The 288,358-nt window shown below is 38.0% G+C and overlaps 2 protein-coding genes and 1 non-coding gene across 4 annotated transcripts; 1 reads left to right on the forward strand and 2 right to left on the reverse strand.

Annotated features, from left to right (window-relative positions):
* The first annotated feature begins 5,450 nt into the window (after positions 1-5,450).
* CERKL (ceramide kinase like) lies at positions 5,451-108,465 on the forward strand. The gene is given in 15 exon segments (XM_028509979.2): positions 5,451-5,860; positions 50,303-50,382; positions 50,384-50,546; positions 74,526-74,657; positions 81,748-81,811; positions 87,557-87,705; positions 93,277-93,351; positions 94,119-94,296; positions 94,378-94,437; positions 95,013-95,038; positions 95,132-95,240; positions 97,249-97,345; positions 102,330-102,508; positions 105,758-105,825; positions 108,147-108,465. Coding segments are annotated over 15 exon segments (1,611 nt in total). The 5' UTR covers positions 5,451-5,631; the 3' UTR covers positions 108,149-108,465.
* On the reverse strand, positions 90,921-91,132 carry LOC114495731. Its single transcript, XR_003684421.1, has one exon. It is a non-coding gene; the product is annotated as a small nucleolar RNA U3 (small nucleolar RNA).
* On the reverse strand, positions 105,239-183,910 carry ITGA4 (integrin subunit alpha 4). 2 transcript variants are annotated; one of them, XM_028509976.2, is made up of 28 exons: positions 183,437-183,870; positions 182,961-183,082; positions 168,493-168,599; positions 168,259-168,388; positions 165,786-165,853; positions 164,309-164,438; positions 162,857-162,942; positions 162,121-162,183; positions 161,892-162,029; positions 158,595-158,706; positions 145,881-145,975; positions 144,582-144,672; positions 143,801-143,846; positions 143,268-143,422; positions 140,458-140,612; positions 132,418-132,567; positions 130,166-130,242; positions 119,718-119,868; positions 118,201-118,296; positions 117,459-117,538; positions 116,993-117,082; positions 115,012-115,102; positions 113,672-113,779; positions 112,707-112,832; positions 111,911-112,030; positions 109,456-109,554; positions 108,754-108,873; positions 105,239-108,179 (listed from the first exon to the last, which is right to left on the reverse strand). In XM_028509976.2, the coding sequence occupies exons 1-28, from the start codon at positions 183,631-183,633 to the stop codon at positions 108,051-108,053; spliced, it is 3,132 nt and encodes a 1,043-aa protein (XP_028365777.1). In that variant the 5' UTR covers positions 183,634-183,870; the 3' UTR covers positions 105,239-108,050. The 2 variants fall into 2 exon arrangements, with proteins under 2 accessions (XP_028365777.1, XP_035879116.1); XM_036023223.1 differs by lacking the exons at positions 105,239-108,179; positions 108,754-108,873; positions 109,456-109,554; ... (17 more) ...; positions 162,121-162,183; positions 165,786-165,853 and having other exon boundaries at positions 162,863-162,942; positions 183,437-183,910.
* Between the last annotated feature and the right edge of the window lie 104,448 nt (positions 183,911-288,358).

The following is a 288,358-nucleotide window of genomic DNA, read 5'->3' on the forward strand; positions in this document are numbered from 1 at the left end:
AAGGGATGCATCCTACAACACAGAGTTTCTACAGTTCTAAACAGAGCTGCAGTCTGAGTTGACCTAAGTGTGAAAACTGGCACATGAAGAGAATTTGATATTCTGCAATGGTGGAACTTAGTTTTTTTCTATTTTATCTGTAAGTCTTGCAGTGACATACGGCTCTTCACCTTTTAGGCAGTGGGAGCAAGAGTAACAGGGATATTCTGACAAAATCTCCACTCACCATCGGAGGAAAGCTGTCCCCCTGATACATTGAAAACGTGCCCATTTAGCATCAGAAATGACTGAGAGATGGATGTAATCAAAGATCACTTTATCCAAAACATAGGGGACATGAGGAAATTGTGCCATGATTTTTTCTCACCCATGAGATATAACATGTTGAACAATATCAGCATTTAATACAGAAACTCAATTTAAAAAGTTATGCATTCATGCATTCCACAAAAACACATTTATTGAGCATCTGTTTTGCTAAAAGCACTAGACAGAGTCATAAACAAGCAGACTAGGTCATTGTTGTTGTCAAGGTGCCCAGCTAATGTGAGAAGACAGACAGGCAAGAAATAAGTAAGCAACTAAGTCAGCTACAGACTTTCAGATAGTGGGAAGTGTAACAAAGAAAGCAACATTGAGTAGGGGTGAACTTTTTTTTTTTTTGAGAGAGAGAGAGAGAGGGAGGGAGGGAGAGAGAGGGAACCTTTTGTTCCACTTATTCATGGATTCATTAGTTGCTTCTTGTATGTGCTCTGACCAAGGATTGAACCCACAACCTTGGCATATTGGGAGGACACTCTAACCAAATGAATCATCCGCCCAGGGCCTAGGGGTCAACATTCGATTAACTGTCCAGGGAAGATCCTCCAGGAAAGTGACATGATCTGGGCACTGTGCAAAGACATGCCGTGATGACAATTGTTTTAGGCCAAATGAATGACAAATGAACTTGGTTTATTTGGGGGATAAAAAGAAGGCCAGTGTGGCTGGACATAAGTATAGTAAGAGTGGGGGAGAAAGATAACAGATGGGGTTTGAGCAGGTGGCAGGAGTCAGATCACATGAGGTCTCACAGGTCAGGGAGGGAGTTTGGACTTTATCCTGCCTGTAATGAGCAGTCTTTAATACAGAAAATTCTGTAAACTGGAGTTTGAAAAATAATTATTTTGATAATAACTTAATAACATAAGCATTCAGTCATTTGTCACATAAACTCCAAACTTTGAAGCCAGTAGAGACTTTGGGAGATCAAAGGGAGTGACACAGAATTATCCACTGGGCAAAGCTCAGGCATTAGACTTCCTCGTCCCCTGCCCTTGAAGCTGGAGATCTGGATGTATCTGTTGGCGGTGGTTTTACCAGCATCCATCTGTGGTACTGAGAAGGTGGCCTCAAGTTCAGGAGGCTACATCATTAGACCCACATCTTTGGGATTCACTGGCGTCCTGGAAAGAGTGTTAATAATAGCAGAGGTCTCCCAGGTCTGTTCAGATATAGATTTGTAAACCTATAGGGATTTCCATGAGGTGGGGGATAGAAAACTATGTTTCTAGCCAATTGTCTTCCAAATAGAAAGCAACTCTGTAACTTTTAAGTAAGGACAGGTACTGTTTAATGCTCTGAAAATAAATACCCAAGCTTCAGCCAAAGCAGGGAAAGCAATGTTCAGCAAGTTTCCTGGAAATTTTCAGAGATCAATTTTCATGCGTTAGTATTATAGTATTAGTATTATATATATATGAATCACTTATGGGACAAGCGATCCTCAGGAAAAAAACATTGGGCTGCCTTCCCATCATTGTCATAGATAAAAGCAAAAGGAGTTCATTCATTTTTTCCCAGACATTTCCTGAGCACTGTGTATTATGTACTGTGCTAGGTACTGAGATTCAGTGGAGAATAAGATTAATTGTCTGCCTTCAAGGAGCTTTTATTTGAACAATAATAACAGAACGTTTATTGAGTGTTTCTTATATTCCAGCACTGTTACTAAGTGCATTAAGTCATTCAATGGGGTACCTAGGCAGTAAACAAATAAGTAACTATATAAGAGGTAATAATAAGGGGTGGAATGTAAAGAAAAATAAAGCAAAGAGATTAATTGTGGCCCCAAGATGTCTATGTCCTAATCCCCAGAACCTATGAACACAAGAGGGGACCCCCACTAAAAAATGCAATTATCTTCTGGAGGGCAGGCCCTTTGTAGTACAGGTTTCCCCTGCTAGATGAGTGTTCTAGGAACCCATCTGTATCAGTGTACCAGCTGGTGGTATTGTGAGAGGCTGCATTCAGCTTCAGTGCATTTTTTCTGAAGACTCAGTGCCTTTGTCTATTTCATGATGGGTGATTTATGAGCTCACCTGCCCACACTGTGCTGAGTGTTCAGAAGCTTTTGACCGAACACAGCATGACCCCCATGCTCCTCCCTCCCTATTCACCTAATCTCGCAGAGAGTGACTTTTTTTTTTCTGGTTTCTCTAGATGAAAAAAGTCCTCAAGGGGAAGTGATTTGAGGTGTATTGTATCAAATGGAGAGTACTTGGAAGGTGACTGAAGTTTAAATAATGTAAGAATAAATATACACATTTTTATAAATTCCACTTTGGGGGGTCCCACCTTGTATGCTACCTTACATAGCAAAAGGGAATTTGCAGATGTAGTTAAGCATTATCCAGAAAGGCCCATGTAATAACAATGGTCCTTGTAAGAAGGGGAAAGCAATGTCAGAGACAGAAGATGTAAGAATGAAGGCAGAAGGAAGATGCTATGCTGTTGGCTTTGAAGGTGAAAGAAGGGGCCATGAGCCAAGAAATACAGACAAGCTCTAGAAGCTGGAAAAGACAAGGAAGTGAATTCTCCCCTAGAGCCTCCAAATACAACACAGGCATATTAAGTCTTGATTTTAGTCCAGTGAAACTGAGTTTGGACTTCTGACCTCCAGGAGTGTATGAATAATACTTTAAGTCACTAAGTTTGTGGTAATTGGTTACAGCAGCAACAGGAAACTAATACTCAGGGTTACAGGCTGTCGGGTGATGGGGGGCTCTCAGCATTAGCCCCTTTAGAGGAGATAATTTTAAGCAGGAAAGTGAATGAAGGGAAAGAGGGAGCCATCTGGTTGGCTGTCAGGAAAAGCATTCCAGCCATAAGGAACAGCAACTCAAATGCTCTAAGAAGGGACAAATTTCATTATTTTGAGATCTAGTAAGAAGGCGTGTGTGGGTGAGCGCGGGAACCTTGGAGAGGTAGCCAGGAGCCAGATCATGTAGGACCTTTGTAGCACAGATCTAGATGAGAGCAGGCTGACATGAGTCTACGTTGCAGAGAGAATTGACAGGATTTGTTGATGGATTGGATGTGAGCTGTGAGAGGAAGAGGGGAGACCAAGATGACACCAGGATTTTGATGAGCATATTTGCTGAGATTTGGAACGTTCTGGGAGGAATAGGTTTGAGGTGGGAAATCATGAGTTCAGTTTTAGATACATTATGTTTCAGATGATTACGGGGCAGGTGGGCAGATGGACATAGTGTCTGATATTCAAGGGAGTGGTTGGGGCTGGCAACGTCACTGGAGGGGCCCTGGTTTGTAAGTAAAGCCATGGAACCAACCGATGCCTGTGCAGGTCCACCTTGAGGCCAGAGCCTCAGGACAAGGCCCCCATACAGCCTGGAAGAGGACAGCTCATCAAAGGAAAAGAATGGAGTATAGACATTACTTCATCTTCAAGAAATGCAAAGCCACTATTTTTTATATCCTGGCCTGACTGAATTTTAAAAAATGGTAACTTGTCCCTTGCAAAGGTCCTAAGAAGTAGCCACTGCTTTGGTGGGTTTGCCAGGGCTCTCAGTGAGCTTCTAAAAGGCCAGGGAGCTCTGATTGTGTTGATTACCTGGCAGCTGTGAATACAAGACGCTGACTCCAAAACTGCAACTCATTCTCCGGAGGGCACCAGCCTTCCCCACTAATGACTGCTGAGCTGGGCCACCTGAAGCCTGCATGAGGTTTAGCAGCAGCTGCACTTCTGCTCCAAGAAGCAGCTCATTCCAATTAAATCAAACTGAGGCTCTTCCTCACTTCACCTGGAAGCCTGGGTATTTGTTTTCAGAGCATTAAACAGTAAGAGTCCCAGCTTAAGGAGCACACAGGTGTTTTGGGTCTAAAAGGGATTTGGCTAGGCCGACAGTCACCTCTCTGTTTTCATGAAATCCAAGTTTGAGCAGAGAGCCTTGAGTCATGTCTGCTTCCATTAGCTCTTCTGTCTGACTTTTCAGTGTGACCAGGGAGGAGGACAGAGTAAGGAGTGGCTGCCTGTCTGGAACTAGATTTACAATTCTGTTAATCTAATTTCCTCTTTAACTCCCTGACCCCTAACTTTTTCTCAGTACAATTACTCTGTCCTTCCAAAAAGCCTGCTGATCTACTCTGCATTCTGCCCTTCCTCGGAAGTCAGTTTTTCTCCCTTTCACCACACGTCGTCAGTTCCCCCTTGCTACACTGCTTAGAGCAGCTTTTCTCAGCCCTGGCTGAGCATTGGAACCACCCGGGGAGCCTTTAAAAATCCTTCAGCCTGGGCCCCTCCCCAGAGATTCTAATTTGTCTTCCCGTGTAGCCTGGGCACCTGGATTTTAAAACTCTCCCCAGGTAACTGATGCGGAGCCATGACTGAGAGCCGCTGGCCTAAAGACTCTCTGCCCTTTCCAAATTAACGATCAGCTCCTTTCATGCGTCTCAGCTATCAGGAGAAAGTGAGAGATGAACCCCCAGGGCTCTCTCCATTTCCAGGTAACACTATATTACAGTAGTAGCCTTCCGGAGAACAAGTCCTGCTGCTTGCAATCTCTCTCCAGGGAGTGCCAGGTCCAGGCAAAGACAAGACTGCAGAGGAGAAGGTATCTTGGGGCAGGAGGCTCCTTCCTTTACTACTGAGTCTGTCAGGTGAGAATGTGTCTATGCAAACCAGGGACTTATCTTGGACCTCCTCTCAGGGCGTTTGGAAATTGAGCACTCCCTTTCTCTATACCAGCTACATAAAGATCAGCTACTTATTGAGGGCATGCCAGCGTGGTTATAAAGCGAGACCTCTGATCTCCAGGACAGCCCACTGCAGAGGAAGTTAAGAGACGGAGGCTGTGCCCTTGTAATCCAAAGTTGTGTTCCGCGGCCCAGTGGCGTCGGCAACGCCCGGGAGCTTTTCAACAAATAACATGACTTGGGGCCTCAACTCAGACCTATTCAATAAGGATCTGCATTTCAACAAGACGCCCAGGAAGGTGAGTGTGCTAGTCAAAGTTTGAGCATCGCTAGTTTATTCAACTGCGGGTAACGCGGTGCGCTAAAACGCTTTTAACAGTAGGGACTAGGTAGAAGGAGCAACTTCTTCTTCTTTTTTTTTTTTTTTTTTTTTTTTGGTAGTTAGGAGCAGAGACTGGCGACCCGCGGGCACACGTGCAACTAAGTCTGGGCGGCCCCGCCTGCCCGCCCCGCCCCTTCCTTGGTCTCAGCCTGGCGCGCGGTTGCTGTGGCAGCGCCGGACGCAGCTCAAGTCGCGACTGCCGGCGCCTCCAGCTTTTTCTTTTCCTCCAAAGGCTTCCGCGGACCCCTGGCTGCGGCCCAGTCCCAGGCTCAGCCATGCCCCTGGGGAGACGCGGCGGCCGGGTGAGCGCTCTGGGGGGCGAAGGGGACGAAGAGGCGCCCCGGGCGGCGGCCGCAGCACCCAGGGCTTCTCCGCAGCAGCCGGAGGCGGCATCCGAGCAGGTCCTGCTCCGGGGCATCTTCGAGATCGGGAGGAGCAGCTGCGACGTGGTGCTGACTGTGCGGGCTCTCAGATGGCGGCCTATCGAGCCGGAGCGCCCCACGGGTGAGTGCGCCAGTCCAGGAGCCATCGCCTCCTAGTGCTCCCTCCCTCCCCCAGCTTCGCTCTCCGCACCCGGGCGTGGCCTCCCTCCTCCCCGCCCTAAGCTCCTCCTCCGAGGGCCGCCGAGTCCTAGAGCTGCTGCCGCCGCCTCCTTCCCCGTTGGGGCAACCGAGGCCACTCCCCGGGGCCTCCCGCCTCTAGCCACCTCCTGCCGGTCTTGCCGCTTGGGGCTGCATTCCCTGGGCCCCGTCACGCTTAGGTTGTGCTCTGTGCCAAAAAGGAAAGAATTGATCCCCAAAGGGGTGGTGTTTTTTAAGTACGGAAAGGGCGCCTACTTTTCCCTGCGCCAAATTGATGAAGTTTTAATCTGTCAGTTTCTGACCGTACTCAGAAAGTGCGGGACTTTTTCAGAACCTCCACGAGAGCTCTGAATTAAGCTCTCATTTTGCTGACTTCTGAAAGTTTCATCACAGTGCTTGGGAGTCTCTCCGAACTTTTCCATCCTTCACATCCCCCTCGCCATTGTCTGGAATCAAGCTTCAGGCTCAGTCTGGAAACTTTCGATTTTTGATGTTGGCTTTAGAATCATCATCATGCTGTTTATTTACATTTGACTTTCGTTGACTCGAAAACTTAGTTATTTAGGACGTGTTATAATGCTGTATTTTACAATAGAAATATTTCAAATTTTAGTATAGAGATGATTTAGAGAAAAACTTTCGGATGTGGTACTGTCTCTTTTAGCTAAATACAAACTCATGAAATTTTAAAATGGCCTTCCCCGTTGACAAACAAGACACAGTGTACTATTTACATTACAGCATAGGAAAACAACACTGTTTTAACGTGTGGTTTGTTTGTTTGTTTGTTTGTTTGTTTGTTTTGGTACAAAAGTCGAAATGAAGCAGAGGAGCTAGGGACCCAGCACTGGTTGTGAGTGTGAATTCAGCTTCTGCATATGCCTTGCTCACTCCATGAATACTTCCTTTGAACTTAATTTAAATGTATTTAAGCATTTTGAAAACCAAGGTGGAATATTTTCTCAAACTTTTGAGTTAAAATCTAGGGATATGGACAGAATTATTCTGTCTAGTTTTTAAGTCACTTTGAATTTGGGGGATATAGAAGTTTACAATGAGAGTTTAGGTTAGTCTACAAGAGCCAATTTACCATACAGCAAAGCTGAAATCTTAGAGAATTAAAATGAAATATGCAATGAGAGGCCATAAAAATTACTGTCGCAGTGTTGGTAAGCAAAAAGTTAAATAATGATGCAAAAAATAAATGCTGGGTTTTTAAAAAGATTTTATTTATTTTTAGAAAGAGGGGAATGGAGAAAGAAAGAGAGGAAGAGAAATGTCAATGTGCAGTTGCCCCTCACACACCTCCAACTGGGGACCTAGCCTGAAACCCAGGCATGTGCCCTGACTGGGAATTGAACTAGCAATCCTTTGGTTGTAGTCTGTGCTCAATCCGCTGAGCTACACCACCCACAGAAATAAATGCTGTTTTATATACAGTGGTGACTGAGGAAAGGTAGGCTTAATTAGCATAACTGTGGGTAACATTTAAAAAGGCACCTTGACAGTTGTAACTCCTAAGTATTGCAAGTGTTTACTCTGTTTGATTTGGGCCTAAAACCCTTTGGTTTTCTTTTCCTTAATCTAGATGTACCACTTTTTCTTTGTAACTAACACCTAGTATGCAAACGACTTTGGGCCCTTGAATTTGAAGGTACAGAAGCCTAGCACCTTAGTAAGTGCTTCTATTTATAGAAGAAACCAAGAGGTGCTTCACTTAGTAAAGTAAGAATGGGAAAAGAAAAGGCGGTATTAAGACATGATATGTTTAAACGTGAGAAATAGTGCCTGCTGTGGAGTTAGTTTACATGTAAGTAGTAAATGACAAGTGAAATTGGTCCAGAAAATGGAGGAAAAACTACATTAAGGTTACTGTACTTGGGAGGATGAAGTGGGGGTGACCACGTCCATTGTAAGTTGGCCAATTTCTGTGGCTGCTCCAGAAGAGGGTCAGGGTGAGGTCCCTGGGTATTGTTAGATCACACATAGGAGGTGTCTTGAAATCACTCAGTTTTTAAACCTCATAGTGCCTTAGTAGTTGTCTTTTTAAATAGACTTTATTTTTAGGGCAGTTTTAGGTTCATAGCAAAATTGGGCAACAAGGTGGAGACTTGCCATACACCCCTGTCTCCACACAAGCTCAGCCTCCCCTGTTATCAGCATTTCCCACCAGAGCAGTGTCTTTGTTGCAACTGATGAATTTACACGGACACATCATTACCACCCACAGTTCATAGAGTTCACTCTTGGTGTTTGTATATTCGATGGGTTTTGGCAAATTCATAATGATGTATGTTAGAATTCTCCAGAGAACTGATAGGTTCTCCAGAGATGATGATAGGTAGATAGATAGATAGATAGATAGATAGATAGACAGATAGCTGATAGATTTAATGGATGCATTATGGGATAATGAAGGCTGAGATATGCACTGTATGTTGTCTGCGAGCTGGAGAACCAGGAAGGGGCTGATGGTATAATTCAGACTGTTTTGAAGGTCTGAAAACCAGCGTAGCTGACTTCCAGTCTGAGGCTGAAGTCCTGAGAAATGGGGGTTGGGAGGTGCTAAAGTAAGCCTCAGTTTAAATACTAGGAGCTTTTCCTCTGTGGGCGGAAGGTGGAGGTCTCAGCTCTAAAAGAGAGCAAGAATTTGACCTCCTTCTGCCTTCTTGTGATATTTAGCCCTCAACAGATTGAATGATGGCTGCGAACGTTGGTAAGGGTGGATCTTCTCTACTCAGTCTACTGGTTCAAATGCTAACACACCCAGAAACAATGTGTTACAAGTTACCCTGGCATCCCTTAGCCCAGTCAAGTTCACATAAATTAACCAGCATGACATGTATCCACTATTATGGAATCAGAATAGTTTCATCGCTACTAAAAATCCTCTCTGTTTTGTTTATTCATTCCTCCCTTTGCAAGCCCTGGTGACCACTGACCTTTACTACCTTACAGTTTTGCTTTTTCCAGAATTTCATATAATTGGAATCATACAGTGTGTCACCCTTTTGGATTAGCTTGTTTTACTTAGTAAAGGTTCCTCCATGTCTTTTCATGGCTTGACAGCTTACGTCTTTTTAGTGCTGAATAATATAGTCTGCTGTCCGGATGGAACACCGTTTACTGACTCATTCACCTACTGAAGGACATCTTGTCTGTTTTTAACTTTTGGTGATTATGAATGAAGCTCCTGTAAACATCTGTGTGCAGGTTTTTGAGTGTATACCAAGGAGTACAATTGCTGGTTTGTATGGTAAAAGTATATTTGGTTTTGTAAAAAGTGACTAAACTATCTTCCAAAGTTGCTGTACCATTTTGCATCCCCACCAGCATTGAATGAGCTGTTCCACATTCTCGCCAGCATTTGGCGTCTGTGGCATTCTGGATTCTGGCTGTTTAAATAGGTGTGTAGTGGTATCTGATTTTAACTTGTATTTCCCTGATGACATGTGATGTGAAACATCTTTTCATAAGCTTATTTGCTCTTTGTATCTTCTTTGTGACACATCTGTTAAGCTCTTTGGCCCATTTTCAATCAGGTTGTTTTCTTATTGCTGAATTTTAAGTTCTTTTTCCCCACATTTTGGGTAACAGTCCTTTGTCAGATGCATTTTTTTTTTGCAAATATTTTCTCCCAACCTTGTTTTCAATGATGAGATAAAATACTTTGTGGTTTTACCCTAATATTCCATCTTGAGTGATGAGCAAAGGCATTGATGTATATTATGAGGGCTGTCACTGCCAAAATAGTGGCTGCTTGATGGTCTTGTTGGCAGGACAAATGAGTGTGACCATCGTTATTGTAGTTCTCTTTACTGGGTTCCATGGTGAATTGGAAACTTGGGAATGGTTGTGTTACTCATCCCCATAGAAGGGAGGAGTGTTCAGGACAGCCTGCAAATCAGGATGGGTGGCACAAATGCACCAGTGCTTTTTTTTATTTGGTGGAGGGAATGTCTTCAATTTAGCATAGTAGATGGATAGCAGTTATCCCCTTAACAATTTAACTTAAATATTTTCATGCTAACTTAAGTGCAGAACACTTTGCTAGATGCTATACAAATGCAAAATGATGACCTGGTCTTTGCCTTCAAGGGGATTTTACCTTTTTGGAAAGAGGACTGTAAGCTATGATGTAAGATGGTATGTCACCAAATTGTCATTCATCAAACATGAAGCACCTGTGTGTGCTTTGTGCAGTGATATAAAGATAAGTAGGATGTGGGCTCTTCCTTTAAGGATTTAGGTGTCTTCAGAGGAGGGAGAGCTATTCTTGGCAGGAGATTTTTTCACAGAGGATTAATCTTGTTTACTTAAGTCTTCATTTACAAAAGGAGCTTGAGTTGAATGGTAAAGAGTATTTTATGACGGTTAAGGTGTTATATTAGTTTTATAGAGATGTGCTACAAAGCACTGCAAACTTGTCAGCCTAAAACACAGAAATTTATTCCTTCACAGTTTTGGAGGCCAGAATTCAGAAATCAAGGTGCCTGCCAGGCCACGCTCCTGGGCAGGCTCTAGGAGAGCATTCTTTCTGGCCTCTTTCAGCGTCTGGTGGTTCCTGGCATTCCTTGATGTGTCACTGTGTGTCTCCAGCCTCTGTCTTTGACTTCACACGGCCTGCTCTTCTTTCTGTGTCCTCTCTGGATATAAGGGCAAAGGCATCAGATTTAGGATCCACGCAAAATCCAGGATGATCTCATCTTGAGATCCTTAACTTAATCATAGCTGCAGAACCCTATTTACAAATAAGGTCACATTCTGAGGTTCCAGGTAGACCTAAATTTGGGGGAGGGGGCACTGTTCTGTCAGGTGTGATGGGAGTGGAAGAAAAATTCTAGGTTGAGAGAATTAGATGAAACCAGCACATGGAAGGTCATTTTCAGGGAACAGTGACTGCTAAAACGTGACAGGGTACCAGGAGGAGAATGTTTAACAGGAAAGCAGAGGCCAGCATGGGAAGAGGCCTGAAGACAAAGGTAAAGAATTTGGGTTTTATTTAGTAGAAAGAATGAAGATGATAATTCCCCAGCTATTTTCTTATATTTGTTTAAACCTGTGTGATCTAATTCACAGTGTCTCTCATTATCCAGAGTTCGGCCATTGGAGATACTTGTATCACAATTATGTTTATGCTTCAGACTTTCTAAACCTATTTCAGTGATGTTTTATCTTCACTCTGTGTCCTGTGCCCCCACCCACGGCCACACCATAGATGTTTGCCACCTTTCTTCATAACCAACCCATCCCATTTCTTCAGCCTCATCTGGAAACTGGGGTCATCTCTTCTGCCCCCTTTCTTAGGTTTTTAGCCTTTGTTCTGCTAGCTTTCTCTTAAGCTTAGTGATGTGGTCAGGATTCTCCTATCCTAACCACCCCCTGCCTTGGTCCTAGAAGATTCTCTTTCTGGCTGCTACTCTGCCTCTTTTCTCAGTTTCTTGGATATGTTCCTAGGAAAATCAGTTTACTCTTATTGCTTCCATCAGTTCACTTCTAAATTAGTCCTCAGCCATCTGAGAACTGGCTTTGTTTTTCTCTCTGCTAAAACTGCTTGGGCAAAGGTTAGCAGTCGCCTTCCAATTACCCAAATGGACCAATTTCAGCCCCTTATTACCTTTTTGGATTTCTCCTTCACTTGACTTTGACTTTGCTGCCTTGGTTTTTGTGACACCATCAGAACATAGGTTATCAGTCTCCCATGGGGACTTCTTTCTGTTTGCCTAATTTGAGTGTTCTTAAGAAGTCTGCTCTTGCTAACTGTTGTCACTCACATGTACTCTCTGAGTTATACCATCCACTTTTCTCATCTACCCTCAGGCTTAACATTCAGTTTGTCCTTTTTTGTGTGTGATTATGTGAAACAGAGTGTATTCTTTTTTTATTTTTAAATTATTTATTTTTATTTTTATACAAATAACTTTTTAAAAATTATTTTATTGTTCAATTATAGTTGTCTGCATTTCCCCCCCCACCACTCCATGAAACCCCAGCCAATCCCACCTCCCTCCCTTTCTTCCACCCTCCCCCTTGGTTTTGTCCATGTGTCCTTTATAGTAGTTCCTGAAAACCCTTCTCCCCACACTGCCCCCTCCCCCACCCCTCTGGCTATTGTTAGATTGTTCTTAATTTCAATGACTCTGGTTATATTTTGTTTGCTTTTTTCTTTTGTGGATTATGTTCCAGTAAAAAGTGAGATCATATGGTGTTTGTACCTCACTATCTGGCTTATTTCACTTAGCATAATGCTCTCCAGTTCCATCCATGCTGTCACAAAGGGTAGGAGCTGCTTCTTTCTCTCTGCTGCGTAGAATTCCATTATGTAAATGTACCATAGTTTTTTGATCCACTCATTTGCTGATGGGCACTTAGGTTGCTTCCAGCACTTGGCTATTGTAAATTGTGCTGCTATGAACACTGGGGTGCATAGGTTCTTTTGGATTGGTGTTTCAGGGCTCTTAGGGTATAATCACAGTACTGGAATTGCTGGGTCAAAAGGCAGTTCCGTTTTTAGTTTTCTGAGGAAATTCCATACTGTTTTCAACAGTGGCTGCACCAGTCTCCATGGCCACCAACAGTGCACTAGGGTTCCCTTTTCTCTGCATCCTCTCCAGCACTTGTTTGTTGATTTATGATGGCCATTCTGACCAGTGAGAAGTGGTATCTCATTGTAGTTTTAATTTGCATCTCTCTGATGGCTAGTGATGCTAACCATCTTTTTATATGTCTCTAGGCCCTCTGTATGTCCTCTTTGGAGAAGTCTCTGTTCAAGTCTTTTTCCCATTTTTTAATTGGGTTTTTTGTCTTCCTGGATTGGAGTTGTGTGAGTCCTTTATATATTTTGGAGATCAAACTCTTGTCTGAGGTGTCATTGGCAAATATGTTTTCCCATATAATTGGTTCTCTTTTCATCTTAATGCTGTTTTCTTTAGTTATGCAGTCTTTAGTTATGCGGAAGTTTTTTTATTTTGATGAGGTCCCATTTGTTTTCTTTCCTTTATGTCCCTTGCTTTAGGGGACATATCAGTGAAGATGTTGCTGCGTGGAATGTCTGAGATTTTCCTGCTGATGTTTTCCTCTAGGACTTTTATGGTGTCACAACTTAAATATTTAGGTCTCTTATTCACCTTGAATTTATTTTTGTGTATGGTATAAGTTGGTGGTTGAATTTCATTTGTTTGCATGTAGCTGTCCAGATTCCCTAATACCATTTGAAGAGGCTATTTTTACTCCATTTTATGCTTCTTTTCTGTTTGTCAATATTAATTGACCATAGAGACTTGGGTTTATTCCTGGGCTCTATGTTCTGTTCCATTGGTCTATGTGCTTGTTTTTATGCCAGTACCAGGCTGTTTTGATTACAGTGGCCTTGTAATGCAGTTTGATATTAGGTATTGTGATCTCTCCTGCTTTGTTCTTTCTCAAAATTCCTGCAGCTATTTGGGGTTGTTTATGGTTCCATATAAGTTTCTGAAATGTTTGTCCTATATCTGTGAAATATGTCATTGGTACTTTAATACCAATGGGATTGCACTGAATCTATAAATCGCTTTGGGTAGTATGGTCATTTTGATGATGTTAATTCTTCTGATCCATGAGCATGGTACATGCTTCCATTTGTTTGTGTCTTCTTTAATGTCTTCCTTCAGTGTTGTGTAGTTTTCTGAGTATAGGTCTTTTACCTCCTTGGTTAGGTTTATTCCTGGGTACTTTATTTTTCTTGTTGCTATATCAAATGGGATTTTTTCCCTATTTTCTATTTCTGATATTTCATTGTTGGTATACAAAAATGCCTCTGTTTTCTGAATATTGACTTTGTATCCCACTGTTTTGCCAAATTCATTTATTAGGTCAAGTAGTTTGTTTGGTGGGGTCTATAGGATTTTCTATGTACACTATCAATATTCAGCCTGTCTTTAGTCCTGACCTCAAATATTTCCTGTATACATCAGCTTGGGAGTCCCACAAATTTAATGCATCTACAAGAAAAGCAACTTTTCCTGCTCCTCAGAAATAACATCTGTTCTTGTATTCCCTACCGTAGTTTTGGAACTCACTAATTAGCCAGTTGTCAGAATATTTAACTTTGCTTATGAGGTGTGTGTAACCTATGGTACAATGAGTAGGACTCCCTGAAGTTTATGTTGGATGGCTATGGGGTTGTATTTATAATTAGTAAACATGCTAACTGTTTATGAGAAAGGGCATTCAGAAAGCTATCTGGAAGGTTATGTGAGCCAGGATTCTGAAGGTAAGTCCAGACTCAGTCTTTCACTCACTACTAATCAACCACCAATCCTATTCTATTTACTGTCTTCCTTCATTGTCCAGCCAATCACCTCCATAGCTCCGGCCATTACAAACTTCTACTTGACCCATTTTGTCGCCTCCCTTGAGCCTGTATTCAAATGTCATCTTCTCAGTAAGATTTTTCTTGCCTTAAAATTCCTGTTTAAAATTCCTTCCTCCTGCACCCTTTCTGATTCCTATCACTTTCATATTTCTGCATGGCATGTATTGTCCAATACATCATATAATATTTACTGTCTGTCTTTCTCGCCACCACCCCAGTTTTGAGGGTCCTGCTAGTAAATAAATGGCACATTCATAGTGGCATAACTTTTTAAGAGTTTTTAAAAAGCAGTATTTATAAAGGTGTGAATAAGATGTAGGGATAGTGAAGTATTCTTGGGACTAGAAGTAGGGGAACAGGTGATTCCATTCTTAGGTCCAAAAGGGGTAGAGTTGCCTGAGCCTGGATTCCGAGAGACTGTATAGGGAGGGCCACTCCTCAGGGTCTACGGCCTTTGCTTTAACTTGGCTGATTTCCCTAACCAGTTCCACAGAGAGGGAGTCAGAGATTCAGTACCCGTGCTCTCTCTCTTTCTGGTCCTCACTGTAATCCAAAGCCAGAGTGCAAGGGACCACCTGTTGTAGGCACAGAGCAGGGGGAGAAGGACAGAGACTGGATCTAGGTGCGGAAAAGTAAAGATGTTCGGAACATCTGTTTTGTTTACTGTCAGTGCCTTGAAAAGTGTCTTATACATAAAATAATGTATGTTGAGTGAAGGAATTTGCTAGCTGGTCTCTTGAACTTTAGTTTTGCCTACTGCACTGTATTCTGATTACTATACTGCTACTTATAAGTGGAATCACTTGGAAGAGGGTATCCCCTCCCCTTTTGTTAAAGCATCAGAACTCTTTTTTTAAATTCTTGGCTAATATTGGCCCACTTCCTCATTGTTAGCATCATGGCCAGAATGTTCCATCTTGCTCAACTGCAGGGTAGGAAGTACCAACCAGGGCATAGATTGTCCAGGATGTCACCACTGTAATGGAAACTGTGTACACAAAGGACACCATCTGTTCAGAAATATTTTCTTTATTACCTACAATGGTGTCAGTGATGTCTATATTGGAATCTCACTCAGATTGTAGCCATTTTACTTGTGGAATAAGGCACAGGTTTACTCATGTTAACATAAAGTAATTACCAACTTTCTAGCTATCTGAGAGAAAAAAATGGAAGATGGATCAGGTGAGTTCTTTGAGGAGACCCAATGAGAAAATGCCAGACAAGTCTGGGTCTTGAGAACCTGCCCAGGCAGAGCTGATCAAGAGTAATGCCGCATTGTAGGCAGCCCCCAACACAGGGCCTGGGCCTGGGGGTAAGGTGTCAAAAATTGAGGAGAGAGGTCTGAAAGGGAACATGAGCAGGCGCCATAGAAAATTTGCCTATTTTGTAATTTAGGCCTTAGCTTGTTACTGAATCAGATATTTTCAGAGTTAAATAATTCCAAAGCATCACTGATTGCCCATTGGCATTGTACTAAATCTCAACCAAGGACAAACTTTTAGGAACAGGTTTTTTATCAAGTGGTGAGCCTCTATTTGAAGTGTTACACTGAAATAGAAAGTACAAGAATTTTTGTGCATCCTAGAAGCAGGAGCTGCTTATTGTACTATATGATTGGGTTATAATGTTTTTATCTATTTCCCATAAGGGAAAGTTATTGATGGAAGAGTTAGTAATGGGTAGGATTATACCGTATTAAGCTCATATTTTTGTGCACTTAAGAATGATCAATTAAGGGATCTCTGTGAGGGAATGCCAAATGCCCATAACCCTCCCTCCCTTCCTTCCTCCCTTCTGTTCTTCTTTCTTTCTTTCCCTTCCCCTTTTCCTCCCCCTCCCCTTTTCCTCCCCCTCCCCTTCTCCTCCCCCTTCCCTCTCCTCCCCTTCCCCTTCTCCTCCCCCTCCCCTTCTCCTCCCCTTCCTCTTCTCCTCCCATCCCTCTTCTCCCCCTTCCCCGTCTCCTCCCCTCCCCCTCCCGTTTTCCTCCCTCTTCCCTTTTCCTCCCCTTCCCCTTCTCCTCCTCCTCCTCATTCTTCTCCACTTCCCCCTTCTCTTCCCTCCTTCCCCTTCTCCTCCCTGCTTCACTCCTTCTCCCTCTCTCTCTCTACCCTTTCCTTGCAACATCTTTGTCATTTACTAATGAAAAGCACCTCAGAGTATGACAATCACTATAGGGTCTTTTATAGGCTTCCTACTCCAGCTGTCTGTGGTGCAGGAAAGGTTTCAGGAGTGGGCACCAAAGGACCTGATGTCTTGTCTCTTGGGCAGTCATTTAACCCCTCTGAGCTAGTTTTCTTCTTACCTGTAAAATGAAGCATTTGTATTCTGTGGCCTCCAAGAAGCATCAACTCTGTGAAGTTGCATTTTAAAGAAAACTTATGTTTTTATAAACTTTAAGTGTTAGGATACCTTAATAAATTAAATAAATGTGAATAAGGTTTGGATGATCAATGCAGTCAACCGGCTGGTGTGTATGGAGTGTTGCATTTTGCAGAGGGAGTTTCGCAATGCTAATGAATTTCTAATTAGAAGAACCACATGAGAAACATGGGCCAAGTCCCTTGCTCTACTTCCCCAGCTTCAGGGCACAGTAGTGAGAGGTGAGCCATCACCCCAGCACAGGTCCTGTCTTTGGAAAGGAGGAAACCATTATACAAAATTGTTGGTCAGGGGTAGACAGAAGCAGGTTTTTCATAATGGACAAAGGTACTAGCTTATCCTTTTTTCTGAACCCTCAAATCAAATTTCATTTCCCATACCTTCTAATCAAATTTCAGAGTAAGGATTTTATAATATGTTTGCTTAGTATTAGAATATAATGTTTCAAATATTTTTAAAAACAAAATGAGGATTTCAAATCTTGATTATGGTTTATAAGTCTCTATTTTTCATAGACTTACTACCTAAGATTACACAATTTCATGTTATGTTTTTTCAAAAGGATATTCCTATCACAACTCTGAACTCAGCTGAATTAGAGCAGTAACTAGAAAATCTGAGAAAGCCAAGCTTCAAAATAAGGTCTTGAAAGTGTGTCTTTTATATGAGAGTTAAAATGATTTTCTTGCGCTTTCAGTTTATATAAACAATTTATTTGCTGGAAACTTAGCAATGTGAAAGGTCATGTGGAAAAATGTGAAAAGGAGAAAAAAAACAATCAATTGAAAAAAAATAAGAGTCACTGATTATGTGGGACTTAGCAGAGCTGGGTGCATTCTTAAGTATTAATCTGCCTAAGCCGTTGGGGAACAGATGTACGTGAAACAGATCCCAGTCTTCTGTTGTGTCCATCCGAAGTGAGACATCTGTCAGTGGCCCGTGTGGTCACAAATAATGGATGCAGGGGTGAGACCCCAAAGTGACCTATTACTCACGTGAATTATTGAAGGACTAATTACTCAACAAAACATGATGCTTTGATTCATCATTCTACATATGAAAATGAAAATACTTAAAAATTGGTAGTATGTTTCTAAGCTGTTTAATTTGAAGGAATTTGAAAAAGATGGTTCTGAAAAATCAAGCTTACCAAATAACTGCATGTTTCTCATATGAAGTTTTTAAATGATTTGACGGGCCTGTTAACCTATACATAAATATTGTGTAGAGCTCATATTTTATGAATATTACCTTTTAAGAAATTAAGTCAGTCCGGGTAGAAAAACAAATGTGGAGTGGATCTCTAAGGCACGGCTGTTCAGTTAAACCTTCTGTGATGGTGGAGTGCTCTGTGTCCACATGTTTAGTACCAGCGCCACCAGTAACCTGTGGCTGTTGAGCACCTAGAATATAGCTCATCTGACTGAGGAACTGAATTTTCAATTTTATTTAATTTCAGTGTAAGTTCAGTAGCCACATGCAGAGGGTAGTGACTAGAGCTTTAACGCATGGAAGGTTGAAAATGTTTATTCCCTGGATTTCCAGGGAATTTAATCTTTATTTTAAAGTATTATAAAGAAACTTTAATCTCTATTCTATTAAAGGTACAGTTTTCAAATAATTAATCTCAGCATAGAACTGATCTGCCCATACCTTCTGAACTGCTGATTTCAAGGTAAAGAAACTTGAGTCCAGAGATGCCAAAGTGGCAAAACCCTTTCACATATTTTGCGAATACAAAAAATGTTTTCTTTGTTACTGTGAATTGTGATAGTAAAGTTGTTAAAAGTCACCATATTATTCCTCATGGTCATTGTGATTTACTATATAAACCAAAATTCAGCAAACTTAATGTTTCTTACTGTAGGATTAGTATATTCCAAATGACAGCTGTCCTAGCTTCTGTACCCTGACCCCGTGGAAGTCTGCATGCTGATGCTGTTCTTGAATGTGCTGCAGCCATGTGGTACCATTTGAAGGCAAATACAGTACTTTTTAAAACCGATCTACAATACTTTTTCCTCTTCATCTCACAGCTCCCCCACATGGGTGCCTTTGGGGCTGGAACTGGCACACAAGTACCCTCCTGGGAGTGGGGAGCAGTACTTGTATTGAGGCCAAGGGCCATAGGGATGTGCATACTGAGAGTCAGATGGGCTGGATCAAGGTCAATAAGCAGAAAAGTTGGTCCAGTCAGGATTCTCCACAGCAGGACGACCTTAAGTAAACTGCACAAGTCTAATCATGATGACACTGAAGAATTAAAGAGCCAGGGCAAGTAGATACAGGGATCTACTGATTGATTGGGTACACAGGTGGATGCTGTTTCTAGACTGGGCATTTTTGTGCTCTCTGTAATTTGGGAAAGTGGACCATTCTCGTTTGAAGGGCCAGGGATATAGAATATGTAATTCATTATGATCTCAGTACCAGAATACTTATCCTGAACCTTATTGCTTATCCCATCTAGCCTATTACTTGACTAGGTTATTAGATTACATTTCAAATACTGACAAATCTACAAACATCTTCAAAGTCCTCAGTATGGGCCTAAGTTCTTCCATATGACTCTATCCCCGCCCAAGTATTAGAAGTACTGTGCCTATGATGTAGGTGGTGTTTGCTGAACTAGTGAGTTTTAGTCATGTGTGTGTGTGTGTTTATGTGGTGTGAGCAAAGAAAAGAAACTCTCAGTAGCCATGGGTCTTTATATTGTTTTGTATTTTTTCCCAAAGCCAGTACAGGATGAAGGGAGGTAAAAGGAAAAGGAGGGAAGGAAATGGCATTCAAAGGAAATTAAATCTTACACTAACTTTTTCTGTGTGCAAACCAGAAGTTGAGAACCCTTTGTTAGTGTAATGGATGACTGAATCCAAAGGCAAGGTGGGCAGGCAAGTGAGCAGGCAGGTATGCATACCAAAAAAAAAATTGGCATAGTGCTATGGACTTATGGTAAGCCTAAAGATAAATCTAAAATAACATAGCAGCTGGCACCAGGGAATTCCTATATACATTCCAAGATTTTCATCAGAAACAGTGTTCTGGAAATTACCATGGCTGCTACACAACAGTGGCCAGTGTTTGACTGAAAATAGTGAACATTTACCAATGTTTACTCTGCCAGGTTCTGTGCTAAGTATCTCCCTAACAAGACTCTGTAGTCTAGCTAGGATTTTTATTCCCAGGGCCCAGAGCTGTTAAATAACTTGCCCAAGGTCATGAGCCACACTTTTCCCATTAGGTTATGCTGCTTCCTTAGTCAAGCAAGGAAGAATTCCCCCTAATGCCTTCAATGCCTTCAGGAATCTCTCCGATGCCTGAGTTAGTAATAGAGTAGTATCGTGATCCAAACCTGTGTGTGTGTGTGTGTGTGTGTGTGTGTGTGTGTATTTAGGTTTGTTGCTCTACTCACTCAGTCATTTTGAATGTGATGGTCACACAGTACACATGCTCTCTCAACAGTGTCTACCACCCCCACTGACTAGTATAGTCAAGTCGTCATTGCTCACAATTGCACATTCCAGTCCACTCTCCTTGGCTGCCAGGCTATGTCGATGTTGTGCAGACTATTCTTGTTATATTAATAATGGCTGGACTTTTTCCAGACAGACCTCAGTACATTAAAAAAAAACAACCTATAATGCAATAATATCATCTGACCTCTTTCAGGCCCTTTAGTCAGTTACACTAAAGAGAGCACATTCCATTTCTCTAGGCATTTTAAATTTATGAATAAATGACCAAAATGGGATAGAGAAATGGAATTTTTAAGAGTTTTTTTTTAAACCCAATCTTTGTAATAGAAAATGTCAAGCACACCCAAATGTAGAAAGAATAACATAATAAGTCTCCATGTTCAACCCAATGAGGGGTGAGCCTCTATTGTTATACATTATTGAATTTAAATAGTTTTCAAGGCCAGTCTTGTTCTTTCTGTGCCCTACCCAGTTCCCTTCTTTCTCTGGAATAGTTTGAAGTAATTCTTAGACATTGTATAATTGCATCTATAAACATCTCAGCATGAATCTCTAGGAGGTGAGAATTTTTAAACATATAAGATGCAACATAATCACAATACCACTAGTTCATTTTTTTTGCATTTGTATTTTTCAATTACAATTTACTTTCAATATTACTTTGTGTTGGTTTCAGGTGTATGCATAGTTGTTAGACACACATATACTTCACAAAGCGTTCCACCAATATTTCAGTACCCACTGGCACCATGCATAGTTATTGCAAATTTATTGACTGTATTCCCTGTATTGTATTTTACATCCTCATGACTATTTTGTAATTACCAATTTGTACTTCTTAATTCTTTCACCTCTTTTTCCCAGTCCCTGACCTCCCCTCCCCCATTATTCTGATTTAAAATAATCTTCTTTTTATTCAGTGTTTGTATTTCTCTGATTATTTATCCTTTTCTTTTTATATGAATCAACATTTAAATAAGGTCCATATTGCAGTTGGTTGCTGTGTCTTTTTTATTTCCTAATCCTCAGATTTTTCTTCCTCTTTTCCTTGTAATTCATATTCTGAACAAACTGGGTTGTCTGGCCTGTAGTTTCCCATAGGAATATGGGTATATGGGGACAAATGTCTGTGAAAGATAAAAAGGGGAGGAAGCAGATTCGGAGGGATAACCTTGAGACTGTGGTGCCAATCTGACACCTGTAAAGCGGAGAGGGGAGAGCCTCAGCCCACAATGCATGTCTGATAAAGTCTTTGCTGATTTAAGGGGAGAGCTTGAGAGATAAGACTGCCCCTTAGGCATCTTGCCTTGGACAGGATTGGCCACATCTCAGCAGTGTTCCACCATGGGCTATGGGATGCTTAGGAAGAGTGTGACCTCAGCTCTGAACTTGAGGGGGATCCTGCAGGTACCAACAGTGGGAGGCAAGTTCTTCCTTAAAGGAAGACCACAGCAGCCATGGTAACCAATGACTTTTATTATTGTCATTGTGAATTCAGGTATTTAAACATATTAAATGTATTTCAATTCATAGCAATGACTATTACTAATTCTCATCCCAATTCTATATTTTTGGAGCAATGGGAATCCCTTCAAGTTGACTCACATTCTTTTGACAGTCCCTCAGTCATCTGTGTTAGCTGTCTTGCTTTTTGAAATGGTAAGATTTTCCAGGCTCATCTTAAACATTTCATGCTTCAGACATGGCATTAACACTATCATCAAGGAAGCCTAGATCCTTTTATTGGGTGATGGTGTTTAGAGACCACAATCTACGTACCATGTGTGCTCATTGCTAGTACTTCCCTTTATATGGTCCTGTTTCCTATGTTTTTGTAGAAAATAGAGCCAGGAAGTGTGTATTTTTCTTTCCTAAACAGACAATGTATGATGGAATTATACTAATAATTTCATTTTTAGGTTCAAGACAAAAAGGTTTTCCTATTTCATCTCCTTTCTTATAACCTTAAGTCTCTCACTGCAACAATATCATTACTTATTTTCATGTTTATCATACAATAACAACACCAGTGCTACCATCAACAGTACAGTGACTGAAAGCCATTTAAGATCATCCTGTAATTTTTTGGCTTAGCTTTTAGAGTACATATTACTTTAAGTGTATGCTATGTGTGGTCAAGTACTGTTTTAAAGATACTTGGAATCATTCTTATTTGTGGTATTATACCCCCAACTCAATGTGCGGAATTATTTATTTCATTTTGGTTTTGATTGTGGGGCATTTTTTAAAATTTAATTTTGTTCTGTAATTATGTAGCATGTTTATATGGTTCCAAAGTCAAATTTACTATAAATAAGCTGTATTCTGAGAAGTATAACTTTTATCTGTGTCCCTTCTGCCATTTTCCTTTCTTCCTTTTATGAGTAAGCTCGTTTTTTCAAGTTTCTGGTTTGTTTGTTTATGTTTAATATATAAGCAAAAATGTACACATATTCTTGTCCTTACCCCACCTCTACCCACTTTCTTAAATGCATGTAGGTCTTGAAGAATGATTGTGGTAGGCAACACAAAGGAGTGAGGAAACCAATCTAGGAAAATAGTATTTTAGAAAAAAGAAATCTCAGGAGAGAATGCTTGGACCTATTTGGAAAACAAGACCATAGTCTGTCGGGTGAGTGTATGTTAATGGGGGGAGAGGACAGTGCTCTGTGATACGTTCATAGTTTGTATGAGGCCCTGAATATTATCCTAGGAAGTTGGTGTCTTAACCTGGGGGTTGAGTGTGGGGTGGCAAAAGTCAAGTGTCCTGCGAAATCAAGGCTTTGTTTTCTAAAGTAGGTAAGTTTGGGTTTTAGAAAGGCAACCATGGGGACAGGATGGATTGTAAATAGTCTCCGTGTTGAGTACTGGTACATCAAGGATCAAGGAGGCAGTGTGTATGTAGCAGGGAGAATGGAGCGGTGAGGCTAGACGAAGGAATACCGCCCAAGAATTTGGAGGATGTGGGGCTCGAGGGAAAGGAAAGAAAGAAAGGCGATGCTGAGATTTTAGCTCAGACAAGGAAATGGATAGTGGGCACTGCTAAAATTCTCAGTTCTGCAAAATGTGAAGCATTTTACTTGGAATGTATTCTGCAAAGCATCAAATGTGCCAATGATTAGCAAAATGTCCAAACAGAAGGGAAATTGAGAGCTTGAGAAAGACATAAGCTGGAGAAACCCCTCCTGAAGGACTAGAATTTGAACCCCATCAGGCTTAGTATCTGTTTTTTCCAGGAGCCTCAGGCTCTCTCCTTCCAGGCCTTGTTTCTTATCAGGTTGAGGCCACTTTAGAAAAAGTTTAAAGGTATTTTCAGAAAACATTATTTATTAAATATTGGTAAGTAAATTTATTGTATATTTTAAACTCAAAAAGTCATTTATTTAAATCTCTATTTTTTGTCTAATACAAATAATATTTTTCAAATCAAAACTTAGTAAAGGTTACAAACACACAGTTCAAGTACTTTCTACTGCCCATCTGTGCAGAAAGAATAAGATCACTAAAATTAAGCAGCTGTTAGGATGTGTTAGTTTCCTTATATTTTAGGTATGTTTCCATATATTAAAAGTGTAAAGGAAGGATGGTATACATTTTGTTGTGGTTTTCATTATACAGGTGAGAACTTAAAGTGAAAATCTTGGTGAATGTAAAACACCTAAAGTAAACTAAACATCATGGATACACGTTTTTGTCATGTAATTGATTTATAATAAGTTCTTATTTTAAAGGTAGAAATAAATTTTTCTCTAAAAGTTGTATTGCTATTCCTTGGAATTAACTTTTTTCATATTTGGGGAAAAATGTTCGTACCTAGCTTCTGAATGAAAGACACATCTATCACTATCCAGGCTGTGGAATGTTTTAGTTATGTTACTCTGTTATTGGGCTTCATGCTATGGAAACATTTTATGGATGTACCTAATTTTATTCAAATCTTCTTTGTACTTGAACTCTGTGTTAGGTGCATGCCAGATTCATCTTGCATCCAATTATTCTGCATTAAAAATTGTGTCTTGAAACTGGAAGTGGTCTTTCAAATTTAACTCTCCTAGGACATAATTTAAGTCCCAACAATTAGGTTGGAAAGCTGTGAATGCATTTTGGCTTTGATTTTTCAGAGACCTTCGGTCAATAACATTTAATTAGCTATTAGCATCCATCATGCATATTGTATACTTTGGGGTGATATGACTAGTTACAAAGAAATATTGTAGAAGATCTCAGACTTCCGAGGTTAAAGCTGATAATACACATACCAAATTATGAACTACTTTATGTTAGAGTAATGATTCAGTCGTTATGGATTGCTTAACTACTAAGGATAAGACACCCAGTGGAAGCAAAGAATCCTTAATCATACAGTAAACTAACCAAGTATTATTATTATTAACTTTGAAAATAACAACTATCTTCACCATCATTCTTGGGTAGACTGAAGAAATCTGAAAGCCCATCTTAAAGGCCTCTATAAACACTTTAGTATTCTTATTGGTTAGTATTCTGCCTTTATAGAAGTCTCAATAAAATTGGTTAAACACAAACTCTAAAAATTCAACATAGTCTCATGTTCAATTTACCGTTAAACAATATTATGTCCTGTATAGAATCTTCTAGTTTTATTTTTTCACCATAATAAAAGCACTGGTCATTGTTGCTGCCACTGATGCTCTTTTGTCTGCACATACTGTTGCAACATAATGTGCTGTGCATTTGATACGGATACCGTATTGCCATAAGGAGCTGCTATTATTTTAGGCACCAACTGATTCCATGATAGTGTCAGATTTCTTTAACATATGCTTATGTTTTTGTCCAAATGACCCCAAGAAACATCTGCTAGTTTTGTGGTGGTATCTACTGTTTCTTTTTTAGAATTTGACCTGCCAGTCATGTTTTTAATGTGAATATACAGTATTTCATTAGAGTAGGCTCACTTTCTGGTATTCATGCTATTGATATTAATTAACCATTTGAGTCTGCCTAATGGCAGAACTCAAAAATTGGAGCCACCTGTGCACATTATTGTAAAACTATCTTTCATGATTGTGACTTTAATTTTTTAGTCATTGATGCTTTAAAATAGAAAGTGCTCTTTTAATAGATCCTTTAGGATCCAAAATGTTAAGTCCAAAATTGCTTTCTAATGGTTCTGTATTTACTCTTTGAATTTTACAGAAGTGTATAGTAGTAGTTGTTTTTTTTATTATCGACATCTTCAGTGGGTGGGTAAAGGTAGACAAAGGAAAAGGAGGTGAAGTTTCTATGAAGTTGTCAAATCTTGGGTGGAGGAGACTGGAAAGCTTCTAGAGAATGCAGACCATTGACCATATTACAGGTGGGAATCCCTGTTACTTGCTTTGGTGTGACCTTGCCTAAGAAGCAGTGATCACAGATTTTCATTGTCTAGTGTTTTCTTTTCTGCTTTCCTCTTTGTTTTCTCTAATTATTTTTAAAGAGACAGGTAGCTATTTATTATTCAGAGGAAGCAATATGACTATATATTTATGATACTTAAACCTGAAACATCAACAAAATGAAAAACAAACAGAACTTCCTTTGACTAGCAATACTTGTTTTCCAGCAGAAAATGTGTAAGTAGATTCTTTCCAGTTCCCTCTGTTTCACTACAGGACATTATCATAAAATTTGTATTACCTACACATGATACCAAATCTCAACGCAATAAAGTAAATATACATATGAGCTTAGTCACAGTATATACCTGTGTTGTTTTAAGATAATGGCTGGAACATCCTATTCTAGGTTCCTTCCACTCATGTGCTTTGCAGGCATCAGCTGTTGGGCTCCTTCAGACTCTAAGCGTGTCATCATTTACATCTCTGTGCTTTTCACAGAAATTCAGTTGCTCTTGTTGCTCTTAGTCTCCCTCTGTCCCTTGGGGGACTTATGTCATTAGGACAACCTTCTGTCTCCCACTCGTCATCACTTGGCTGAAGCTGAGCTGAGGCCCTTGCCAGGTACTCAGGGTGCTGGATCTGCCATGGTCCAGCTTTGGCCTGCCTCAGTGAGGTCTGTGTGCCTTCCATGCCAAAATTCAATTCTGTGAGGGGGTGACAGGATTACTGAAAAGCTTTATTTTTAGTAATAAAACCTAAGCTAGGCTGTGTCGAATGCCTAAGTGGCTTTCTTTTAAGCCTGAAATAGGAGAGCCAGGGCCCTCTATGTCCCTTGAGGAAGAGGGATTTCCCTTAGCCTCCTGGGCCCAACATTCAATCATTTAAGTGGGCTGGTTGCTGGACCCAAAGGGGAATGTAATTTCCCCCCAGTTGTGCTTTAGTTTCTCCCTCTGTGTATGATGATGAGTAGGACCAGCTAGGGACAGGCCCCAGTGACTTTCCTCACCTCCCCTGGAGCAGACCATTCACTTTCAGCCATAGCTTCCCGCCCCTCCGCTCCCCCTGCCCTGTATGTCCGCAGCCCTGGAGGAACCATAGGTGTGGGGGAGGACATTCATAAGACAAAGATGTTTGGGTGTTGGATATATCTGGAGTCACATATCTGAATATAAACAATTGAGCAGTTTTCATTTTAATACTTACTACTTCCTGAACTTTTTGTTACTAGTTTTTAATACAGGGACTTTTGTCTGTACTTTCAGGGTGGGGTGAAGGCAGGGAACAGAACGGAGTGCACTTCCATTCACTTTGCTGGTGCCTCGTCTGATGTGAACAGGGGGCCCATCACTGTTTACTTGATGCTCTTTTTAAGAAGTCAGTTACGTCATGAAGAATCACAAAATTAATTTGCTGACATGTTCTTTAGGAAATCTTGCATGCATGTTTCCTAGAGAAACACAGGGTTTCTCCATTAAAGACAATGCTTTGTTTTGTTTTTAATAAGACACTTTTTATAATTAAAACAAAATTCCAGTATTAAGGGATTACTGTTTTAAATAATTGGATTTCTTTCCTTTGTTTGCCTGATCCCTATATATGAGAAGAAATCTCATAGTATCTTAGGATAATACACATTTCCAAATTAAATAGTTCTCGTAACCATTGAATTTTAATAACACCTCTCAAAGTTAATGGATGATAACATAGAAAACAATGTCAGGTCAGAAACTTATTTTAAATTTGGGAAAGACAAAAATCAGAAACAAGTTAAGAACAATAGAAAGCGGTGGAAACACTCTTTCAATGATGATGTATTGATCTTTGCAATAAATTATTAAAAATATAAATTCATTATTTGCATAATTTTATTTAACCCTTCCCTCAAATATTAAATCTAGTACTATATATTTATTTCAGATAAATGCTTTCCTAAAATTATATTTTTAATGTCTGAAGATAATTTAGCTTAAAAATGATTGGAGTTAAAATGATACAGGGGAAAAGCAAATAGAAATGTCCAGCACTATGGCTACTTTTAGAGAAATTTCCAGAATAACCTCCATTCCCCTTTCTTTCCTATTATGTTTTTTGTCTCCATACGCCCTGGCCCTTTTCTGAGACTCTTACATTATGTGTGAGCGCCAGAAAGGACGCATTTAGGATAAGTGGTAAGAAATACAAGTGTTTTTGCTTGGGGCAAAGTTTTTCTCCATATGGGACCTTCTTAAAACCCCGCATTCAGCCCCTTACATCAGAATTTGAGCTCCAAGGGAGCAGCATGAACAGCAGGCAGGGGCAGTGAGGCCGGTGATGAAAGGCCGTTTTTCTAGTCGTCACTTCTGGGCTTTTCAGACTGACCTATTTCTCCACTTAATCCTGGATCCATCTTGACCTTAACTTTCTAAGAGTAACTGTGCTGCAACCTCCTGGGTTTGGAATTTCAGTGAGGTACAGTTTCTAGTTCCAGGACAGACTTGTAAAGAACCAGTGGCATGGACATAGGAAGGACTTTTGAGAGATGCTGTGTTTGATTCTTCAGGAAGACAACATGAGAAATACTGTAAATGGTCCTTTGGAATCTTATACAAGTTTCTCAGTTACCATAAGTGTTCTCTCTGAGCCTGCATCCCTTTCTGTCTTGATTTTCATTCCTAAAATAATTGTGTCCATCCCATATAACTCTAGTATTGTGGTTAATAATAAACTAAGCAACTGTTTAATGTTTTTATCCTTTTGCTGTTAAGTAGTCTTCAGTGTTCACATTGGGAAAGTTTTCTAAAGAAATTAAAACTTAAGGAAGGGTGGTGCACTCATCCTATAGGACTGCCATAGCAGAATACCACCGACTGGGTGGCTGAAACAACTGAAGTTTACTTGTTTTCCCACAGTTCTGGAGGCTGAGAGTCTCACATCAAGGTGCTCTCAGAACTGGTTTCTGGTGAGACCACTCTTTCTGCCTGGCAGATGGCCAGCTTCTCCGTGGGTCCTCACAGGGCCCCTTCACTGTGCACTTACTCAGCGATCTCTCTGGTGTTTCTGCCTCTTATTATAAGGACACTAGTCCTATCAGATGAGGGCACCACCCTTATCACCTAATTTAACCTTAATTCTTCTTTAAAGACCCTAGCTTTGAATATAGTCACAATTCAGCCTAGGAATTCTCTCCTTAGAAGTTGGTTTTGCTATATAGCACTCCTTTGGCTAAATCTTTTCCAAGCCCGAAAGAGGGTTTTACCCCCTCTCTCCCAGATTTTTGTTAATAGTAAGGTGAGGGTTTTTTGTTTGATTCTTTTTGATTTTTGATTTTTTTAAAAAGATTTTATTTTTAGACAGAGGGGAAAGGAGGTGGAAAGGGAGGGAGAGAAACATCAATGAGTGGTTGTTTCTTGCACGACCTGGCCTGCAACCCAGGCATGTGCCCTGACTGGGAATCCAACCAGCGACTCTTTGGTTTTCAGGGAGGCACTCAATCCACTAAGCCACACCAACCAGGGCATTAATTTTTTAATGTAATGGCTAATATATGGTTACTTTTAAATTTTATATGACACTAAGAAATAAGAATTGCTCATTAAAATTGTTTGGGAAGGTGGGTTATTTTTTTACATTTTAGGTAAGTTTCCTCAACTCTAAATCTCTGTGAACTTGGGTAGTCTAATTAGTCTAAATGCAACCCAAACAGCAATCTTTCAGTTCTGTAACAGTAGCAATAGTACTGAGAGAGAGTGACATGCCTTTTAATATCATAAACCCTGTCATGAGCTTGCCTAGCTTTCCAAAGTATTCTGAAAGCACGATGAACTCCTAACTTCAGGGGTTTTCTCCTCCTCCTCTTCCTCCCCCTCTTTTTTGTCTATGATTACTAATATTTGGTAAGAGATGACCATGTCTGATTACTTCTCCCATGTATTAAGGGATTATTTCAGGTTTTGGCACTAAAATCAATGTTCACTTATCTTTGTTTATTTCTGGTATATCTTTCCAATAAATAATTATCTTGCATATTGGGATGTTCTTAGGACTATCAGATTGTTGGGGCAACTTTAAATCTCATGCAGAGAAGTGGTTTGGGTCACTATTACTCTGCTTTTTTCAAGTCTGAACAAGACTGACCTACATTGAAAAGTGTAACACTGTCCTGTCTGTTGTATAAATCCACTGTGCTGTTATCAAAGGGCAAAATACAGAAAAGAGGTCACCAGTGTTATTTTCTCTGACGTCCTTGGCTATAGTTTGTCTTTTGTTTTCTTGGTTACATGGTTTGCTTCTGAAAGATAACTGAAGTAGAAAATTCACTAAGATTTTTATATGAAATCACATTAAGGTAAGTTCTCAGGATAATAAAGTAATGATATTGAATGCTATAATAACTGAAAATTTATCTAAGTAAGGACTGAAATGTGTTAATTCTATATGGAAATTTAGGGGTGGGCAAAAATAAGTTTATAGTTGTTCCTATGGAGAATAATACAATAATTAATAATACAAGAATAAATAATGTGGTTCATGTACTCACAATTGTAAACTTACTTTTGCCCACTCTGTATTTAAATTAGAATTAGCTTTGACTTTTGACAAATACTGCTTTAAAAAAAATCTGAGTTTTTAAGCTTTTCAGACTTCAGCCATTCTCCTGAAAGTCAATGTAGAAATGTGCTCTCACTTTGGTTTAGTAAGGCTCTGAACATTCAAAGCAACAGATGTTATACCCAGCCTAATTATATGTATCCTGGAAACACATCTTTATAGAGTGGGATTGGTTCTTGGGAAAACAAAAATTTGGCAAACAAAGGGCATTAAATTGCTGATCTCAGCAGTAATTACCTGGGGTAGATTATAATAATCTTGTGTAGGTGGTAACTGCATTTACGTGTTGGGAAAATAATGTAACTCTAAAATACATTAATAAGAAAATGAATTTATGTAAACTTGGTCACAGATATTCATTAAAAAATGAAAAAGCCCTCAATTTTGCTATTTTGGAAGGTTACTTCAATAATTTTTTGAGTTTTCCAGGATTCTAGATCCTAATATATTGAGACTGAAGCTTTAAATCCTGTCTTCGTAGGTTACTGTGTTTGTTTTTTTATTATCCCCACTGAAAAAAAATTGAGCATTTTAAACAAATGAACTGATCCCTGATCTTTAGTATCCGAGTAACTCTTTGCAACAAAATTGGCATTGTGAGAACCATGCTTACTTGTATTAACATCCCTACTAAAGCAGTGGGTTCTGCAATGTTGATCTCTTCTTCCAAGGGCATCTTAAAGCACCTCTCTCCCCTTCCTCAACAGATAAAGCAACGCAGAGTTACTTGGTCCATGCCATGGAAGGGTTGGAATTATCTGGAGGTTAGTTTGAGAACCACTGCATAAACCATTTCTAAAATATGTAGCTACAAAGTTCTGGAGGTTTTTATGAAAATTTCTGAAGTTGATGATGGTAGTTTTTGGAGTCTGAAGCTTTTTGAATAAGAGTTTTCTGTAGTCATGGTCTAAATAGCCAGTTAGCACCAAGATAATCTAAATATAGTGTTGTTTACATTTTTTTCCACAAAAAAGATTGTGAACACAAAAGAAAACTTCAGAATCAGACATTATATTTTAGAAATATTCTGAAATAATTGTGCTATGTATTTTATTTTGTGTATCTTGGATGATTGTCATGCATTGTTTTGTCGTTTGTGATGATCTTATAGACATGCCATTGCCTAGTCTCAATTCTTAGCAACTCCCTCACTTGTAACTTGTTGCTATGGTATCATGTTCAAATCTGTTGAGAAGCTGAAATGATGAATAAGGAAAATGGCATCTTTCATGACTGGTGTGCTCTCATGATGCCTCGTATTTCAGACTCAGGGCAGCGATGTGTGCAGTGTTTCCTCCTGTCACACGGTGTGCAATGCTTCTCCTTCTCAGCATGGTCTCATCTTCCATAACAAAATCCAGGTTCCATAGAGAAAGCACTGCAGGGTGCAACCAGGTGATCACGGTTAAATTTCTGTTCCACATGACAGAATCATCAGTGTTTGTCAGAAACACTGTCATCCCCTCCTGGGTGGACTTGGTGAAGAACTTTGCATTGTGAGTGGGGCACATAAAGCCTTTTAGGATAAGTACAAAGGGGATTTGATGCATTTCCCACAGCACTGGAAAAACCTTTGTGCCTAACGAGGATCAATGAGAGTAGCAGTGGCACAAGAGTCAATATCTGGTAATTTTTTCCTTTGACTGTTATTTCTCATTTATTTTCCATACTCTCTCGATTTCTGTTTTTTTCTTCCTACCCTATTCCATAAATTTCTTAGTAGACCCTTTATGTCAAAGGAGGTTTAGTAGTCTGCTTTGGAAAAGGCACTTAGGATGCTCCCTACTAATAGGAGCTACCTTTATAAACTTGAACCAAGGCCAGAGCATTTTATATTCTAAATGTAGGATAGATGAAAACTCAAATTATTCCTATTTCCATTCTGTCACAAATACTGACTCACTTGGTTTTTCTGATTCAGGTACTGGTGTGGTGACTGCAAATGGTCTGTTGAATTAGTTCAGATAATATAACAATAATAGTATTAATAATGATGATAATAGTAATAATAATAGCATCTTATATACCAGAAACTGTCATGCATCTTACATATAAACTCACTGAATCTTCACAACAGTCCGTGGAGGTAGGGTGCATTACCATCCATGTTTTCTAGATGAGAACACTGAAGAGGAAGACTAAGTAACTTCTTCATGGCCACACAGATAGGAAGAGGCAGAGCCTGGATTCCAACCCCTTCATAAGAAGCCATGATTTTAATCACTAATGATTTTATCCATCGCTTCTCTTTGGTATCCTTTTCTTAATAGAAACTGAAATGCTGCTTTAAACTTGAGGTTTCAGGAAGACAGCAAAACATAATTTGAAACAAGAGCCCATTCTGTGGAATGTATCATATTCTCCCAAAGCCTAATTATAAAGCATATAATAATACAATTGTAATTTCAGGGTGGTTCTTTAATACCTCTAGCCTGTAGAACAGAGGGATAGAGTATGAGCTTTAAAGTCCTGTTAAAATAAAAAGCTTTTTCATGGCTAAAGAAGACATCAGCAAAGTGAAAAGGGAACCAACCATATGGAAAATATATTTGCCAATGATACCTCAGACAAGAGTCTGATCTCCAAAATGGAACTCATGTGATTCCACACTAGGAAGACAAATAATCCAATTAAATATGGGCAAAGGATCTGAACAGACACTTTTCCAAGGAGGACATACAGAGGGCCCAGAGACATATGAAAGGATGCTCGGCATCACTAGCCATCAGAGAGAGGCAAATTAAAACTACAATGAGATACCACTTCTCACTAGTCAGAATGGCCATCATAAATCAACAAACAAGTGCTGGTGAGGTTGTGAAGAAAAGGGAACCCTAGTGCACTGTTGGTGGGAATGCAGACTGGTGCAGCCACTGTGGAAAACAGGATGGAATTTCCTCAAAAAACTAAAAATGGAACTGCCTTTTGACCCAGCAATTCCACTACTGGGATTATACACTAAGAACAATGAAACACTAATTCAGAATAACCTACACACCCCAATGTTCATAGCACAATTTACAATAGCCAAGTGCTGAAACAACCTAAGTACCCATCAGTGAATGAGTGGATCAAAAAACTATGGTACATTAACACAATGGATTATTACACAGCAGAAAGAAAGAAGGAGCTCCTATCCTTCACATCAGCATGGATGGAACTGGAGAGCATTATGCTAAGTGAAATAAGCCAGGCAGCGAATGACAAATACCATGCGATCTCATCTATAAGTAGAACCTAATCAACAAAACAAGCAAGCAAGCAAAATATAATCAGAAACATTGAAATAAAGAACAAACTGACAGTAACCATGGGGAGGGGGAAGGGAAGTAATGGGGGAAAGAAGGGGAAGGGTAATCAGGGAACATGTATAAAGGACAGATGGACAAACCACAGAGGGGTAGGAGGGGTGAGGGAAAGTGGTGGGGGGAAAAGGGAGACAATTGTAGTTGAACAACAATAAAAATAAATAAATAAATAAATAAATAAAGTCCAGTCTTAGGCTGCAATTAAGTTTCTGACATGTAACATTTGTAATTGATAGGCCCCCCCCACCTTTCTGAGGACTTGTTTGGTCTTCCCTAAAATTGAGAGACAGGGAACCTATATCCTTCATTCTCACCATAACCTGAAGATACTTTATAATTAAATAGGTGTTATGCTATTTGGTGCCTAGCTCCACAGGCACTTGATCCTCCTCTCCATTCCATGCTATTTATAGTGAAAACTGGCTGCTTCCTTGCCAGGCCGGTGGCACAGTAATGGAGAGAGTGAGTGAGTGAGGCAATTTAGCAAATATGTAAAGTTTTATTACTTAGTATTAATTTTATTTCTAGTGAGTACTTGAGAAATAGCTGAGCTTCTGAATACAATATTTACTCTCTAGTCAGTTATTCTTGGCTGCTTAATGAAAGGATCTTAATGAAAGAAGGAAACAGTTGTAATAGAGAACTAATTTCAGGTAATGTAAAAACCACAGATTTAAAATGTGTGTTCTTTCCGAGTATATATAAATTGTCCTGAATGTAGAAGTGTGGCTAATATAGAAGAGTATGTAAAATAACATATACATAGAATTCTGTTTCTCAGAGAGAAATTAATTTTAGTTTGCAGGACTATTTTTAAGAAGAGGGCTACAGAGCACATGAATGAAGCCGAGTCCATGCTGGAAAGCTGGTACTCTGGGTGACAAACTAATATGACGAATAGACAGACATTTTGGATGATTGCTTCTTAAAAGTCTCCAGTGTCCTTTTCTGAAGCAGCATTTTGAAAGTGAGAATCTGGTGAGTACCGAATGATGGTTCGTTACCCAAGTGTGCTTCCAGTCCTGGATATACTAAACTGCTACAGGGAAAGAACCATCTTTAATCATCCTTGAACCCTCGATATTTATGTCAGAAAACACCTAGCATATAGTAGGCACTCAAATTCTGAAACTACATAGAGTATTGATGAAAGATGCTTGTCTCTACAATTTATATAATAGTATAGCCTCCAAATAATCTTCAGTATACTAGGAGAAAGTGTCACCTTTAAGAATAGCTCTTCAAAATGAACAATCCAGTTACTTCAACATCACTATTCCCTGTCGAATATGAATACAAGGGAAGAGAAAATGGGTCCCAGCTGGTGAGGGTCCTGACTGGACACCCCGGAGGCAAAGGGTGGAGCCAGGTACTGGCGACTCAGAGCGGTTGACGAGGCTCCGCCTCCTTTCTGCTTCGATTTCTGTAAGGATTTCACCTCTTAACCCTCAAGAACTGCTATCCTTTTGAACGTGTTTGTACCGAAAAGTATGAGAAAGTATTTGGAGCTTCCTTCTGAAATATTTAGGAGTGTATTTACTTTGTGAGGCTAATTAGAAGTTTTGATTCTCAGTAGGGTTTATGAATGCACAACATGTTTGGGTGATTTGGGAGAGAATGGGAGAAGCCGGGCCTCTGCTTGAGCAACCACGGAGGAGCCTTTGTGACCAGGTCTGTCGTTTGTCCTGTACCATTAAGCAGTGGTGCCTGGTGGGTCACCAACCTGAGCCATTATCTCCAGGGCTGCTGTTTGCTTTGCTCATGTGCCTTCTCAGACTTTTGTTTGTTTGCTACTGCACTTCTTTGGTTTTCTTTTGAGTTCTTTGGCTTTCTTGATTTATTTTTTCTTTATCTTGCTATTCACTTCTACTTTTGGAGTTTCTTTTAATTTTTTCTCCTCCTTTACTCCTCATTGTTTCCCATTTTCAACATTCAGAGACTCAACAAGAAAAGTAAAATAACAGGAGAGGAGAATTAGAACCGGAAGTGAGGTAATAGTCTATTACCCTCCTGCAAGTGACTGAAGAACGGGTGTTTTTGGAATCAGACTACCTGTTAGAATTTGGGTACTGTCGCTTCTCATGTGACTGTAGGACAAGCTACATAAGCTCTAAGTTTATTCTCCCTGCCCCCATCTGTAAAACGGGATATAATACTAGTACCCAGTTTACAGTGCTGAGGTTTCAGTGATCTAATAAGTATAAACCTCTTTGCACTAGCCTAGAATGGGATTTTTTTGTCTACTAATATTTTTTAAAAGATTTTATTTATTTCTAGAAAGAGGGGAAGGTGGGGAGAGAGGGAGAGAAACATCAATGTGTGGTTGTCTCTCGTGTGCCCCCTACTGGGGACCTGGCCCAAAACCCAGACATGTTCCCTGACTGGGAATCTAACCGGCAACCCTTCGGTTTGCAGGCCAGCACTCAGTCCACTGCACCACACCAGCCGGCCTTTCTATTAGTATTTATTAAATGACTATTAAAGTATTTTAGAGCTGAAAGGAAATTTAGATTAGAATGAATATTTGTCATCTTTTTTAGTAAGGGTAAATTCCTGTCTTTTCACCATTGTTTTTTAACATTCAGAACAGTGTCTAGCAAATGACTCAGTATGTATTTGTTGAATGAATAAATGAATCTATTTCACTTTCCATATTTCAGGGGTGAGTTATCAAGCTTAAAAGTTAAGGCATTTTTCTCAAGATTGGTGACAGAGCTAGAGCTAAAAATTAAGGTCTTCTAACTCTCAGAATGTGACCTTTCTGGGAAGACTGCCAACTTCTCTATTTGTTTATTTTCTATGGTAAAGTCATAGGAAGCTGTGTGGTAGTAGAGAGGATGGACTTTGGTGATTGAATATGCTTGGTGTAAAATTCTAGCATTCTCATTAAATTCACTGGCATTCTGCTTTCTTAATTTTCACATCCTTATTTGTAAAGTGATATTAATTCTATCTGATAGAATTGTTATGAAGATTAATGGAAATAATCCAGGTAGAACACTTGGTCCCATGTCTTTGCCCTTCCCCAACTTTCTAGCTAGACTTATTATACGTTTACAGGCTCCACTTTTTTTTTTTTTCATTCTTTCTTGAATCTAATATGATCAGGCTTTTAACTCCTGCACTCAACAGCTCACTTGTCGTCTTTATCTGAGTTGACCTATGTACAGAGTTTGACAGTTAATCACAGTGTGCTCCGTGTTTCAGCTTTCTTCACTTACCATCTAGCATGTTGTTGCTCCCTTGGTTGTCCTCCTGTCCTGCTGGCCTGCATCTCAGTCTGCTCCCTTGGCTCTCATTTTCCCATGTCTGTCCTCTGGCCTCTTACTGTCGGCTTCTAGTCTCTCTCTGGTTCAACCTCCTCTAGTTTCTAGCTTCAAATACTAAGTGATAATAACCTTCAAATTTGTATCTCTAGTCCAGACCCCTCCTCAGAATTCCAGATTTATGAATCTGACTGACTTAAATATCAACTTAGAGGTCTAATAGATTTCTCAAACTTATGTTCTAAAACAAACTCCACATCTCCTCCTGCAGCATCTAAATAAGCACTTCCTGTGGACCTCCCCATCTCAGTCCATTTGACTTCATCCTTCCAGTTGTCTAAGCTGAAAACACTTGGAGATCTGATAGAGTCGCTTTATCTCTCACTCTACATCAGTCCAGCAGCAAATCTTGTTGCCTCTTTCTTTAAAATGTACCTCAAATTGAGCAGCATCACTACTGCCAATTTGGTGTGAAAAACCATCATTTCTCACCCATATTGTCTAAGCTTTCTTACTAGTCTCTATTTCTAAGTCTCCTATAACTCTGTTCTCCATAGAATGTTACTTTTAAAAGTAACATAGAATGTTACTTTTAAACTACAGATCACACCCTTGTTCTACTTAAAAACTTCCAATGACTTCACATCTTAATCAGACTAAAATCCAAAGTCTTCACTATAGTCTTTATACTACTTTCTGCTTCCAACCTTTCTGTTCTAATGTCTTACCTTCTGGTATCTCACCAGCTCCAGCCCCGTCTTAATGTTCCTTGAATATATCATCTATTCACTTGCTGTGCAGCCTTTACACTTACTGTTTCTTCTGTACAGAAATCCTTTTAGCAGTGTGTTAAAATTCAGGTACTGCCTGATTTTAAGCAGTTAATATAGGACATGTATTATGTAACATCTACAACGGGCTTTGGGTATCATTCCATAATCAAGCATTAATTAAATTTCTGAATGAAACATTAAGAGTGTCCATGCTAAGTGGGATAAAAAGAGCTTAAAACCTTCTGTCAATTCAGGTTCAGTTTTCCTACAACATGAGGTCAGCTCATGTTTTGCTGTTAAAATGATTTAAGAAAAAATGTACAGTTTTCAGAGCTGTACATTTCAGAGCTGTTTCAGAGCTTTGAGGGTTTTGGAATTGTAGATGGGAGATGCTGGATCTGTACCACATGGCTTACTCCCTCATTTTTTTTTTTCCGATCTCTATTCAGTCAGTATTTATTGGGTAGTCATGGAAGAGCTCTATAAGGCTTCTCTGTGTAAAGTCTGGCATGTAGGAAGTGTTCAGTTTCCAATTATTGAAAGAAGGAATGAAGCTCAAATCATTTTTCACTCAACTGCGTGTCATTAGAAGACAGTGTGACCAGTTGAAGAATAGTTAACCATTATTGAAAACAAAGTACTATTTGATCCATGAAAGTTAACTCAAATGCATGTTAGTATTTGGAAAATTAGAAATACGTAATGGATGAGTCATCTGCTGACACAAAACTCATTGACTACTCTGGTGCTTGGTAGCCTAACTGATTGGACTCTGGTTTCATTGATCTGTTATTGACTTGGCATGTAACCTTAAGTGGAATACTAATATAATTTGATCCTTTTTTGGTTGCCTCTGTATTCAAGCAGTTTCAAGCAAGTGATCAGGGATATTTCCAAATGTTTTAATCTACTTAAAATGTGTATGAGTATTAAAAATTTAATTTTAAGTATCACTTAGACTTGCCTTCATTTTGGTTGAATACCCACAAGACAAAGTTAGACATGAGTAGGGAGTACTATAGTACCACCTTTGCCCATGGCTCTCCAGCAAGAAAGATTTTCTCTACTTCCAGAAATTAATTATTTTTCTCTTCTTTCAAGCTTTGAGAGCATAATTGTATTTAAATTGCTAATCTGTTTTGAAGGCTACATACATAAATTGTTTAACATTTAAATTCAATCAAATTTGTAATTTGCATAATATTTTCAGAACATCTGAAAAATTAAATGTAAGAAAATGAGAAAATGTGTCCTTATAGTTTTACTACATTTTTAAAATTTGGCTCTTGATCTACAGACTATAGTCCTTCTTTAGTCATGATTTTTTAGTGCTTCTCTCTCATAGACCAGATAGAGCAGATGTGATTTTATTTTTTAAATCACATTTTGGGGACAGCTTTGTTTGGGTTTTATGGAAATGATTTTATTTATTCTGGTAGTGAGTGATACTTCAGTTGCATAAGAAAATGCCGTTTTAAAAATAAGCAGTAATTACTCGCAGCCTTAAACTTAGCAAACATGCCTTTAAGTCATCAGTATTTTTGAAGGTCTTTATATAGCTGACCACAACGGCTTATAGTCAACAGTGCCATTAAACAAAATAAACATGGATACCTCTTCTGCCACAGAGGCACAGGTGGACATCTTGGTAGCAAGCCTCATGCGGTGTGACACATGGCACAGCCCAACATGGGGGCAGAGAGCATGCAGCTCAAGCTTGGAGTCGTTTTATGGATACTTTCCTGTAGATGTGTGTTTTTCTGTGAAACAACCATTATGTAAGACATTTACTTAGCATGCATTTGTTTTGTTATTGAAGGTTTATTCTAAATTTCTTAAAAAATAGTGGAAACCTGAGTAGTACAACCAATTTAGAAGCCAGAGTTTCTCCACCCCACCCCTTGCTATCTATATAAATGGTATTTTTGACGCTGCCCTTTATAATGTTGGCACCCCGTGCATATTAGATGTAATCAGGGCTGAAAGGAAACTTGAATCCATCTGGAAGCAATAAACTTTTCTAAAAGACTGCACAGTGTTATTTAATCCTGTGACTTCTTACTGTGAGTGAAATTAAGGTTTGATGCAGTTGTGTCACATCATATTGATATCAAATTTATCTTTCTAAAAAAAATCCTGACAGGAATATTCAGCCCAGAGGACAAGATGGCTTGCTGTAATCCTATAAGCTATTTTGCTTTGAGTACATGTTACACAGGGCAGTGAAATATATAAAATATTGATCTAAAATTTTTAAGTTTTTAAAAAATTTTCACATGATCAGGTAATACTTTCTTACATTTACCTTTAATTTTGGCCTTTTATTACAGAACTAACTATTGGGTGGAAATTATATAATGATGAAAGGCATGGAGAAGAAACTATTGTGTTAAAACTTTTCAGTTGGGAACACATATGTGTAAATACCATATATGTAGAATGCAACAGTCAAAACATTGAGCTTATTTTCACATCAGACTTTTTGAATCACTTTAAGGCTTTTTCAGAAAAAAAGTTAGCTTCCTTTAATTTCTACTCCAAAAAAGCATTTAAATTTGTGTTTTACTTGAAATATGTATGTAGGAGATCTTATTTTGTGTGAATAAGAGCCTAAATGGTATCAGCATAAGTTAGTGTTTGTGTTGACTTAATTTTTCTCTTACATATTGCTGCAATTCAACTGAAAATAATTTAGAAAGTTAGGAAATTTGACTACATTTCATAAGTAATTTTTCTGTCAGGTAGTTTTTCTGAGTGAGTCAGTTGTCATTAGATTTACTTAGCTAGAGTTTTTGAAACATATTTGTCAAGTATATACTTTTAATTATGGAAATGGAACAAAGGTTTATATTCTCCATGTGCCTAGCATATTAAAAATAAATATGAACTTTGTCTTAAAGTTATTAAGTTAGATTTTTAAATAAAACCATGATAAGCTATATTAAAATTGTTTATCACTTTTGTCTCCACTAAGTCTGGGACTGCTAATTCTCATCAAATAAATACAGTAAGGTTTACACATACTTTTTAGAACATCTTGAATTATGTGTATTTTTTTAAGTTTACTTTTATATGTTCAGTATATATAACTTCTGGCAATTTCTCTGCCTCCCCCCAGGCATGCACGCCCCCATTGATTTCATTGACCACAGGTGTGCCTTTTCTGGCATCAGGAAGGTGGACTGATGATAAATTCAGATGATCGGGAGGTTGATTAGGTGAATCTTTTCCACTCCTTTTCTGGATAGTGGGCGTCATTCTGTTCCTAGCTAGCTAGGCTCCTATAATGGACAACTTCTTTGGTACTAGGACCAAACTTCATCAAGCAAACATTCTACCTCCTTATTCTGTTGTGTAATGGTTCGTCTCCTTTTCAATGACACGGATCTGCCTTTGCCAAGTTTAGATACCCTGGACTTTGAGTAGTTATTCTGAATAATATTTTTCTTAGGAGAAAATATTGAGTCTTTTGGGGACCACTGAATGAAAGTGGTGTAAAAGTGAGCCTTTTAGTGGTCCTCAGCAGCAAAACTTTTCAGATGATCTGGAGGGCTGCGCGACATCTTCATCGTGACTGTAAGTGATGGGAGACCTGACCTACACAGGCAGGGCTTTGATTGATGGTAATGGTGGAGATGAAAGAAAAGTCAATGTGGCTATTTTTGGGGTCCTCAGAAGAAAAGTGTCAGTGAGTCAGCTTGGAACAGAAGGTGTAAGGGCCTTTATTAAGCAGGAAGCTCATACCCAGGCATTGTCCTTAGATGCTGGCAACAGAAGCCATTTTTGTGGTTTAAGTCTAGTTTTATTTCCACAGCCCCACAAGTTTGGGCTGGGAAAGATAAGAACTCTTTAACCTCTGTTTTTATATAAACAGATGTTTTTATGAAGATTGTTACATTAATATTAGCATTTTAACATGCATGCAGAAGTGCCTGGAATGTAGTAGTTGTTCAAATAATTTAACTGAAAGAAGTAAACTTTTGAGTTCACCCTAAACTATTAGAGTATCGTCTTTCTCTAATTCTTTCCTCTACCACCATTTTTTAAACCACCGTTTAATTAGTATGGAAAAAATACAGATAACCTTCACAGACTTTCAAAGACTTTTGTGCCTTCACTGTCTGGTAATTTAGGAACTTCTGATACGTGGCTAGGTCTCAACTGAGTCGTACTGTGTCATAGAAGTTCAGAGGGACTGGGAAATGAAGGATGTCTCTTGGAGGAGGGGCTTAACAGTGCTTTGGCAGATGGTTAATGTTTGAAAAGACTGGAGTCAAGAAGACCTTCAATTTGCTGGGAAATAAAAGAGCAAAGGTTCAGAGGTGGAAATGCACACAGTATGATTAAGATATTATCTGATTGATTGTAAATACAGTCTACAAGAAACTTTTATGGGAAGCCTAGCCTGTGCTTGAAGCATTGAGCTAAGTGCTGGGATACAGAGATTAGAGATGAGGAAGATACATACAGTTGAAGAGAATTGCTGAGAAACTAGAAAAGGACCAATTACCATACTTCTGAGGTTCATGGGAGAATCTGTATAAAGATCATCTGGTGTGATATACATGAACTATTTATCATATATGAACTGATGTACATACCTGAACTGATCATGTCAAAAATGACTAGATTATAAGACCAGGAAGAATTAAATAAGGCCATGTTTTCTGCTGGTGTTATTCTCAAAGACTCCTCATTTATGATTTTCCTGAGGAATTGAGATAGAAGTAGATACACCAAATGACAGAAGCAAATATGTAGATAGTAAGATCAAGGAATACATAGTCCCAGTAGAAGTAGCTCATTAGTATCCTTGCTGAAGTAAAAATGCCATTGCATGATAAAGTCATGCTTCAGAATGTAAAATATGAATAGGAAGTAGAGAATGTGAAAAAGTGTTTGAAGTGTTCTTTTCACAGTGTTTCAGATGTAATAGGGACTTGTTGCATAGATGGTCTAAAATATTAGCTTAATAATAAAATCTTAGTTATTTGGACATGAGATAATGGAGGATAAAATGCATGAATCATTCCATTTTTTGACTGCATTTTTGTGAAGGTTATGCCTATCTCCAGGATGCTGTCTACCATGGGTCCTCAAGCTTTTGGTCTTGGGACTCCTTTATACTCTTAAATTATTAAACACCACAAAAATTTTATTTACTTAAGTTATACCCATTAATATTTATTGTAGTAGGAATTAAATAAACATTTAAAATATTAAGTTATTAAAAGTAACAGTAATAAGCTTATTACATTTTAACATATTTTTATTAAAATAATTATAAAACAATAAAGCAATGCCACTTTATTCACTATTTTAAAATTTTTTTGTAAATCTTTTTAATAGAAGTCAGAATTTACTAGAGGCTTAATAGAAGACAGGTGAATTCTTAAGATTGCTTATACACTCAATCTGTTGTAAATATGTTGTTTTGTTAAAGTATATAAGGAAAATTCAGTTTCACAGAGATGTGTGTTTGGAAAAAGAAAAGTAGTTTAATAATGTTTTCAGATAATTGTGGATATCTTTCCATGATACTATAGATAAAGTGCTCCTTTATTAAAAGCTAGTTACAACACACATTTGAACACATATCAATGAACCTTTTGGAGTCTGCTATTTGAAAATGTGTAGATGTGTGTCTCACTTTGTATGAATGAATCTGTTACTCATGCCTGATTTTATAACATCCTGCATCGGCTATTTGGAAAATTTGGTGTGTTACTGAGTTTTATAGTGCTTTCAAATGTTGACACATTTTATTACACAGTATTTTAAAATATCAAATACATTTATATCACTGCCACTGTCATCAGGAAGTTCTTTAAGTATTGGGGAATCTGTCAAGTTCATTGTAGCAGATATGAATTTTTAAAATGTTTTAATTTTGCTCAAAAGCTTGAATTTTATCATTGGCCAACAAACATTCTCAGTTGTTTTTTCTTGAGTGACTGGCTAACTTCTCTCATTTTCCAGAAAATGTTTGCCAAATACTTGTGTCTGAATGCCATAGTCTTTTAGTTGGTCTCTCTCAATAAAAAACGGTGTTCCATAAAACTAGCTAGTTCAGCTGTAACTAAAATGGTGTAATGGTTTGTAATGCTTTTTTGGAGAGAACCATCAACTTTCATTTGTAGCATTAGTCCTTTACGAATATTTCATTTTACCACACACAATATTGAAAAGAAATATATTCAAGGCTAGAAATTTTTAAAAATTAAAAAAAATTAAAATGCTTTGCTTCATCAAGGACACTTAAGTGAAATTGTGTTTTTTTTTAACTGTGAATTTGACTTGGTAAAAAAGGCAAAAATTATTAGTAAAATTTGATGTCACTGCCTTAATTCAAGCTGACACCAGGAGGTTTTGACCACCATCGCCTCTGTATTATTAGTGCAAGTATAAACATGGTGAAAAAGTCAAATAAATCTTTAGTATTATGATAAAAATCATTTTGATCCTGCATACCCTCTGAGACTACACATTGAGAATTGCTGCTGGTGTTTTTGGTTTATGTATTTTAAATGATTGACTTAATTTGCCAGTTTCTCCTGATTATTTGTTGTTATAAAACAACAGTCTAAGTACAGGACATACCTTCTATTAATAGTAGAGATTTGGGGAAATCTAATTTCTAAATCTCACTGACGTATTTGGAACATAATTATACATCAAGGAAAAGCTTTAGAACAGAAGATTGTCCATGATTGGAAGTCAGTATATAATTTTTAATTATACGTTGTTTTTTAAATTAATTTTATGTGGTAGTATGATTAAACATAGACTATGTAATTTTAAAATTGTTAATATCACTTTGTATCATAGTTATTAAGTGTTGGTTTCAATACAGAATTACATGTTTATTGTCTGTATTTCAAATCTTCAACCCAAAGGATATTTACAGTTTTGACTGATTAGCTCATTTTGGACTCATGGATAAATACCTATATACCTTAAATTCTTCAGAGAAGTATCTAAGCTATTTACCCATGACTTTGTGGAAAAATTACAGACAGAAATTGAGCATTAATTTTTTATTTGATATGATAGAAATGTAGCTTTTTGGGATATTAGAGTAGCAGCTTCTCTCTATTTCTTTCTGTAAATGATAACCTTAAAATTTCCTCTAATTCTTTTACCAGATAAAATGCTTATTTATTGTCACTCTTGATATGTGTATGTATTTGGAACTTAACTTTTCTGGGAATGAATTCTGTGTCATAATTCTTGAGGACAATAATTCATTGTGATAGTTTTTCAGGAAGCTACAGAAGCAGCCCTGTTTGTTTAAACCCTAGTTTAACCTGATTATTAACAATTAAATTGTGTTTTCTCCTTACAATTAAAGTGTATTCAATTTATTGGTCCCTTGCCTTCACAGATTTATCTCAGTATGTGTGTATTCAAATAGAATTTTGTATTTTTAATTAGGGGATTAGATAAGTAATTCGGAAGAGCCAAAAAAATTGTTAAACATCACATTGCTTAACAACCTAATATACCGTAAATGTGTGTATACACTGTTGTTTCGGGAGTCCTCTACCAGGCAGGCTTGTTTTTCAGGCAGTGTTTAAGACTGGACATGTGCAGAAACTGTGAGCACAATTAGCGCCAAGCAGATAAATCCTGCACTAATCCTGTTTTACGGTCTGCATCAGACAGATGTGCCAAGATTGATTTAGACAAGCCCTAGGCTTACAGTAATATTTTAAAAGTTCCATTCACCATTCAGTTTTTTGTGAAACCTTTGCTAAATATTCTTAACTGTTGTTGGTTTTTACTGTTTCTTGTTGACCACTTGTAACCTACTTTAAGCAGGTTCTGCTTTGCTCTCATGGTGACTGGGTTAACCTGCCAGGCAAGGTTATCTTTATTCTCTGTAATAAATTGACTTTTTTTCCCCAAGAAAATACAATAGGAAGTGGGCGCTGCTGAATTAAATAATAGCATGGTATCCATAGCACGTATACTTAACTCCCCTGCAAGAACAGATGGTCCCAGTATCTCTGTAAGTAATGTGCGAGGACAGTTAATGTTCTGAAACAACTAGCTATAGCCAATACGATACTAATGAACCAATAGATTTCAAATAATAAACCACATGCCACAATGCAAAATTCTTGTCATCTGTACGTTTTTAATTCTCATGATCTTTAAAAAAAGCATCCATAGATGACTCCTGTATTTTTATCTACTGTTATCAACTATCAATCTATGGATAGTTTTATTTTCATAGTTTTCACCAATAAAGGTATATTTTACATTAAGATAAAATTAAAGTTATGTTTAAGATATATGCCCTGAAGTATGTTCTTTATTTTTTAAACTTCTCTTTTTAACATACTGTCGCATGTGTTAGATTGTACGTGGAAATGTGGCTTTTGCATACAATCATAGAAACATTTGCTTCTATTTGTGGCAGAAAACTGGTTGTACTATAACAGGGGCCGACTCAGAGATCAAAGCAGCTATCTCATGGGTGAAGAATTAAGCAGAAATATAAGACCTAAATTTTTGTTAGCACTTACAAATTTATAACTAAAATAGTTTACAAGATAATAAAAGCAGTACTCTTCTGATTCACGTGGAGATAAAGTGAACCTAAGTCATTCCTGAGTTGCTGCTACAAAGCGGGGGAGGTAGGTAGGTAACTGCTCCATTTTTACTGACCCAAATCAATAGCTTTCTCTCTGAATGTGGTTTCCTCTTTTTTTCTCCCTCTAATCTGTTTCTCTTAATATATTTGTGTATTTCTAAGTGTGTCCCAAACAGTAAGTATTTTGGCTTGGAGATGGAGGAGAAACAATGACCTTCGTAGATTTCAGTTTATCCTATCAGATGATTTCCAGAACCTTCAACTCACTGGGGGTGAGCCCTGAGGGCTGCGGGACTAGAAACCTGAGGACCTTTGGCCTTACCTCCTCTTTCAAGTCAAGGAAACCCAGGTCCTGGCTGCCCCATGGAGCCAGCTGGTCAGCTGCTCATTATTTTAAGAACTTGAAAAACAAAACAAAGGCTAGAAAACACCACCTAATCTAATGAGTGATTAAATGGTAGGTAGACAGTTTCCATGCCTTTAAATTAAAACATTTAAATTCAGGTTCACAGAATTCTAACAAGTTTTATTCCTGCAGACTATATTCAAAGAGCAGGCAGAAAGCAATCTTTTGTAAAAGTAATATTATACAAATCTTTACATATGTTACAACATAATTGTACTAAAACCACGTGAATCCTGTGGTTAGAGAGAACTGGGCAGATTTATTCATGTAAGGAAATGATTGACATTGCAGAAATATAATAATAGATCAGAATTTCTATGCAGGAAATTGGCACCTGGTAGATTTATATAGCTATTACGAAAAAAAGTCCTAAAAGCAGTTTGCCTATAGTTACAAATTTGTAAAAAACCTATTATCCTTTTTTTCCTTTTCAAATAAAAAGCACAATGCTTATTTCTAAATCTGTACTTATTCCTCTTAGTCTATTCTTGTCACATTGGCAAAGAGATATTATGTGAAACCTCAAATTTGAATTTGTGGGCAAATAAGGAAAAGAGATTGGAATCCTGAGCAGGGAAAGCAGGACATAGCTCTCAGGGAGTTATGGGCATTTTCAGAATCACTTCTGTGAGCTCCTGGTTGCTACAATTTTTTTTTGTCTTTTTATTTTATTTTACTTTTTCCTTTTCATTGAATTTATTGGGGTGACACTGGTTAACAAAATTATATAGGTTTGAGGTGCACAATTCTACAACATCATCTAAGTACTGTATTTTGTGTCACCACCCCCAAGTTGAGTCTCCTTCCATCACCATTCATCCCCCGCTTTACATTCTTCCATCTGCCTCCGCTCTCCTTGCAATCACCAAGCTGCTGTCTTACAATCTAACCTTCAGTTTCCTTGAAGGTCACCTCAGTTTCTGATGAAATACTATAGGCTGACGCATTGGTTGTCTTGCTGTTTCCCTAAGAACTACTCAGAGGCAGACAGTAGTTGGCCAACTCTTTTAGGTTTAACTAGATTTAAAATCAGAGCCAGAGGGTTAGATGAGAGTGTGAGTTTACTTGAAGGTCCTTACTTCCCACTCAACATTGGTAACAACTTGTAAAGACCAGCCAAAGTGCTTGGATTTAAATCTTGGATCTGCCTCCTGCCAGATGTATGATCATGGAGAAGTTCCTTAGACTCTGATTGTCTTCTCTTTCAGAGAAATACATCTACAACAGAGGGTTGTCGTGAGGATTGAATGATGATAGTACAGGTAAAGTGCTTAGAGCAATGCCTGGCATATAGCATATGCTCATTAAATATTAGCTACCCTTACTTTGTAGGGAATGGAATTTTAAAAATTATAAACAAGTAATATGATCAGAACTAATTGAGGATTGAGCAAGGAAAACAATCTTTTTCAATTAATTACAGAGAAAATTCATTGTAGAAAAATGTAAATTCATATACACAAGCTGAATCACCAATCTCCACTATCCAAGTTTTCATATGCATATTCATATATATGTGCATGTGAAAATATACTTACACATACATTATGTATTCAGTAATATATACAAACAGTAGTAGAAATGTGCAATACTATTTTATGGTACTTTTCTAGTCAGACTCCCACATTTTACTGGCCTGAATAGCATTCAGTTATACAATATATTTCATTTTACAGAATCAATACTCTGTTATTGCACATTTAGGTCATTTCCAAGTTTCACCAAATAATGCTGGGTAAGTATTCTTTTAGCTAAATTGTGCATGTTATTATTTCCTAGGGTAGATTCCTGGAAGTAAATTGCTGGATCAAAAATATGCACATTTAAGTATTTTTCCTTTTCTATATTTGTAAAAGGCTAAAATATAATGCTGATTACAGAAAGGGAAATTATGAAAGTTTATAAGAAAATATTAATCTTATATTCCCTATTGCATATCTCTCTTTTAATAGTTAGCCAATGTTAGTTTATTGTGTTTCCACTGGGTTTATTTTTTTTTCTTATAATGGAAATGAGGTCAAATCCCTCAGGTTACTTTGTACCTGCTTTTATTCCACTAATTTATATCTCTTAACACCGAATACCTGTTCCAGATCAGAACACAATGTGACTTGTTTCTTATGAGCTGTGAAGACTGATTAAACCATCTTCCTATTGAAGAACATGAATATTGCTTCAATCATGATTGCTATTATAAATACTGCTGCAATTAACATTTTGAAATCTTTTGATACATATTTCCAACCAACCTGTTCTCCAGCAGTTACCATTAAACATTCCCACTGGTGGCTGGGAACGGCTGTCTTCCCCACACCAGCATTGAGCATTAGTTTTGATCTTTGTGCCAATTTAAAAGGCAACAAATGGTATCTTGTGTGTGATTTGCATTTCTTTGATTACTAATTAGATTGAACTTTCTCATATGTTCATTGGTCAATTTGCATTTCTTCTTTTGTAAAATGACTGTTCTCGGGCCTTCTATGTACTTGCCACCAAAGTATTCTTCCTTGATTAAATAGATTATTTAAACTGTCATATGTTGTGAATATTTATGCCCATATGCCTTTTGCTTGTGTTTTCTATTTTTGGGTCTCTAGAACTCTGACTGGCATTAGATTCAAGGGAGACCTCTGCAGGTCTACAGAGTTCTCTCCCTGCAACAGCTCTCTCCTCTCCAGCAATTGCCCAGTGAAACTCTGGTCGTCTTGGGCTTTCCTGGACTCCCAAACTCCTCCTCAACTCAGGGAGAAGTAGGCAAGCTCCCCCTTCCCCCTGGCCCCCTCAACAGGTCCCCCTACTGTGGCCTAGAACATGAGGCAATCCTGTGGCTCCTCTGCCACCCCTTTCTCAACAATCACTGTCTGTGCCGGCCACATGTCTGACTATCAAGAAACTGAAGGTTATATAAAACTTTATTGGGCTTTTTACAATTTTACCTTTCTTGACAGAAGGTAAAACCCAGTCCCTGAGATTCCATGTTGGCTAGAGTAGAAGTTTTAGAAGTTACTTTGGCAAAATTATAAGAACATTCCTACTTTGAGAGTCCATTGGAACGGTCCTTTACTAACAATAATTATTTTCTAATCTGTGGTTAAACAATACATTTCATGCCACTATAAATAAAGTCTGATTGGGGGTAACATTCAAGTGGATCTTCTTTTTAGGTTGGAGAGATTCATTTTATAATCACAATAATCTTATTCTGCTCCTTTTGTACATGTGTTCCTTTACCTAGAATGTCCATGTTCTTTCCTTCAGGGGTGTCCAAACCTTTTGGCAGCTCTGGCCACACTGGAAGAAAAGACTTGTCTTGGGCCACACGTTTTAATACATTGCAACCACGTAATCAACAAAAAGAATCTCATAATGTTTTAAGTAAATTTATAATTTTGTGTTAGGCCACATTCACAGCCATCCTGGGCCACATGTGGCCTGTGGGCTACAGGTTGAATACCAGCAAATGGTTGCCTCAACAACCTGTCATAAACTTAGTTCTGTTGGTAAATTGTATTCTTTCCATTACTTTATTCTGTCCATATTAGTAGCAAGGATCCTATTGTGTGATACTCATTTATTATTACTGAAATGTTGCTTTATGTCTTAGAGTCCTACATACACTGAATATCCTCAGGTTCAGAATGTTCCAGGCCTTGTGTGGCAGAGGTTCCTTTCATTTTTCTATTTTTTCTTTGTGGGAAAATAAACTCAACTTTTCTTCCCTCCCATCTCCTACAAGGATTGACGCAAAGGACAATCAGTGAAATTACAAATGAGAAAGACTGGGTTTTTACTATTATTTATACATAGAAGATATGGACACAATGGTTTTGATGGGAACATTAATTTTTTTTCTAGGTGATTCCAAGTGTGACTTGTCATGTAAAGAAGAATTTCTTAAACTCAAGGACATATTCTCTGTCAAACTGAAACGACGTCACTTTGCTACCCCAGGAGGGAAATGGTACTTTATTGGGTATCACACTCTTCATCTGTTTGAAAAAGGAACAAAATAAATTAAAGGATTCTACACTGGATCTTATTAATTTAAGTGAAGACCACTGTGACATATGGTATAGACAGTTCAAGAAAATTTTGGCAGGTAAGTACCCCTTATGGGAATTTTAACGAGTCTAGTTTCCTTGATGTGGTTTATTAATCTAAACATGATTTTGTATTTACAAGTACAGAAAACTCTTGATTATGTTGATGTAGTTTCCTTCTAATCCTAGTTTGTTGAGTGTTTTACTCATGAAAGGAAATTGCATTCTGTCACATACTTTTTCTACATAGATTGAGATCATATGGCTTTCCCCCCTTCATTCTGTTAATGTGGTGTATTACGTTGATTTTTAGATGTTGAACCATCCTTGTAATATAGGAATAAATCCTACTTGGTCACAGTGTATAATTATTTTAATATATTATTGAATTTGGCTTGCTGGTGTTTTGTTGAAGATTTTTACATCATTATTCATAAGAGCGATTGGTCTGTAGTTTTCTTTTTCTTGTAGTAGCTTCATTTGACTTTGGTGTCAAGTAATGTTGGCCTCGTAGAGTAAGTTAGGAAAGAAATCTTGAAGACCACTTCTATGAAGAAGGTGTGATAATCTGAAATAACACAGTTCTTAAATAATTTAGTTCAGGTGAAAGTTGTTCTTGAAAGCTTACTTATTTTTCTAGTAATGTCTCTTGAGCTTCCATTAGAATTTATTTTCCTTCTACTGATGCACTGATGGCAAGTACATGTGTGAGCTGGGTGGCTTTTTTTTTGCCACCCAGAATAACAGTTTTTTGAAGAGAATATTTAAGTAGTTGATTTCAGGGTAGATTTTTCTAAAGTTAAATGTCCAGAGAAAGAGAACGTATTTACTAGAATATTATCTCTAAATGACTTCAGTGTATCTGAAATTTGTGTTATTTATATTTTGTGTTCTAAATATAATGCATGAAAACAAATAAAATGTAACTCGAATTTTTAGGAAGTATCTTGTTAAATAACCAAACTGAGTTTTAGGATTGACTTTTTCTCATAGATTTGTACATCTTACTTTCTTTTTAGCTCAGTTTTTTGTGTTTGACAGAGTGATTAGGGTAGAGGCAGCTGGTATAGCCAGTGGTTCGGTTTGGAGTATGGTGACAGTGGACAGAGAGGGATGCCAGACAGAGCAAGCTCATGGTGACATTAGACGGTTTCAGGCCAGGCATCCTTAATCAAGAGAACTGGGTATGGCGCCAGGTGGGTACTAGACTTATGGGGGGATCACTTCAAAATTATAAAAATGCCTAACCACTGTGCTGTACAGCTGAAACGAATATAAAGTAATATTCAGGGTCAAATGTAACTGAAAAAAAAAAAAAGGGAAGATTGAGGACCCAAGTTGGTCAAGGGCAGCCAAATGATAAGGGTTCACCGATAAAAGATCAGCTGACCTGACATAGTAAAAAGCAAGATGACCTTGTTACTATGTGATCCCCACTCTTCCTTATTAGCCACTTTGGGACCTTCAGGGAGACCTTCAGGGACTCTTTCAAGAAGGCAGAAAACTACAAGGGCCATAGTTTAGTTTATCTCTTGGAAAACAGAGAATATATACACAAGGTCTGTCCAGAAAGTATCCATTCATGTAATATGAAAAATAGAGACATTTATTGAAGAAGATACAAGATACAAGAAACATTGCACACAGGACAATGACACCTCAGTCCCCTTCAAAGTAGGCATGTTGGGACCTCTCACAGTTTCCCAGTCACCATCAGCTGCCCCATCATATTTTCCTGAATCTCATAGATGGTCTAAAATTTCTTCCCTTTCAAAGGTGATTTTAGTTTTGTGAAAAGCCAGAAATTGCAGGGCACCAAATCCGGGCCAGGGGGTTGCTGAGTTACCTAGGTGATTTGATGTTTCACCAAAAAACTCTACATGAGACATGATGCAGGAGTGGGCACATTGTTGTGATGAAGCTGTCAATGACCATAGCTGCAGCCTCTGAATCATCCAAATAGTTTCTGTGGAAGAATGTCAAGGTTAAAGCAAAATTTGATGCAGATTTGTTGCTCTACTCGCTCAGTCATCTTGAATTTGTAAACCACACAGTACACATGCTCACTCAATGGCATCTAGCACCCCCACTGACTAGTGCAGTAAGTCATTGTTCACACATGTGAATTCCAGTCCACTCTTCTGGCTGCCAGGTCACCTCAATGTCATGTAAATCATTCTCATTATATTAACAATGTCTGGACTTTTTCTGGAACAGACCTTGTATGTATATAGGGTGGGATGAAAGTAAGGTTGCAGCTGTGAGTACATAAAACAGAGTTTATTCTCATGTTGTTATTATTTTTCATATGAGCCCCTGTAAATCTACATTTCCCCCCCTGCATGTTTAACATAAAAGCATTCCATTTTAACATAGGGTCTTTTATAGTGTTATTTCATGTCAGAGATTTTTTTAAGCCTGAAATAAAAATTAAAAATTAATAAGATCAAGTGAATAAAATTTCCTAACATTGGCAGTTACTTATGAGACTTCCATGGTCTATAAAATAGGAATGGGCCATTTTATTATGACAAGCAAGGCTCTTCCTTGCACTGGAGGTCTGAGGGTATCGTTTCCTATGGGGCTTATGAAGGGCTGGTGGGGTGATGTGAGAGGCAACTTCTTCAATATATCTTACCCATAAAGCCAATAGGGACTAAGCAGAGGACATATCAGCAGAGCTTAATTTAGTAAATGCAATTTTATAGGAGTAGAGGGACCTGTCGAAATAAACTGTTCAAATTTTTTTCAGCTTAATGAATATTTTTTCTTTTTTAAAAATTATTTTATTGTTGTTCAATTACAGTTGTCTGTATTTTCTCCCTCCCCCCCACCCCCTCCAAACCCACCTCCCTCCCTTGGTTTTGTCCATGTGTTCTTTATACTAGTTCCTGAAAACCCTTCTACCCTCTGTCCCCTCCCCTCTCCCCTCTGGCTATTGTTAGATTGTCCTTATTTTCAGTGACTCTGGTTATATATTTTGGCTTGGTCTAGGGTGAAAATGTAGGTGAATTATATCTTTTAGGCTCTCGTTTTTGGGAATGTTGCTTTTTGTATTTTTCATTTTTAGTGTTGATGGCAGTAGTAAATGGAGTCATATACTTTGGCATGATTCTGGAGTATAGAGTGATTTATTAATTGAAAGAGAAATAGATTGATCTACTTGCCTGTTGGTAGGCACTTGGGTTGCTTCCATATCTTGGCTATTGTAAATAATGCTGCAGTGAACGTGGGGGTGCTTATGTTCTTTTGAATTAGTGTTTGGGTTTCTTCAGATATATTCTTTTAAGTGGAATTGCTAGGCCATAAGACAGTTTCATTTTAAGATTTTTGAGGAAACCCATATTGTTTTTCATAGCAGTTAAACCAGTCTACATCCTCACCAACAGTGCATTAGGGTTCCCTTTTCTCCACTTCTTTGCCAATACTTGTTTATTGATTTATCAATAATAGCCATTCTGACAGGTGTGAGATGGTGTCTCATTGAGGTTTTGATTTGCAATTTTCTGATGATTAGTGATGTTGAGAAATCCTTTGTATGTCTATTGGCCTTCTGTATGTCTTCTTTGGAGAAGTGTCTCTTCAGTTCCTTTGCCCATTTTTAAATTGGATCGTTTGTTTCTTTGGTGTTGAGTTTACAACTTCTTTAACATTTTGGATATTAACCCCTTATCAGATGTATTAGTGAATATGTTCTCCTATTCTGTGGGTTGTCTTAATATTTTGTTCGGTTTTTTTTTTTTGGTTGTGCAAAAACTTTTTAGTTTGATGTAGTCCCACTTGTTTATTTTTTAAAATATTTATTTCTTTTTAGAGGGAGGGAAAGGGAAGGAGAAAGAGAGTGAGAGAAACATCAATGTGTGGTTGCCTCATGTATGCCCCCAACTGGAAACCTGGCCTGCAACCCAGGCATGTGCCCTGACTGGGAATTGAACCGGCAAGCCTTTGGTTCATGGGCTGGCACTCAATCCACTGAGCCACACCAGCCAGAGCTGTTTATTTTTTCTTTTGTTTCCTTTGCCCAAGGACATGTATCAGAAAAAATACTGTCATGAGAAATTCCCCAGATTTTATTGCCCATGATACCATCTAAGATTCTTATGGTTTCCAGTTTTACATTTAAGCCTGTAATCCATTTTGAGTTTATTCTTGTATGTGGTGTAAGAAGGTGATCTAACTTCATTTTTTCGCACATATATGTAGACAACAAGGAAACAAAACAGGATTGAGATCCTTTAACACAAGTCACATAGTATAAATCATCTAAGACAGGCTGAATAAAGGACTGCTCCATCTGCGACCCTGGTGGACTCAGCAGGTCCTGTGGGAGGGGCCAACTAACAGGTCAGCGCGGTCTTCATCCTACACAAGTGAATGGTGGAGGCTCCAAAGCTCTCTACCAAACATTATGTTATACCTACACTTCCTTCTTAAGTTTACAGTCTTAATGTTTGTTTTTTGATGTTTCCTTGATTTTTTTCCCTTGTTTTCTTTCACTTTCAAATCCATGTAATCCAGGCATCCATTAAAGTGCCTGTCATCTGAGAGTCACATACGATTGGCTCAAGCTTCAGGCAGTAAGTGTCTTTCTTTCCCAGTCTTTCCGGGATGAGGGTAATTGCTTACCTCTTCCTGTTCCACTGACTCTGATTTCCAGGGAGTATGGTCTGTTTGTGGATTACCTTCATGTCTCACATCCATATCTCTGCTTTGTGCTACACTGATTCAAGTTTGGCAGTTGATGATTATTTATTGGTTTCCAAATTTGTTTGTAAAAAAGCCCCCACCCAAGGAATTTGTGTTTGAAGCAGACCTGACTTAAGTTTGAGGCCAGGGGTGGGGGGAGGTAGGGACTCACAGTTGAATATTAGGCATTACTACTTTTAAGTCCAAAGAACTTGGTTTTAACTGATGCTATGGCAAGACCAGTAGATTAAATTTTTTTTGCATTGATTTATTTGAATGTTGTCTAAATCAATAAATGGAATTATTTTCTTGCCATCCTTGTACACCTTCCCCCATTTTCCCCCTCTGTGAACAAAAACCTGAAGAGGACATGGAAAGGCTCGACTAGTTTCCCATTAGTCTAATTAGTCTAACAATGGTAATTTTAGCATTGTATATTTGGATATTGAGTTATTTTAAAATATGCACATTTATATTTTAAACTGGAGCAACAAATAAGATATGATAAATTTTTGAGGAAGGAACAAATTGGCAGTACTAGGAGAAGGAAGTCAACTCTCAAATGCTTTAAGTTTTAAGACTGACAAAGACTGACCAAGCTAAAGTGAGTTTGTAGCCCTGGCTGGCGTAGCTCAGTGGACTGAGCGTGGGCTGTGAACTAAAGCATCTCAGGTTTGATTCCCAGTCAGGGCACATGCCTGGGTTGCAGGCCACGACCCCGAGCAACCGCACATTGATGTTTCTCTATCTCTCCCTCTCTTCCCTCTCTAAAAATAAATAAATAAAATCTTTAAAAAATAAATAAAGTGAGTTTGTAAATATAAAAAAGGAATATTAGAATTATTTCTGTTTTTACTTGAAATTAGTCCTTTTACATTCTAATTTTTAATGCACTTGATCACAGCATTTTAAAAATTCTTAGTAGTACAACACCATAACTGTATTTACTAATAGGTAATATAGGTTAATTCATCAAACACACATTTTGTATCAGGTACCATGTTAAGTGCTGGGAGTACAAAAAGAATGAGATGTAACCCTGGGTAAAACATTTTTGCCCTGAGAGACAAAGAAACTTTTATTGTAAAGGTGTTAAGGACCATCTGGAAATATGAACAAACTCGTAAGGATTATAACCATTGATTGGTGATTCAGAAATTCACATCTTTAAAAAATGTAATTAAGGCTGATAGGTGGTTAGCGATAAGCCTAATACATAGTCACTGTGGTGAAAGTCATTTAACATAGTCTTTTCTGCTTTTTTTTTTTTACATCTATGATACAAATAGGTGCAATCTTTACATTTACCATGTATATTAGATATGTTAATTTTATTCAGTTAGGGTGTGATCAGTCTCTGCATATTTGGGTTTCCTAGAAATGGTGAATTGTAAGCTCTTCTGGATCCTGAACCAACCTTTCTTCTAGCCACTAGAGTCTATACGTTAAAGCACATTCACATTCAGGATGTATTATAATATCCTATTGGAGACATTTAGCAGGCCAGCATTTGGACAGGAATAACCTAGAGAAGTGAGGAAGAATCAGTGTGATGGGAATAGATGAAAGCTTGCAAGGAAATAGTACAGAATTAAAAGAAAAGCAGAGGACTAAATAAGGAGTCTTGGGGGATACTCATATATTAAATAGGCAGAGAAGACCTGGCTGGGTGGCTCAGTTGGTCGGAGCATTGTCCCATACACCAAAAGGTTTGGGGTTCTATCCCTGGTCAGGGCACCTACCTAGATTGTGGGTTTGATCCCTGGTCCAGGAGCATACATAAAGGAGGCAACTGATCAATGTTTCTCTTCCTTTCTCTCTCCATCTCCTGCCCACCGTCTCTGAAATCAAACATATCCTCGGGTGAGGATTAAAAAAAACCATAAGCAGAGAGGGTAATAGCTGGAACTAAGAAAATTGAAATGATCAAGGCATAGACAAACCCTTCCAGTACAGGACCATGGAATTTTGCTGTTATTTTAGGCTTTATTAATTTATTTTTAATATTTAATCGTTACCTAGAGACAGTGAACAAAGGTATTTTTAGCATGTATTTGGTTGAGTTATTTTTGATCGATTTGTTTCATTTCTAACTGCTAATTTCATAAATAGGCAAATATAAATGTCATGTTTACTTAATACATTTTGTCCTTGTAAGCCTGCTCTTCTTGCTCAACAGCCTCACTTAGTTTTCAAATATAAAAAATAAAATGGAAAAATTACTTGCTTTTTATTCCTGAGAAGAGTTATTTTTCCTAGTTTGCCACTGGCTGTCAAATCTGGTTTCCATGTGATGGTAATTTGATAGTTAAAAGTCGGACTTCCTAAAAACATGATTTTGTTTAATACTTATGTTGTCTTGTATAAGAAAATCATGGTGCAATGTATTTTTGGATTTTTAAAATCCAAGTGGTATTATCAATTATATTTTTGTGAACCAGGAAGATTTTTTTCTTAGTAGAAGGACAGAATAATTTGAAATTTTACTTGGACATGCTGCCACATGATGTATTTATAAGCAAAAATAAACTGGAAATCAACATTATAATGATTATTTTAAAAAGAGCAGTTGTTGTATGTTGAAAGTATGATAGCTTCAGACATTTGGTTAGGCACTATTTGAATTGGCAACACTTGTCTCCTTAGGGACGAGTTATTTTCTGCAAGAACATTGTGTCTGAAATATGGATCGTTTCTCTTTTGAAGCACTGAAAAAGTGATATGACATTTTGTTTTATGACCAGTTGAGTTGGGCATTAAAATCATACATGTCACTTCTGAATATGTTTTTATTAGCAGTATATATGTTATAGCTATGTGAAAACTGATTAAATATGTATTACCTCATTTCCATTGGGTTAACACCGAAGTCCAATCCCATTTGAAGTACTGCGTCCAACAGAGACCACGTGACATCTGCCTCCTGCAGGGGCTTCCCACTGCGCTCTGTGGGTCGTCACCGCCCTCCCGCAGAACGTGCCTTACTGGGCAGGACCCACACCTGCCACTCACTCTCGAGCCAGGGTCCCTCCTCACTGATGTGCTTTATGTTTTCTAGTGCTGAGTAAGGAAGGCTTTGTTTAAACAAGGCTTGCAAAGCAAAAGCATTTGAAAATCTCTGATTTAGGCATCCCTAGGATGATAACCTTTTAGCATATTTTAACCTGTCATGCCTGTTTGGGTTCACGTCAAGGCACACAGAGACTCGTGATGTTTTCTAGGCACTGAAGTGTACGTTCACTGTGGCCAACAGACTTCAAGCTGTAAGAGGTTGTCTGTGTAATTTTATTTTTTTAATATGTCACTTATTAAATATATATTTAAATGTATTTCCTTTCTATAGTTTTATAAGATATTACATATCAATCAACTTACAAATAAGAAAAATTTATTTTGTCAAGTGAAAGATTGAAATTGAGTTAAAAATGAGTTTACTCTGAAGTTTTCTTTCTCTTCCTTGAACTTTCTTAGCTGGACATCCAGAGGAAAACAGTGAAATCAAACTAATTCCATTATATTCCTAATGATTAATAGCACTGTTTAACTCTTCAAAGGACATCGTCATATTAAAAAGAAAATCTTTTAAAAACCAAATCTCCAATTTCATCAAATTTGTAAGTGAAAATATATCATTATCATGAAAAATTTGCTTAACAAAGAATAGAAAAAATTATCTTGAATCTAGGGAGTTTTATATTTTGAGATATTTCCATTCTAGCAGTCAGCAGTGTGAAAAAATCACCGCAAGTAGCAGTTTGCAGACATAATGCACTGAGCAGTAGATCCCTTAGAACATCACGTGATAGAACAAGCAGAGAATGTGAAATAAGTATACTTAAATGATCAAACAAAAAGAGAAATTGAAAACATCAGAGTAGAGTGAAATAAAAACGGATAGCACTTGTGCTGTGACGTATGCATGTGTGAATTTTGTTTTTGAAAATTCATCCTTCTCAGGACTTGCTGTTCTTGAGCCTGAAAATTCAGAGGTTTTGTTTAAATAGGTCTGGATGGCCAGAGGCCTCAGTTCTCTGAGAAGTCCCTTCAGTGTTTCTAAGGTGTTGCCCGGGCCAGAACCACAGATGTCCAAGATTTGAACAACACAGGTTTGATTTAATGAACATATAGAAAATTCTGCACTCCACACTTACCAAAGCTACCTTTGCCAGGAGTAATTACAGGTGGCAGATCGTTATATGTTCTTATTATGTTAAATATTCTTAAATGTTAGTCAACAGCTATTCCTGAGTCTTGTAATGTCATTACTTCTTCCTTGGGACTGCTTCACAAAAGCCTGTCAAAAACTGACAAAAATGCCAAGGGTTTCTCTTGTCACTTTATAAGTTTCTTTTCTTACTAACATCAGCTCTAACTTGCAGCCATTACTCTTTCAGCTGAAGGCAAAGTGGGATCATCCTTTTACAAACTATTTATGCTGTTTATACTTGGGATGAGTGACCCAAGACCACCTTCCCAAGTGGTTCTCACTGGCTTCTACAGCATTTTTATCCCAAGGGAGGGATCTATTTTTGCATGTAATCCATTATAATTATATTTAAAAACAAGTGATTGGTGACTGAAGAAAATTATATTCCTGCTTCAGTCATTGAGAGTATCTGGAGAATAGGATTTGGTCGATTCTCAAGTTATTTCTGGTATATTTCAAATTCTTTTGCTAGATAAAACTCCTTTGTGTATTTTGTGCAACTAAATTTCTTCCCTGGAGAAAAAAAATTAGGTGTGCTTTGTCATATCTTATGTGATTATATTCAAAGGCTAAATAAGGATATCTCTAAATATGTCCAGTAAAATGTTGAATTGTTTTTATGATATTAAACAAAATAGCTAACATTTTTTCCTTTACCAAATTACAGGGAAGTCATTATTTAAAAAATTGAAGTCTTAATAATAGCTGACATTTATTAACCATTTACTCTGAGCCACTTTTGTAAGCAATTGTTATAAATTAGCTCATTAAATCTCATAATACTAGCATCAAGAACTATGAATACATTCTCATAAAAATATGTGTTTTGTTAGGTTTGAAGAATTAAGATAATGCATGACTTAGCAAATAGTGGAATTAACTAAATTATTATTATTATTACTATTTTCATTATCATCTCCTAGCTTAGATATGAGAAAACTAAGACTTCAGAGAGACTAATCTCAGGTTAAACAACTAGTGTGTGGTAAAGGAGCCCTGAATATATGTGTCTGTATGTGTCTGAATCTGTAGCAGGAGCCCTTAATCCATTTTCTTGTCCACCATGTCAGTGGTGTCCTCTATGGTCTTTAAGTATATTTCCTTTACAGTTTTGACTCTATCCCAGAAAAAGAACTTCAAACATTTTTTATTAAATCCTTGCCTAAGGACATTTTTTTTTCATTACTTTGATAGAGAGGAAGGAGGGGAAGGGGAACAGAGAGAGAGAGAGAGAAACATCTATGTGAGAGAGAAACATCAATTGGCTGCCTTCTATTAAGTCCTGGGACCAGAGGTTGAACCAGCAACCTAGGTATGTGCTAGGTATCATCAGACCTGCAACACGTTGGCATATGAGATGATGGTCCAAGCAAACTGAGCCACACCAGCCAGGACTCAAACACATTTCTTCTTGGAAAAGAGCTACATCATCTTGTTTGAAGAGTATTCTTCTCTTGTGTTCATTTTCCAACATTATGATTCAGAACTCTAGTGTCTCTGAGTTCTAAAGTTCATCCTCAACATTAGGGTAAGTGTGCAGTAGTAGCACAGTGCATTTCTCAATCCTTAAAAAAAATTCTCATCATCACTCTCACCATTGTTAATTAAAACTTCACAAGTGTCTTAGAATGAATTGGGCATGTGCTATGAAAAGATTGCAGACATAATCTTTTTTATTAGATGAGGAATTTAAAAACTTCTATTAACATACTGGTTCGTGACTGATTTCCAGGCTTTCTCTTTAGCAGAAGAATTTTGCAAAACACAAATGCTTACAGCCTACAAGAAAGATTTAAAAATTGGATCAGTCCTAAAATGAGTGTATAATGGATTGTTGTTTAACAACTTTTCACAGGAAAGAAATGAAGTAAAAAGTAATAAAGCAGCATCCTCACAGTTTGCATAAGTAGGGAATATATAATATTTCATCTTAAGTGACAAATTATTATTAAGCTCCCTGGCATTCATTAGACTACCATTAATAGTAATGGAATTGTGTCATACTTATATATTATATGAAACTCAAGGAATTTTATTATAATATTGTATGAATATATTGCTGTTTGAGTAGGCAGGTGGATGTCTGCAATGACTACATGCTGTAGCATTGTGATATTTTGAAATCAATCATATTTTCTCCGTATTTATCACCATTCAAGAAAAACACTTCGATTTTTACATTTTTATTTTTTGGAAAGCTACCTTAAATGGAAAATTATGTATTTTGAAAAAGTATGTGTTCTGTTTCTAGTAGTCAGACACTTGTGCTGTCTTCCCAGTGAAAAGAGAAAAAAGGGCCCCCGTGAAGCCTGCTCTCGTGGCCGAGGTCCTGGGCTCGCTTTCTGCAGGCCGTGCTCATCTGTTTGTGCCAGGCTGTGCTCTCTCCTACCTCAGTGCCTTCCCACTTGCTAAGAGGCGAAGCTATGAACCTCCATCTGTTTAGAGCACTCCTCGTCTCTTGTTTGCCCACTGAAGTCCAGTTTGCAGTGCAAGACTGGGTGTAACCAGCAGATCCTCTGCGAAGCTGACCCGTGCAGCAAGATCAGACACTCCCTCTTTTCGGTTGGGTAGCACTTCTCATACCTCTTACAGCACGTGATGGCTCACATTCTAATTTTTGGCTTAATAGACTGGAAACTCATTTGGGCTCAGTGGGCTTTTTTTTCTTTTTTGAAACATGTACCATAGGGTTTCACATATAGTAAGTGCTCCTTAAATGTTTATTATTTTATGTCTGTCACTTGCCACGCTATCTAACTCAGAAATGTAGGAGAAGTGAACTCAGTATATTGCTTGTCTGGTGTTAGGTATTGCCCTGGCTACTTTTCACATGAACCAACTCATTTAAACTTTACCACAGTACTTTGTGTCAAGACTTGAATCACCATGGACAGCTAAGGAAACAGAACTGTGAGACACTGATGGACTTGTCCTTGGTCGTGCAGCTACAAAGCAGTGGAAAGAGCTTGAAAGCTAGGCTTTTCTAACTCAAAAATCTACCTGTTTTTCACTACACTACACTGCCTTCCCAACAGAAAAATTTGAAACCTTAATGTATTTTTTTAGAAGAGTAGTATTGGTTTCTTGAAAGGTGGAGTTTAACTGACTGTGTTTTGTTTTTAGAACTAAATATATTATCATCAAGTCTATTTTTTAATAAAAGTCTGGGCAGTACTGGAAAGGATGTCATCAGTGAGCCACACAGGTTGAAGAATTTCTGGAACATGAGAAGCTGTTGAAATTGGTTAGCTGGGAAAGCCAGCTAGTGCTGAAACCTTGGTGTGGACAAAGGAGAGGTTCCCTCAGAAACCTAAGTGGATGGGGCTTTCCAGTCACCAGGGTTTGGAGCAGTGAGGCTGGGAGGCCTCGAGCAGCTGGACAGGATGCACGCTCAATTTGTACCAGAGGTTTTCTTTCCGAAAGGAAAGCGGTATTCTTTAGACACTCTGAATACCCCTATCAAAAGTGAAGATTTCCATTTTGCAATACATAAAGACTTTCAAGTTCAAGCTCCACAAATTGTTTTTGAAACGTTATAAACTGATCACCCCAGATACTAATCAATCTGTCAGAAATAGAGTGACTTAGCTTTGACCGACCCAGGTGGGTGGAAAGGATGAGCACCCTAGGGCAGCACAGCTGGGTCCTCTTTCTATCCTCCTCTTTGAAAAAATAATAAATTTGACATGTTATATTTTTAAAACTTAAGGTATATACCATGTTACTTTGATATATTTATATATCATAATATGGTTGCCATTGAAGCAATCTTTATCACATTACAGCATTACAATACAATAGTATTTGTCTATATTAATTCTGTGCATTGGGTCTCTGTGGCTTATTTACTGCTCTTCTGTCACTCATATCCCCCATGTCCCATCCCCTGGTAGACAGCATTTTACTATTATTTTTTTCTTTACAGGTTTGACTATTTTAGAGTCCATGTATAAATGATATCATACTATATTTGTCTTTCTTGCCCTGACTTATCTCACTTAGCATAATGAGCTCAGGGTCCATCCATGTTGTCACAAATAGCAGGACATTCCCCTTTCTCATGGCTGAATAGTATACCATTGTGTGTGTGTGTGTGTGTGTGTGTGTGTATACACATACACACACACATATATATATACATACATCTTTTTTTTCTTTTTACTGGAAGGACAATTGCATCATTGTGGAGTTTGTGAATGAGGCATTGTGACCAATGGGATTTTTCCTTAGCTGCGCTGGGTTTTGTTCCCAGCTTTGCCACTTACTTGGCTGTGTACCTTATCTTCTCTGAGCCTTTTGACTCTTGCCCATAAAGTGAAGTTGACAATGACAGTCTTGCTATGTTATTGTGATACTTAAATGTATAATATCTGTCAAACAGCAGGCATTCAATAAAAGTAATTCTTCTTACCACTTAGCTCTCTCAAGTTTTTTGTTGGACTTCTTAATTTACTGCCCCAAACCTGTTAGCCCTTCAAGACTAAGTTTTAGCATCATCTCTTCAGAGAGGAGGATAAGAGGGACTGTCAATTTATGCATATATATAAATCTCTAGTAGAATATAAATATATATTTATATATTTATATAAATGGAATTCATCATTATCATGATTATCATTATGATTTCTTGCTGTGCCAGGGAGTATACTGTTTCATATTATACCAAACAACATTTTCACAACATTCCTAAGACAGGTACTGCTATCATTACCGGTTTTTATATGGAGATAGAGGAGTAGAGAATTTGTACAAGGTCATGTAACTGTGAAGTTATGGAGCTGGGATTCAAGCAACAATCTGGCTACACAGCCCACATTCTTCGCCCACCACGCTCTCCCGACACACTGCTGTGGACACCACCGTCTGTAATGCTGCTTCAAGGCGAATCTGTTCTTAACTTGGTAAAGTCTGTTAGCCACTATCTTTGATGTATTACAGATTCTGCTCTTCTTATAACTGCTTTCCCGGCTGCATATGTAATTGGGCATTAAATATATAAAAACTCAAAATATGGTAGATGCCAACAAAATAGTTATTCATAGTTAATACATATGTAATCTTTTTTATATGTTTGAGGGCTGTTTAGCTCTGAAATATCACTTAATATTTGGCTTTTCATTAATGTTATGCAATTGCTAACATTTTCTTATAGTCAACTAGCAGTATATAAGTAATAATTGAAATTGATCAGAAAATTTTAGATCTTTCAGACTTGGGAGATGAGAAAAGAATGAAAATGTTTTTGTCATGAAATCAGTTGAGTCAAGGGTGGAGGCGGGGAGAGGGAGAGAGAGAGAAGGAGAGAGAGAGGGAGGGAGGGAGAGAGAGAAAGAAAGAGAGAAAGAGAGAAAGAAACTTCAATTTCCTGCATTGACGTATGTGAGTTCCTGGAACTGAAATAAAGGAGCAGTTTTTTTTGTTTTTGTTTTTGTTTTTTAAGATTTTATTTATTTATTTTGAGAGAGAGAGAGAGGAGAGAGAGAGAAACATCAATGCGCGGTTGCTGGGGGTTAATGGCCTGCAACCCAGGAATGTACCCTGGTTGGGAATCGAACCTGGGACACTTTGGTTCCCAGCCCATGCTCAATCCACTGAGCTACGCCAGCCAGGGCTTAGGAGCAGTTTTAAAGAGAAAGACAAGCCATTTCCCTTTATACAAATTGAGTTTTCTTTGAGGTGTAGAGGTGAAGACACTTTGAGGAACCCCTTAAAGCTGGCTCCTATGTTCTTTCAACCCGCTGCCATCAATTTTGGGAGCATTTCTTCAGTTTTTGCACAACAGTATATTCTAGGCTTATCTTCTACCTTCCCTGCCTGGCCATGGAATGAGCCATTTTTCTAAGTAGTTTTGCCCCCTTTTGATGGGGAATGGTATTGGGAAACCAAAATTTGAGTGCTAGGTGTGTGCATAGCTCTGAGGTTGTGATAACTTTTAGGTTCTTGCAACAGGCAGAGCTAGGAAACACTGATTAGAAATCAGGACTTTTATATTTGATAACTCTAATTCCAGTCCAGTCCTGTAGGATTCTTTCTCATTTCTCCTCTTTTCATACTTGTGTCTCTCTTCTTCCATAGTAAGAACCCTGCCTCCCAATAACATTTGTCTATTTGCTCAGTCATATAATATATAAAAATTGTTTCAGAATAGCTGCAAACATGCCTCTATCAAAAAATGAACCTACTCAAATAAGTTCAAGATTTGGTGGTGGTTCTTTTTTTGGCATCCTAGACTGAAAGCATGTATGTTGAGTGTGAATCAACCTAGGGAGAACTGACATCTTGGACCAGAATGCATGTGGCAAAGCTTTTCACATAGTTGCTGTAGTCTTCCAAAATGGAAATCCCAAAGCAATGTCATTTTGATGGAGAATATGACTCAGAATTATTTCTCAGCTTTCTTAAACACAGAATTGTTAGGCTTTTAGAAACATAATATCATTACCATGTGTAATGCTGGGCTCATTTTTAATATGTATCCAGTTCCTGGACCTTTTTTGAAGCCTCTTGTGTACTTCCGTGTGAAAGGAAGGAGCCCCACCTTCCCTATCTGATCACCCTCAGTGTCTGCTCAGGTTCCTTATCCTCTACCATCCCCCAGGAGATATCTGATCCCTCCGGTCTGTTCAGTGGTTTTAGCCAAATCCCCCTTATCTCTGACTCTTAGTAATTTTCCATTCACTGACCCCCCCCCCCCTGCTATAAATTCACAGTTGCCCATTTTTTATTCCAAAATGAACCTGGCTCTGTACTGAGGTCTCTTTCCTTCTATTATAAATGTTGTGAATAAAATTTGTTTTTATCCCTCTATCGACTGTTCAGCTCAGGTTTTTCTTTGGCAACATATAGTATACAGTCCAGAAATTCTTTCAAGAATCTTCATTTTTGCAGTGGAACATATGTTCTTGGAATACTAAAAACTGTGATTTTTTGGTATATTTTGAGGCCCTGCAGATAACTAAAAACCTTAAAAGACACACACATGTGATCCAGAGATATTGTGAAAAAGCTTTCTAACTGATAAAGATCACCAACTTAAAAAGTGTTCATGAAATTATTCCCAAACATTTTTAGAGTTAATTTTGTAGTTTCTGAAGGATTTAATGTACAATTATCTTATCAAATTGGATTTTTATAAACCTAATGCTATTTAAATGCTAATTATTTCAGCTAATTCTGTGGTCCACTTCTAGGAAGAGCAGAAAAAAACCCCACAACTTTCTCTAAAGCCAGGAACATGTGTTTCTTTCTACTCTGAATTTTTAATTGGGGAAAATGGTATAATGAAATAGTTCTACTCTATAGCATCTTGCAAAAAAAATTAAAATTCACTTTACCAAATTACAAAAATCTGGTAAAAATAAATGGACAGTAGATTTGGTTGGATTTGTTTTCTTTTTTTTTTTTTTTTTGTTCTCCATTCTGCTTGTTTACTCTTGCTCTATCTATAGTCTTGACACCTTTATTATTTAAATGCTGAAGTATTGAGGTGAGTAATACCAGCAGCAGGAGATTTTTTCTGTTAATTGCTGTTCAGTCTGTTTCAGCTGTTAGAAAGATGTGGGCTGCACGTGAATTTAGAAGTTACTGGGTTTGTTTGTTACTTTAAACCATATGATGCAGGGTTATTTTCATCTATATGTGCAAAGATGCACATCAATAAACTTTTTCTGATGGCAAAGTGAAATTGATGCATTTAATATAAAATATCTCCAGCTCTGAGCTCTGCTGGGAAGTTATCAGATCTTATGGGTGAAAGGCTAGGCTTTTACCATCACTGTTACACATTAACTGGGTATAGTTTAATATTAATAGCTCCTGAGAATTGTGGCAAAACTGAAGTCTTTATTTCCCGTGTTTGGGTTTGTTCCTTGCAACAATTTGGTTGGTTTTCTGCATAAAGTGGTTCTGAGTGTACACAAGACTATGACAAGGTTCTGGGCTCTTAACGCTGATGAGCACCATGCCGTCTCCATCGTGCTGCACTCAAAACAGCACAGATGTGAGTCTGGGAGTGGCGTCCCCGCAGCTCTCAGGAGCCTTTGTTTGGAGAACACCCTGATTAACCCTCACCCTTCATGGTTCATTGACTCACTGATAGATCAAGTTTAAACTAGTACATATTAGCACATTTGTTACTAACAGGCGAACAGTTGGCCATCCTGTTTTACATTGCTGGTGCATTGCGAACTGGCATGCTGAAAGGTCTGTATTCTAGAGTATGAATTGAGAGGTTACCAAAGGACTGAGGACCAAGTCAGTTGCATGTTGACGTTGAATCATACCTATATTTTAATCTTCAATGATCTACTTGGGGAATGTTTATACTATTGTCAAATTGAGAATAAGTAATAATTATCACTTTGAGATTCATGTTGTCAAGGAGTTCAGGGGATCTCTGTGTCTCAGTACAGCTTTCATATTATACAGTTTGTCGTCCCCGGATAAAAGAAGGGCAAGGTCATGACTGCCTGATGCTTTGAGTTTGTCATATTGAAAAATATTTTTCATAAAGGTCTTTGTACCCTGTGATTTTATATAAATCTTTATAGTATACTGTATTCCCGTATTACATGGAAATATTTAGTGTTTGGGCAAGAGGGCCAGGATGCCCATGTCTATTTTCTCATTAACAAAATTAAACTTTTTATTAATCAATACACAAATAAATAAAATTTCTTAAATTTCTTAAGTATTCTCTCCTCTTAAATACCTTCCTATCCTAGTTTTCAAAGTCTCTAAATGCTTTTCTCTTGTTACAGTTCTTTTCATGGAGGGTAGGTTGATCTAATCATTTGACAGTCTCAGATGGTGAATTTTGTCTCAGCAGTATCTTCATTCACCTGTACCATACCCTTGGCTACACACTTCTTTGCATTTTCCTCCTCTTGTGAGATGAGGAAGCACCGAGTGCTCTGATGGGGCTGAGGGACGGCACTGAGTCTAAGCCTAGGATATGACAATTGAGGTTACTTTCCAAAACCAGTCACTGCCATGTAGACTAAAGTCAGTTTATTCCAGGGTCACGTTCTGATTTTTCTTATGGCTAATGGTGTGTTTGTGGAAGGCAACCTGATTTATTTTAGATTCTGAACACAAAGGTCAGTATTTACTTTCATTGCTGCTGTAAAATTTAATTTAGAAAAGATATCACCAGCTCTGAAACATAATTCTTCTGTTGGTTTAAAATTTGTAGATATGGGGAGTATGAGGTAGGGATTGAATTTTTATTTTTTAAAAGCTTAACTTGGCAGCAATGAGGTTGTTAGCTTTCACATGCTTGATGTTTCTTTCAAAGGATTTAAATGCCTATTGCAAAAACTATATATTTTTATAAATCTTTGGTTCTTTGTGAAGTATTGGCTTTAGCCCTCTAGTTTTATTTTAGGACTTAATATAAGTGTTTTCATTTCTGGATTTCTTTTATATCATAGCAATTTAAAAAGGAAAGCTTTTTGCTTAAATGATTGCAGGATTGATATTTTGTTTTTACATACAATTGGGATTGCAATTTATAATTTATTTTTCCTTAACTTTTAGTTTATTTTAAAAGAACATGAATTCAATACATATTATATATATAAATATGTATAAATATACATATATTTATATGTATACAAATATATATATAGGGGTATCTCCTGTGTGCCACGTACTATTCTAGGAACTAGTAAAATAGCAGAACCACACAGTCTTTGACCTCAGGTGGCTTAGATTCCAGTGGTAGTTGGGTGTCTCAGTCTGTTTGGGCTACAATGACAAAGTACCGTAGACTGGGTGGCTTATAAATAACAGAAATGTAATTCTCATAGTGCTAGCGGCCAGAGGTCTGAGTTTAAGGTGCCAGCATGGTCAGGTTCTGGTGAAGGCCCTCTTCTTGCTGTGTCTTCACGTGGCTGAAAGAGAGCTGGAGAGCTCTCTGGGGTCTCTTTTTTAAGAGCACTAATCCCATTCATAACAGCTCTACTCTCATCACTTAATCACCTCCCAAAGGCCCTACCTCCTAATACCTCACATTGGGAATTAGGATGTCAACATATAAATTCTGGGGGGACACAGGCATTTAGTCTATATGAAAAAGAAATTGAAAAAAAGTAAATATATTTCTATGATGTCATATGATGGTAAGTACTACCAGGCAATGGGATGAAAGTATTTGCTAATATATGGCAATGATGAAGGGTGGCTCTATTGGCTGTGAAGTTTTAGAAGAGAGTTGTAAGTAAAAGGAAAATTTTGCCCTTTGTGACAGCATGGGTGGACCTGGAGAACATTATGCTAAGTGAAATAAGCCTGTAGGAGAAAGACAAACACTGTATGATTTCACTCATATGTGGTATCTAATGAACAAACTGAACTAATAATCAAAACAGAGACAGACTCATGGAGAGCAGATGACAGCTGGGGGTGGGGGGCAGGTGGTTAGGGGGTGGAGGGATTGAGTGAAAAGGAAAAAGGACTCATGGACACAGGCAGCAGTGTGGTGACTGATTGCTGGGGGCAGGGGGGCATAAAAGGGTTAAATGATAATGGAAAAAATACAATAAAGATTAAATTTTAAAAAAGAGAAAAAAAAACACATACAGACTTATAAAAAAGAAAAAGTAATGGGAAAATGGAGCCATATGGATATCTAAGAAACATGTGTTCCAAGCAAAGGGAACCGTAAATGCAAAAGGTTGAGCAAGAAAGCCCTGTACAGAGTCAGGTCAGCAGGGAGCAAAGTAATGGAAAACAAGGTCACAGAAGTGACTGGGAGTAGAGCATGAAGGGTCTTACCAGCTTTATATGGTTTTTGACTTTTATTCTGGGGAAAATGGGCGGGGCATTTGGGCATTTTTAAGCAGCAGAGTGACATGATATAACCTGCGCTGCCAGGTGGAGAACAGATTGAACGGGACAGAGGACGGAAGCAGGAGGCCCGTTAAGGGTACGTGGGTGTAATCCAAGTGAGGCAGTGACTTAAATCAGGGTAGGAGCAGGAGAATGATGTGAAGAGGTCAAACTTGGATTTGTTTTGAAGATAGAACTGGCTAGGTTTATTGACTTAGTGGATATGGGCTATATGGAGAGAAAAAGTCAAGGATGATAATGATATTTTTCAGTATATTATGAAAAGTATCAAACATATAAAAATATTAACAATGGGCACCTATATTTCTACTATGTAGATTCTGCAGTTCTTAACATTTTTCCATATCTGCTGAAAACATATTTTGTCATTGTATTTTATAATAAATTTTAGACATAAATTGTTCAGTATGTATGTTTAAAAAGAAACATTTTACAAATATTCAAATATCATTATGGACAATAGTTACTTATTATCATCTAATCCCTGGTCCATATTGATATTATCCCCATGTTTTCCAAAATGCCTTTTATAGCTGCTTTGTACCAACCAAGTGTTCAGTCAAGGATTATTCCTTGAAGCAAATGTATTTAAGCTAAACCATTCCATCCCTCATCTTTATTTTGACATGGATTTATGGAAGAGACATTGGGTTATTTGTCAGGTAGGTATCCTCCCAAGTAGTGGCTGTTTTCTTGGCCATAGATTTCATACAACTTGGTCCTAGAAGTGTTGTCAGTGTTCTGAGGTCTTCCCTGCAGCTCACTGTTATTCTGGGACCATTTTCTCAGTCTGCCCTCTGAAAGTCCTTAGCATTGAAGCTCAATCCATCAGACACCACCTACTGGTTTAGTCCTGTGCAAACTACTGTGTTCTTCTCCCAGTTCTGAAGACTTTAGTTCCTATCTTATGTCACACCTTTTGGCACTACTGCAGTCATAATTCTGGGTGTTTTATAGAAATTCTCTCAGGTTTTGATGTATTCTTCTTCTTCAAAGACCTTGACCTGCACTTCACTTGACCCACCTCCTCCCATAATCATATTTCTTGATCAGTGATTTTCTAAGTGGGGTCCACATACCAATATCATCAGCATCACCTGGGAACTTGTTATAAAAGAGAACTCTCAGACCCCACCCCAGACTACTGAGTCCAAAACACTGGGACTAGGACCTAGAAATCTTCATTTAATAAGCCCTTCAGGTAATTCTGACGAAGAAGGAAGCGCATCAAATCTTGTTATGATTAGCTGTAACTCTCAGTCTCAGTTTCAGGCATCTTACCCTCCATGTGCCCTTTCTTCCTAGCCCACCTGTTCTACTCTCCCAACTTCTAAAATCCCTCAGCTCCACTGAGACCACAGTTTATAGACTCTACCACTTTTTCACTAGTCCTCACCCCTCTATGTCTTCACTTTCCTTCATCCAGCCACATATTTGACTCCTCTTGGACTGTTCTCTTTCACGAGCCATATCCAAAAAGCACACAGGTCCTATCAGCTCTCCCTTTAAAATATATCTGAAATCTTAACTTTTTAAAAAAATTATGCCTGATTCAGAATCACACATTGCATTTAGTTGTCATCACCTTAACCTCCTTTAATCTGGAATAGGTGCCCTGCCTTTCTTTGTCTTTCATGGCTTCGGCATTTTTTTTAAAAAGAGTTTAAGGCCATTTTATTTGAAGAATGCTCCTCAGTTTGTGTTTGTCTGAGTGTTTTATCATGTTAGATCCACACTATGCATTTCGGGCAGGAGTACCGCAGAAGTGGTGGTGTGTTCTCGGGGCTGTGTGTTGCGTATCATGAGGCTTATGTACCTGTTTGTACCATTATGGGTGTTGTTAATTTTGACCACTCAACCAAGGTGATGTCTATTAGCTTTCCTCACTGTAAATGGGACATTTTTACCCTCTGTAATGAGAACAATAAAGAGGGACAGGGTTTAAGAATAAGTAAATATTTTGTTCCCCCGCTGGCTGTCACTGATGGTTTTAGTATCCATTGCTGATTCTTGTCCGAATCATTGTTATTTTGGTGGTTGAAAACAATTATTTTCTAACTGTAAGTTCTCCCATATTTATTAGTTGTCATTCTACTATAAGACAGCATTTTCCCTTCTCCCCTTAGTATGATATATTACTGTCTTAATTCCATTTTGTGTTGTCCAGGTTTGGCCAGTGGGAGTCTGGAGGTGAGATAGTGGATATTTCATCAGAATGTTTTGTATAAGTGTTATAAAAATAGTTAATAGAGGCTCATAGAGAAAAGTGGGAGTGAGAAGCCAGAGAGGTGACTTCTGTTGGTGATTGGGAAAGGTGTCAGTGAGAAAGTGGTATTTGAAGTGAGCTTTGAAAAAGTGGTAGAACTTTTAGAGAAATAGCGATAAGGTGGAGTGGAAAGGAAAAACCATCTGAACAAAGGAAGGCCTGGAATACCTGGTATTTGGTTCCAAGGCATGATGCAGAAGCTGGAAGGGAACGAAACACTTCTGCACTCACTTAGCTTTGTGCATTTGCTGTGCTGGCTGCACTGCTTAGAATTTCCTCCATTGCCCACCCCTGCTCTTTTGCTAAGGGATAAAAGGTGAGGTGTGAGGAAGGAGGGGATTTTAAGTAGTGAAAACAGCATGAGCCAAGAACCGCACTCAAATAATTCCTTCTCCAGGAAGCCTTTTCCAGATCCTTAGTAGGAACTAACCACCCTGCTCTCACATGCCCCCATGGCACTGTGTGACTCTTTTAACAAGTCCATTCTGTCTTGTGCCACATCTGTTTGTGGGTAGGTCTTCTTCCTAAATTTAAAGCGTGAAACATATCTTAATTGCTTTGCCCCTCCTCCCAGCACTCAGCACAAATGCTCAATAAATGTTTCTCAACATGTGTGAGAGAAGGAGAGACAGTGGGTAGGAGATTATATAGGGAGAGCGATGAATGTCATTGTGAGGGTTTGGGCTTGCTCTGCAGGCAGTGGTGAGCCATGGTGCCTTTTGAACAACGCAGGGCTGGTCAGAGCTGGGATGGAAGGAGAACACCAAAGTTCCTGTGCTGTGTCTGGTGGAAACTAGCCAGAAGGTGACAGCCAGGAGAGGAGGGAGGAATGGGAGGAAGTAGTTACCATCTCCTGAACCTGGGCACTCATTTGAATGTTGGTGTTGAAAAAGAAGAAAGGAATTGCCCGTGGCTTTGAGGTTTTGGGACTGGGTGATTAGGAGACTGCCAGAGGCCTCTCACCATAAAGGGGACCCCAGGAGCAATTACAGAGCAGGTAAGGAGTTCAGCAAGATTCCCAGCTCTCCCTAAATTCAAAATGGTATGCACTATTGAAAGATTTAATTATGTCAAATAAGATGAGAAATGAAAAATTTTCTCTACTTGAAGCACTGACTTTGGTGTAGTGAACATTTTTCATTTGACTTTAGTAATGGCTTTATTAAAAACGGACATTAGTAGCTGCTTTTTTAACCTTGACTCCTGGCCTTATGACAGCAACTTACCAGGAACTGGCCATCAGCTTTCTTTTGGCTCCTCTGTCCCTCCTGCCCCTTCCTAACTACAGAAGATTTGCTTGCACCTGCTCCAACTGGGTTCTAAGGGATAAACATCTTGTGAGCCCAGAAAATTGTAGTATCAAATCTCAGCCCCAACTGTGAGGCAGCACTATCATCAAATCCCCGCTGAGGGGTTGCTATCCCAGTTCCCCCGGGAAGAGTCCTTCTCCCCGGCCCCTTGTCAGGCTTGAACCTCCACCTAAGCTCTCTTTTTAGCTCCCAGCATGCATTGCTCTGGCTCCTGGCCCTGACCCAGCCCTGTATGCTCTCCTCCACCCCACAGGTCAGGCCTGGCTAGCCCTGAGGTCACCAGAATGCCTTGTTCCAGTTATGAGCATATTTATCCAAGGAGAGGAAGTAGACTTTTCTATTTGTTACAGCCCTTTGCTTTTCTCCCCAGAAACAAATGCTAAAGGAACATTTGATATATCATTTGTGATTTGGTAAATATATAAAAACATTGCCTAATATTCACAAAGTTTATTTTATTCACATCTTCCTTCATAAGTTAAATGCTTTGTTATAACTCATAATTTATGTTAAGAGGAATATTCCTATTTCACTACTAGGAAATGTAAATGTTTAAATCTAATTCCATTTTTAGGAAAACTCGTAAGAATTTCAAATAAAAGTAACAAATACTATTTAAGTAGCCATATAACATTCTAATTGAACTTAGTATATGGTTTTAAAGGGAATTAAAAAATGCTGGCAGAGATTATAACTTTGTCTTTTTGCTTGCCTCTAGGTTTTTCAAACAGACCAAAGTCATTAAAAATACTTCTTAACCCCCAAAGCCACAAAAAAGAAGCTACCCAGGTCTATTATGAGAAGGTTGAACCACTCTTGAAGATTGCAGGAATAAAGACTGATGTAACAAGTAAGTCATTTTCAGAATCTAATTTTGCCATTAAAAAAAAAGTATACTTAAGGAAGCAAAATAACCTGAATTTAAATTTAGGACACTATAGAAACACCAAATGCTCTTTTAAGTGTTTCTATAACCTCTGCCACAGCCAGCTTCAGGGTTATAAATTTAATTATTTTTCCTTTTTGTGATATTTTTATTAGAACATTAGTATTTTCTCTTTAAAACATTTGCCAGACTTTAAAAATTATTAGGTATCACTTTAAAGGGAGCGATACACTTTTTGATATTTTTATCGACATGTTTGCTGTTTACACGTGATTTCTGCAGTTTGGCAAACAGTTGATTTTTGCTCACTTACGTGTTTAATGCCTTTCCATGGAATCCTTCATTAGGTGGTTTTTGTTCTGACTCTGACCCCTGCTGGTTAGGTCAAAACTAAGCAATGAACTGCTGGTTTTAGAGGAATTGAGAGAGGCCAGAAGCTTAAATCCATTGTCTCAAATAAGAAAGGTGCTTAGGTTTGTGCCCAGGAAAATAGAAATTTGCTACTTCTGAAGTTAATAGGAAGAATGTTAGTAAAATAATTTTCAACTTGTGAATTTGGTGACCAAATGTCTTTGTTTTTTGAGACAAGATTATTTTTCCCACAGGGAGGATGGTCTGAGAAAGAGGGTTGACACTATTAGTAATCACACCTCAGTTTTTCTGGTTCTATCTCTATGTAGCTTTGCTACACAGAATTTATAACACATTTTAATTTATGAAGAGCACTGAGTAATAAGCCCACTCAGGAGATGAGGCCAGAGTGCATGTAGGATTTCCGCGTCCCAGGCACAAACTCCTGGAGATGGGGCCCAGCGCCCCTGGCTTCGCTCAGCTGCAGCCACAGGGAAGGGGTCTCACAGTGTTAGTAAGGTTAGTGAAGCCCGCACCCCATGACTTCATGAATCAGGGTAGAAGGAAGTTTCTAGAAGTGAGAGAAAAGGCAATCATCGTGGTAATGTCAGCCACCCAAAAAGGCAACTATCTACGACAAGGGAAGTTCAAGAGAAGCAACCATAAAAAACACAAGGGAATTTCTGAATTAAAATAAAATCGTAGTGTAGGAGTTAACCTTTCATCTTTGTGGCTCTTGGTTTAGGTGATTTGTAAGAAAAAGAAACCGTCCAGATCTATCATTCCTTCCCACTGAAGGTGTTCAAAGACTGGCCGAAGGACAAGTTTGAAATTCATATTACGATGAGACAATTAACAGTGGAGTAAACCTACTGGCAAACTCAGTTACTTTGTTTTTGTTTCATTTTGTTTTAATTTAATATCCAGTTTTACATGGATATTAGTATACATTATTCAGTTCAAGAATCTCTTGTTGAATGATTTGTGTTAAACACCACGCAGAATGCAAGATGAATAAGCTCTACTGCCTGTTCTTGAGTGACCTGTAGTTTATTAGGGACTCAAATAAATATTTAAAATAAATATAATTGGGATAACATAAAAGAGCTATGGAGTCTGAAAGGATGATATTAATTTTTATCAGAAGGCTCAGAGTATTTGAACTGGGCAGCTCTCAAGTGTCAGAGGACGCAAATGACGGTTCTCAGAGCATACGCAGCAGAAGGAAAGTGAGGGGAGGAAGACAAGCCAACCAGCACATACCAGCAGGGTGTGTGTGTGTTGTACCCACGATATCTTGGGTGTTCTTTTGCTCTACCTTCCAGTTTTGACTTCACCTTAAATCTGGTCTTTTCCACCATCATAAAATTATTGCTTGTGGATTGAATTTTTCTTTATTCAAATGTAGTAGGGTGAAATTTGAATAAATCTCACAATATATATTTGAATAAATATGTATGTAAGAGATCCACCATGCTTTAATCTTGAACAAGGATTCAAATTTCTTCCTTTTAGTTTGACATAGAGTGTGTATGCCCATCCTGGAGCAATCACTTTCTTAACTGTCCATAACCTTCTCATAGGCTGAAGGTGGTACCCCCTTTTCCTGAAGGCTGAGAATACCGAGCTGAATCCAGATTCTAGTAGGGAGAAAAAAATGGGTAGATGGGCTTCCAGAAAGGCTGCCATCAGTGTATGCTAGAGGAAGTCTGAGTCCAGATGACGGATGGATCTTTATGCTACACTCAGAAGTTTGGTCATCAAGCATTGACCTGGAGCTGGTATAAACTTTTTATCATAGTGTTGCAATCTGGTGTAGCAGAAAGGCTTCTGCCAGCAGAATAGGGAGCAGACAGGAGGAGAGACAGACATGAGGAACGGAAACTGGTACAGAAGTCTGACCTAAGGCAGAGCTAATGATAGGAATGTGGTTTCCTCCTTAAAACCGTTGTAGTGGAGAGACAAATGTGATGTTCTAGGGCTTTCTCTCCCCTAAGTTTGTTAATGTTATTGCATATTGTTTAGTTTGATGTAAAATAAAATTAGAATATTACACGAAGCAAATTTAGTCTACACATTTGTGCAGAACGCCTAATTATCAGTTGCCTAACACTCCTCCTACAGGCAAAATTATAAAATTGCATCGTTCACTTATATATATGCTAAATATTTATATAAAAATGTTTTGTATTTTGTGTGAAAGACTGAATAAACACATGGATACTTGAAAAGTCTTAGAATCCTCCTGTGTATTTTCAGGGTATAGTTTTGTACTTTGAATAAGGTAATATATTTGAAACTGCCCTTTATATTATGAAGTGCTGTAGAAATGTCATAATGCTGTGCATTTCAGTTTCACAAAATCATGTAATTGTAAGATTCAATTCACACTTCATTTGAAAGAATAATTACCTTTGAGTAAAGCAGAAAGAGCATATACTTTCTGCATGTCCAGTGTGATTATTATTATTTCAGTGTATATTGTGGGCATTGCTGAGTCCAAATGGAATTTGAATTACGTAATACATTCTATGTAATGATTAATTCATTAGAAGACAGTGCTATACAAAGGCAGGATTTGAAAAATTATGGCTAGATATATTCATTATAGTTTTTTCTATGAATTTCTTTTAAACATCTCCTCTCATTCATACAAATACACTTTCTCCTTTCATGTGCCTGTGCTGAAACCCCAACTGTGTCTGAATGCATGTCAGCATCTTTAGAAAGAGATGAACTAATGTTGCTTACTCCCATCACCAGTGCAGTCTCTTATAATGGTTCAGAAAAACTTCTGGAAGAAGCTGGAAAGAACTGGATTATTTTGCCTAACAACTTGGTATCAAAGACAACCATGAGTGGCAAGCCTGGGTTGGCATGTGATACCATTTCTTTCTCTTCCTGCCAAAGCAGAGAAGACTTTAGGAATCAGAACGTTAAAGGGAGGAGGAATTTTGAGAGATCCTAAATTCATAGGATAATTCCAAGATTAGTAAAGTGACAAAGTCAAGGCAGCAGAGAAATCAAACTGGAAAGGACATGGAGTCCCTCTGGTTCAGTTTCCCCCCAGGAGGTAGAGTGCAGGGGTGTGACCGTCCTCAGGGATGAGCACCCAGCCTTGGCCTGGCACCCTGTGACGGAGTCAGTGTGTGCCATTAGTGGACAGTGCTGATGGACAGTCTTATCTGAAATTTCAGGGTCCCTGTGTTTTTGTGCAGATTAAAAAAGGATACATTCTTTGTGCTGACTTACAAAAAGGTGCCCTGCTGGGCTGGTCTAGCTAAGATCTCCCAGCAGGTTGAGAAGGTGTACGGCTGGATTGCAAGCCCACCTGCCTCCTTGGCCCAGTGCCTTTGTGCAAGGCATAAACTGCATAACTCGGAGAATTTGTGAGCTGACATGTGCCTCCTCGTTACTTTTATCTACTAGAGTCAGTGTTATCTTTTGTGATAATACATAATAAATGAAATAAATGTGTCTCATCTTCTGTATGAGTCACTGAGATATTTGAAAAGAATACAGAAACTATCCTTGATCTCCCTTGTTCGTGACAGGCAATTCTATCCCCTTCAGTCAATCTCTGTATTAACAAAGGACTGCTAACCTGTGTCATGCTCATTGTCATGACTGTGGTCAAAGATACTTCTATGAATGCAGCCTTGATCTTTGCCAGCTCAGGGCCCATGGGAGTGCCCAGTTGGTCACCAGATAATTCTTACTTCCCGTCTGGCCCTGGGCAGAATTGTCAAGAAAGTAAAGTTTATTGTCACTTTCTTCTTTCTCCCTCCTTGCGTCTGACTTTTACTGACTCTCCTCTTTGAATTTTTTCCCTTTGACTCTGTGTATCTCTGACTGAAACTGTCCCTTCTTTGGAGATGCCTCTTGTTATTCCTTATATCACCCAGTAGAAAATGAGGCAATATTAAGAAAACTGAGTCACAAAAGATGTTATCATTCTGAGGCATTTACTCATTTCTACTTTAGCTGCTTCTGACTAAAATTTTGGGTAGTAGATATTCTTGTATCATAGCCAGCTAATGAGAGAGAAGATTCTCGGTGAAGAGTTCTTCTCATTATCCTTTAAATAGTTGTGAATGTAAATGGCCAATCCCATTTCTAATAATCAGATGCCAGTTAGGAATTTGGAACTTTATCTCTGGGGACAGTGGAGAGTCATGAATGAAGTTTATGTTGGGAAGTAATATAATTAATATATGTTTGAGAAAAGTCATTCCAGCTAGAGTGGGAAAAAGGCTGCAGAGAGACGGGAGAAGAGGCTGTTGCCGTCTACACACTAAAGAGGGTGGTAACTATATATAGGGCATTGGCTTGAGGAATGTTGGGATGCTGCAGCATAATTAAAGCCAGAAGCAACTGACCTTGACCATGTAGTGGTTGTGGAGAGTGGAGGGGATAATCTAGGAAGAAGTCATTTCCCTGTCTCGGGCAATGGGGAGTACATTATGGAACACAAACAGAACAATATAGTTGAGAAAAGATATATTTAAAGCTGAATATGATGGATTCCTTTTTTAGTTTACTAAGTTTGAAGCACCTATGAGACAGGAAAGAAAATGACATCTCATCATCCAATCCAATTATATAATTTTATCACAAGACCAATCCTTAAATCCCAATGAAATTGCTTGATTTTACTTCAGCCCATTTTCTCATCAACATTCAATATCAATCTCAAGGCATTACTCTCTTCCAGCTTTGTCAACCTGGGGAAGTAATATTTGAACTGAAAGTAAGGGTGGGGGATCCCAGCAGTGAAAACCGTGTTTGAAGACGAGGAAATGACAGAGACTCTGAATTTCCTGAGTAGAAGGGGGTATAGGGGATAAGCCTTGTTGGAAAGGGACTGATGAAAGAGGAGGCTAGAAACCTTGTGGAAGCGCCTTTGCCCAGTGGTCCACTCTCTGTGTTTATTCAGAGCAGCATGGTTTGGATCTGGCTTTTTCCGATTCCAGAGCCCATAGTATCCCATCTAAATACATATTTTGACTCCTACTCTTTCTAAATAGTAGTCCAGATTACTGTCTCATTTCCCCCTACATTATTTTTCTTTATAATCACTTATTACTACTTAATATTATATTTTTAAAAAATTAGTGCACATTGTCTTTCTCCAAAATGCAAACTCCCTGAGGTCAAAGATTTTATTCATTTTGTCCTAATATATTGTGATCAGTTTTTTTTCATCTTTTCTGTCTCTTTCTTCCAGCTGTGTGATTTTACTTATATACAATGTCACTTAAAAATTATTCCTCTTGGGTAATTTCTGTCAGTGTATAATCAAATTCCACCTGCAAGATAGAAAGAAAAAATGAACTATTACTTCGTATTTTACCTAAATAAAAAGGGCATTCAGCCATGACATAATTTTAAAGCTAATTTTGTAGCTTTAAAATATAGGTTGTGTTTGAAAAGCTTTTCCAAAGTAAGCTTTAGTATAAAGTAAGGCTTGATAAACTGATTCTCAGCATAACTATTTCATCATAATATTCTTAATTATTTTTAATGTGTATGTAAATATTTTATTATTTTGCATTTAAGGTTACAACTACTTACTGTCGTTATGAATAAATGATCAATATGAAATCGTTTATGATAACTTAAACTCCAAAGCTTGTAGCCTTCTTTTTAGTGGAAATGTCATAGAGAAGTTTTATTCATGCGAATATAACACATTTGAATAAGCTATGGGAGAATTACAAAGTAATGCTGCTGGATACAGAATGATTCTTTTAGACACCAAGACTAATAATTTTTAACAATATCTAAAAACATTGCAGGAAAAGCTTGAACCATGCTGGCACCAGGGACAGACAGGCATGAAAGATTAATGTAATCTTGCATATAATGATGCACATTCTTACACAAAAAATCCATCTGCAATGTCATGTCAGTCAGCAGAATCTTTGATGGGTGGATACAGCTGGGCTGTCTCTTCTGGCAGGGCTGCCCTGGAAAATGCTAAATGTGGCTGGGATGCTTGGTGCCATCTGCAGTGTGCCAGTTTATCCTGTCTTCACTGGCATTTACAATACTGCATAGGGCATCATAACTGTAGAGACAGCGATAGGGAGTGACAGATTCATCTCCTCGGAGGATCCAGCTCTGGTGGGCCTGTGCCACCCTCCTCAGCGTTGGATCTGTTGTGGTTGGTGTTGGCTTTGCTTCATATTTTCACATCCAACTCCTCCTCCTTGTAGTCTAGCAGTTCCAGATACACATTCTTCCAGTATGTAAATCTTACACTAACCTTTCAACTAATTTTTCATGTAAGGTTGCCAAAGCGATTTAACATCGACTGCTTGATGCCAGCCAATATGCCTTATTTTCAAAATACTCCTGCTCTTAGGCTTCTGATTTTAAAGAAATGTATCTTATTTAGGGAATGCTAAATGGACAGGCACCAAGATAAATTACCCAACTGTTCTGTGTGGGATATCCCCAAATGACTTATGTAGTTGGAACAAATATATGACCCTCTTTTACATAAGGCTATAAAACATATCAGGCAAGTAACACTGAATCCTCTTTCTCATGATTAAAATATAAATATTCAAGAATAAACGTTGTTTTATGACCTGACCATATGTTTTTCATATTATTTTGCCAGACCAAGTTAAAAAATACAGATCGTTGTTTAAAACTGTCACTTTTTATGTTTGTTTTTATTTATTTTTTAAAATAGTAACAGAATATGAAGGGCATGCTCTGTCATTGCTAAAGGAGTGCGAACTGCAGGAATTTGATGGGTAGGTCATATTATTAATCTATATTTGTCATAGAGCTTAATGTTATTAAATGTTTTCATTAGCTTTTAGCTATATATTTAGCTATATTTGGGACTTAAAATTTTTAAGTATTTGTGATGCATGTAATTAGGCTCTCTTTCATGTCTGTGTACTAACAATTAAGGATAATCAATTAATGACAGTCATCCACTTCTCAAGATCAGGCATAGGAAAGCAGAAGGAGAAATTTAATGATAAGCCCTGGAAACCACAGTGTACCAGCCTATACTCACCTAATGTGCATGCATTGCATCCATCGTCCTGAGTCCTTGGCTTTAACCCTGTGAGTATCTAGAAAAGCATTGGTCCCCTCTTGCAAATCTATTGAGAATGTTAATAGCAACCCACTAATTATTTGATTGCAATTGATCGAGGGTAAATATTTTATAAAAACAAATATATTATTTTCAGAGTGAACACTAGCCATTAATTTTAATTATCTTCTCTAATTTTGTGGCTACCCAATAAGTGTGTTATTCACAGTCGCTTGCAATATGCTGCTGGAATGTGTAGAAATTGTTCACTGATGCAAACATTAGAAACAGCACAAGTGACATATACTTTAATAGCCTTTTTTTTTTAAATTAGGTGAATTAATTTGTTAAAGTGCAGGATTGGTGTATAAGACAAAAACATTTTTGGGGGGAATATTTTTTTGCAAAGTTGCACATTTCAGAGTTTTGAAAGGTAGCAAATATGTGAATAATTTGTGTGCCATGGTAATGTGCAAGGGGACAACAAAAGAGTCATAATATCAGGAAGGGCAGTTGGGTTGTTCAACCAAAGCAAAAGGCTTTACTCTTCTCAAAGAACCATTAGACGGTTAAGGGAGCCATTAGATGGTTAAGGGAGGAAAGCAGCCTGACCAGAATGGAGTGTCAGAAGGGTTGTTTTTCAAAGTGCTTAATAGTTTGGGTAAAAATGTTTGGTAAGTAAATTATTTTTCAAAAAGTAATTTAATAGAGAGGAGGAGTAAGTCTCGATAGCAATATTATATAAATATTGAGGATGAGACTATGAGAGAAATTTATACTTAGAGCTAGAGAGATTAATTAATTAGCTCCATTTAGGAAATTATCTTGCAAGTATATAATTTAAGAAAAGTAATCGGGGGAATCATGCCCACTAACTATATAACCTTAATGTGCTGCATAGTCCTGAAACACAGCCTCTGAGTATATGTAAGTGTGGCTACATTTCAAATAAAACTGTTGCTTCAAAACATGATTATATGAATAATAACAGATAACATAGGTATTAGACCTGGTTTTACCCTTCAGCATTATGAAGTGTTCTGCTACATGTGGCATCTATAATAAGTTCCATCAGTAATTATGCTTTGCAAGGATTGGGAAGAACTTTGCGGAGTGACGAAGGACCGTTGTCGCTCAAGTGCAGTATGGTATTTTCTTCTTTACCTGAACCGACCTGGTCCTTGTCTATTTCACATGACAGGTGTTGTTATTTTGCAATGTGATCTAAACACATATAGAGATCCTCCAGTTAATACCCACACTTTTTAAAGCAAATAATTTGGCCTAACCATTATATGAATTTATTCCAGTAATGAACTGCTTTTCACTCCACAATACTGATTTATTTATGATTTATTGTAATATAAAATTTTTATTGAAAGTTATCTATTTTCTAAGATCCTTTAAACAGCTTATTTATTTCCTTGGGTTCAGCTTTTTCATTAGGAACTGGTATGGTTACTGGGATCTTAATAAAATGGTAATTTTAATTCATACTGCTTAGAATTACATAGATACGTATATGAGAACAATGGAAACAATTTGTTTAGGTACTTCTAAAGAACAATTTTCTAATGAGTGGAACTATTTGAAAATGGGAGTACCCTACATTCCCGATTTTCCTCTTCCTGAACCTGTTCAAAGAGAGGCTATGTAGGAGGTGTTTTTTTTTTTTTTAATCGTCACCTGAGGATGTTTATTGAGTTGAGAGCTGGTGGGGAAGAGAGACACACACACACATCACTGTGAGAGAGAAACATCAATCGGTTGCCTCCTGTACACACCCTGATGGGATCAAACCCGAAACCTATGTATGTTCCTTGAATGGGAATTGAGCCCTCAAATTTTGATTGTATGGGATGATGCTCCAAGCAACTGAGCCACCTAGCCAGGGCTATCTATATAAGAGCACTTTTTGAAGAATATATATAAAAGATTCAAAGATGGGATAAGGTAACTTCAATATTCTATGGAATTTTGATGAGACGGGGATTATCATTCCTTCATGAAAGAGTGTGAAGCATCTCTGCCTAACTCTAGAGGAGCTATTGGTAGGGAGTGATTAGGAAATCACCTAAAGGTTTTTGGACACAGAAAGATTCTATGTATATTATTCAGCAAAGCAAAAATGATGTGGTAAGTACTGTTTAAGAAATGTTATTTGCTAAGATTCCTGAGTTCCATGTTTCCATGAAGACACATCGTGACATCTTTCTAAAGCCAACAGGCACAGTGTGTCAGCACTCATGACAGCTGGTGTGCAACTCGTGTGTTCTGGCCAACACTCAGGCCCATTGCTACAGTTTCAGAAACCGTCAGTGTCTATGTCGGCCTCTGTTTATACTGGGCATGAGCAGGAAGTTTTGTAAAGGCAAAGAAAAGACTTGAAGCAATAACAGTTGAGTGTATACGTGTGAAAATGCTTAAGCCAATCTATAGCTCTTAGGCAATTATAATTATACTGATATTTTCCTATTTTGTATTGTGGTGTTTTTTTATTTTAATTTATTGAATTACACATTTTTTTCTTTTGTTAATTTCACCATTTACTAGACCCACGATAATTTAGACATTATTTGGCTAACATTAACATTTTATCATATTGACCATGGTATCTGTATCACTAAGATGAGAAAAAACTATCTCTGTTCCGAAAAAGTTTAAATGAAAAATTCAGTAATATACTAAACATGACAAAGATGGCATTGGTTGATAGACAAATACACAAACATCCATTTAAAATTTTTCTTTTTACTTTTTATAAAGAGAAAAAAGATATTAGATTCCGGTTGTACTTTTCTAGACAGAATCATTCTACTTGGGGCCATGGAAAGAAGAAATTTACTTATTCTAAAAACATAAGACATGCTACATGGAAAATATTAGTAACTCTATGATTTATGCTTTAGGGTAACTCTTAAGTGTGGTTAAAATAACATTATAAAAGGTTCATATTTTTCCCCTTTTCTTGTAGTACCCAGACTCTTGTGATATGTTTGTATTAAGTATACTCTCTAGGTCAAGTAACTACATCTGGAGATGATCCTAATGATGTAATAATCAACATAAATAAATATATATCTTCCTAATTCATTTAATTCCATATAAGTTACACTGGTAAACTGATTTTTTAAATAGTAAGGCTCTCATAAGGCTATATTCACTAAATCTTTGCATATAGGAAGGGAAAATAATATCTGGAATCAGAGTGCAGTCTCCAAGACCAAATTGTCTTGTTTCAAATCCTCATTCTGTGACTTACTATGGTATGATGTAGGAATAGTTACTTAATCTTTCAGTGCCTTAGTTTCCTAACCTGTAACTTGAATGTAAACATATGTCTGTTGCATACAGTAATTGTTCAAATTAAATGAGTTAATGCATGGTGAGTGCTGAGAACAGTGCCCTGTACATAGTAATTGTTCACTAAAGGTTACTTCATTATTGTAATTATCATTTGTTATAGTTTCAAAATACTTATCACAGCCTGTTGTTATCATAACATTTCAAAGGTTTTTGTAGCAGAGCCTATTCACAGAAAGGCCATGTCTACTAATTCTAGCCATGCATTAGTAGGTACATGGTGCTGTAACTGGATGCAGAATTCCAGAGGGCAGCTGTTGCCATGCATGGTACATGGAAGAGTCAAGATCTTTGCTACTAAGTTAGATGCTTTGTGTGATGACTTTAAGTGCTCCTTTTGGGCCACACGCACATCAGCAGGTAGAAGGCATGGATCTAGAAATTGTAATTAAGTTTATAGAATGTTTGAAAATTTGATCACAGAGATCTTTAAAATCATATGAGTAAGAGTCAAATCAAACCTTGGCTTTCCCATTTATAAAGATGAGGCTAATGCCTACTTTTCAGAATTCTGAGAATTTAATAGAAAAGAGCCAGTGTATCATCTGACATAAAACTGGCCCTTAGTAGATATAATCACTATTTGCTGAATCAGTGACCACAATGTGAATCCATGGAATCAGTTCAGAAATAAAATAACACCCAAGCCACAAATGGCCTGGGTCATACTGTATATCCTGGAGCCTCTTCTATCTGGAGTGGAGCTGGATCACCCAGGCTATGTGCAGCCATGGGGCTAAACCTCAGCCAGGTTCAGGGGCTGTCAGGCTGAGAGCAAGGTGGCGGGAGGTGATGGAAAAAGTTCCCTTAGCCTCTGATTCACAAACCTCTGGAACCTAGGGAGCCAGTAACCCCTGATGATTATGGCCCACACGTTCTTTTGTTTGGCACATAGAGTTTTTCAATACATATAATGCTAGTATTTACAGATTAGGAGATCCAGCCTGAAATCAGAATTTGTGGCTTCTCTAGAAAAACAACAGAAGATGTGGCCCTGGAGGCCTGCCTCTGACAGATGTGAGTGGGCTGGGACTGAAGTGCCTCTCCCTTAGACTGAACAGACTCTTCCGGTCTTGCTCTGTCCCTGTCCACTTAGGGTGGTGACACCTGCTTTCAATAACAAAATGGTCCTTTTGTGAAAGTTGAAGTGATTTTGCTACTCACCTAAGGGTATTTTGAATCTTTTAAATACAAATGATTATGAAACAAGTGACTGATATCTTATATACTACTTTTCTGGAGTCCCACTTCCACACCCCTGTTGTCTACTTATCATGAAATCTTAAAAAAGATTAGCAGTACTGACTAGGGTCAGAGGGTAATAACGCTGGTTTTAGAATCACCAAATAGCAGTGACGTCCAGGCGATGAAAACCAGTTCAGGTTTGTGATTACCACACACATATACTAATGATAATTAGCAGTTTCTTAAGTTACAGCCTCATATTTTACATGACTTTTATTGCTGACTGTTCAGGGCTATGTTGAAAATTAGCAGGATTTTATGACTTTTTGTTTGCATCAGTGAAATGAATTGTACCTCACTATTATTAACATAAACAAAATGAATATTATGTTTTTAGATAGTAGTAGAGCAAAAGGCAGGTCAGATATAAATTCACATCTTCTAATGTTCTAATACCTCTTCCTTCACCCACTTAAATGTATCCAGGTATTACATTCATGGAGTAAACTTTACCAGTGCAGTGCTAGTGCCTTCAGATCCACTCACACATGCTAAAATGTTTGAATGTGTAGTAATCATGTACACAGAATACATGAGATTTGCCTCAGCTGGTGTGGCTCAGTGGATTGAGTGCCAGCCTGCAGACCAAAGGGTCACTGGTTTGATCCCTAGTCAGGGCACATGCCTGGGTTGCAGGCCAGGTCCCCAGTAGAGGGCACACAAGAGGCAACCACACATTGATGTTTCTCTCCCTCTCTTTCTCCTTCCCTTCCCCTTTCTATAAATAAATAAACTCTTTAAAAAATAGAATATATGACATTAATAATTTGAAGACTAGATCTCATGAATTATTATCAGTTATTTTGAAGTTTTGCATTGTTTTACCTGATTTCTTGTTTTCCAGTGTTGTCTGTGTTGGGGGAGATGGCTCTGCCAGTGAAGTAGCCCACGCTTTACTTCTCAGAGCCCAGAGGAGCGCGGGCATGGAAGCAGACAGCGACAGCATCCTGACTCCTGTCCGGGCACAGGTCCCCCTCGGCATAATACCAGCAGGCAAGGGAGTGGCCAGGGATGTGCCAAATGGAACCTCTCCTTCTATCATCCTGTCATTCCCTGTTTTACATCCTAGCCCAGACAGTGTAACAGAGTTAAATGCATAGACTTTGAGCCTGAAAGACCCGAGCTTGGCATCTCCACTAGCAAGTGTGAGACTTGCATACTTTATTTCATTTCTTTGAGCCTCATTTTCTTAATACATGAAAGGGAGATAACCCACGTAGTGATCACCTAGTTACAAGACTATTGTAGTGCTAAATTAGGTGGCATGTGCAGAGGGTCTTATACATGGTGAACAAATCAGTAAATGATATTATTATTGTTCTACCTTTCCGTATAAAGGTCTGATGACCACACAGTCCCAGATAATGGAATTTCAAAACAGGACCATACCAGTCAAACTGCTTATAATTTCATATGAGGTAAAAATCTGGTAATCCCCGTAGTCAAAGTATAAGCAGATAACCCTGAGAACACCGAGGGATTTATTCTGACTGCTGTCTCCCCAGCAATTAGAATGCAATGTGACACAGTGAATGCTCGATCATTAAGTTTAATTAAGTGAATGGATGTAGAGACGATGTTATAGAGTAACAGTTGAATGAAGCCTGAAAATGGGTCGATAGGATCTGGCCTGAAAAAAGGAGAATGAGTTTTTTTGTTTTTGTTTTTCTTTTGCTTCTTGTTTGCCTGCAAAAGTAATAAATACCAAGGCAAAACCAAGGAGTGCTGAAGAGTAGAAAATGGCCCCTTTGTCAGGTGACAAGAATGCCAAAGGAGGCCCAAACTGTGGTGGCTCCTGGATTCCACAGGAAGGCAGTCTGTCAGAGTGGTGCTCCATAAACAGTGAGAACAATGAGAGGCTCAGGGTGAGGGAGCAGCCTGCTGGGAAGACTGGTGATTAGGGGAAGGGAGCAGGAGAACACCGGGGTCAGAGGCAGGGGGAACAGCTGGAGCACACAGGCCCCCAGAAGGGAGGAGAACATCTTCTGCAAGTTCATGATGCTATATGGGTCACTTCTCCAAAATTACTATGTAAACAAACAATAGTGAAGGGCAGTGATTGTTTCTTTTTGTTAAAAAAAATCAGACCTTATCTCTAAAGAAAAGCAGAACTGTTATTTCCTATGAAAATAATGCACATGATTGAAAAAAGTCAGTGTTTTATTTTCTTGATAATCACATTCATTTAGTGTCAATTTCAGTATACTTAGCGTTGACAAAGAACAAAAGACATACAGATGTTCTTTCAGAGCATAAAGTCTGTCATAGAAACAAGAATTTACAAGGATATTCGGATATACCATGATGATTGTGAGGCATATGGAGAAAAACCTGTGGTGGTCTTGAAGTAGAAAAGAATAAGATAACCTCAACTCAAAGGAAAAATAAAAGATGCATTTGGGGCCAGCCACTCTGACCAAAAAGGTCATTTTGTGCCATTTTAGTGGCTCTGTCTATAACAGTGGAATGTGTCAGTATTTCCTCTGTGCACAGTGGCTGTGCTCGGGTCACCGGCTTTCTTCATTACTCCTGAGGTCATGCATGAACTCCTGAGCATTAAAAGTGGCGAGATGGGTGTCCCCACAAGTACACATTTGATATAAAGTGAATAGTTAGCTGGAAAAACTGGTGGCTATGCTTATCTTGTTAATATGCAACTTAGATTTTATAAAGAAGCGGCATCAAGTTTTATGTACTTAAGTGTATCTCTGATTTTGAAAGCATTTTCTATATACAGTGGATATGTAGAAATGCCAACTAAATAACTATTGTTTAGAAGATCCAGCCTGTTGCCAGAACTCTGGTCGCTGTCTAGGAGCTCCAGCTTATGGATTCCATCAAACAGGCGGAGGAAGTCGTGTGCAGGCGGTATTTAACATGAGGGCTCTATGCCTACTAGTGAGAACAAGAGCTAGGCAGGAAGTTTCTAAACTGAACATAGAAGACAGTTTGCCTTTGAAGCCATTTGCCTCCTGGAGAGAGACACCCAGAGGGATAGTGTTTAGTAAATTACTACACTGAGCCAGCAGACTAAGCTGCTGAATTATGGTCAGATTCAAATGGATCAGATGTGGAGAAGCCTATATTTGAACTGCTGGCCATTAGCAGTGGTGTTTGTTGCTATGGGAACTGGTGCTAAGGAACTATACAGAGATTCAGATTAAAGGGTGTGCGGGGTGTGGGTTGGGGGAGAGGATAGAGAAAAAAGCCTGAGAGGACATAAAAATTTTAAAAAAGCAATCCAGTTGTTGTAAAACAAGGCTTAATCCACATACCGATCCTGCAAACCATATATTCCTATAGAGTTCACATAAATAAATTCATGCTTTCCAATTAATTTGAGGAAAATAAAATATTGCCATGGGACTGTTAATTTCTATGATATTTCGGGCATAGAACCAAAGTGTAGGTGCAGTCTTCATGAGAATTTTAGATATGCTTGACTAGGAAGTCATTACATCACATTTATCTGTTTAGATGTGGGAGACATTAACGGCTTATGAATATTCATGGTGTCTGGTTAATTAAGTTAATTGTTCTGCAGAAGTGCTTGCACTTCCAAGGACAATTTTTTTTTCTTTTTTTCTTTTTGCCTCTGTGGCTTCTGCCTGGTACTTGTCTCAGTCAAGCTTTACGCAGCCAGCTACTTCTGTTCTTACTCTGTGTTTGTCACATTTTTACAGTGTTGGAATGTGGTTCTGAGTGAGCAAAGTCATTGGCAGTGTTCAGAAAAATCGCTTTGCAGGCTAATTAAAATGTTTACCTTGAGGTAGAACATTTATAGCTTTTGTGCAAATGCTAAAATTACATAGTTATTTATGTGAGCAGTGTGTTCTTTCGGCTTGTAAGCATCTTTAAGATAGATCATATCTTGTTTCAGGAAATTGTACTCTATCTTTTAGATTATCCAAATAAAAATATAGAGCAGTCTCTCATCTTACAATTTTATATCCACTTTCCTCATGAGCTTTTCTGCCCCCCCCCCCACTGGATGTCATTTATTTATTTTTTAATTTTTTAAAAAATATTTTAATTAGTTTACAGTCAGTATCTTTTGGTTAGTTTCAGGTGTACAGCATAGTAGTTAGACTATCATACACTTTACAAAGTGTCTCCCCTGATATTTCCAGGACCCAACTGGTACTTTACATACTTACTACAATATTATTTCTTTTTAATTTAGAACCTAAAATACCTTTTTTTTTTTTACCACTCACTGTGTTCTCTCCCTCTTACTCTTCCAAAGGAAGAGAAGAACTGTCATCAGTAGCTATTGGCAGTTGCAAAAGCAGCACCAAAAGCCAGCTTCACACTCAGGAGAGAACGCTGTGCCTCCTCCTCGTGGTTTTGGGTGCTCTTCACATTCAGAGGAACTTCTCTAGTAACGAACTATAGAAATGATCCCTGAAAGTATAGTCTTTAAAATACCATTCTTAAGGATTAAGGTACAACTTAATTAGAGTAGAAAATGACTAAAATAATTTTCTGACGTCTGGTCTTGCCTGCTGTAACTGCCAAGTTGTACGGAATTAAGGAAAAGTTGCAAGTTGCAAAGCCTGAGAAGACATGAAAGTAACAAAGTGATCTGTGGCATTCTAAAAGCACTTGTGCTTGGGCACGCTTTGCATACTTCAGACTCACAGGGAATAAACAGTCTTTATTTTTTTGAGTCATGATATGTGTCATTCTCTATTGCACATGACAACATTACATTATGCTTTTTAATAACCTTTCTAGAGGAATGCTTTTATGGCCATTCCTAATTAACCATGGTAATGGAGGAAATGGGTTTCATGGAGTACTGTAATCCATTGATAATCCTAAATATCTCACTCTAATTATATAGCCCCCTCCAAAACCTTTACCATAAATCTGACTGGGAAGAAAAATGCATTGATTTATTTCCTCCCCCCACCTCCCCAGTCCAGATTAATTAGCTGTTAGATGGCCAGGGGGCAGGCTGTAGAGGGTCAAAGGATTATCAGAAAGGACTCGGTATCTTAGTCCTGGATAACAGAACTAAGTATCCACGGAGTAACAGGTTTCTGGGGCCCCTTGTCCTCAAACCTTAGGGTTCATGGAAATCACCTTGAGGACTTGCTAAAACAGAAACCCCTACCTGGGCCTTACTCACAGACATTCCACTTCCATAGGTTATAGGTGGGACCCAGAAATTTGTCTTTTTAATAAGCTCCCAAGGTTGCTCCCTGGACCATGGATTCTAGAAGAGTGCCTCTCCAGGTTAATGTGTATGCACATCACCTGAGCATCTTACACAATGCAGACTCTGACTCGGTAGGTCCGGAGTGGGGCTTGAGAGTCGGTCTTTTTAAGCACCCAGGTATTGTCATTGCTGCTGGACTCTGGGCCATATTCTGGGTAACAGGGGTCACAGCCTAACTTCCCTTTTGATCAAGCATTCAGAACCAGCTTGCCAATTGGTTAAGGTGGACTTTTCTTTGCATTGCTATTGCTAGAGGTCTGGAAGTCATTCATGCTTAGGCAGATCCCTAATGACTATTATTATTTTAATGACGGTCTTGGTTGATACTGTCTGAGGTACCTCCACTTCTCCAACTGAGCAACCCATGCCCACATCGGTTCACAGTGAGGCTACTGCAGAGGCTAACGTACGCTCCCACAGGAATGTTCCTGGTTCACAAGACAAGCCTTTGCCTTCAAAGTCATGGTGCATAAAACATCCACACTTTCACAGCCCTCAGTGATTACTGGATTTCTTTCTCGTATTCTGTCATTGAAGAAAACTTGTAGCTTCTTAATTTGAAACCCTTCTTACCTCCTGGCAATGGCATGTGCCCTCAGAACCAGGCCTTTACCCCAAGACCTCAGAGACATAAATGTTATAGGGGCTGACTTGAGAGGGCCTTTTCTTCTGTAGGTGGGAAAAATTCATGTGGATTTTAAGTTTTTGCATCCTAATGCTTATGAAAATCATAACAGAAATCTATAATGTCTCAATACAGATTTTCACACCATGGCATATGCCATGGAATTAAATAATTTCTTCACCTAGGATACCATATGTCAGATAATAAAGGAATCCCTGTTTGGGTGAGAGCTTACCTCTAAGATTCAGTAAATGTATTTAAAGCTTGTCTTCTGTACTGTGTAGTGATTTTGTATATTTTCCTTAGTTATTATTTGGATTTTCATTATTTATGTATTTGTGCCTTTGTCTCTGCTCTCCAGAGACACCCTTCTGCTGTTTGGTGCTTCTTTTAGCATAGAAGTTAGAAGCCCACTTATTAAAGTTGGATGGAGTAGACTTTGATATGGCTAGTATTTTTTGGTAGAAAATAGACATTCATGATAGAAAAAGCTGTAAGAAGATACCGTAAATGATTTTCTAATTTTTAAGCTCTTTGAAGATTAAACAATCATTCAGCAACCATTTGATGTGCATCTAAGCTGTGCATGTAAACATAAATTTCCATTAATTTATCATCTGAATATTGCATAATGGCATTGTATAAACTAGGAGAAAATGGCTAATTTAAAACATATGCTGCATTGATGGTACATGTTTTAAACTTGATTTGGCAGGCTCTACTAACGTACTGGCCCATTCTCTTCATGGAATCGCTCATGTGGTAACTGCAACTTTGCACATTATATTGGGTAAGAATTATTTCAAAGACTTTTGTTTTATAAGGAAGTTTTTATATTAATATAAAGAAGGCTATTTTATTTTTGGCAGACTTGCCTGAGGAAAGACAGGTTCTTTGTCTCTCCAAGCAGAGAAATGTTTGCTTAAACTCAAAACTCAATTAGGCAAAGTTTCCGTGTTTGGGTTGCCTATCTTTTCATAAAACAGATGCTAGAAAGAGTAGTAAATGAAGCTATGCTATAATCTTGATAGAAAGACTGTTACAATGATGTTTAAGTTCACAGTTTTATAACCAGGTCAAGAAAATCTATGCACACTGTATAAGTAGTACTGTTTGACAGTACCAAGACTCCAGAGCTGGGATTATGTTATTAAAAGAAAAAAAAAAAGCACACGGTAACACTTTTTAGCCAGTGTACATCTGCTAGACCTTTTATTATCCCAATTGATGAAAGCATATAAACTCAAATGCAGTGCAAAACTACTGTTAAATCTAAGTTTACTCTGCATATGTACTACAACAGCACTTGCTAACCATGTTTTATATGACTTAGCTATAAGCTGAAAAATCCTCCCTTAGTACCTGAAAAAGCTGCAAATAGCAATTGCAGTAGTTGTAAGTAAAGAGAGATGAAGAGAAAACAAAAATATTCATTATGGTATAAAGTAGCTTGAGGTCTTCTGTAAGTAAATAAACATTCTCTTCTGGGTTTGCCATTTTGACAACTGGCACTGCTGTGCACTCGCTGCCTGACTGACACTTAATGTAACACTCAAGGGCACGTGCAGCCGGTCGACGTCTGCACCTTCAGCACCGCTGGCAGGCTTCTTCGCTTTGGCTTCTCAGCCATGTTTGGCTTTGGTGGAAAAACTTTGGCTCTGGCAGAAAAACATCGATGGATGTCCCCTAACCAACGGAGGGATTTTGCTGTAATTAAGGCACTGGCAAAACTTAAGTAAGCCTTTTTTTTTCTTAAACCAAGAATTTTCTATCCCAGAATCAGTGACTCTCAATGATCGATTTCATTGTGTTTTAGGCCAGAGGACTGTGAAATATCTTTTTTACCATTGAACAGCTCTCCAGATTTGCAAGAAAGGTAGGTAAACAACTCAAAGTACTATCTACACCTGTGTCTTTCTTTGAAGCATAAAATAGTTTGATATCAACAATTTATTAGGCTTGTGATATTTGGTTGATTTTTCTGACAGACTAGTGAATAATACAGAATTGCGGGGTCCTGCAGATACTAGCAAGCCTGTAGTTTGGTTTCTGTCTTCTGAAACAACCATCCATCCTCTCTCCATCCAACAGCTGTGTAGTGAGTGCCTAATGCATTCCAAGCACTTTGGATACAGGAGCCAAAAAACAGACAAGTAAACAAAACCCATAGTTTCTGTCTTCATGAGAGTTTCAATGGAGTATGGAATACAAACATTAATCAAGGTCACCAAAAGGAAGTACTGCAGTCTTTTAAAATAAGAAAGTCATTTTTTTTTTTTTACTGGTGATATTACCTGTGAGTGAATCAATGCAAGATAATTTAGCAATGAAATTATTCACATACTTTTACTTATTGCCTAATGTCAGAAAGTATTTAACATGTAATGTAAGATTCTATGATTTTCTCATATTTAATACATGCTATTTTTTTCTTTGTTTTCTTATTTTTAGGAAGGCACAGGGTTCTCCCAAATCTGGTGAGTCTGAAAGTACCTCCTGGAGATCCAGCCACATTCTGCTGGCGTTGGCTCTGGTGTGGGAAGGTAACCAGTCACTGTCATTGCCTGCAGACGGTGATGCTCGGTGGCACGTGATCCAGGGGCAGTTCCTGAATGTCAGCATTATGGCCATTCCTTGCCTGTGTTCCGTGGCACCTGGAGGGTTGGCACCTAATACCAGGTGAGTAAGCATTTTTATTGAATCATTGATACTTTTCTGTACACTAAAATTTTCTTTCAAAATACCCCTTCCCCCGAACTCTTGGCAAGCTAGAATATTATGAAGAGTTATTCTATCCTTGACTGTGTATTATTAACGATTTTAAGGAATTTGTCATTAGAGTAGGTTTAGAACAACTGTTAAACTGAAAAGATGATCAGACAGTCACTCTGATTTTTTAATATCACTGAGGGTAAAATAATGTTCCTTGAGTTTTTTTGACATGATGTTACTATGTTATTTTATGTCACTTTGCTTGCTTTGTTTATATTTACTAGTTCAGAATATTATATTTAATCTGGTTTCCAGTTTTAGTGAAGACGAAAATATTCTTAGCATGAAAAGCATGTATGTGTGCTTCTGTGAAACCTTTAATCAAAAGAAACATTTCAGTTAGTCTTAATCTGAGTAGCGGTCCATGTGGGGCTGCTGTCCACATTTCCTGTAAGACATCCGGAGACACTTTGTATATTGTTCCATCCACAAGATGTAGATATTTTATGTCTGGCACCTTCTTTTCAAGTGGCTGTCCATTATTGGTCTGAAAAGACTTCTCTCCCATTCCTGTGGAGCACAGAAGGAAGAAGCAGGAATGTTGTGTAATCCGCTCAAATCCAGATTTTCCCTTGGAGGTGGAATAAAAGAACGACCAGTGTACTTTGGCAACTTGTAACATTATTTGAATGATTCACTTCAAAATATTCCCTGTAAAATATTTAACCAGAATGATTAACACCTAGCAAAAATGATTGATATCATTATCATTATTATTATTTTGCTTTGGCAATTGATATGAAGGTAATAAACAAGGAAGTATCCTAAATTAGAGGAAAAAGGATACTTTTACTAATTTGTGCCAGGCACATAGGGTATGTTCTAATTATTAGTAAGTGTTGAAAAGTGGAATATAAAATGATTTTCATGTTGGCGAGTAAAAATTAAACCAATTTAAAAAAGAACATTTTGGAATTATTTTAGGCTGGGAAGAGATGGCATGATAGGTCAAAGGAGCATCGAACCCTGAGAGTCAAGAGCTCTGGCTCTGTGGTCATTTTTCCTTTGTGTGCCTTTGGGCAAGTAACTTAAACTTGGGGGCTTCTTTTCCTCAAGTAACTTAAACTTGGGGGCTTCTTTTCCTTGTGCATAAACTCACTGAATGGTGGGTAATCTCCAAGTCTCTTATAGCTCTAACCTGAGGTTCCACAAGATTTAAAGAGCTCTTTTTAAAATTTCTTTGTTGTTATTATTGGAATAACTTTGTATTTGCATTGAAATTGAGCTGGCAGTCACTTGCATGTATTTCTTCAAATGGCCTTCTAAAGCTACATCCGTTTGTGAGTCGCTTCTTTGGAATAAATCACACATTCTAACTTTGCAGTCTCTTATTTGAGCCCAACAGTTATGCCAGATTAAAATGCTCAGTCATTTAACTGAACATGTATGGAAGCATTTGTTCATTTTGGTTTTTGTCATCCATCCAACGGCCAGTTTGATTCTGTTTCCTGTGTCACTTGGACCTGCCCATAAATAAATATTTAAATCAATTTTAGATTTTAGAAAGTGTCAAACTGTTTGTTATACCATTTCTACATATTAACTGTTTTATAATACAGCTTTGAAAAACATATGTGGTTTCACATTTAGAGTTCTTAAGTACATTGGTTTTTAATTTATGTCTTGATAAGTTGATAGATTGCAGGATAGTTTATTTTATAAAAAGCCCTGAACATAAGAGCTTGCTGAGAAGGAAGTCAATTATCTAATAAAGCCAATTTGAAAGACTGTGTCATTTAAAAATAACACAGCAAAATATGATTTAAGAATTTTAAATAAATTCACTATGATGATGATTTATCTAGCTTGCCTAAAGCTTGTAGTAAACATCATTATTTGTTAAAAGGATTGATATAGTCATTTCTGCTATAATCTCTTAGTAAACTTAATGTCAAATACAAATATTTAATTACAGGTTAAATAATGGAAGTATGGCTCTTATAATTGCACGGAACACTTCTAGACCAGAATTTATAAAACACCTGAAAAGATATGCCAGTGTTAAAAATCAGGTATAGTAAATTCTTTTTGTTTCTTATGTGCTATTTATCATGGACAGAAATCTGCTGCCAAGAGTGGGCATCAAGTCCTGCCTCATAAAGAGGCTTTATTTTCTTATGAATATATTTTTATTCAACCTGCGCTTCCTCCAAATTTTGAAAAACATCCACCAGTGCTAATACAGACTGACCTTTTTTGAGCTATGGTTTGGAGATTATATATGTGTTTTTTTGTTTGTTTGGGTTTTTGGCAAATAGGAAATGGAGTGTTACATTGAAGCAAATCAGTGATGGAATTGCATGCTAAGGATGTTCTTCAGAATGAGAAGTAGTGAAATCCAAGATTTTTAGCCGTCTTGGTTTTATGGCAGCAGAATGTCTGTACACTTATGACCTCTAGATTTTCCTGCCTACCTGCGTTGATTGAAATAGACTTGCAGGTAAATCTGTAAAAATATATACCACTTTAATACAGACATTATTTTATTCAAAACTAGTATGTGTGGTGATATTTGCAGAGATAGAGGCAGAGATAGATAGATAAATAGACAAACAGACAAAATGGTTTTTCCATGGAAGGGATTTGTTTTAAAGAAAAGCAGCAACTCTCACAACCCAAATTCTTTGACAGATGTTTTGACCCATTAGGAAACTGAGTCTGGAAATATGTGAATTTCTGAAATTGTGCATCTTGAAGCACATAGGCATAGTTGTGAAACTCTGAAGTCTCACATCTGTTAAAGGTATAAAGTTGTGCCAGGATGCAGTTGGGGGAGGGCACGTGGGAGGAAGTGCGGCTGGCAGTGGAGTTGAGCTTCCAAAGAGGGGCACCACAAGGCTCTCTCTTCACGATTCTGCCTCTTTACGATCTCTGACTTCCTTAGGCAGTCCTCCAGAAGCTTCAGTTCTCTTCCACCCACCACCACATCGTTTGATCACTGTGTTTGGAGCAATCAACTGAAGTGCTTAGAAAATCACATCATAAAAAGTAGAGATTCAACATAAGAGATTCACTTTCCTTCAACATAAATCTCAAAGGAGACAGTAAAGAAAAGCAAATATAATGTAGGTTGTGAGCCTAAGTAATGACTTGATGTATGTATGTCTTGGGAAATACAGTGATTTATCGATTTTTAAAGGAATGTATGCCTTTTTCAATGTTACTAAACTTCTAAACATTAAAACAAACTACTGTTTTTCTTTGTATTGTATTTGACAAGAGGATTGTTTGGCAATGGATTGGGAAAAAATAAAACTGGACTTTCACTACAAAAAAAAAATAGAACATGCTCACTGTTTTTTCCACCTAAGTCAGAAAATAGAAACAGGAAAACAATATAAACAGTGGCCAAAATGCCATATTCCAAAAGGTATGGTATATTATTTGGTATACATTATTTGGTATACATTTTTGTAATAACTTTGTATTAAATGTATGAGAATATAAATGAATATTAACCTTAACATGCTCTAAGCAGCTCTGTATTTATTTCAGGGAGGCATCTATTGCACAAACAATTTATGGACGGTCTCTTTTGGAGTTGCCTAAGGGATAATTTTTAAGACAATTTTTATAGGTATCCCTTTTCCATATGAATTTAAAAGTACTTAGATGCTTAGATAAAATAAAGACAAAGACATAGTGAATATAAACCTCTATCTATAGAAAGATATTTGTTTTTAAAAATGAGATTGTTATGCAAGATATGTTCAACGTGTTTCTTTTTTCCATGTGCTCTGCCAGTCATATCCTACTTTCAGTGCAAGAAACTGTTGCCTCTGTATGAGTGTGTGTTTCATTAGGCTTACCGTGGACTCACTAGCTCTTTGCAAGATGTGAAGTTCGTGCTATTGCTCTGTATTTTTTTGTGAGGAAATTATAAAATGTTTTGCATAATGATATACATCAAGAATAGATTGATTTTCAAGGTGACTGCTTTCAAGCAGTGTTAATTTCATACATTTGTTAAAAAATTATGGAGCCCTGGCTGGCGTAGTTCAGTGGATTGAGCACAGGCTAGGAACCAAAGGGTCACAGGTTCGATTCCCAGTCAGGGTACATGCCTGGGTTGCAGGCCATCACCCCCAGCAACCGCACATTGATGTTTCTCTCTCTCTTTTTCTCCCTTCTTTCCCTCTCTAAAAAAATAAATAAATAAAATCTTTTAAAAAATTATGGACACATACACACATATTCATGTGCATAGCACTTTTGTGAACACGTTTTCAAAAATGAATATTTATATAAATTATAGAATATTATAAAGACCTGAAAACATAAGATTGCATAATCTGTCTAAACAGTAGCAGCTCTGTATCCAGGAAGGAAAACGTAGCACTTCTGCCTAAGGAGAGCAGCAGTCTAGGTCTCTGAACCTTCTGTACCAGGTTGAACCAAGTGTCCTATAGGTTAACAGTTGTAGGACATACTGAACACCGTCATTTGTGTAACTCATCCTGCCTCCACCACTCTGTGTACAACCAATAGAAGGTAAAAATTATCCTTCAGTTTCTTTTAACTCCATCCTCCATCTGAAAAGTTTTTACTGTCCGTATATTTCTACAATCACATTGACTATCATTTTTGGCAAGGAGTTTAAAATTCTTAAATGTTAATACTTCCCCCAGATGTTTGCAGCATCCTTGTCTTCTCATGATCCCTTCTAATGGGTGATCTCTGTTGTTTGGACCAAGTATCATCTCCTCTTGTGACCTGCAGGACCGCTGTGTTTTCTTGTGCACTGAGGTTACAAAACTCAGAGGCATCTTGAGTCCAGCACGTCGGCAGCTGACCTTAGTGTCTTTTTCCCTAAAGCTGCTCACTCCTTCCAAGGTTCCCTACAAAGGACAATGGCATTGCCCCATCCATCCCAGGGCTACCCTGGATTCTTCTCTCTCCCTCGTTCCTCACAACCAATCCACCAGGCAGGTCTATTTGTTCTCCTCTTAAATGTCTCCAAAATCTCTCCCTTACCTTGATTCAAACCTTAATTCCTTCTTGCACAATAGCTTTCTTCTGGTCCTTTTCTGTGGTCTTGTCTTCCATACTTCTCTCTAAAGGGTTTTTTCTAAAACACATATCTGATTTCTCTTCTGCTTAATGTCTTTCTCATTGTTATCAGGAGAACATCTAGTGTCCCCAACATGTACTGCATGGCCCTTTGTATTCTGGCCCTTGCCTGGCAAAGCCTCACCTCTTACCCTCCTCAACCAGATTTCCTGTTTTAGTCATTGTGTTACAATGCTAGAACTGCCATACAGATATGACAGACTAGATGGCTTAAATACAGAAATGGATTTTTTTTTTTTACAGTTCTGAATGTGAGAAGTCCCAGGAGGTGTTAAAAGGTGTGGCTTCTCCTGAGGCCTCTCTTCTCGGCTTGCAGAGGGCTGCCTTCTGGCTGTGCCCACATACGCTCTGTCCTCTGTGTGCTCAGGCCTGCATCCTGTCTCCGGTTCTTACAAGGTCCCTGGTCATACTGGATTGAGAGCTACCCTAAAGACCTCATTTTAACTTAATAAATTCTTTATAGACTATCAGCAAATACAGTTACATTCTGAGGTACGAGGGGTTAGGACTTCAACATAAGAATTTTGGGGGAGGAGGGAAGGACACACTTCAGTACATAACATTAGATAGTCTATCTTTAAAAACCTAGGACAGGTATTTATTCTGCCAGTTAAATGCCCAAACACCAGGATTGCAGTCAATATCATAGTATGCTGCTTCTTGGTAGTTGCTTGACTGTGACATAGCTCTGGATTTTTGCAACCATTGTTTCTCTCTCCAGAACTTCCCTCCTTCTATAGGCTCTTTGTTCTTTAAGACTCAGCTCAGATGGGAGGCTTGCCCAATATCCTGAGCTGCGCTGCCCTGTCTTCTTTCCTATCATGTAATTCTCACACCATCAAAGCATTTACATGTATCACAATTGTAACCATGTACTTCTCTTCCTCATGCCCCCAACACACCCTCATACCAGATACAAAGCTCTTGGCTCCCAAAAACCTTGTCTAACAATCTCTGTGGCTTCATAGGTAATAAATTTGTGTGGATGGGTGGATGCGGTTTCATTTTGTGATATACATGTATATACATGAAAACTGATGACTTAAGATAATAGACTTACCGGTGGTTGCCATCAATTCTTGACATTCCTTGGCTTGCAGGTGCATCACTTGTCTCCGACTCTTTCACCACATGGCATTCTCCCTGTGTGTGTCTACCTTCACATGGCTCTCTCCTATCTTATAAGGACACCAGTCATATGGGATTAGTGCCAACCATAATGACCTCATCTTAACTTGATTCCATCTGCCGAGACTCTTTCTGAAGAAGGTGACATGTACAGGCAGTAGGAATTAGGAATTCTAGATATCTTTATGGGGGGACACAGTTTAACCCATATTGTTAGCCAGTTATCAATGACTCACTTAAAACTCATAACTTTGAGTTTTTACAATGAATGATTAGAAATTTTTACCAGTGTGTAGTATGAAGGATGTCTCCAAGGCTTTACACCCGAGATGAGAAATCTGAAGCAGAGACCCCAGTTCTTCCTAATTAAATTCCAAATGTGAAACTTACCCCGGAGTTTGCTTTGTATCAGCCAAACTAGTTGGCAACTTATCAATCAAGTCAATGAATTATGTGAAATATGTAAATCTTTTCTATCAACAGATCAGTAGTAAAGATGATCTTTAATTGGAAATTCACAATATCATTACTGTGTACAACTTCAAAGACATTTACTATTTGTCGTAAAACAACTGCACGGTTGCCAGATCTAAATGCGGTAGGAAAGCCTCAGAAGAAGGGATCCTTCTTCCAGAGAAATTGGGGATCCTTGGTCATAAGTAGAGTTTCAAAGCTGTAAAAACATCAGCTTGCATGTTCATATTTACTTGCAAGAGAAAGCATCATGAATGCTCTTAAGTTGCATTAGCAGTTAGGGATAAAAAAAGTACCATGATTGTTTGAATTTTTTTTATTTAGTTCAACTTTCCATTCATTGAGACATATACTGTTGAAGAAGTAAAAGTTTACCCCAGGAATAAAACCAGGGCACACAGTCCAGAGGAGGAGGATCAACTGCACGGAACTGCTTCAGAAACCAGTTTCCCTTGGAATGTAGACGGTGATTTAATGGAAGTCACATCAGAGGTTCACGTTAAGTAAGTCCAGTTACTTCACTGCTTTCTATGTCCACCAGAGACACTAAATAGTATAATGAAAACCTTCTTTCTGTAACTATCAAAGCGAGATGTATATATTTTTATTTTTCTAGTTCCATATATATATATCTTTATTTTTTTATTGTTGTTCAAGTACAGTTGTCTTCATTTACTTCAACCACTCCCCCCACCTCACCTACCCGCATTTTCCACCCTCAATCCTAATCCCGCTTTGGCTTTGTCCATGGGTCTTTTATACATGCTCCTTGAAGACCCTTCCCCTGTTAACCCTTTTCCTTCTTCTCTGGTTACTGTATGTTCTTTATTTCCATGTCGATGCTTCTATTTTGCTCACTTGTTTCTTTTGATTAGGTTCCACTGATAGGTGAGATCACATGGTATTTGTTTTTCACCACCTGGCTTATTTTACTTAGCATAATGCTCTCCAGTTCCATCCATGCTGTCATGAAGGGTAGGAGCTCCTTTTTTTCTGCTGTGTAATGTTCCATTGTGTAAATGTACCATAATTTTTTGATCCATTCATTTACTGATGGGCACTTAGGTTGTTTCAGCACCTGGGTATTGTAAATTGTGCTGCTATGAACACTGGGGTGCATAGGTTATTTTGAATTGGTGTTTCAGGGTTCTTAGTATATAATACCAGCAGTGGAATTGCTAGGTCAAAAGGCAGTTCCATTTTTAGTTTTCTGAGGAAATTCCATACTGTTTTCCACAGTGGCTGCACCAGTCTGCATTCCCACCAAGAATGTACTAGGGTTCCCTTTTCTCCACAACCTCGCCAGCGCTTGTTTGTTGATCTGTTTATGATGGCCTAGATATATATATATAAAATTAACAAATCAGGGAAGGAAAAACAGATAAATGTACAATTTTAATAAAGTATGACTTTATATTTATACATTAGTTGTTATGGAGAATCAAAGAATTTTCCTTGGTTATAAGTGTCTACACTGGCATTCAGAACTATTTTTAAATATTTTATTTGTGCTATTACAGTTGTCCCGATTTTCCCTTTGACCCTCTCCACCAGCCCATCCACTACACCCCCAGTCAATCCCCACACTGTTGTCCATGTCCATGGGCCATGCGTGGACATCTGTTCTTTGACTAATCCCTTCCCCTTCTTTCAACCAGTCCCTGCCTCCCACATCCCCTCTGGCAGCTGGCAGCCTGTTCCATGTTTCTTTGCCTCTGAGTCTATTTTGCTGATTAGTTATTTTGTTCATTAAATTCCACTTATAAATGAGATCATATGGTATTCTGTCTCTGACTGGCTTATTTCACTATAGCTATAATCATCTCCAGGTCCATCTGTGCTGTCACAAAGGGTAAGAATTCCTTCCTTTTTAGAGCTGGATAGTATCCCATTGTATAAATGTACCACAGCTTTTTTATCCACTCATCTACTGATGGGCACTTAGGCTGTTTCCAAATATTGGCTACTGTACAATAAGTAACACTGCTATAAATATAGGGGTGCATATATTCTTTTGAATCAGTGTTTTGGGATCCTTAGGATATATTCCCAGAAGTGGAACTGTTGGGTCAAAAGGCAGTTCCCATTTTAATTTTTTTTTTTTTCAGAAAACTCTATACTGTTTTCCACAGTGGCCGCACCAGTCTGAATTCCCACCAACAGTTCACTAGGTCCCCTTTTCACAATATCCTCACCAGCACTTCTTGTTTGTTGATTAATGATAGCCACTTTGGCAGGTGTGATGTGGTATCTCATTGTAGTTTTAGTTTGCATCTCTCTGATGGCTAGTGATGTTGAGCATTTTTTCATGTGTCTCTGGGCCCTCTGTGTGTCATTCTTGGAGAAATATCTGTTCAGGTCCTTTGCCCATTTTTTAATTGGATTGTTTGTCTTCCTGGTTTTGAGTTGTATGAGTTCTTTATGTATTTTGAAAATTAAACCTGTATCTGGTATATCACTGGCAAATATCTTCTCCCATACATTGGGTCCCCTTTTTATTTTAAGATGGTTCCTTTAGCCATGTAGAAGCTTTTTAATTTGATGTAGTACCATTTGTTTATTTTTCCTTTATTTCCCTTGCCCTAGGAAATATACTGACAAATATATTGCTACATGAGATATCTGATTTTACTGCCTATGTTTTTTCCTCTAGGATTTTTCGGTATCACAATGTATATTTAAGTCTTATCTATCTTGTTTATTCTGATGTAAGTTGGTGGTCTAGTTTCATTTTTTTTTCAAGTACTAACCCAGTTCTTCCTATACCATTTATTGAAGAGATTGTTTAGTCCACTGTATGCTGCTGCCCCCTTTGTAAAATATTGACCATAAAGGCATGGGTTTATTTCTGGGCTCTCTGTTCTGTCTCATTGATCTATGTGTTTGTTATTATGCCAGTACCAGACTGATTTAATTATAGTGGCCTTGTAGGAGAGTTTGATATCAGGTATTGAGATGTTCCAACTTTATTCTTCTTTCTGAGGATTGCTGAGGCTACTTGGCGGGGAGGGGGTGTTGTTTTTGGTTCCATATTAATTTTGGGGATGTTTGTTCTAGATCTGTGAAATATGCCATTAGTATTTTAATAGGAATTGCACTGAATCTGTAGATCACTGTAGGTAGTAGGGACATTTTTGAATTGTTTTTAATAAATTATACAGATAATACATGCCTATAATTTCCATTTTCAATTTAAAAAACTGAGCCAAAAGTTTAAATGCTGTGACACCATCTGAGTAGCAGATTGTTACAATTTAATCAATTAGTCTTTTGAAATGTCCTTTCACCAATAATACTGTAACAGTTTTATGTTCAGCAGTTCACTTTTACTTTACATAGGAAGAATTTTACATATCACTTTATTAAGTAACAATCACAATTGGTATAGAAAGATTTAAGAACATGCAAAGTCATTCTTGGTAAGCTTTATGACTCAACAGGTAGTGTGCAGGGGCACCCTGAGTAGCCCACTAGATGTGAGCTTTCTGTAGGCACAATTGACTGGCTTTCACAGAAAAATGGGGGATATTAGTCAAGGAAATCAGTTACGAAGGCTTTAGAATGGTTTCTGTGCTAATGTGGCACCCTGCCTCAGGTTTTCTAGATTTATAGCTTTGCAATGAATGTGTATGTTTGTCAGCTCTCATTAGATTTGTGTTTGGTATTGTGCCCCATACTCAGTTGTGTGTATGTGAAAAATAACAGAATGAGAGGTTGATAATTTACAATTACATATATTTTATTCCTTATAGATTGCACCCAAGACTTATTGATCTTTATGGAGAAAGCACGGAAGAAATGAATGATGCCAAAGTAACATGTAATTGTTTATAACAGAAATGTATGAACTAGAATTTTAATATGAAGGGATATGGTCATGTTTTAAACAGATTATCCTAAGAGGGGAAAAAAACTCTTATTTTTTAAAGAAATTAAATTTGTTATTTTTGATGTTACTAAAAAGAACCCTTTCTCTTTTTTTAAGTTGTTATGGTACCAATTTTGTGAATATTCTCTGCAAGTTGACAACTTGATTTTTCTTAAAGTGGTAGGGTTTTAAAATTCATAATACAGCTAACATTAAAGTTTAAAACAAATTAAACTATGCAAAATATCTAACTGGGCAGAATGTGGCCCAGTAGGGAGCTGTGCCGTTTCCCGTGCTCCTGAAAGCAATGTCTTCGGGCAGTGGTGAAAACACATGGTTTTCAGTGGATTCGGTGATACCTGAAATGCTGTCATTCCTGAATAGAAGACAGCCAAATTTAAATTTCCTCCGGTATTATCCTTGAGTGAAATTCTAAATTTGGGTTTGATTTTCTGCTACTGAGTCTAGACATCCTCCTGAACTACTTGGCTTTCTATAGTGGAAAAAAATGGTAGCTTCTGATAAACGTATACTTTAAAATATTCCATAAATGTAATTCATTTCTACAGCACACAGACTTCAGCAGGTTTCACGCCTGTTGTGATGACTGGGCTTTCCCGTCAACTGCCTTTACAAGTCTGTCTGCCAGTCACAGACTGGCGATGGATATTTTATAGGGACTAGGCAGTCTGAGGAAGTCAGCTGTTGGCAGGGACTTCATATAAAGAAATAGTTCTCATAATAGTAAGACCGACCTCTAATTTATCTATTTGATCACATCCTATAACAGATTTTCAAAATTTGGTCACAAACTTCATATACATATAATTACAGGAAGCTTCAGCTGAAATAATTATATATTCCTATAATTATAGGAAGTTCAGATGAAATTATATTCTACAGTCAGCATCTAGTTCATATGCATGAATAAATATTACAGAAAGATTATATTTGCAAATGTAGAGGACTTTAAAGAGAAATTATTTAAAATATTTCATTTACCACTAAAGCACATATCATGGAAATTTTGATGTTACTTTGATAGTCACTGGATACAAACTAAACCTGTGTTAAATTTCTGGATTTTGTTCCCCCAATTCCATGCAGAAGAGAATGCTCTTATACAACTGATGAAAACACATGTAATGTTTACTTATACTTGAATAAAGAGTAATATTAGTATTTTAGAGTGTATTTGTATGAAATATTTCCCCTTACTCCTTATTTCTGCAGAGCTTTGGTTTAAAAAAAAATGTGTGAGGTATAGTTTTTATATTTTACATTATCAGTGTATTTACACTTCAAATATCATCTATCATCTAAAGTGCAACCATCACTATCTCTTTCAGAATATAAATTAGAATTCGTAAGTACTGCAGTTTTTATAAACAAAAAATTTGACTAATGATGGATTTTTAACTTACTCGGGTGCCCTTGGAAAAATTGTTACAGGAGAATGCATGAATTTGTGTCCGTATAAATATACAGTTTTTTAAAGTTAGGTATATACAGAAAGAAGAAAGAAATCCATAGCTGTATAAACAGTAATTATCCATAGCTCTATAAACAATTATCCAAAAGTCACCTAATTCAGCTCAAACCAGTGTATAAAAGTTCAGTCTGAAGTCAGCCCTTTGGGCCCAGAACAATCAGAGTGCTGAGTGGTTGTGGATCAAAGCTCATAGGAAATGTATTACAAAGGTCTTAAAGGTGAAATATGCTTTAAAATGACAATGACTCATGTTCATTAGGAAATTCAGAAACAGCTCTTTGAAAAATTCTGCTATTTTTAAAGAACATATTTCAAATGAGTCCCAAAGATCTGTTAGAAATGAATTATTACCTATTCCTTTAAAGGTATAGTTCAAGTCCAAGATTTCTCCAGTTGTGTTTATGTCCTCAATAGGATTTAATTCAGATGCACTTTCATTTCCCGATATCTTCAAAGGATTATTTATCTTGAATAAATTGAATGTTTTAGTGTTTTTGCTGTCTTTAAGAGCTGATAGAATATCATTTCTTGGATTTTTCATTTGCCTTAAGACGTAGTATGTCACAAGGTTATGAGTAAAAGAAGTGCTTGAAAGCCCACTGAGCAAAGTTCATGGTTTCTTGTAAACAATGTCTTAAATATCTTTATTATACCTGAGTCTTATTCTCCAATTTGAATGAAGTCTTTAATCATCATCATCATCATCATCACCACCACCACCACCACCATCATTTTTACTGTTAATGTAATTCCAACTGTGTCTTCTGTTTTCTTCTTGTAGGATGGATTTGTACTCTCTCTTAAAGAAGCCAACCTGAAAAACCCATTGCACAATCACTAGTTTGTAGTCATTATACTTATACAAAATGTCTGAACGGTCAATGCCAGTAAATCCTTACTTAACATCGCTGATCATTTCAATTGAAATCATAGCACCTATGTATTTGAAAACTGGGTTTATCACAGGCTAATTGATATAAACAAGAGTTAAGTTCCTAACATTAAGACAAAATAAAGTTGAATGAAATAACATAATTTTAGGACCTGCTGTGTTTCTTAAACTGTGTCCCATGTAGTCAGTAAAACTTGTTTGGAAAATACTGGGTTCAAGAGTGTTTTGTTTTGTGTTTTTTTTTTAATTGCTGCAGGACTTAATGATACATGTGTAAACTCTCTAAAATTGACATTTGGCATAATGTGCAGTGCTTCTCAAATGCTTTTTTGAAACCAAGTTAACTTGAAGAAGGCATACTTTTCTTTGGTACCACAGGTTAGGAGAAATAAGATGTGATCAATACTGTGTATTCACGTGGGGTTGTTGGCTTTGAGGAAATCAAGGATGGCATTTTCAGTGGTTTAACATTAGTAATTATTAGAGAAAGGCTTACCTTCCACATAACATATGAAATCAATAAAAGTAAAATAAGTCCAATCAGCAAGCTAATTGAAATAGTCGCTATAGTGAAATGGCGTTTGGGTCTTTGATGATGTAATCCTTCCAACAAAACCTACATAAATCAACCAAAATAGAGGATCACCAGTTTTAAATTTTGCTATTTTTTAAAATTTTACTTATTTATTTTTAGAGAGGGAAGGGAGAGAGAGAAACATCAATGTGCGGTTGCTGGGGGTCATGGCCTACAACCCAGGTATGTACCCTGACTGGGAATCGAACCTGCGATACTTTGGTTCGCAGCCCACACTCAATCCACTGAGCTACGCCAGCCAGGGCTGCTCCTATTTCTTTTGAAGCCCCCCCGCCCCCCGCCACCAATCCCCAACAGTACTTATAACAACCCATCCTGTTCTCTTGCTGGTTTGACGTAACCATAGGAAACAACGGCAGCTGTTTAGCAGAAACACTGGGCATAATGGACTTTTTCTGTACTTCTTCCTCCAATCATCCATCCTGCCACATTCACCTCCTAAACACACTGCCTGTTATCCCCTCCTTCCAGCTGTGGAAAATACCAATTCTAAGCATTTTAAACTCTCCATGATCTAGTCAAAATCCAGTTTCCTGACTAAACACCCCAGCCGTACTATTTTCCCTACATTCTTAATGTTTCAGTTTAAAAAGGTGATCTTACATGTGCAACATTCTCATTGTTGTGTAGTTCAGTAACTTTTGGATTTGGCTCTGGAAAAGCTTTCGCTCTTATTTCAAACTTGAGTGCTGAAGTCTCATCCTGTTTAATAAAAGAAACATCACTGTAGCCTGATGCACAGTTATTTTTTTTTAATTTTTAAATTTTATTTAAATTGTTGCAGTACAATTTTCTATCTTTCACTCCCATCCCAACCCACCCACCTACCCTTCCCCTCCTCCCTCCCATTTCCACCCGCCCCTAGTTCTTATCCATGTGTCCTTATACTCGTTCCTGTAAACCCTTCCCCTTTTCCCCTGAAATTCAGTTATTTTTTTAAATGAAGACATGTATTAACAGAACTATTTTCTCATGATCCTTACCGACTGTCTAGAAGTTTTCACAATTTATTTTCCCCAATTTATTTCACCATTTGTAATTAATTGCAGTGCAATGCGTCCTTTGGTTCTAAAGGCATGGTCTTGGTATTAATTTATGTGGCATCATTTTGTTGAAGTCCTTTTATTAAACATAGCTACTTCACAGATAACTTGATTTAATTATTATTTGCTTGTTACCAGTGTATTTTCCCCTGAGTATTGAATTATTTATATCCCAGTAAGACTTTTTTCAACTGATAAACCTCTCCTAAAATTCATTTTATTTGGGCTTCTTTTTCTTCCTAAGTAGTAGTGTCATCTAGTTGCTCAGATCAAATACCTATAGTCTACTTAATATTGAAATAGAAAAACCTAGTACAAATAGTTATAGCACTGAAATATAAAAACAGTTGATGAACTCAGAGCTTTACTATCTAATGCAGAGACTTGATAACCGGGAATCTGTGGACAGGCCCCACAGACGCTAAGGACTTTTGAAACTGTATGCAAAAATTGAGCTTTTTAAAATATGTGCATTTATTTGGGTACATGAAAATATATTCTTGAGTTGGATTCTTAAAGAGGTCTATGGCCCTGAGAAATTAAAACTACTACGTAAAGTTTACTCAATGTCTTGGAGAGAATGCAGGGCAGTGGTTTCCAACAGCATGATTTCATCCCCTCGAGGACAGTCAGCAGCATCTGGAGACATGTTTGACTCTTAGGACCTGGGAGCTGTTGCTACCAGTATCTAGTGCCTAGAGGTCAGCAAAGTTGCCAAGATGCACAGACAGCCCCCGACAACAAAGAATTATCTGGGTTAAAATGCCAGTGGTGTCTTCCGTTGAAAAGCCTGTATGTCCAGGGTATGAGAAGGCAAACTGCAAAAGTCCGAGGAACTTGCTGACCCCAAGAATAGTTTTTAGCACCATTTAAACTAAAACAGGCATCTCTTATTTCGCTGTCTGGTGCATCTTCCTCTTGACCACCATGTGGTAATTTCAAATATTTCTCTTAATAAAACAGAATAACGTCCCTTTTCTTTGGCTCATTACGTTCCATGCTCTTGTATAGGCAGACTTTGTACAGGCGGTATTGTGGGTCTGATTCCAGACCCAATGCAATAAAGCGAATATTACAGTAAAATGAGTCATGAATTTTTTGGTTTCCTGGTGCATATAAAAATTACATTTACACTATACTGGAGTCTATTAAGTGTTCAATAGTATTGTGTCTAGAAACAATGGACAGATCTTAAAAAATACTTTATTGCTAAAAAATGCAAAACATTATCTGCACCTATTGGAAAAATGGTACTGCTGGACTTTGCTTGACAGTGTTGCCACAAAGCCCCAGTCTCTGAAAGGAGTACCTGCGGAGTGCAATAAACATGGGGTGCCTGTACTGAGTGCCATATAGAAAATCAAAATCATCTCATTTAATCCGAAACACTCCTACAGAAGAGCTATCACCCCTATTATCAGATAGGGAAGCTGAAGAACAGAACTCCAAATAAAACCATTTTTATCTTAAAATACTTCTCATAAATATGTATAATATATTCCTTTCTAGGAAGAAGTCCAAGGTATATTTAATTATTTTTTAATTCACTCTTTCGAAGTTCATTTTCTTAAAGGTGATTTTGTTATTGTGTATTTGTGTTTTCCTGTTGATATATTTTGCTGTTTTAATTTGATTTTATGAAATACTTCTTAGCTTTATTAAATATTAGATTTTTAAGTATAATTTTAAGTAGTTTGGAAAGAACTTCAAGGTTATACAAAATGTTAAGGTAGCCAATTTCTTTGATTTAGTCAAGATCCATAAATAGTTGAACATGCTTTTTAAAGTAAAACTCTTAATTATTCCATAATCTATTTTATAGTCTGAATGATTGGTTCAATTACTAAAACCATGCCATGGAGACAATGCATTCAGCTAAAGATTCACTCTAAATTTTATGTTTACTAATACCTTTTTAATCTGTTGAAGGCCTCCTTACATATCATCCTCTTTACATAGTTTGCCGTGTCCACGGGCACCCCCGCACCAAAGTTGCTGCCGTGTGTTAGACTCACCATTTCTAAGAGGGCTGGCCGGCCTTCCAGCTGAATGTGAACGCTGGCTTCTTTTCCACTTTCCATCTTCCCAAAATTGCAGAAGAAATTTAAACAATGTGGATCATGTTCCACACAGAACTTGAAAAGTATAAAAAAGCTACATTAAAATTTCAACATTTTAAAAAATGACAGCTAAAATATTTTACATGGAAAAAAAAGTCTGTTCTTAGTGGCATTTATAAAAACTACCTTGCTATAAACATGGAATTAAAGTTCTGCTTTTGTTAGTGGCATTTAAAATTCTTTTACACAGAAAAATGGTTTGTTTTGTAAATTACAACAAAAACAAAGAACTTGAACTAGAGCATGTGTTTTCATTATTTTTGTGAACTTAACCTTCTGGGATAGACTTCAAAGAAAGACTCCTAATCAGAGTCTTGCTAAGTTAGAGGTTCTGTGTTCACTGTAAAACCTGGATAGTTTGAAGGGTGACATTGCTTTCTCAATTTATTTTATTTTCATCAATTCACTAAAATAAAGAGTCAAAATTTATCTCATTTCACAAAGCCTGCTCAGTTGAAGAGAGTCTGGAAGAATGGCTGGCAAAAAAAGTGGGCATTTGTTAGATAAATAATGAAAATGTATATATTTAACCCTAGGTCTATATCAATTTCCAATCATGTCTCTTCCTCATGGGCTGAACTTGTTTCTCTGCTACACTCATCTGACAGCTCAAACCCACTGGTGCTTGGTTTTAAGTGTTTCAGTTCTATACACTGAAAAGCAAAAACTACCAGGAAAAAACAAAACTTACCAATAACCTCTTATCGGTCTTTGACAAGAATGTAAATATATCTGTTAGGGTCCTCATTGCACCTTTTTCCTGATCTGAGGTACATTTTCTTTGATAATTTTCAAAATGGCATTCCCCTGTAGTAGTCTATACAAGACAGCAAGAAAAATATTGTAACTCAACATTGGAGAGAACAGCAAAAGCTACATGGCTTTAAAACTTCCAATTGCTTGCTTACCTTTTCTAAAATATATCAAATTACTTCTGAAAGTGCAAAAATATTTTCAACAGATTTATTTGGGAGAGATAAAATCTCTGCAGCAAAAACACTAACAAAACCCCAGCAAAATTTTAGAGGGTTGGCTATAGGTCCTAAGCTAATCAAATGACCTTTACCTTATGGAAATTAGGGCAATGTGAAAAATGAACATTTGAACACCAACATGGAATTCAACATTTCTTGGGCTTTAGACACAAAACAATATAACATCATGTCCTACCATCTAAATTTAGAATTCAAGTAAGATTTTTAAAAATTAGATCTCAAACCCACTTAAGTTTATTTTATTCAATAAACTTAACTTTCAATAAAATAAACTTTCCCAGTCTGGAAACTGGGAGGGTAAAAGCAATATTTATTCTTAAGTGTGACTTGAATATTCTTTCTTTAAACAAGGCTAAAATACTATTTTTTCCCAATAGTGGTCTCAAGTTTTATAGAGATTTCTACCAATTCAATTACTTCCAGAGGTCCATATCACAAAGAAAATGTACTTAAGATAGTAGAGCATAATTCTGTTATTGTGTAAGTCAAATGCAGAGGCTCCACTGTAACCCAACAGTTCTGAAGCAGAGTATCATGCTCAAAGTTCACCCAATGCATGCAGAGTGAGTTTGTAGCTTAGAGTAAGTGTGACTGAAGTAAATTCACAGAAATCTCCATTTTACCAGTATTACTTGCAATAAACAAAGGAACGCATTTTTACCTGGACATCCAAAATGTTGAACAACTTATCAGTTCGGGGGATAAAAGAATTTGGTACCATAATTTCCATACTAATGTTTGGAGCCATGCTATGGCCACTGTTGACGACCTGATAAGGAAAAAAAATAAACAACTTTTCAGTGTTTTCATAAATGTGAGTACAGATACAGATGAGTTTTCAGGTGAGCCCATACATTTCCTGCCATAGTTATGGTATTGGAGGTTTGTTGTTGGCAGCTACACAGAGAAGGGAGATGGGATACTTAGGCTGAGAACTTAAAAAAGTTTGCTAATAATTACAGTCTTTAGTCCTTATTCCCAGCTTTCTCCCTTTTATATTAATTAGACCACAATGTCCAGGCAGGTGTTTTATTGTAGAAATAGTCTAAAGAAAGAGACATCAACAATGTGTACTTGTAAGGCACATTATATATCTATAAAAGCCATGATCAGTCGGTCTTCATAACTATCCCATGAGGTGAGGTGATGATTAATTATTTGCCAGCTCAAGAAAATGCTGAGGTGTTAGTCAATATGCCCAAGATGAACGTTAAAAAGTAACAAGAACTGGGACCAAAACCCAGGTCTCCTCATTCTAAACCCTATGATATTTTCACAAAATCCCTCTCTGCAGAGGGGATAATGGCAATAAGTGAATCAAATATATTTTAACTCAGGGTAATTATAATGTTGATGCACTCAGAAAATCAGAAAGGTTTAATTTATTGGGTTTTAAAAAAATACAACAGATTTTTTAAAAATAATGCAAAAGGGAATGATATGCCATTGCTACTGATAAAGTTGGGGATTGCAGAACCCTGTAAAGGGAAAGTAAGTCAAAATATTGCCTCCTGAGAGCTTCACTATAAAACCAATACAATAAATTAGAAAAACAATGTGCCACAACCCCTGAATGAAACAGCACGACTCACAGACTTGCAATGACCTTTTGAATGCACAAGATAAAGAAAAAGAAAGGGTGTTCCTAGTTCTGGGGCAGGTGGTGATCGCTAGGCCACGCACGCACAGGGCATTGCAAAGGCAGTGTCCGCAATGGGTGAGCAGCAGTGTCCAGACCTTCAGACAAGGCCTTCCTGAGGTCTGCAAACAGTCATTCTACCCGACAACATTTTCCATGCTTGTTTGCCTAGTTACGTCCAGACCTCCAAGAACACATTCATACATACTTGAACAGACTCACCAAACCTATAGACCGAAAGTATGTCCAGTTCCAGTCACACCACTGTGACTTAGAAAATATTCAACTACTAATTACAAATTAATAACACCTTCTAGAGTCTAGCCAGGTTCTAACAGGACCATTTCACAAATGTTTCTTACGTGGAAAGTGAAGTTCACTTTCTCTGCCATACACGTTTCAGGCTCAGAGTCCTCATTTGATCCATACACAAATGAAGTTGGGTTTACAAGCCTGACAGAAACAAAGTCAAATTTAAGTCAGTTTTTTTTTCAGCATTACAATCTCATTCATTTATTTACAAAGTGCATACTGGGCACATGCCAGGTGCCAGGTTGTGCTAGGTGCAAGGATGCCCGTAATCGTAAGACATGCTGCCCCCCGAGGTTTGCACAGCTTGCTTGAACTTGTCTAACTGTCCTGTTTGATGAGGTGGTATAAGCAGTCTTTCTCTATAGTCTGGATTATAGCATATCCATTAAGTACCTCTTAATTATGCTGTAATTCAGACTGTAGGTGCCCCCTTAAGCACAATAAAATTCTTTTAGTTTTTGGTAAGATAATAATTTTAGTAAAAATGTAATAAAATTAAAACCGTGTATCACACTGACTTGAGTGATAGTAGCTCTTCCCACCAATGTTCTTTGTTTGCCTACCCAATGCTGCCTGGTTCATTTTATTGATTTATGTAAATCTGGCAAATACGAGATCAATTCTTAGCTTTTTCTAGGACTCCAATATCCCCCTCTACACTTCAATCTACCTTACTTATTTTTGAGTTGTTTCTTCCCATCCATCAATTCCTGCTGCTACTGTAATGACCCCCAGATCTGGGGAACAATTCAAACACCAGTAAGTATGGTAAAGTTTTTGTTCAAGTACAGAGTTGTTGCTTTTTCACCTGTAATCATACATATGTAGGGTCAGTAGTGAACTTCAAGAAATACTTTTCTGGGGAAACCCTGACTTCACCAGCTGCTCATATTTGGCAGCTGATATGAGGTAATGTAAATTAGGTAACCCAACAAACAGGAAGGAAATTAGAATATTCAAATATAGATTAGGCAGCTTAATCACTATAGACTAGTCCTTGCTCAAAATAGTAAGATGTGGATAATGAAAAAAAGGGAGGATAATCATTATAGGAAAATCAAGGAGGACCACATTTAAAACCAGAAAACATGCAATTAGTTTTCTTTACCTCCCGCTGACTTTTTATTAGGTCCTCATCGCTCTTGAATGGCCACCTTTATCCCTGGCTTGTTAATTCTCACAAATTTGATACTCAATGCCACTAGCTTTAGACACTGATATTTTATTTTTATATATTATATGCCATCTTTATGGATGGTTAAAAATGACTGAGGATGGTTTATACTTAGAGATACATGAAAAGGTCATTTGCCTATTCTGTATTTATCTTCAATTGCTTTAAAAATGTGTTTTTCAACAAAGATCAATAGCCTAAATAATTTTCAATAAAATTATTAAAGGTTTTCTTAATACTTTTTTCATTCTTTCTCCACAAATATGCTCCCTGAATTAGAGTCAGAACCTCATAAACAATTACTAAATTATGAGGAATCAGTGAATACTGGCTCTTGGGCTGTGAATGAGAAACTAATTCATGGGTATAAAGAGCGGAAAAGGGACGCCCTGCAGCCAGCTCTTGCACAGCTGAGTCCTTCTGCCACATACGCAGACACAGGTTCTAGAGTGCAGTGATTTGGTCAAGCTCATAATTCTTTAAACTTCACACTTGCAACAGCCATTGAGTCTAATCAAGCACACTGTGCACTGCCCAACTCCCGGGGTCCTGGCCTGCGCTGCTTGCAACTGGAAGGCTAGGCATGACCCACTGAAGGATTATCGGGATTTTCCCATACAACATCTCCTCCCGGTGGGCACTAGTTTGATGTGGTCTCCATGGCAATTACGGAATGGATTAGAATAATGAACAGCTGGGTAAGGGACCACAATGCTGAGGTCATTGTTAAGAGAGAGAAACAGTACCAAATCTTAAAAACATTTTTTTTGAAAAAATATGGCTTTGACTAACAATGTACACAGCAATAGATTTATAATCGGCCCTCAGCATTAAAGGAGGCATCAAAATCTACTTACCCATGAGCATTTAGCATGATGTCATACCTCAGAGGTACTGCCAAAGTCACTCTGTTACCTTTCTGATGGCCCATTTGCCCTTCGTTTTCACTACAGAAGCAAAGAGAAAACACCCTGTTAGAACCCATCAGGCACAAAAGTCATCTTCAGAGAGAACTAATTATATACCACATATACCTGATATACTCAGTGGTTGGTTCAAATAATGCTTTTTGGGGCATGGGGATAAAAGTGGCTATGACAATAAGAAATTTTTATGACAGGGTTGGTAGAAATTTACTCTTGTTATTTATACTGTTACTTTCCTCTATGCTGGTTAAAGGGTTTCTTTTTTTTGTTAGATCACGTAAGGGAAGCTTTCTCCTGAAGACAATGGAACACAACTCCATGGTTCCCTTAAGGTCCCCTCCAAAAAGTCAGGGGTCTATTTCCTCTAGTACATGATTTTTTCCACAGTGAAATGTACCAGGCGGCATGCACTGTGATGTTGAGGTCCTCTTCTGCTCTGCTGAGGGAGCTTGCATCCAGGAGAAAGGTAACATTTACCTGTAGAACACAGAGAAAGAAAGCTCATTGAATTTAAAATGCATTTTTTATCATCTGAATTTTAATTTTTTAATAGTTTATACCCTGAGGAATACAGATTTGAAACTATGTTCTGGAACATAAGCTGCCCCTCACTCGGGCAGCGAGCTACAGGGAAGCTGTTGGGTTTGTGGCAATTCTAAAGCACCAGAATTTCCACAAGTGCCATTCAGAGACAAAGCCTCCTCTGAAGGTCGACAGCCAGGTCCAGACTGACAAAATTAGAGATGCTTTAACAACTTGAGTGAGGACTCTTGCCAGAAACACCTTTTTGTATAGCAGAGGTAACATGCCTGGCAGATAGGACCACCTGGGGTGGGGTGGTTGGGGTGAGAGGAGTGTTGGGGAAGGGTGAGAGCAGAATTCTGATTGACACATTCATGTGCCCATCTTGACATAAATATGTGGCCCCCCTTTTACAGTGAACATTGCCAAGAATATAAATACAATCTCAAAGATCTCAAGCCAAGTTGGTTTGGGTTTTATTTTATCACTTAGCTATTTACTCCTAGCAAAACATAATAATAATGAATTATGTATTTGTGTGCAGAGTAAACAAAGGAAAAATAGAAAAATTTTATATTCATGCTAGTAAACAAAAATTATAAATGCTAAATGCTTACCCTTGAAAGACGATCTACATATATATAACCGACATTGCAGTCCAGTTTTACTGTGCCAGAGCTGTCTGTTACTTCACAGTGTATTTGCTGCTCTTCCTAAAACATTTTAAAAATAAACAAGCAAAAAGGTTTAGGTAGAAAAGGAAACAAGAAGTTTGTAACCCATATTTAAGGATGGCTTTTGAAAAAACAGAACAAAACAAAACATCATCCCCGAAGAATTTGCTTTCCTAGAAAACTATTTTTGGAGTAAATAGAAATATAAATGAATGATATAAAAATGTATATAACTATATAGGCATATTCTAACATTCATGTAAATTCTCCACAGAATAATTTCTGGGCTTGCACCTTTTGTCCATGTTTGTGTATCCCCCAATTTAATTCAAGACCCAGTTCCTTACAAAATCATGAGGCAAGGAATTCATAACATCTATGTCTCACATCCCTCTTCTGTATGGGATGTGAAAATGTGTGTAAGGTATATATTTGCAATAAGTGGAATCACAATAGTATACACATACATGTATTCAAATATTTCAGGGAAATAAACAGCTTTATGTGTATTTGTATAGATATATATTTTCTTGAATATTTGAGTTTTCCCTCTCACTATTTCAAATAGGCTTTTAATACTCACAGGGGTGTCCAGCCCATGGCCTGCAGGCTGAATGAGTCCCAGGATGGCTATTAATATGGCTCAACACAAAATCGTAAATTTACTTAAAATTTTTTTTGCTCATCGGTTTTTGTTAGTGTTTGTATATTTAATGTGTGGCCTAGAGACACCAAAAGGTTGGACACTCCTGCTAGAGAAAGAAGGTACTGAAGTTTTGTGAGAGGTTAAAGACACTTCATGTGAGGAAATGGTCTCTGGATGAGACCCGGGTAAATTTGCTAAGAAACAGAGAAGCATCAAAGGAGAAAGCAATTGAGGTTTTTGCCTTTGCAATTCAACTTTATCACTACCCTGCTGGTGAATTTAAGTGCTCATGATGGAGACACAGTGGTAAGAAAAGGTCTCCAGGTCCCTCAAACCCTACCAGGGAAGGAGAAATTTGCCTACAGTCTGGTTGGCACCAGCATTTTGGGTCTGTGGACTGCTGGTTCTAGCATGTTGGAGGTCCTTTGGGAACAGGACTGGGTATATGAACTTCAAATGCAGAGTGGTAACTCTGGGAGCCCAGGAGGGAGAACCGATAACTGCTTGTGCAGGAACCTGACCAAAAGGAGCGGCCTCAAGCACCAGAAAGAGGTACCAGTGAGCAATCGCAATCGCACCCAAGCAGCTTGCATGAATAACTGGACAATTATTTCTTATAAGTGGGAAGCTGACTCTTTTGATCTCGGTCAGATCCCTAGGAACTTGTCATTTCAGCCAGGAGCAAGGAAGGGGTCTTAAAATCACCTCAGATATTTAGACCTCAAATTGAGGAAGTGAATTACACCATTTACATTTTTTTAGAAATTAAGTAAAACATTATGTGGCATCATGCTGCATGGTTTTCAGTACTTACCAGGTCTAAAATCTTAATGAAGTAAAGACCAGTGGGCAGTCTGACATGCAGGGTGGTCTCATACGCATCGTCTCCAGCATTAAACAGGGATACATTCAGCGTTAACGTCTTCATGCTTCCAACAGCGAGGTAGGTTTTATTCTCATGAGGCCTAAAATTAAGTAATATTACTTAGTTCTTAATTTGGAAGCAAAAATCCCCTCTCTTCATTTATTTATCTCAAACATAAAAATATTAATTTGAAGAAAAAAACAACCAGAGGGAAAGGACCACATGAAAGTAGATGCAAATCTATTTTTAAAAGAGCTCCATTCCCCATATTTCAGATAAATTTGGTCAGCTATTAACCCGAGAAAAGATTTTTAAGTAGTTATAATTAGACTACTCTGCTTTCTGTTATACTCCTTTTCTGATTCTTGCTTCTATAATTTTCACATTTTCCTTATTATTTTGCAATATTTTATTTCAAATTACTTTATTATTTTTTAATTTTTAATTGTTTTATCATTCAAGTACAGTTGTCTCCATTTTTTCCCCACCACTCCCCCACCCCCAGTCACCCCCAGCTCCCACCCTTGATCCTACCCCCCTTTGGTTTTGTCCATGTGTCCTTTATACATGTCTTTCTTTCTTTTTCTTTGTGTTTGAATAGACATCGAACTACCTGCTGCCCACACCATAGGGGGACAATGTGGGGAAGTGGAAGAAAAGGGGAACCAAGAGTATTTCCACCAAATAGATGTTTTGATGGAAGTGAGTGTGGTTATCCCCAGCAAGTGAATCTGACTAAAATCTGTTCGTGTAGAATTCATTTCTTAGGACAGGCTGGTCACTTCTATCAATGATGAGACCAAATTAACAGACTGAAGAGATGCTTCACTGCTCTGGGAACTGGAGAGAGAAGACTGCTGCAAATCTAGACATCTGTGTCCTACCAAGTTCTGGCTCTGGCCCCAGTTCTCCCGGGCGAAGGGCTTACTTAACATTGTTAAGCCTCAGTCACCTCATCTGTAGTAATAACTACTATTCAGTGAAGATTTGGGTCATGTCATTCCATGGAATCCTCAGAACAACACATTCATATATGAGGAACCTGAGGCTTAAAAAACTTATTCAAGGTCCCTCACAACTAAAATGTTCTGAAGTCTCAAAGCAAATGCATAAGGATGAATTCCTTAAAATCTCTTTTGGCTCATTTTTGCAACCAGCTTAAATTATACTAACAAACTTTCTTTAAACAACAGTATTGATATAAAGAACTATATTTAAATAACCAAAAATAAAGAAGTATGACAGAATTGTCATATAAAAAGCGAGCAGACCACAAAGTAGGGGTTCACATACTGCTGCCTGAAGGCCCAGTTCGGACCTCTGCCTGGTTTTGTAAATAAAGATTTAATGGAACGCAGCCACGCTCCTTCATCTGCGGTCACTTTTGCAGCCTGAAATATTTACTATCTCTTCCTTTATGGACAAAGTTTGCCAACTTCTGCCATAGAGCAATCTGATGACTAAGTTTAATCGGTTTCAAAATAAGCATACAAAATAATATTACTCTATTTAAAATCTATTAGTCTACTTCAAACAGCTTAGGATACACAAATACAGAAAATGATTCTCCTGTCATCATAACCCCTTGCTCGGTGCCTGAGACATCAAGGAGAAAGGAATGAAGAACGTGTCCACACATACCCCCTCTGGTGTCTGATCCCTGGGTTTGAGAAGTCGGATGTTTCAGGAAGGATATGTAATAACTAACAAAGCAGTCACTCAACCATGGCCATCATTTTAAGGTGGAAAATTTGATCCAGCTTTAGGGAAAGGCTGTGATGTACTCATTCCTGTGTTGTAAAGCTCTGTGTCACAGAAGTACGCACCTGCTCAGTGGCACCATGTGAGACGCAGAAAAGAAATGTGCAGGAACACAGCCATCCTGTGTTCCCCCTACTGTTCCATAATCATGTTACAACGAAAGGAGCCTAGGAGGTTCTAAAAGTAAACTTCAGCTTGACATTAAAGCTTAATTAAGACTTGTAGAAGAGCTGCCTAGAAATAGACATTTATAAAATATTCTGGCATGTAACCAAAGCATTAGTCACTGAACACCTTTGGGAAAGAAGCTGGCACTTAGACAAGCAACAGAAGGTGAAAGCATCGCATAAACAGCCAGGTTCCAAGACAACAGCAAATTAAAGCGAAACACAATGTTCACATTTCAGCAGCTAGGCTCCTGGTTTATTTTCCATTTTTAACCTACTTTGCCACATAATCATAATTACAATTCTCCTCTTCTAAAAAATACATACATCTTTATCTTGATTCATTAACGGGGTGCCACCAGAAAGATGCCCACCAGCTTGTTGTGCGAGACGCAACAAAGGACCAGGTGCACATCTGGAAGCGTGACGAGGCTGGACCAGCACTTTCCCCAGAATCACAGTTCATTCTTCATTAAAGCATGCACAACGCAGACTTGACATTTACAAAACAGCCTGGAATCCACGTAATTTAGACAACTCGAGGTACTGGGCACATACGAAATCACAACTTAATAAGTGAAAGAGGAAAAAAATAGAAAAATTATGTATTTTTGCACCATGGTTCTATGTCTTTCTTGAATGAATGCTACTGTTCTATTTTGCAAGAGATGCTCCCCAAGTCTCAGTATAAGGAATGTACTTTGCCTTGATAACATGAATTAGTGCTTCCTAGCTAACTTTTTAAAAAGGTGCCAGAATAAAATACAATATAAGCTGATAGGTACCTGCGTCAAGATACGTGAGTCACTTATTTGACAAAATGTAGCCTTCGGCAAGTGGTCTGCAAGCCCAGATCAATTATTTTTTCCCACTACTGACTTCAGGGGGAAAAATACTGGAAAATTCTTGTCTATTGGAATACATCAGTTATCTGACATTTAAGAAGATTTTATTGAACAAAGGCAAACTCACTGAAGTCTAGAAGGTTATAACAGAACACGGATTGGAAGGTTGAAGTAGGAAATAGCATGTTTTAGGGTACAAGGCCTATAATTCATCTTCCCCAACCTCTGTGCCATCAGTGAGGTGCACAGAGTGGGCAAAAGTAGGTTTACATTTGTGAGTACACAGAGTTAATAAAGCCACTGCAATAATTATAACCTGCATATTTAGCTACAGTTGCCCATACAGCTAAAGACGTGCAGGTTATAATTATTACAGTAGCTTTATTAACTTTGTGTTTTGCGTACTCACAACTGTAAACCTACCTTTGCCCAGCCTGTATATCCCTACTACCTGCATTTTTAAAATGGACCATTTTGTTAGGCTAACCCTTTTAAGGGCTAACAGTATAGTGGCCAATGCTGGCAATTGCTTGCAGTCTACCCAACAGTGATTGCCCTTTTGAGCTGCTAACAGAACCATGGACTACTGAAAGCATAGGCAGCATTCCCCTGATACTGCAGAAGACAAGGCCCTAGCTCAGGAAATGAATCCTAATTGATCTAATGTGATCATGAAGACTACATCCATTCTTCAACCATGCTGGGTTTGGGGGTGAGTATGTGATACAGGTCTGGTTAATCAGCATAAGAAGTCTGCCAAGGCATTGGCCTTCCTGGAGAGGCAGCCTCAAGAGGACACAGAATTTTGCTCTTGCCCCCTACCTTTTTTTTTTTTTTTGTTGGGAACCCTGGTGCTGCTGCAGCCATCTAGTGACCATGAGGGAAAAGCCAAGAGAACTGGAAAGATTTTGGTAGGTGCTCACTAAACCTGCTACTGCCTCCTACAGACTGCATAGTATGCCAAATAATTAAATCCTGTTATTGTTTAAGCCACTATTAGTTAGGTATTCTGTTACTTGCAGTTAAAGGCATTCCTAACTTATGTGAAAACAAGTGTTCAGGAGAAGCCTACATCAGCTCCTACCCTGGAAGCCTGACTGAAGAACTAGATTTCAAACTACCTGTGTAATGACTAACACCGGCTCTTATTTTTATAATCTTGATAAAGTCATATTTGTTCACCTTCATTTTGCAGTGTAAGTCCATTTGAATATGATTTATTCTTCTGAGAATTTAGACATTCAGAAGAAAACCTTGACTTAATGAAAACATGAGACAGAGTGCATAAGCACTATTTAGTTTGCTTTTGGCAGTCCATTAGATTGCAGTCTTCAGAAACTCATGTTCTTAACTGAGTAAATGCATTTACCTAAAGCAGGTTTATAGCTCTCGGCACATAAATACCATTAGCTACAGCGGATTTATGGGCGAGAGAATACTAGAACATATGGTCACAATTTGCCTATATTACAGAGAAGAGAGAGGACACCTATGTGAGACAAGCATATATTTCTCCGACAGAGTATAATTTACTAAAAATGCAAAGCACCCTGTCAGAATCCTTCACTGCGGGCTGAAAAAATCGATTAGAAGAGTGCTCATTAGAGAATTCCTGAAATAAGTTACCATTTCCCAAGTAGAAATCACCTGTAACTTTCCAAACTGATGCAAAAGAGGTGGGGCTTACATTTTACACTGGCATTCATGGTCCTTCAGACCTCCTGAAACTAAGACCTGCTGGCCCGGTCATGGGCAGCAGCATTTGGGGATGTAGAGAGACAGACTCTAGACAAATAACTAGTGTACACACAGAAAATGTTTAGAATTCATTGGCAACATTTCATTTTATGGTCAAACTGAAAAGGTTTTTTCTTTTACCATAATCTATAAATATCCCAACCATACTTTATCAAAATAACAACTTTTATCAGAGCTTCATGTGTAAGTCTTGTGCTCTGCACTCAGCCTGCATTATCACATTTTATATTTAAAATATCTTTTATAAAGTAGGTACTATTTACCTCCTTACCAATGACAAAAGGAGTTTATAAGAGTTAAAAGGCTTCTCTAAAAAGGTCATGCAGCTAGTAAAGGGCAGATATGGAACCTGAACCAGGTTTCATTTCAAATCTGAAACTCTTAACCACTACCATATTTGTTCTCAGATTTTAGTATAATAAGAAACCCTGGGAGCCCTGTTAATAATAACCACTTCTGGCCTGGTCCCCATAGCTTCCAGTTTGGATGGTCTGGGGCCTAGGAACCTGCATTTCTACCGAGCATTCCAGGTGATTCTCATGAAACTGACTCAGAAGCCCCATGCTGAGAAACCCTGCCTTACCCTAAGTTGCCTGCCATTTAGAATCATAATGGACTTGATATTTACATGACATTTAGTGAAATAGTATCACTTCAAATTAAAAATGCAAAGTAGAGAATGTAATAGCTTACTGCAAGAAAATATGTAATGAAGAAAAATAATAATTAAATTATATAATTCAATGTTAATTCAAGAAGATGTATTTTCACTATTCCAAAAAGAAGCATTCTTAGTAGTATTTTTGTACCAGTATGTTCTGTTTTCTCACAGGCCAGAGGGACTGCAGTGACAGTGGGGATTTCTGATGTAAGAAAAATAAGAACACTACTTATTTGTAGCTTACATAAGCTTTCCCTCACACACCTCTGCATATCAAAGGCCCAAGGCAGCAAAACCACAGGGAAAACTAAGCATTTTAGAAAGAAAATAAATACACAAATGGGAAGGTTATAAACTTTGCAACTAACACAGCAACAAAGGCATCACATTACTGGCTGGGATACAAAATTGTTAGCAGTCACTGTTTTTGGACTAGCTGAGCAGCCAATCTGGATAATTTAAGTCTAAAATCCAATTATTAATCAAATAGGTTAGGGCTTCTTGGCCCTCAACAGTGGATGCTCAAGGCTATACTGGCATTGCCTAAGCAAAAAGAATTAATTTATTCTCTGCCATATGTGGCTCCACCCAGCGGGGTACTCAGCACTGTTTGTTAACCTTTTCACTCGTTCCTAGTTGACTTCCTATTCCATGCATCATAACAACTATTATGAATCTTTCCCCATGCCTTTCAAGTTCCCAAACTCATCCTAAAGGCCCTCGCTTTCCAAATATGAACTTGCTTTTATATCCTGGCTATCCATGAATTCTCTACATTTAATTTCCTTCCACAATGTGTGGTTGAAAAATCACACATTGGTTTCCTAACCAATGTCAAACATCTTTTCATAGCTGCTTAGCTCAAGATGCAGGACCATTTTAGTTTCTTTCTAAGGCTAACTCCTCCACCTGAGTCTGATCCCATTATATGCTGTTTTCTTTAGAACCGTGTTCCAGCCTCAGCAGACACCCATTCGTCACTCACAGTGTTGCAGACATTGTTTTAGGCATTGGCAACACAAAAATGAAAAGACAGGGCCCTGCCTTGAAGCAGCTCACCAGGTGGTATGGAGACAGGTGAAAATGGTAGTGAGTACAAGTGCACTGGGCCGAGGGGTACAGGAGGACAAAGGGTTACATACCTGGAGACCAAAGGGACTTCACCTAGGAAACAGCTGACATTTACAAGATAAATAAAAGCTAATCAAGTAGATAAGTTGGAGAAGTGAAATCAAGAAGTGAAACAATAGAGAGGCTTAGGAAAGCATGGTGTGGCCAAGCAACTGTAAGTAGTCGGCCATCAGTGGAATTAGTGAGAAAGGATGCTAAGGAATTCAGAGTTTTAGGTTATAACGAGCCATTGAAGTGCTGTTATCAGAGGAGCATGTGAGAGAGCTCTCTCTGGACCATTATAGTAGAGGAATTAGAATGCAAAGAAAGAGGCCAGTAGCCCAGAAAGCTGAGAAGCCTGATGACCTATGTAGCATAATAAGTACCTGGTTTAGATTAATAGTGGTAGAGATAGAGAATTATGGTGGACAAATATATATATATATATATATATATATATATATATATATATATTTAGGTGGTAATATTGTAGAACTTAGTGATTTATTGAATGTCAGGGCTAAGAAAGGCAGGAGAGTGAGTTCCGGCCAAGATGGAAGCAGAGGTAGAAACGCTTTGCTTCTTCACACAGCCAAAAGGAGGATAACAACAATCTAAACTCAATAAACAACTAGAAGTGCCAGAAAAATCAAACTGCATGGAATTCTGACAACCAAGGAATTAAAGAAACAGTCAACCAGAACTACCAGACCAGTAAGGCAGCAGACTGGAGAGAAACCGAGGCGAGGCGGCTGACCATGCAGGTGGGGATGGCTGAATGGGAAACTCAGACTCAGAGTTGACTGTGGACTAGGTGGTTGCAGTGGTGGGAGAAACTCCTAGTCTCACACGAGAGTCCGTTGTAAAGTGGTCTAGAGATGAGCAGGCAAGCTGCACTGTTCCCCTTCTGGCCCCTCCCCCACAGGCAGCACTGCAGCGCAGCAAAGAGGGTTGCCTTGCTCTGGTGAATACCTAAGGCCCCACCCGCTTACAACTTAACAGGTGCACCAAGACAAAGAAATATGGCCCAAATGAAAGAATAGAGCAAAACTCCAGGAAAAAAGCTAAGCGATGAGAAGACAGTCAACCTATCTGATGGAGAATTTAAAGCCCTGGTAATCAAAATGCTCACAGAACTAACTGAGCTTGGTCAAAAAAATGAAAGAACACACAAAAGATACCCAAAATGAAATAAAGCAAAATACTCAGGGAACCAACAGTGACAGGAAGGAAGCCAGGACTCAAATCAACGATTTGGAACAAAAGAAAGAAATAAACATCCAACCAGAACAGAATGAAGAAACAAGAATTTAAAAAAAAAATGAGGAGAGGCTGAGAAACCCCTGAGACAACTTGAACATTAAACTAACTGAGCTTTAAACAATCCAACATCCAAATCATAGGGGTGCCAGAAGAAGAACAACAGCAAGAAATTGAAAACTTATTTGAACAAATAATGAAGGAAAACTTCCCCAATCTGGCAAAGGAAATAGACTTCCAGGAAGTTCAGGAAGCCCAGAGAGTCCCAAAGAAGTTGGACCCAAAGAGGAACACATCAAGGCACCTCATCATTAAGTTACCCAAGATTAAAGACAAAGAGAATCTTTAAAGCAGCAAGGAGAAAGGAGACAGTTACCTACAAAGGAGTGCCCATAAGACTATCAGCTGATTTCTGAAAAGAAACCTTTCAGGCAAGAAGGGGCTAGAAAAAAGTATTTGAAGTCATGAAAGGCAACGACCAATCCAAGATTACTCTATCTAGCAAAGCTATCATTTAGAATGGAAGGGCAGATAAAGTGCTTCCCAGATAAGGTCAAGTTAAAGGAGTTCATCATCACCAAGCCCTTATTATATGAAATGTTAAAGGGACTTATCTAAGAAAAAGAAGATCAAAAATATGAACAGTAAAATGACAACAAACTCACAACCATCAACAAATGAACCTAAAAAAATAAAGAAAAACAACAAAAACAAAAACTAAGAGAATGACCACAACAGGAACAGAATCAGAGAAGTGGACATCACATGGAGGGTTTTCAGAGGGAGAAGGGAGGAATAGGGGGGAAGGTACAGGGAAGAAGAAGCATAATTGGTAGGCATAAAATAGATGGAGAGAGGTCAAAAATGTTTTAGGAAACAGAGAACTCAAGGAACTTATATGTACAACCCATGGACTTGAACTAAGAGGGGGGAGGAATGCTGGAGGGTTGAGGAGGCAGGGTGGAGGGGGGATAAGGGGGGAAAATGAGAAAACTGTAAAAACATAATGATACACTTTAAAAAAAACAAATAAAAATAAGAAAAAAACAAAAAGAAAGCCAGAAGAATGCAGACTGAGCTCCAGGTTGTTGGTTTTGGTAACTAATCGTCGTGATATCATTGGTGGAGAGTGACTGGGCGCCAAGAGGACAGGTCCAACAGACATCAGGATGTGTGGATGCGGAACTCAGAGATACTGCTTTGGGCACTGGCAGTATAGGCAGGCCGGGTGAGGTCACAGTTGTAGGCAAAATTATCCCCCAAAATATGGGAGTGTGAGAAAGGCATGAGAGAACCTTTTGGGGCATCGACAGAGCCAAAATCAAGGATCCTCCAAAGATAATTGAGAAAGAGGGGCTGCAGAAAGACAAAGGGGTAGGACGATGAATATCAAAGCAAAAGACACCCGAAAGAGGGAGTGAGAAGCTGTCAACTGCTTCAGAGGACGGTTCAAAGAGGGATGAAACATGCCACCTGGATATAAGTAGAAAGATTTTCTCTCCAACTCATTCTTTTTCCTGCTTTTGCATTATTAAATAAATAACATGTGATAAATCCACGTTTCCAGTATATCTTCTTCCCTTAAGCACTTACACTGTCATTTGGCTACTACTGCACTGAAATTTCTATCTTAAAATTGGCCACTGACATCCTTTTGTTACCCACAAATCACATTTTAAATGCCAACTCCCATGACCTTTCCTCAGTCATTACGCCATCTCATTTCCCTACAAAGTCTTACAATATGAAGTCTCTCTTTTTTATATTGGCCATTTCACAGTGCACTCAGTTCTCCAGGTAGTTCTTTTCAGTCTCCTACAACGACTCCCTGTTTTTAAGCTCTTCAAATAAAACAATCCCCCCACATGTTAATCTTCAGTTCTTTTCTCTGTGAAATGCACATTTCACCATACAGGGATTCCACAGTAATCCTGAACTAGATTTTCAATCAAAGAGAGGCATACAGAAGTCCCACCGAATTCAACATGCCCCAATTTAAACTTGCTTCCTTTACAGACTTACTTGCAATGTGGTTTCCCATTTTCCTGCCCTGCCACTGATGCCTTCTCCTTCTCCTCTTCCATTTCCCACACACAGTCACCCCTCAACCTGAACTGTGCATTCCATCCCTCTAGTCTTCTTCATGTCCACACCTTCCCTCTGATATGCAAAACGATTTCAATCTAGGGGATCTAGACATGCCAAAATTATCACAGTTTATTTCCCATAATAAAATAACAACAGCAGTCAACATTTATCTAGTGTTCACTATATGCTAGGCAATTTTCTAAGCATGTCACATACATTTTCTTTTTACTGTTTCCCCTCCTGTGAATTAGGAGGAACAAAGTAGTTTATTCTCTTTCAAATATGTCATGAATGCTGAGGAATCTCTTCATTTTTGACATCAGTCTGAATGATGTGACCATTTTTCTTGGTGACAAACTAGGCGTGATGTAGTGAAGGCTAGCTCACTTTGCCATGCAAACTCTATTAAGAAGCGCTGACAAATGTCTGAAACACAACTACAGGTCTAACGATGATGGCCAAGGCCACTGTTAAAGACTGAAATATCTTCTCAGCTACTGCCAAAAGAATAAAACGTGCTTCATAAAGCATTGTAGCTCATATTCTCCTTCCTTCAAAAAGTGGTAATCTGTAAGTGCATATTATGTGACTGATGAACTTAATGCCTCTCAGGAGAATGTCATCCATTTTCAGTTCTTTAAATGCTGCTAACCCCCAAGTGTCAGTTCTTAGTCCTTTTCTCTCTGAAACCCACCTGTACACCCACTATCCCAGGTTGATAAATAACAAATAGTGAACTACACTTACTTCAAAAATCCAAATTTAGCAGAAACTTGTAGATCAGCGGAACAGTTTTCATGGGCACAAAACCTTGCAAAGGGTATCTGGAAATAAAATATGACAGTGTTTTATTTTTAGTTCAATCAGTAGGTGTATTTCTGTTTTTTAAAGACTATGACATCTTGATACATGAGAAAAATAAAAATAAATCAAATTGATAACTTCTTGTTTTATCCCTTTTTGAAGAATTCAGTGTGAGAGTGAGTTAGTAGGCTTAAATGACAAATAATTACAGGGCTAAAAGTACTAATTTCTTCCAATAAGCATATTTAAAGCCTAAATTTGTTAGGTGAAAAAATGATTTTTTCTCCTCCATAATAGTTGTAAAACAATGTTAAGCAACTATGATAGTGACCTATTTAAGTATTTAAATCTCTTGCTGCCAGGACGCTCTTTGCCCAGTTCCTCTCCATTTTCTGCTGCTCTGATTCCACTTATTCCACATGAGCACAGCTCTTCATTTTGCAGAGAGTAAGACAGCAGTCTTCTATTTGTTGAAAACAACACATTGTAGAAATTCAGAAATGTCACTTCAGAAACAACACATTGAAGAAAATGAAATGATAGACTATCATAGAGGTTTGAAAATGTATTTACCTCTAGGCATTTTAACAGAACCCAGATATACTACAAGATATATAAGAAGACCTGAGTTAGAAGCTGGGCAAAGAAAAAAAATGGAAAGAGAAGAGAAAAAGAAAAATAAGTGGTAAAGGTGAAGAAAGATGAGATGCGGGAAAGAAAGGAATCTTGAGAGGCGGAGAAGGAGTCAGGTATGTAAAAGGGCAAACAACTGCAGGTTGGCACGCTGCTCGTCAGATCAGACTGCCTATATGGGGCGGGGGGGGGGGGGGGGAAGGAAAGCGGAAATCTTCTTCTAAATGATGAGGTAGATAGGAACTTTTCTACCACTCTTACCTGTAGAACAGGTTGGTCTAAGAGTCAAAATGGGAATTATTTTAATATAACTGCCAATTGCTTAGGTTTTGGCTTGCATACTTATAATAAAGACATTAAAAAATAGTTGATATTGAAAAGTTAAGTTAAATGGAAGGATGAAAAATACTGGCTTCCAGAAATATTTTTATATGTGGGAATAAAGAAAATTTGCTCCTAAGTTATCTTTATTCAACCCAATGTTGTAGACTAGACAGTGTTGATTGTAAGTTCAAATATCTTAAAGTGACTTAGGGGCAGTTTATTTGGGACAGGATATGAACTAGACCTTTAAATGTCCCTTTTATCTTTCACACTCTGTGTGCCACCAGCAAACATTTTAATGAATGCTTTTAACATACCCCAAAACATTCTGTTGACCATGTCTCTGTGTTGTTGGACAGCAAAGTTCTGAACAGCTGGACCCCCAGAAATAAACACACTGTCAAGGAAACTGATATATTTTGGGATAAACTGGACAAAGCAGTTGGTGGTTAGAATGCAGCACCCATCTCAAAATGCAGTTAGTCCTGGCATGAGGTTGGGAAGCAGCTAAATTTAAAAAGAGAAACTGTTATGCAACATAAATACATGTTTATAAATGAGTAAAACCCAGCAAAGGAATTTGACTAGTAAGACATGAGTGAATCATGAGTGGGGGGAGTAAGAGAGAAGGAGACAAAAATGAGAGAGAAGAGACAGAAAATGAGAAAGAGAAAGACACACTGAACACGCATGACGACCCTGAGTAACTGACTCATGAATGTAACTCACTCCCATTATGAGTGCTTTCTAGCAATGTACTTTCCTCGCCAACAGGGCATCAAGAAAAAAATTAGCCCTGGCTGGCATAGCTCAGTGGATTGAGCACGGGCTGCGAACCAAAGCATCAAAGGTTCGATTCCCAGCCAGGGCACATGCCAGGGTTGCAGGCCACGGCCCCCAGCAACCGCACATTCATGTTTCTCTCTCTCTCTCTCTCTCTCTCTCTCTCTCTTTCTCCCTCCCCTCCCTCTCTAAAAATAAATAAATAAATCTTAAAAAAAATTAACATGTTGTGTTAGAAACCACTGCTTTGACTACATGCATATTTTTTAATATTCAGCTCACTATCCTAAAGAGAATACAAACAAATAAAAAACAAGATACCATAAATCTATTATATTAAAAATTCATAAAATTAAAAATAAATTAGAGTTCATTTCTCCAGAACTATGCAATATCTCAAAAAACAATTTTGTAGTTACATGTCACAATTTCTGAATAAAAGAAAATATTCCTACTGTTTTTTCAATTCTGTTTTTTTCTTTCTTCTGCTGAAGAATTGGCTGAAGTGGTGGGAATTCCTCTGCTGTTCGTCTGTTGATATAATGATGCCCAAGGTGGTAAGCAGCTTCAATCTGGATTGGGGTGAGGATGTCTCGCACATCTTTCTAAGGAAATTTAAAACCATATGAATTAAAAACAAAAAGCAGCATGTAAGTTTAAAAATATAGAGAGCTCCTCCTTTCCTGCATAAGGCCCAACACAACACATGGAAGTCAAAGAAATCTTACCTTTTCATCTAAATTATTTTTATTAAATAAATGTGTATGTTTTTTCACATTATGAAAATGTTCATGTTTTTAGGAAACAACACAAAAATAGCATAAAAATGAAAAACTATAACCATCCAATAGTACAAAAAGGTCTACTATTAGGTATATTTTCTTCTATGGTATCTTCTATGCACACTTTTTTTTATAACTTGAAATTATAACAAAAGCATTTTTCACTATAAATTCCTTGTAAATTACTTCAAAGTACTAGTGAACATTTTATTCTATTTAACATTTCCCTCTAGTAGACTTATAGAAATATAATCTCTCCATTTATTAAAATTTATTTTTTTATTATTATTGTTCAGTTAGTTGTCCCATCTTTTCCCCTGTTGCTCTCCCCTGTCCCCAACCATAGTCAATCTTTTATTACATCTTGATATGATTTGATTCATTTGATTTTATGCATATTATAAAACATATCCTTTATGGACCTTTTCCAATTATCTTTCCTAACAGGTTATAAATGATATATAGCAAAGTTATTTGTTTTGTATATTTAATATTTTATCCTAAATAGGATAAAATTTATTTACTGGATCTTCTTGCTGGTTGTTTTATAACTTTTTTCTAGGTTTATTATTTTTATACTTCACAAAAAAAGAGTTCTTGGATTTATTTATTAATTACACAGAAATTGTAGCCCATTCAGAATCCATCACACTCAGTATGATTCTTTTAAATTTAACATCTTAATAATTTTTTTACTTTTTATTCTTCTTTATTCTATTAAAATTATCCTAATTTTTCCTCCTTTAATTTTTATCTGTAATTGACAGACATCCTACTAGTAATGTCAGTGGGCCAGGTTTCTATTTACCTACAGACACCTCAGGGTTGGAATATGGCTTAAACATTACTGTGTAAAAGGAAAAAAAACCCAAAATTAATAATCTCTAATGGACAGAAAAAGTACCTCCATACAGATTACTGCTGTGCTACCTACAGCAACAGTAACCTGATACCATCAATGAAGTAAAATAAAGGCATATGTGACATTATGGCATATGTCACATAAGAGACTACATCTGTTCTATGCCTTTACATGATTATAAAAATAGATGTAATATTTCTTCTTTCTCATCAGCCACAACATTATCAATACATGTCTGCAGAGGTGAAAAGCAAGTGGTTTGGAGGGAGACTACTGAAGTTCAAATTTCCGGTTCATCACCTACTACCTCTGTAACCTTAGGCAAATTACTTAATCTGTGTTCAGCTACCTCATGTGAAAAGCAGAATAATGATCATGAGAATAATGATAATGACGATACCTACACTGTATTATTGTGAAGATTCAATGGTACAATGTACATAAAACACTTAGCACAATATCTGCCACTTATTGAGGTCTCAATAGATGTAAGACATTATTATGTGCATGTTGCTTTCAAAATGTGACTATATAAGCCAACAAGGAATTACTGAATTTCAGTGTCTTATAATAAGAAATTCTGGTAAACATTTGGAAAGAATTTTAAAGAAAGAAAATTAGACCACTGCCAAGAACATTAAAATGAGTTACATAACAAGTATTAGACTTGTATTAATTAAGTGGTTCCTAGAAGATTTGGAGCATGAGTCACAGTACTCAAGATCTCATTACTTTTCCAATCTTATACGTGGAGATGATTGTATTAAATTACTTGATAAGTGATCATCTCAATACAAAAACTTGACCATATAGGAATGCTGCAAATCAAGGCCCAAATCCCACATTATCAACTCGTGAAAATGGAACAGCTTGAAGCCCTGAGTATTACAATAGCAAACTTGATTAAATTATCCCCTAGGTGTAGGAGCTAGACAGCCACTGATCATCCCTCCACATGTCCACTGTTTTAATTCTTCTCAACAAGCTTGCTTTGACCAAATCACATGTTATCTAATTCATACTAATTTTCCACAAGGTCTTTTCTACATCTGGTGTATATTACTTTCATTATCCTAATTAGCTATTAATTATGCTTTTCTCACAGTATATAGAATGTACGTGCGCTCTTGCAAGCACTGTACTTGACAGATATTCACACTTACTTAACTTTAACAGCTCCACCTAAGGACAAATGCTAGAATATCAAAAAATGTCTTAAAGTGACTAATTAAGTATTTGGGAGGAAAAAAGTAGATTTGCTTAAAATTTTTAATTTGTATGGGCATGTGCTATTTACATTAAAAGTAATAAAGATCCCATGTCACATTTTTATGGACAATTACATCACATAGGACACCCACAGCATGCAAATAAGCACATGCCTGAAATTACACAAAGTCTGCCTTCTTGTCTGACTTTCATGAAAATGTGTATTTATGGCCAACTTCAGAACTAAGCTATAGGCTCATGCCTCCTATTGTACTTATGTAGTGAAGGAATTTAAAGGGTGGAGCCAGAAATATTTGTAAAATATGAATAAAAATGATATTGAAGTATAAACATTGGACAGTATCTATTCATGGATCTGCTGTGTATGAGGCAGGCTTTGGGGACACAAAACTGAAAGTCAGTACTACCTAAGTCACAGTCTATAGCCCATAAATCCACACACATAATGTTGGGAGATGAGTGTGTGATATATGCACACACACAGAAGAAGGAGGGGGATGGGAAGGTTCTTACACAGAAGAATTTTGAGCATGAAATATGATCAGGTTTGAGTTTTTTGAAATGCCCCTCTAGTACCAATGTGGGGAATGGGCTGGGGAGGGAGAAGGTGTGAGTCATAGACTGGAACCTAAAGCAGCATGACCTTGACCATGTGCAATTATAATCACCGTATCTAGTAAGCTTGGGTCAAGAGGTGGAGAACTATCAACAACCTGGCACTAAAGTTTCCTGAGAAAACACAACACCCCCAGAGCAGGTGCCCTACCCACTATACCAACAGAACAAGTTCAGATTTTCCCTCACATAGTTCTTTAAATAGCATCAACAAGACGTTATCCATAAATTGATTAAATATTCATCAATTTTCTGTCTCATGTAATGTGTCAATTCTAAGAATAATACAAATGTGCAAAAGAAAACAGCCTGCCTTCAAAGACCTTGCAGTCTAACAAAGAATGAACATATGTTGGGGTAATCAATTAACTTCTAGAATACCATACTGTCAGTATAGTTATATAGTTTACTTGTATTTAAACTTGCAACATATATAGATTGGTCCATAGTGTGCTGTGATTCAAATATAACTGTTTTGGAGCAAATGGCACTTTACTAAACTATGTGCTTATATAAGCAAATTAAATATATAAAATATAATAAAAATACAAATAAAATGTATTTACTAATCAAATACTCATTCTCTTGATGTTATTACTGAAAAAGATGTCTTTTAGAACTCATCCAAAGAGCTATATAACAAAATTAAATTCCTTTATTTCAGAAATTTAAATTCCAGAAACTAGGAAAACCAAGGGAAAGGAAAGAATGAACTAATTCACTAAGTAGGTAGGCAGGTTGATTTCATGGTTATTATGCAACATGCTAATAAGGCCACTGTACTCACTGGACCTCTAAATACCAATAGGCTTTCCTGGTTTGATGACTAAGCTAGATACTTCTAGATTTCATTGAAAATACTGTAGGCAGAAAGGGAATCCTGTCACTTCATTTGTTACCCCAATATAGCACCGTTTCTCTTCTCAACCATCAGTGAATTATTTTAATGCAGAGATTCCATCAAGTTCATCCAAGAAACGGCACCTAGAGAAACCTTGAGGGACATCTCACTGCCATGGCTGCTCCAATATTTCCAAAAACTGCTGCCAACTGCCAGCTGGGTTTCTCTAAATCAAAACAGCCTCAAAATTATCCCTGGTCCTAAGATGCTGTCCAAGGAAACCTCTAAGATCTAACAAAGTTGTGTATTTGAACACAACAAAGACAAAAATTCATTCTCATACACTTACATTGATGGGAAAACACTAACTGACGGAAAAGTGATGTCTAGTAGAAGAGAATTTCAGTAGATAAACAGTAAAAGGTACAAAAACAAATCATTTCTCTTAGATCACAGAAATCTTTTATATAAACTCAACTTTAAATTCTAGGTTCTGCTTTAGAAAAATCTATTAATTTTACTGATCTAATAGCAAAAAAAATAAAGTTTGGCATCATTATAAGCAACTAAAATAAAATGGAGTTCTGTAAGAAAAAAACAAGTTCTGGCTTCCTTTCTATTTTTTGAAGAACAAATTTTGACCATTCCCATAAAACAATAATCCTATGTGATAACTGCTTTAATGATGAGATTAAGTAGCTCTGGGAAACTGATGTGCTTACCAACCAGATAAATGGCTGTATAGTCTCAGAAAAATAACACACCAGAAAATATTCATGCTAGTGACAGATGCTTACTAGGTTGTTTAAAATGTCTCTGATATAGACCAAGATCCAATATATGAAACTAGAGAATGTGTGATTAAAAGAAAAAGATTTAATAAAGCCCAACTTTTATAATGAAATTTGAGTTTTTAACTTCCTGCTGTAGCATCCCAGTGTGCAGAACCCTCACCCTCTCCTCCTGGGGTGATCTCAGCCATCCACAGGGCTTTAAAAACTACCTTTATGCCAAAGCTGCATTAAACTATATTTCCAGGTCTATGACTCTCCCCAACACCAGATGAGTACATACGCGTTCCATTGATATTTACACTCAAGAGCAAAACACGTATCTCTAGCTCAGCGGGTCCACACTGAACTCCAGAATTTTCCACCTCGAAATTGTTTTCCTCGCATTATTTTCTCAAGTGATAAAAACTACATTATACCAGTCGCGTGGGCTAAATAAAGACCTTAGAGTCATCTCAGAGCATCCTTCTCAAATGCCAGGCATCCCATCTGCATGCATATTGTGTGGGCTCTTTCTTCAACTCTCTCTTGCCATATCCATTGCCACCACCTTTGATGAAGCCATCACCTCACACTGTATCCTCTGGGTTATTACTGAATCCTCTTCTCCCCGTGTCAGCCCTTGATACCTTACTATCTAGTGTAACATAGCAGTCAGTGGATTCCTTTTTATTGCTGAATCCACTAGATCCTCATTTCATTCATATAAAAATTCCAGGTCCCGTATGATGTCTTTTTCCACTACTCTTCCCCTAGCTCACTTTTCCAGCCATCCCCGCCTCCCCATTGTTCCCTACAACAACCAGGAGCATTTTTGTCTTGAGGCATTTTTACCTAGCTCTCCTTTCTGTAATGTTCTTCTCCTAGATCAGGGGTCCTCAAAGTCTGACTCCCAAGTCAGCATCATCAGCATCACCTGAAAACTTTGTAGAAATGCAAAGTCTCAGGCCTCATTGACGACCTACTGAATCTAGCAAGTTGTGTTTTCACGCACCTTCCAGGTGATGCTGTTGTTACATGCAAATGCTGAGAACCACTGTCCTAGAGGTCTGTATGGTAACTTCCTCACTTCCCTCAAGTCGTTGCTCAAATGTCACCTTCTGAATGAGGCCTATTTAAAATTGTATTCTTCACTCTTTCCATACAACTCCATAATTTGTTTTAACTCTGCTCTCTTTTTTTCTTTTCCCATCACCCATATCTTTTTCTAAAATAGTATACAATTTACATTTTGATCATGTTATTGTCTGTCTCACCTTCATTAAGAATATAAGCTCCATGAGGACAGTAATCATTTTATGTATCATTCGGTGATCACAAGTGTTTCAAACAGAAACCGACACAAATTTATAATTCAATAAATATGTACTAAAGCAACTGAGTGGTTGCTGGAGCTGATCGGTATAGTCAATGCAAACGACTGCACGGGGAAAGTGTGCTGAACTAGCAGGCCAGCCAGCCTCTGAGGGAGGGGTCTGAGATAATTAACAAGCAACACTTCATTTCATTGTAATGGGTGTCAAGGTAGAATGCATCTGTATATTAACACTGCTGACATTGGACACATTTTATAGAACAAAGGAACAATCCAGTCTTCCCGACCAGAGTCCATCTTCTTTTTCTCTGTCAGCTAAGAAGATAGCAGAATTCCGGTAGCTGTTCTATTCTTTAAGACAATCAAAGCACAGCAGTGTAAATGTTTCTGAAAGCCTCCCCTCAGGTATGCGCCGGTGGGGGTGGAAAATGCACTCGCTGCACTCCCATACTTTCATAAATAACAGCTAGCACTCCTGGCTAGGACTCAAGGTTGGGGGAGCTGCTTCTGTGGTCCTTACCTGCTCCCTGGGTTTGCTGTGAGGGGGCTGCAGTAGCCCTTCACCTTCTTCTTTCTGAGTTTTAAAATGCCCCCAACAAAAGCCAGGTAATTTAGGAAGGGGGGAAAAAACATGGGAAGAAACAGTCATGTTTCTTTTCTTCAATCCTCACTATGTACCAACCCCAGAGCTAAGTGTTTCTGTTCGACACTGACAATATGGCCCAAAGTCAGTGGCTTGTAACCTGCTGCCACTGGTACCATGGTAACACTTACAAGTATATAAGCAACAAAAACAGAAACCTGGGCTAAAATGTCACTTCCACTACAAATTTATTCTGAAGGAAGTGTACGATCTTGATGTTGATGAATACTTACTCATGGGAACAGTGCCAGGAAACACAGGCCTAAAGAAATCAGAGCAATTTACTGCTACTTATACAAATTCAACACAATCTATATTTCTTTGTGAATGTCTAATGTTGGCCCTTTTATTGCCTTTAAAATGGTCTCAGTGTTAGTCTCTCAAATTAACTATCACAACTATGTAGAATTTACAAGAAAAAGAACCTCTTTAATCTCTACCATGTAAATGATGGTTACATTAATATCATTCTACACTTTTGGCTCTCAACCATTTGATAGCTTTATTCTAGCACAATGATAAAAACGGTTAAGGGAAATGAAGAAATCACACCGGGATCAGTGCTCGTAGCATTTCACAGTGTTCTGGAGTCCTAATGCTTGTTTGCCTTTGCTTGGAATAAGTGTCTAAGGGAAAATTAAGTTCTAAGCAGAGGCTACTATTTTAAATCCCAGAGAGGGCTCCTGGGAATAGTTTGGCTTATTCGCAGCAATAGATTTTCTGATGAAGTACACCATTCCCTCATGAAAAAGACCTGGCACTGCATCACATGATAAAATCTGACCAACTCAAGGAACGCGATGATTACTCTGGGAATGAGTGTTTTAATAAAAGAAACATGAAATCGGCTGCGCTTTGGCAGGACGTTCCCCGGAGCATCATGAAAGCCGGTGTCCTGGCCCGCAGCTGATCCCAACCCCTGCGACTGTGCGAGTTCCCACTGACATCACTGACAATGCTGGCGCGGAGACAATGGCACAATCCAAAAGCAGGCATGTCGAATTCTGCTTTGTTAGAGTCACATGGAAAACATACTCGCTTCCCCACCTCCTGCCTCCCCTTCCCCACACTCCCCCTACAAATTCCTACTCAGGAAAGGATCTAAGGCTCAGCAGAGCCATGCAATATGTACATTTCTAGACAAGTATAGAAAGGAAAATGCAAATCTCTTAAATTAGTGATGCAGTAAAATGCAATAAATGTGGAACAAAGAAGATGCAAACTGCAGACTTTTGAATTATCCAGGTTATAGGTTAGTGAATGGTTTGACTCTGGTGCAACAGGTCAGCTAGTTCAGGAGGGGGTAACACTTGTTTTTAGCAATATTTTATAAAAAGATGCCAATGCACTTATACTTTTACCATACTGACAATATTGAAGCTCACGCATTCATTAATAAAAACTAGTTTCCATTACCCGCATAAATGCTTCATGTGTTCTACAGCTAGCTTCTGTGCTGGATACTTGCATGCTTCCTGTGACCACATCAGGAGTTCCATTGGAAGAAAAGTAAAACCTCGATGGAGACTCTGCCTTTCTGTTCACATCCAAACTCATGTTGTAGTACAAGACTGCAAAAATGCAGAGAGAACTGCAATTAGTATAAATAATTATCCAAAGGCATTTAAAATGTTTCTTATTTCTGAAGTGACAATAGTCAAAGTTATAGAGAATACTGGAAATATCTTCATTAAATAGCTTTTTAAGCTTTTTAAAACTAACCTGAAACATGAAAGAGGAAACAACTTAAAAATACAAATTTCAGAAGTTATTTTTATAAAGAAAAAATGTATAAACTTTTCTCTATGTTTCTATTTTTAATAATATTAAAGTCTTTAGTTGGTTTGTTTGCTAAATCTTCCTATATATAAATGTTTCAAAACAACAATACCAAAATTGTTACCAATAATAAAAGTCCTGAGTAAAGTTTCACGTTTCTTTGGAGTCCTTTTTGTCCTCAGGACATCTGACTAAGGAAGTACAGGCAGTGTAAGCACTCAAATGTCACTTGCAATATTTCTGTCTTGTGTAGTTATATAATTAATTTCATATGCTGTTAGGTCCATTTATTTCCATTTGCTTCCAATTTGAGGGGCTGACATTTTTCTTTTGGTTTACTCATTGATTTTTTTAAATGTAAAGTGAACACATGATTCAAAATTCAAACCTCTATTAACAGTTGACTCAAAGTCATCTTTTCCAGCCCTCATCCCTCATTAGTCTCCTCCATGTTGCTACTGGTTTCTAGTTTGAACTTGGAGTCCTCATGTGTGCAAAAAGTAAACATATATAGGTAGGCGTTCTCTAAATAAATATTTCGGCAGTTTGGTCAGAACTTATTTAAAATCTGACATAGTACATAATTGATCTGCTAAATCTCAATTAGTAAATAATCAATCTGCTACTGATCTTTAATAAGCAAAGAGATAAGGAAAATTTACAAGTAACCAAAAAAATTCTAAGCCAGATAGTATCAAGAATCTAAAAGGGATCTTTGCAAAGCAAGCTCAGTCTGACAGTAGGCTGATGTCCCTCATAGAGAACTGATAATTCATTAAGTGATATTTTGAAGAATGTATATAATTCCTGAAGAATTCATTTATATTTTAGGAGTAACTAAGTATTCTGGAAGGATATTATCTACTTATTTCAAGGTAACCTAAGTATAAAACCTACACTACTCTGTAAATTTTAAATACATATATCAACCTTCCTTTTATTTATCATGCTTAATGTGAATTATTTCTCCCAAGGAGTTATTTTACAACAACTCTAAAGCATGTTTTTGTAATAATGCTGTGATTATTTATGAATGTCATATTTTTGTTTTCAATCAATTAAAAAATATCTGGTCACAGTGAAACTGGTAGTATAACAAATAGTGATTTTACATAAAGGGACATAGTGCTATTGATTTAACATGTATCTTTCAGAGAATCCATCAGCTTTTCTGTGTCCCTGTGTTACTAGAGTCAAGCCCTTACATCGCCACTTCTCCAATCAAGTGTCAGATGAAGGTTTTGCCTGCAGTCCTATCACTGCATCTCTAGCCAGGGCTTTGCAGAGTGCTACCGAAAATGACCACAAGTAGAGATGCTAGGCTCATTCTGTACTGTTCACCACAGGCTAATTCAGGCTGGGACATCTGTTACATATCTGTAGCTCACTTTGGTGTTCACTGCCCTTAATGATGTTTAGATGACAACAGCCTGCAGGGGCATGAGTACAATCAACTCTTGACAGCCCTCGTGGGACTCCTGAACTTTGTGAATTCCTGATGTCCAAATGATAAACCCAGGTGTGCTTCTCCCCTACCATAGGCTACTAGCACTTACTCTCCTATTAGCTTAAATACGACATAATTAGGAATATTACCTTGCTGGTAAAACATGTTATACTTATGAAGTCACATTTTGTGATTTGGGATTAACCACAATTTGGAGTAAGCCATCTCAATTCTACTTTCTGCAGAAAGTAGGTAACAGAATTACCTACACAGAGAAAAATGGACATAAGTGCTCAGCTGCTGAGAGTCATGCTAGATCTTTAACAGATGCGTGTTAATTATGAAAATTAGAAGCAGGGCTAGACCTCAGACAACCTCCAATTACTCAAACTGGATAGAACATAAAGAGAAGAATCTTCTCTCTCTCTAGGTTTCCAACTTAAGTCAACACCAGGCTTTAAGAAGCCCAGCAAAAGAGAGGAAGAGCTGTGCGGGTGTTCTTTCTATTCTAAAGAGCTCTTACAGATTAAGCTCAGTTAGTTCACTTTAAATAATATAGCCAGTGATACTCTTGATTTGCTTCTTTTTTTAAAAGATTTTATTTATTTTTAGACAAAGAGAAATGGAGAGAGAAAGAGAGGGAGTAAAACATCAATGTGGGGTTCCCTCTCATGGGTCCTCCAACTAGGGACCTGGCTTGCAACCCAGGCATGTTCCCTGACTGGAGAATCGAACTCAGTTCACTGAGCCACGCCAGCCAGGGCTTGATTTGCTTCTTATCATATAACCTCTAAACAACTGGAGCCTCTTAATGTGCCCCACCTATCAGGCAGAATAATGAGAGGATCTGAAAGACGGGGAAGAGAGATGTGTTACCAGGTGATTGCTCTCTTCCCGCTGAGGCAGCCCTCCATGGTGAAGCACAGTGAGGGCTCCAAAGATGATTTCAAGATTAGTGAGTAAAGTACACACTCTATTAATTTTGTAAGGGTACCCTTACCAATATAACCTGGAACCTCTTTGCCCTTGTATGAGAAACAGAGTGTTAGCTCCATGCACACAGAAGGCAATCCATTTTCAAAACAGTCTAAATTTGTTCTATTTACTGACTCAGGATGGTTTAAAGAAGCTTCAACAATCAGTACAGGTCTTGTCCTAAGGAGGAAATGAAATTAGTAATATTAATTACAGAATTATTTTTCCTTAGGAAAGAATTGCATTTGTTTGTCAGTTTCCATTGACCATGTAATTTCATGAAACTGCTTTATTAAGATTATGTGCACATAAACTCTATCAAATTTCCATGTCTGAATCAAGAGGAACTTTCATTTAAATTTCTAAAAATATTGACTTTGTCTGATTATATTAATTATATCTCTGTAAGGTGGGTAAAGTATCCTAGAGTTCAAACAATTAAATCTCAGAATACCAAAAAGAACATTATGAGGTCACCACCACTGATTTTAAAAATTGCCTCCCATCCTTTACAATTAAGCCCAACTGTCACTAAGCAGTGAAATGTATCAACCTTACCTTAGCAACACCACAGAATCAGACCGAAAAGCACCGACTGCTACATCTGGTGGACAACAAACAACATGGATTAGTTATCATTATTAGTCAAAAATAATTACTTTTCAGTCAGAAATACTTAACTACATATCACCTTTCGACAATACCAAAACACTATTTATAGAAAATTAATTAGAAAAAATATGCTTACATCTTAGGACTCATTCCACATTTGTCTGAATTTACTCAATTACGATGACATTCATCCATTTATAACATAATATAAACATAAACTTTTTAAATTTTATTTTAAATTGTTGTTCAAGTACAGTTCTGTCCTCCACTCCCATCCCAGACCACCCCCACAGCCTTCCCCACCTCCCTCCCATTTCCACCCTCTCTAGTTTTTGTCCTTGTGTCCTTTATACTTGTTCCTAAACATAAACTTTTTGATGTAAAATGAAAATCCTATTTTTCAACTAGAAATATTCACCCAGAAATCTTTCAAATACACACACAAAAAGAAACTCCTTTCTTTTCATCACCATGTGTTTCATTTACATGTACTTTTATGGGTGCTTTAAATTTTTTAAAGAACAAGGAATAAAATAATAAGTAACTGACAGTGTAAAACTCAGGAATTACTTGATCATTTCAGACCCATCCTTGAATTCAAGAAAAGCTTCAAAAATGAAGGAGAAAAACTTATCAGTAAATTAGAACTCTTCCATGCCATCTATGTACTTCTCAGTAAAACCGTATCCACAATAGAGGTTATATATAAAATAAATTTTATACTCACCTGCATACCCATTATTATCTGCATCAATCTGCCCAGATATAGACTGTCCAAACATACTTAAGGATCTGCTGATTTCAAGCCCTTCAATTCTCTGAAAAATAGACAAGCTGAATGAGAAGTGCTTTTGAATTCCTAATGTCTCAGGGAAATAATGATTTAGTTAAAAATAAGCCTTCTGATGCCCTGGCACATTTATGAACAAAACTTTAGTTAAGTCAAATACTTGTACCTAAGAGAAACAAATGTTTCCAGCTTTCAGTGGGTAGTTGACATCTATTTCTTGATAAGAAAAAAATTACTTTACTTTGTGAGCAAAGGGAAATGACATAGTACAGATTTTCCGTGACAGTCCTGACCCCTTTCCCCAGTCTTCTTTCAAGCTGTGTATTCACTTCTCTGACCAACATGAATTAGCAAACAAGTAATCTGGAAAATAAGACATTTCTGATCACTTAGTGGAGCCTCTAACTTAGGCTTATGATGAGAGCCACCCTATCTAGCCAGATTGCTTCACAGAGTTTGATAAGGACAACTCAAGTTAAGTGCTTCCTATCCTGTGTGTCTGACTTCATGTCTAGATGGTGATTTATAAGTAACAGGCTGCTACCCATATTTAGAAAAATCAGTATTTTTTTTAGCAGACAAATGCATACCTTTCATGTTAAATATGAAAAGCCACCTGCCTATTTTTATCCAATCAGATATAACAGTATAACTAATGTTTCCATAAAAGTATCTTTGGAAAAGCTTTTCTTCTCTGCATGTGTATGTAGCTATTTTCTATGCATTGAAATGGCCTGTGTTTCAAAACATGAAAGTGAAGTCAGAGTTAGATCAGAGAACCTTATTAAAGTGCTATTGCCTCACTGCTTTGCAGCGAAAGGAACACGGAGTATCCTGTGTGTGTCTGCTCTCCCTGTGCGATTTCCATAAAACGTGGGACTTCAGCCACAGGATAGGACACAGTTAATCAAATCCAAATGGGCTTACTTGGAATTATACAGATATTACCTCAGAACATAAATTTAATGAAATGCAGAGAGAAATCTTTAATAGGTTAAAGACAAACTGGAAGGAAAGTGAACTAGAACTCTTATTTATGAAAAAAAAAATGGTTCCAAAGACTTATTATTGCTGTTAAAAATAAGACCATGTATTATAATGATAAAAAATGGTGGAACAGAATGTTAAGTATTTGAATGAGAAAATTAAGAAAAATAAGTCCACATTAACAATAGAAAATTTAAAGAAGCTTTTATTGCCAATGCTTCTTTTGAAAATAGAATTGTCTCCTCCTACCTGGGAGAAGGTTGGTAAGATCCCATCTGCTCGGCCATTGTAAATATAAATAGCGCCTCGCAAGTCATCTTCTTGTGGAGCTCCGACAGCAACATCTATGCAAGAATTTAAATGGTGGACACATAAATTCTTGATACAAAGAATACAACTTTGTAAACTAACCTTCATGCTCCTTAATTTATACCACATAATGTAAGAAATTCCTCATGTAAAAAATGAATGCTTTTCTCATTACACAGAAAAAAATGAAAAAATACTAACATCATGACAACAACGTTCAGGGTCGTACAGAACAGTGGGTGTAAGGAAGAAGCAGAGTGAATGGGTCTGAGAAGCAGCCTAACAGCATGGTCAAGGGCATGGGCTCTGCAGCCAGAGCCCAGCACTGCCACTGTGCTGTTACACTGGACTCAGTTCTTAACCTCTCATCTGTTCCCTCATCTGTAACACAGGATCGTTAAGAGGACTTGCTCCCATAGGAGGATGTTATTCATCTCAAGTGCTCAGAGCAGCACCTAGCACATAGTAAATTGTCATCACCTACAAAAGGCATAACCAAAGAATCCTTGAATTGTAGGCTTTACTTTGCAAACTAACTTCTAAAGTAACTCCTATTCCAATGAAAGTAATTAATAAGTATTTATTCAGGGTATCCACACACATACACCCTAAGATTTCCAAAAATGAATTTGTTCTATAAAATAATGACTGCATCACCTTTCTGACTTTGAGATTCACATCAGACTGATACCAGGAGAAAATAAAACATTTGATTAACTCACACAAAAAGAAAAGGCCAAAAGAAAAAGATAAACTATGAATGACATGGTTACTTATGTGCTATAAAGGTATAATACATAGAGGAAGAATTCTACAGTTCCAAGAGTATTTCATTATTTACTATTATGTCTATTTATTTGGGTATATTCACATTATTTGTTTATATGCAATGTTTTATTATTACCTTAATAGAAACCTAAAATACAGAAAGTTTGCTTTTATGATATTTATTTCTTATCCCTGTTCATCAGATCTAAAACCTTTTCAACAACTACAGCGGTCACTTTCGGCTGTTACATCAATGCAAATAAAATCACCTTTAATATACAACTTTAGGCCAAATACTGTGCAATTTTATTTGTATTTTTATAAGATTTTTATTTCATTTTAGAGATAGGGGAAGGGAGGAAGAAAGAGAGGGAGGCAAACATCCATGTGAGAGAAACATCAATCACCTGCCTCTCATACATGCCCTGACGGGAAGCCGAACCCAGAATGCAGGCATGCGCCCCGACAGGGAACCAAACAGGCAACCTTTCACTTTGTAGGACAATGCCCAACCAGCTGACCCACACTGGTCATGGCCAAATACTGGGCAATTATAAAACTGCAAAAATTTTTCTATTTTTATCTAAAAGTAACTGGTTGATACACCTTATACTTATTTTGTTTAGACCTATTAAGGCTACCCTCCTTGACTGATACAAATTATTTTAATTTTCATACATAAATACACCCATTCATTTGTTCAGTCAGTGGACAACTACTGAGCACCTACCGTATTCCAAGCATTTGCTAGAAGCTGTCAAGACCAGGCAGTTACAAAAAAGGAACTGACAGGCTAGTGCGGAAGAAGAGAAGTAAAAACAGAATCATAAAGCAGCATGCAAGGAGGTGATAGAAATTAGGGAAGACTTCTCAAAGATGATGTCCAAGCTCAGACTAAAGTAATGATAAGGCACAGTCAGGTGGCCAAAAGATGTCTAGACAGAGCAAGCAGCCTGTGCAATAGCAGAGGAGCAAGAGGCAGCATGGCACATGTGGAGACTGGAAATTGGTTTGGAATACCTGGAGCTGTATGTGTGCATGCTAAATGCATATGGGAACATAACAGGGAAGCACAACCAGAAGAAAAAGAAAGGGAGAGGAAGAAGGTCAAGAAAGGGAGTGGTTGGAAAACTATCCTGTAGCCACTAAAGACAAGACCAGTTAGCAATTTCCTGAATCAGGGCTAGGTACACACTTCAACCATTGTGGCTACTCCTCAGTAACTAGAGTTCTAAACTTTGATACTTGGTGATAATATGTAAAAGATAACAAGTCTGGGTTATGAAGCTGCTCATACACTGAAATTCTTTTTTTAAGTATATTTTATTGATTATGCTATTACAGTTGTCCCCAGTTATCTCCCTCCTCCCTGCACCCACTTCCTTCCAGCACCCCCACCCCCCCTCGCCCCTTTGGGGGATAACCCGTCATGTCCATGGGTTGTACATATAAGTTCTTTGGCTTCCCCATTTCCTACACTACCCTTAACCTCCCCCTGTCTATTTTATGCCTGCCAATTATGTATCTTATTCCCTGTACCTTTCCCCCCACTCTCTCCCTCCTCATCCCCACTAATAACCCTCCATGTGATCTGTTTCTGTGCTTCTGTTCCAGTTGTTTGCTTAGTTTTTGTTTTTTAGATTTAGTTGCTGATAGTTGTGAGTTTGCTGTCCTTTTACTGTTCATAGTATTTGATCTTCTTCTTTTTCTTAGATAAGTCCCTTTAACATTTCATATAATAAGGGCTTGGTGATGATGAACTCCTTTAACTTGACCTTATCTGGGAAGCACTTTATCTGCCCTCCCATTCTAAATGAAAACTTTGCTGGATAGAGTCATCTTGGATGTAGGTCCTTGCCTTTCATGACTTCAAACAGTTCTTTCCAGCCCCTTCTTGCCTGGAAGGTTTCTTTTCAGAAATCAGCTGATAGTCTGACGGGAACTCCTTTATAGGTAACTCTCTCCTTTCCTCTTGCTGCTTTTAAGATTCTCTCCTTATCTTTAATCTCAGGTAATGTAATTATGAGGTGCCTTGGTGTATTCCTCCTTGGGTCCAGTTTCTTTGGGACTCTCTGACTTTCCAGTACTTCTAGGAATTCTATTTCCTTTGTCAGAATGGAGAAGTTTTCCTTAATTATTTGTTCAAATAGGTTTTCAATTTCTTGATCTTCCTCTTCTCCCTCTGGCACCCTTATGATTCCATGTTGGAATGTTTAAAGTTGTCCCAGAGGTTCCTAAGCCTCTCCTCATTTTTTTTGAATTCCCGTTTCTTTATTCTGTTCTGGTTGGATGTTTATTTCTTCCTTTGTTCCAAATCATTGATTTGAGTCCTGGTTTCCTTCCCTTCAGTGGTGGTTCCCTGTATATTTTCCTTCGTTTCTCTTTTTATAGCCTTCATTTCTTTCTTCATTTTGCGACTGAGCTCAATCAATTCTGTGAGCATCGTGAACACCAGTGTTTTGAACTCTGCATCAGTAGGCTGTCTATTTTCATTGCTTAGCTTTTTTCCTGGAGTTTTTATCTGTTCTTTCATTTGGGCCACCTGTTTTATTGTAAGCGATGGAGCCTTAGGTGTTTGCCAGGGCCAGGCAACCCTATTCGCTGTGTTGTGGTGCTGACTGTGGGTGAGGGGTCAGAAAGAGAACAATGCCACTTGCTCTGCTCTTGTCCCTCACTTTCTATAAGAGGACTGTGCCCTTTGAGGTGCTGATTTACAGGTGGGTGGGCTTGTGTACATTCTAAAACCCTGTGGGCCTCTCCAACAGACTCTCCTGTGTGACTGGGGGTTTCTCCCACCACCACAACCCCCAGAGGATTTTATAGCCAGAGTTTTTGAGTTTTCAGCTTCTCTCACTCAAAGTTTCAGCAGTCTGTCTCCCTCCCCAATTGTTCTTTCCCTCTTTTCCATGCGAATGTGGGGTTACACTCACCCCCAGGTCTGCCACCTTGCTGTGCATCCTCTCTGTCCCAATCTCCACCCCTCCTACCAGCCTGGATCAATGTTTAACTCCTTGACTACTGGACTTCCATGCAGTTTGATTTTCTGGCAGTTCTGGCAGTTATTTTTAATTGGTTGTTATCCTTCCTTTGATTATGCAAGGAAGTGAAGCATTTATGCCTATGCCTCCATCTTCGCCAGAACTCCCTGATACACTGAAATTCTTGCAGTATTAGTTATTAGCAACAGTGATCTAGTTTGAGACAAACATCTTAAAACAATACAGATGAACCTTTTCAGCTGAAATATAAGAAAAGACCCAGATCAATTAAATTCCAAGCAGAAGACATTTGTGTGTACTCAGTCTTGGTTATTTTATAGAGAGATCTAAACTCTTGCCATACACACACACAAATACATACAGAATGTTTGTGCAACTCAATTTGGGACACTACATACAGAACAAACACTGAGATATTTGACAACTGTTTTTATTTCTCATTTGAATGTTTCACTTATTTCACTCAGTTATTATAAATAATTATCATTACTATAACCATAATAACCTTAATGTCAACTAATATATATAGTGTTTACATATTAATGTATCAAATAAATACTTTAAGAACCCCACTTTTAACTGATGAGGAAAGCAAGGCACAGGGTGTAACTTGTTCAAGGTCATAAAGCCAGGTGCAGTGGAGCCGGGACTTAACCCCTGCACTCTAGCTCCAAAGCCTGTGCTCTGCATCACTACGCTGGATGCAATCATTAACAGTAGAGGTGACAGGAGGAGGGGCCGTAAGGATGGTAGTGCAGGAAGATCCTGAACTCACTTCTTCCCACAGGCAACTAAATGTATGGTTACATATGAAATAATTCCTTCTGAAAAATACCTGACCACTAGCTGAACAGCTCCTCCACAATAGAGGATAAAAGTGCCACACTGAGACAGGTAAGAGAGGCAGAGAACCATCTTGCCAAAAACCTCACCCCTGGCACAGTGATCCACTACTGGGAGGAATCTCAGAAAGCAGGAGCTTCTGCTTGAGAAGTGAGGAGTTTGTTTCTCAATGCAAAAATCACAATACTTGGAACCCACACTGAGGGACAAGCCCCCAAAATGTCCAGTTCTGTGAAACAATGAGGCTTATGGCCAGGAGACTGAAGGGGTTGTAGGGAACTGAGATACATCTCTTCAAGGCTTGTACAAACTCCCTCTCCATGGGGTCCAGTGCCAACGCAGCAGTTTGAGAAGCGCTTCATCTCTTTTGAGGGGAATCTATTCACTAATCTTAAAGAGTCTATCAGAGGGCAGGGGCCTGTTGAGACTCCCTGGGAAGGAGGAGGCGCTGACTGGCACCATTTTTGCACTGTCACTCTACCTTGCTAGGGCAGGCAGGGGCTCCTGCTTTCTCCCACTGCCTTGCTAAAGCCAGCAGGCACGCCACCACTGAACTCTCCAGCTGCCCTGCTAACATCAGCAGGTATGCACAGTTCCTGCATTCTCCTGCTGCTCTGCTACAGTTGGCAGGAGCAAATGGTCACTGTGCCCTGCTAAAGCTGGCCAGTGTGTTCAGTTTCTGTGTTTCTAATGCCCTGCTAAAGCCTTGGTCACCTGGCTCTTGTGGCTTGTGTTCTGGCATTCCTGAGTCTCACAGGACTAAAACAATCAGAGAAACAGTTCTTGAAAACAGACAGACTAAAACACAATCCCAGTCTTCCTATGAAGAAAGCCTGTTTCCTCATCCTGGAGCTTCAGCCTGAGGGGCAATCCTCAGTTTTCCCACACACCTAGAGGCTACGAAGGTGCTCTTGGAAACGTAGGTCAGGGGGCACTATCTCTGTGCTTGTCCTATGACTTGATACACCTTGCTGGTACCTCTCAGAAAAGAGCTTTGGATACTTGTCCAGAACCCTGATTTTTGCAAGTGTCACCCAGGGAACACATCCAGTTTGCCTGCTTTGGGGCCATCAGAGTTTGCTACCGTGGTTCCAGGGGACTATATACATTGCCATACTTTCAAAGCCGTGACCTGAGGGTCTCACTTCTGTTAAGCTTGAAACAAAGTGTTGACTGAGATCTCTTCCTTCAGAACACTGACAGGTCTTGGCATACCCTCAACAACTATCAAAAAATAAATCAGGCTGCTTAGACAATCACAACAATTCAGGAAAAAAAAAGAGCTAGGACAAGGATGAATGACAAGTTTTTTAAATCTATATGAGGCCACCTCAAGACAGGCAGAGGTAGCTTTTTTGTCCATTATATAAAAACAAACACAAAAAAATTCGAAATTGGGAAACATAAATATGTTCCAAACAAAATAAGCTAAAACCTCCAAAGAAAATCTTAATGAAATGGATATAAGTAATTTATGTAATAAAAGGCAAAGCAATGATCAGAAAGATGCTCACTGAACTTGGGAGAAGAATGAATGCACACAGTGAAAACGTCAACAAAGGGAGAGAAAATATAAGAAGGTACCAAACCTAAGCCACAATAAGTGCAATGAAACATACGCTCGAGAGGTTTAACAGCGCACTGGATGAGGCAGAAGAAAGGATCAGGGAGCTAAAATACAGGGCAGTAGAACTCACCCAAATGAAGTAGCAAAAAGAAAGAGAGAATTTTAAAAAGTGAAGACAGTATGGAACTTCCTCAGAAAACTAAAAATGGATCTACCTTTTGACCCAGCAATTCCACTGCTGGGACTATATCCTAAGAACCCTAAAACACCAATACAAAAGAACCGTTGCACCCCAATGTTCATAGCAGCACAATTTACAATAGCTAGATGCTGGAAGCAACCAAGATGCCCATCAGTAAATGAATGCATCAAAAAACTATGGTATATTTACACAATGGAATTCTATGCAGCAGAAAGAAAGAAGGAACTCCTACCCTTTGGAACAGCATGGATGGAGCTGGAAAGCATTATACTAAGCAAAATAAGCTAGACAGTGAAAGACAAATACCATACGATCTCATCTTTAACAGGAACCTAAACAACAAAACAAAGAAACAAGCAAAATATAGTCAAAGACACTGAAATAGAGGACAGGCTGACAGTGACCAGAGGGGAGAGAAGAGGGAATTTCAGGGGAGAATGGGAAGGGTTTACAGGAACAAATTTAAAGGACACATGGACAAAAGCTAGGGGGAAGGTGGCAATGGGAGGGAAGTGGGGAGGGATGGGTGGGTAGGCTGGAATGGGAGTAAAAGGGAGAAAACTGTACTTGAACAATGATTAAAATAAAAAAAAAATTGAAGATAGCCTAAGGGACCTATAGGATAACATTAAGCAAAATAACATTTGCATTGTAAATGCCCCTGAATGAGAAGAGAGAGAAAAGGGAAAAAAATCTGTTTGAAGAAATTATGACTGAAAACTTCCCTAACTTAGGGAAGAAAAAAGATGTCCAGATTCAGGAAGCTCACAGACTTTCAAAAAGACGAACCCAAAGAGATCCACATGAAGACATACCATACAGTAAGTCCTCACTTAGTGGTGTTGATAGATTCTTGGAAACTGTGACTTTAAGTAAAACTAAGTATAACAAAACCAATTTTCCCATAGGCTAATTGATATAAGCAAGAGTTAAGTTCCTACTGCATATTTCTGGTTACAGAAAAATCACCAAACTTCTTAATAAAGATCCCTAAATAATTCTAATATTAAACACTGAAATAAATGTGAGCTATACATACATTTAATAAAGATTAATGAAAAAGAATAAAACAATTCTTTTCCAACTCATTTATTCCAGTCCTGGATCACAGTTCACAAGAATTCACAAATATACCCACACTCACACAGTATGGGACAATGCAGGCATGCCAATTAACCTAACATGAACATCTTTGGGATGTGGGAGGAAACAAGAGTAGGCAGCGTAAATGTGTAAACTCCATACGAACAGCCAGGGGGAAATCAATTTTTTCCCCTCAGCAATGTTATAACAAAATGACACCAAATAAAATGACATTCTTAAGGAACTGCTGTCATTAAAATGTCAAAAACTAAAGAAAATGAGGGACACCTAAAGCCACAAGAGAAAAAAAACTTATGTACAAGAAAAATCCCATCAGGCTATCAGATTTTTCAGTAGAAATTTTGCAAGGCAGAAGGGAGTGGCATGATAAAGTGCTAAAAAGAAAAAAATCCCAAGAATACTCTACCCAGCAAAGTTATTGTTCCAAATTGAAAGAGAGAAAAAGAGTTTTCCAGATAAGCAATAGCTAAAAGAGTTTGTCACCAACTAAATTCCCCTTAAAAAATATATTAAAGGGACTTAAACCAAAAAGAACGAGAACTAATTAGTAACAAGAAAACATATGAAAGCATAAATTTCGCAGGTACAAGTAAATATATAGTAAAGGTAGCAGATTAATAACATAAAGATAGTGTAAAAGTTAAAAAATATTTAAGTAATAAAAATAACTAAAATAATGAGTTAAGAAATAAACAAAATAATGTAAACTGTTATAACAAAAATGTAAAACATGGGAAGAACAGTAAAAATGTAGTTTTAAAATGCATTCAAATTTAAGTTGCTATCAACTTAAAATAAACTATATCTATATACATATGTGTGCATATGTACATATATACATAGATGATGTTATATATGAGACTCATCATAATGGCAAAGCAAAAACTGATGGTAGATACACAAAAAGATGAGGAAAGAATATAAACGTAATACTAAAAGTCATCAAACCACAGGGGAAGAAAGCAAGAAAAGAGGAAAGGAACGGAGAGAAACTACAAAATAACAAAAAGGCAGTAAGTACGTACTTATCAATAAATGCTTAAAATGTAAATGAACTAACTTCTCCAATCAAAAGAGTGGCTCAGTGTATTTAAAAACATAAAGATTCATCTATATGCTGCCTACAAGGAGACTCCCTGCAGGTGCAAGAACACACACAGACTGAAAGGGAAGGAATGGAAAAACATGGGCCATGTAAATGGAAACCAAAAGAAAGCTGAAGTAGCTATATTTATGTCAGAGAAAATAGACTTTAAAACAAAGGCTGTGGTAAAACACAGAGAACGGAATTACATAATGATAAAAGGGTAAATCCAACAAGAAGAGATAATATTTGTAAATATTTATGCAGCAAACATAACAGCACCTAAATACATAAAGCAAATATTAACAGACCTAACGGGAGAAATTGACAGCATACAATTGTAGGAAACTATAATACCCCACTTACACCAAGGATTACCAGACAGAAAATCAATAAGAAACATGGGTTTTAAGTAACACATTAGACCAGATAGGCTTAGTAGATATATATAGAACATTCCATCCAAGAACAGCAGAATATAGATTCTTGTCAAGTACAGATGAAATATTCTCCAGAAGAGTTAAGTTAAGCCACAAAGGAAGTCTTAATAAATTTAAGAATGAAATCATATCCAACATCTTTTCCAACTACAATGGTATGAAACTAGAAATCAGTTAAAAAAATAAAACTGAAAAAAAATCACATGTATAAAGTAAATAACCTGCCATTGAACAACCCATGGGGTCAACAAAAGAAATAAAAAGGATCATAAGAGATCACTATAAACAATTACATGCCAACATGTTGGATAGCTTAGATGAAATGGATAAATTCTAGAAACATACAATCATCCAAGACTGAACATGAAATAATAGTAAATCTGAATAGACTGATTACTAGTAAGGAGGTTGTACTGGTAATTGAAAACCTCCCAAGAAACTGAAGGCCAGAACCAGATGCCTTCACTGGTAGACTCAACCAAACATTAAACAGAGAATTAATATTTATCCTTCTCAACTCTTTCAAAAAACTTGAGAGGTATCCTGGTACCAAAATCAGACAAGAATACCACACACACACACACAAATTACAGGCCAATATCCCTGATGTACATAGATACAAACATCTTCTATACAATATTAGCAAATCAAATTCAAATGTACTTTAAGAGAATCACACATTCTGACCAAGTAGGATTTATTCCAGGGATGAAAGAATGGTTTAACATACACAAGTCAATCAACAGAATATACTAAACTAACAAAACCAAGGGTAAAAATCATATGATCATCTCAATAGATGCAAAAACAAAAAAAGCATTTGACAAAGTTCAATATAGATTTGTGATTAAAATGTGCAACACCGCGGGTCTACAGGGAACATTCCTCAGCATATATGACAAGCCCATAGCCACATCACAGTCAGTGGCAAATAGCTGAAACCTTTTCATCTAATATCAGGAACAATTCAAGAATGTCCACTTTTGCTACTTTTATTTCAGAGTACTGAAGTCCTAGCCAGAGCAATAAGGCAAGTAAAAGGAAAAAAAAGCACATCTGCCCTGGTTGGTGTGGCTCAGTAGACTGAGCGCAGGCCCACAAGCTGAAAGGTCCCAGGTTAGATTCCCAGTTGGGGCACATGCCTGGGTTGCAGGCCAGGTCCCAGCTGGGGGCGTGTGAGAGGAAACTGACCAATGTATCTCTCACTACTGATGCTTCTCTCCCTCTTTTTCTCCCTCCCTTCCCCCTCTCTAAAAAAAGTAAATAAATAAAACATATTTTTTAAAAGGCATCCAAATTGACAAGAAGTAAAACTATTACTATTTGCTGATTATATGATTTTATATATACATTAAAAAAACCCTAAATACTCCACCAAAACACTGTGAGAACTAATAAATTCAGTCAAGTTGCGGGGTACAAAATCAATGCACAAAAATCTGTTGTTTTATCTATACACTAACGAATTATTAGAAGTAGAGGTTAAGAAAACAATCCCATTTACAATTGCATTTAAAAAAATAAGTAAAATATCTAGGAATAAATTTAACCAAAGAGATGAAAGACCTATACACTGAAAACTTTAAGACATTGGTTTAAAAAATGACAAAAATAAATGGAAAGGTAGTTCATGGTCATGAATTAGAAGAATTAATGTTGTTAAAATGTCCATACTACTGAAAGCAATCTACAGATCCATTGCAATCCCTAGCAAAATTCCAGTGGTGATTTTTCATAGAATTTTTTTAAAATTCTGAAATTTGTATTGAAGCACAAAATACCCTGAATAGCCAAAGCAATCTTAAGAAAGACAAAGCCACAATCTTAAGAAAAACAAAGCCAGAGGCATCATGCTCCCTGATTTCAAACAGTATGAAAAAGTATAGTAATCCAAACAGTATGATACTGGCATAAAAGCAAACACATAGACCACTGGAACAGAAGTGATTCCAAAAATAAACCCACACATATATGGTTAATTGATTTAAGAATATACAATGGGGAGAACCAGTAATAAATGGCAATGGGTAAACTGGACAGCTTCATGCAAAAGAATGAAACTAGACCACTATCTTACACCATACACAAAAATTAACTCAAAACATCTATCAAAATATTTTATTAAAAAGTTTTAATGTAAAATGTTATTTATGTAATCATAACCATAAAATATCTACATATACTTAGCTCCTTTCATTTTTAACAGAGTAAGAAAATCCCAGAAATTGTAATGTTTGTATACCAAATCACACTCTCTTCCACTTACTAGGGTTCACTGAAAGCATATGTTCAACAACCCACCAACTTTCTCCTTGCAGAGTAACATTTTAGACATTTAAAGCAGATGAAGCACTTAGGCATAAGAAGAAATTAAGGAAGTGAGTACTTATATTACTCAATCTACAAATTTCCAGTATACATGTAAGAGTTGACCTCAATATTACCACATACCAATTGTCAATCACCATGGCAAGAGACAGACAAAATTCTAGCTCTGAAAATAAGGATCAAATACTTATTTGCTAAACTCTAGGGATCACACACTCTCTCAAATCCATTCATCATTTTATGCCCAATTTTAACAGCCTTGGTTATCACTCAGTGCTAGACTGAAAACAGCAAATTTTAAGAGGGAAGGCTGGTGGAAACAAGCATTTCAACAGCAGGGCTGATCCCCAGACAACAGGCAGTTATGACGGAACCATCTATTCCATCACTGAAGTCATTCCATATCAGTTTCTAAATAGCCACTACCCCTCAGACTGCCAGTTGCATCCTCACCACTGCTCCGGATTCAATCCTGGGATCCCTCAAATCCTCCCACAATGCACCATCCACAAAACTTGCTTTTCCTCTTTTCTTGCTTTCTTCTCCTGTGGCTTGATGACATTCTTTAGTGTTATGTTTATATTCCTTTCTCATTATCTTTTTGTGTATCTACCATCAGTTTTTGCTTTACCATTATGATGAGTCTCATATATATCTCATATGTGTATATATATATGATATATGTATACAGTTTGTGTATATATGATATATGTATATAGTTTATATATACATATACTTATATATGTGTATATATACACACACATATATAAACTATATATATAGTTTATTTTAAGTTGACAGCAACTTAAATTTGAATGCATCTTAAAAGGGACAAGGAATTTCTGGCATGGCAAGGGGCCTCCAGAACCTTGCTCCAGCTCTGCAGCCAGCCTCCAGTGGGTTCTGTCAGTGTCTTTTCTATACTGATAGTTAAAATGGTCCAATAAGTCTATGATATACATTTTTCCCATTTTAACATTTCTGAAATCAAAATCCTTTTCAAAATAGAAAAAATGGTGGGTCACAACTTTATAGCATTTCTAGGGGCACAAAAATGCCACTCATAACCAATGGTGGCTTAGAATCAACAACATAGGGTATGCTGAATATCATCCTTTATTAACCACAGTAAGAAGCCATAGCCAACAACTGAGGAGAAGTCAGGTGTAAGACTGAAAAAAAAAACAAACACAACTCAACATAGCATTCTGGCTCCATTTTACACAGAAAGACAAACAACATGAAACTCCAAACATATTCTCTTCCATGTACCATTTTAAGAGTGGAAATCAAGGACCAAGTTGGATACTTTTAATTACCTTCAAAGCCATCATTATCAATGTCACCAAGATTAACTATAGACTCCCCAAATCGTGCAGCATATTTGTCACTTCCAACAAGCTCTGTCTCCATTTCATTCATTGCTGCTCCCTAGACAGAAAAGGGGAGAAAGGTGTCATTATAACACTCCCTGACAACTTTACACATGATTTACTGTTGTAATTGGATATGGATTTTTCTAATGCTTTAAACAAATTGGACAAACTACAGACTGAGCTTTAGTACACATATCTCAGTTCAATTCAATAAATATTTATCAAGTATATGCAACACATAATAGTATGATTAGAGCTCAGAGGATATAACAAATTGTCAAACTCATGATCTCTAGCTTTGAAAATCCAATAAATCATTTTGATAACTCAATTTAGCAAATATTGAGTTCCTACTGAAGGCACTGCACTGTGCAAAGAACGAACTGGTGAAAGGGGACAAGGCAGTGTGTTTATATAACATACTTCCTTTCCTGAAGAAGCCCAGAGCTGCAGCAGGGGCTAAGCACAAGTATGTGGATGACTTAGAAGTACAGACTGCTTTGCAATATGAAGAAACAAGGAGAGCACATATAATTTTGAGAGCTAGGAGAGATTTCATAAATGATATTCAAGGTGGTACTGAAGGATGAGCATAATTGGGATATACAGAGAAAATTACCAGCAAAACATGAATTCCAAAGGATGTGGCTACACTGAAGTGTATGTATAATAAACGAGGCTAAAAAGGTGAGATTGGGGCTTTGTGGGGTGGGACAGTGAATGCTGTGGGGGACTGACTCTCAATTTAGAGGACACGAGGAAGCCACTTAAGGTTTCTGAGTTGAGGAGTGATGCTACTGAAGCTGGCCTTCGGAACCTTTTCCCAGCAGTAATGGGACACAGATTGGTCCACTGCTGTCTCTGAAGTTAGAAGATGAGTTACAATAAGACAGTCAATAATGTCGCAATAACAGCTACGAGACCTTCTACACTTTGATCATGTTACTCCCTTGTAGGGAAAAAAAAATTCATGCTACTTACTCGTCATTGACCCTTTATCCCTTCTCAAATAGGCTGCTCATGACTCCTTAAACACAAATACATTCTCCCCCTTAGCAAGTGCCCTTCACCTTTTACTTTCCAAAAACAATAGGAAAACCCCTCTACTTATTTTGATCCCACAGAAATGCCTAATTTAAAGAGCAAAAGGCAGAAGCGATTCCAATGAGAATGAGCAGGTACAGAACTAAGGAAACTCAATGGCACTGAAGTTTCAGGGGAGAGTTTCCAAAAGTAGTAATCACTCTTCTTTAAGCATTCTCCAGTCACTGAAAATGATGACCAAGAATTCACTGGGGGCCCACTGAGATCTACTTCAGTAGAAGTAGGTGGAAGCCATATTCATTGAAGTACCATTCTTTCTTGAGCTCATTCAAAAACAATTACTGAGCACCCTGTCCAGGACTCTTTCAGGCCCTGAGGAAACAGCAGTAAATGAGACAGCTGATCCCTTTCCCCCACAGCGCCCATGTTCCAATAGATATTAGCAAGCCAAACTAATAAGTATATACCACAATGCCTTTGTAGCAGTGCTTAGTGCCTTTTTAGAGAGGTATAAAACAGGAAGTTAAAAAGGAACAAAGGAATAATCTATGCTAGAGCAGGTTTCCAAAGCTGAAATGAACTATGGAAGTGGTGCCTCAGGGCAGGAGTGAGGAAAGCACAAACGGGCAGACCTGTGGGTAGGGCATTCATCTCAGGTCCTTCAAGTAAAGGAGCTCCACTCTTATCTGTTTTCATATTGGGATTGCTTAGATTTCAATGGGAGAAAAGGGTCCTATATTGCCTTAGTTCAGGTAAATATGCTGTTGTTTAAACTATTCTCAAAAAGTATAATTGAAAGAGAAGGGGAAGAGAAGTATGCACAATGAGGATGTAGCTAGTATAACACCTACTCATTCATGAGTAGGGAAATATGAAATTATCTCTGCAAGAAAAAGTAGTAATACCTGATATCACGTTAGTGTGATATGATCACTTTGTAGACACTATGCTTTTACTGTTAAGTTTAAACTGAAACACAATCTAGAAAATTCCAATGTGTTTTGGAATTCCAACTGCTCTACATCTGGAACCTTCAGAATCTCTCAGTTTCATAAGACTATGTCCTCTCCTAAAACTTAGAAAGTTTAGTCTGGTGCTTAATATAAAAATTTATTAAATACTGTAAGACCATTGATTAAATAAGGTTACAAACACCTTCGTGAAACAGATTTTACTTTGTTGAATTCTGACTGAAAATTCAGTGCCTTAAAAATGAACTAATGTTCTCACAAACCAATTCTTGCTCTAAATCAAAAGCAGGCCAAAAAGACCTCATTAAGGCCCTTATGAATTCTTTGCTTTGATTTAATGCCAAGAAGATAAACTGGCAAGACAAGGCCAGCAGAACTTTTTTAATTGACCCGTCAAGGATTCAGTTTCTACTTCAAAATATTCCCCATAATGAAAAACTCAACAATAAGCAGCAATTATGTATTTCTATAACTATTATACCCACTTTGGAATAAATTATGTCAATTTTATATTCTCATCAAGAGTATAATCTATATTAACTGTGCAAATTAACATTTTATGAAAACATGTCTTGCCCTGACCAGCATGGCTCAATTGGTTGAGCATTGTCCCACAAAGTGCAAGGAGGCTGGTTCAATTTCTAGTCAGAGCACAATGCCTGGGTTGTGAGCCAGGGCCCTGGTTGGGTTAGGGCTCAAGTGAGGGGCAACTGACTGATGTTTCTCTCACACATGGATGTTTCTCTCCCTCCCTCCCCCTCTTTCTAACTAAATAAATAAAATCTTTAAAAAATGTCTTGTTTCCAATGGTCAAATCAAGAAATTGAAATTTTCATATTTTATTTCTGCTTTTAGTAATGTTTTATAATTATTAAATTATATATAGGGACATTCACTGCAATAAGAAATCCACATTTTGTGGGACATAAATATCACTCTTTCACATTAGCTTTCTGTCATAATAAAAACTGAAGGAAGCTTCACGTGTTGGAGGGAACATGTAACAACTGTGAACTAACGCTAGAACAACTGATCTCATACTTCTGGAATATCAAAATTGGATAGCTTCCCATTTATGGCCATGTTCCATTTCATTTTTAGAGCATCAATACAATACCAGAATTTTTACTTTATCAGTTCAATAAACCTATAGTCTCAGAACTCTAGAATAAGTACCAAACATAATCCCATAGGTGGCTCCCAGTTCTGGGGTCACCAGACTCACCCAGCCGGGGTTGATGTACACGAACACTCTTCCTTCTTCTCTGATGATGCTCTGCATAGGAGCCCCCACGAGAAGGTCGGAGAAGCCATCTGCGTTGAGGTCCACCGCACAGACAGAAGCGCCAAAATAAGAGCCAAGCTGCTCCAAAGCAAACCAGATCCAGTTGTTGAAACAATAGTAGGGTTATTTCCAAAGGCCCTCAGTGATAACAAATGTAGAGACATATTACCTTTTTACCTTTCATTTCATATAAGATACTTAGTCCTTTTTCATCAATGCTGAATATGTATGCCTGCAATTAGAAAAAGATTTAGAAAAGGTTCAACTGCTATCCCACTAAAAAAGTCTTTATTTGGTCAAAACATTAATTTTTATGACTCGTAATTGCTTTAATGTATTTTTTGAAAACGCTTTTCGTAGTGATACCACCGGTTTAGGAAACCACATTCAGATTAGCATGCCTTCTCTGCACAACTACCTTCCTGGGACCTACCTTGTGGATCCCCAAGAGGGAGCACAGAAAGCATGGTGAACCTCACTTTCAAAGTAAGGCTCAGAAAAATTGAGTAACATTTACACAACAATGGAACAAAAACTCAAACCGGAAATAACATCTTATTCTTTCTCCTCTTACCATACATGCACCTGCCTTGATTTCCCTTTAGCTGTAAACTTGTTAACCAATAAATATGCTCCCCCAACATCTTAAGATAGTTCTCTCCAAAACAATTTACTCATAAGAAAGAAAAGCTTCATTTGACTTATGTAAATTTCCTTAAAGCTTTTCTGCTAAAGTTTATCTAAAAGCCATATAACTTTCAGCAACTCCACTAAATGTAGCACACGTCTCATCATAGCTAGCTTTCATTCTTTGGATTCTTGCAGTTCCTCCTTGAATATCTCCTTCTGTCATGCAATGTATTTGAACCCTTGTAAAGAAATAAATATAAAACTGTAGTTCTTACTTTTCCAATCTGTTCATGTTGAGGAGCTCCTCCAACTACTTCGGTAGTGTCCCTACTCCGAAAATGACCGGCTCCTACTGAGTACCCTTCAACACAAGGGAAACAAGTGTGAGTGAAATAGACTGCAATGTGTAAAATATATGAATTATCGTACAGCCACTCAGAGTTAAATGGGACTGAATACAAAACGACTACACTGAACAGTTCTAAGAATATTCAGCATAGCAATACATAAAAGTGGTCATTCATTATATGCTTTAAGCAATTATTAATGTGTGTTATGAAACTAGTCATATGGCTTTTTATTTTCAAGTCCTGGAAATCGAAGGTAGCACCTTTACATTGGGTTTGTTAGTCTCGGCAGTATCAGGACATTCAAGCTTCTAGGATTACAATGGAAATATTTTAGAGTGTATAAAATATGATACTTTAAACTTTAAGTAAAAAGTTTCCTAAATCATAACTTTTTGCCATAAAATCTTCCTATTGTGATAACATATTATGATGATACAACTGGGAAAATATTTTTATTTTATTCTGTGATGAAAGGCCTAACATTGAGTCACATTTTGTAACATGTGAAGATATCCTTAACATGTGAAGATATCCTTCAACCATAAGTAAATGTTGATGGTAAATAAATTCCCTTTGTTTGAAAATGAATTCCTTCTGTTTCAATGGAAAAATAATACTGACTTTTCTTATAATTTTTTTCTGGGAATAGGCTGCTCTCATTTGAAGTACATATGGTTTCAGCAAATCTGTACTTTCTAAAAAATTATAGGAAAAGCATTCCTTTTCCTATAACAGGGGAATTAATGCAGAAAAATCTTGTGATTCTGCTGAAACACAGACTATAGAGTATCCCACTCATTAAACAAGAATAAGAATAAGAAGATAAAAATAGTTAAGCTCTGGGAAATATTCTAAGAACGTAGGAGGCAAAGGTCAGTGAGCTGTTTTTAGACCTGTAAGCCTCACAATGTTACCCATTGTGTAGACTGCTGTGGACCATCTGATTTTGTCAGTTCTTTAAGGAATGATACTCACTCACCGTTACATAATTAAATGAGATAATTCATGTAGAGTGCTTGCGTAAGTTCCTTGGATATGACAAGTACTCAATAATGCTATCTTTGTAATAATCAGTGGACTACATAAAGATACAAGCTTGTGAGTGTTTTACTGCAGAGAGTACACGCTTCGCAGTAAACGAGCAGCTCCAGTTTAAGAGTTAGATATTGATGGTTGTAGTTATATACGTAAAATATGCAGTTAACTAAAGCTTCAGTATTGTAGTCTTAAACAGACAAACTGTTTTTTAATGGCCACTGGCCATTTTAATCTTTTGAAAATACAATTTCACTTACTTAGAATTACTAGTACCTGTAAGAAAGAGTCAAATTATAGTTTGAGTTTGTCAAATTTGAGTTTGTCAAACTGTTACAGTACCTAAGTAACTTCCAAATTTTACTTGATTGTTTGTGTCTAAATAAGCCTTATATGTATTTGTAGTTATATTGTAGACAAAAATAGAGCCAGTCCAGTAAGATGATCCTGGAGCTCCCATCACAATTAAATCCTGTAAGAAATAAATAAGTTATCATTACTTAAAAGTTTAATCTCACCACCCCAAACATCTTCCAGATATACATTTTAAGTAACAATGACAAGAATGTATTTTTTGTAATAAATTTCTGAAGTCTGAATATTTTATGAATTTAAAAACACATCAGGGAAATAAAAAGCCAGAGAAGCTAGCTAATGAATTTTCACCTAAAAGTAGAATCACAGAAGAAACTCTGAAACTCTCACTTAACACTCATCAGTAGACTCAGAAATCAAAGGCAGAACTACTGAACACTAGAGTAGGCTTTCAGGAGAAAGGCAATGTGGTTTCCATTAAAGTAAATCATATCTGCGTAATTCATTAGTGCACATTACAGGGATAATCATGTTTTGCCAAAGAGTAAAAAGTAGACTTAATTTATTTCAATTTGCAAAAAGTTGTTAACTAGTTTCCTTAACAATGTTAGCTCAGAAAAAGACCGATGAAATTTGGGGTGTATTTGATTACAAATATGAATTTAGAAAAAGGAAACAGGGAAGGCTGGAATGAGCAGACAGTTGTCTAATAATATATGAAAACTTTCAGCGTTCAAACCTATTTAACATATTTCTAAATTGCCTCAACAATCCTGAACTCAAAAAAAAGGTCGATTTAAATCCTGAACTTAAAAAAGGTCAATTTAAATAATACACTAAAGAAATCATTACTGTTTTTTTTTTACATAGTAGGTAATAGTTACAGAAACTGTTAACCCAAGGCTTGATACAGACTTTCTACATAGATTCAGAAGAAAACATTCACAAATTCATAATTGATGTTTAAGGGAGACTGGGAACTTGGAGGTTGAGTACAACTGTGATCTTCCACTGGGAGACACAGTGTTACTTACTAGAGCGGGAGAAGGAATACTAGTGTTTGGGAATATATCTGATTTAAGAGGTTAAGTTCTTGAATTTCCCAATTCTCACAGTTTTAATGAAAAGTGTGAATTTATATGCTTCCTTGCTCCCTCAACAAGTAAAAATAACATACTTAGATATTTTCAATGCATAAGTTAACAAAATAAATAACTACAGCTACTTTTAATTTATTTTAAATCCTTGATGAAATAATATTCTGTAGTATAGACTTTTCGTTGATCTTGTGGGGCAGAGCCATCTAATATTAATATTTTCTTAAAATATATGTGAAATATTGACTGATAAAAATAAACCTGCAATAGTGAACTTCCTAATTTAAGAAACATTATTCAGATGTTGCAAAGCTTTTACTCTAAAGAATAACATCAGTCTTCTAAGTCTTCAGAAGAATTAAAATTCTATATGTAAACATTCATAGCAGCTCTTTTTGAACTATTACCTCTGTGTAAAAACTAGATATTCCAGCTTGACATGATGCAAAATTTTCTCCAAACTTTTTCACAAAATCTAAAATGAAGTAGAAAAAGAACACTTCAGGATTTCATTGAAAATCATGCAGATTTTGTCTATTTTTATCTTATAAATCCGAACAAATACAGACCATTTAAGGTCTATATTTTACACTACCTCATTTTTAAAATAATAGTAACTTTGATTAAATTTAAAACCACAAATGTCTTCCACAGTAACCTTCAAACTATCCCTTTGAAAGAGCATAAAGATACTTATCCCTGCCTCTTTTTTGTGGGAAGAACATGTAGAATACACTCAAAAAAATTTTAAATGAGTGTCTAAGACAGGAGTCCAAGTTTCCATTCAAAATAGGCTTCCGATCCTTGCCAGGGTGCTGCTGGTCACTGAGGCAAATCTGGTGGATCAGCAGGGCCAGCACCTCCCCCTGCATCCCTGAGAAGCTCTGCAGTGAGGCCTGCCTGGTGAGGATGCTCTGCAGACACATCTCTGGCTCTCAGCAGGGGCTTCTGGCGCATGTGGCTCCAGGCAGCCGTCTAACTGCCCCCCAGCTCTCTCTCTCTTTTCTTGCCACTAGGGCTGAATGCTGGGGTGGAGGTGACTAGGCAGGACGCCAATGAGAAAAATGTTGTAATGGAGGCTCCTCACTCTGCCACCAACCAGTTCTTGACCAATGATAGAAAAAAGAGAAGAAAAAGCATTCACAGTAGTGACTACTGCCCATATTAATTTGTAAATAGACACTTGAGTGTGGGCCCCTTCTGCTACCAGAAGGCTGAAAGATTCTGAGAAAATTGCATGATGTCACTGCGTCAGAATTTTCTCCTCTGTAAAATGAGGGCATTTGGCTCAATTGCCAAAATGTCTTCCACATCTAAAATTCTATTAAGTCTACTGTCTAATTTCACTGTTTTCAGTACATGCAACCACCAACCAGGAACCACTATCTAAAGTTTAACACATTTCATTCCAACATTCTTTTATAGTTTCCCCCCATTTAAAAATTCAATAGAAAAAAAATAGGCTTCCCAGATTTTGCACAGCCGAAGGTAACAGACTAAGTCAATATCTGTGTGGAGATAGAGGGTCTCTCATTACAAAGCCCCCACGAATGGATGGATGCTTTTGAAATTTGCTATGGAGACAAAGCTTTGCTCCTCCTGAAAATCTGACAAAGTAAACCTCTATGAAAATAAGAATCAGGATGCCATCTTTGCTCTTTGGTTTTGCCAACAAGAAAATTTAAATACATTGCTAAGTCATTTCTAAGTACTATACTGTGTCATGATTTTTCCCTCCTTTTCATATCTTCCCTGGTCCTATCTTTTTCTATTTTTATAAATTTCCCCATAATTTTAGGTGCCTGATGTTTATGCCATCATGAAATTTTAGTGAATTTGCTCAGCTAGGCATATCTGAGCAAAAATCAAAATTCTATTGTGAAAATGTTTCAAAGCATAAACCATAAACCAGTAAGAAGAAGATAATAAACATGCAGAAACCTAGACTGAGTTTTACCCAATTAAGAATTTAAAATTCACCTTGCATCTTCTTGACATCCAAAGATAAGTCAGGAATATATATGAGCTTCTCCATGACATCAAATGCCAGAGCAGAAATACCCCAATATTAATGGAGTCAGTAACTGAATTTACTTACGTGATCAAACTTTTGTCCTATAATGCATTTTCTTTAGAGACTGGGGTAATCATTTTGGTTAGAAAAGTTGGAAACTGGAATGTATATATATTTAATGCTGAGTTTTCCAAAAACATGTTTGAAGAATTTGTTTTGCTGCAGATATGATTTTTAGAGCTCTGTTGACGTTCACCCTGAACTTCTTCCAATTCAGTTGCTTTGTTTATGTCCTAGCTCTACATGCATTAATGCTACCTACACATGGTCTAGAATTTTTATAGGAAAACCTTTCAAACTTAAGATACCAACCTTTTGCTGCTTTAAGAAAAGCATGTGAATTTGAAAAAAGAGACATAGTAAGTGGAAAATATTTGATTCCATTGTTCTTGAATCTTTCAAATATTCTCTGCAGCTAAAGGTAAATAAAGCAAGAAAGCTAAGCAATTTCCTTTTTTTGACCAGACTTTTCAATCTTATTTCATGATTTTAAGTGTCCTATATTTGCTCAGCATTTGACTCACTTATACTGAATTGAAAATGCATTTAATGCAAAAGTGGGTAATTATCAACTAGATTCTAAAATTATTCAAATTAAACTATAAAATTTCCTAAAAGCACAAAGTATATTTATGAAAACTAATACTGCAACTGAGTAAAAAAGGAAAGAATGATTTGAGTAGTTGAAAAGAACACAGCTATTTCAAAGATACCCTCCCCATGTATCTAAAATTGAGAATAATTTTTTAAAGAATTAAGTCATTCACTTGTTCTTCTTGATCCAGTTAATATAAATATCATCTTACCTTGATAACATGGAGCGATCCTTTTGCTCAGTTCTGCCCGTAAATCAGAAGGCATTCCATAACAAACACCCGTGGGGAGCTTATTTTCATTCTTTATATAAAATATATTTTTCCATCTATGCCCACAAGTCTGAATAAAACATAAAAGTAGACCAAGTGATGTGAAAGTCTAAATAGCTGGTTTCTGGTTTCTGGTTTCATGATGTGATCAGTGGACCAATCCCAATAACCTACCACGATGGATCCATTTTCTCCTGGCTGTCTGGAAAGCGTGACTCCCAACCACTGATTGTCTCTTTCTCCCAAACAAGTCTTTCCACAAGGTTCTCCACCAGGGCTACCTACAGCATTTGAAAACAATGTTATCATCAGTTACCTTGAAAGCTGGGTTATTCCAGGCAAACAGAGGAAATGAACACATCACACTTATCCCCAGTGTTTTTTTCCTTCAACCATGTGTAAAATGTCATCTCCCGCTTCTCTGTCACCTTATATTCAGTGCACGACATGGGAGTAGCTGTGAGTTACTCAGTGCCAACTCATCTTCTCATGAAGAGGTTTTTATTCATAGAAACGACTGCATTGTGAAGAGGTAGTCTTGAAATAGAGATAACTAACCAACTGGGAGGGGAGAAGACCAGTTTACACCAACACAGGCTGTGCAAATACAGTGGCAGTGAATAATGCTTCACAAAACATTTCACACCTTTGCTTTGACCATTTATGTAGCATTGTTGGCTACATTATCAGAGCACTTTTTAAGATGGTTCTTGTATTGAGACATTAAGAATACAAGACAATAAAAAAGAGTATGGTCTTTGACGCTGAAATCGAAGTTTGTTGAAGCAGAAGGTGATGACTAAGCGTGTGGAAATCAGCAGTGTATAATTAGCATGGTAATAATTACTAGCATTAAAAACAAACTTCCCTACAGTTTGTTAGTTGATTTGACTGTGCTCAACAAAGAAAAAGACCACTTGAAAAAACAGATCACTTCAATGGTAAATAAAAAACTTCAAAAGACACTTTGGCAAATGTGTGAATAGCCAGAAATCCCAACAGTAATAAAATATTACTCATGGGCATTACAGTGATCCTAAACTGTACAAGAGAAAGTAATCTACACAGTGACAACTTTTTTCTTCCGTTAGAGTGACTTCTTTGTTTTGTAGCTAGGGCCCTTGTATTAACATGATTTCAATAAAGTGATTTTAGGGGAGAATAAGATATTGTATCTTAAGATTCCTTTTGCTATTTGTATTTTACCCTCCTCTGCTGCCACGTCACAGTCCTATTCCACCTGAGCCTAATTCCAAAGGCAGGGAAGTACATTTGCACTAATTTGACTGAAAGAATGTGGAACTTGGGTTTGCTGCCTTCACTTGGAACACTGGTCACTGGTACCAAGGTTCCACATACACTTCTAGGAACGTCTCTAAATCAGTCACTGTCTCCTCCTGTAGCCTTGACCCTTAGACACAGCTTCCTGGGCAAACATCTCTACGCATTTCTTCTATGAACATACCAAAGTCTTCTAAATTTACAGTCACTCAGGCAATGAAGCGGGAGAAAAATCAAGGACAGGAGAGGAAGGAGGTCACAAATAACATATCACTATGAAAATGTCATGTAACATAATGGACACTTCCTTTCATCAAAATTATATTCAGTATTTAGAAACAAATTTACTAAGATGCCATCTTAGAAATTTTTAGAGATGCCATGCAAAAAATGTAAAAATAGTAAACATACAATAGTTTAGAACCATATAAATTGCTTCAGAAAAATGGCCAAAAAGTTTTTTATGTGGAAAAGTAGTGAATTGTTCTTGTCTGTTTCTTGGCTGAGTCTTTGTAAAATTTAAAGTGAAGATAAGAGACACTTGTCATTAAACTGTTTTCTGGAGAAACAGATGATTCCACACTGTATCCTTGATTTCCTTTTAGCTCCACCAGGTGACATCCCAATGTCGCCACTGCTCGGAATCTCACGCCAAGGTTCAAACATGTCCAAAGCAATGGCACTTCCCTCAAACATGCCCTCCATGTCTCAGTGTCTCTCAGATCTTAGGGACTTATACCATGGGTCCCCTGCCCTCCCCACACTGCCCCACCCCAGAACTTCCCAGGCCTTCCGCCGGAATTACACCAGCTTTCCTGCTTCCTCGGCTGGCAGGTGGCAGATCACAAGACTTTCTCAGCCTCTATAATGGAGGGAACCAATTGCAAATCTCCTCACAGTTAGATAGACAGATGGATAAATCTACCTACCCATCCCATTGGTTCTGTTTCTCTGGTGAACCCTATACATTATTTATTCACAACTATCCTGCTTACTTCCAAGGCTTAGTAAATAAGGGCCTAATTCATTCTGACCAGTCCTACGTCTTGTTCGTTATTAGCCCAACATGTTGCCAGGCAATGTATGCTGAAAATGGAAGGTCAATAAATAAAAAACAATACAAAACTTCGACTGGGGTTTGGTTTGACTAAGTACCTTCTATTTGTATTTTGTATCTTAATTTGAAATGTGGGTACGTACACAGGAAAAAGGAAATTCCCAAAACAACAAAGTCATAAACAATTATCCTTCCACATAATGAAACTGATTCCAGTAAGTGAACGCACAGACTCACACCCACACAGGTTTCTCCCTTTCTTCCTGAACACCTTCAGCCGGCCACGCTAACACTTTCAGCATTGGTCAGAAGACAGGATCAGTTCAAAGTCCCCACTACCGCTCTGAGTCTTTTCTTAATTTCCAGGAACTTTTTTTTTAAACCATTTTCTTTGTAGTGCCTGCAGAACCTTGGCAGAGAAGTAAGACCTTCTCCAGAACTGTTCCTTAAACTTGCTCTTAAGTCCACTCCTTTATCATGGGGTTTCGGCCTTAACTGGACATCAGCGTCACCTGGGGAGAGTTCTGACAAATGCTGACAGCTGGTTCCCATTCCCAGAGGCTCAGATTTGATTTGTCTGGGTTGAACCCAGACATCAGAATTGTCTGAAACGCTCCCTGGGCAGTTGTATTGTGCAGTTGGGCTCGTGGGCAATTGTTCTCCAGTGTAAATAGTTATGCCTTTTCCTATATTATAGCACACTGGAAAAGAATCTACTTCCTTTGAAAAATAATAATCATACCTTTTTGTCCTCCTTGGTTTCAGCTAGATAATGAAATGGGATATCAAATGTTAACAAAATTTTCTTCATGTGGAAATCCAGTCTTTCTAAATTGGCCAGAAATGATGATTATTAAAACTGTCATGAGAAAGCTAATTCTCATGAATCTCCCTGACAGACATCATAAATAAACTCAGATTATGTTTATATTTCACCTAAATGTCATGCTAAAATCATTTATAATCTGGTTTTCAATTTAGCTCATATATTACTAATCTAAACTCTTAGTAAATAAAATCAGCTTCATAATTGAAAAAGCACTTTACATGGTTTAACACAAAAGAGTTCAGCAGAAATTAACATGTGACAATTTTCCATGCTTTTATACAACTAGAAGGACTAATTCCTCACATAGTTGAATGCATTTTCCCAGTAGGCATTAAAAATACAAAGCCGTATAAAAACCACACCCCTTATTCTAAAAACTGAAGCCCATCTTTCTCTTTTGTTTTTCATTTGGGGAAGAACATATAAAGATGTATGCTTACCACTTCCATTTTTTATTCCCATCTACTGATTCTGAATTGTAGACACACATGCATATAGATGTGAATAAGCAGTAATTCTGATAGAGGAATATAAAGGATGTTAGTACAAAGTCAATTAGGTACAGGGTTTTTTTTATCGCCCCTTTTAGTTGTTGTAATTCCTTAGTGTCGCTGTCCCAAGTGCCAGGGGCAGACACTCATCTCGAATGTCACCTCCATGAGGGCAGACACTTCGCTGACCCTGGCACTCCGGCAGCACAGAGCAGGCCTCACGTGGGGAAGGCAGGAAGGAAAGGTGCATCTGCTGAGGGAGGGAATTCTGAAGCACAGCATATCACCACAAAAACCCTTTCCTACACTTACTGCTCCTTTACTGCAGCAATTTTCAACCTTTTTCATCCTGTGGCACATGTAAATTCATTACTGAAATTCTGCAGCACACCAAAACATATTTTTTTGCCAATCTGACAAGAAATAGGTATAATTTGATTCATTCACACTGGACAGCTATTGTTTTGGCTGTTGTCATTTTCTTTTGACAATTTAAGGTGTGACACACTGCTGATTTGAAAATTGCTGCTTTACTGCAAAAATTTCACCAAAATCTCAGGAATCTAAGCTTTGGAGAGCTCTTCTTCATTCACTACTATTCTTCCTTCTCTTTCAAAAGACTGCCTTAAGTTTTAAGACAGTAACAGATGGTCTGATTGGAAACAGTATTTACAGGTTTGAAGGTCTTTACGAAGTGGGATGGATATGTGAGTAGGACTATTTAAAACACAGGTGGCAAACACAAGGTCCTCAACTGGGCCAAATCTAGCCCTCCATCTTGTTTCTGCCCGGCAGCAGCACTGAGCTCCTTGCCCCTAGTTAAGGAGTAGTTACATGTATACAGTCCTAAAATTACATTTGGCCCTTTGAAGGCATCCGCAAGACTGATGAGGTCCCTGGTGGAAATGAATTTGACACTCCTGCACTTGAAGGCTGCTGGGGCCATAGGAGGTGCCTATCTCAGAGCCTTTGTGAGAGAATTATGGGAAGTAAATGAGATGCATGTGAAGCTCTTGGATCAGAGCCTAGCAGAGAAAGCAAAGAAATGTTATGTTAGTTGATGTTAACATTATTATTATTTTAAGAATCAATCTAAACACATGATTAAACTGTACATATGTCATGGCCTATCTCCTCCCCCATAAAATATTTGGGGCACATTGCCGTCGTCAGGTTTTATCACACACATTAACTCATTCAATTCTCACAGTAGCTGCAAAAGACTACCTTATCAATCCCATTTTCCAGATGAGAATATTGAGTCTCAAGGCAATAATATAATTTCCCCAAATCCTTGCGGCTGGTAAATGGAAAAGATTAGAATCAAAAATTTGTCAGAAACAGAAGATCTGTTGCTTCTCACTACTCTATAGTAAATACATAAAATAGAACTCTACAGTTATTCCAGATGTATGAATTAGCTGAAATTCATAACCACTTTCTAATTTTTTTATCAGAAAATGTGTAAAATATCACAAATATGCCCACAGGCTGCACAGCCAACTCTACAGTGTTCAAGACAAATGTCATTTACTTGGCCCCTCTCTTGCCCTGCCCTTTTCCTCAATTTACATCAGTTCCTTATGTCTTGGCATTTCCACTGAAGCAAGACCAAAGGAAAAAATCAGACTCCAAGTTCTTCTTTCTATAACTTGTTGACAGCTTGAGTGAACACCCTGTGGGTAGGAGCCCCTGGGACTTTTGGATGTAATGACAACTTTGGTTTATCTGCCTGTGGTCGTGCTGTGACTTCCCCATTGCCTCAGACATTCAATTGGGGTGCTCAGTCTGGCATTCTAGCTGCTAAGACAACATATGTATTTATGTGATCTTTCAAAACATATGATGTAATTTCGAGTTTCAGAAAAGTAGTGAAAGTCCTTACTTCCACCATACTTTTTTTTTTAAGTTGAAGTTCTATTCCATTGAAAGTTCTATATGTTTCAAACTCTGCCACTCTTTTTCTTAATTAATCCTGAAAAAAAGACTCTTGTTCTAATCTATGTTATATAAAGAGGCATTCATTCAAGATAGCTTTGTTTGGAGAAATAGTAATTACTGGGTGAAAATAATTATGTAATTCATTCCTCTGCCTAAATTAAGAATATTAGAAAACCATGTGGGATTCAAGGTGAAAAAAGCAAGTTTAACTATGACAAGATTATAAGACCTACCATTGCAGGGTTATGAAGATTACAGAAAACTTATGTCTATTCCTACAAGACTGCCTGGCAACTAATAGGTGCTCATTAAATGGTGAATCCTTCCCTCCACGTTATGTTGATTTGGACTACACCAGCAGGGGGAGCTCACAGTACTGAGAGATTTGATCAGCAGCCTTCAGCTCTTTCAGCCAAGTGGCCCCTTCTTTTAGTTTTTCTTATCAAACCCTAATAACCATTACATCCATTATATTATGTTTACCATATTAAACTATTTAAACTACCTATGCATCTGACAAAACGTGGTGATGTTTCTAAAAGATAACAGTGATGTTTATGAATTCAACAGAAATATCAATTTTGAGTAGTAAAGAGTAAAATACTCAAGTTTCAGAGGTGCAACGGGACACGAGAGCGCTAAACTTCCAAACCACAGTGTCTAGCTTGTCTACTGGGAAACAAGAGTCAAACTATCCAAATAAACATCAAAATTAGAAGCCATTTCTCAAAGTATTTTCTTTCTGAGAAAAACAGGTATTGAAATGTCATATTCTTGGATTTCCTAGCCAAAATCTGATAATGACAAATAATCACACTCAATTTATGTGAGGTATAGTTCATATAATCATAGGCCTGGAAAAACCATCTATTTCAGTCCTCTTTTTTCGTTTCATTTTATTGTTTATACTTTTTTAACTTTATAATTTTTTGTATTTACTTGACTGTGTTCATAAAGGCGTTCAACCCAGAGGAGTGGTGCCAAGTTTAGTGGTGCCATTTCCTATCACCAGGCCTTAGAACTTGGGAACCCCAGGTCGCCAGTGAGCTCGGTTCTAGGTTCAGGGACTCTTGTAGGGATCTGACGTCCAAATGTTTTCAAATTGCTGCAGAAAACCTGCACAACCTTTTTACTGACTAGAGCAGATAAATGGGCCACAGCTGATCAATTTGGTGACCATTATTTAAAGAGAGACCATTGTCTTATAATAATTGCTAATGTTTATTACATTTCCTATGTACAAATCATACTTGTAGTGCATGTGAACATATATATTAACTCATTTAGTTTGCATCCCATCCCTGTGAGTAGGTATGACTATCATTATCCCAATGTTACATATAGAAAAGCTGAAACAAAGGCAAATTAAGCATCTTGCCCCAAATCACACCCCTAATTAGTGGAGGAAAAAAGAATTCAAACTCACCCTGTCAACCATCATCTATAGTACCTTACAATGATCTGCTATTAATACTTTTCCCTGATAAGCAGAAAAAGAACCCAAATGTTGACATTATTAATAATCCTACACTAATTTTATTTCTATAATAAACCTACTAAGATAATAACATTAATTCCCAACATTAAAGAAACAGAAAATTTTCTACTTCCATTGTTCCCAGTTCATCTGTTGGTCTTAAGGATTCATTTGAAAAACTATCACTAATATATGAATACAATTTTGAATGTCTTAAGGAAAACATAAAAGTCTAAACAGAAAAAAATCCAGGGAAACCTGCTCTCACCTCATGCTAAGTAGTCAATATTGAAGTTCTCTGCTTGGTTTTAGAATTCACAGGGTAGGACGGAGGATATTGGAAAGACAGCCTGGCTTAAAAATACCTAAGAGAAGTAACTATAGGTCAGGGAGCATGTGGCACTGTCCTGTAGTGGTGGAGGATCAGACTGAGATGAAGAATTACAGGTATTGGAGGACCTCTTTCAATCTGAGGATTAAAGGATGAGATAAAACATTTCAGAGACAATGACTGCAAACAAAATCTAATGAATACTAGAAAACTTTCACAAGAATGCTTCACAAGAAAGCAAAGAATGGTATCAGGGTGAAGTAGACATACAAGGATTTCAAAACAGAGGGTATACCTGGAAAGAGTCTTCTACGTAGGCTATCTTCTACTTCACTCATTACTTCCCATAAAAGAGATGTGACAACTAAGTCCACATGCTTACTTTTTCTGAAAATTTCATTGTAAATGACAGAATTTCATACAATTAATATAAAAAAGATTTCCTATTTTTGAAAATTTTTGGAGCTAAACTCAGAGCATCAGTATAAACACAGAAGTGCTTTTCTCAAAATCTCTCCTTAGGCTTCCATAATGCCACATTAGCTGAGTCCCTTGCCACTCCTTTGCCTTCTTTTCAGTCATTTTTTCAGGCTCCTCTTCTCTTCCCAGTGGTTCTCAATCATGGATGAACACTGGTATCATTTGGGGACCTATGGAGGATCCTGATGCCCTACTAAGAATTCTGCACTTGATTCCAATGTGCGTTTTGGGGGAAATGGGTTCTACGCCACAGATCCCCAACAGTGGCTGGGTGTCCTACATTCAGCTCAATTCTGACACTATCTATTTGGAGACAGCATCAGATCAACAGGTTAAGGGCCCAGTCCTACAAGACCACTCTCTCCCCAACCCTCACACTCATACACTTCAAATGCCAATTACAAGTCCAGGCTGTCAAGTGCTTCTGACCAATTGACTACAAGATTCTAGCTACTCTTTCCTTTGGCTTGACTAATTTGCTAGGTTGACTCACAGAACTCAGAGAAACGTTTTATGTATTACAACACCAGTTTATTATAAAAGGATGTAACTCAGGAATAACCAGATGGAATAGATGCCTAGGGCAAGGCATGGGGAAAGGGCTCAGAGCCTCCATGCCCTCCCGCTCTGAGCATGTAACTCTCTCAGAAACATCATGTGTTCACTAAACCCTGCCCTTTGTTTTTTTATGGAGGTTTCATCAGATAAGCATGCTTGGTTAAAATTCTGGCAGTTGGCAATTGATTCAACCTCCAGCCTCTTCTTCCATCATGGAGGTCATGGGGATGGGACAGAGAGAAAAGCCTACAAATCACCTAGTGCTCCCCTAGTAACCAGCCCCCATCCTTAAGTGGGGTCCAAAAACCACCTCATTAAAATGACCAGAGTGGAGGGAATTTCAGGGGAGAATGGGAAGGGTTTACAGGAGCAAATATAAAGGACACATGGACAAAAACTAGGGGGTGGGGTGGAAATGGAAGGAAGGTGGGGAGGATGGGTGGGTGGGCTGGAATGGGAGTAAAGGACAGAAAACTGTACTTGAACAATGATTAAAATAAAATTTTTAAAAAAAGTAACCAAAGATATCTTTGTCTCTTATCCCTCAGGAAATTCCAAGGGTTTTAGGAGCTCTGTGCCAGAAAGAGGGTCAAAGACAAAACTGATACTTCTTTTTATAAATCACAATATCACACCTACCTAGACTCATCCCCAGAAATTTGGGAAGTGAACCCTGGCATTGTTAAAGTTATGCAAGAGAGTATAAACAGCAGCCAGAGTTGAGTAGCATTGCTCTAGCCACTTCTCAATAGTAGCACCCCCTGGGATCTATCCTGGGCCCTTCGATCTTTTCAGCATAGAGATTTCCCAGATTAAACTCATTAACTCCTGAGCCTTCATTGCCATCTCTGTGTCAATTTCCTTCAGCTCTGAATGGCAGGTGCAGACCTCTCCCACCCACCTGCCCCACACCTGCAACTGATTACTAGATATTTACTTCTGTCTCACAGGACATAGCAACATCATCCATGCAACAGCCCAAGTCAAACCTTCAGTAACACCTTTGAAAACTTCTCTAAATAGGTAAAAGTTAAAACATACATTCTTTATATTAATAATTCACACATGAAGCAGACTGGGTTGGAGGTCACATATGAGAATCAACTGTGGAATTTTTTCTAAACCTTCCTTTCTTCTGTGTGTGTGAATGTATTGTTTCCCTCTTGGGAAACCAATTTGTGTTTGAATTGCAACCCAGGAGGGAAGAAAATAAAACTTTTTTCATCTCTCTCTCATCACATCCTGATGAATTTGTCTTTTAAACAACTGCTGAATTTCTGATTTTACACATTTTTACTGACACTGTCTTGACCCATTTCCTACAAAACATTCACTACTCCACAACCACACGTATCTGTCTAAAATGCAGCTCTAATCCTAATCATGTCACTTCCCAGCTTCAATCACCTTGGGTCAAATTCACAATCCTAAAAAGAGATTAGGAAGTTGTACCCAAAATACCTCTTCCACCTACCATCCACTGCACTCTCCACAGTCCAGCTGTGTGCGTGGTTCTTTCAGTTCAAAGACACCATGCTCTCAAGACCTCAGGGCCTTCGTGCCCACTCTCCTCTGTCTGGCACCTTTCTCGCAACCTCTTCCTCTAACTCACTCCTGATTTTTATTTAGTTCCCTTGAACAGCAATTCCTGAGGAAGACATCACCATTTTATCTTAACCCAATTAGATCTCCTCACCATACCTCCCTACAAGTAACCTAACAGACTGTGAATCCTGGGGCAAGGACCTGGTTTCTTTTCTTTGTCCAGGTTCTGGCCCTTCTTCATCCTTTGACAAATGACTGAACAAATGACCCACATGTACAATGGATTACCATACCAGACCCTGGAACTGTTGCCAAGGGAAAATTACTTTTAAGTCACTAGGAGTATTACCCCAAAATCTTAAACTTAAGGCAAAAAATAAAATGCATTTAGAAAACCTAACCTCTCAAATTAAGTGGAAACCATTTTTTTCAGATGGAGTTTAGGAAATTGCTGGACATAGGGAACTTAATTCTCTTAATATTAGTTTACTAATGAAGCTCTGTCCTGATTTTCTGTATAATTACCATAACAACCTATGTTCAGGGATGATTTTTCAGGATGACCTGTCTGTATCAACTCAGCTTCACAAGCTACAATTTAAAGAATAGCGCACATGAAAAAGAAAAGTTATTGAGAGCATAGCTGAAGTTTCAACACCGAGGGGTTTGCCTTTTCATGTTAAGCTATTCATTCCCGCACATCAGGCAGAAGTGAGAGTAAAGTCATCATTAGTTTAACTATGCGATGCTAATTGACTTAACCTCTTCCAAACAGGTTATGTAATATAAACCAGGAGGCTGGCTAAAGTAATATAGTCTTCAGAAAGACATCTGAAGGGGAATAATGATGACTAATGTGTGACAGACCATTGTTCTTTCCAGTAAGAAAACAGAGGCACAAGCAGGGATCTTACAGGCCTAGCACCTGTACAACACTGGGTCTGGAAAAGAAAAGTGAAAGTCCTATCTGTTTATGCAGAGACAGGGGAAAGCACCTGCTAAAAAGTCAGTGTTAGTTTATTCAGGAAAGTTATGTTTCTTTAGAGCAGTGCTGTCCAATAGAAATATAATACAAGCCACATATAAAATGTTTAATTTTATTGTAGTAACATTTTAAAAGTAGAAAAAAGTTAAGTGAAATTAATTTTAACAGTATATCTTATTTAATACATAAAATATTTAAATATGTGATCACTACTAATTTTAAATATTTATTTCAACAATGTAATCAGTATCTAAAAAATGAGATACTGTATTGTATTTTATTTTTTGGTACTGTCTCTGAAGTCCAGGACGTAGTTTACAGTACAGCACCCCTCACAGTAAACTAGCCTAGTTTCATGTGCTCAAGAGCCACAGGTGGCTACTGGCTATTGCATTGGGAGGTATAATGACATAACTCTAGATCTAGTAGCCAAACAGGTGTGTGTGAGTGAGTGTGTGTGTATGTGTGTGTGTGATGCTATTAGTGGCAACTCCAAAGTAATAAAAGATCTTAAATGTCTTTTGAATAACCAATTAAAGACAATTCTTAAAGTATAATTTTATTATGTTCTAATTCTTTGCATATTGGTAATCCATGGATGGCCTATGGTTAATATAGTAGTGGAGTCCTTAGTTGCGATGCCTTATTTTAACAACCATCTGCTGTCAAATTTTCTTTGTAAAAAGCCTCAGCAAGGATGCAGACTGCGAGTGGAAAAGCAAATGCACAAGCGGCAATCACTAGGGCCTCCTCAGACATGACATCTCCCAGAACAAGGCTGGGCTCAGACCTTCCAGGTGGGAGACTATCTTGTGTTTGGTTCATAGCGGGAAGTACCAGTAGAAAGCAGAGACACTTCTGGGGCAGGCAGGGAGGTGGAGGAAGTGTGTTTGTGTGCAGGAGGAAAAGTACCTCTTGTATAATCATCAATTCACTTCACTGAAACGGTATCTTACTCTCAGCATCTAACAAACACCCTGAACACTCCAGATAAAGACTTGCTGCTCACTTTGGATTATGGCCACAGTAAATATACCACAGTATTTGACAACATTATCTGCAAAGGTGAGGGTAGCATAGGGGGGATTCCCCTTTTACGGGAGTTGTCTATCTGAATCAAACTTTGATCTGAAATTCTGACACCTACACACTAGTTGACGTGGACAGTATTTTGAATTATGCAAGAGATGGGCACCATTTTGAGAGACCTTTCAACTTCATCCCCTTGGTAACAAAGCCATTCCAAATGAAAGAAACTCCCTCCTGGCATGGCAGTTATACTTCAATCTTTTCTTATAAGATTGTTTGGTTTGACCGACAAGAAAATGTTTTCATTGTGTTTCACTTCAACTGGTACCTTTTAACTTACACTTTTAACTTTTTTATCTTTTCTTTTTAACCTGTATTGAATTTATTAGGCTGACATTGGTTAATAACATTATATAGGTTTCAGGTACAAAGTTCTATAGTACATCATCTGTATATTGTAGTGTGTGTTTGCCACCCAAGTCTCCTTCCATTACCATTTGTCCCTGCCTTACCCTAGAAGAGGGAAAAGGGAGATACACAATTTCTTTATAAAAGGGAAAGAAGATATATGTTTAAAACACTGCATGAAGAATAACTTCAGTCAATTCTTTTACAAATAGTCAAAGCTATTTCTACAGCTATTAGTGTTCCCACTAGTAATTGAACAGAAATCTTGTCGTCTGTTCTGCCTTTCATTTCAGTAAATGCCTTTTGTATTGTCATAAATGTCTTTGGCTTGTTATTTCTAAATACTCCTCTTATTCACCAGTCAGATTAATGACAATCAGAGTTTCACTTTGCTTTTATTCATCCATCTATCCAATAAAAATTCATTTAATTTGCATTTGTTGTACATTTACCATGTGCTTTCTCAGGATATTTCTGTAGTCGATCCCTAAGTCCCACATACCCAAAGCATATAGGTTTTCCTTCAATTTTGACAGGCACTATTATCTGAAATTTTATATACTGCTATGACAGCCTTCCAGTTAAAATCCAGACATCTAGAAATAGATTCAGTGCCCTTCTAGACAGGAATTAGGTGCTAGATAGCAGTAGCTATAATGAGATGAGTCAGGAAACTACGACAGGGCAACAGAAATGAAATGCTCCCTCCCTGAGGTCTCGTCAGGATCCTCTGGCAGATCAAGGTTGCCTGCTCTACTCCCTCATTCTGTATCCCACGCCTCCCTCATGCAATGAAAGTTATGATTTGCAGAATTATTCCAAATGGATAGGTCTATAAATGTATTGTGCCTTCCTAGTCTTCCTTTTGGGATGGAAGAGGCTTAATGGGAAGCATGCTACAGACAACTCCTAAACTTTTTTGGATGTTCTCTGAATTAAAAATAAAAGTTCCACTATATGCATATTCTACTTAAATTTATTCTAAATGAAGGGAGCCAGCTTCCCAATTTGAGAAAAAGCAAAGACTTCTATAGAAGAGAGTTAAAGGAAAAGAGTTTAGCTTATCTCAAAAGTTCATTGACAACAAATATAAATATGAAAAAGGTACCAACTGTAACCTTTTATTCACTACTTACAGATGATCCATCAGCTCAGCAGACAATATACTAGCCTGTTCACTTAATTTTATTTGCACTGAAGATGCATACATAAAAAGACAGGGCTTGCATTACAGACCCACGCAGACATGCCTTGGACAGGGGGTATTCCATCTTTCACTCACTAGCTGAGTAACCTTTAGAAGTACTTGCAACTCTCTGGGCTACAGAGTCTGCATATGTTAAGTAGGAACAATGCCACCTATGACCCAGGGGGGAAATTTAAGCAACATATACAGGAATGCCTAACAGTGTTTAGAACAAGACAGGTCGAAATTAATATTGGTTCCTCTCCCTGCTCCACTGCCCTCCCCCACCACCCCTGGCCCCATGGTGTCTCTGTAAAGCAAATTTGTGCCTGGCTTTGAAACATAAACTTTCTCCCCTCCCTCTGCAGAACATGTTCTCCATGTTATCACAAATCTAAGAAGAGATATTAAGAAATGAGTTCAAATAGAGGTATCCACTTAACATGAGAGTTTTGGAAGAGAAAACTTAACAATTATATGTGAAGCTTCATTTTAATTACATTAACAATGGGGATACCAACCTTTTCTGTGCTCTTCTTTTACACTTTATATTCTAAGTAAAGCCCTATCATTTTCTTTTTTAGAAAGCCCTCAGGCTAAATCACAGGATATGGAGTCAATTCCAACTGTTCTTCCTGCCCTGCCCCTCAGCCTGTTCCCTTTAACAAGGCTGGCAGGTCAAAGATGGAAGTAATATTCTTTAGTTTTGACAGCTCTATCCTGGCCTTAATGTGCTGAAACTTTAAAATGTACTCTACACATGGGGGACGGGGAGAGGAGAAGGTATAAGAAATTTTCCTTTACATAGTTTAGTCAAAGTTTTATCAGAGTACTGCAAATCACTGCTGTACCCAAAAGGGAGTAAAATACTGCCGGAAAGAAGGGGAATCGCTTTTATGTGAAGATGGTGTGGAGCTGAGTGAAAAATCAGTCACTTCAAACTGAAAATAATAGGCAACATGAGTTTTTGCAGGACTTGTGCTACCGTGGAGTCCACAAATGGGGGATGAGGGTCATTCACTACTGGTCCCAGGTCCGACTCACCTAACTGGAGCTGTTCGCAAGTCCGGTTTGGATTCTTTCCGATTCGGCATCTGTAAATCGCCCCCGGACTGACCACCGAAGCGTTGGAGAGCCAGCTGGCGGTGGGAGCCCCCACGATGAGCCTACAATTGAGAAACGTGCACGTGCGCATAGACGTGAGCTGTGCTGCCCACAGAACTCCTGGTTTCAGTTGACATGCATCTGGCATCAGGCCGGCTCCCCTTGCCTCCTCCTCCGCCCACTACCCTGAGCACCCAACCGCCCCCCGCCACTAACTCGCAGTTCCAGCGCCTTGTGCCAGACGCACCCCCGGCGCTGCCACCCCCAGATCAGCAGATCTCCAGCGAGCTAGGTATTAAAGTGTTTCCCTTCTGCCTCCCCCTGAGACGAAAGTTTGAAGGGGTCAGGAAACCCCTAAGGCACCATTCACTCCCTGCTCTGCCAAGCCGAGGGTGTCCGAGTCCCACTCCACTCACCATCGGTTCGGCCCGTGGCTGTGCAGCACCACCGAGTAGCCGAAAAGGGTGTTGGCGGTGCCTTGGTAAAGTAGCGCGCTCTCAGTGTCCACGTTGTAGGAGCGCCCGGTGGGGACCCCCAGGCACAGCAGCAGCATCACCGCCTCCTGGACGGTGGCCCTTCGGGGACCCGGCCCTCGCCTCGCTTCCTCAGCCATGCGCTCTCGGAGGGGAACATTCAACACCGAATGGCACAATCCCCGAGTTGTGCGGGATGAGACGCAGGCCAAAGGGAAGAAGGCCCCAAGAGAAGAGGCTCAGCGAGCCCAGTGCCAGCAGGCAGGAGGGAAGGAGGAAGGGAAGAAGGGAGGGACGGACGGAAAGAGGGAGGGGAAGTCGGCCCTCGGGCGGAGCAATCGGAGGCCGCCCGGGATGTAGTGCACCCGCCCGTAGGACCCCACGCCCGGTTTCTGCCGCAGGGAGGTGCGGATGTTCCCGCGCTCCTAGGCGCGGGCCGCTGGGTGGGGTCCCGGGTTTGGTGCTGAGGTGAGACTAGGTGCCGTCTACCCACGACCGGCGGCTGCAGGGGGCGCTGGGGGACCTCCGCTGCTCTATGCGCCTCCGGCGGGACCTCGCAGCCTCCTCCGAGAGCCGGAAGACTCGGGCTCTGGGGGCTTTGCAAGAGTCGCGCTGCAAGGGGCTTGGGCTACCCTTTCTGAGCATGGCTGGGGCGTGGATGAGCGGCGGTGTGGCCCCACTGTGAGCGCAGAGGCCCCACGGCCTGCCCCGGTGTAGCCCAAAGGCCGACCACAAACCTGGGCATCGGACTGTGGCGCGAAACCGACCACATCTTTCGCCGCTAATTAGGCGCTATAACTGATTTGGGGGCGTAGAAATAACCAGAAGGCCACAAATTTAAAACAAACAAAAGGAACTCCTGAAGGTGCCTGAGCTACTTTGGTCACAAAGACGTTATGGCTGTTCACTTCAAGATTCAGACTCTTCCGAGCTTCAAAGTCCACTTCCTTACTCTCCACACTTCCTCTTAAGTCCTGCGCTGCCTGGGCGAGGAGGCAGAAGAGGCAGAGGAGCGACCGGCCTGTCTCCCTACGGGCTGAATGGCACGTGGTTTAAGCTGTTCTGCGTTCAACAGCGAGGCTGAGTTAAGAAAGTACCGTGACCTGCTTCACTTTAATGAAGAACCTAGTTCTTGCTGCTGCCATTTTCCACGCATCCACCCCGTTACCACCAGATACCCAGTGTAAGGTCAAGAGACAGACACCACAATAACCCTCTGAAGATGCACTCGGGACCCCAGCACAACACATCCAAACTGTGTTAGATTCTCATTCTAATGCAATCCAGATGTGCCTCGGGTTTCTTTCTTGAGCAACCAGAGAAACAGCTGTAGATGATTATCAGGCTGATATCTGTAGGAGGTGTAGGTCCAGTTACTAATTACTGCCGTGTGAAAGAAAAGGGGTTCATCAAGGTGTGTGCACATGTGTGTGTGCGCTAGGACCGTACTGAAATAGCACATCTTAAATTGTAAGATGTTTGTTCAGCATATTCACTGAGCAAGCATATTGCAAGATCCACAGGATATCATGGTGAGCAAGGCAGGATAAGCCTTCAGGGAAATGCATGATAGAAAGACAAACTTTTACCGACAAGAGAAAGTTCTGAATGTTTAGGGACACTTAGAGATTGGAAGGTCAAGGAGGGTTTGGTTAGGCTAAGCAGTGTGCGAGTAGGAATGAGGGCAGGCTCTAGCAGGACTAGGTCGAAGAACTGGAAGAGGTGGTCCTGGTGGAGCATTTAGTTGTCCACAGGCAGACTGGAATGATATGAGGCTCACTAGGGAAGCAGGGACACATCAAGAATCACCCAAGCCAGGTTAGAAAATTTTACCTCTCTGCTGGGGCTGACAGGAAGCTGTGGAAAGATTTGTTTTGGTCAGCTGTGTGTTTCAGAAGTGTGAGGAAAAGCCTGAACACAGAAAACCTAATTTTGGAGGCTCCTGTAGTAATTAATGAGTAGTGAGATGATGGTGGTGGCCTGAACTAGGAAGTGGCAAAGGAGGGACAGAGGAAATAATGCATTCAAGAGATATGAGACACAGGACCCAATAAAACTTGGTGCTAGCACTGGTAAATACAAACATGGAACAGAGATGAAGGAGTCAGGGTGATGCCCAAGGTTTGAGTTCGGGATCTGAGTAATATGATGATAATTCACAAAGAAAAAAAAATGCACAGAAGGAACAAGGCTATGCATGTGTGCATGCATGGGAATGGACATCCGCATGGTATGTGATGATGAATTAAGTTTTAGAAGTAGAGTTTGAGATATCTGTAGAATGGCAAGGATATTCTAACCAAACCCAACCCAGTCATTTTTACTCTTGTCAGCAGACAAAACAAGAGGAATAGCAGCCTTTCCTATTATTTGCAATAAAGTAAAAGGCAAACAATGGTGTGTGTCACATCTATCATAAAAATGAAATGAAATGGCTTCTAGAAAGGTAGATAACAGGGTCCATTAAAAATGGTCCTGCTTTGTTTTGCCACCCAAAGATTATTTTTTTCTGAATAGATATTAATGCTGATTTCAACCAAGTTCTGCAACTAGCTCACATTGCCATCATTCTGAAATTTAAGCAATTCCTCTTGTTGTGCAGCCACACTCCCAGTTGATGCCCAGGGAGAAGTTGTATCAAAGGCACTTCCACATTCTCCAGATCCTGGCAATGTCAGACCCGCTGATCAGAACCCACACTTTTCTCTTTCTCTCCCTTCACCAAAATCTTATGTGATGAAATCCACTCAACACAATTATTTTCATTAGCATAATTAAAGTGAGTAGCAGCCAGTAGAGCATGATTGTTGTTATAGTTACAGTGATACTACCTTTCCAGAAATAACCACCCTTTGTTACCTCAACATGCTCTGTTAGCCCCAAGTTCCCTCCCTCTAAGGCTTAGAGACCAGTTCACTTTTTCCTAGGTCAGCAGAAATAAAGGGAGTTTAATGTTGCTTTGACAAAGGCTGTAGATAATTGCTTTCTCTCTAATCAATGCTTTTGCAGGCAAGTGTGAAAAATCAGGTAAGGAGGGGGTACATGGAGATGTTGGAAAAAGACTTCAAAAACTACTATGCTGCCCTGGCCCCTGTGGCTTACTTGGTTGGAGCATCGTGCCATAACCAAAAGTTCACTGGTTTGATTCCTGGTCAGGGCACATGCCTAGGTTGCAGTTTTGGTCCCTGGTCTGGGTGTGTAAGATCCCCAGGCCAGTGCATGCGGAGGGCAACTGGTGGGTGTTTCTCTCTCACACTGATGTTTCTCTCTCTTCCTTCCTCTATCTCTTAAAACAATGGAGAAAAAAACATTCCTTGGGTGAGGGTAAAAAAAAATTAAAAAATAGATAAATGAATACTACATATGCCTACTCGTAACCTTCAATTGAACTTAAATATTCACTCATTCAATTAATATGTGTCATTTGATTAATATGTATCAAGCTTCCACTGTGTGCCAGGAGCTGCTTTAGGGACTCAATTAAGAGTAAAAGACAAAATACAGTGCTTTCCATCCTCAGTAAAAAGTCCTCCCCAGTAGATAGGGTTCTAATATGGGCTCACCCAAGTTCTCAGTTATTATCAAGAATGAACATTTCTCCTTCTTGAAAGTCTTTGTTATAGTATTTTTGAGCCCCTCCCCCCCTTTCTATCTGGCCATTCAGAGTCTCCCTGCTGGCTTCTTTCCCTCCACCATAGTGTAAGAAAGACCCAGGGCTCAACCCTGGGCCCTTTTTTCTTCTCTTTCCATCTCTCTCTTTAGGAGCTCTAACCCTTTTCTTATGTCTTTAAATACCAGCTAAATAATACCATTAAATATCACAAGAGTCCCCAGTTCATGTCTCTACCTGGCCCTCTCTTCTGAGCTCCATGGTCAGAAGAGCTCCATTTGTTTATCTACTTCTGCCTGCTACAACCTTCTTCCAACCTGCAGTGACCTTAGCTGGGCTATTCGATAGTCCACTACCTGGTCTTCCTATTTGCTCTTCCTTCACAACATCAATTTTCTCCATTGATGCTAAAGTGGACTTTTACAATTCTAAATCAAATAACGCATGCCACTGTCTTGCTTTAAATCCTATGAATAGTTTCCCACTGCTCTTCTAGTACAAACCACACTTTACACATTCCCACATGGGCTCTGTAATCTGGTCTCTGAACTACTTTGCCAGCTATCCATTGGCCATGTCTTCCAGGACCACTTTGCTTGAGCCACATTAACCTTCATTAACCTTTCTTTTTTTTTCTTTTTAAGATTTTATTTATTTATTTATTTATTTTTAGAGAGGGGGAAGAGAAGGAGACAGAGGAGGAGAGAACTATAAATGTGTGGTTGCTTCTCACTCGCCCCATACTGGGGACCTGGCCCGCAACCCAGGCATGTGGTCCTGCCTGACTGGGAATCAAACTGGTGACCCTCTGGTTTGCAGCCCACACTCAGTCCACTGAGCTACACCAGCCAGGACCACATCAACCTTTCTTAAGGTCCTTAAGTGTACTAAGGTTTGTTCACCCTCGGGGTCTTTGCTTGTATATTTCCATCTGTCTGAAGACACAACCTGTGCCTTTTTGTGATTTTTCTCTTTCCCCAGTCTCAGCTTAGAGGTGTTGTCCTCACAGAGGAAATTCCTGCTCATCTATAAAATCTGTCACTATATTATTCTCTGGCAGACATTCCTGTTCATTCTCTTCAGAGCTCTTTAATTTATACTCATGTATGTATTTACTATTTCATTTTGTTTTCCTCTCTAGAATATTAGAGAAGACATATGTTGTGTTATTATGGCTGTTCACCACTATCTCTCCATCACCTGATATGCCACCTGGCAAACAGCAGGCAGTCAATAAGTACTTTTTCTTAAATGGCTCTTACGTGATTTGGACATGCGATATCACAAACTGAGATAAATCTAGATATTTCTGTAAATTTATGTTGATGTATCGTTACATGCAAAACAATGTATTAGGTCCTTTGGCAAATTCAAAGACATTTAAAAGGTGAGTCCTACACCCAAACAGCTATCATTTACAAGTGAAGAGACAATGTGCTTTAGAGGACCAGAGAACATAGTCAAGCAAATGTCATATACATTGGGGAGAGAAGAGACAGCTGGTTGCTAACCAATGGTGTAGGCATAAAGGGCAGTCTTGAGACCTGGATTTGCATAGAGTGTAAGGCAGAAAAAATGAAAGAACTGACATAACACATTGGGAAAAACTGATATAAACTGCCAGGTGCAGGTAGTATGGAAAAGTAAAATATGACTGCATTTTTCACCTGGACAATGGTAGTAATGTGAAAAAAACAAAACCAGAAGCAGCCGGAAGGAAGAGCTGGAATGGCAGCGGGAGGGCAGCATGTGTTTGGGTGGCTCTGATTGGGTTCCAGAGATGAGTCTGCAGTGTGGGTGGAACTTTCATAAATGTCTGGCATGTATTGTTTATTTTTTTGTTTTTGATTTTTTACTTTTCCTTTATTAGATATTCTTAAATTACCAATTTAGTATAACATGTAAAACATTTAGTGATATATAAAGCAAATATTTACAATTTTTTCAGTCTTTCCCTGTCTTCCTCTAATCCAGTCTTTGAAGTACTCCCTTTTCCCCCAAAAGTGTTTGTCTCAATGTCCTCTTTCTTTTCTTTTTTCTTTTTTTTTTTTTAGACGGGAGAGGGGGGCGAGGGAAAGAGAGAGAGAAACAAGAGAAACATTGGTGTGAGAGAGAAAAAAATCTATCAATTGCCTTGCATACCCTCCCTTACTAGGGACTGAACCTGCAACCTAGGCATGTTCCCTAACCAGGAATCGAACCTGTGACCTTTTGGTGTACAGGACAAGGCCCACACCAACTGAGCCACACCAGCCAGGGCTCAATGTCCTCTCTTGAGGGATCCAAACTAAGATCCCTCAAGATAGGATCCAATTAAGAGAGATTACTTTTTTCACAGTAACAAAGCTCCCCAAAAGAAACAAGAAACTCCGATTCTTTTATTCTGATATAGAGACAAGTATATTATTAGCCCAAATTTCCTGACGCTAGTTTGAATGTGAATATCAATGACAAGTTTGCTTTGCAAGAAACATGAAACAACACCTTCCAAATTACAAGAGCTCTTAAATCTGCTGAGAAGCTGGGTGAAAACACACCTCAGAATCCCCTACTTCTAAAAGCCCAGGAGGCTGGGGCATTTATCTAAAGACTCATCCTCTATTGGTGGAGGGTTAACCTCACCACACTTACAGGTGACACGTGTTTGCAGGCAAGCACACTCCCAGGCATCAGAGTCCTCAGGCGGAGAAGAGAGGCAAAGGCGCTGGAGCTGCGAAGCTGCCAACATGCCGAAACTGTCTCCCCACCAGCAAGGGGAGGTCAGATGACATAAGGGGCTAGGCACTGACAGCAGCTGCTGCAACTGCCAATCAAACCCTTATTTGGTTTGTTAGTGGTGTTCAAACTTGCATTTTTAATTGCATCTATTGGGATGACATTTGTTAATAAAATTATACGGGTTCCAAGCATATGATTCTATACTACATCATCTGTATATTGCATTGTGCATTCACTACCACAAGTCATGTCTCCTTTTGTCAATATTTATTCCCCCTTTATCCTCTTCTACCTCCCCACTCCTCTTTCCTCTAGCAATCACCATACTGGTGTCTGTGTCCATGAGGCTGTTTTTCTTTTCATTAATCCCTTCACCTTTTTCACCTAGCGCCCCCCCACCCCACTGACAGCTATCAGTCTATTCTCTGTATCTATGAGTCTATTTCTATTTCGTATGTTAGTTTATTTTGTTCATTAGATTCCACATATAAATGAAATCATATGGTATTTGTCTGTGTTCATTGCAGCATTATTTACAATAGCTAAGATTTGATAGAAGCCCAAGTGTCCATGAGTGGATGAGTGGATAAAAATGCTGTGGGACCTTTACACAATGGACTACTACTCAGCCATAAAAAAAGAAGAAAATATTACCTTTTGCAACAGCGTGGATGGACCTGGAGAATGTTATGGTACATGAAATAAGCCAGTCAGAGAAAGTCAAACTTGGTTTTCAATCTCTTAGTTTTCTGCTCTGCAGTGTTGCTCAGTTGCTTGGGTGTCATCCTCCATAGATCAAGGCATGTTTGGTCACCAGCTGGGGCGCGTATGAGAGGCAATCCATAGATGTTTCTCTCTCACTTAAATGTTTCTCTCCCTTGCTTTCTCCTTCCCTTTTTCTCTCTCTAAAATAAATGGAATATTTTTTTAAAAAATCATTATAATCTCTTAGTTTTCTCTAGTTAAATGGGGGAAATGAGTGAATGTAGATAAAGTACTTAATACAGTACTTACCTCCTAATGAGTACTGAATACAATGTAGCCCTTTCTCCTTCATCCCTCTCTTCTTGTCATCATCATCACTAACAATAGTATTTTCATAGAAACAAACTACTCACAGAAATAAACTGTACGGAAATCTGAGTGCAGGGCCAATGACCCACATATGGAAGGCTGTCTAAGTTAATAAGAGGCATTTTCTATATTTATTTGTTTGTTTATATTTATTTATTCACTCATTCAACAAACATTTATCGGACACCTATTATGTGTAACTCAGAGATGCTGTGCATAACATGTAAGTACATTGGGGACCCTCATCCTTTCTACTTGTGCATTCCCATAAAGCATCCAGGCAATAAATAATGCTCCATAAAGGTTTCCTGCTTTTAGTCTTGTCACTTTTTCAGTACATTGACATTTATAGGCAGATGATCTTTCTACAGCATGACTATGAATATGTTATTTCCCCTCTCAGAGACTCTTAATGCCTCCTCCCCCAACTCAACCCACTTAGAATGTCTTGCCTGAGGCTTAATATGCTCCACATTTGGCCTGAAACTAACCTTCTTTCTTCCCACCCCAAACATAGCCTATGTTTCCTTTCCTCTGGAAATGTTCTCTTCAGTTTGGGAAATTAATGGGTCACTAAAGAACTATTTAAGCCAGTAGGTATAAAACGCGATACAAAAGAGTGCATAGCAGAGAAATTCAACAGATAGGTTTCTTCTGGCTGAGGTGCTCACGGCAATTTTTCTGAAGTAGACACACAATTCTGAGAAATTTCACTCTTTGCCAGTCTTTCCACAACTCCTGAAAGTGTTAATACTTCATAACTTAAACCAAATCTATGTCATGCTTCAGTCCAGAAGAAGAAACAGAAGGACCTGGTGTAAAACCATTTTCCCCTCAGAGCACATAGTTATTATGTGATGTTTATCTCCTGAGTAATCTGATCTGCAAGATTGGATGTGTGCACTGGCATGATTTAACAACTGGTTCATGCAAGATCTCAAAGGTTTACAAGACCCACAGATAGTTTATAGCATCTCTCTTTCATTATCAGAGGTCAGAGCCCATGTAAAAATGCTACACAACAGTGTCTTATCTGAAACCTCTCATGCACTTGCCTTCATCTTGAAAAACAGTTCCTACTCATCCTGAAAAGGGACAAGGCAAATAAACAGTGTGCAATTAGATAAGTGAGGGTGAAGTTATACCACACAACAAACATTTATGTACATATGCCCCAAGCACTTTGCAGACACAAAAGGAGTTAAAATATGTTCTTATTCTTGAATAGCTGGCAATTGAATAGCAGACAATGCAAACTTGAAACCAGAAAACAATTTCTAAGCAACTTACAAAAGATATTGTAAGTAGAGCACAAATTATATAATGTAATAATGATGTTTGCAGAGTAGCAACATATTTAGGAGACTAAAGGAAATAAATTTAGTGTAATCTTAGATTTATTTTTCCTTTCTTTTCCTTTCCTCTGCCCGCCCCTCCCATCTCCTCCCCTCTCCTCCCCTCTCCTCTCCTTTCCTTTTCCCAAAGCAAACCAAACTGGAAGAACACAGAAGCTAGTTTTTGTAGACCAGATAAAAGAGATAAGAAAACATCAGAGACTAACATATCATTAGTAAATAGGAGGAATGTAAACATAAAAAGAGGCTACACCACTTTGTAAGGACAATAGTGGGAAATATGAGAAATAATTTAATGCACCAAAGTTTCCTACATTGTTTAAAACCCTGGAGGAACTTTGGGAAAATAATTCTAATTTGGATTAGTGAAATATAATAAATAGTACTACAAATATAAAAATAAATTTAGCTCTATCTCACACCTATACATTGGAAGACCAGGGGAGAGCTTAGATCTTCTATTTTTGGTATATACTAAATATCAGCTTTGTTTATAACAGAAGTGCTGTATATTGACCTAGAAAAATTTCTTCTGTTTACAGAAATTAGAAAAACTACTTTAGTTTTAAAACCACATATTATTCATAAAAAAAACCTCATTAGAATCATAGATAAAAGTGAATCAAGTTCAGACTTGCTTTTTATTAATGTATAAAGGAAGGTAATATTAATTCAATATGATAATAATATAAATATTTTGTGCATGTGAATTATAGAAATAGATCTTACTCTTTTTGTGCTTCACACAAAAATCAGCAGCTCCTTAAAAACCAGTTTTAGAAACCATTCAGTTATTTGGGAGACATGAAGTCTGAGAATGGAACTGCCCTTATGTTTTTATAGCTTCTTGTTGATAACATGAAAGAGTCAATTAGATTGTCACTAACGTGATTTCCATTACACAGTGCTACGGGTGCCACACGGAGTGGGAGAACTGTGTTCTCGCAGGGCCTGCGCTAGCAATGGGGAAGCACGCACAGACAGGCAGGTCATTTCAGCTGATGACTCTATTCAAGAGGCAAGATGAGGCAACTGCAAGGAGAAATACTAAATCTTGAATAAATGTCCACAACTCTATGTCTGTATGTCAGTACACATATCATTTAGTTAAGGGTATGTAGAATAGAAAAATTTAACTTTTCTTTCCAGAAATGTTGGATAACACACTTGTCTAGCTATTACACTAGGATATAATAAGAATTACATATTTTGGTCTTCATTCCTATCTCCTGGTCACAGTTTTTAAAACCCTGTAAATTCTTAAATGGTAAAAGTGAAAGAAGCATCTTTTGTTAAAATATTTGGTTTTTGCCCTGGCTGGCGTAGCTCAGTGGATTGAGCGCAGACTGGGAATCAAAGTGTCCCAGGTTCGATTCCCAGCCAGGGTACATGCCTGGGTTGCAGGCCATAACCCCCAGCAACCGCACATTGATGTTTCTCTCTCTCTCTCTCTCTCTGTCTATCTCCCTCCCTTCCTCTCTAAAAATAAACAAATAAAATCTTTAAAAAAATATTTGGTTTTTGTTTCCAGTTCCTGAATAGCTTTGGAGGGACAGAGGTGACCTGTGAAAAGCCTCTAAGAATGGGGGAGGTGTGGAGGTGGTTGCCAGGGAACCATCCACGTAACTAGAAGGTTCGAAGTGGGAACCTCGTCTGCAATCTTCAAGGAGAGAGAAGAGGGGCCAGAGACTGAGTTCAGCCACCAATGGCCAATGTGTCAATCAAATGCGCCTGTATAATGGAATCTCCATAAAAAGTCCACACAGTGGGCTGTGGAGAGTTTCTGGGTTCATAAACACTTTGAGGTACTGGGAGGGTGGTGTGCCCACCCACAGAGGGCACAGAAGCTCTGAGTAGCTCCCTGCTCTCCTTCCTTGCCCTATGCATCTCCTCCACCTAGTTATTCCCGAGTTTTATCCTTTATGGACACTCTCGTAAACATAAGCAGTGTTTCCCTGAGTTTGGTGAGCCATTCTAGCACATTACTGAACCTCAGGAGGAGGTCATGGAACTCCCCAATTTTTAATTGGTTGGTCACAGTACAGGAGGCCCCGACTTGTGACTGGCATTGTTTTGTGGGACTGGTCCCTTAACTTATGGGATCTGTTAACTCTGGGTAGTTAGTATTAGAATGGAATTAAGTCATAGGACACCAAGTTGGTACTTGCAGGAAACTGGAGAATGAATTGGTGTAAAAAAACCCACACATTTGGTGTCAGAGGGGATTCATGAAGAGAAAAGAAACTTTTTTGTGTGTTTACTAGTGTTTTATAGTTACCTTCTTGAAGACTTATTTCCCTTCATATTATTATATTTGTGGTCTTCAGGTAAATGACCAAAAAATAAATAGCACCTGTATGGATCTTTACAATTTATGAAGTACATTTTCTAGGATGTACTAAAATAGATGTGAAATAATTATCAGTGAAGCTTGAGATCCCAGGCGCACTGTATGGTGCAAAAAGAAATGATATAAGACATACCACAGTAGCCAAGATGACATTTTTAAACTAAAAGCAAACAAACCTGGGGACAAGATTTCCATCATAGGTTTAATCTGGAAAGTTATTCTTCTCATCAGTAAGTGAGCAAGTGATGTCATTACTTTGATACCCAGAAACAAAATGTCCAAAGACCCCTCGACAGATCACAGATCTTGGGGCTGGGGAGAACCGCAAAGACGGCGCATTCCTGACCTCAGCGATACAGACCTGAGTAGAAAGGGTTTTGTAGTAGCACTGCAGAACACTAGGGCCTGGATTAATGAAGACTTAGCTCTGAGTACTTGCTTTGGAAAAAATGAGAAGCTTCTGTATTTAGAATCAACTGTCTTAATAAAAGAAAGTGCCGTTCCAGGTCCTATTAATGCAATACAAGTCCAAACTAGGGCATGAAAGTAGAGGATGTGGAGAACCAGGTCAAGTGAACAGATAGGAAACAACACTGGCTATACTAGCAACATACTTTTTTTTTACCACAAATGAGTAAAGATTATTAGTGATTTTTATGGAGGAGAGATTGAAATTAATACCAGAAGTCTACAACCTAGCTGATTTTTTTCAAGTTAATAGTTATAAATTACAGGTAGTTCATGTTCCCCTGTGAGTTTAGTCAATTTTAATTGATGCTTTCATTACTAGTATAAAGTATATATAATAAGATGCCAATTTTTTAAAAGTAATTAGTTTTTTTAAGATTTTATTTATTTTTATTTTTAGAGAGGGAAGGGAGGGAGAAAGAGAGAGAGAGAAACATCAATGTGCGGTTGCTGGGTGTTATGGCCTGTAACCCAGGCATGTACCCTGACTGGGAATCGAACCTGTGACACTTTGGTTCACAGCCCGTGCTCAACCCACTGAGCTATGCCAGCCAGGGCTAATAAGATACCAATTTTAATGATACATAGAGTTCTTGTCTGGAAGCATCACAGTTAAGAGTTGCAGTCAATACTCTGCTACCTAGAATACTTACAGTTAGCTAAAAGGTAATCCTGTCTTACTAAGGATTATTCCTGGCTACTTACATAAAATATATAGGCTTACTACACTGTAGATTTATATATACTAACTGTACTGATCTTTAAAAGAAAATATTGAGTTAGGTTAGCGGTTTCCTTTCATTCTAGAAATGAGACAGTGTCTTCCAAAGGGTTAAGCGTCTTGCTCAAGGTGAACAACTACATTCCTCACTCTCTAACATTCCCTTACCAGGAGACGGAACTGGCCTGCCTTAAAGGGCAACTATCAGTGCATGCCAGGGCTTGTGCCTCTGGGAACAGAACTGGACAAAGAGAGAAAGACCAACCCCAAGTTTGAGTTAGAGAAACTGAGATTAATCCATTGTGCCAAGGTTCAGGGAAGAGCTGGAAGCCTGCAAAACGGGGGTAGGTCTGGATGATCCTGGACAGTTGCTGTAAGCAGAGCTGAAGCGTCTATATGGCTTGTCTAGACTGGCTTTGGAACCTTAAAGATACCAAAGCTGTCTGGGGAGGGTATTACAGTGTTAGTAAGTGGCTGACACGAGATTCAAGGAGGGGTGTGATATGCAAATTTGCTGTTTTATTTTTATTATTTCTGTCCAGTTCACCTCAGGGCCTATGCTGTCTGTATGTAGAGAATAGAATACTGAGAAGCTCAGTATCTGAAGACATCAGAAAAAGAGTCTGCTCTGAGAATCCATCATTCTTCCAAGAAAGCTCGTCTGTAAATGTTGACAGTACCTACTTGTTTTAATTTCTAGCTTAGTCGATTTTAGATTCACAATAGTTTCCTTATAAATGAAGGAAGCCTTGAGAACGCAAACACTGAATCATTCTTTCCAGCGAGGCTGTTCTGAGAAAGCACTCTGCCTAGCCTACTGCTTTTCACACGCATGAGTTAAGTATTAGAAACGAGGCTGAAGGAATGAAACGAAACAGAATGGCTTTCTAGATCCACCTAAGTCAGATCTTAATCACGAGACTTCATTAAAAATCATTGCTGGACCACCTGACCTACCTACATTCAGATAGAAATGTAAAAATAAATCTATTTCAACCCTTATTTAGAATAATTTTCAGGTTATCTACAACACTTGAGACATAATTACCCTTCTATATTTCTGCCAATAATTAGAAGTGGGTTGTACTAACATTTACTTGAACTGCAATAAATTAATAGAATAAAGACTGCACTTCAAGGCTTCAGCAAGCTTGCATAATGCTTTGGGGACAGCAGGTGGGCTAGAGCAGAGCCTCAGGCCCTGCAGTAGATAAGGCAGGAGCTGGGTGGAAAGTATCCAAATCTAATCTCACTGCCCATTTACAACTGTCACTTCTATAAGTCTCACGTTTTATTCAGACACTGAAAAAGTTACTGTATGGCTTTTGGCTGTTAGGTGACTTCAAAAGTGTTCATAAATCTTTATGAAATTCAATTCAGTTTCCAACTATAACAGTTTAGGGAATGGGCAAAAATACTTTCATAGCTCCATTGAAAAAAATTTTCATTGCATCCAATGAAATTTTAGTGGCTTGAGTGAAATGAACTCTTGTTTGGGGATCAATGTCCACGTTGACAGTAATTACTGCCAATGGTCATTTTAGTGACTTTGGCTGTTTATAAAATTAAAAACTGAACAGCAGAACGGGAGGATGGGCAGGATTAAACCTCTTCCACGGCCCTCCCACACTATTGGTAGCACCAGACTATTTTTTTTTAAGCCATGAGTACTGTCTTTAAAAAACAACAACAGCCCTGATTTCATAACTTCCCTCAATAATCTTTCACAGATAGGGCTTCCAAATGGCTTTTTGACTCCCGTTTAGGTAAATTCCTTGTTTTTCACAAGGGAGAACTCAGCTAAAAAGAAAGGTGGACACAGGCTGCGGATGGTATTTGAAGCAAGATGATGGTCTGAGTTGTAAACAACATCAAAAGGTGTCTTGTATGGAAATGAAGGTGAAGAACGTTTGTCTGAGGCTAAGCCTTTTTGTTCTTTTATGCTTCTCTGTCTGTGAAACTCAGATGTCTGTTAACAGATAAAATCTGCCCCTCTGCTCTGGAGTCCTCCAGACCCCTTGTCTGAGCCCATATCCTCAGGAGATCTGCTTCCTCTCAGATCTCATCCCCAGAATGACTCTGATGTCATTCTTTTCGGCCCTGCTGTGAATGCTGTCTGCTCTACCAGAGGCACTTCATTTTAAACCTGGCTTTGTTATGATGAATTTAGGCTTAGCAAGTAAATTACAGACAAGTGGCCCCATTTTGAATTCACTCCTCGCCTATGTAGGCATTCTTTCTCTCAGTGAATGACGACTGACCCTTAGCCTATGCCAGGCGTTGTGCTGGGTGCTACACAGGCAAACATGAGAGAGACAGGATCCCACACTTGAGAAAATTATTATACATAGAACAACATAATATGTAATAATATGTATAAAACAAAGTTCTACACTTCTTTAAAAATGCAATATTCCAGGTGGAACAAAGAAAGGAGTGGCCAATTCTGAGAGTCAGGAAAAATTTTATCTGAGAGGAGGACATCTAAGCTGAATCTTTCAGCACAGTTCACACGAATCTTACCAGCAGGTTTGTGGAAGAGCAGGATGGCATGAGACCACACGGTGCATTTAGGAAACTTCAGGGATTCGGCTTTGGTCAAGGAGTGGTAGGAAGAGACGCAGAAGACGTAGGCAGGGTTTAGATCACAGAAATCTCAATGCTATCCTAAGGAGTATGAGCTACTATTACATTCAGAAAAAAATATTTTACGCAGTAGAGTAACATGTCTCGAGAGTTCAGATAAGAAATGAGAAACAGATAATCTAGCTAAATAACTGATGTATTCGTATCATGCAGAGATGCCAAGAGATCAAATAAATGAGTCTGAAAGGGCTAAAGGCAGGAAAGAGGAGGGCATGGGAGGACTTGAGCATGAAATCCAGTTCTTGGGTGGTTGTGTATCGCTGTTCGTTGAGGTAAAGCATCAAGGAGGGAAGTGGATTGCAATGGAAAGGTATGGAAGGCAGGGTTGACTGCTGAGTTTGAATTTTCTGAGAGAAATCCAAGAGACTGTGTTCCAGAGATAATTATATAGACAATTTTAGAACTCAAAAGAGACACCTGGGCTACAGATATTACTTGGGTAGCACATTAACATACAGGTGGGCATGTGGAAAAAAAATAAAATAGAGCTGTCGAGAGACTCTTCCAGCATACCAAAGTTTGTGTCAGGCAACAGAAAAGCAACTCACCATGAGGTTTACGCAGAAATCACCGAGAGGTAAGAGGGCCAGGCTGATGTCATGACTCAGATGACCAAGAGTAGAGAATGTTAAGAAAGTGGCTTATATGTGAAATGGGACTGACAGGCCAAGTAACTTGGAGATTGGCAATTGGGGGCTCTTCAAAGATATATGATTTATAAGACTGCTTTTGTACACTTTAGGGTATCTAGGGAAAGCTGGGTAAGAAAGATGGGTCTTGAGAGTACCTTGGGGCTGCCAGTCTATCCCATGTAAGAGGGAGGCCTGAGTGAGGGTACCATAAAATCGTCACGTGCTCATACTCAGGACCAGCATTAAGGCCAAAACTCAGTGCTGAGAAAGGAAGGGTGCTTCCTCTGCATGTCGCTTTTTCCATATAGCTGGTTTCCTCATTTCCCTACCCACCTTTTCTGTCTGCCTAGGCCTCATCTTCTTTCTCCCATGTGACCACCAGGTACCAAGCGTTCTCTCAAATTTCCACTCTACCAGCCTTGGTCCTAATGTTTAGTTCCCTCTTTCGCCCTCTAAGGATGGCAACTGAGGATAATCCCTGTCCCAAATTCCAGTTACCTCGGTCTCTTCACATTTATGAGTTGGTTTATTGAATGAGGTTATGGGCCTAGGAATCCTAAGTGCTTGCAAACCTCACACGGGGAACACAGCTTTAATATGGAGTGTTGGAAAGGGGCGGGGAGTTGGGAGCAAGAAGGTCTACATGGGAAGCCAAGTCTTGGGCTCCTCAGGGGAAGAATGAAGACAGCCAAGGACATGGTTGTACTTCAACTTAACACACCAAACCCTACTGTTAAACGTCGAATCTTCCCAGTAGGATTGCCCCGTGGCATGGTGCTGGCCTGAGTATGATCAGCATGTAATGGGGTTATTGCACTGTAGACTGATGTGTAGAGAAAATCAAGCTCTGAGAAGATCACAGGTTCTTGAAACTTTGAGTTCATGCCAACCAGGTAGTCTGCCGATATATTTGAGAGTGGGCTGAGTTTTGAATGAACTAGGGGATCTTAAACTTGGTTCAGAAATTTTGTTCAGAATCTAGGATGTAATCATTTCAAGGAAGCCAAATACTTCCAATAAAGTAGGAGCGTTGTTCTGGGGAAGTCAGTGGCAAACGACTTGACTGTCTTTTTGCTAATTGGTGAACCTGGAGCAGGCAGCACAGGATACTTGCTCATATTCTTGTGCTTCCAAGTGTGTTCTCTCTCTTTCTCTCTCTCTCTCTCTCTCTCTCTCTCCCTCTCTCCCTCTGTGTGTGTGTCTCTCTGTCTCTGTCTCTCTCAGACACATACAAACTCACACCACCCACAATGCTTTGTAAACTTATGCCCTGCTAAAGTGAGCATAAATAGATAAAAAGTGAAATTCTTTTTTATTCAGCATTTGTAGGTCAGATGTGCACAAAATATGTATATGTATATTATACTCTAAAAAGTATTTTTGTTCTACTGCAGAGAATACATTCTTTAAATTTTATTTTTTGTTGTTGTTGTTGTTGTTGTTTTTTAGAGAGGGAAAGGGAGGAAGAAAGAGAAGGAGAGAAACATAAATGCGTGGTTACCCCTCACATGCCCTCTACTTGGGACCTGGCCCACAACCCAAGCATGTGCCCTAAACTGGGAAACGAACCTGCAACCCTTTGGTTTGCAGGCCGGCACTCAATCCACTGAGCCACACCAGCCAGGGCAGAGGATACATTTTAAGTGGCTGCACAGTGAAGGGGGCAAACTGTAATCCCAGTGCCAGGTTCTTTCTAGAGCCTGCCAATCACCCCAGGTGGTGGCAGAACAATCTTCAGTGATAATAAAACACCTGGAGAATATATTCTAAGGCAGTGCTTCTCAAACTTTAATACGCATATGAATCACTTGGAAATCTTGTTAAAATGCAAATTCTGCATTAGTAGGTTTGGGTGGGCCTCAGATTCTGCATTTCCAGCAGGTTCTCAGGTAATGCCAAAACTGCTAGGCTATGGATCACAATTTGAGTAGTAAGGTTTTAATAGAATATTCTTGATTGAATTTCATTACACAGTTATACCAGTGAAGTATAAAGCCTACTGTTAGAATTGCCAGCAGAGAAAATCTGAACTTATTAGCTAAGTGTAAATCACTCCTTTTGGCCAACATCTTGTGGTTGAGAAATTAAATTAGACTATGTAATGAAAATATATTTTGACATTTAGTTATAAGCCATATTAATCCTTTTTATGATGAGATAAAATTTTACAGCATGCTATCTTTTACTCATAGTCAATGAATTATAGTTTGAAATCCTATCTCTATAACTATAAATTGTTATAACTAAAATTTCTAGTGTAGTTCAAATTTGTTATTTAATTAAATGCTTTTCAAATAGTAACAGAATAAACTATTTGTAAAAAAGACTGTTAGCTGTTTCCTTCCTTCCTTCCTTCCTTCCTTCCTTCGAGGAGGGTAGCAGCTCCCATAATAATAACTCAAGTTCAAAATGAGTCTAATAAGGGGGGGGGGGATCCAGGCAGTACATTTCTATCTGTATCTTTATTGAAACTTTTATTTAAATGAGTCTGCTAAATATTGTGAAGGAATAAGATTCCTGAAAACGCAAATCTTAACAATAAAACATCTAATTTGGTAGATTCTTCCAAGTAGTTGACCTGTTTTTCTGTCAGAAGACTTCAACACTTAACTCTTTAGATGTTAGCAGCTTTCTTGGTGCACATCAATGAATGGTGCACCAAGATTTTTAAGAATATTATTTGATTCTACAAAATGCACTCCTTTGTCAGAAATTACCACAATGGTGTTCTGAAGAAGACTAATTTTGTGACCCAGATTATTATTCTCCAAATGGGAAATTTAGAATTACATAAGTTTAGGAAAACCTCGGTTCTTTAGCTTTCTCTTGGACATCCTTAAAGCACATTAAATAGTTTTAAAATCCTGAGAATAAACCTATTACCCTCTATCACAGTGTTTCTCAAATATATTTGTTGACAGAGTACACTTCGGGAAATGCTTCATTTTCTTTTTCCATATTGATCAAGTTTTCGGTTTGAGTGAAAGCTGGACAGAGTACCTTTTCTGCCATTACCAATAACAAAGAAGCCTTCACAGGAGTGTCCCCAGGAGACTTTTTCTGAAGTCTTTTTGGATAACCAGGATCTTCTGAGCTGTGCTGGGCAAGTGAATGTCTAACAAGGGGGGTCTGGGATGGTCAGGATACGATTAAACCAATCATAACTTGTTATCATGGGTTGGTGTACCAGATCAGAGACCTGTTAGCAAAAAATGAAAGTGAGGATAGTTCTGGAAAGGCAACGGACAAAGCTTATGGGGGATTTTTTAAAAAATGTGTTTATTAACTTCACCATTTTCAGACTGGTTCAAGTTCATCTTTTCCATTTCTGGAAAAGCCTTTTTACCAATGCTTCCATTCTTGTGCCCTTATTATCAGTTCCCTACAAGGCTGCCAGAGTGATGATTTAAAACATCAACCACGTCATGTGACTTCCCTGCTCAAATGCTTCCATTGGGTTTCCGATTCATTTAGAAACATTTAGCATGAACTCCTGCCCCTCTGTCATGGCTAAAAGGTCTGCTGAGTTTCTGCAACATCACCTCATGCCTTGTTCATTCTAGTTCTGGCCTTTTTGTTCTCCTGCTCCCTGCTCATCTGACACCTCCTTGGGGAGAACCTGCCTGATCAGGCTCTGTTGGATGCCTGCTTTATTTTTCTGATATATATTTTTTGTTACATACTTTTATACCCATCTATTTTCTGCTGCTTCCACTAGGATATAAAAACAAGAGTTGACTGCATCTGTATCTGTATGCTCAGCACTTAGAACTGTACATCACACTGTAGGCTTGCAAATATTTGTGAAATGATTTAATGAAATCCACAAAGTTAAAAGAGGAAACTATCATAGCCAGTTAAGGGAGAAGGTGATGGGTTGTTTGGAAAGAACTTTGCAGAGAGGTATAAATGATTTGGAGACCTTCATAATGAAAACTGAATAGCAAAGTCCTTGTTGATCAATCTTTGCTTGATCTCATTTAAACCAGGGTAGAGGATAATTCACTGAATGTTAGCAAGGCTAAAAAAATGCATTGGCAAAGCTTGATTTTGAAGTTCTATGTCTTTGATTCCCTTTGAAACCCCATTTGAGTTGTCTGCTGACATCTCTCACATCTATGACACGTTCACGTTGATGTTAGAACCAGAGACTGTCTGTTGTCAGCAGTGTAAGTTTGGCTACCTAACAAAGATTTAGGACTGGGGCCCTGATTCTTAGAGAATTCCACAAAGTGAAATGGACAAAGAAACATCTCTAAATTAGACAGAATCTAAAGTGCATTCCACATATTGGGTTTTTAAATTTCAGTTTTCCACTGAGCTGAAAACTGATCATTCCCTTACATTCAAATTCTGTTTGAAGGAATCCTCCTTAAAAAACATCTTTTAAGATGTTAAAATTCAAGTCTAGATTATTCACAAACTTACCAGACAGTTTTATCTGAAACGTGCACTGTTTTATATACAAAGAACCCAAATAAATTTTCTTTATATGATAGAACATTTTGAGTATAGATGATATCGTCAGACTTTAACACTTGGCCTAATTTTTGTTTAAACTAATATTTTTAAAGCATATGGCTTGTCTGTCATACCCTGTCTTTTACAGTATATATTATATTCAAGGAGCAAGATTTATATTAGAATTTAGGTAGAAAATCTGGAACTGGTTAAAGACTTTTACTTTTAACTTATGGCCTTAGTCCCAGAAGTTTTGTATTAGCAACCTAAAGCATTGCAAGTTAATGGAAAAATTGGATTACAATTAATGTGAGGTTATTTTCTAAATGACTTGATAATAAATGTTCAACTGAAATTTGCACCATTAAGAATGCTTTATACATAGTCACAGAATCCTGGGTACACCATAGTCTGCCTTTGGGCAGCAGACACTGAACTGCTGTACAAGCCAGGGCTGAGTAAGAAGTTGCTGTGGCAGGGAATGCTGGCTCTCTACCCGGGTTCATTCTCCCCTGATTCCCTAGGAACACAGTCAGGCTGCGGATCTCACCACGGAGCCAGGGACTGTACTTCATAGTGCTGGCACTCCTCACCCAATTCTTGCTGCTAAATGTAGATATATGTGACCTCATTTTCATGAGGGGAAGATAAAGCGAAGTGCTGTGTACCTCTTCCACTCCCATGACTTAAAACATTGAGCATATGCTCCTGCATGCATTTTCTCTCACAACCAAGAGGGAACAAATTTTACTTAAATCTTCCTTAGAAAACATTCCTATGGGGATAAAGGAAACAACCCAGATGATAATGGCAAAGAAGATAAAAGGAGCCTGGATTCCTGACTCTATGGAGCACAGCAGCCTGCTTACATGCCCCAGATAGATATGTGAGGGAGAAATGGCTTTTTAAAGCCTCTCTATTGTAAAGACTCACTGGACTAGCATTACAGTAGCTTTGCTTTTTATGCCAAGTAATACAGGGGTTGAAGCCATCCTTCGTGCCTACCCCCTCCCCTTTAATGCTCTGCCATCTTCATGGTGCCTTCTTACTCACCAGCACGCTCAGGAGCTGCCTGTTGGGTGTTCTGTTCTGGGTCCTTTCCTGCATGCTCCTGGCTTGTTCAACTTCCACGTTGCATTCAACTTCCAGTCCTGCTGCATTTATTTTTGATGACCTGACCTTTTCAAAGGACTCAGATAAACTCAATTTTTTAGAAGCTTATAGACCAACTACTGTCCTAAAGGTACTTATTTTTCCTGAAGGTTATGACTTAATCCAAATTAATGAATTTTTTACTGGCAGAAGTTCAGGCAGAAGCCCAAAGACCATTCCAGTGTCTGCCTGTTCACTTGATATTCTATATGGCTAGACTTAAGGGAATGGGTCTTAAGCAACCCTCTACCCCCTACCCCTGCTTCTAAGAGAGAATGAGAGCAAAAAGGGAGGCTACCCTCCTCAGCTCATCTCTTTGCCACTGTTTCTTTGGTAACTAGAAATAACAGATTGTCTCAGTTTTTAATCTGAGAAACACAGGCTTAATTGAATATCAGATAACTTTGAATTAAATAAATATCAGTTACTACCTACTATCTACCTACTATGTAAGTGAAATTGTGTTTCTCATCTTTGTGCTTACTCAGATTTGGCCTAAAACTCGACTTATCCATTTGCATTGTCTTTTGAGGAGAGGGAGAGGAGGGGAGGAAGGAGAGCAGCTTGTTAAGCAAATGAATAGTGCCCCACTTAGCGGGCTTAGCATGGGAGGGCTGTTTTGAAACACTTGAGAAGTGTGCAAACACTGCAATTGCCGCACAAACAAAGGCCACTCTGCTCAGCAGAGCTTGACCTTTGATATGGAAACTACAAGTCACTTCTTTTAATAAAGCAGGATTTTTAGACAGCATCCCTTGGGTCCTTCTGGTTGATGGAGTAAATACTCCTCTACGTTCTCAGACAACACTTTCCTCCTAAATACATTTGGATCACAGGTGGCTGTTAGTGTTTTGCCCTCTGCCTCCCCTGTGATGCATCAAGGCAGTTTAGTGCAAAGGCCTCCCAACCTGGTGGATAACTGAAATTGGTGAGGGTTAGATGGCTGGGTACAGGGTACATGGAGGGATTTCCAAAATTGTACATTATTTTTCTATCCCTAAAAAAAAATACCTTAAGCTTGCCTTTGAACTTTGAAAGATAAATTTCGGATTAGCATTTTCTTGTTATGGCAAGATATGAACAGTGACAGTGCTATATCCATGAGCTGCAAGCTTAGCTGTATGTAATAATTTTGTGGAAAATATTTTACAAATACACATAATGTCAATTTGCCCTCTTGAAACTGCTGTCTTTAACAATGTGACACTGGACTGAGCTCCAAGTATTCAAAGGCTCAAGAAATGTTAATGACCAACCCAAGGAGGAAATTGGCAAGCAGAAATTTTCTATAGAAAGAATGGCCTCTGTAGGTCAGGAAAGGCATGTCACACTGAAAAAAGTAAATAAAATAATTCAGTCAACAAACTACTTAAAAGTGTGAGGTCAGGGTTACAGGAAGGTGAAAAGGGATGGTGGAGCAAGTATCACCACTAGACTGAAGACTAAGGCAAGGACACAGTCACTGGGTCTCAGAGACAAGGCGATAGATAGCTGATGGAGAGCCACCCCGTAGGAGGATTTCCTCATTGAGGAACCAAGCTGCTGACAGCTCAAGGTCTGCCATGAACTAAAATCCCCAACATCTTTCCCCCAACTCATTAATCTCCTACCAGGGCCTCCCAGTGGCGCAGGCCGCTGCCAGGGACATAGTTGGTGTGGCCTACTGAAGGTGGCTGCCCAACACCCACGGCAGAATGGAGACAGTTATGGAAAAGGCTGGAGGAGCAGGACTGTCCAATATGCTCAAATTTCCTTATATTCAAGCAGCCTGAGAACTGTTTATAAAAGAAAAATCACTGGGTAAAAGTGTGTGGAAAGCGGTGTCAACGTTACTTGAGAGGGCATTTGTGAAGACTTTGTGCTTTGTCGATCAGTCCAGCATCTTTAAGGAATAAGGCAGGGCACCTCCATTCTGACATATGTCTTAATTCCTCAGAAAAATGGCCTCCTAACTCCTCCTTTCTCCACTACGTACTTGTTCAGTTGATTAACATTGCCTACAGATTTATCACGAATTGGTTAGTGGTCAGGGTCATGGAGCTGAACACTGTAGATCCTAAACATTTCTTCAGTGGTTCCAAGGCGATAAATTTTGTCCTTTGACTGAATCCTTCCTACATCATCAGTGGGTATGATGGGGTGTGGGATATAGTTGGGGACAGTGCAAATTCTTCTAAAGATAATGCCTTGAAAGGTCTTCAAAAGAGTAATCCCAGGCTCTAGATCCACTGCAGGAGAAACACTTCTTTATCCTCTGGAGGACCATTGTCTCTGGAATTTTCTTTCATCCAACAGAGTCCTGGTTTAGCCACATTCATCTTTGGGTAAGACAAAATTGCAACACACACAAGTCCTCTTTGTTTTGCTTGGACTATTACCAGAGTGATGTAAATACCATTACCAGTTGTCATTTACTAAACCCTGACTCTGCAAGGGTTCTGCAGATCTTCCCTTACTAGGAGAGGAGAGTCTTTGTTTTCTAGCCAGATTTATCAACATAATTTGCATGTGAAAAAATTCACTCTTTAAGTGTACAATTCAATGATTTTCATAAATTTACAGTGCTGTGAGACCATGCCACAATCTGATTTTAAAATATTCCCATCATCCCATAGAACCCCTGATTTTTAAGTTTGTCGAACAAGCACAAATAAATGACTCCTATTTATCAATAAAATACTAAAATGTGGTTATTAGTGTTCTAAGGTGAATAGTTATTTTTTAGTTTGTGGATTTTTGTAGTAAGACTAACACCCAAAATTCCTGGTTTTCACTGAGTTGACAGACTGTTTGGGTAATATGGATGCTGTGAAGAAGCTGCCAATCCACAGCCATGATTGACATTTTAACTGATTTTTCATGTTGCCTCAGAATTTGCCCCAAAGCTAAAAAATTTCCTTCCTTAAGTAGGAAAAAAGCAGATGTTCACAAATTCTTATCTCCACAGATAATTTTATTAGATCCTCTTTCGTCATTCTGAGAAATGAAATTGTTTCCCTTTATGATTGTTGAACAGCAATGTGGCTTGAAATCTATGAAGATCAACATTCAAGTCAGAAAGGACAAGACCAGTTGCTTAAATGGAACAACTATTTTCAACAGTCGTCAATACATCAGCACCAAAATTGGAAATGCCACTGTTCTAAAATAAGACAGACCATCAATCCAATCAACTTTCTCCATCAGCCAATGACACAGTGGGGGCCCAAATGTCATAAGAAACCTACCTTACAGTTTCTACTTTTGCAGCTAAAGTTTTCTTTTCTCTGTGTTTTAGTTTCCTAGGGCTGCCCTAACAAAGTACCAATACCTGGGTGCCTTCAAATAACAGAAACGCATTCGTTCACAGTTCTGGAGGCCAGAAATCTAAATTCAAGGTGACAGCAGAGGCATGCGCCTTCTTTGACAGAGGATATCACTCTTCCTGCTTCTTTCTGGTTTCTGGTGGTGACTACAGATTGTCTTAGCTTGTGGCTGCATGACTCTACTCTCTGCCTCAGTCATCACATGGCATTCTTCCCATGTATATGTGTTTAAAAAACCTTTTTTAGTTTTTCACTTATAGTGACACACAATATTATATTAGTCTTAGGTGTACAGCATATTAATTATATGTTTATACAACTTACAAAGTGATCACCTTGATAAACCTAGTACCTATCTTACATCACACCTAGTTATTATATTATTGTTGCCTACGTTGCCCATGCTGTACCTTACAGCCCCATGACTGTTTTCATAACTGCCAATGTGCACATCTTAATCCCTTCCACGTTTTTATCCAGCCTCCCAATGCCCATCCTATATAGCAGCCACCAAAATGTTCTTTCTGTATCTAGAAGTTTGTTATTTAGGTTTTTAGGTTCTACATATAAGTGAAATCACATGGTATTTGTCTTTCTGTGTCTGACCCATTTCACGTAGCATAATACTTTCTAGGACCATCTATATTGTTGTGGATAGAAGTATTTCATTCATTTTTAAGGCTGAATAATATTCCATTGTATATCACATACCACCTTTTCTTTATTCATTCATCCACTGATGGACAATTAGGTTGCTTCCAGATCTTGGCCATTATAAACTTTGCCGCAATGAACATAGGGTTACATATGCATTTTGAATTAGTGTTGTGGTTTTTAAAAAAATAAATACCCAGAAGTGGAATTGCTGGGTCCTTTTTTGGCCCTTTAATACCCTTTGTCTTAAAGTCTGTTGTGTCTGATGTAAGTATTGCTACCCCAGCTTCTTTGTCATTTCCATTTGCATGAAATATCTTTTTCCATCCCTTTATTTTCAGTTTGTGTGGTCTTTCAACCTGAAGTGGGTCTCTTGTAAGCAGCATAAGTATAATCTTATCAATTCAGACACCCTGTATCATTTAATCCATCTATATTTAAAATAATTATGGAGAGGTGTGTACTTATTGCCATTTTATCTTTCATATTTTCCTTCTTCTTCTCCTCCTCCTTCTTCTTCTCCTTCTCCTTCTTCTTCTTCGACCCTTTAACATTTCATGTAAAACTGGTTTGGTGAGGATAAACTCCTTTAGCTTTTTTTTTGGTCTGGGATGCTCTTTATGGGTCCATCAGTTCTAAATGATAGCTTTGTGGTTGTAGGTCCTTGCTTTTCATCGCTTTGGATATTTCCTGCCACTCCCTTCTGGCCTGTAAAGTTTCTTTTGAGAAATCAGCTGACAGACTGATGGGATCTCCTTTGTAGGCATCTGTCTCCTTTTCTCTCGTAGCTTTTAACATTCTCTCTGTTTCTAACTGTTGGCTTTTTTCCCCCACAATCAAATGGGGGGAACACATTAAAATGTGCATATTTAGATTTCCCATTCTCTTATATAATTATTAAATGAATTTTAAAATAAACTAATCATTCAATAATTTGATTTACATGGGATAAAAATAAAGTTATTTTTAAATACAAACACACTTTTTTTACTTCAAAAAGCTACATGTTCTTTGCACGACACTCAAATTTGAAATGCAAGGGTTGTATTGAAAATATTATGACATTATGTAACTCTGATCAAACTCCATTTTATATACTGAATCTGTGAGAAATATACATTTTTTAAAAAATTGAATTTATTTGGGTTATACTGGCTAATAAAGTTATATAGGTTTCAGGTGTACAATTCTATAACACATAATCTGTATATTGTATTATGTGTTTATGGTCCCAGTTCAAGTCTCCTTCCATCACCATTTCTCCCCACTTTACCCTTTTCTTTCTCCCCCTGCCTCCCTTTCCCTCTAGTTGCCTGTGTCTAGGAAGGTTTTTTTCCTACTTACTCCCTTCACCTTTTTTGTCCAGCTCCCAAACCCCCTCCTCTGACAGGGGTCAGTCTGTTTTCCATATCTACAAGTACATTTCTATTTTGTATGTTAATTTATTTTGTTCATTAGATTTCACATAGAAGTGAAATTGTATGGCACTTGTCTTTCTCTGACTGGCTTATTTCACTTAGCATAACACTTTCCAGGTCCATCCATGCTGTCCCAAAAGATAAGATTTCCTTTTCAATTATAATGTGTCTTGGTGTGGGCCACTTTGGGTTCATCTTCGTTGGGATTCCCTGAGCTTCCTGGGCTTGTGTATCTATTCCCTTTGCCAGGTTAGGGAAGTTTTCCATTATTATTCCCTTTTTTATCCTCACTAGGGGACATTTTTTAAATTGCTTTGAGAGAGAGAAAAATGGGAAGATAGGAGAGAGGGAGGGAGGGAGGGAGGGAGGGAGGGAGGGAGAGAGAGAGGGAGAGATCCATTATTATTTCTTCAAATAAGTTTTCAATTCCTTGTTTTCTGTCTTCTCCTTCTGGTAACCCTATGATGCAAATGTTGGTACATTTGATGTTGTCCCAGAGGCACCTTAAACTAGCCTCATTTTGGGAGTTCTTTTTCTTTTTGCTGTTCTGATTGAGAGCTCTCTGCTACCTTATCTTCCAAATTGCTGATTCATTACTCTGCTTTATCTAATCTATTATTGATTCCCTCTGACATATTTGTCAGTTCTGAATGGTTCTTTATGTTTTCTATCTCCATTTTTGTTTCCTGTCTCTTTGTTAACAGTTCTCACCGAGTTCATCTACTATTCCCCTAACTTCATTTAGCATCCTTATAACTTAAAAGTTATAAACCCTTATAACTTTTGTTTAAGGGTTTTTTTCTTTTCTGGAGTTTAGTTTTTCTCTTTCATTTGGGGTACGTTTCCTTGTGTCCTCATTTTGGCTGTCTCCCTGAGTTTGTTTCTCTGTATTAGGTAGAGCTACTATGTCTCCCAGTCCTGACAGGGGTCTTATGTAACAGGTGCCCTGAGGGCCCCAGTGGGGCAGTGTCCTTAATCACCAGAGCCATGTGCTCCAGGAGTATCCCTTGTGTGGGTTGTTTATGCCCTTCTGTTGTAGTTGATCCTTGATTGCCATTGGCACATCAATGGAAGGGACTAATACTCAGGGGGTCACAACTGGCTCTGCCTACAGCAGAGGAGATATTGTTCAGGGGCTGACCCCATGGAGTGGGATTCACTTAGCAGGACTCCTGTGCCCACAGAGTCTTCCCTTTGGGTATATTTTTTGTAGAGGTGGTTGGATGGTGTCTTGAGTGGTATGAAACTGGATACTGGTTATGCTGGTTCTGGAGCCTCCTGGGAGGGGCTCTGGTACAGACCATGTTCAGCCACTCCCCGTACCCTGCTCAAGGCCACCCGGTATGAGATATAAAGTAACCTGCACATGGTTGCTGTTCGTGCTGGACTTAGAGGTGCCTAGTAAGGTAAATTGTGAACTGAGGGAAGCTGCCACTAGTGCTAGGCTTAGCACTGCTTAACAAGAGGTATGGGGCATGATGAGGTCAGACACTGCTTGTTTGGGGTTTGTGAACCTTTAATAGATTTTAGGAAAGTCTGAAGCATGAGCCAAGATAGGCCATTTGCATGGAAAAGCCACTTGAAGCATCTTAATTTGGCCTGCAAGCAAGGTGTGGCAGGGTCTCAGGGATGACCAGTGCTGGAAGAATGGTATTAACCAGGTTGATAGAGACCCAGACTTGGAGCCTGCCTGAGCCTGAAGACTGGATGGGAACAGGGCTCAACAAAAAAACAATGCCCTCTGCCATCACTTGTCCTTGGGAGACAGCTGTCCCTCCAGCCCTTACCCAGGAGTCAGAGAATTCAGTTCCTCCTTGGTTGTCCCTGGAGCTTTCCAGCTACTGCCCTAGTGCTGGAGTTCAAAGCAAGAGAGTCTGTCAGCAGTAAGTCCATGTGTGGGCTCTTTAAGGAGAATGCCTGGGTCTCTAGAAGCCCTCCATCTCATTCAGCTCTGACTCCCTCAGCCATAATCCCCTCTGGTTTTTACAGCCAAAAGTTGTGGGAACTTCTCTTCTTGGCACTGGGACCCTGGGCTGTAGGGTGTGGTGTGGGCTGGGAGCCCTCACTACTCAGGGTGGACCTCCACAGCTGAGATATCACTTTCAATATTTAACTGCCACATGTGGGTGTGGGACCAGCCCATTCTGAGACTCCACTCCCCCCCAAATCTCTATGTGGCTTCTTCTGTATATCCTTAGTTATAGGACCTCTGTTCATCTGTTCAGGTGCTCCTCAGTGATGGTTGTTCTGTAGTTTAGCTGTAATTTTCCTGTGGCTTAGGAGTAGGTAAGCACAGCATCTACCTGCTCTGCCATCTTGCTGAGAAGTTCCTGTGTGTCTCTGTCTTCACATGGCATTTTCCTCTGTAAGGACACCAGTCATACTGTGGATAGATTAGAACTGGTCCTGTTGAGATAGGACCACATTTTAACTTGATTACTTCTTCAAAAACATTTTCCCAAATAAGGTCACAGTCACAGGTGCTACGGGATGCAACCTCGCCATATCTTTTGAGGAGGCACAATTCAACCCACAGCAATGTGTCTTTACAGGAATCATTCATTCCATGAATATGCCTCTATTACAAAGCTTAAAAACTTTCCAAAGAGCAAATGAGTCCCTCTGAGTCATAAGTCAAGGTTGAAATGAGGTTTTATGAAGTCAGGGCTCCTCTGAGATCATGTAGGTCCTCCTGCACATAAAGAAACTAAAAACAACAAAAACAAAAATGAAGCCGAAAGAAAAATCTGTAGGTTTTTTCTATTCTTCCAATATGTGAATAGTTTTATAGAACATACTTCATGTTTATTGGAATAAACATCCCTCATTTGTTCTCTCATTTTTCACACAAAACACACATACAAGTATTCTGAAAGGAAAGCAGATGACATTTCTTTCTCTTGTAATTATGCTTCATAGATGTAGAGAATAGTTTCTTTTTTTGTTGAAGTGCAATATGGGTTTCAAAGTGTAGTTTCTATGGAAACAAGCACCATATGTGGGGTTAGATAAGTTTTCTATGTCCCATGCACTGAGCTTTGTCTGTCTTCCTGATAGTCATAATTTTTCTCTTTAACCTTCTCTAGGCTTTATTTCAACAATATTTGTCTTATAGTCAAATATTGATTTTACAGTTTTGGTAAGTGTTTAATACATAGCCACATGTCAATAGTAACAGGATGTTAAATGGGGCTCTTCCTGTTTGGGGTTTAGCTAAGGCCCAAGCTGGAGGTGACAAGTGTACTCCCACTTCACACATGAGGTGGCAAACAACTTCAGCTGAACTTGTATAGTAGGGGGCTTTCGATACCCTAGACTGACCACCCAATTCCAGCTTATAAAAAGGCTTAGAAAGCACATGAGAGGACAAGGGGTTTCCAGGAGGATTCTTTCCTTTTTTGTTTGTTTGTTTTGGGCAATCCTTAGCTGAGGATATGTATTTATTGATTTGAGAGAAAGAGAGACAAACATTAATGGCAGGGGGTGGGGGGAGAGAGAGAAAGAGAGAGACAGAGAGGGAGAGAGAGAGAGAGAGAGAGAGAGACATCAACGTGAGACAGAAACTTTGATCAGTTGCCTCCTGTACACGCTCCAACCAGGGATCAAACCCAAACCTAGGCACGTGCCCTGACCAGGAATTTAACCTGTGACACTTTGGTGGATAGGACAATGCTCCGAACAACTGGCCAGGGCAGGAGGATTCTTTAGAGAGACACATCAAAGTGCTTAGTTTGAGAGGTGTGTCCTTGTCACCTCATGTCAGAGAGGCAGCTCAAGTTAGAGAGGCTTCCAGGAAGCCACACAGTCTCCCGGGACTATGGGAACATGGTAGATTACAGTCATGCCTGAGCATCTCAGGAGCACAGGTGGCTGGCTGAGGTGACCATGGTGACAGAGGAGAGTGCTGTGCTTAGAAGGAACTGCATGGCCTGTAGACAGAGGCCCACATGGGGGCCATGTATGAGAGCTGTCCGGGTTTTTTTAGGGTTTTTCCCCAAAAAGCTATAGGAGGTCAAAGAGACTTCAGCAGAAAATGAGACATCTCTAGTAACAGAAATCTTAAAAGAGCCCAAGAAATGACACATAAAAGAGTCACTATGAACACCTGCCAAATACAGAGGATTGAAGAACCATGGATACTTCAGGGCGAGGGAAAGAGCTAGCCCCACAGAAACGCTCTGAGTAACCGTGAGGAAAAGGAATAAAGTCGTTTTATGATTTTAAAATGTTTTGCTTTGTTTAAGAAAGGGACTCAGCCTTATGTGAAGGGTACATTTTTGTGTCAGAGGATGACTGCATACGTACTGCACAGAGGGAGCCTACGGAGGTCACCTACAAAACACTGTGCTATATGCAGCACACACATGCACAGGCTCCCAACACTTGAATACCAAAGAACACTTTCTGTGCATATTAAACATCCTCTTTGTTAATCAGCAAGCATTAAAGGTAGTCAGCAGAGAACTAGTGTTGCCTTTGGAGGGCAGTGTTTCAGCCAGGTGGTGATTTATAGCAAAAAAGAAACAAAACAAACAAACAAACAAACAAAAACCAGAAGAATTGGAATTTTCTTGACTGCTCTTCAATTATGCCTCTGATTGAGAGGTGACACACCTCCTTGAGGTAGTTTATGCTTCTCTGTCTTCTGTCTACCAACATTCAGAGTCTTTTTTAGAACTCAAAATTTAGTCTGCAGCACATTAGAAAAAACTCAGGTCCTACAGGGTTTCTCTTGGTGCTGAACCACGTGTTTTTAAGGTCAGAAAAAGGCGTCCTCCCTTGAGAAACCACAGAGATGGTTCAGTCCTGTCCTATATCCCATTTCTTAGAACATTTCTGTTTAGATATTATGATCTCATCACATGTTCTAATTCTCTTCATATGTCTCCCTTAAATAAATTCCCCTTTCCAATTTCCTTATTCTGGTAAGTGACAGACCAATTTCTTTAGTTAACAAGATCAAAACCATAGTCATGTTTTACACTTCCCTCTGGTTTGCCCTTATGTCCAAGCACTGCTCTTTGTATTTTCCAAACAGCTCCCATAGCTGCATCTTTCTTTCCAGTCTTACCAAGTATGTCCTCTTGCCCAAATTTGTTAAGTCTTCTAAATTGTTTTCCTAGCTTCCAGGTTCTCCTCTCTTTTGGTTTATCCCACATACATCAGGAAAACTACTCTCTCTAAAATACAACTTCTGCCTAGCACTGTGTTGTTTAAGAATATTCTGTGGCTCACCACTGCCTTCAGGATAAGCATAAAATTTCAGACAGAACTATAATAGCATCTATGATGCTACTGCTCTGAACCCAGTCAATTACATGCTTTACTCCTACTCTTTAAAATGCCTTCATATCCTCAAAGGCAATTTCATTCATTATCAGAAAGTGCTTTCAACTCTGCTAGATGCTGGGGATGCAGCAACGAAAATGAAAGACACAGTCCTTGAGCACCTATCAATTGATGTCTAGAGAGGCACGCACACAAGTCAAACAAGTTTCATGATGGGACGTACAATGTACTTTAGGACAAAGAACCTGCACAATAACCAGTCTTGGATTATCAAAGAAGGCTTCTCAGAGGAAGTGATATCTACACTGAAGCCTGAAGGCAAAGCAGAAATTATCTGGGTGAAGAGTGGACAAGTGGTGCACTAAGAAAAAGGTGAAGCATGTGTGCAGGTCCAGAGGTGAGACCAAGCATGACCTGCTTAAATAACTAAAAGAAATTTTGCTCTTTTGGGAAGTAATATACTGGTGCCTAAGAGAGGAGAGGGTAAGTCCTAAGAGTCAAGGTATGAAATTTGGATTTTATTCTAAGAAAAATGTGGCGCTATTGACAGTTTTTAAAGGCTGAAAATATGATGAGCAGATCCATCATACAAAGCACACATTGGCTGAAGGGTGTTGAATGGGCCAAGAAGCGAGGCAGAAGACCAGGTAAGAGGCTACTTCTAGAACCCAGATGTGAGTTTCTGGTAGCTTAAACTTGAATAGTGATGATGAGAAAATAAATCAATGAAATCTAGAAATACTTGAGATTAAAATAATAGGAATTCTAATTAATCATAAATGTGGTAAGTCAAGGTGAATCGCAAGTTTCTGTTTTGGACTACTGTAAGAATGATGGTATCATTTATTAAAATTGGGAACACCAATGGAATGGATTTGAGTTTGGAAATGATGGTTTAATTTTTGACATGTTGATCTTGAGGTATCTTATAAGACTTCTAAGTAAAGATGCACTAGAGACAGATGAAGGAGTGAGCCCGAAACTCAGAAGAAAGATCTGGGCGCGGAACATAGTTTTAGGAATCATAAAGCTATCAGTGGTGAATAACACAACAGGAATGGGTGAGGCCATGAGGGGCAATGAAAGAAAAGGCAGTCTTTGAAGAGGCATAGCCCTACAGAGCACCAGCATTTTTGGGGGGGTATAGGATACAGATATTGCAGGGGAGGTAGAAGATAAGTAGATTTAAGTGGCATAAAAAGGTCACAAAAAGGAGAGCCTCAAGAAGAAGCCAATACTGTTAAGTGCTACTGGAAGCTTAAGTAAGAAGAAGACCCAAAGCCACACACAACAGATTTAGCAAGAAGGTTGGGCTGGTTTCTCCTGCTGGTCCCCATGCTTGCTCATCTTGCTTCATGCCCAGGACGTTTGATCAGTGTGGAGGACCTCAGGGAAGCTTGCTGCATTCTAGCTCCTGTTACAGTTAGACCAGTGGTCAGCACTGGCAGGAAACAAGAAGGAGGAAAGAAGATCAAGAGAATGAATGGGAATATTTTCCCTGAATTTCTTCTCTGTGGATTTGCTGCAGGCTATGCATTCCCTGATTTGAGTCACGGTTTCTGTCAGGCAGCTCTTTCTGCTTACCCTTTTTGGGCTAGGCTGGGAAAGAGCTTTCTGCATTTATTAGCTCTGGAGTTTGTGCCATCTTTGAGGGTTCGTCATACATTACCAATAGTCTCTTTATTTCATTCTTTTCAAATAATTCCTACTTACATGTCCCATCTCATTCCTGCTGGAATCTCGATTGACATAATGGGAATTGGGACTTTGGTGAGAGTATTTTCAGTGGTGTGGTGGAGGCAGAAGCCAGATCACAGACAGAACAAAGAATAAATAAGAAATAGCAATTACAGTATTATTTTAAAAAGGTTAGGTATTAAATGGCATAGATGGAAGGGGTGGGGCCACAGTGGAACATCTGGAGAGGCTTTATGTATCTTTTCTTTCTGTGTGGGGAAGACTCGATCATTTCACTATTTATAAGAATATGTTAGTGTAGGAAGAGAGTTTGAGGAACCGTAGAACATGGAGCTAGCAACAGGAGCATGATCCCCTAAAAAGGTGAAAGGAAATGGGATCCCCCTAATAGAATGGCTAGTCTTAGAAGAGAGCCTGTTCCTCAGGAGAGAAGAAGGAAAGTATGGTTGGCATGCAGGGAAATGTACAGTTGGAGCAGGAGATTAAGGCTAGTCTGCTTTGCTGTCTTGTCTTTCCCTTGTGAAGTTAAAGGAAGGCCACCTGATGAAAGAGAGTGTAAAGGCTGGAGATTCAAGAGGAGAAGAGAAATTCCAAATATTTTGAAAAAAAAACAATTGATAGCATTAACAGGAGAGATCTGGTTCTTGCCAATGCCATAAAGAATTACAGATCAGCAAACCTAGTAGCATGCAAGCAGGGCTGGTTGGCGAGAACAGGCCTTGTGGAGATGGGGTAGTGGGGGTAGCAGGGCAGATATCAAAGGCCAGGGTGGCAAGCACACCTCCAGTCCTTTGTTCTGAGGACTTATATAGTTGGCAGGATGGAGGGTGAGGGAGTTACATATTGATTGACAGGTTAAGGTGGTGCCAGCTTTGGGGGCAAGGCTGTGAATACCCAAAGGTGTTAATGGGCTTCTTCCTTTGGACACTGTGAGTCCTTTCTGGCATTTCAGGCCTTGGAATGAAAGAATAATCTCAAAAGCTTTCTTTCTCAGACAGTGGAAACTGATACATAGTATTTCAAGGGCTTCCCTCCTTCCTGCCTTGGTTTACTATTCATCCTACCTCAGTGGCAAAAGGCATTTCCTGGTTCCGTTAGATGCTGGTCAGCAACAGCAGTGCAGTCTCAGAGTTCTTCCTATGCTGTCTCCTGCCTCAACAGAATTGGCAGAACTCTTTAAGAATATAGCTGAGTCTGAAAAACGTGCATCTAGCTGACCCCAATCTGCAAGTTGGTATGAAATTTCTCCAGACACACTGAGCAGTGTTGGTATTCTTTCAGAAAAGGTGAAGCATTAGAATAAGCCAAGGTGGGATTTTTCCAAGTACCCAGATGAGGGACAATAGAAGAGGAGGGTTGAGGAATTAGGAAGCAAGCATTTGAAATAATGGAGCCTGAACTTTCTTTGGGGTAGGTAAGGTAGTGATAGAAATACAAGAGAGGAGTCAAAGGACTAAATGTTCCTGAGATGCTGAGGACAGTTGTGCTGGGGCTAATAGAGTGGGCTTGGTCATCAGAGAGGTGAATGCCTGAATTTAATGTTTTGGTACAGATAGTTCTTCTGACAAAGTCTCAGATGAAGCCATGATGGTACAGGGCTGAGGTAGAGAAAATATATAAGACATCGAACATAAAGCATGATGGGTGGTCCTCGGGATGTTTGCCAGTCTTCATAGGATGTCTTCTTTGCATAGTTTTGTGACAGGACATACTTGTGCAGTAGCCATTCTCAGCAGTTCAGGACATACTGATCAAGGGCCATTCTCAGATGGCAGTTACCTCAAGGTCGTAGGCTAACCCCCGCTTTCTGCTTCTGTATGCCCACTTTCAGCAGCTGCACTCCTCCCCCTCCTCCTTTTGCCTTTGTAACAAGAATATAAGCAAGCCCCAGCCTGAGCTCGGAGCCCAGAATTTGGAATCTGTCTCCTCTGGGTCGGCATGCATGAATAAAACTCCCCTTTGCAAACCCTGAAGCCATTTGAGTCGTCTTTTCTGTAACAGTTAGAGCTAGATTCTTTTTCAGTGCATATTACTTATGATTAATACCTCATTAGCTATTCATCAAATTGCACGATATCAAAAATATACATAGTAATATTCAAATGTGAGAGTTACTCTTTACAATTCAATTTCAATTCTCTCAGTCATTGAAATACATAAAGACAGCAACATCAAAAAATATTTTTAAAAAGAGAAAACAGGTGGGTTTCTTAAACTAGGTTGTCCAGAAAAGTTCATCATTTGGTTTTCTAATTATAAAGCACAGAAGGAAGGTTCAGTTTGAAGTTCTAATTTACTAGAGCTATGCAGGATTAGTTTCTTTCTTTCTTTCTTTCTTTCTTTCTTTCTTTCTTTCTTTCTTTCTTTCTTTCTTTCCTTTTACATGCAATCCAGTATTTGACAGTTATTAAATATTTGCTTTAACCATGAGTTTGTTTTGAGTACAACACAATTGCACCCACTATCTCTGTGTGAGTCTTTGAGGAATTGGCATACACTCATGATATTTAACTGGAATAATGAGTGATTTAAAAATAGAAATGCACAAGTTACCATACTTCCTTGGAGGCACATAAGCTTTGACAGAAATTAGAATAAAGTGGTTGTGCAAAAAGCTTCAACATAACTTTTTTCAAAAACCTTTTAATTTTATTAGCTTTAAATATATTTAGCTCTTTAGTGACATCTCCTTGGAACATAATCAAAATCCAATAACATGTATCAGGCCTGTAATAGTGGCCCTTAACTTTTTCCCTTTGAAATTGTAACAAGTTATTATAGAATAATGATAATATTGATTCACATCTTTAGAACTTATAAATATATACATACACATGGCATGGTATGTGTATAGGTGACTATCAATCTAGATCTAGATGTATACACTTACATACTTATCCTGACCTTGAGATTGGAAGGTAATGCTAATAACATTTGTTGAAAAGTTGTGAAGAATTATACTAAACTGGAAGCATTCTCTTGACCAGTTCCCTTTATGATGGAGTAACTGAGATGATTGAATAAGAATACACTGGGTTTCTGGCTGGAAATAAAAGAGAAGATACAGTGTGTCTTGGTGCCTAGAAAACAGCTGTTTCAGTTGAATGAACATGAATTGGATCTCATTACCTTCATGATATGAATCACCTGTGACGACCTGTCAGTCAGTGAGTCATTCATGAAACACTTATTGAAGGTCCACTATGAGTTAATCCCTGAAGATAAAGTGAGTGAAATATAGGATTTGCTCAGTATAGATTGGATTTGTAACTGATCTAGTTACACTTAATATTTTGTGTATTACCTGTCAAAATGATATATATTCATACTTGAAATATTTTTTAAACCAATCTATGCTATTCCCAATAATTTTTAAAAGTTTTGGTAGTTTTTAGTTTTAAATTACACTGATTCTTATATATTACTCCTATCGTATGTCCATGTTGTCCTTTTTAATGACCCAGAGCATGTTTTAATATACATTTGCTTATTTGTATTTTCTTCTTTTATGGATTGCTATTTTTCTTTTGATCTTAGGAAAAAAGAACATTTGCAATCATTTACAAATACAACAATAGAAATTGTGAACACTCTCATGTCTATGTATACAAGCTGAATTTTAGAAAAATTAGGGGAAAAATGCTGATATTCCAACCATGGGGTTTTTCCTTTATTCATATGTTTTCCCCTCAACAATAACAGATTATAGATGCTATAGATGTGACCAAACACTATGTGTTCAGCAACTAAAACTATTTAAGCATTATTATCGCTTTGTTACCCTTCATAACCTGTAACAATCAACTACGCAATTATCTTCTGTGGTGATAGAGCTGATCAGATCTAGGTAAATTACAGGAACCAGAATATAATATTCATATTTTAATAAAAATAATTAAAGCACTAGCTTAAATTATAGTTTATTTGTTTAGGGAATGTTTGAAATATGTAAGGACTTCTAATAATGCTAGTTAGTTTATAAAGTACCTGATTTTCTTTTTAAAGTTAGTCCCATTGATTTTAAATAGCAGCGATTTGGTTCTTCATTTACATATTCATTAAGGACATTTTACAAGATCTTCAGGAATTAAGTAGCATCCCCACCATTTCAATGCTAGCCACTGGGTACTCAGTAATAAATAAAACAGAGTCCAGACTCCAGGCCCCATGGGGCTTTTAGTCTGAGGCTGTATTGTTCAGCCCTGGGTGCTTGTTAGGAGTACAGATGCTGGGGCCTTAGTTTAGAAGTTCTGGGATATAGACTAGGAAACAGCATTTTAAAGAAGTTATCCCAGGTGACTGTGAGCCTATTCGCAAGTTTCATTTTGATAAATAGCCTTTTGAATAGATGTTTTTGAAACATCTATTCAAAGTTTATCAGCTCATCATTCTTCTTAAAAAAAAAAAAAACGATCCAATGGCTGCGTGCTGATTTAGAAAACTTCCAAATTCCTTAGCATAGCTGCTTAGCATAGCTTCCTCTCTAACTTCTTTGGCCAACTTTTCTTGATTGGTGAAGCTATGACTTTATTTCTTTGATCTGTTCCTAGAAGCCAGCCACCTAATACTGTGCTCCTAATACTGCGTACCTTTGTCCTTGCTATTTCCTGGGCTTGAAATCCCCTTCTGTATTTTCTCATCATTCAGGCCTCAATTCAAACATCACTTCCTTGGCAGGCTTTTCCAGACTACCCCTAGGCTGGGATTCTCTATCAAAAGCTTCCCACAATTGCATGAGGCAAACCCGGGCCATTTGTTCTACAAATTACTTGATTGGTAGAACTCACACAGAGGTCATCCATCAGCCACTCTAGGAGAAAAGCCCAGGAATATGTATTTTTAATAAGCCACCCAGGGGAGTCTTACTGTCAGGCGTGCCTGGAAAGCTGCACTATCAAGTGTGTTAACTGCGATTTTCAGGCACTATTACTGCCAGAAAAGAGCTTTTCTGGGTGAGGGCAGGAACTTTGGGTTGTTCCACACTCTGTTTTCAGAACTTGAACATAGTCTGGTACCTTTGTAGACAGAAAGGGGGCCACCTATTAAACCTGAGAAGCTCAGGGGAGGCCTGGATGGTGGGTCTTAAAACTCAGACTGAAAGTGATCACAGGATGGTCTGAACATGAAAATTCCTAACTAAAAGTGAGTCATGGTGAGTAGTTAAGTCCTAGGCCTGTAGTTTTCTTGACAAAGGTCAATGTTTACCTTAAGTGAGTCTGTCTATTGTCTCTTTTTTTTTCTGGCATCTAAGATAACATACATTTGAAATGTCAGAGTTATCTGCTTTTCCAGACCCCTCCGCACACAAGAGCATAAGACCACAGATTTGCTCATTGTTATCTTGTCCCCAATACCATCTCTATGTGCTGCAAATGTTAATTATTATCTGTACCGGCTGATGTAAAAGAAGTGTGTGTCTCTTGTTTCACTGTTTATCCAGTCTTAGAGATTTCCCCACTTTGCTCCCCCCCCATCAACCACCAACACATTTCATCTAACCCCTCCCCCCACTTAGGTCTCCTTTCATTCTAATGAATAAAATAAGCTGTGAAAGTGACATTCTTTGGAGCACTTTCTCTATCTTTTGAGATTTTGCTTCCTGGCAATTGTTGTCAGTTTGACTCAACAAATTTTGAAGACTTTTTTCTTAGGCTAGATGTTCTTTCATCGACACCTGATAGAAATAGCTCAATAACTATTTCTTGACTGAGCTGATGAAACACAGGTTCAGGGGAAGCTCCCAGTCTGTAGTTTACAAGGAAGAAATTGGAGGTATTTTTAGGGTTTAACTATTGCTGTTATGAGGGAGCTTAATTTTTAAAGGTGAAGATGAAGAGATTTCAAATTCCTTCAAGCAACAAAACTACTTGTAATTTGTTACCAAAATAAAAATCTGAAATTTTAATTTTTCTTACAATTTCTGTGTTGATGCTACAGTGACTCCAAGGGAATGCCAGTCTTAGTTTTGGTGGTCATTCAAAAGTAAGTGATCATTAACATTTAATTGAAGTGGCAGAATCTCCAAAACAGTTATGTTTTCATGATGAATTGAAAAGCTAGGAAAGTTGTAAACATATACTATCCAAGGTTTACTTAGCATCTAGTAGACAAAACATCCTGTTATATTATAGAAAACTTACAAATAAGGGTGAGTAGAGCTTTCTTTTTCCTTTGCAACTAACTTTAATCTTACCAAAGTCTCTCCAGCAGGCTGAGAAGAGGGGGGTGCACCCCCCACCCCTTTCCTCTTTAGTGTATATATTTGGGGGTTGGGGTGGAGCAGCTTATTATTTTTCAGCTCTGACAGAGAAGCTAAGGGATTGCAAATAGTCCTTTGTGTTCTTAAATGACCTCGACTGTGTAATGGTTAACACATTACTCAGAGACAAAAATAAGGAATTTCATTCTGGACTCTCATGAGTTGGGAGCTGAGATGAGGGCTGTGAGTGCTCTTGGAGGAGCCTGTGTTCCCTATGAAGCTGCACCTCTGGACAGGAAATGTCAGTAAGAGGGTCACAAACATATTTCTCTATTTGTAAAGTGAGCTGGAGGCAAGGCTCTGGGGAGAAGCCAAGGGGACAAAGGAATTGGGTTCAATTTGCACAAAGAAATAAACAGAAGTATGGAGACTATAAAGGAAGTCATAAGAATTCCTGAAAGTAGGAGAGAATCTTTATTCCCCTGGTTTATCAGAATGCAGCTGAATGAGGAGCCTGGCAATGTAGAAGAAATTAATGGGACTTGGAAAAGATATGGAAAGCATAAGTATTAGATGCCGAAACACTGTTTTGGAGCGCAGCGGTAAAAAGCAGGGATCTGAAGCTAAACTGCCTGGGTAAGCAGGTTTCTCTCTGATGAGCCGTGTTACCAGCCGGTCACTTTATCCCCCCTGCCTCAATGTCTTAACCTGTGAATGGGGATAATAACGCTCTGTATCTCCTAGCACTGCTAGAATTCAAAGAGTTCCTACATGTGGGGCAGTTAGAACATGCCCCACACTGTGTAAACACAATGTGAACATAGATAGTAGAGACTCTTGGGATCGTCCTGAAGTGGCTTCCCCAGGGACATGTGCCAAAATGAGACGGGTGAACAGGATCCAGTTCTGTTTTCCTTGACAGTGGTGATCTATATAGGCGATCTATAGGACTAGCATCTTGGAGATATAATTGAATCGGAAATGAGGGTCACACATGGTAGTGGATAATAAAATAAAAGGCTCAAACAGAATGACCTTAACCTGGGAGCACAGGGACAGATTAAAAGGGAAGGGACTGCAGAGCAAGATAGTCTTAGCCTGGTGAAAGCCAGCAGAGAGGATCCACAAGTTTGAGGGGGAAAAAAAGTCAAATAGATACATTCAGGGTGAATAGAAAAGAAAGGATTTGAAATCATTCAAAACACAGATGATAAGGCAGTGACTATATTAAATAAATAGATAAGTGGGTAGGTAGATAAAAGACCTAATTCTTTTGAAAGCTGCTGGTAAGTAAAAAGAACCAGTTTTGACTACAGAGGCAAATATGGAGGAAAAAGAGAAATAATGTGTCAAAACTGACAGATTGCTTACTTCAGAAAAGATGAAATGTGTTAGAGTGTCACTGGCTGAGAGAGGAGCCAGACCCTGGGAAAGTCAATTCTCTCTGTTCTCTAAAAGTTCAATGAAGTTCAAAGGGTTAATATGGAAAAGGGTGTTATTGGTGCCAGAAGGCTTTTGGTATTCTTCCAGATACCCAAGACACAGACCAAACACGCTGCTCCAAGCATAAGGCTAAGACGGTAAATTTGAAAGAAATGGCTAGAAAACGTGTCTCGTTATGTCTGCCACATCTTTTGTGCTCAGTTTCAACTGATTCAAGTGAAAACTCCTGGCTGAGCAGCTCTCACAGCTGCTTTGCTGTAGGGAGCAGCTGCAGCTGGTGCCAAGTGCAGTACTCACGGAGGGCGCCAACAGGCTTCCAGAGTGCAGTTCAGGGCAGGGCGCAGGCGGCAGGCTTGGAGGGCAGGAAGGGGTAAGCGCAGGGGGAAGTGATATTTCAGGTTTCTAGGGTGGCACCTCTTTAAAAATCAAGAATAGGTAAGCAGAGATGATGGAGGAATAGTGTCAAGGGCTTTGTCAACAAGCAACAAGACACATCAGGCTTGCCTGACTCTTGGCTTGCTTCCGTTGGGGCATGAGTCCCCAGGGTTAAGTTCAAATGTCTGGTCAGGTGTGAGTAAAGCTGTCACTAATACAACTACCTTCAGTGAAACCGGACTCGCAATTTAACCAAGGACAAGACAGAGCTATAGGAAGGGTCCAAAGAAAGTGTGGGCACCATTGAAATCATCAAACTCTCAGACTCTGTTTCATTGAAAATATTTCCTTCTCAGGAATCTGGAGCCAGAACTGGGTTTGAGAGTGGAGACAAGTTTAAAAGAAAAGGGGGAACTGGGTGAGAGTGGAGGTAGAACTGGTTACTGTGTGTTTAGGGAGGCTGACTTTTCGAAGAAGGAAGATTAAAACATCACAGCTAAGCAGCAGATGGAGAGAAAAATCTAGGATTAGAAATGATGGGTCTGTCACTGGGAGGGAAGGTAGAGGCAGGAGAAGGGGAGGGCTGGCCAGGGGTGGCCTGATGTGTTGGGGAGCCTCAAAATGTCCACAGGGACAAGGGTATGTAGGTGGAGTGTTTTACAGCAGCTGCAGCCAAACTTACAGCTAAAAAATAAAAAGTGCATTAAAGGTACAGCATGATTTAAGATCAGAATCTTGAGCAAAATCAAACCGGAAAGAACCATCAATGATTGCTAGGAAATAGCATCAGGAGGCAAAGATAAAGTGAAAATTTGAGAAGCCATCTCATCCTTTTGAAAATTGTATCCTTAGATTTAAATCTATGTTTATTGAAATAAAGAATTTTAAAAGTTAACAAAGCTTTTAGAACTTATGGTGGGTATAACCTAGACTTTCTTCTACCCCTCCCCCACAGTTATATAAGAAGTGATTTTAGATCCACATCACTTAAAACAGATTTGGATATTAATGCATTATAGGAAGCAGGAAACATTTTCTGTTTATGGAGCATCATCAGTTTTATAAAACCTTTCAATTCGTTTTTTTTTTAAAGCCGGAAAAATTCTAGTCTGCGTTGCAGAATGAGTAAAGAGAACCTGAGTCCGCAGAGTAGGAGGAGGGAGGCAGCGATGGACGGTACCCCACAGGACCGCAACACAGGGTTGCCGAGTTCCCGGTTACAATCCACATAGGGCCTGAGCAGCCCCCAGCCAGGTCTGACCAGCAAGGGTAGGAAAGAACACCAAAACGACACATAGGAAAGTTAAAATTACATTACAAATGAAATAAAACCCCTCCTGCTTTGCCTAGATTAGCACAGTCCTGAGGACTTTGCCTCTTATGCATGAGGAAGTGTTTCTTTTGTTTTCCTCCCAATCTTTTTATTTATCTTTTTTAGAGAGGGGAAAGGACGGAGAAAGAGTGGGAGAGAAACATCCGTGTGTGATACATTGATAGGTTGCCTCTCACACTGCCCTCCCATAGCTCCCCAGCTGCAACCCAGGTACATGCCCTGATAGTCAATTGAACTGGCAATCTTTTGGTCTGAAGGCTGGTGCTCAATCCACTGAGCCGCACCAGCTGGGGCATGAGTATTTCTGAGCATCCCTACCACATTAGCCACAACACGAAACCTGACGTCTAACCCAGCCCCTGCCTCTGATTTTGTGATTTAAACAATGAATCCAGGTTTCCTCCTATCAAAATCTCAACATGCTTTGTGAATATTACATTTTAAGACACTGGCAAATATTATTTTTTATAGGAGAAGTAATCTACAGAACATATTCTAAACCCCTATGAAACATATTTTCTAGGTAATCTGGGAAAAACAAGATGCTCTGGCAATGAGAACCACATACTGCTTGCTCAAAAATAGCATCCTGACCTGTGTTAAGAAGACTTTCTATAAAAAGTCAGCACCACCCTCTCCCCCCAAAATCAGCATCAAACATGTGAAAGAGCAAAGGATTACCAAAACTCAGGTGTATTTAAAAGGCAGTGGCTCACTGACTTCCTGAAAGAATTTTTCATAGAGAGGGCTTTCATAGAGAAGTCACTGGTTGGGAATTATGATTAAGGTTAAATTAAACGGGTACATAGATGTTTTCTCCCAGCAAACATAATTTCTGAATTCAATTAACAGTAGGAGGGAAGACTATCCTCTCCAGAAGTTCTAGGGTGCAAGCTCATCTACTACAGAGAGGAGTCTGCAGAGGGGACTGTGACAAGTGCACAAAGGTTTCAGGAAGACCTCGACCAGATGAACACTGTGAACTGGAACTGCCATATTTTACACGCTTTTTTCTTACTACCACTCACTATATCATTCTGTTACATCAATTTTGTTGATATTTATATTAACTTTCATCGATGTTTTGTTGACGCTAGTATTTTATAATATCTTCAAGTTCATATTTCTCTTCCCCCCACCCCAGCACTCCCATGTACGCAATGTGGGTGTCTGCCATTGTAGAGAGAATTACTTAGAGCCATGCTTCTCTAACTAGGTTGAAGGAGCAAATTTTCTGATGTATTTTCATCTGCAATCTGCTGTGGGTCAATTCTATTGAATAGAGATGAAAAGGAATCACTGGCAAAATGGAATGAATAAAACAGGCATATAGACATAAGGCACATTTTATTATTAAATTCAGTTATATTGTTCTGTCAAATGACTATAAATTTTTTTAAATTCTTACTCTCAATGTTTTCATTTATCACATTATAGATTAGTAATAGTTCATGGATTGGCACTGGCCCATGGTTTGAAAGTTGAGTACCATTCAGGTTAACCTAAAAACTATGGTGATTTCCCACAGTATGGACAGACATTGAGTTAAAAGGATCCTACTTCATATAGTGGCTACAGAAGTAAATAATATCTTTTATTTATATGGCATGTTTTTACTTCCTAAAGTGTTTGCATGTTCATGCTCTCATTTATCTTCAGAACAGAGTATGTGGTAGGTAGACAAAAACACTATTTTATTAGCAAGAAGCCAACTTACCTTCATTATAAAAACACATTTAAGTGCACATGTTTTAGCCTACTGTTTTCTAGTATTGTATGGTAAAAATCTGGATGGATTACATGCTGTGCAAACCAAACAGTGATCTGAGTTGCTGACCTGTTTACTCAATTCCAGAAGCATTTACTGAGTGCCCGTATGAGCTGTGCACTGTGCCTGGCCTCAGGAACCGGAGAGATGAGGAGGTGTTGCTTCATTCTGACAGGCAGGTGAAGCACACAGTCAATCAGCTTAGTGCAAGACACAGTGTGATAGAGGTATGAAACGCGCATGAAACCAAGGGCTGCAAAAGTTAAGAGGTATTTCATTTTGGCTGGAGAAAGTAGTGTTTGGGTTGATGTGGAGCAGCTTTTGAAATGCTGAAAGCAGTTTGCCATGAGGAGGTAGAGTAACACCAGGAAAGTCACAGAAGTGCTAAGGAGTCTGGGTCCCTTTCTGTTCCAAAAGCATGACTGCAATGCTGAGTGGAGACTTTCTGCTTTCATCCCTGCCCACCCTGACTTAACACTCAATCATAATCCCCAGAAGATAATCTTGACCATATAAAAGTTGGCAAAAATAGATATTGCAAAAGATTTGATGGGGAAACAAAAATTTACATTACACAGTACACAACAAACCATAACAATAAGTCCTGATTAAATATGTATGTCCTTTTCAATGAGTCATCAAGTTTCTTGCTGGACAATTCATCTCTCTCTTAACATTTCCTTCTCTAGAGCAGTTTAAAATCTTTCTTTGTGTAATCTTACATTTCCATATTCTTCATCCAATTCAGTAAACATGGACTCCAGTTAATATCACCTTCCTTAGAATCTATATAAGGAAGGCATAAATAACATTCAGATCTCCTTCTCTTTCTCTCATCTGACTAGAGACACACAGACATATTTGTTAGAGGATGGTTGGCACCGAAACAGTCATGTAGTGTAAGGGGTGGGCAAGCAGAGGCAGCTGCTTGAGAGGGGAGAAGCAAAGAGAGAAACAAGAATGAGGGAGGGCACATGGCCTCAGAAAGCTAGCAAGACCGTCAGACCCACTTGCAGTTCCAGATCTACCTGGACTCTTTCTTAGATACCTGCACAATGGCCCACCACAGCCTTACAAACATCTTTTTTTAAATTGAATTCAGCTTTAATGAGTTTTCATTGTAAAGACACATTTACTTCCTATCTGGTTGTGAAGGAAAAGGAAAACAATAATGATATAAACCATCTTCAGATATGCTAAAGTAACAAATCATATAACAGAGATTAGGCATTAACTGTCTCTTGAATAATCCAGGCTCACATTTCTCTCCCTAGCCTTAATGAAGCAGAGACTGGGTATATATAAATTTAAGTTGCAAATCATTTATTCTTGGAAGTTAAATACCCCAAAATGAAGCTGATGAAGGAACAAGAAATACTCAGGAAAATAATGGCACTGGTGTGGTGGATGTATATACTGCTTTGCAGCTCCCACAATTCCCCCATTTTATGAAACAGAATGGTGAAGAAAACTTAAGAATGTAATAGATATACTAATTCAGATGAGAATTTAGAAGTAAAGTAAGAGATTATTTTCTTCTCAAATAAAGCAGAAATATAAAGCTGATAGTAATAAGATGGAACCACAGAATCTTAACTCTGTAAATGGCTTTGCCTATTGCTCTGTGAACTCCGCATCGAGATTCTTTCCATCAGCCACACTCTTACATTGTCCGTATGGTCACCTTGGGCCTTGAAGGACGTCAATAAATACAGCACCCTCAGGAAAGCATGAGAGCGCATAGACATGCCGCCAAGAGAAGAGATAAAGTCACCAGCATGGGATGGAACAGACTCTAGGTTTCAGAACATTGAATTTTATGATTAAAAAGGGCTGGTTGCTAATAAAATTCAGTGATTATGACATGATTTCCCCAACCATATTTAAGGTAACACCAAGGTTATCCAAATCAAGTATTTTAGTGAATTCACAGACTGGAAGGCATTTCTAGATTTCCTAGCTGTAAGAGTTCTAAAATATAACTATCACACTCAGCTCAGCAGAACAGTACAGCAGAAACACTTACTGCTGGTGACATTCCAGAGAACAGTTAACATTACTTTATGGCCTTTGGTAACGAGAGTGGACAGCAGTGTAACAATACATAATAAGGTGAGTTTAGTTTTATGTCCTGAGAACAATCTGCTTTACTTTTATGGTTCAATTCTTTAAACTGTTTCTGTTTTAAGTAATTACAAATGATAGCTGGTAAGTGACAGTTATAACCACTGTAGCAAATGGGCTTTGTTGTAGCATTGCAGTCTACCCCTGAGAACTATTTCTTAGCCTTCTGGAGGGTTTAGTGTGAGGATGCCACATGAAACAAGTGCTTTCTGACTAACGCTAGACTTGTAAGGATCTCCTTGGAGCAAGACCAGCACCAGTCTGCACCTGGTGGTGCTTTCCTCAGGGTAGTACACCTGACACTTGTGATGCTTGACTTGCTATCAGGAGATACAAGAAAAAATGTATTTTGTTTTAACAGTTACATTTTAATTTGGAAATTATTAAAATAAGTATAAAAACACATCAAACTGATGATCTCATGGATGTTATTGCCTCAGACGGGTTTGTTTAAAAAGCTCGCATAAAGAAAAATATTAAATACTGAGGGGTATGTGGTAGAAAAGGCAAAACTTTTGATGTTGGAGTTTGTATGACTGTGTACCTAGCCTTCCAAATGGCTCCAGTGGTTCTCAGCTCCGGGTGTCTGTGCCCTTGTAAAATCCCCCTGCCACACACACATCGAATAGGACTGATGTGTAACCAGTAGGCTCTTGTAACCAATAGGCTATTGTGGAAATGAAAGAGGTGTGACTTCCAAAGTTAGAGCAAGCCATTGAAGCTTCACTTTGACCTTTGATCATTGGTTCTGAGGGGAGTCAACTGCCCTGCCATGAAAAGCAGCCCTATGGAGAGTCCCCTTTGCTGAATAACTGAGGCCTCCTGCTAACGGCCAGCAGGGAACCAAGGCTCCTTGTCTACAGCCAGGTGAGTGAGCTGACATCTTGGCTGCAACCTCACAGGACATCTGGAGCCAGAACCATCTCTGCTAGCCACTCTTGAATTTCTGACCCACAGAAACTATGTCAGATAAAACATGCTTATTGTTACGATGCTAAATTTGGGGGTCATTTGTTAAGTGGCAATATGTAACTAATAACAGATAAAGAACACCATGACCAAGACTGGAAACCAGTGGCACAGAATCCCATTTACCATTCTTCATACGCAGCTTTGTTTTTCTCCTCTTTCCTGAAACTCCTGTTACACAGAGCCCAACCGAGATCTAACCCAGTGTACCTGCTGCTCCTGCTTCCTGCTGAGCCTGCACACGGCACCTCCTATCTGACAGTGTTCACTATCACTCAAGCCTCTGACAACGAGAGGGTTGTAGACTTTTCGTGGATGCACACTGTATAGCCAAGAGAAATATAGAGCCTGCTGGCATCAGTCCAAGAGATGTGATCTGAAGTTCTGAATCCCCAATGTTAAATGACTTGACGTTTTTCTTGTTCTCTTTCTGTTTCTGAAAGGATCTCAAAGCAGATTCTCATATGTGATTTTATAGTTTTCCTGGGCCTCTAACTGGGTCCATTGTAAATTCAGAGTTATTGTTACAGTTGTTACTTAATGGTATTTTTTTAAACCCTTATCTGAAGGCATGCTTATTGATTTTAGAGAGAGGGTAAGGGAGGGAGAGACAGACAGGGAGACAAACATGGATGTGAGTGAGAAGCATCGACCAGCTGCCTCTTGCACACACCCTGATCAGAGACAGAACCAGCAACCTTCTGGTCTACAGGACTACGCTCCAACCAACTGAGCCATACTGTCCAGGCCTCAATGCTATTTTTATAACAACTTAAAAATATATGTTAAATGTTTTCTTATTAGCTTTCTCCTTCTGTCAGCAGAAGCCAGATGCTTTAACAAGTTCCCTGACACATTGGTCCTGGTTCTTACCTTCACTCAGAAGACATGTTGGGAAGGTTCTCATGATGCTGTTGTGTCCTTGGATTAGGGGGAAAAGAGCTAGTGAAAAAAGAGGGGACAGAGTAAGAGGAATTCAGCCCCTTTTCTGTATTTACTCACATATTCTCACTGACTTTTTTACTTCCCAATTATTTCCTCATTGTCAACGGAAGTTTCTTATTAGGTTTTGCGTTTGCATGTTGAAAATTAGTTTGGTATCCACTGTGTTCTGCTGTGTCAGCATTTCCTTAATTACACCCCACCGCTGGCTGTCTCCCAGATGACTGCTAAAATTATATGCCATGGGATTTAACTACAGACCAGACACAGTGTTTTTTAATCTTCACTAGAATTCCTTCCAAATAGCTAAGGAGCTAATCATCCCAGCTCTGCTTTCCTTTGTCTCTAGTCAGGGCCTTTTCAAGTACTTCTCTTTCAACAGAAGTTGTTTTACCTTTTAAAATTTCCAGCTGCTTTTGGTTCATGGTTTTGGGGGAAAGGAACCGGGCCTGCATTGCTCCATAATCCCGTCAGAAGAGTCTCCAGGAGCCAGTCTCACTAATACTTGGCAGGATGTTCTGACCTACAGACACATTACTTGCCACATAGGTTCACTGAAACACGATTTTGTGGATATCTAACTCCCACACTATCATTTCTTGGTCCCAGCTCAGGAATCATATTTTTAGTGCCCTTTTTGCAAACTAGACAAAAGCAAACCTTGGCAGAGATGTAAATTAAATACACCAAGAAGGCTAACTTCTAGTTCTGGTTCTAAATCTCTAACCATGATCTGGGTGAGTCTCATCTCTTTCCAGGTGCCAGTCATTTTGTCTGTAAAACAGGAAGGTTCCAGCAAATGCTTCAAGATCACTCCCAGCTCTACAGACCTACAGCCTCTGGAACAGGGATGGCAGCTCAAGACACCCTCCATGCTTCCTATGGAATCATGTTCTCCCAGCCACTTTGCCTTGTTCTTGCTCATTGGCTCACTTATTGTCAGCAGCCATCTTTGCACTGTTCCTTTTTTTGGATTCCCCGACCTGTATTTCTCCCCCTAAAGCCTTTACAATGGCAACACGGCGTGATAGAGAGAGAGTGACTGGCTACCTCTTGTTATGAACAATATCCTTCTAAAGTGCTTGGAATAGACCTATAAAAGGCCTTCTAGGAAAGTGTCACCCAGTCCTTCTTTATGTGCTTATCTTTTTTTTTCTGGAAAGTTCTCTTTTATTTGCTAATGACAAATGAGCCCCCATATAAACAGCCACATTCCCTGCTTCAACCCCAGCACCCAGGCTATTGTTGGACCAAATAATACTTGTAGCTGTTTGTGTCAACTTACATGCTCAATATAAGTTAATTAATTAAAACAGAATGCCTTTCAAGGAAATCTGTGTTTTGAAGAGTATGCCTCCAAAGACATCAGAACGATTTAGAAATAGCAGCGGTTCAGAAAACACTTAACGTAGTCACATTAAATTGTCCTCAGTGTGATAGAAGGCAGAAAATCAGAAAGAAAAAATTCCTAGACGGAGGAGTATCTAATAAACCTCTAAATAGCTCGCAGCTGTGTGGCATGTGGTACAACTGGATAAACAACTTAACCAGCACATTTGGTTGGAGAATTCTGGCTATAATTGTACTTCACATTTCTTTCTGTGGTCAGACACAAGGTACAAATCTTAGGGGTGCTTCTGAATGACCAGGACATTTTAGATTATGGACATTCCTCATTAATTTGAGGTCTACAAATATAGACTTTACAAATCTAAAACTGACTTAGTTTTTCAAGTAGGAGTGGTTTCTGAGAATAAATATTAAGTGAAATGAAGGAAATATAAACTAAATTTTAAAAAATTAAAATTTATGACTTAAGGTCTGGTTGTACTTTGTAATTTGGTTTAAAGAATGGACTCTTCAACTTTATTAATTAAATTATGTTTGTGTGTTTGAATGGTGCTTTGAAAGTACATTTTTTATTTATTAACTAAACAGTCCTTCAAGGCCATTATTCAAGAGACTATAAATTTAAAAGATTAACAGGATTGATATAAACTCAATCATTTGCACTTCTTTTATATACACCTACAATATAAAGGCATGACTCACTTAAAAATTATGTTTCTGGAAAGTTTTGCAATTCCAGACAAAAAAAGAATTATCCTGAAGTACTTAATTTATAGAACTGATATGTCAAAGTGAAATTGTTCCGAGGCTTGCTGTTCCCTGGTAAGCGAGTGGAAGTCACTGCCTGGCACTGCTGTCGGCACAGGGACACTGCTGAAACAAAGTTTCTGTTTTTATAACTGAGATTTTAATGTGGAGGCTTCTGCAAGCAGAAGTTTAGAAATGTATTTTCATGTTTCTCCTAGTTCTTTATTTAAAAAGTTACATATATTTTTAATTTCATGGGGTTGTCAGGTAACATACTTTTTGATGAATATGAAAGGAATTTCATAAATAAGTGGTTAAACAAATAAAATCTGAAAATCTAAGTAATGTTAGTGAAAGTCAGTGACAGATATAACCAATGTAATTTCTATATAATACTCTAAATACAGAAGATAACCTCAAATCCCTATGTGACACAAGACATAGTTCCCTTACCACAAAAATTATAGCTTCCAGGTTTTTCTCTTCTAAGGAAAATAATGTCCAACAATTGGGAATTGCTTGAATAAACTGTGATTCAGCCACATAATGAAATACTATTCAACTATTTGAGATATGTAGTAAATCTGTGTTTGATGTAGTAGTTCTTCAATTTATGTTGTTTGGTAAAAAAAAACAACAATGACTCAGATTTCAAATATTTTACATATAGAATTCTATTTTGAAGGAAAATTTTTGTCTTTACACATAGCAAATTTTTGAAAAATATACATCAAAATTGTATAATAGATATCCTTCATAATCAAATAAAACAAGCTATTTCTATTTCAGAAATTATAAACAAAAACCTCAAGGCACTTGTAACATCTCATTTAATAGTCACAGATGTTGTGATATACAATTAGGGCTTTTGTTTTTAAAGAAGTGAGGTACACATATCATAATGTGAAAAATTTCAAGATACTGCCTTTGTCTTTCCAATCCTCCTACATCCCCTTTCATGCTCCTGACCAAACTGACAAGTACCCTTCTTGCTCTTAAGGAATGTGTAGGGAGACAGGAATGATACTTTATTTGAATTGATGTACATAGATACTACCCTGAAAATAAATGTCATTATATCATTGCACACCAAGACCCTGGATAATATTATAATGCATATTTTTATGAATGGAGAAAATGTCTCAAAAACTCTAACTACCTTCTCCATTATCAGTCAAAATTATCTGAAAACTAGAAATGCAAACTCAAAAATCTATGATCTTTGCAGTGTACTAGGAAGCACTGCAAAGCATTTCAAATTGCTATCATACTATACTAGGTATCATGCAAATTCATGCAATATGCCAGAATTATATAGGCATATTGCTCTAGATATTATAGTCTATATAAACTAATACACATTTACTTCATTTAAACAGAGTTATAAAGGTAAAAAAAATGAATATTGTACATTGAATTTTACAAATAGATTATTATTAAATGAGACAGTAAAAAAGCTGTAAGTTAAAGTGTTCATTTTAAATCTGTTCTAATTATGTACCAAGATAATTCATTTATTTAGAAGACTATATCTATGCTGTTAGTTAAATATATTCTACTTACTTTCTTTGGTCTAAAATATTGACTAGAAATGGGTTTATTTCAAACCTTAATAGTATAGGACTTGGACAAACCATAATCATGAATTCAGAAAAATTTGTCTTCAGAACCCATTCATTTTCCTTTAGTCTTCAAATTTATTTCCTAGACATGGGGACGTATATCTACTTCCTCCACAGGAAGGTTGGTTCTGGCCATGAAATTATCATTAAAGTATATCACTTGGCAGTTCTATATCATTGGCCCAGATGTCATTACAAATTTTGACGATTTAAAATTAATTGTCCTGTGTTAATAGTGTTTGATTTTCCATCATGTTGCTTCAGGATATTGCATGGAAACAAGCCACTGAAACATTTCATAAACACCCTGGTAACATTTTACAAAATATTTCCTACTTTTAACATAAATTACATGGAGGTGCGCCATTAATTAGGAAAATGTCTAAGTAATTATCAGCAATAGCTCACATTCCATATACAGGAGGAAGCTGAAGACAAACATCATTACTCTAGGATCAAAAGCTAAAAAGTAACAGACCCAGAATTAGAAAATAGATTTCCTAAATCTTCACCTACTTCTTCCTTCCCCTGGCTTCATTTCTACCCTATGGCAATGTTGCATCTGCTCAGTTGGGCCAGAGAAGACAAGTGGCTACAATTAGTCCTCCAGGGTAGGTTGTCTGCTGTCTGTGGGATACTCAGAACACAGCGGTTGCTGAATCCACTCTAATTAACAAGACAGTTCTAAATGTGTACTAAGGATGTGCCTCATGCTATAGGTTGTATCCAAAGCCATTGTTTAATTGAGTGGTTATGGCAATCTTTCTAAATCATTGCAAATTATTAAGCAGCCTGTGGTACAATTGGGACCAGAAAGGCTCAGGTGTAATAAATGATTTTCCTTTGAGAGAGTCATTTCTTCATATTATGGGAGTAATTCATTAGGGAAATAAGAGAAATTTCAATTGTAGCAATGAAGCATATTGAAAAAAAATCTCTTATACATAAAATCCTTTGCTTCTTGTCTGAATCAAAGCAGAAACCAAAGATTCATTTCCCCAAAAGTTATCAAAACTATGTAAATTCATTTTTAAAGAATTGTTCTTTGAGTCATTATTTATATTGTCACAGAAAAACAGCAATTATTTTCCATGAAGCACTTTAAATTTCAGTTTGCAGTGTATTTATTAATTCAAACTTTATGCTTAAATAAAATACAAAAAAAGGAATAAGCCAATTTAAAAAACTGAAAGGAAAACTTAGAAAGCATGCTATTATTGGTGTTTAGAGAAATATAAGACAAAAGGTTTAAAATCCAGGCAATTCATGAAACAGAAGCATTAAAAAAGTGCATAAGATATCAGGAATAAGTCTGTAGTTACTGAACTACAGTAATAAGCCGCAGATGAGAACATCAAGAATTTAGGGCTACCTTGCTCTAGTTGTCCTGTGAGCCTCATGGCTTGAATAAAACTGACGACAGCCTCCCTTTCCTTCCTTTTCCTACTCTTCAAGCCCACATACCTCATGTCAGTCATATTTTAGTTTGTGTACATAATTTTGAAGCATAGTATTTTTTGCTGCACATTAGTTCATTGATACTTTTTTCTGAGTAATAATTATAAATGATTGTCCCCAAAATTCCAGCTGCATACTTTTGGTTATTCTATTACTTCAGGAAATAACTCCCTTCCTTCCTCTCTTCCTCCCTCCCTTCCTTCCTTCCTTCCTTCCTTCCTTCCTTCCTTCCTTCCTTCCTTCCTTCCTTATTGTATTTTTTCCAGTACAATCCATCCCCATCCCCCCCACAATCACCACACTGTTGTCCATGAGTCCTTTTTCATTTTTGCTCAACCCTCCATCCTGTAATGTACCCCCCGCCCATAGCTGTCATCCTGCTGTCTATGAGTCGTCTCTATTTAGCTTGTTAGTTCAGTTTGTTCATTAGATTCCACATATGAGTGAAATCATGTGGTATTTTTTAATGTTAGTGAATAAATTTCATTCAAAAGCATTGTTTGTTAAAATCTGTTGTGTAAGAAATGGTATGAAAATATAGTACAATTTAAAGGGATCTCAGAATGGACAGTAATTTAAATCTCCAAAAGAAGAAAGACCAAAAATTTACATTTTCCATGCCTATATTTTAAAAAAGTAACATCTAACATCTGGGAGTCATGATTAGGCATTAAACTGAGGCAAACACATGTCAAGAATCTCACAGGAATTTCATTACTCAGATTTGCTATTACATCATTTCAATTGGAATCCTTTACTTCTCCATTTTGTAATAATATCTCTTCAAGAACCTGCCCATGGGTGAAAGTACGACCTAGAATTTGCATCACTCTGAAAAAACAGATGCAGAAAGGGGCACGTGCCTGCGAGGCTCTCTGCTCATCACCCACATGAAATGCACTAGGCCAGGAGAAAGTAGGTTGTTTTAAAACGTGCAAGTCTCATTTTTTCTTTAAATATAGATTTTCCTGAAAAATCTTTCAGAGCTGAAAACAATTAATTATGGCCTAAGTCTTGGAAAATGTTCTGAAGACTGGACAACGTAGTTAGTACTTAATGTAAAACTGTGAAATGTGACATGAAATACATAACTCTTACACAAATACAGAATAAGCACATGTCTAATGTTTATTGAACTCACTAATGAGGGAACTAGAAAGGCAATAAAATTGGTTCAAAGAGTATTTGAAGATCTGAACATTTCTAAAAAATGAGGAAAGAAAGTCAGAATAAGATTACTGGGTAAGATATAAAACAACGTAATATTCTGTAATCAATAAAGCTATAACATTTGTGGCTAACTGTCCTACCAGGAAAAACTCATTTGTATATCTACTAAATGAAAATCTATAAATTAGCATGAAACTTCATAGTCTGGGCCTTAATCAGTAGTTGACCATCAAATAAATGAAGCTCCATGAATTTTTGAGTGGTCCTGTGGACAACACTCCAATATAACATTGAAAGAACCTTTATCTTATGAGTTTTGGATAATTTTTCTTAACAATATACTTTGTCTTATAAGTTTTGGATACTTTTTCTTAACAATATTTAGAATGATGATATTCTGGGTCTGGCAGAGTCTATAAAGATGATGTTTATCAGAGAAAACAGACCTATAGTCACTTGTTAATTTACACTTGTTAACCACTTGAGTTGTTATTTTGTGTTTTGTAAGAAAAGAAACCTATAAAATTGCTCTAAGGCAATTCAACTGAAGACATTCTACTTTTGAAATAAAAGTGTTTAAAGGCTCTGAATCATAAAAAATCTTAGTATGTTTAGAAGGCAGCGAAAGCTTCAATGTGAGCTGAGTTTAGACTGCATGTATAATTTAGGAAGCTGGGCTAGAATTGCAGAGGTTCTGCAGGGGTTGTAATAAAGAATGCGGACCCTTTCCTGAAGGCAATAGAGAGCCTAAGAAGGTTCACAAAGCAGGAATGACACCATCATCCTGGTTTTAAGGAAGATTCTGGTAAGTTCTTTTCACATACAACATATTTTATTGACTTTTTAATATTTATCTTTTCTCTAGTTTCTCTGTGGCATTGATAACATGGCTTTAGTTGTATAAAATGGTGTGTTGAGGATTGCTATACCCAATGTGTATGTTGTCTTTTCATTTTCTTGATGGTGTCCTTTAAAGAAGAAATATTTTCAATATTGAATTCTGATTTGTTGATTTATTCTTTGGTTGCCTGTGCATTAGGTGTCCTATCTAAGAAAATATTCACTCATCCAAGTTCATGAAGCTTTATACCTATGTTTGATTCTAAGAGTCTTATAGTTTTAGAAATTATATTTAAGTTTATGACTTATTTTAATTTTTTATATAATATGTAGAAGGGGTCTCATTTCTGGTTTTTTTTTTTGCTAGTGGATATCTAGTTGTTGTAGCACAATTTGCTGAAAGACTATATGTATTGAATTGTTATAGTATCCTTGTCAAAAATCAATTCACCATAATATGTGGTTCATATTTGGGCTTTCATTTCTATTCCATTGATCTGCGTGTATATCCTCATGCCAGTCCCACAAAGTCTAGATTAATCTAGCTTTTTGATAAATTATAGAATGAAAACATGTGGGCTTTCCTTTTGTTTTTCTTTAAAAGATGTTTTCAGCTACTCTCAGTCCCTTATACATCCATATGAATTTTAGCACTATCTTGTCAACTTTTGCAAAAAAAAGGCACTTGGTATTTTAACAGCAACTATATTAAATCTGTGGGTCAATGTAGGGAATATTATCATTTCAACAATATTAAGTCTTATAATCCATTAATACAGGAAATATTTTTATTTCTTTAAGCCTTTTCAAATTTCATTCAGTTATGTTTTATAGTTTTTAGTGTACAAATCTTGCACTTCTTTTGTCAAATTTATTTCTAAGTATTTCATTTTTGATGCTATATTAAATGCAATTATTTAAAATTTGTTCTTTATTGATTTCATTGGAGTGACATTGGTTAATAAAGTTATTGACCAATGGGTTTCAAGTGTACAATTCTATAATCCATAATCTGTATATTGTATTATGTGTTCACCACTCCAAGTCACGTCTCCTTCCATCACCATTTATCCCCTTTGACCCTCTTCTACCCCCTACCACCTCTCTTTCCCTCTGGTAATCACCGTACTGTTGTCTGTGTCCATGAGGTTTTTTTTGTTTGTTTGTTTAATTTTGAGATTGTTAGTATACAGACACAGAATTATTTTTTGTATATTGATCTTTTATACTATAATATGGCTGAACTTGTTTATTAACTTTAATAGTTTTTTACTGGACTTCTTGAGGTTTTATATGTATAAGATTACGTTACCTGAAAATGAAAGAATTTTGTTTTTTTTTTCCTTTCTAATCTGGATGCCATATTTTTCTTATTCTTATCTAATTGCCCTTGCTAGAACCTCAGAAATAATGTTGAATAGAAGTGGTGAGAACAGACATCCTTATCTTGCTTCTGATCCTAGGAAGAAAACCATCAAGTATGATGTTAGCTATGAGATTTTTGTGTATGTGCTTTATCAGGTTGAAGAAGTTCTCTTCCATGTTTAGTCTGTTGGATCTTTTTATTGGGAAAGAATATTGGATTTTGTCAAATGCTTTGCCTGTGTTTCTTGAGATAATTATGTTATTTTTGCCTCTTATTCTATGAATATGATGTACCACATGCATTGATTTTTAGGTGTTAAACTAACCTAGATTTTTGGGACAAACCCCAGTTTTTCTTAACATTGTTATGTTGCTAGATCTGATTTAATAGTATTTTGTTAATGATTTTTTTTGGTGTATATTCCTAAAGAATATTGGTCTGTAGTCTTTTATTGTCCTTGGTTTTGGTATCATGGCAATACTGATATTGTGCAATGAGTTTTGATGTATTCCTTCCTCTTTTTGTAGAATAATTTGCAATGAATTAGTATTACTCCTTCTCTAATGTTCTGTAGCTTTCACCAGTGACGTGATCTTGTCTTATGCTTTCTTTGTGAGATTTTTTTATTACTAATTCAATCTCTTTACTTGTTATAGATATATTCAGATATTCTACATCCTTTCTCCAAGTAGAGAATACCAATATAAATATAGATATTATAAAAAAAGAACCAAATGTATATTCTGGTACCAAAAAAGTACAATAATTAAAATAAAAGAAATTGACAAGAAGGCTCAACAGCAAGTTTGAGCAGGCAGAAGAATCAGTGAACTTAATGATCATTCAATTGAAGTTATCCAGCTTGAGAAACAGAAAAATAATGAACATAACCTCAGAGACCTGTAGAATATTACCAAGCACATCGACATATGCCTAAATAAATGCTAGCAGGACAGGAGAAAGAAAAAAAAAAGAATTTTGGTGATAACAATGACTTAAATCTACCCAAATGTTAAAAACAAAACAAAACAAAACAAAAAAATTCCTATACATTAAGGAACTCAACAAACTCCAAACAGGATAAAATTAAGAACATATACACCTTAATACATAAATTTTTTCAAAGTCAAAGACAAAAATGAATTCCTTAAGGCAGCAAGGGAGATGTGGTTCATTTCATACAAGAAATACCCAATATGACTAACAGCTTATTTCTCATTAGAAACTGTGAAGGCCAGAAAGCAGATGAGTGACATATTCAAACTGCTGAAAGAAAAAAGAGTACTAGCTAGGAACCTCATATCCAATAAAATTATCCTGCAAAATGAGACATAATTCCCAAACTTCCTTAGTTCTGTAAACATGCTTTCTTTTCGTTCTTTGAGCATATTTTAAAAAGTTGATTTTAAGTCTTTGTCTAGTTAGTCTAATATCTGAACTTCCAAGGGAGATTTTTTATTGATTACTTTTTTTCACGTTATGGGCCAAATTCCTTAATTCTTCGCATGTCTCATAAATTTCTGTTCAATGCTTGACATTTTAAATAATATAATGTGGCATTTATGAAATGAGAATCTCCCCCTTTCACAGGGTTTATTGCTATTGCTGTTTGTTGTTTTTGAGGTGACTTTTCTGACCTGCTTCCATAAAGTCTATATTTTTTGTTATGTTTGGGCACTGAAATCTCTGCTCATATAAGTTAGTGGTCAGCTAATAAGAAGACAGACATTTCCCCCAATGCCTGTAATCAATGAGTCTCCTCATCTTTGAAAAAGGGCTCTGTGTGCATGTCAGAGTGTGCCTTCATTACTGAGCCAGGCAGTTGAGAACACTGCCTTAGCTTTCACTTCCAGCTTCTGCAGAATTTTGAGGTCAGCCAATCATGAGAACATAAGGGCTTTTGGGGTTTTCTTAAGAATGCACACAGCCCTGGGTATGTGCACAGCTTTCTAGAATAACAAGGATAGGTTGAAACTTATCAAAGCCCCTTGTGGACACCTCATTTCCCAACTTTTCCTTTTAAGTTTTTGGTTAGCCTATTATTTGCTCCAGCTGTTATCCATGACTCAGGTTTTGTATAATTGCTTTCTACAAAATCCCCAGAGAAAAGACTTTTCACACTGGTGGAGCTCCAAGTCAGGTCAAATAAAGACAATCTTGCAAGAAGTGTCTTCTAGAAAACCACTATACAGATCAAATAATAATATTTCTCTGGGAATGGGACTTAGAAGGAGCTCCAACTGTGTCTTACTCCCTCCAATGCTGCCAGACTACAAGTTTTCACTGTAATTATGAGCTGCTAGTTTTCGTGGCTACCACTAAGCTGGGGTGTGAGAATCAAAACAGGGCAAGCTAAAATGCCACAAAACTTGATGTTCTTACTATGAATCACTTGGTTTTCTTAAATACATACTTCCTGAATTGCTGAGAGCCTTCAGTTAGTGTCCAGTTTCAAAAAAGTTGATTCTGACCACTTTTGTCAGTTTTCTGTTTGCCAGGTTTTGTTTTGTTTTGTTTTTGTTTCTTGTTTTGTTTTTGCTGATGTCATCTGATGAGAGATTTTTAAGAGAAAAAACAGGTAAGGGATGAAGAAGGGTACAAGAAGGGAAAAATACAAGGAAGACAAAACTGGAAATTTCCAAGCAGCTTGAAGTACATGAATGTCACTCCTCTATACAAAAAGTTTTAATTGCTTCTTAATCCCAACCCTACTAGCAGAATTTCATGACCTGAATATTTTACCCCGTGTTAAGCTTAAAATTTTACAGTTCTCTATTTTTTCTGAGTGTAGACACTCTTCCGGTTAGACAAGCCACCTGCCCGTATTCTACCTCACTGCTCCACTTTCCATCTGCACCCATGCTGCAGGTCATTGCTTTGGTCTAAGGCACTGCTGGAGACCTGTGCTGGTGCTGCCACTGTGCTCAAGTGGAAGGGAGATAAGGACCTGAGAGATCCTCTGTGACAAGCCAGAGCAGAGACAGATTATGATATGGCCCACATGTGGGTTGGTGATTTCAAATCCCCAAATATTTTTATTTTCCTATAGGGATAGAATAAAATGTTTTCCCAGTTTGTTCAGATGACATACAGGCCAGAGTGATGATTAGGATCAGTCAGAAAGGTCAAGTACAGCAATGTTAATCTAGCATTGATGCTTTATTAATCAGTGAAGCTAGTGACAAGAGAACATTGTGACCAGTATTCTCACTGTGTCTTGGGTACTCTGTCTAAGGGGAAGGTGCCTTGACTGGAAGATTGCAGATGCTGTCTATAGGAACAAGGAGCCAATGAGAAAGTGCATATTTAAGAACTGAAAGAAAGAATAGGTTTAAAGAGAAAGCAGCAAAGTTAAATGTGGTTCAGTAGTTTCTGCATCATTGTTGAATCAGAGCCTGATGCCAATTGCAAGCCAAAAGACCTCTCTCTTAGCTGTCTGATTCATACTGTAAATAGTTATAGTTGTGTTTAAATGATAGTTTTACAAAATGGGATATTAACCCATGCCATTTTGGCTAATTTGGTTGTTTCCAAAGTCCTAGTTAAAAAAGGAATTGCCCTCTTTATAAGAAAGCAGGCGTATCAAAACCTGAATATCTTTAATTGACCATTTGCTGCAGTTTAACTAGCTGATCAACAAATCCGCTGCATTGGATTTACTTGGGAATTGTCTATCTGCATTCTATCACATTGACTCTCAATCTTAATAATTTAAATATTGTAGGGAACCACATTTAAATTGTCCTTGTAACTGAGATTTTTCCTATTTTTTTTGAAAAGTAGGTAAAGATTTAATTGATATCTAACAGGAAGTTCCTCTGATTTCATTGCAGAAATATGGCATTTATATGTACACAAGTTGAATCTATTGTAGAAAATACCAATCACTCATTCAGTAGTTTAAATCAAAGATTATACAAATTATGTCTTCTTTAAAAATACTAAAAATATCAAACACCAAAAATAAATAGAAGCAAATTTCTGCTTTTAAACTCTTATGAAAATGTATTTTTTTAAAGATTTTATTTATTTATTTATTTTAGAGAGGGAAGGGAGGGAGGGAGAGAGAGAGAGAGAGAGGGAGAGAAAGAGAGAAACATCAATGTGCGGTTGCTGGGGGTTATGGCCTGCAACCCAGGAATGTACCCTGGCTGGGAATCGAACCTGGAAAATGTATTTTTAAGGAAGTATGCAAATTTGAGTACTTTATCAATGAAAACGAACTATATTAACAGGTATACAGTTTCTGGTTATGGTGATGAAAAATTTTTGAATTAGATAGTTATCATGGTTATATAACATTGTGAATATTATTACTGCCACTGTATTGTACATTTAAAAGTAGTAAATGTATGCAAACATCAAATCACTACACTTTACACCTGAAACTAAAATTTAATACTGTATGCCAACTATGCTTTAATTAAGCATAAAAAATTATCTTTAAAAAAAGAAAATAAACTACATGTAATGTCATGACAACAGAGTTTATTAAGAAGCCAAAATCTAGCAACCTTAAAAAATGATAGGATAAAGATTTGTGTGAAGTCCACGTAATTTGACATGCTACTAGATCTTATTTTCCATACACTAGGCAACTGTTCATGAATGAATTTTTTCTTTTTCTTTGAAAAACAGAAAATTGTCGGAGGCAATACATTAATTGAATTGCGTTTTTTCTTGTTTCTGATTAATCTTACATACTCAAAAAAGGAAAGAGTTGACATTACTCTTCATGCTAAATTGATAACTTTAAGTCAATGGTATTGTTTGAACATGGGTTTTAATCTCTGGATGAAGAAACAATAAAATAAACCTTTCACTATCTAATGATGGGAAGCAAATTATCATAGTAGGTCACAGCACTGTATATATTTAGGAAAAATATTCTTAACACAATAAATTAGAAATGTTATTTTTGAGAAACTGTCATGTAGGTACTAACATTTTTTCAATTATCAATAATTTAAACTACTCCTAAATGCAAATCTGGTCACTTTTCATGAACTTGGCATAGTTGTACAAAACTGAGGTCGTGTCTCTCCTGAATCCTTCAAAAATTCACAAACAGCTGGAAAGTAGGCTGAGATACAACACTAACAAAAAAGTGAGATTTTTAAATTAAATTATTTTCTACATAATTAATAGCTGTAATGTTATCTGCTACATATCCAAGGTGAGTAGAAAGACAAGTTTCCTTCGAGAGCCCCCAGCCAAAATATGAGTAGATGGTTTGGCCATGTGACATCCTCTGAGGCAGTTCTGAAACTGAGTACACAACTTCCTGTGTAGCTCACCAAAAGGCCAGATGTTGCTACTGGAATATTCCAAAGCTTGGCATCTGGGTCTTGGCAAACCCTGGGGGTAGCTTTGGGTCTTGTGCCTATTGCTAAAATGGGAAATAAAAGAAAGTTCCACAGTTGGTAGTCTAAATGATCCTGAAGACATACATGGGAATGAAAAGTAATTCAAAGTAACACAGCTTTTAGTAATTATTGGTTTTTCTATATTAATTAAATATGCTGAGAGAATGTCAGAATGGTTTCAAGGCTCGAGATAAAGATTTTTCTTTGATTTTAAGCATGTTCAAAGTTAACTATCAGTCCACTGAATTGCTTTCCAGTAGCAGAGAATGCACAACACACCTACCAGTGGTAACAAAAACAGAAGGAAGGCAGCCCAGAGTCTTACTCTCAGAGTTCACATACTTTTAGATTGCTTTAGAGTTCACATACTTTTAGATATTCTTCCCATTTCCATAAAATTTAAGGTTTGAAACCATAATATGGTTGTTGGAATAAAAGTGAACTGCTTTATGGATATGATTTTGTAAAGTTGTTTTCTTGCAGATTTATAGGTAGATGCTGTAAAGTAGCATGGTAATAACAAGAACCTTGAACATCCATACATTGAACTCATTAATTCCATTCTCAGGAATCTGTCCAAAAAATTAGTTAGATATGAACAGAGATTTATTGGTACAGATGTTCATTGTGGAGGTAAATAGTTAAATACTCATACAAATATCCAATTATAGGGGATGTTACACATAATAAAGTATTCTGCGGCAGTAAAATAAATGTTAAGACTGCTTAATGGAATAGAAAAATGCTATTAAAGAGACAAACTATACAAACAATCAGATCCGAATTGAAATAATCAGGTGTGTACTGGTTCAATACTACAAAACATGCACTAGCGATATAGCCCAGCACAAATATGCCCCCTTTTTATTACAAAATCTTGTGCATGTAATTCTGTAACATAACAGTATCACATTCAAGCACACCATATGATATTTTAGGTGAAATGTTCAAATTTTTGCCCATCTCATGTGAGACTTTCAGATACCCTACCAACCACACTCAATGGCCAGACCCTTTGCCAGGCCCTGTATATAAAAGCATTAGCATTGTCATGTCTGAATGGTGGGTTATGGGTAATTTTTATTTGTTCTTCACTAGTTATTATTGTTAATAAATATTCTAAAGAACATCCAATAAATGCTTAGAATATTATGTAAAAAGGAGTTAAAACAATGTACTTTATTATAGTATTAGAAAATGTACTGGGTTTGAAAAGGCTAAGAATCAAGCACAACTTCCTTAAATGTGAAATTCTGAAAATTCTCCAGCTTGGCAATGCCACTGGAGTGCTGGAATTTCTGCTTTACCTCTACTAGGGTTCCAGCAACACAGTCAAAGAGGAATCCTGACACTATTGTTCTACTGGAAAGCTACATATAAAAAGGAAAAGAAACATTTATTTTTAAACTAAAATAATTCAGAAGCATATTTAACAATCCTGTGGTAAGAAATAATTTAAAAATAGGAAGCAAGTTCATAAGTAATCTCTTGTTATAAATTTATTTCAATTTATTCCAAATGTTACATCACTTACAGTTTTCTTCCCAAGAAATATACCCAGACTCATTCCTCTAATACTTAACACTGAAAGTCACAGCATTCTTACTGGGCTTCCATTTTTTAAAGATCATTAGTATTAGTTATTTATCGCTAGTGCCTCTTAGGTGATGAACAAAATAGAAACAGAGGCATGGATACGGAGAACAGGCTGACAGCAGTCCCAGCGGTGGGGGAGTGGGGAATTGGATAAAAGGACGAAGGCATTAACCGGGAAACATACACACACACACACACACACACACACACGCAGACAACAGTGTGGTGAGTGGTAACAGCTAGAAGGATGGGCAGGTGTGGGGAATAGATGAAGGAGTGCGAAGAGGGAGAAAATGAGGATGGAAAGAGGCTTTGCTTGGGGTGATGGGCACATTATGTTGTGTGCAGATTTTGCTTTGTTAAGCTGTGCACTGGAAACCTGTATGGTTTTGTGAACCAATGTCACCCCAGTAAATTCACTTAAAAATTGAAAGAAGAAAATATTGTCATATCAATGTATTAGTATATATATACATATTTGTAAGCATTCCTGGAATTTGAATACTGTAAGCATTTAATATCAGTAGCTCTATATTTTTATACAAATTTCCTGTTTAATCACAAACAAAACCTTTCCTGCTTTTAAGGCCCTCCTGGCAGCTGGCTTAGCATTTTACTTACTTGGGGTTTAATTTTCACTAAACAGATTTCTTTTTAAATTTCAAACAAAATCACTGTAATCTATGTTAGATGCTCATTTAGCAGTATTTCTGAGAGGTAGGCCTGATTTCCAACAGTGGCATCAAGAGGCCACTACATTAAATCAGGTTCTCTCTCTTTCTGAGCATGGCAGTGTGAACGCAGCTGGGACCCCGGTCGTCAGCCCAGCCCTCGGCAGAAGCAGTGAATTCAGCCATAACTATAGCTGAGTTTGATCATTCTCCTGATGAAATTACACTGATCTAATTTGCACGCTGTGAAGACATTTGGCACTGGCTGGATCTGAGCCTTGACATCTTCATTGGAACTAAAAGTACACTAAGAACTGACATTACATTTCACATTCTCTTCTGCCAGGCTGTGGCATTTCGTCCTCTTTAAAGGCATTATTTCAAGAACATTTAATTTGGCTTGGATATGCCTGCCATTTTGCTGGGTGGAACATACTGTGCCAGAAAAGCTCAGCTGTAATAAAGTTTGGCACCAACAGCCCACCATATACCTGCACCATCCTGTGCAATTTAATTGGCATTCAGTGGGTTGATAAATGGATTGGCTTAATGAGACAATATACTTGACATATGCAGGGCTCTCCTGAGGACTAGGGTTCATTTTTCCACTTCGCACATCAACATGTTACAGATAGCAACACAGTCACCTCCAGCAGTTGTGTGGCAGCCAATGGCTGCCATCCACTGGGCTGACCAGTAACACTGTCATCTTCCAAACGTCTCCCTCCTCTCTCCTTCAGCACCAAGCAAAGTACAGCTTTTAAATGCCATTGTCTTTTGTATTTTCTCAGGCACACGGAAGAAGATAAACCCCATGCTTTACTTATTTATATAAGTCTGTATTTCCCTAGGAGATCAAACAGCCTTGTGGCCTAACCAAATTAGTGTTACCTGCTATAAAACCATAGTAGTCTCATATAATACAAGTATTAATGAATTCCAGGTGTAACTACTGATATATGCAATCATGTAAAGGCGCAAGTGGGTGCCATTTTATCTTCAGAAATGCTGGTTTCAAGAATGAATTAATTAAAACAACAAAGAGACACCATTTTTCACTCCTCAGATTAGCAAAGATTAAAAAGAACCATAATGCTGAGTGTTGGCAAGGGACTGAGGAAATAAGTGCCTCACGGGCTGCGGTGGGATTCTAAATTAATACAACTTCTCTGGAAGGCAATTGGCAAAATGTATCAAAAGCCCTAAAAATGGGCATAGACTTTCACTAAAGCACTTCCACTTCAGAAAATATGTCCCAAGGGAATAAAGATGAACCAAAGATGAATATTCAATGATGATCAACACATTGATTATAATAGGGAAACATTTAAAACAATGCACATGTCTAAAAGATAGATTTCATAAATAAAATAAGGAATACTTACATGCTAGAACACTATGCAGACATTAAAATGCTATAATAGAAATATGCCATGAAAAATGGTTCTAAGCATTATAAAACACTAGCTTCATTATCAGCCATTTTCTGTGAAAAATTTATATATCGATATATCTATGCTCATATTCAAAAAAGTCAAAGGACAAATATCAAATTAATAATGCTTGCCTTTGGAAGTAGGATTAACTAGAGTTTCTTTTTTCTTTATACTTATCTTAATTTTTAAACAAAATGTATTTAAAGGATTTAATTAAGATAGCATTTTAAGCTCTCAAGTAATTTCTATCTGACAACAGTGTGATTTTTGGAAAGTCTTTTACTGTGCTGTAATTCAAATCATGCCCATATAATTCAATTATTCTCATGGTTCTAGGTTATTTAAGTATTGAGTTAAATAGCTGTCCAGATAGATCATTCATGCTAAACAAACAACATTTCTTTCTACTTCCCTCTTCCTAGGATTTCTCATGACACTATGAACAGCTTTAGTAGCAGAAAGCAGCAGATTTTTAAAACACAATTGACATTCAAAAGATATCTGGAGTTTACATCTACTAGTCGTTGTCCTTATTCAATAAAACTGGCTTTGTCTATTCTGTTTTTTTGTTTGTTTTACAATGCTAAAGATTTTTTTAAAGATAGAAAATATAAGGATACGGACATGAAAAGCTTATTTATTTAGGTTTGCTAAGGCCCCATGGGAACCACACTGTGCCCAGCAATAGGGAAATTAGGGTACCTGCCTTCAAATCTGCCCAGGCAAATAGAAAAGCAAAGATAATTGGGATAGAATGATAGTGCTTTAAAATGGAGATCAGCTTAGGAAAGCCAAAGTGCTGTATAATGACTGACTGTAGAGCTTGATCAGCTTTCCAACCCAGGCAGGACGAGATGCCACATGAACAGAATCCAGGGCAGCAGTACTGATCACAGCTTAGTGCGCCTCCATGCCCCCACACTACCTGCTTCTGGCTGCCTTCTTGCCGCTGTGGTGGGGCAGGCACCCATGAGCCACTGCCCCTCATGTCAACTGGGGGCTCTCCATTCTGCTCCAAAGGAAGTTCCAAGATGCAAATAAGCCCAAGGAAATGAAAAAATGAAACGGTGTGTGACAGTTTCTAATTACTGCATAAAAACAACATATGGAAACTTCATTGTCCATTTCATCTCTCAACATGTACCATCAAGTCAGACTTCTTTTACTCAAATCACTCTCTGGAGCATTTGGATCTGATTTACTTTAAAAAGAAGGTATTTAATTTTTTTCTGATGGATATGTTTTATTTTAAACATCTTGATCATTGGAAGGTTTTTATAACTTTACTCTATTTTCCATTTGAGTTTTCTAACTGTACATTAGTTAGTCAATTCTATTCCCTAGGGTTGTTCACAACCTGGATTGAAGTTGTTCATTCTTCAAAAGTTTAAATTAACTATCCCTAAGTACCTTTTATGAATGCTTGAATGAATCCCTAATCACTTATTCGAGGAGGCAGAAGGATTGATTCAGCACTTGTAGTCTGCTTAAATGTTCTAAAGGCAGATGAACAGGTCACAAAAGAAAAATGAAGCAGACAATGTTTGGTAAACTAAAAAAATAACAGTAAGGCCACACACACAAAAAAAGCCAAAACAAATGGTAGTGAAACCCACGTGTTGTGGTAGAAAGACTAGATGGAGGCCCAGGAGACCTGGAGACCAGCCCCTACCTAGCCACAGTTAAACCAGTGTGATCCTAGGCAAGTTCTTCACTTTCCTCATCTTCTGCTTTAAAATAGGATTTAGACGATAAGATTTCTAAAATTCCTTCTCTGTATCTTGAATTCTCAGACTATATAGAATGATTTAAGGACTATTTGTTTTCTATATGGGACAAGACACACCAAAGATTGCTTGCATAAAATGCTAATCTTGAAATAATGTTTAAGAGTTGAGGCAAAACCAGAGAAGCAAGGTATACATCAAGTTCCCATTTGCTAAAAGCAAAACCTTCCAGATTCTCCTCTCATCCCCGCTGGCTGCAGAAGCAGAGTCAGTTAATGAATCAGAAAAAAGCTGGTTACCAGATGTCCTGGCTTATTAACACGCACATCGCATTCTGTACCGGCATTCACAGAGCAAGCTGTGTGGAACTGAGAGATGGCAAAGGGAAACTTCTCTCAGATGAGCTTCAAAATGGGGGTGTGCTTTGGTAAATTTCAGAAATGGTTGCCACATAAGTTCGTTTAAACTGTTGGCAGGCATTTTATCTGGCAGAAGCTTGCCTGGGCTACAATGAACCCCTTCTTCAAGGTCATAGGATATCATGCCTCCCTCAGCCCTTCCTACTCCTCTAATCTGTGTGGAATTGCTGACGTGACCTCTTATATATGGAAAGAAAGACAACGATAATAAACTTAGGAGTGCTGCAAAGGAAAGGCCAATTCTATTTGATTGGTTTTCACCACAGCTAATTTTAAAGCCACCCATTGTTAAGCTCTGCAGTCTAATTTTATGTTAATATCCTGAAAGTTGTCAAATCTTGGCAAAACCTATGCATAAATTACACAGAAAGTAGCGCACAGGAGGGGGAAAAGTAATGACTGTCATGGATAGCCAAACCCATTAATAGTCTGACAAGCAATAACCCAGGAGCTCTGGTCAACTGCTGCAGACATCTGCGAAACTTTTGCAATTAATGCCATTTTTTTCTTTTCTTTTTTTTTCCTTGTTGTTGGAAGAGGTATCAGCTGTGAAATAGCATGCAATGGACTGATAATTATCAGCTCTGCCAGCAAGGGTTGGCTTTTATCATCTCTCTTGGCTGACCATTGACCTATTTTTCACAAAAAGCAACTTAAAAAAAAATTTTTAAGTAATGCCATGATTCTCAGCATGGAGACTAATAGTATCTAGAAAACAGGTATAAATGGTATATGACTACACAAACAAGAAAAAATGAGGCATTTTAATATCTTATTCACTATTGATTCTTCTCTCTGTGAAGCTGAGCATAAATAAATGTGGAGAGACAAAAATCTCTCTTAAAAGCTACATCTTAGGTCCTAGACTTGCTGGTAGGCATTGTGTCTTCTCCTACCACCCTCTCCATCATGCCAGTAACTTCTGTGATTAAGGGTTTTGGGGTAAAATAAGTGGTCAGTGTTTGTGCCCTGCTGGTGGTTAAAACATTTGGAATATTTCTCTGTATACATGTATATGCATAATGTACACACACATAAGCTATTGCTCACATTCCCAAGGAATATTGCTGGTAGAATTAGTTGAATTTCCTGCAATGCCTCTCAAGGCTACTAAATATTTCCCCAGAGCTGTTACAGCTGATGCATCTAGCATAGTGTCTGGCACTATAGATATTCAAAAATCTCTGTTAAATGGATGGATTGATGGATAGACATATGTTAGCAGGACATATTCCCATTGATGATATTATTATTGTAATTCCATTTGTTGATTCCATTCAGAACTTCTCTGCCACATAAAATCATTTTTTGTGTGTAGGGTTTTCTCAAAGAATGCTGATATAAGACTTGATCTTCTTAAAGCTTATAGCAATCTGCCCTGGCTGGTGTAGCTCAGTGGATTGAGTGTGGGCCTTCAAACCAAAGGTCACTGGTTCAATTTCCAGTCAGGGCATGTGCCTGGGTTGCAGGACAGGTCTCCAGTAGGGGGCATGCTAGAGGCAACCACACATTGATGTTTCTCTCCCTCTCTTAGCCTCTCTCCAAAAATAAATAAATCTTTTAAAAAAAGCTTATAGCAATCTGAAATGCCTGTGTTACAGAATCATTCGGTAAACAAACTCTTTTCAACCTCCTGTTTTGTGTCAGGTCCTATGCTTGGAGGTGAAAGTGAGAAGATGGAAACAACAGTTTTTGCTATCATAGAGCTCACAGAATGTTCAAGCAGCCATGTGGAAAGGTGATTTCCAAAATACATGGCACATCCTATAATACAGGTTTCAACTAATCTCAAGGACCAGCACACACCACCTGGTATTGCAGGGAAAGGTGTGATAGTATCAAAGCATGTGAGCTGGGTTTTGATAAAGCATGGCCTTGCAGAAAGAGGCAAGGCTTTCAAGGTTAAAGGTCTGCACATGTACAGACACAGAATAATAAAAGGACACAGAACTGCAGGGAACAGTGAGATGGACAGTGGCTAGAAGCAGAAGGCATGGGAGAATGTGGCAGGAGATGAGGCTGGAAAGGTGAACTGAAGTAGGATAAGAAGGGGCCTTGGTGACATACTAGTACCTGAAGTGTTTACCCTACAGGCAATTGGGGATGAATGGAAGCCTGTAGGCAGAGAAGCAGGTATTGCCTATGATGACAAATAGTATGGAGGGGAGGGCTATGAGGGAGGAAGGGGAGGGAGTACAGAATCATGATAGGAAGGTCAGGGAGAATATTACCTTAATATCCTGTAGAGAGATGGCGACGAAGGAGAAGAAGCAACAGATTCTGAAGATACCTCTGCAGCAGAACTATCAAGATTGGGTGATTTGATTGCATGTGGGGGTAAAAGAAATGTGATAGGGGGTGACTCCTAGCTTTGTGTAAATAGCCAAGCTTTTAGTCAAAACAGGGTCACAAAAAGCAGTGGGCTGCAGTAGGTGTAGGAGTAAGGGAACTGCAAGAACAACGTGAAATTCCCAGAAATCAGTTTTTTAGAAAGAATACCATTTCTGACTACCACTGGAAAGCCAACAAATCAAAACAAAAGAAAACAAAGTCTAATGGATGCTTATCAAAGTCAAATGACATTGGAAAGACTTCCTTTTAATAAAAAATCAGGAGGAAAAATAACTAAAATATACAAGTAATAAATTACTCTTCTGAACTTAAATAAAAGGAGCTTATTAACAGGCAGCTATTTATAGCTTCTGAGTTCTGAGTTTTCTGAACTGGCCACTACACAAAATGCTCGACCTGACCTATTTCTTCTTCCTCCCCTAAATATTATAGTTACATTTACCAAATGAAAATGACATTCATAAAATACAGAACACCCCAAACGGTCATAGTCTTCAATTTGGCAAGACATGTGGATCCCTCTCCAGCCTTGTCAGAATAGAACATATTCTGGAAAAATCAAGAAAGAAGGAAGTACCAGAGGAATCACATAAATGAATGCCAGTTGTCTGAAAAACATGTTTGCTGTCATCTTGGGACACATCATTTTTAGAAACAATGACCCATTTGGCAGCTTCACACATGTTCCCATCTCTGAAAGCTTTCTAACATTCCAGGCCTTACTTTATTTAGGTTTGGGATTTTCTTCAGTGAAGCAAGTGCAGAATCTTAATTCCATTCAGTATTACTCATTCCATTCACACAATTTTTTTTCCTCATTGTTACCAACTCTTATTTCCCTGGCTCAGCGACCTTGTCTCGGCCCCTCATATCAAATGGCGGCAATGTGGAATGCCTAATTATTTCACTGTTGAACTTGTACAGCTGTCCTGGATGGTCTGTTTAATAATGGGGGCCTTCCAACTTTTGAAAACAGCCTTTGTTACACGAAAGATATGGCTTTCCTCATCAGAAAATGTTTCATTTCAGCCCAGTCAACAACTAACCTGAGTTAGTGTCAGCCAAAATATAAAACTCTACATTTTTTATTTTCCACTGAATTTTTATTGATTATATGAAGTTTATAAAGGGTATGGAGTTAGCCATCCCAGAACCCAGAAAATATTCCACCTGTCTCCAATCTGACAATATCACTTTTCATTGAATTTTGAGAGTTTAGATGGTTCTCTTAGCACACTGTGAGACTTTCCAGAACATGTGAGCTCTAAGTCAAAAGAAATTTCCTGGAGAAAGTTTAGCTAATAGACCAAAGTTGAAAGAGTTTCTGGGGAGCTGAATGTTCTCCCTTTTGAAAGGAAGGTCAGACGAAGTTTCAGAGGAAGGAAATGGGGTCACAGAAGTAAGAGTGGTGACCTGATCAAAGAACAGCCCTTTGTTGAAGAAGAGCAGGGTGGTGGAGTCTCGGGAAGCAAAGGGACCGTGTGCAGTGAAGGCCTTTGACTTCTGAACCACGATCTCTAATTTGCTTATGGGAAGTTTTTCCACGTTAATTGCTCTTTTGTTTCTTTTTGCTCGTAACTTGATTTCTATTGTAGAGTGGTGATTTCTCTCTTTCCCCATCTTTTGCCTCTTTAGATACGAAACATCAACTTGATTCTTCCAAGTTCTTTGTAGAAATAACCTAATAGACTGTTTTATTTTTTCATTTCATTTAGATTCATAGTTTCAGTTCCAATTGTATTGCTATGAAATAAATGTAATGTCTTCAACATTATTATAACTAGAAGTAGCTAATAATATATATTGTTCTTCATCTTATAAGTCATTGTTATATTTCATTCATTAATGAATAATTCCTGAATAATTATTAATTTGACGCCATTAGAATTAACACATTTACAAACAAATCAATTCCTCCACAAAAGATAGTTTTAGACATTTACATACACCATATAAAAATATAAAAAGTTAAAAGTCCTTCTTGATAATTAAGTGAAAAAATATTTACCACTTCTTCTTGATCCTAAACATCCTTTAGAAAAAAAGCTAGAATTGAAATCTCTGTTTTCAGGTATGTCTGAATCTAAATGAAGCAACATTTTTGTTATGTTTATTTAGCAAAGAAGAATTAAGTTCCACTATCAGTACTCATGAGTATTTAGGAAAAAAATGATTAGGGGCAGAATTTTGCAACTACATCAGTTAACTTACATTCTTACTTTCAATACTGACATAATTGTGTGAGTAAATGCATTCCTTTAAAAATCACTACACTTCAAACAAAAATTATATCTAATATACTGTATCAGAGTGCATATCATTCTTTCCTCTGTAGGATGAATGGGCTGATGTGTAACTTGTCAAGGGTCAAAAGGTCAAATGCTCAGAGCAATATAGAGAAAACCCATTATAAAATGACTAAAGAGTACAAAGAGGGTCATTGATCTATGAAGTATATAATCTCTGGTTTTCTGCTTTATATTATAGACCTTCCTCTGTAACCCTCTCAACCCCCCTATATTAAGTCGGCAAAAGCGGTTGGAATGTGGAGGAGCCTGAGGCCCACATTTGGGCCGAGGACCAGCTCTTCAGGAGCTCACGGTATGCATCTTTGCTCCCATACACCTTCTTACCCTCCCTACCAAGAGTGAAGAAGGACCAGAACCTGCTAGATGCCATCTAGTGTCCATTCTCTCCCTCTTCCTCAGGAATACATTTTTATTTGGGGTAAATATGCAAGCAACCTAAAGATTACATTTTTTTTCCTCTCTTACAAGTAGGTGTGCCCAAATGATGAAGTTCTGGCCCATGACAAGAAGGAGACTTCTGGGTAGGCTGCTTACAGGGGGCTGAGTCAGCAGGGACATTGAAGGTTTCATTCTTTCTTTCAGATGTTTGGACTGCAGATGTGATGAATGGAGCTCGGGTTGCCACTTGGAATTGTGAAGCAAAGCTGAGGATGGAATAGGAACCAGAAAATAAAAGGGGCATGGCTTCCTGAAGACTGTGTTGCTGTCACACCAGCCTGGACCATCTAATTCCAGATCTCTTGTATTTGATAGAGAAGTAAACTTACATGTTTTGAAAGTCACTATTATTAATGGTCTTCCATGACATGGATCTAATTCAGGGTGATAAGAGGAAATGTTTTATTTCACTTCTGCTATTATTGGGAAGGGACTGTATGACCTTCAGTTTCTCTTTATATACAGGATTACATGTGATAGGATATAATAATAATAATAATAATAATAATGGTACTACCATTTAATAAAAACTTTGTCAGTCACTGTTGGAAGTTCTGTTTAAATTAATTGTATATCATTGTATATAGATATATAAATTACTATATATATGGTGGACTATATAGTTAATCCATATATATAATTGTATATATATAATATAATCCATATATGTGGATTAATTACATCATTATATATAAATGGTAAATATGTTTATATGTCTATGTATGTGTGTGTACATATATATAGGTTATATAGGTTATATAGGTGTAGGTTATATAAATAGCAAAACCATCCTGAGCCCTAGGGGACTACCAGCTTTGCAAAGTGGCCCCTCAGACTCAACATTGCTAGCCTTCATTGGAGGGGAAGGGGAGAATATAAGCCAAAGGGGCAGGATTCAGTGACATTGAAGTCACAACACTGTGGAAAACTAACCAACAACAATGCATTCATCTTCCGGAATTTTGTTCAGGGTCTACTTAAGTAAGGCAGTAACAGCACATAGTGACACTGAGGCAACCCTGGAAAGCTGTATGAGGATCCCTGAAATATAAAATCTCTTCAGAGCTATTCTGTCTTCCAACTAGAAAGAGTAAGAGGGCATCCTCTTATTGTTTTTGTTAAGATAAAAGAATTAATAATGACATGGCAAAACAATACCTTCTCCTCCATTGTTGTTTTGATTTTTGTTGTTGTTCCTGCTATTTATTTGGCATTGAACACCATCAAAATATACATGGAGTAATAAACCATAATAACTGGATAAGCTCTTTCTTATCGGTCAGGATGCTGTAGGCTATACACAGGAAAAAGAAGAACAAAAAAAAGAGATCTGCAAATCTCAAAAGCCCCAGCTAAGAGATGAGAATCACTCCTATAAATAATCAAGCACTGCACATTAGTCAACTATTTTTTTTAAATAAGCTTGCATCTAATCACAGTTCAGTCTAAACCTCCTTTGGCTTCATATGCAGATAGTCAAACCAGAGAAAATGCTTATGTTCCATGAGGCTCTCAGATCTCAAACTTTAAAATGCCTGCTGACAGCAGTCTGGTTTAAGGCCAAGAGACTAACCATTTTTGGCAACTGGATTTCAAAAGGGAAAAGGGACATGAGAAGGAAGTCCTTCAGAATAGATTATGGCTGATATCCTTGCCAGGGGAAAGGAAGGTCACTGCCTCATTGTTTGTGCGCATGTATAGAGAACAGCATTGACAACATCCTGAATATTTGGAGAATGTTTTCTGAGAATTTGGAAATCAGAGAGCAAAAAGAATGTCAAAGATTGGCTAACCCTTGTATGGCATCATTAGACAAATACGCAGTTCTTAGGGTGTTTCCTTCTACCTTTTACATGTGTTATTTAATATAACCTATATGAGGACAGTGTTCTCCCTGATAATATTTTTCTTCACTTAGCAATGTTTTCTTTTCTGTCTCACAATTATCTGTATGATATTTCATCATAATACCCAGTATCCAAATATTTCAAAATGTCAAGGTGCTTGAAAGAAGTTTTCATTCTAAAACATGTTTTTTGTATATAAAACTGTAATTCCTGCCAGGACCAAATACAAACTAACATAACTGCTACTTTAATGAGATTATATCCAATGCAATTACTACAGTGCTACAACTTAAAAAAAATAGTTTTGTTCTTTTTATACTGTTAAATCTGGTACATTTCAGACACAGCTGGCTGTCACTTTGTTTATTTATTTATTTATTTATTTATTTATTTATTTAGCAAGTTGTCCTAGGCAAATATAATGATCCCGACGTTCCAGGTCTTGTAGCTGATTCAGGGCATATCTGATTTTAATATCTGAATCGTGACTATTGGCCAAGTTACCCATTCCTACTTCTGAGATGCCATAATACTGGCTTGTCTACTTGGCTTGAAGGCAAGGGCCTGGAGGGTAAAGCTAGATTGGGAAAATAATGGAAAGGTAGAGGGAGTAGGCCAAGCTGAATTCTCTGTATCTCTATGCATTTCTAAATACATTTCTAAAAGGCTTTCAGACTCTGCTTTCAGTTACCAGAGATCAATGCCATGATTTTAAACTACTAATTGACTCAAGTACAGAGTCTTTAACTGGAGTCCTTCGTGCTTATACTTCATTTGTTCTAAGCAGCATTTTCCTTAAATTGTTTTCCTATTTCTGACCCCAAAACTTATTTTGGGGGAAGGGTAACATTACTACTTTGTGATTCTATATTGCTTTAGCATTCTTCAGTGATGACAGCAAAAGGGAATTTTATGAACAGATGTGGGGGAGCTCGTGGGGTTTGAGAGGTAACTAGTGAACCAGGTTTGGAACAAGACTGTTCCCTCTACAGCTGCCACAAAAGGAAATGAAACTTTACCGTATCTTCTGCCTTTGCAACATTCTGACCAGGGAAAGAGAATTTTACTGGTTAAATTTAGTTCAAGGCCTAATGGCATCCAGTGAAAGAAATAGAAGGGAGAGTGCCTAGCTTTGTGACCACATTCAAACTCCACATAATGGAGAAAAAAAGACAATTCCCCAAAAGAAAGAATAGTAAGAATGGAGAATGCATGTTGAATCACCATGAAGCAGTAAATATTCACCTCTTTATTTCTGCTTTTGTGAGAGATATGACAAGACTTGCTGACCATCAGCAGGAACATATTATAGAAGAAAAACAAAAGCTTATTAAAAGAATTGAAACTGAAGAAGGTGGGTATTTTTATACTAAATGAAAACAAAAGAAAATAAATGAAACATGCCTTTGAGTTGAAGTTGGGCTGTTAAAGTTTAGTCTCACGAACATTTCTTTTTGTTTCTTTTACCATGGGATACTGGAACAAAACTGACCAAGGAATACCAAGTGGTTCCAAAGGTAGCACCAGTTTGCTTAGCTAGTGGGCTACTGTCTTTTTTTTTTTTTTTTTAAGAGAGAGAGGAAGAGGTGGTGGGACAAGTCAGAGGAGAGAGAGAAAGAGAGAGATCAATTTGTTGTTTCACTTAATTTATGCATTCATCAGTTGATTCTTGTATTTTCCCTGACCAGGGATTGACACACAACCTTGGAGTATTGGGACAATGTTTTAACCAACTGAGCTACCCAGACAGGTTTTACAGAATCATCCATTGGATGATTCATTTACTTAAGTTTCAAAGCCATGAGGATATGGTTTTGAAGGCTGGGTAGAATTTAGTTAAGTGGAGAATAGGCAAGACCAGGTTTGGAGAATTCTCTAGCTGCAGAAAGTTGGTACAGTTGGGGCATGGAGTAATTCCTAAGGATCCCTTGTATTCAAACTGAAATGTGACCAGAGAGTTTAAAAGTCCAAGTAAAGGACAAATAATTAGGAAAACTATATGATAAATTTATAAGATCTTATGTTCATCAGAGGCACAGCAATTGGAATGGCAAATACTTGGCTCATAAACTCACCTAAACTCACCCTATACTCAAGACATACCTCACCAATTATTCGAGATATTGCTACTAATAAGCAGCAGAGAAAATTACCCATTGCTCTGTCCCTTTCAAACCCATCTACAGTAACGCCACTTTCATTATCTTTCTACAGTTGTCAAACTGGATCTTTAAGATGCTTGACAGCCTTGCATTTATCTGCCAACCCATATCCTCTGCTTCAAGTCACAATGATCTTTTCTCCATTTAAAACAACAATAACAACAGCGCATCCTCTCATTTACTATTTCATGACTTTGTATATGTGGTTTTCTTTTTCTCAAATCCTCTGATCTTTTTATTCAATGGTAAACTTCTTCCTATCCTTCAAAGTATGTCATCCCTTAACTATGGCACCTTCCTGAATTCCACCAAACTGAGTTAGCTATTCTTACCCTTTGTGCTCCTGTTAACACTTTGCATTTCTCTCTCTCTCTCAACTTCCATTGAAATTTGGTGTAGATATGTCTGGGTCTCTCATTAAGCTTCATGCCTCTTGAAAGTAGACATATACCTTCTTATTTGCCTTAACTTGAGTATATTTTGGTCCATTGTAAATGTTCAGTAAATGATCACTGATTAAATCAATGAATGTCAGCTGAGTTCTGTGGTCATTTTCCCATAACCCCAGAGAAAGGAGGGGTCTTTTGACTCAATGTTATATATTTTTTCCTATTGAAATGTGTGTGTTTGAGATTCCTGTGTATAGTGTATGACCCGCCTTCATTTGAAATACTAATTAAGTTTATAGTTTTGCGAGTTTCATTTTGCTTAAGCCTAATTTGTATATTGGTCTTTATAAATGTAAATTAGAGTCTTATGCTCTTTAGGGAAGCTGAGATTAATCAAAACCCCTGTGCTTTAAAAAGAATATCCATATTTATTATTTGAATTATATATAATTCTGTTTATTTTAACAACATTTTTTCTGGGTAGAGTTTTGAATCTCATTGACTACATGTCCATTTTCAATCCCCGTCTCATCATATAGTATTCACAGGAGTGTTTTGTTTAAAAATGCACAAAGGTATCTTATTAAATAATGTCACAAACATGAAGTTCATTATTATGCAAATGCCATCCTAGGAACAGATTTGTTAATTGCAACTCATTTGCATAATTAATGAACTCCCAAATGAATTATGCCTTTGCAGATTTGTGCAGCATTGTTTTAAAATAAATTATAAAATACATGTCAAAGGAAGAGTTCTTTCTGGGTTCCCATAGCATTGTTTGAAAATTAATTACCAAATGCTTGTCAAATTAAAATGAGTTTGTAGTTTTTACAATGTTATTTTAAAATTAATCACAAAATAAAATGTCACTGCATTAAAATAAACAACTTGTTATTTTCTTTAAAAAGAATCACAGAAAATAGCATTTTAACTTCAATTACATTGTTTGGTATAGTGATTCTAGTGTTTTATTCATTTTGTCTTTACACTGTAACTTAGCAAAGTTGGTAGTTGTTAGCATGTTAATATTTTGGTAAATTGAGATTTAATTTAATTTTATTATGCAGCTTATTTTATATGGTTGGTGATTAATGCATTGCATATGAACCCAAAATTGGTTTGTTCATGATAAATTGGAGTTTAAAGAAACATTCAAGGTCACTTAAAACTATTATATAAATAGTATTCTTAGGGTTTATTTTACTGGAATTTTGTTTCTAGTTAAAATAATTAAAAACATTTAGCTTGGATATTTTTCCACCTATTCTGACAAATAGAGTAGTGTACTTTCTTTCTTGGGTACAGTAAAGGCTTTTGGTTCCTCACACGACTTTCTTCACTCAACGGAAGCTCTCTTTTCTTGCACAGAAGCCATAGCTACTCTCCAGTTCTGGACTCCACAGTTCACAGGGAATGCCATCCACTCAGAAATCAGATGGAAATAAAAAACAGTTTACCTAAACAATGATTTGGCTAAAACTACTTTCAAAACAATAGATTAGATAAAGAGTTTTTAGGAATTAAGTTTGCCAACCAAATACCTTTTAAAACTTTAAAACATAACAATTATGCCTACATAGTGGTATGTGAACCTCCAATAGTGAAACATTTGCCTCAAAGAGGTTTTTTGTTTGTTTTTATCAACAGTATTCTCTCTTTGCTAGCCCTCCTTCTCCCTTTCCTTCACACCAAACCAACTGTCTGTGGTTTACATTGCATTTTGTCAGTACTTGACCATGGAATGTAAATCAATGGGAAAGGCCTCTGTTTGACATGATTGCAACTATGCAAATAAAAACCAACTTGACAATAATTCTTACATAAAAAGATAAACCATTTTGCTACTGCTTTTTATTCTGTATAGAACTGCCTTTCTAAACCCCTCCATGCTATTCCATGTTGCCCTTTTAGAAAAGGAAGTATTTCTTCTACTTCATACTTGTTATGTAAATAAGTGGCTCATGTAGATACATGGTTTTGACCTCTTGCCATCTTCTATTCAATTCTGGCACAGATAACATACAGATACTTTAAAACGTATTTTTTATAGTTAAATCAAAGATTATACTATTGTCTAAGCTATGATGCAATTAATTGTGCACATATCCCTTTGTTTAAATACCACAGCATACTTTAACTTGACATTCTTTCTTTAAAATTCTATATGATTATGCTCCTAAGAACAGAACAATAAAACATCTAATATCAACTCTCATGATTAAAATTTTTAGTGGACCAATAACCACATGCTGAAAGCAAGTTAATGTGTAGAGATGCAGGATCTTTCATTATGAATACTCTTTGAGAGGGCTCCAATTGAATTAAAGCAGAAGTGTGTGAGAGTATTTAATCCACAGTTTCTCTTTAATACATTGTAATCTGCAGAGAAGTTGCAAACATTTGATTCTAGGAAAGGATTACATAGTGATAAGAAAAAGAGTAAACAAAGATTCACTTTTTGTTGATTTAATACCAACGTTTTTGTGAAGCTTTGTAAAGGTTACTAGTGTACTCTTCATGGCTATGCTCTTTTAAACTGAATTCATTTCTGTATTTCATTGTATAAGTTCCAGAAACTTAGGTAGGATTAATATATTTTATGAAAAAGATTAGAATCCAAACTTTCTTTATGAAAAATCATGGTTTCTTAACTGAACTTTGGTGTCAACTTATATAGAATGTCATATATATTGGATTTAGAGAGGAAAGTTTTTAAGTTCTTTTGGGGGCTTTTTCAGGTCCTTCGTAAAAGAACCCTGTGGTTTTTTCTGGAGTTTTTATCCCATAGCTTTGCTGTCCAGATCAATATCAGAAACCATAAAATCCAAATCTACCTGTTCTTTCTTTTCATGAGTCTACCAAGGAAAAATTGTTTCAGTGCTACTTTGTAAACCAAAGCTATCATTGAGACTATAATATCTAGAATGTTAGTTTCCTATGATTTTTGTGTTATTTATCTAAAATTCCTTTTTGATGGTACTTTTAGGCATTAAATATGCTAATCTAAATTTTAAGTTGGAGATGTAAATATATGTTTCAAGCTACAAGTTAGAAAAACATCCATTTCTCTCCAAACAAATGATGAGTCATAAACTGATCATATTATTCAAAAATCATTTTGGGAAATAAATTATCTTATTTTTAATAACAGAAATAATTTTCTCACAGAGGACTTTTACATAACATTACATATATTTAAGTAACTAGTAACTTCTGTATCTTTGATGGTGGGAAGTTTCTAAAAATTGCTCAATAATAACGGCAAAATTACTTTTTCAGTTAGATGTTTGGATTGTATAAATCCATAACCAGAAAGAATAACAAGCATTCTGTGTCTTTGACAGTAACAGAATTCCATTTTATTTGTTTATTCTCTCATATGAGTACCTATCCTTCTTTCTGAACTGTAACTTGTGATTGAAAGATTCATAAACTCACTGCATATTCATCCACATAATTTGAGATCTTTTTTCTCTAGAGTTCAAGTTGAAACACATCGTTGATGTATGTCCACTGTGACATGGCTTTTTCTGTAGTTACTTTAATTAGATATAAAATATTAATACACTTGAGTTTATGTATAGAATATATTTGGAGGAGGAAGAGGGAACACAGAGAGGTACACAGTGACAGAATTTTAATAACTTTATTTTAAAGAGCAGTCACTTTAACTTGAAGGGCAGGAAAGGTCTGTCTCTAAAGCCCTTTTTGTGATAGAGAGGAGGGAATTCACAATGATTCAACTTGCAGAGAAAACTGAAGTCCCTTTATTGTTTGGTTCCTCTCATTAACCCAAAATAGATAAAAGGCTTGTTTTCTCCTGAGCTTGAAAGCAAGAAACTGAACTTCTGACTTCCCTTTGGGTTACAGCCTTCTGCTGTCAAGATACCACCCTGTGTTGAGTTTCAGTGAAGATAAAGTAAAGCATCCAAAGAAATGATATGAATGGTTGATCCACTGTCATGAAATTTCAGGTTCCTTCTGAAGAGAGGTCTAATTCTTGGAATTTGAAGAATCTGTCAAGGCTTGTCTGCTGAGAATGTCATATAACTAATATTAAAGTGTGACCTCTACCTCAGTGGCATTTTGCAAATGTCATTATTTAAAATCCCATCTCATCAACATTGTTGCCCTCTTAAATTATTAAATACATTGAGAACCTCTATTAATTTAGACTATTTGTTTATTATAAAGATTTTCTGTCCCCATAATTTGGTGGTGAAAGTTGATCCATATATTCTGATTCTTTAGGGTTTTTTTTTATCTCCTTCAATTTGGTTCTATCCACTAAAATGATAGGGTGTGGGGGTTGGCAGATGCCAAGTCACTTCTCCCTAGAGAAGACAGAAACCTGCTCCAGAATGTACACACCTCCAAGTTTACAGGAATTATCAGGTGCTTATTAATAATAAGTGAAGGAAGACAAAGTTACCCACCTTACTTAAGGTCATTAAAATTATCACATGAAAAAAGAAAATGCTGAAGGAGGAAGCATGTTGATGATACCTACTCAGGACAGACAGAGAAAAATCCCTTGGCTGCAGGAGAAACGGCACAATTGACTTCCAGCATGAATGGCTGAGCAGTTCCAAGCACGGGCCAGTCTGACCTGGCACGTGGCTCCTAAAGGAAGTGTGCCAAAGATAAAGTGAAATAAGGATCACAGAGGATATGCCTATGTGAGTAGTCCAGTTAACCTGCCTGCGGCTGCATGGGCCTGAGTGAGCTACATATTGCTTTCTACTTCTCATAGGCAAGAAATCAGCTCCTGGAAACTGTTGTCAAAAGGGTGAACCTTTTACTCAGAATCATTCAACATCAACTTTTACTGAACATTTATTCAACCACATTCAGTAAATATGTATTGAGCACCTATTATGTGCCAGATAGTGTTCTAGATGCTTAGGGTAGATACCTCAGGAAAAAGTAGAAGGAACAGATTTTTGTGAAACACTATATGGGATGTGGCAATAACTACTGAATATAGAAAAAGTACTAAATGAAAACAGGTACTGAAGTATATAAAATGTGATCCTTATTCTTGAGGAGTTTACAATCTTGAATGAGAGGGGCTGATAAACATAAAAATGGTGACCTAACATATGAAGTAGCACATGATGAGTATCAGAATTCCTGACACAGTGACTCTATTGAACCAGTAAGAAAGTTGTAAAAACATGCATTAGTCAATAAACTACAAAGTAGAAAGTTCTAAGAGTCATGAGCAAGAGCAGTGCTGACCAAGTTCTACAGCAATTTAGAGGAGGGAGACATCACTTCTGGCTAGTTATCAGAGAAGACCTTATGGAAAACAGTCGGCATTCAATGGGGACTGAAAGATATGAACACATGAACAAGAATGCAACTCAACCGCACTCAGGAAAGGAGCCTGGTAATGAGTCGGGAGATTAGAAAGTGAGGAGGTCCTTTCAAAGGTTATTACGAAACTCAAAGTGGGGTAATCTAAGTAAGGACCCAGTAGCTGTTGATGACTTTAAAATTATAATTGGCCACTTCTACTTTCTTAATCCTCTGCCATCTCTTTAAAATAGTGTGTTGTTTCAATCACCAAATCATAAATATGTAATTTTCTTTATTATGTAACATTTAGCTTTTATATCCTGTTAGTCTTCTTGCTTTAATTTCTGAATCTTTAGCTATTATCATGCCTACATTCCATCATCAGACTTGCTTACTGTCTTCAATAATGTTTAACATTATTTTATTATTAAAAAATAATTTTTACATGCATTTCCTTAAATATTGGTCAATGCTCATTTTTATCTATTTTCACTGTTTGCTAAATTCCTTGCTTCTTTTCTCTGAGACTTACTATGTTACATATAGATTTTAATGATTTATTTTATAGCTGTACTGTATGTTAAAATGAGGAAAAAACATTAAAATACAAAATTCCTTAGTATTCCAATCACCCCATTTTTTTTCTCTGATGGTGGCACTCAAGAGAATTGTACGAAGTACCAAATTTTCCTCTCTGCAGTCAGCTACAGAAGTTTAAGGATGTACTTGAAATGGTATAGTTTTCCAGAACATATTTCTTTCCCTAAGTGGGTCTGAGTGTGTGTTATGTGAGGGTGTGAAGGCAGCACATTTTTGGCAGTACACTAAAACCTTTGCTTGACTCAGAATAAACGATGTCCCCATCTGTACGTGTCCATAGTGGCAGGACATCTGATGCCAGAGCCAAAGGGGTGGAATTGAGTATGGACCGAGCAGGGGTTTGGAAAATAGTAGAGGAGCTTAGTAGTTGGGTTCTCTTTGCCTCCTGGTAGGGTCCCCGCTAGGTACAACAGCACTAGGAAAGGCAGCAGGACAATGAGTAGAAGAAAGCATAGGATTCCCCATTCCCTCCTGTGTATACATTCCTTAATGCAAAAACACGTACTGATCACCTATTTTTGTTCCAGGGACATAGTAAGTGTTAGGGATAGTTAAACTTCTGCCATGAACTTGGACTGCTCATAGTTTATAATCTAGTGCTGGGGTGACAAAAGTAAAACATATCATTATATGAGTCATAGCATTAAAATTATATGATGAAGAGTACCAGGTGAAGGTGTAGAGTGCTTTAAGGGAGGATTACTAAGTACACTGCCATGCCAGCATCTCTGGAACAGAGGAAAATACAGCTGGTGTTGTTTTAAGTATGACAATATCAGGATAAATTATAAAATTCTACTCTCTTGGAGAAACTGCAATATAAATAATATCATGATGGCTAGGAATTTAGAAAACTTTAGTTGTATGATAAATTATGCATAAAATTTTATTATAAAAATGACAAGAAATGTCTAAAAAAATGACAAGGAATCTCTGGGACTTTTGCTTACAGTCTTTTAATAATACATATTATCCACAAAAAGAAGGAAATCTCATCTGAAATCTTATGCACCTGTGTGGCTAGTCAATTATTCACGAATCATCATGGACCGGATATATATTTTCCCTACCTAATTCTGTTAGACAGTCAATTTGTAACGCTAAACAAAATGTGCATGGAAACCTTAAACATAGCAGTGTAGATATTCTCTGAAATTCCACTTATTCGCTTACTGTGGGGTATTTAGAAAAGCCAGATGTCCACGCACATCCTCTTAGCACATGTCCATCTGTCATCTAGAATTACCAATAAACACAGTGCTTCAATAGTAGCAGCTAAGAATAGAGACCCTGATGATGAATGACTCTAGGCGTAGATCATACAAATGATCACAGAGCTGCACGAAGATGACTGCCAGACCGGCCACAAAAACAGAATAACGGGAGCAACCGTCAACTGTTCGTTCACATGCTCTGTTTCTAAGGATTCTTGAAGTAATTTTTACAGTATAAGTTATTTCAAAATAAATAAGAAAAAGAGGAGTTGGTAAATATATACCACTGGAAGAAACAATCTTAGAAAACAAATCCCAGATTTTGAGTCGCTCAGACTCAACTAGGAAGTGGAGACTACTGTTGCTCTTTAAACAGTATGCTCATGAAGTTTCTTTAGCTGCATTTGCTAAAAAGCTGAATCAAAATATATTATTCTTGTTGATCTTGAATTCCAAGACCTCTAGCTGATAATTTCTTTATTAGGTTATAGTGGGCTAGTGAGAGATACCTTGGCTTAGCCAGAAAATCAATGAATGCTAATATGCACATCTCCTCATAAAAGGCAATATTACCTGTGATTTCCCATTTAGCTGCTATTTAGGTCCATTATTAAGAATAGGATTTAATAGGGAAGGGGATAAAGATATTTATTTGGGGAAAGGAACAGGAGGAAGTGAGATTAAAATTGGCTCACTCCTCAATTGCTCTATTGAGATAAATGCTGCTTCTCTTGTTGAGCTGGGGTGTAAAAATTTTTTCCATTCAGTACCCATCTACTGTCTGTAGATCATTCATTGATGGCTACTTAACCTTATCAGCAGAAGTTCTTATTGTTAAGAGTTATTAAGCACTAACCATGTCAGGGGATTAGCAGAGACTCAAGGAAATTATCCCTGAAGATCTTGGGAGGAAAAATAGGATGGTTAATTACAGGTTAGTTCACTGAATTGGCCTCTGGTATTAGATTTTGAGGCATTCAGTTGTGGATATTAGCATGTTCTCTCAGGATACCAAAAAAGAAATTGAGAAAAATGATTTTCAATTGATCTTTATTCATAAAGCCATCCAATATTCATTAAATAAGTCTCTACTGAGTGCTAGACAAAATGAATAAAACAAAGGCCCTGTCCTCAAAAGGTTTTTTAACCTGATTGCTGATTGTATCAGGTTTTGTCCTGAAAATACCTGTGTAATAAGTAACAACAAACCTCAGTGATTACACAACAATAAATATCTGTCACATATCTGTAAGATTTGGTTTATCTATGCCAGGCTCACTCATGAGTCTGAACGGTATCTGGGCTGATCTTGGCCAGGTCAACCTGGCTCCGCTTCATGTGTCTCTCACCCTGATCTTGGGGCAAGCAGGCTAATCTGGGCCTGAAGTTTTATGGCAATGGTTCAATCACAAGAGAATAAACTACATCTCAGAAGTGCTTCTTCACATCTCTGCTTGTATCCCATTTATTGATACCCTATTGGACAAAACCAGTCACATGCCTGAACTCTACTTGAGAGGCAACAAACATACTTCGCCTTTTGATAGAAAAAGTGTGAAACCACATAGCAAAGGGTGTGGATATGAGAAGGGGAAGAAATTAAGGCAATTGTAATCTACTATGGTAATATACACACAAGAGTGGGATTCAATAACTTTGAGGAGCATCAGTATCAAGAAAATCAAGTTTATTACTCTGTATTTAGTACAACTATAGTGACTTATTTAAGAAAAAAAGCCCTCAGCAGCAAGTTAATATGTTTGCTTAAAGTTTTCTAGTTGGTTAAATTTAAGAAGGATCTGAAGGATTAGACCTCTTCTTATTCCCTTTAATCTAAAGTTTGCTCAACATTAGAAAACACCAATTGTGTTTGCCACAATGTTGCCACACCAAGTGGCAAGGGTTTTAATAGCATGGGATATTAAAGTGACTTAATGCTATTTTAAAGCTACTAGGTATTGGAATACCACAGGGAAGATGCTCTGAGGTATTTCCATTCTTTGTTAACATGCTTTGTGTAATTAGTAGTGTTTCTATCAGAATAAATAGTAATTTGGAATTCATCCAAATTAAATGCCCAAATGAAAAAGGAACATTAGAGGTGAATGGAATGTTAAAAGAGTCAAACTTCTCTAGGGTAGATATGTCTGTGCAATTCAGTGCAATCCAGATAAAATCTGTAGAATCCAGGTGAAGTAAAGGCGGTATATATGTAGAGGAAGTCTGTGGGAGGGAAGCAGAAACCCAAACAGGCTTTTAGCCAGAGGGCACTTTACTTTCCGCCTTCTGAAAACTTTAAAAATCAAACTAAATTCTGTATATACCATTAATGAAATCTACATTGGCATCTCAAAAAATAAAGCAATAAATATATGTAAAATAAGTCATTATGCATTTTTTGTTATTTAGTATCTTATCGTTCTGACAGGAAAGGGTAACTTCTCCATATAATATAATATTAAGACTGTAGATATCACCTTCTATAAGGAGAGTTGTGAAAGCATTTCTGATATCACTTACCATGAATATTCAAAAGAAGGTACCGGACTATGTCATTGGATGTAATTTCTCATCATGTTGCCAGCACCATCTTGTTTCAGCACCCCGTTGGTCCTATAACAATGATTTGGCATAATCATACACAGCGACATTGCATCTAAGCAATGATGACTAGCCTATAACTTGCAAAATTAGTGACTTATAATGTCTAGGGCAGGGGTGTCAAACTCATTTCCACATCAGCCTGTGGTTGCCTTCAAAGGGCCAAATGTAATTTTAGGACTGTACAAATGTAACTACCGTGAAGCTGATGTGGCCCCTGGTGAAAAATGAGTTTGATACCTCTGGTCTAGGAAGAAGTCAACCTGGTAGTTGTGGCCTGTGCTTACCATTGAGATAAATAATTGTGGGCTCAGGATAATATAAATAAGTTTAAATAGTAAGACCTTATCAGCTTCTACAAAACAGGAACAACTCTGGTGTAGCAGAAAGAGCTATGGCCTGTAAGAAAATGAACATCTTATAAAAAAAATAATAATTAGCATTACTTCATACCATATGTAAAACATCTGAAGCTATAAAACTTTTAAGAGAAAATCTTCATGGGCTTAGGTTGGTCAAATATTTTTTAGATAGGACAACAATAGAAAAGCATGAGTCATAAAAATTTGATAAATTGGACTTCATCAAAATTAAAAATTACTCTTTGAAAGACATTGTTCAGAAAAGAATCAAGCCAAAGATTGCTAGCAAAACACCTACCTCTTAAAGGAACCAATTTAGGATATATAATGAAGTTTTACAGCTTCATAAAAAGAAGACAAATACAGTATTCCAAAATTTGAGAAAAGATTTGAATAGACACTTCATAAAAGAAGAAATTCAGGTGGCAAAATATGCACATGAAAATTTCTCAATGTCATTAGTTACTAGTTAAAGGCACAAAGAGATACTACTATACATATATTTACTAACATATAAAAAACTGTAAATGCCAAGTGTTGACAAGAATGTAGAGCAACTTGAACATCTGCATACTGCTGATAGGAGTGCAAAATGGTATACCAGTTTCTTGTAGCATTTAATATACACATACCATGTGAGCTAGCAACTCCACTTCCAGATATTTACTCAAAATAAAATATTTGTCCATACAAAGACCTATCTGAGAATGTTTATAGCAACTTTTTTCAATAGTAGCCAAATACTGGAAAAATCCAGATGTCTATTCATTGGAAAAGAGATAAATAAATTATAGTATATTCACAAAATATAACATTATTCAGCTCTAACAAGGAATAAACTACTAAAACATGCACCAACATTACATTCCAGGACAAGCTAGTTACTAAAGAATACATGCTTCAAGATTACATTTATGTGAGAATCTTGAAAAGGTGAAACTGTAGGGATAGAAAATAGAACAGATATTACCCCTGGCTAGGCAGAGTGCTGGGATGGCTACTAAACGGAAACTTTTGGTGGCAATGAAAATGTTCTGAATGTTAGTCATAGTAGTGGTAACACAAGTGTTTACGTTTGACAAAACTCATCAAACTACAGAATGGAACATGAGAATTTTACTGTATGTAGATTATCTTAATAAATCTGACGTATAAGAAAAATAAAGAAGCCATGGTAGCTTAGATCAGGGTCATAAGAGAAGAAATAGAAAGGAGTGAAGGCATGGATGAGAGGTTGACCCAGCTGGCATCACGGGTGGCTCCTGAACTTCCCTCACTCCATGGACGCACTGAATGTACAGCTATACTTGGTGCAATGATCTCAGAGAGAAAGCCAGAAACTAGCTGAATAACTCCCACACATAGAATGTATGATAAAATGCCCACATCTAAACATGCAGGTCAGGCTGAGCCACACTCCCATCCTAAGCCCCAGCACTCCTGACTCTCAGCTTCTTCCTGAGGAGTGAAGCGTTTGGATACCATATTTAGGGCTCCAACTTTTAAAACTCCTAACAAAGGGACAGGCTCCCAGGAGTTTTGTTCTGAAAGCCAATGAGTCCTGCTTTATGAGACCCACAAGACTATATAACAAACAAAGAAGCAATTATTCAGGCATGCAAATTCTCACTAAAGCTATTCACCCAGGGCTCAGTGCTGAGAAAACAGGCAAAATCCACCCCTCTTCCAGTCTTTTATGAATGGGACCATCTGCATACTTTGAAAGCTGCTGCCTGGGGTCTAAGTTTATAACTTGGCACACACCTAGGGGCTTGCAGTAATCCTCCCGGTGACTTGAGAAAACTAGCGGACACCTCCATGGCTATCTACTGAAGCCTGCGCCAGCTCACCAGTGTCTCTATGGAAGGAGCTTGTACACATGTCTGCACCCCAGCTTTTGCAGCTGCCAACCAAGAGACAGATCCGCAGATCACCTGGCTCTGATAGCCAACTGTGTTTCCATACACAAGTCCCACACAGGGATAAGTTGTTCAACATTGGTCCTGGCCATGTTTTTTAAATTTGACAACAAAAGCAAAAATAAGCAAGTGAAACTACGTCAAACTAAAATGCTTGCTCATCAAAGGAAACCATCAACAGAATGAAAAGGCAACCTATAGAATGGGGGAAAATATTTGCAAACCACATACCCAATAGGGGTTAATATTCAAAATATACAAGGAACTCATACAATTCAACAGCAAAAGAACAAATCACCCAATTAAAATGGGCAAAGGACCTGAATAGACAGTTTCCAAAGAAGACACATATGGCCCACAGGTGCCTGAACACTAACCACCAGGGAAATGCAAAATCAAAACTACAATGAAATATCATCTTGTACCTGTTAAGGTGGTTTTTATGAAAACAGAAAAAATAACAAATGCTGCTGAGGTGTGAAGAAAAGGAACTCTTGTACATTATTGACGGGAATGTACTCTGATACAACCACAATGAAATTAAAAATAGAACTACCATATAATCTAGCAATTCCATTTGTAGGTTTTTATCCAAAGGAAACAAAACCATTATCTTGAAGAGTTATCTGTATCCCCATGTTCAATGTAGTATTATCTGTAACAACCAAAGTATAGAAACAATCTAAATGTCTGTCAACAAGTGGATGAATATATTGTATGTATGTATATATCACATACTATACACATACAATAGAATATTATGTAGCCTTAAAAAAATCCTGTATTTTTAACAACATGGATGACCCTGAAAGGCATCATGCTAAGTAAAATAAGCCAGACAGAGAAGGAAAAATGATATCACTTATATGTGAAACCTAATAAATAAATTTTTAAAATGTGAAACTCAGAGAAACGGAGTAGAAAGTGGTTGCCGAGGGCTGGAGGTGGGGGATATAGGGAGTGGCTGGTAAAACGGGGCAAACTTTCAGTTAAGAGATGAATAAAGTCTGAAAATCTAATGTATAACACAGTTACTACAGTTGATGATACTATATTGTATAATTTAAATTTGCTAAGAGAGTAGAACTTAAATGTTCTCACCAAAAAAAAAAAAAAAGGGTTGAATATGTGAGGTGATGGCTGTGTTAACTAGATTGGAGGGATCCTTTCACAATGCATATGCATGTGACATCGTTGTGTTGTACGCTTTCAATATCTTAGGATTTTACTTGTCAATTATACCTCAGTAAAGTTCAATAAAGTTGCAAAAAAAGTAAGTGGATGGATGATTGATATGTTTTTGGATTGAGTAATTGAGATTAACTAAGATATATTAGTAAAGAATTTACCACAGTGCCTGAAAGATAGTATGGACTTAATAAATGTTAGCTGTCATAATTTTTAGCTTGCCTGGGTTAAAGTTTGTTTAGTAAAAAAACCCCAGTATGAACAGAATTAAAGAACTATTTACAAATAGTATTAGAGAGGTTTAGTGTGGCTGATTTGTCTCTTAACATTATGATAGTTTTTGCTTCCTTTTAAAACACATTTTGTGGAATAATATATAAAATGTCTATTACTAATTAATTTCTTCAATAGCTATTAATTAAATACCAGATATCACACTCTATTTTGGAGATATAAGCCAAATGGTAAACAAATATTTATACTCTCAACAACAAACTTGTAACTTAGCGAGACTTACAAATAAAAATGAAGGGGCACCTGCTGCAACAACTATCCCCTGCCCCAACCAGAGATGTGAGGATAAGAGTCACAAAAGTTCTCATTATGGAAATTGTGAGTAAACTGAGGGTGTGATGGGTAATTGTAAGTACACTGGCAAGGGCAGCGGATAGTGGCTATGGAAAGGTGGAGGTGGGCGGCGGTGGGGAGAACACTCTCTGCAAAGGGCAGTTTGTCTGAAGCCCGGGACACCGAAGGTGCCAGGTACATTCTCAGTGTTACCACAGTCAAAGATGAAGGGCAGCTAGAGGGGTAGATAGGGTCAAGGTTTAGCTGGTTTTGGTAAACCATCATAAGGATTTTGAAATTTATCCTTAGGATGATGGGAAGCCATCGAAGGGTCTGAACGTACACGATCCATTCTGATTTGTGTTTGGAGAAAATTACCTTGGTGTCAATATGGAGGACTGGAGAAGGTGGGGACTTAACTGATGGAAGGATCAGCAGAGGTATTGCAATGGGAATGGAGAAAGTGATGGATTTAACAAACTCTTAGGGAAGTATAAAAGTCAGAGATTAATTGACTTTCAAGGCTAAAATCGTGGTAATAATCAAGAATGGTGTCCACATTTCTGACCAAAGTGACCTGAGGAGGAGGATGCCAATTACTAGAGGAGGGGAATGTTGGAGAGGGAGAATGTTGGAAGAGAGGATGGAGGTTTATGCTTAGTTATTTCAAAATACTGAAGTACCTTAGACAATCCTTTGAATTATATGAGTACTTAATCAATACTTGCTAAATAACTAAAAAAACCCGTATCTTAAACTTGCTCATCTAATAATTAGGCTTTAAAAGTCATTCCAGTTTCATTACATTTTTTTTCAAATCCTTTAGCACCAATTTATATTATTAGAACAGAAGGTGAAGTCTTACTCTAAAAATAAATATTTATTTAATTGGTTTGATCTTTCACTTTATTTTTTTTATTTAACCTTAGCCTTTTGTAAAAAGTATGAAAAAAGACAATTTGTCCTTCAAAATGCTCAGTCACCCAGATGTTAGAATACTTAATCTGTAGCTGCCTGGGGTTTGGATAGTGAGACCACAATCTATTTTTTTCCATTGCACCACTGAACACAAAAACCATGAAACCCCAATTTTTGAATAGTTTCAACCGTCACCATTTGTAGGCAGTTAAGGTATGCAGTTAAAGCCACAATATGATGTTACCATACCAGAACTGCACAAGAATGTGGTAATCAGAACATGAACTGTATTGTGGCATTGGCTATAAATGTGACTTGGGGTATAGTTCAAGCTGATTCATTTTAGTTTCAATGCCCTTGCATATTTTTCAGATACCTGAAAGATTCTTCTTTTTTCTTTTTCTTTTTATTTATGCTACCTAACTAAGAATACACTGCTTTGTGATTTGGGTTCTGGTAAAGGATTTAACCTACTCATATACAGGGTGGGGCAAAAGTAGGTTTACAGTTATAAGTAAGTGAAACAAAGAGTTCATTCTTGTATTCTCATTTATTAATTATTGAGTTATCATCCATATGAATTACTGTAAACCTACTTTTGTTCCACACTGTACATGCCATTTGAATACAAAACCCCATATTCTCTATTTCAAATGAAAGATATAAAAAACAAAAGGGAGGACACTGAAACTGAATTCGATACAGCGCGGGGAGTGGTTCCAGCAGCAGCCAGAACACACTAGCATTTTCACGGCAAGGAGTGCCTGATGGCATGCAGAGGGCCTGACTCCTGGAAGAAGTCATTAGTGGCATTTGAAGAAAAAGAAATTGCATTCCAGAACTTGCATCTATCGCTATATGTTTTAGGAGAATAAAGGTAGTCTATTAAAAACCTATGGGCAAAATTTGTTACCAAATGTCAAAAGAACTTTCTGCTTGTTTATAAGGATCTTTTTCCAATGTCATACAATTTTCTCAAATAACTTCTATGCCTTTACATGGAAGAGCACCAATGATCACTTGACTGTACTGCAGCAATTATGAACATGGTCAATTTGTATATGTACTTCTCCCCTAGAGGACATGAGGGCAAGCTTAATTCATGCCATGAACCTAAAAATTTAAAATCTGATGCTATTCCAAGGTCTATAAGTATTGTCTTGTAAAAATTGAGTGGTCTCCGAATACTCCATATATTGGGCTTAAAAAAATGATATTTGTCCACTAAGTTTTCTGACTTGAGAAATTAAATATTATAAACTCATAGATGGAGAGCAGATGATAGCTAGTGGAGAGGGGGAGTTTAGGGAGTGAGGGACTGAGTAAAAACGAAAAAGGACTCATGGACATGGACAGCAGTATGGTGATTGCTGGGGGAGGGGTGTATAAAGGGACAAAAAGGTAAGGTAAAAAATACAATAAAGATTAAATTAAACAGTTAAAAAATAGTGACAGGGATATGAAGTACAGCATAGGGAATACAGTCAACAATATCGTAATAACTATGTACGGTGCCAGGTGGGTACTGGACTTACTGGGAGGACCACTTGGTAAGTTATTTAAATATCTAACCACTGTACTATAGCCCAGAAACTAATATAAATATTGAATGTCAACTGTAGTTTAAAGTTTTTTTAAAAAAATTTGAGCTAAATTTTAAACAATGGGAACCATTCTGATACAGAATGAGAGACCAGGGCATTCTGAGTGGGCAGGATGACAAGACCAAAAGCACAGAAGCGGATGCATGGGGCATGTGGGAAGAGAGCCATGCCATGGGCTGTTAGCAGGGTTAGGAAGCCCAGTCCAAAGTAATGCCGATGCTGGAAGACTAGTTGAGGAAACTCTTGACTGGGGGAATAAAGCTTCTGGGTTAAACTACTGTAATCTGTTCCATGTTTTTGAGAATTTAATCCAGCGTCCTCCAGTGACTGCAGTAGGGGGAGAGCTCCTGTATGAGACCAAAAGCTCACAGTGAGACTGAGGGACGAGGGACGAGGGCCATGGCCATGGGGGAGGAGGGTGAGAACTTACCATTAAAAAATATGTTCTCATTTCCTATTAAAAATAAAAAATAAACATGAGATTTAAAACAGTTGGCCAAAAATTGAATCAGAAATAAGTTCCTTGCCTTTCAAATATCACAGATACAGGTGGGTTCTGATGCTGACCAGAGAGGGACAAAGAACTGACTTATGAATGGGAACTGCGTGTTTTCTCCTTAACGATAACACTCCCAAGAAGAAAGCCATAGATTTGCTGCTTTGCAAAATAAAGTAAGTGTTTACCTACCTCTGTGTTGTTCTTTATGAAAAAGGGCACCTATAGGAACTATTTTCCCATATTGCCAACTAGTCTCTGATAAAAAAAAAGTCTAGGTTTTTGAAAATACAGTTTTGAAATGGCTCTATAGGTTGACCTTTCAGTGAACACTGATTACATAGAAGTATCTGATGATATAGGGGGAATGTGGGCTAATTAACAATTTACCATATGAGATAAAAGAATTATTTGATTGTGGTATGTGAATATGCTAGACAGTTAATGCAAAAAAAAAATGAACATCTGGATAAGCTGTTGTAAGAGTGAAGAACACAAGAGAAGGCGTTAAAAGAGGGAGGAGATACAATGCACACGTTATCAAGAGCAGCTGTGTAATCTGAGGAACTCTGCCACTACTTTGTGTCCCAATTCGACATCTCCGCAGTACAAAGAACCTGCTCTGTGACTGTGCCTGCGCGCCGGCCCAGACGGCTGCCCTGGGGCCTGTTCAGAAGTGATGGCAAAGAAAGGACAACTGAAACAAGCATTTCCACTCATACAGGGTGGTGCTGCGGTAGCCACATAAAACTCCACCAGTCATTCTCTAGAGATCTCGATGATCTACACTTCATTGTATTTTGATTTTAACTGGGTCCAACCATTTTGTACCTCTGAAATTTTTTCACTTATAATCTAATACAAAATATAATATCTGGAACAGGTACAAATGAAACTTCTTAGGTTTTGGGTGGCCATGGGATTGGAAGCCCCAAGTCCCACATACTAGCAGCCTTTTTTCCCTCCTTCCTCCTGGTGTGTCTCCAGGGGAGTTCTGTGGACCTGCCATGGCTCTGAGGAGCTATACAATTGCAACTTTTTAAAAAGGAGTTTTTACTTTTATTTTATTTTATTTTTTGTTTGTGTTTTCCTTTTTAAAAAATATTATTGGAGTAATATTATTAATAACATTGTATGAATTTTGGGTGTCAAATCTGTACATTCTACTGCGTGCTCACCGTCTGAGGGTTAGTCACCTTGAGTCACCAAGTACTTGACCCCTTGATCCTCTTTGTCCTCCCCACGCACCCTCCCCTCTGGTAACCATCCTTCTGTTGTGTATGAACTTGTATTTGTTTGTTTTGTTGGTTCACTTGTCACTTTTTGTTCTATATCCTACATATGGATGAAATCACATGGTTCTTGTCCTGTCTGACTTATTTCACTTAGCATAATACTCTCAAGATCCATTTAAAAAGAAATATCGGCATTTCAATCATATAGATTGAAAATATTTTGTGTTCAAATTAAATCTACTGGTTGTTGGCCCCCCAAATTTCTAGCAAAAACACAAGACTGGATGATTGTCAATATCTAGTTATCATGGCTGACTAAACAAACGTTTATCACTGCTCTAGACCTTAACACTCCTAAAGTGACAGTGGTCACCATCGTCATCCACACACACACACACACACACACACACACACGACAGAGAGAGAGAGAGAGAGAAAGAGAGAGAGAGAGAGAGAGAAGCCAGTGCCGCTAATGTTGGGAAGATAGAAAGTTGAAATCTGCATGTGCCAGGAAAGTGAACTGATTCATACCAGAGAACCTCAAAAAGGCTTGCGATTTGGAGGCATCAGGGAATGAAGGGGAGAGTAAAGAGAGGGACTATAAACAAGAGGATTGTTTGAGTTAAGCAATTACCCTTGAATTATCTTTCCAGACAATAGAAGGTGTAATCTTTAATGAGGCCTCAGGCTCAAAGATATCTTCCTGTAAAAGAAGGTTAAAAGGAAGACTACTTTCTTTTAGACCTCCTTGTGTATTTAGCTTTCACAAAACTGGAAACTGGAGACTTAACACAGGGCAGAAGCAAAAGGAGATCCTAACATGGTGGCTCTGCATTACTCCAAGAGAGTAGCCAGTCCAGAATGTGACAGAGAATGGAGGGACTGATACTTCTCCCAGTTATAATACTTCAAATAAATATGTATATGTATATTATAAAATAAATTTTATCAAAATTTAAAAAATACTCAGTGCCTGAATATCTTTCAAGGGGAGAGAAACAGATACATGGCTTTTGAAAAATATATTCTTTTCTCAGTTGTGCCTCATCTTGGTTAATAAAAAAATTCTGTGTTTTCAATGTTTACTTTTAGGGGTAGGATAGATGATATGAAAATTTTCAGGGAAGTTAAAGACTAGCCATATCTACTTCTATAGTAATGGATAATTTACCCACAAATCATTCGGGTTGTATTTTGTCACTCAAATGGAATTCTTTGTTTGGTCATGTATTGCCCAAATTGAATTTTTGGAGACGTTAGAGTACTGATGTTAAATGTAATCATGTTTCTTTATACACTGCATAAATGAAATTTGCCTCTTGACCGCCTAGAGCGGTTACTTGCTTTCTGGCAAAACCATCTGTAAAGATTTCCAACTGGAAATGTATTTTGCATGATAACAGGTTGAAGTCATGAATCACTTGGTAACTCATTAGAGGCATGAGCATCAAAAGATCCCTTAGGAATTTAGGGAAAAGGTAGTTAAGTAATTAATGAAGTTATTTAAAATCCTGATATGGATGAGCCTGCTTTGAAGACTGCTAGGGATTAATATTTATTTAATAGATTGTCAGTTTCCATGCCAAAAAGAGAAATGTGACAGAAGTCATCCTAGTCTAAATGTAAAAAAGGTAGCCCATTTGAAGCATATTTTATTGCGGTAGTTGACACCATTATAGTCTGTACCATTATATCACCATACAAAAGCCATCATTCTCAAGCTGAAATTAACATTGCTGTTGTTTTCGATTAGAAGAATTGGCTCTAAATCCAACAATTCTCTGCAGTGATTTATATTTTAGTAGCTGGCATCTTGCACCAGGAGGGAACATGTCAGCATATAAGTGCTCTCTGATGAGACATAAGACATTAAAATTGATAGGAGATGACAAAATGGGAGAAGAGCGTTGTAGGTGTAAAGTTTTCACTTGAGGACACTCTCTGTACTGGCCTCATTTCTGAGGCCCTCTGCTAATCTTTTTGTTTGATTCAGAAACTAGTTCTTCCCATGGAAATGAACAGTATGTGAGTCTGGTGTTTACATGATTAGTTCTTATCTCTTATATAAACTACTGAAAATATTAAGTACTAGCAAGATTGTATTTACAAGAATAAATAATGGCTGACTTGACTGATTGAATGAATGCCCCTAAAAATATATTAGTAGTTTCCTTAATTTCATCAAGATTTATTTTCATATATCATAGCTAGTCCCACCTACTTTTATCACTAATCTTTGTTTAAAGCCATGTAGTTAGCTATTTTTACCCTGAAGTCCCAGACAGTAATCTCAGAAAATTTCATAATATTTGATCAGATTATTTAGTTTTTAAACTACCTTCATCCCTTAAAACACTGAAAACCATCTAAAATCTCTACTGTGGCTTTCTCTTGCTCACCCATGAAACACTAAAAAACAGGGCCACCATTAAGAAATAATATATTTGAGTTTAAACTTTAGAAGGCAAGGACTTCATTTTCATATCCTTAATATAATACCAGACAACCTGAATTAAAAAGTGTCATAAAGCAATAAACTATGGTACATTTACACAATGGAATACTACTCAGCAGAAAGAAAGGAACTCCTACCTTTCATGACAGCATGGATGAAACTAGAAAGTATTATGCTAAGTGAAGTAAGCCAGGCAGTGAAGGACAAATACCTTATGATCGCACCTATAAATTGAACCTAATTAATAAAACAAACTGGCAAACAAAATATAGCTAGAGACAATGAAATTGACAACAAACTGACAATAACCAGAGGAGAGAGGAGAGGGAAATAATATGGGAAAGAAGGGAAAGGGATGGATGAATGAGGGACCTATGAATGGACCCCAGGTGGGGTGGGAGTGAGGGTAGGAGGTGGGAGGTGGGCATGGGTAGGGTGGGGAAACATAGTGGTTGAAAAATAGAGACAACTATATTCAAACATCAGTAAAAAAAGGTAAACAAAAAAGTGTCATAAGGGTTAACTTTATGGTAACATTATCATACATAGATATTAAATACCAATAAATAAAGCATGTTGAATTTGATTCCTACCTTTGAGTGTTGAAGCAAATGTCTTTTAGGGTTGCTTCATTCCCCAGGCGCTACTTGCAGGTTGCCTTTTTACTCAAAGTGCTTGTGTTTGCTCTCAAGGACCGCACACATGCTCTCTTGGCTAGCCCCTAACAAAATGGAGCTGCTACCGAAGGTTGGTAACTGTCTCTATTATGCTAACTCCAGCTTGAACATATCCTTATTCCATGCAAAAGAAATAAAAAATAAAATAAAAATCTTCAGCTTCTAATTTTGCAACAATAGCATGGTGGTAGCCATGGTGAAGCAGAACAATAAGGTTGGAGATGGGAGAGTGGGGTGCTTTTCTCATCAAAGGCATTAGCCAACTGGATGAGAAGGGTGTGAGAGATAGAAACAAAACTTTTGGATACAGCAGCCAAGCATTGGTAAACCACCCCTTAAAGCCTGTATCATAATAAGGTTGGGATCTTGAAGTATATGGTCAATGCCCTATGAAATGTCTTCTTTACAAGTAAGCAGAGCCAGACAAGTGACAAGTCAGCTAAACAAGGCATGCAGACAAGGGCTCAAAGTTGCTTACTGGAAGATGCAGAGAAAGAACCTCAGCACAAGTTGTGCATCTCAAGAAGAGAGGAGTTAACCACAAATACATAGGTGTTATGGGTGCAGTCTGATGGCATGAGCATGGCTTGGCTTCTTGGCCTCGAGAGGCCTTTTAAAGTTCTACCGGAAGATGAAAAATTCAAGCCAAGCAGATTTAAAGGAGCTTAAGTGGTTCATTACTATTCTCACTGGGCTTATACAAATGATCAGACCAAGTTGATGGGAACTAGACTTATTTTGCAAAATAAACTAGTCTTAATTTAATGGTTAATTTTGGTTAAGATGGGGTGATTTTAGAGAAGAAAAATTGTTTCAATAGAAATTATAATATGCCTTTGTGGATTCTAGTTTCTGGTGCTGTTTATTATTTTTTTTAGTTTTTTTTTTATTTTCTACTTATAAACTAGACTGGATAGTGAATTTTTCTAGTTTACTTATATATTTGGCTGTAACCTTCAAATTAACATTTTCATTTCCCCATCCTTTGACTTGGAATCATTGAGAACTAAAACCACCCGTTTCCCAATACCATGCAAGGTAAAGCAGGACAACTTAATACAGACTTCAAAGAAATCACAACAGCTCACACACAGGCCACCTTCCTGACTGCAGCAGAAAGATCACCAGACATTCATCCTGCAGACCGGGGAATCTATCAGTGTAACTGCCCGCCTCTCCTTCATCTGAAGATGATACAACACGATCATCTGGAAATCTTTTGTGTGCCTTCAGAACTCTGAAACCAGGATGTTTATGTTTTGTTTCCATAATGATGCCTCTTATTAAACACTTGATTACTTATACCATAGGCTTAGCCAAAACCCATACTCTCTCAAAGACACCCAATGTTTCTCTCTCTTTTGCAAGTTTCTCTCCTGAATCTGTTCCAAAAACTTGCTCCGTAGTCCAGTACACTTGAGATTGCTGTATGCTAGGCCTTTGTTTAGCTGTGGGTCTAGTTAGATATGGGGCCTTGTTAGATATGGGGCCTTGGTTGCCTGTAAGGGATTAAGAGTCCTGCGGATGTCCTTTCTGATTTAAGGGGCAGCCTATGTAGTCGCATTCATAAAGAACTGTGCAATGCTATGGAAAAGGATGCAGGTAAATGTGCTGGAGACTAAGCTGGACATGAGGTTTTGTGCTATAGGAATTTCTGGGACCACAGCAGGTATACCAGCAGCCAGTATCACCACTGTTAAAGGATACTGTGAGCCAAAACACGTGACAGAGACTTGAGAAGTTGTGCAGCCCTGCACAAATATGAAACAGGGCTGGGTATTTACTTTCCCCCTAAGTCTGTGTGGAGAGACATCACCCGACCACTGAAACTTTTAAACTCATTTCATGTTTCCAATGATAACTGGCAAGCTCCACGGAGAGCTTTGTATGATAATGATCCCAGGGGGCTGTATAAGTTGATCTGAAGGAACGAGTATTGGTAGGTAAATGGCAGAAACAAAGCAGAAATGAAAGCTCGTCGATAGTCCTGAGCAGACCCAGCTTGTAGGTCAGGAGCAGGCTTCGTGTTCAAAGACTCATGTTTGGTTAAAACATCCTGTTTTATTTATTTAAACAGAAAGTCTCTGTCAGTGGTATAAACATCGACCAGATATAAAATTTTCTGTGTGTTGCTTGGCGTAAGAACATGCAAAAGTTTCCTGGTATAATACGCTTGTAACTTGGAAAAATTAGTAACTCCCACCATGCAACCCTGGTAGGATCAAGTGCTAATGAAGAAGATGCTCTAATAATTAGGCCGAGAGCCCACCGAATGTAACACCTTCCAATTAGCACTCCCCAGCATGAGCACTGCCATTATCATTAAACAACAAAGACAAAAATGGGTATCAATCCACATAATAGAAAATAATTGATGAAGTTGGAGGGCGTGATTATTTGTGATTACTTTACAGTCATGCACAGAAAGTAGGAGAACCACTGCTAGTGGTTAATCTCTGGCTACCTCTTTGAAGATAATGAAATTGGCTTCCTACTGATGATTATTCATTAACAATTAATTCTTTCTCAGTGATCTGCCTCATTTTCAGCTTTCTCACTACAAACATGCAATGGAATAATTACAAGTGGAAATGAAAAAGCAATTAGTGGCAGATAATGCCAACATCTGATTAAAAAACAGTAGAACAGATTAGCAGTTCCGTAACTACAAGTCTGCTGCTTTCAGCAGGGAGGTGTAAGTCACCCAGTTCCACCGCACTTCAAGCTGTGCCTTCTCTTTTATTGCTTCCCCTCCATCATGGTCTGCCACATTAAATGCTCTCTTTTATTCTAGGGGGCATTGGATTGTTGTAAATACTTTCTACAGATTAAGTAGCATTTGAGATGATTTGTGGTCCTACATGCTAAAATTCTAAAAGGCACTGTCTCATAATATGGCTAAAAAACTCCTCTATCAATATATCTTTTTTTGGAAAATCACAGAAAATATCAGCATACATTTATCCGCTTTTGTTTCAACTCCACTCTTGTTAAGTGTCTTCAGAAGAAGAAAAGTATATCCTTAAATCAAAACAAGCACCTTTGTTGAGCAGTTGCGCTCTTTTCCGACCTGCATCCATGGTTGCTTTGTCTTGTAGGGTGGTTTCTCACCTCACATAATGTGGGACATAAGCTGACAGTTCATGGACTTTTACTAAACATTTATTAAGGGCTAAGACAGTTCTGGCTGATGTATAAACAGTCCCTCAATATAAGGTTTATAACGTCACTGTTTTCAGTGATCCAGCTTTAGTGTCTATACTTCCCACAATATAGAACTACATGGGGAATGTCAAAACCACCAATTCTGAAGGTAAAAAGCAATTCTCTTTTAAATGGTTTGGATATGCATTAATATGAAGGTCTGGTAAGATTTTATCATGGAATTTCACATGGTGGGAGTATAGAACACAACTGTTTTAGGGAATTGTGTTCTGAAAAGAACTACATATTTTATTTATTTTTGTTATATATTTTTAAATGACTTTATTGTTGTTCAGTTACAGTTGTCTGCATTTTCTCCCCACCCCTTCCCCTCCAAACCCACCTCCCTCCCTTGCTTCCACCCTCCCCCTTGGTTTTGTCCACGTGTCCTTTATAGTAGTTCCTGAAAACCCTTCTCTCCACACTGTCCCCTCCCCCCTCCCCTCTGGCTATTGTTAGATTGTTCTTAATTTTAGTGTCTCTGGTTATATTTTGTTTGCTTTTTTCTTTTGTTGATTATGTTCCAGTTAAAGGTGAGATCATATGGTATTTGTCCCTCACCTCCTGGCTTATTTCACTGAGCATAATGTTCTCCAGTGAAAAGAACTCCATATTTTAAATCACTTGGCTATATATTATTTTACATATCTACAAAATTGAAATAATAAAGAAGGTATAAAACAGAAAAAAAGCAAACTTTAATGAGGTGCTATTCATCTGATATGGTGCTCCTTATGACCGTCTGAAAGAACCCCTGTTCGGATTGGCCATTTCTTGTTCAGTATGGCTGTTGATGACTTTGAAAAACACCCCTGACTATAACTAGATATTATTAAGCACCTTATTAGATATTATTAAGCACCTGGAATTGTGTAGGGGCATTGATGCCAATTAGACATGGTATCCCAACCCTCTACCAGTTGAAAACCTAATGGAAGAGAAAGACATGTAATGAGTGGAATAAAAGGTGATGATTGTTACATTTGGATCATTTACAGGGTACAAGAGGGAGTTCTCCAGGGTATGAGCAGAAGCAATAGTGACTGGAAAGAGTTCATAAGCAGATGCTGCTTGATTTTAGCCTTGGAAGGTGAAAATTCTATGTATGTATGTATGTATGTATGTATGTATGTATCTACCTACCTATCTATCTATCTATGGCACAGGGAAAAAACAGAGCAAAGGGCATTACTAGGGTAGGTATGAAGCAAGCCTCAGAGATAGGAAGCATCCTGGCACATTAGGAGAACGGGGGGATTAAATACAGCTGCACAGCAGGGTGTCAGGATACTTGCAAAGAGAGAAGCCAGGCAGATAGGTAGCTCACTGGTGGTGGGCATATATGCTAATAAACTGAACACTTTTCATAAAGTGAAAAGCCTCCTGCTTCCTCAGACAGGTATTTTTTTAAAATAAAGTTTTTATATTTCTACCAAATTTAAAACTCTTGAGTTGCATACATAAAAAGTTCTTTATAAAACCTATGTATGTATCTTGACTCATAAAACATGGTTTTGAATTTCTTAAAAACATAAAATGGTTAATATAATGATGTTACCTTGGTACTTCTGTTCTAGAAAACTAAAAATTTTGTCATATCAATGAAAAAGTCTCTGAAAAGTGGAAATAGGACTATGATACCTTGCATAAATTAATCTTACTTTGACTTTGTAGAATGCAAAGTCTAACAAGGTTCCACTTACCAGGAATGTGATCGTAATGAAAGCTATTTAAAGTCTTTATGCCTCAGTTTTCTCACAGGTTGGTTGTATCTATTGAGGGGCTTCACTCAGTGGCTGACACTAGAGAACAGGATTAATAACCCACAAACCTCTGTCTGTTTAGGAAGTCTCTCCAAGATTAATAAACCACACACCTTGCTTTAGAAAATGTAGTTAAATACAGCAAAGATAGGACCTAATGGATTGATGGTGAGAGTAGAGGGATACATTTTAGCAAACTCAATTAGGCACTCACTAACAGACTTGATCTGGAGGGTCAAGAGCTGAGGTGAGGGCAGACATAGGGAGAGACAGAGAGCACCAATAATGAACTGTTTTCTCTGATGTGAATCAACAGTATTCTTCAATTCCCTGTTGGAGCTGGGAGAAGAGAAACGTGTGACCTTAGCAAACCTGAAGCCTGGGTGTCATGGCTTTTCTTGACTTAGATTAGCAGTACTGTGCACAGTCCAGTGGATATTAGGAAGCTGCTTTTCAATTATAAGGTAAGCCTCTGATCTGAAGCTGTGAGGACTAAAGAATAAGATAGGCTACAAAAGAAATGTTGCTGCCCAGGCTTGTATGGCTCAGTGGATTGAGTGCTGTCCTGCAAACTGAAAGGTCTCTGGTTCTATTCCTAGCCAGGGCATGTGCCTGGGCTGCGGGCCAAGTCTCCGGTTACAGATGTGGAAATGACAACCAATTGATGGGTCTCTTGCACATTGATGTTTCTCTTCCTCTCTTCCTCCCCCCTTTACCCTCTCTCTAAAAATAAATAAATAAAATCTTAAATAAAAGAAATTTTTAAAAAGGAAACCTACTTGAAGGTAT

The sequence above is a fragment of the Phyllostomus discolor genome, chromosome 4 (genome assembly GCF_004126475.2).
Source record: "Phyllostomus discolor isolate MPI-MPIP mPhyDis1 chromosome 4, mPhyDis1.pri.v3, whole genome shotgun sequence".
NCBI lineage: Eukaryota > Metazoa > Chordata > Mammalia > Chiroptera > Phyllostomidae > Phyllostomus > Phyllostomus discolor.

Excerpts from the sequence above, each read along its gene's own strand:
- ITGA4 (XM_028509976.2), bottom strand. The coding sequence starts at position 183,633 with ATGGCTGAGGAAGCGAGGCGAGGGCCGGGTCCCCGAAGGGCCACCGTC. Across the intron at positions 145,976-158,594 it reads TGATAATGATGGCTTTGAAG|ATGTTGCTGTCGGAGCTCCA; the intron begins GTAATTAAAAGT and ends ATTCTTGCATAG. Across the intron at positions 117,539-118,200 it reads ATGTAGATCGTCTTTCAAGG|GTAAATGTTACCTTTCTCCT; the intron begins GTAAGCATTTAG and ends TGTGTTCTACAG.